Here is a 251,265-nt window from a genome sequence, read left to right on the forward strand (position 1 = left end):
TACCATCACGAATACGTGAGCCGTCAACGGCAACTGGTAGATGGCACAGCCATCGCGATTGCGCGAGCTCCTACCAGAAATTCGTTGCGCCGCCCTTGGGGACAAAAAACCACGAAAGCTAACGTACGAAATCAAAGGGCAGCACACGGTGCGATCGCGCGACCCTGCACGTGAGCAATCTCCCAACTCATCTCTGTCGCCAGTTGCTCCCAACTCATCTTTGTTTTATAACGTGAGGATAAATATCCTGAGAAAGGGCTTGATAACCGTAAAATTCCATTTTTGTAAAGGAACTTTTCTAAGCGCCGTGATTCGGTAAATTTCCACGATCAAGCTCTGAGAGATAAATTGCAATAAATTGGGAGCAGAGTTGAGTTGGATCCCTGAGTTGGGCCGTCGTTGAGGGCAAGTGCGTTAGTCACCTGCATTCTCCACCGAGAGTAGTACCAGAGATGAGCGTAGTACCGAACGCGATCACGCGATCATGGTTGATCAACTCATCTATGGTCGGGCGTCAATTTTAAAAATTAAGAAATATTCAGGAATATTTGTACATTTTTGGGAATCTTAATTAATTCTTAGCAAGTACTCCAAGTCTTAAGTATAAGCATTATTATAGGGTATAAAATAAAGGTAATAAATATAATAAAAATAAGTACAAGTATAAAGCTTTGAATACTACTTGAGATTTATGATCTTTTCGCTCTCCGCGTGTAGTTAATCCTTAGAGATAACGCAATTTCGACGTAGGTATGAAGTACGTTAATGTTACGTCGATTTTTATATCTACAGTTGTATTTCTTTGACGTTCGGTTCACGTTTGTTTGACATTCTTCTTACCTTCCTTCACGCATTTCTTTTACGTCTCTTAGGCCTAATTTTGTCGCGCGTGGTTCGACGAAAAGTGATAGAGCCGATTTCTTCATGTTTGAAGTATAACCATTTTTTTCTTGCATTTTAAAATCTTAAATACAAAGTAAAATGTTTGTACTATGGAATTATGCGGTATTATACAGCCTGGTATCATTTTCATCAGGAAACTATAACAACTACTGCATCTAACCTGATATAACTATATAATGATTAATTATACAAGTCGTATATTAAAAGATCAGGTATTATTAATATTTATTGTTTTGTAGTAATAAAAGTAAAAAAAAACTAAGCTATTTAATCGGGATCTTTGATATCTTTCAATATAAAAGTATCATCAAAGTTAGGCAAAAGAACTTGGGTACCTTAAAAGAAGGATATATTTCTGCAAGAAATGATGAGGCCACTGTTTTATGTTGCTTACTTGTGGTCTTATTTCATTAAGAGGTAGGGAATATTTCGGAAGAAAAGCAGAATAACTGGGATTTAATAAGTATTTTAATGTAATAATAATCATTAAAGTAACTAATAATGTTATTAAATATTTTATACATGTACATAATAATGTATTTATAATATTGGTTTGTATGTAATTATTAAGTAGACAATTATTAGTCATTAATAGTTGCAAAGATTTTATGTAAGTAGACGAGTCTTTTCCTGGGTTTGTGTAGCAATAAACAATTCATGTTTCTTATGCCCACTTGCGGCGTTCTTGAAGTGAAGTTACGGCTTTTAATTAAATAATCAATGACTTATAAAAGTACTGAGAGCTAAAATACTTTGCTTCTGCTCGTTCAGGAATTTAATCGGTCAGAAGTAGCTATCCGTCGATCCAATTTCTGAACAAGGCTAGCTGGAAGTATTCCGGTGAAGTTATTTAACGATGACTCACGTTATTCGCATTATTAGGCAACCTTTATGCTGATGTTTTTCTTATGATTAACAGTCGTACACTCTCATGTAAAAAATAGTGAGAATAACTCACTAGAAAACTGATTTTCGACCAATTTCGCTCGTAGCTAGTTCACATGTAGGACTTAAACGTAGACAATGTGAAACGTAGACTTTCATTAGATACCATGAATGGTTTGCAGTTATTGTTAGGCTATGCTTGATATTAAGCTCTGTCTATTTATGAGACATTACGCCTTCAAGTCATCCGATGTAGCACCGACATGCGCAACTAAAAAGTTCAATCACATTAACTATACTTCTTAAACCTACTGCCTTTGAATTTATTGTAGATTCGCATTACGAGGGATATTATTTGATATCGGTAAATTTAGGTGTATGCTCATACGTTGCGACCTACATATAAATTAAGTACATAAATTAAGCCTTTGCAATATTCAAGCAATAGTGGGATAGTTAACAAAACAATAATTGTAGCTGTTGAATTATCTGGAAGTTGTTATGCGAAGAATGATACTTGACATTAACGAAGGCTCTTTCCTAGATACGCGTTATCAATGATCATAAACCCAATTATTTTGGGGAGCAAACGCAAAATTTATCAACCCAGTATTACTCATCGTCAACGGTCTTACAGCAAACGATACACCTGTTATATATTGTAGCTTTTGGACATAAAATTGAACCTTTCAATTACAATTACAAATGCTTAAGTAAATACGAGTGAGAAGCAACGCCGCATATTACAATATTTTTTATATACTTTTACATGCTGAACACAGTCGGTATCTAAATACTGCAAAAGCGCGTACACTAATTTCATGTAAAGTGAACAATCAACTGTACTCTGTTTCACATTGAGAAAGAATAAATCTCTTAATATTAAAACTTGTTGGTAATGTGAGATTTCCAGTATTGTAAAAGATTTCGTAATAAATAACCATGCCTCTCGTTATACGAATGTGATGCTTGGTTTGAATCAAGTTAACGTGCGTTTTCGAGGAATGACGTCATCTCCTTTTCCCAGCAATAGTTCATCATTTTACGCCGTTTTGTATAGATACTATAGTTTTGGTTACAATGACGAAGTTTAGTGCCTCGTTCATACTAGCAGGTCCGCATAAAACAACATGTAACGTCCAAAATATTACGCATGGCCATTGTAATTTTATAATTTGGCGCTACACTGTAACCGCTTCAATTCGCTAGTAATCTATTTACATAAAATCTTTGGCGAAGGCGTTATTAAACTTAGACCCATGATTTCGTAAATAGGTATCTAACATTGTTACATTCGGTTAACAGCTGCTAGCCATCTGTCACTCTTTACATAATTTTGATTTCCTCCAGCACGAGCACCCGCCGAAGCGGATAAAAGCTCTTGAAATGCACCAGATTACGACAAACGATTACCGATGACATCTAACCGTATCAACCTACACTGTCCCCGACAACTTTTGTTTCCATTTCAACGTCGGTGTTATCTGCTTCCGTGGATGATTCCGGACCACCGCGGGCGTCCACAAATTCCTGTCAATACAAATTCCATTATCAGCCGTTGAAGTCCTTCGGGATCGCAGCTTTGAATATCATGAAAATTGGGTGCTTACGTCTCGTGGGGAATCATCCGAAACGTCCATCTGCGAAAGTTCACCTAAGAAATCAATCGAAAGTGCTACTTATCGTGCCAGGAAAATTCCGCAGTTCGTTTCATGAACATCGTCAATCAGGGTGTCTAAGAATTTAGAGGTAGAATACGTCTTTCACGAATGTACAGTGCACAATGCACAGTGATGGATATGTATGCTTTCTCTGTAACTAGGGCAGGGCACGATGGGAAGTCATTCACGTCCGCCAACGTACAAATGGGGGCCGTACGTGACAAAAATCTATCACACATACACCCTGAGTGTAGCTCACCTTATTGCATCACAAAAATGGAACATAATTCTTCCGAAAGAGAAAAAGTGTCGAATAAAAGAAATTAAAAGAAAAATGTAGGATCGATGAAACAGCGTCATTTAAAATTATAGCTTGATTTTCCATGTAGTCGACATCGTAAATACCTTCTCCCCCCTAAAATTCGAGTAGCACGATCTACAATCAGAAAAATAACATCCTGCTACCTCTCTGAGAGAAAGAACGTATTAAACAAGTTTTTGCAATGGTACTCTCCATATTTAAAAATGCCCAAGCCAACTGCTGGAGAAGAGTGATACACGAAATTGTCGAAAACTTGAAAAAAAAAAAAAAAAACAGGAGTTAGTGAAAGATTCTGGTACGCTCAAAATGAAACGAAGTTTTGAAAGACGCATTCTATATAAAATTGGCGGTTTAGGTGAAAGCTTGAATCCCGCCGACTTTTCTTTTCATATAAACTTCTGCACTTCGGCGTTTCCAGTACCAGAACAGCTTTTCCTGCATGTTATACCCATTTGTACGATTGCATTATTTCTTCGCGTACATTTTCTGGACACCCTGACCTTTCTTTTACCTAAAAGAATAAGATAAGTAATCACCAACCGGGTTCCGTTTGCGTTTGACTGGTGCTAGTGGAGGTATGATGACATTCGCGGCGCTGCGTCTCCGTGTCTATGGCATGCAGTCGCTCTCTGCTCCTTCGCAGTTCGTTCCGTAACCTCTCCCGTTCGTCTTCTCTTTCTTTAACTATTTCCTGCATATTTCAAGTACCTTTAATATCGGTATCCACCAACTGCACGAGCAATGATTTACGCGATCTATTTCAGGCAACGTGAAAGTACCGTTTTCGATCAATCGCGAACGTCTAATCGACTTCACATTACCCTAAAACTGTAACGCCAAGCATGATGCAAAGGGAGACAACGTGTGCGTTCTCGGAAGTTTTATTTTTGATTCCCTGTATGTCGTCTGAAACGTCGCTATACTACAGTTTGTTTACAAGTATCATGATAAATTAAGAGATCCTCTCGTCGAAATAAAAATGAAAAAAGATTTCTTTCATGGAAAGGATGTTGTATGGTATATTAATTATAAGTAAAACGCTTTACTATTGTTTTGCATACGTAGGGTTAACCTGAGAATGAACAAATGTTTGAAATAAGAGTTTATCAAAACGGCCTTGTTCGTCGAGCGCCACAGTAAAAATTCAATTATAGTCAATCAAACTAGACTAAATCTTTACTTTTATCATTTAAACATATACTATTAGTGAATTTAAAAGTTATAACCTCATGTTGTTTATTTTTTTATTATTGATTTATAAAAACTACTTATGCGTTTTGACAGGAGGGCCCTCTTAATTGCCCCTTTCAAAATTGAATAGCACTTGGGTGTTCGGTAAAATCATGTAAAACCGAATGGAAAGACGAAAAGTGTTGTCTATTTGAACATTCTTTTTTTTTAAATTTACTTCTAAATTTACTTTGTGCTTGGAGCTATACTTTCGTTGGTTGGGTAGAAAATATCGCTGCGTTTTGGAAATGAACCGTCAAAAGGATTGCGCGATAACACACCTTATCTCTTTTGCATAATGGAGCCACGTGCGTTTAGAGAATACCAAGACGTGCTTACCAAAAGTTGTGAAAGTTGGGTCGTCAAAGAGGTACACAACGGTAGTAAGGCTACAACTGGTACTGCAGGTTGTTGAGGATAAATGTGGCTCCGTGGGGCAGGGCAACCAGTTGCCTCGCAACCGGCAACTGCTGATGCCGATGCTCCACGTAAAGCGAGCACAGCCTCAGTTTCGGTGACAGTCAGTGCAGTGTTTAGCATCCCTACTAGTTGGTTAGCTGAGAATGAAAAAGAAAAAAAAGTACGCTTAGAATACGTTATATAAAAGGAAAAGATAATTCCGACTAATGTTTAAAATCTTTCGTCAGATCGTATACCTTGACTAATGGCAGCAAGTATCAGTTCTGTGGGCTCCTTTGCGACACTTAAAGGCTCCGATGCCGTCTCTGTCGCATGCTCGAAGCTTTCTCTAGGAATATGTCGAATGTCGGCTACCAAAGCTTGTTTTTCGTTTAGAGCCTGTTTTATGAGTTCGTCCTTTCGCCTTAGGCACTCTGGAAATGAGGGTCGCTTTATACATATAATGCGATATTAATGGAAGCAGAAAACGTAAACAAGTTAAGGGGCTCATACTTATTGATCGTGTTAAAAGTTCACACGTTTCATATAGATGTAGGGAAAAATTGAAATAAACACAACATGTAAATGCAGTTTAAGCGTGTTATTAATCAAACTTTTATGATTGTATTGATATAATTATTCATCATTTCATATAAAAAAATGTTTGAGTTATGATACATAGTAAAGTACCGTACTTTGGTGTACGTCTTTGTTTGTCGTAAATTTTCAAACAGACCGATTACTTCAGAATATTCCGTTTTTAGTTAACATGTGTGTAAAATATGAATTATATGGAACCAATATTTTTTGAGATATCTTACAAGCACAAAAAAAGGCACCTTTTTTTTAAACTGCCTTGAAAGTTTGAAAACAGGTTTTCATGTAAAATGATAAGTAATTATAATATAATCGTTATTAAATCAATTATATACCTAAAGGTACGGTTAATATCGCACTTAAACTGAATTGAAATGCTGCGTTTCATTTTTTTTCTGCAACTATCGGAAAAATGTGTATTTTTAATATTTAATAGGTACGACTCCCCTTAAGTAAGGTCTCATGCAAACGTTCACAGGTAGATGAAAAAAGAATCTGGAATAAAAGTCAGGGAAAATTGTAGAATGCAACAGGTAAGAATCTGAAGGGAAACCCGGGGCATTAGTGGTCTTTACTTAGAACATTCGCGTTGTATAATTAATTTCTTGACATACCGATGGGCGTAAGAACAGGCTCCGCAATGTGAACAGGTGGTTCTTCGACGTGCACTTCGGCGGGGTCTATAAGGGAACATTGTGTACAGGTGACCAAGCGTAATGTTTCTCCAGTACCTACATACCAAAAGAAGCACCATATATCCCAGATAAATGAACGTGCAATAGAGTAGAGTCGAGAGTAAACAGTAGGTATCAAAGTGACGTGAAATCTCTTAAGGAATTCAGAGAAATCGATAATTCGATAAAATTTAATATCCAGTATACCCTAATGAAAGCCAATGTAACATCGACATATCCAGGAAGAAAACATTTTTACTAATCGAAAAGGTTTCACGTTTTAAAGCCATCGTTGTGGGAATGCAACAAATGACTCGTGAACACGTAAGGAATATCCTGACATTGTCAAGACATTTTTTGACTTGGCCGAAATCAAAACCAAAATGGCGTCGAGCTTTCATATTTTGATCAATATACTATTACTGATGGTTCTGATATAAGAAGCGAAAATATCAAGACAATTGCATACTCTAGAACACTCTAGTAATCCAGAAACATGGTAAAGGTAAAAAAGTATCTTATAAGCTTTTGTACTAAAACCAAGGTAACACGAGGTCTTGAAGAGAAAATATAGTTGGCACTGAACGCTACAGATGGCGCAGGGTGGCACTCTGCATAAAAAATCACGAATCCAGGAGATTTCTTGAGTTTTACTTCGATTTCTTTACAATCATTTGTACGACACATAGATTGTGTCATTCCGTGCAATATGACACAGCTGCCAATATAAATACGAACGTCGGGAAGGTAGGTAGTTAAAAGAATCTTTTTTACCGACGTCGATTAAATTTCTCGAGGGATTTCACTTTACCTTAATTACAGATACCTATGAATTTCTAAGTTTGACGTCACCTTGTAACTTAAAATCGTCCGTACCTGTCGTGATCGACTCAGCTTGTGGTTGTTCAGTTTGCTCGCTCGGAGTAGTCGAGGTCGTCGGCGTCGTCGGCGCGGTAGACGCGGTCGTCGTCGTGGCGGCAGTCGTCGTGGCAAGAGGAGATGCCGGCGCTGGGACTTCCGGCGTCTCCTCTTCTTCTAGTTCCGGATTCGCGGCGGAAGTCGTCGTTTCCGACACGGGAGGTTCCTCGGCAGGTGGGGCGGGCTCTTCGGGTAACACGGTAGGAGGGGTCGGCCTTCTGTCCTCGCGATCGCGAGCCTTGTACGCCTCGGCGGCCTCGGAGATATGTTTGCACCAGAGTTTCCTCTCCGCAGGGGAAGCCGCCACCAGGTCGTAGATCTGCGCCCCGTTCTGCGAGGTGTTCACCAGATAGAGGGAGTTCTTGTCCACGGCGTTGTGCCTCACGAGGACCGTGGACACCCTGACGACGGGGCTCAGGGTGGAGTTGCCCTGGTTCGTGTTGATGAACTTGAGCAGGTACTTCTCGTCCTGGCGGTGCAGCAGGAATATCGTGTCGTCGAGGAGGACGACGTGCAGGTCCACGGGCTTGGCCCGGTTGACGACTCGCCATTGGAGCGGGCCCTCGTACACGAGCTTTCGCTTGGTGATGTCGAAGTTCTTGAACTCCTGCACGGTCGGATGGTCCGATTTGTCGAAGCCGGTCCTGTCTATGGTGCGTTGGAGGTCGGCGAGCCGCTGGTAGTCCTCGGCCTCGCGTACGGCTTGGTTGACTCGGCTTAGGATCTCCTTGCTGCGCTCCAGACTCCGCAACACGGCCGCCTTCTCCTTCTCCAGGCTATCCGGGGTGTACTTTGCGAGATTCTCGAAGAGCAGGGGGTACTTGGTGAGTCTGAGCATCCCGGTTAGGATGTGATCCTTGAGCTGCAGCCTTCGACAGAGGGGATTGGCCTCGACCTCGTTCAGGAAGGAGTGCAACTTCGGATCCTTGCGACGACGGTCTCTCAGCGCGTCCAGCGCGACCTGTTGCTTGGCGCAGTAAATCGAGGCGGCTCTCTCGAAGGCTTCTCCGGCTTCGCCGTCGAACATCTCCAGGAGCAGGTCACCCACGTCGCCGACGCATGGATTCTCCTTCCTCTTACGTTTCATTGCCTGGTTGAACCGCGAATGGATCGTCACCATTTCGTCCAGGTTCGAAAACAACAGCTGGATTTGATCCAAAGGAAGGACCTGGGACTCCAGCAGCGGCTTGTGGAAAACTTGGGACAGGACCTTCAAGGCTCGAACGTGCGAGCGCTCGGTATGGAACAGTTCTGTCGGATCAAACATAATTCCTGTGATTAGTGTGTCATTTTTCATAAAAGGTAAAATCAGGATTTTATCGAGGGTGGTCCTTTAGTAATCGAATTTTTTTTTTCTCAGTAAGTATTTAATAAAAAGGTTAACTGTTATGTAGATAAGGTATTTACGCGAAATCGAGGTTTTCTTTTATCCTCATAACGAGAACGATTTATCTGCATCATTTCTTTAACATATTTTTAATTGCCAATTACAGGGATTATAGTTAATTCGCTCGTTAACGCCGGGGCTTCTTTTGAATATACTATATTTTATATTCCAATGAAGAGTGGTTTTTACGGGTGAACCAACTGGTCAGAAGGAATCGTGGATTTTTGCTTTTATCTATATCTAGACCTTCACAAGAGTCTATGGCTGTATATACTCACATCTATTACTCAAAGCTTACGTTTTGTGTTAAGATGGCTATTAGGTATTAAAAAAGTACAAATAAAAGATATCTTTTCACAGTAAAAATGAGGTATAAGTACGGACCTCTATCGCGATCTAGGTTCTACAACAAGTTCTTAATTACCCTGAGCAATTGTTTAAGAACGTACATGGAAAATATTTTATAACACACATTTAACGTCAGTCATTTACCTCTGAAGGTAATTGTTATAAGTCCTTGAAATATCCTATATATTGGATCTTCTCTTCGCAAAGTTTCATAAAGATCTGAATATTTCGATTACATAAATTCCCTCGATAACAACGTTAAGTCGACGTGAAGGGCGCCGAGAAACATAAGCGCTATTGGGTAGAAAGAAATTATTCCGATTTATTGAAATTGACTTAGATGTCTTCATAATCATTCCAGTAAAGTGATATACGGAGTATGCCATTTCGTGTAATTCGCATTGTAAAGAATAACGAACAGCATAAATAAAAATGTCGGTAGCATGGCAAGCAGTTTATCGGTCAGCTGGTATATATCCGAATTTTTTTTTATCAACGATTAATTTTCTAGGCGCCTTTCGCGTCATCTTAAGGTGAAGTGAAACCCCCTTCAAATCAGACGATTCGAATACAACACTTTTTTTTAAGGGTATTAGACCAAACTGTCCGAAACTATGACACATCACTCCTGATCATCTAAGAATTGTCCTGACACATTCAAATTTGGATTTTTTTTTTAATATTTTAACTAAGCCCTGACTAGAACCAAAATGGCGTCGAGCTCTCATATTTCGATCGATGTACAATTATCGAAGGCTCTGATGTGAGAATCAAAAGGGTCGGGACAATTTTACGACAATTTAGAACACTCTGGTAATCGATAAACTCGCGTTTGAACGGGATAAAGGCAGAAAAAGTGTTGTATGCGCTTCTATGCCAAAACGATGGGAATACGAGGTCTCGGAGTGAAAATTTAATTGACCTGGAAACCACAGATGGCGCAGGGGGTCCCTCTGCAGTCAATTAGGGCCCCAGAAAGCATGAATTTACTTCGATTTCTTTATAATTAATGTACGAAAACGACAGGTGAAGTATGCCATTTGGTTCAATACCCAATATAATTCGACACAGTTGTCAATATAAGAACGAACGTCGGCAACAAAGGTATTTGGAAAAACCTTCTTTATCGACGTCGATCAAGTTCGTCGACGTGTTTCACTTCACCTTAACCGTTTCGCCAAGATTTTCTAACTAATTAGCATACGTCTTCAGATCTGCTAACCGTTAATGACTTCTTGTCTCTTCTTCTCGGAATTACCGAGTCGTGAGAGAACCTCTTCGGCAACACCCTGACTCCAGTCGGGAGGATCGGGCTCGACGTCCACATCGCTGTCCCAGGAAGTCGATGTGTTCGCAGCCGAGGAAGCAGGATGGACCTGTTCCAGACTGGTGCTGGGACTATCCAAACTTCGGGTCGACAAACTGCTGTTCGAGGAGCTACCCGCCAAGTTACCAGGAAAGCTTCCAGAAGCCTCGCAATCACTGAAATTAATTGTACAATTAATTACCGCCGACCGAAGCCTCGCAGTCGGGGTCTCTCGCGAGACAAAATCCTACGCAATGGTCGCGACATTTCTTATCACTCCAATTATTCCGGCTTAATTTCTTTAGCCACGTGAAAACGACTAGAATGAGCAGCCGATGTTCAATTTCGCGCAAGACGTTCTTGTTGCTCTTGGGGTGTGAGCTGTATCTTGCAATATTCGATTGCCAGTAGCAGTAGATAAGACATTACAAAGGCAGCTTATCGTGTACGGATTTACATGACCTATATTTACCGCTGCTGCGATTAAAGCATTGACCATCGGTTATTCATTTTGTGCAGTGGTCTCCCATATTTAGTACTCCTTGCCACGTTCGCTAAGAATAGGAGCTGTGAATAATGTACTCCATTGACGAGATATCGATCATTCCACCCACTGGTACTGCGGACGATGTTATTATTTTCCAAACACTCGTTTATCAAGAAAGCATGATGGTAATATGGGAGAACCAATCAAATTTGGAGGAAGAGTTTACATTCGACGATCCTGATAAGCGATAATCAAGCGTACTAAAAATGGAAGCTCATCGTTTTATTGATTTACTTCGCGGGGCATAATTTCATATCTTCCTAGTTTCCTAAGAATCTGTCTTGATGTTTTGCACGCTAGTTTTCACGATTCTTTCACAACATCGATACAACCACATTTTACAGTCAAGCGATGATTTTTTTTCTAATAAGAGGGATGATGCGGAGGAACGAGGAGTCTTTGTGTCGATGATTAAAAGAATAAAAAGATAATAACTTGTAGGCTTTGCTGATACTTATATTGGAATAGATTATTGAAAGGATGTAAATCGAGTTATTTTTAGTTTTTAAAATGGATGTATAAAGTATTTGTCTCTTATTGGCATAACCTTTGGTCTGAAATACGAGACATTGAATTAAGCTCTGTGGTTGTACTTGTGGGAGAGCAGCGAGTATTGATTTTTAAGCATTTTTTGCTGATTTTCAACCAACGAATTAAATGTTTTGGGTAACTGATGTGGCTGTCGGTGGAGGTAATTATGCTGTTCAGTCCAAATATGTTACGGAGCAACAGAATAATAAAAAAGAAAAAAATAAAAAAAATAATACGCTTCCAGCCACTAAGAGGAGATATTTTTTATACGAAAAATATGGATTCCATTTATAAGCACGTACATCCCGCTTGGAGAGCTTTTTCTGCAAAATAAGGAGAAATATCGCAATGCGATAAATTAATCGCCCCACACGGAGAATGAAGATTAATCTGTACTTCCGAGAAGGCAGTGTTACATTTCTCGTCTTCTCGGAAGCAAACCATTTTTCAAGCTCTTTAACAGTACCAACAGTGTACAGAGCAAGGTTCATTTATTTCATGTCAACATTTTTCAAAATCCTGCTCGTGCTAAATCCATTTAACATGTCTTACTATGTGTCACTTCTTTCATATGGATTACATCTCTAAAATATAAAGTAAAAAACCTCAATGATTTAGAACGAATCATATTTCGATCGTTTATTCCAATAATTAAACTAAATCATTTTTTTCCTTTATTACTGATCCTATTATCGTAAGGCCCATTTTGACATAGCCAATTGGTTGTTCTCATTCACATTCTCAAGACTTCCGTCTCCGCATGAGGTAGGGGAAAGGTACCAAATGTATACCGATCACCTAAATTATACCCCATATATGTTTTTGTTGTCATTTAATATTTGTGACATCTAGTATTAGACGTTAATACACGTGCTGAATAACAAAAAAGGTACACGGGCTACGATCTAGTACTATACCCTGAGAAAAAAAAAATAAGTTGACTAAAACAAATATATTGTTGACATACATATCGTTGCCTGAATCATATATAATTGCAATAAATAATTATTTTGTTCAGAAGAAAAATTGATATCGATTTAAAACAATTCCGTTCTCACAATGCATATTTCTTTGAGTCAGCCAATTTTTTTTCTCAGGGTATGTCACAAACATTAAAAAACAACACAACATAAATGGGGTACGATTTATGCGACCAGGACGTATTTGGTAATTTTTTCATAATAAGCTACGACATCAAATGTCGAAAAACAATTCTAAAGCTTGAACAAATTTGATAGGAACCGCGTAAAGTGCTTATACGTGATTTTTTGTTCAGTGTATGTCACAAACATTAAATAACAGCACAACATGAATGGGGTACGATTTATGCGACCAGGACGCATTTGGTAATTTTTTCATAATAAGCTCCGACATCAAATGTCGAAAAACAATTCTGAAGCTTGAACAAATTTCATAGGAACCGCGCAAAGTGCTTATAAGTGATTTTTTCTCCCTGTATGTCACAAACATTAAATAACAGCACAACATGAATGGGGTACGATTTATGCGACCAGGACGCATTTGGTAATTTTTTCATAATAAGCTCCGACATCAAATGTCGAAAAACAATTCTGAACCTTGAACAAATTTCATAGGAACCGCGCGAAGTCCTTATAAGTGATGGAGCGAAACCGCTCGACTGCGGTTACGTATTCGCAACGTTTCTTTTTCTGCGTAAGGAAGGAAGCAAAGACACATCGAGGGCCGCGACGACGATCGAAGGGAAGAAACCGAGAAAAAGCCAGCCCAGGAGGAGTCCGAGCGATCGGACTGCGTCATCGGTGTCCCAATTCCGCGCGATGACTTATCCGAGCTCGTTTCCCCGAGTGCGTCACACTGTTAAAAAAATATTGCAAAATTGCAATTTTATACGCATTTTTTCGAGGTCATAGGATATTCTGACTTTAAAGCATTTTACAATACTTATGTTTCATAAACATATGAGCCCGTGATTTATTAATGGGTAATTCTGAAACTGCTCCAAGTAATTTTTGTTTTGTTTTCTTGAAAACTTCACGTTATTGTAACTTAAGAGTATGCAGCATAAAATATGGGATAAACCCATTTTTCAAATACATTTTTTACTTGGACCACTTTCACAATTACCAGCACGTACGTTACAAATTTAGCACACAAGTGTTGGAAGTTTGCTGTACAATTCCGCAAGATTATCGCGCGACGTTATAAAATTATTCATTTGTTTGGAAATATATACAATAAATGTGTAGCAATTCATTTTTAAGGGAGTTAGTAGGCTGCGCAATGCGTTTTAATCTAAGTGGGTTTAAAAGGGAATGAAAAGTAATACGAAATATTTGCTTACGGGTCTGTTTTATTTGACGTTTTACGGAGAACTTACGATAAAAAAAAGTGTTAAAATGTTTCAGAATGGCGGAACTATGGAGGCTGGAAGTTTCTGATTTTTCTTTTTACGATGTACGTGATTCTAGGAGAACGACGAGTTTAAAACAAAAAGTCAAGGTTGTTTTAGAAACTAGAAAAGATTATTTAAGAACCGATGGTACGGATTGTTGATGAAATTTTCATTCAAAAAGTAGCAACGACAGAAGTGCAAAAAGCATTGAAAAAGTTACTTCGATTGGCTTTCTTTTTTTATTAGAAACGTAATTTGTATTTCATCGAAAATCCGTGCTCTCAGTTTATAAATAATCTTTTACAATTTCCACAGCCACCTTAACTTTTTGTTTCAGATTTGCCGTTCTTCCGAATTCTTACGTACATTTTGAAAGAAAAGAATAAATAAACAAATAATGTCCAGCTTTTACAAATGAGCCAAGGTGAAAACATTTAAAAACTTCTTTTTAACCTAAACCCTCCGTGAACGGTCAAATACAACAGCCCTAAATATAATTAGTTCTTGAGGATATCTTTACCTCTTCCAAACTCTTAATTTCGTAAATGAATCAACTTTTCATTCCAACACGCTTATGCATGGAAAATATACAGATGAGTAAATTACCCTCGAGGAAGTTGAACTAAAAAAAATTGAGCAACGTTTGTAATTGTCCCTAAATTCATTCGATTTCACTTTGCCTATAGTAATAAAGATAATTACCGGTAATAAAGATTTACTTGATCCAAGAGCTTCTTTTTCTCTTCTAGAAAGTGATAATTTTTCGCTCGGTGCAAATGAATGCAACAACATTATGTACTAAAGGTGTACGACTATCATGAATACTTTTAACAGTGCAGGCTCTCTTTGGCGACCCGGTTGATTCGGAGGAACAGTCAAAGCCGCGTTAAAAGGGAAGAAACGAAGCCGCGGTAAGCATTCGCTACCCCACGGGACATCGATCATAGAGTAAAGAAGAAAGCACTTTTCCGATCTAGAGCGACGCTGAGTAGCTCCGGGTTTTCTGATCGTGAAGGCCCTGATCGCGTCCTCGTGGTTCTCGTCGGCGGTCACACCTTTGGCCTCGCTCTTGTTCGCCGTGCAAGAGTCCGCAGGGACGGAGTTCAGCTCCGAGCACCTGTCTTGCGACATTAGGACCACGGGTACCCGCGAACTGTCCGAAGCAGCGCTAAACCTGACACACGCGTTTCAGGAAATGCTCGCCCGAGGAACCCGCGGGTTTGCTCGGCGATTGTACTCCTCGTCAGTGGTAGTTGACAGCAGCCCGTAAATGGTACGGGGATACTTTTAGCGGCTTACTTTGGGAAAATAGGGGAGCGAGTTGGACATTTTGGGGACAAAGTTACGGGGAACTGCTAGGGGATTTAAAGGCGCCCGCGATTGGACAGAATGGCAGTTCTGGAATTCTCAATCGTTACTGGAATTTTTCCAAACTTTAGAGCTTGTATTATTCTCCAATAATTGATAGCTTGTTTTGAATATAATATTTTTAATGGCCACTGTATATTATTATTATTATTCATCCTCAATTATACAGTACCAAGCGTGTCAAACGGTGAAATAATAGATAAAGGCGACCCGATGAAGATGCTTTTTTTCATATATTAATGCATTCCTGGCTCGAAAAAATGAGTTTAAGTAGTCCGAGGCAGAAAACAAAAATTATTTTTAGGTACATTGAAAAAGTATTGCGATACTGTAACCCAGGAACTTTTAAAAGCATCACTGATCGTCATTGTATCGTTCATCTTTATTCGTCCTGGTTGCCTCTTAAATGCGCGATGATCAATTTCCGATATGTACGGGCACTCTATAAAAAATGAACATATTTCCGACCGATTCGATGGATTGGGGGTTATGTCGCCAGGGATTTTGTTAAAGTTGTGTTGTTGTTTGTAAAGTTCTTTAAATCACCCAGCAGAGCCGTGCCGCGTTAAGGTGACATAAGAGTGGCATCCGAGGGGGTCAATCGTTTATGGAACTTCGTCTCTGAACTGGGTGCACCGAATCGTTTGAAATTTTACCACGCGAATCTGCCGCAAGGAAAGTCTTGACAACCCTAAAATTTAATTTCTAAAAAAATTGTTTGTTAAAAAAATGTATACAAAAATTAAATTTCGTTACTGTCAGGACCTTCAAACTGGCGTGATAAAATGTTAAATACCTCGGTGTACCCAGTTCGAAGAAAAATATCATAAACGACGTTAAACGACGACCCCCAGACGCCATTTTCGTATCACCTTAAGGACCTCTCCCGCCAGGAAGGGGGCAAAAGGATTTGCACGGGATTCGGAACATGGGATTCAGGACGTTTCCGGCCGGCCGCGAATGGGGTCGAGGATGTCCGCGTCGTGGGGCTCGTTGTCTCATCTCTTATCCCCTTACCTTTTAAAAGGCTTCTAAAAGGAACGTTTCCACGTCACGTACACGCGAGGGGGCGCGCCACCCCCCGAGAACCGTCCGGAGGTTCGAGGGAAGTTCCTCGGGCACCCTTCGATCGTCCTTCGGCCAAGGAGCCGTCCTCCTGACATTCGCTTTTCTCGGTCAAGGACCGACACGCGTGCACCCCCATATGGGAATGCCTCGTCCCGTCGATTTTACGCTTCATGGATTACAGGAAATTGCGCCCGGTGATAAAAGGAAACGTTTACCGCGATTGCGAATATTAGGGGAGCCCGGGACTAGTGACATTTCTTACAGTTTTCAATTTTATCCAAATGTTTCACTTACGTGGAAAAAAAAAAGAACGGGCAGGAAAACCACAATTGTGATAATCGTAACCATGTGGTAAGGCAATATATGGGATAATCTTGCTAGGAGGTTGTGGCAATCTGAGTAACACGGTAAAGGAACAAAGTAACGGTCACTTCCCCGTTTAGTCGAGGTAATTACGAGGTACTAATTGTTCTAACATTATGGTTATCGGAACCTCACTTCATAGTTGATATCACCATTACAAATAGTAATCACTGCTGCGACTTTTTAGCGTAACGTCATGGATGTGGCAACTATTGGCAAGAATTACCATTCGATGTGATCGATCTCATTATTTGTACGGTTCATATCGCAACAATATTTTAGTCATGTTACTATAGTAACTGTAAGCAAATTATTTTTTTCCGGGCATATTGAATGGTGTGGTGCACGTTGCAATTAAAGTAGGCCATTCTCCCCTTCCTTTGATCGAATCATTATTGAAACACGTGGTTTTCTGTTATTTATTAATGATTTTCCTGTCCGGGATGGAGCAAATTGTGACTCACATAATATACCTACGATGTAATAGCGACATTTATCCGGAGTACGCGAAGGAATCTTATAAGTTAGGCAAAGCCTGAAATTTATTTGATCGATAAGAGCTATTCTTATCGATAACTTCTTTAACTTAGAGGTTTCACTTCCAACTTTCATTACGACAACGTACCGAATTTTTATACCTTCGCGTTACTTTGCATAAATTTATGCGACTATAGTTCTCTAAATTTCACTCCGATAAGAAGTTATATACTTACGATATGGCTATAAATACCGATTCCGAGATATTATACCGAGACTTGACCGATGAAATACGTTAACTGAATAACTTTCAATGTTTTTCCTTTAAACGTCTTCCCGCTATTTATCTCGGTGTCGATTTTCCTCGGCCTTTATCCCGAAGTAATCATTACGCGTCGATGCCGAGGTAATTTCGCGGTATTACTTGGAATCGACGCCGGTTCGGCCCAGCGGCATCAATTTTCCTTGCCTAACCGTGAAGATTTTAGCCGGCAGGTCTTGTCGGTGACGCGAAAGATTTATAATGTCCCATCTCTCACACGGCTCGTTTAATACGCCTCCACCGAAAACTGCCGACTTGGCTTTCGTGCTCGCGAAAAGTTCCGTAATTGACGACGACTCGCGACACGTCGTTGGTCGAATTCCTCGGGCAACATAATTTACTCCAGTTGCCACTTTGCATTAGAATTCGCGCGGCTGCTAGCGATAAAAAGGACGTTTATCCGAGCCACTGTGAGGCCGTTTTCGAGAGCTCGCTCACTTTGATATAAATCATTAAATAAATCGTTTGCGCCAGCGGGCGAGGGCTCCCTCGTGCGCGCGAAACCGTGCACTCTTTACGCGAAAATGTACGGCGCAAGAGCGGGAACTTTTTTCGCAATTTCGCGGGTAACGAAAAGTTTCGGATTCGATATAGTTGTACCGCGGAAAAATGTTTTACGGGAGGTGCTTCGCCGAGCGCAAAGTTTTGGTCCCACTGATTACCGAAACGCGGAGCTAAAAGAGAACTCGTTTTAGATATAAAGTTCAAAGAGGGTGAATAGAAACAGAGAATAGATTTAAAAAAGAACATACACATTAATTTCTTCTAATTTACGTAAATTTCTTTATAAATTAGGGGTTCGAGTTTCCTAAATCCCAGAGGGGGGCGAACACGTCGAGAAAATTTTAAACGTAGCAACGAAGAGGTAAGGTGATGCGAAAGTGTCATATATACATTACAAAAAGTCAAAACCTTCATAAAATCTTTCCCCAAATTGAGTGCACGGAACCATTTGAAATTTCATCACCAGATTATGGAGACCCTAAGGAAGAATGCGATGCACGTGAAGTTTCATTTCTTGAAATAATATTTGTATTTATCTCGGATAAGAACCAAAATAACACTTTTTCTTTTTCAAAAAATGAAATTTCACCAACATCGCGTTTTTCTTTAGGGCCTCTATAATCACGCGATAAAGTTTCAGATAATTCGATGCAACTAATTTGGAGAAAAGTTTCATAAATATATCCACGTTTTGATATATACTGAATGACCTTTTCATATCAACTTAAAAAGGACGCGTTTAACCCTTCGAATGCCGCGAAAATTCATTCCTCATGTCGCGTCGAAAGTGTTAAGAGTGAAAACTTATATGTTAAAAATCGGGCTACGCGGTTGAAGTTTCATAAATATATTCACGTTTTGATATATACTGAATGACCTTTTCATATCATCTTAAAAAGGACGAGTTTAACCCTTTGAGTGCCGCGAAAATGAATTCCTCATGTCGCGCCGAGAGGGTTAAGAGTGAAACTTATATGTTAAGAATCGGGCTACGCGGTCGACGTTTCATAAATATATTCACGTTTTGATATATAGAGAATGACCCTTTTATATCATCTTAAAAAGGAGGCGTTTAGCCCTTTCAGTGCCGCGAAAATTAATTCCTCATGTCGCGCCGAGAGGGTTAAGAGTGAAACTTATATGTTAAGAATCGGGCTACGCGGTCGAAGTTAAAAGGTTACTCGACGTATCGCAGATATATCAAAATGGAACGTCGGTGCAGTGACATTTCCCGGGTTGCCGCACGTTGCCGTACAACGAAGCCCCCGCGGTTTCGCAATCTGGATTTTGGGAAGAGGACGGGTTACTTGGCGGAGTTTTCGAGGAAAGTGCGTACGCGAAATTCCTTTCCCCGAGTGCGTCGAGTTTCGAGAAATTAGTTGGCGCGAAATGGTCGCGTGCAATGAGCAAGGTTAACGAGACGTCGGGTTTGCGGCATTGATCGGGCTTCCGAGACTAGGATATAGCCATTAATTATTTGGGAAGGAACGTTGAATTATTAATAAATACTACTCGTTATAGATGCACCGGATCCTGCGTATAAACGGCTAACAACAAGAGGCTTCGAAACCGCTGAGAAAATTCCCCCTACATTTCTGCCGTTTTGGGAAATTCTAACATTAACAAACGCTAACGTACAGATATAAATAAGATGGCACAACCGTTACTTAATCTCGAATATTTAGAAACTACCAGTTATCTAACATTTTTTTTTTAAATGTTCCTGTTAGTCCTGGATTCTTATGGTACCATTAAAATCGATATTATCTTCCCTGGGAATGAGCGGTACATTTGATACTTTAAAAATGTATAGGGCTAACAGTTATGACGACATTGGCCGTAGAATTAGACTTTAAAAATTTGATCGTCGTTATTGGCAATTAATTAATAATAAAATACAGCGAATTCTACCCGTGTACCATTTAAAGGGACAACAATTACGACGTTAGACCGAGAGTTAGGCATTATTAAAAATCGCAATGCTGTTATTGGCACTTAATTAAAAAGTGAATTCGGCCTGTATACATTATGTATACGGTAAGAGTAAGCGGACGAATCGTTTTACAGGAGACCCAGTAACTTGTAATACGTGTTAGGGGAACATTTCACGACAGGGAAGGTAGACACACACGTATGTACACACGTTCCCACCGGCATAAGTTTGTAGGTGTGCATGCAAGGTGCGTCCGTGTGTATCAGGGGCCGGAGGCTGAGCCTATACGAGTATTGATTCGAGACTATCGATTGCTTCGAAAATAAAGGCCAAGACATCTATTCAGGCCTCCGATGTCACTTGGCCCTTTCTTACCTGCATCGCGAGCGCGCTCGGAACGTCGATCGGCAATTTTTCGAATTTTTATACTTTCCGCGTTCAATATTCCAGTTCGAGAAAAGGAAAGAACCAACCCACAGCAAAACAATACAAATTTCTCGTCGGCTTTAAATTTCTGAAAGATCAAATACATAAAGTTGTCCAAATCTGATCATTTATTAAAAGAATGTTTTTCACATTTCAAATAATTGATTTTCGTCAAATTCACTGTAGACGGTTGTAATAGATATTCCTAAATTGAACCACTATCCATGGAAACAATTATCGCAAATGTAGCGTTTTGTTTACTTAGTAATATTTGCATATCGATCACTCAAATTCTGCACTTAATGCAACGTATCGTGTCTTCTATTGCCGGTTCTTCGCAAATAAAACAATGCCAAGATTGCTAAGTCGATTATTTCTCACAAGTAACGGAAAGTACGTGAAACCTTTACACTTGCGAGTTGGATTGTTTAAAAACAAGTGTAACTGTTTCATATTTTTGGAACTGCATGAATGCGCGTCAGAGAAACAAAAGAATATACATAACAATACTTTTATTCTTGGGTAGATGGTGCTAGGTTGTCTACATCAAGTTTTACTGCAGTGGCCCCAATTTAGGAGGCGGTCCAGTTTAGTCAACTTTCCTTAAATATCGGCCATGAAAAAACGGAAAAAATCAAAATAATAAAAGGATATAAGGAAAAATGTTTAAGCAAATGGCGGCACTGAGTAGAATGAGACTGCAACGACTAGACGGATTTTCTTTTTTACTTTACGCTTTCATTTTGTTTCCGTATTTATTTTATCTACGATGTTTATGTATAAATTTAGCAGATTAGATATACCTTTTATAGGCCTGTATGTTTACGTTTAGCGGGTTTGTCTAAGTGAAATATATTAGGGAGGATTATTATTTTCCTACGAACTGCTGAACGCCATACAAAGAAGAGTAATAAATACTGCACCGGCCATGGAAACCAGAAAATCAATGCACTTGAAGACTTTATCGACCGTGATAAAAAGATCCGTGTCGTAAATTCACGCATGTCGTCTTTACATTGAGCCACGACTCAAATTTATCGTCGCGAGTCAGGGGACGTATTTCTCGGAGTTTCTCTCGTAATCAGTGCAAAATGTATGTTTATGTAGGTGAGGGCGGAATAAAATTCGAGACGTTGTACCGGGCCGTGTTCGTTAATGTTTGCCTCGTTATATTTCCTGATTGCTCGCGATAAACATAATCACTCGTAAACGAGGACGAAGCGCGCGTCTTGATTCACGACGTGATCTCTCGCGATGTAAATGTCTTTCCTTCTTTTCTTTTTTTCTTTTTTTACTTACAATTTCTATACCGGCGAACCATCCGAGAAATTGCCGGGAGCTTCGCGAGGAAGCTTGCTTTTACAGAAGCTGCAACCGTCTGCAACCTCTTCGTCAACTCGAATTGGTTCTTTAGAGAGCCGATTTTAGCTGTACTGCGGATTGTACTTTTTACATTTGTTATATTTAGTGCACGGAGTACGCAGAGACCTCGAGAGATCGTTTCGAGATATTTCGAAGTAATTGCACAACGGAATTCCGCGCAGAAAATGTGCAAGGGTGCTGGCTAGAACCTAGTTAGGATATCCTACCTTGCTCGGATAGAGAAAGAATCGGGCAAAATTACGTTGATCCATAACTTAATTTTATATTGGCACTAATAGGGAATACCTACATAAAATTGTTTTGGCTGTAAAATGAAATACTAACCAAGTTATATCTTGGTGTTAAGGTGATGTGAAAGTGGCGTCGAAGAGGTCTTATTTATAAAACTTTTCTCCCAACTCGGTTTACCGAATAGTTTGAAACGTTACAACGTGAATAGGGAGACTATAAGGAAGGTCCTGAAACTCATGAAATTCTAATTCCTGTCAAATTTGTGTATAGGTATTTTTAAAATAGTTAATAAAAAATGAAATTTCGCTAGTTTCAGGACCTACCTTAGGGTCTCCATGTTCATGTTTTAAAGTATGAAACGATTTGAGACACCCAGGTTGTAGAAAAGTTTTATGAACGATTGAGCTTTCGGATTCCACTTTCACATCCCTTTAAACAGGAAAAATAGTCGTGGATGAAAGACTAAGTCTTAGCTAGAGCCTATCATAACTATAGTTGAGAACTTCTAATATGGAAGTCCCAGCTAGAGCGTAGAAACTGTCTCTAATCTTCTAATCGATTTTCCACATGGGAATTCTGCGCAATTTCGTGTGAAAAACTGAGTGAAAAAAATTCCAGATATTTAATATCTAAGCTCTGGTTAAAAATAAGACTCCGACGTTAGGAGTGTCCAGTCTTAACCGAGGTAAACTCCAGGTGAGACTGGTCCTTCACTCAAAACAATTTTCTTGGTTAACGCAATTATTATTCTTAATGCCAACGCAATAATTATATCAAAGCTAGGATTTCCCAGTTAGGATTTAATTTGACGTCTAAGACAATTTTATCTAGTCTTTTTCAGTCAGTATCTACCTAGGGCCTACTTAAAACTTAATCATGCAACCGATTTCTCCTTTATTGGACGAACTTAAAATATTTTACCTAGACTTTATATAGAAAAATGTGAAGTTCCACTGTAGGCCCTACATCGATAAGTTGGCATCCTAGTTAGGTCCCCGATACGCAAATTCGGCTATGATGCTACACCAATAAGTTGATATTTATGGATATCGTTTCGCCGTATGATGCGTTAAAAAAGGGATTATTCCATCGGGCGTCGTCGCATACTTTATCGGCCACGTCCGCTCGGCAAACGTATGGGGCGGCTGATTTGCGATACCACACAATTTGCAATCCATTACCTTTTATCTCTAATTCCTCGTTCGCGGAAACTCTCGAGTTAGTTTACGTGGTATTGCATCTTTATACCGGCCTTTCTCCGCTTCTGTTAATTAAAGTGTCGCGTCACGATTCTCCGACCACAAAAACCTGGCATTTTCAAGTCCATTAAACATAAGCCTGCACTCCCGTTCCTCTTATCAGCGTTAACGATAATGTTCTATGCACCCCCGTGACTAGCATATTTTTAATATTTATGGAAAAATCTCCCCTGCGCCGCAATGACTAATTAAATACTACGGTAAAAGATATGCTCGAGTTCATCTCTATATACAGTCTTCTACTTTAACTTCGCATTAAAGTCATTCCATTTTACGGAAACGCGGCGATACGTTTATCATGTGTATTGAATTTCTAACGAGAGGTGACATCCCGTTAATAATTCCGTTTAATTTAGGTTACTTTATACGATTTTTTTTTGCATTAATGTATTATTTTACTACGTTAGGTACGAAGTCTTTGGATGAAATGAATTACCTTTGCAAATTATTTGAAATAATCATTGAATCAATGACAATCTATGCAATTACCATTTTGGTGTAATATATTTAATGTTGACAATACAGGCTTTCGAGTAATTGCGATGAGTGTGCATCCCATTACATCGCTGTGTCGTAAGATCTATTACGAGACATTGTTCCATGAGAAAGTTACCGAGTTATTAGCCGACGTTCCGCAATTAACAAACAGAATAATCGAAGCCAGCCAATTATAGTTGAGAAGATCGAGCCTAATCTATCGACACGGCTCTCGGAATCGCTAGAAAGGCGAACTCCTTCTATTGTCGAGTTTATGCGACTTGACATTCGTACATTAACAAAGAAATGGAGAAGTAATCACACGAGTAGTAATCGCGAATATGAAATGTACCAATACTTTATATTTTCATAAATAATAAAAGTAATCACGAAGAGTAAAAAAGTAATCCCCGGGTGCTGGCAACGCAGTTTAAACGAGATAAGTTACTTTCAAACTTTCGATGTACACGTTTTACGTTTATTTTTAATACACGAATTACTCGACAAACGTAGAAATAGTGAAAAATGTGTTTTCGATACAATTTCTCCGTGAGCTTTAAATCTTATTCACAATTTATTGTTAAATGTTGATTTTTATGTTACCAGTTAAACATACGTATACAGGTCGAAGAAGTTAACACTCTTTATCCAACGGCAATGGCGTCATTGTATTGCAATCAACTTTTTTACTGCTGTACCTAACTTTTTGCTGTTTTACGGGGACTCATACCTATTTATCGTACTTTCAGATGCTTGTCACCATTTTGCATAAAAACTTGCCGTGACACTTTCAAGTCAATTTCCAAAGAATGCAATTCTTCATGTTTTGTCATAAGAACTCAGAAAGTTTTAGTTCCACATATTTCGTATTTTTGCACACATGTTGATAGAATATGAAGCTATAGAAATAGCCATCGACGACTATGTAGAAGCAAAATGACTAAAAACGTTATTGTCTATTCATATTTTTGTCAATTCCTCCTTCCTTTGCCAAAATGACGTTTTAAAATGATCGACTGCTAACAGAAATTGATGAAAGTGGTTACTTCTACACCGATAGATGTTCATGACGGTCCTTCTTCGAAAGACGGAATACTTGGAACGATGAATCTATATGAAAACTAATGACAAACGCGAATGTACACCAAAATATGTTATTTTTCGCAACGTATCATAACTCAAACATTTTTTCATGTAAAATGATAAATGATAATATCAATGCATACCTGAAAGTATGTCTGACAACTCGCTTAAACTGTATTTAAATGTGGTATTTCATTTTATTCCTGTTCTGTTTGAAAACTGGGTATTTTTACCACTGTCAATGGGTATGTGCCCCCTTGACCATTTAGCTGCAAAAGATGTATATATATGTCTACCAATTGGTGCAGTATCGCCTGTTCGTGGGGGCGAATTTCGCCCATACGTCAAAAGGGCTTAGCAATCAAAGGGTTAACAATAAATGGGACTCGAATTGGCAAATCAAAACATCGCGTACACGTAATTGCAATAGGAATTGTACTTCACCGCCGAGCAGGATCGGGAACAACAGATGCGAGTCCGGTTGCATAGAAATGGCTGGCCATGACGCAAACGGACGTAAAATGGTCCACCCCGTAACGTCGTAACGTAACGTAACGGCAGCCAACGATTCAACCATATGCCGACATTACGTTTACGAATGAGAGGGGTGTGCATCGAATGTTTACGTTACGAATGACAGGGGCAAAGGCGCGAGGCGGTGCGTTAGAGATGTTAATTGCACCGACTCGCGACTCGGGCCGCGCTTTTGACTCACGTGTTCGAGCCCTAATTATGATAGTCATCTTTTTCTCCGTATTTGCTATGGGACTTTCCATTAAAAAGACGCGACCACGGCCTCTTTATCGGCACGCCGCCACGGCACTTCGTACCGCCACTCTAAAGTGACCTCCGATGTTTGTCAAGGGACGAAGAAAGGCGGCTATTGTTTACCGATTAACTGGTGCATCGAGTGCAAAACTTTTCCTACGCTGTCACAACTTTCCGAAGCCGTTAACTGGAAAACCGCGAAGTCGATGCACGGAGGGCGATGTTTGTACAATCGGGTGATCTTTTCTTGTACGCGATATTTAGGAAGCGATTGTAATATGAAAAGGGAGTCCCCGGGAATCGTATAGAGTGGCAGCGTTATTATTTCGAACTGGGCAAAATACAATTACTTAAAACTTGTATTTATGACGGTTGAAAACGTTAACTAGAGAACGTGAAGGTGATGCATCGCAAGGATCAATTTTTTTGCATTTTATGACATTTTATTCATTCGAGGTATTTTTTCTCGCATACGATATCGATGACGCGATTGTAAAATGAAAAGGAAATTTGCAGTGAGTGTATATATTGTCATCATTATTATCACGAATGCTTATTTGGTGTTCTTCTTTTTATAGATATTCGATCTAAAATGCGAAAAATATGAAGTGGATATATATATTGGTACCGTTATTATCATGGAGGATGTAAGATTTAATTATTTAAGGATTGGTGTGTGTTTGTATTTGGAAGAACAACAAAACGATTTGCGTTTTACCAGAAACGAGTGGGATAAAAGAAGAATTTTAGATTAGACGAAGCACCGGTGAAAAAAAAAATTATTGAGTGCACTTGTGCTCTCCTGGGCACTTGAGTAGATTCAATTGAACTATTATTAAGCCTTAGAGTTCAATTCTCTGGTCCTTCGCTCGTATAGCGAATGGACATCGACCGAAATATGCTGATCGACTTAAAAAAAAAAAATTGAAATCCCCCACTGTGACGCTTTAAGTACATGATCCGTGTGATAATATTTACGTCATGAATGTTTTCCACCGTTGAAAAATTGCCGAATGTCTATCATTAATTAGCGAAAGCATTTGCATCTTAATTATTAATTCATTACAAATTTTGGGATAACCTCTACTGTATAGACTATGTCGCGAAAAATATTGTAGCATACGAGAAGTTCTGCAATTTTAATTATTTAGCATGTCCATACCGCGTATTATAAATATGCCAGGAAATGTTGAAATTATCATGGAAATGAAATCTGGATAGGTTCAATTAAAAAGAAAAAGTAGTATAGAGTAAAAGGATAAAAAAAAGCGAGAGAACGTAAAGTATGCGGCGTCTCCTGTGTAATTGGGAGCGACATTTATTAAGATAAAATTAATTTTGCAGTGATAAAATAATATATATCTAATATCTAATGATATTTTGGAGTAAATGAGTGCAAAATGAAATGTCGCGGGCGCGATACCTTACGTCAAGTTGATGTCTCAACACGCTGCCATCCCCGTCAACCATGTCCCTCTACTTTTGACGTCGAAAAATCTTGCTTTAACATCGACCATGCAGTTCACAATTGATGATCGACATAAAGTGAAATTGCACGAAGAGGCTACAGAGCGCCCGTGCGCTTACGGGTCGTACGATGCTATTACAAATTTAATTGCGACCGCTCACGATGCCTCAATTTCATCAAAAAGTACGCCCTCCATTAATTGCTGCGAAAATTACTACATTCCATAAAAAAGGATGCAAGAAAGAGGAAAAATTGACAAAGGAAGCCGGATATTCCGAGGTGACGATCCCACGCCTTGTAAATGGAACGAATCGGTATTTTTGTTTTCAACACAAATTAGATACGAATTTGTTGTCATTCTCATAAATAACAATCTATGGCTGGTATCGATATAAGTTGGATGTAAAGTTGATATCAACGGCGTCGATATTATTTTGGACGGTATAAGTTTGATATTGTTAATCTTTGGCATTGTTACATGTAACAATGAATTTCGGGGTGCGTAGTAAATAAACAGAAATTAAATCACAGGCCGAATGAACAGGAAATATAACGAGGCGCGAATTCGTTGCACTCCGCGTCGATCATTCGGCACGTTGCAGCTCCCGTCAGTCCCAGTATTTCTATTTTTAATGTCGTAAAAGCCCGATTTAGTGTCACTTCTGCCAGTCGCGATTGGCGATTGGCAAGATGCAAAACTGCTGAAGGAGGTCAAAACACCTACACGCCTATATTTTGGAACGTATCAACGCAAGTTTAACATCCCATCTGGTTGCGATCGAAACCCACCTTCGCCCAGGTCAACAATTGACCGCATTAAATTAATTAAAATCCAAACAGATGGAGAATCGACGCGCCATCGACATATTTCGACATATCGACTTATACGCCACGATTGTTATCTATAATTTTTGTCGATTTTTAATCTCGAAAAACCAAATCTACCACCACTTCCATGCACTGAGCGAAAAAGTCACTTTCTAGAAAGAAAGAAATTATTGTATCAAATAGATCATTACTAGCTACTATCAACAAAATTAGGTCAAAACGAATTAAGGACAAGTACAAGTGGTACTCAATCTTTTTAAGCTGTTTCACCGAGCTTGTTTGACTCGTTATCGTTACACTTTTTGTACATGTTCGTATTTAAAAGGGAAGTTGATTCGCCTCAAAGAGTGAAAGACTTCGAAGGAATGAATAATATTCTTGTAACAATTTCAAATTTAATAGAATTATCAGAGTATCCGGGGTTATTTCTCAAACCGCCAACAGTTACCAGTGAACCCGTTCTTGCATCAACTTCAAACGATATTCATTCGCCATTAATATTCTCAATCCTCGAGACCAATTTTCTACATACAATTTTTTTTCGCAGAATCATTTCCACTTGACATTAACTTGCCATCATTTGGGCCACAGCACAGATAGTTCCAACAAAATTGATTTCGATGACGCCAAGAAATTTGTATGGACAGAAACCCTTAGATCGTCGCAAACAATGAATTTCGGCTAGAAAGTAAATTTTTCTCTCAGCGTAATTCTTTATCGATGAAGAATAACAAGCTGGACCAGGCCTAGAGATAGCGAAACTCCTTTCGAAATCATCCCCCTCCACGAGTTTAAAACACCAAACATTCCTCACCGCCGAAAATCGAGCCCCTAACCGGCGAAAAGTGAAAGAGTGACATTAGACCGAGCAAATCGAAACCTCCGGCTGAACGAATCCACCGAGCGACGTCCAATTTCGCGAAACCCGGGGCTACAATTACCGCAACTCGCAAACACCGGTCCGCAAAAGGCGAAACCAGAGGCCGAGGCCCGCGCAACCCGACGGAAAACAAACGAGCAGGGAAAACGAAGTCAAGGGAGAAGTCAAAGGAACGAACGAAAAACACGAGCTCGGCGCGAGTCGATGACACAACACGTTGCAGCCCCCAGCGTCAGTCCGCGTATTTCTATTTTTATGGCGAAAAAGCCGGACTTTAGCGACACCCGCGTTACTCGCGACCGGCCATCGACGAGTCGCGGTTGCCAGTCAGGATGGGTCAGGATGGGTCAGGACGAGCTAGGACGAACTAGGACTCGCGACGCGGCGCAGTTCGACGGGTCTCGGTCGGACCTCGGCGTCGGAAGTCGGCACGACGGCCGGGCCGGGGCGAAATCGAGGAAAGGCAGCGAACGGGCGGGAAAAGAAAAGTAAGAACAAGGGGACGCGTGGTTACCGAGCGGGTGGTTAGGACGACGAGCGACGAGGCGGCCTTCGGCGCGAGGTGGCGCGCAATAGCGAATTACCGGCCGTGTCCGCGGAATTGAACGTTTAACGTCATACTGACGGCCGCTATGGGTTTGTACACGGAGCCAGCCGCGGGCCTGCGCGGTCCGTGCGCGTGCACGATAACCGCGCGTTCTGCCAAAAAATCTATAGCTAAGCTTCGAAGGCCGCCGGGGGAGACGGATCCAAGGAGAGAGAGAGAGAGAGAGAGGGAGAGAGCTTCGAGCGAATAATCCGAGGGATCACCTGGGACGGTGCGCCGCGTTTCTTCCGTGGACTATGTTCGGGCGGGGATGAATTTTCTTTCGTTTAAATCGTACGTATATTTAGTACAGTATCGTTTACATCGTCGCCATTTTTTTAGTTATCAACGAGAGAAAATGATGGGCGAGGGGGAGTTGCAATTTTTGTTAGCGTGAAGGAGGAATTGAAAATTAGGTATCAGGGTTCAGATAAATGTGGGCTTTTTAAGCGCCGTTAAGCTAAGAATAATCAAAGGAATCACCCGAGTGCACCAAGTTTCTTTCGTGGATGATGTTCGGGCAGGGATGGATTTTCTTTCATTTAAATCATATAATACGTATATTTAGTATAGTATCGTTTACATCGTCGTCATTTTTTTAGTTATCAACGAGAGAAAATGATGGGCGAGGGGGAGTTGCAATTTCTATTAGCGTGAAGGAGGAATTGAAAATTAGGTACCAGAGGTTAGATAAATGTGGGCTTTTTAAGCGCCGTTAAGCTAAGAATAATCAAAGGGATCACCCGAGTGCACCAAGTTTCTTTCCTGGATGATGTTCGGGCGGGGATGAATTTTCTTTTATTTAAATCGTACGTATATTTAGTACAGTATCGTTTATATCGTCGCCATTTATTTAGTTATCAATGAGAGAAAATGATGGGCGAGGGGGAATTGCAATTTCTATTAGCGTGAAGGAGGAATTGAAAATTAGGTATCAGAGTTTAGATAAATGTGGGCTTTTTAAGCGCCGTTAAGCTAAGAATAATCAAAGGAATCACCCGAGATAGTGCTCCACGTTTCTCCCGTGGATGATCGGGCAGGGATGATTTTCTTGTACTTCAATTGTATGAAAGTACTATTTAGTTAACCCTTTGCACTCCGCGCCATCCCATTTAGACTTAAAATGTCCCCTCAAAGGGGACAACGGAGTGCAAAAGGTTAAGAACCAAACAAAAATTATGAGTGAGTGGGAAGTGTGATTTTTGAGAGGCAAAAAAGACTAGAAATTAGTGCCAGTTTTAGATAAACGTGGGCTCTTTTAAGTTTCAAAAACCATTGTGGGAGTTGAATCCAAAGCTTCAAGAGGTTCAAGCGAATAATCCCAGAGATAATCTGATAATGTGATTCCCTTTGTGGATTATGTACGGACAAGGATGATAGTTCCCTTGAATTTAAATCGTGTGCACGTTTAACCAGTCATTAATCATCGAAAATGATGAATTCGTTGAAATTGTAATTTTGCAGGAAATAAGACAGGCATTGAAGATTAGTTATGTAGGCAAAAAAAGGATTTAAGCTCCAAAGGCCGCCGAGCGAAACGGATCGGCGGTTTAGAGGAGCTTTGAAAGCAGAGCAAAGGATCACCTGTGCGACGGTAAGATGCTTTTCCTCTGTGGGATGGACTTAAGTGGGGGTGAATAGTTTTCTTGAATCGAATCTTTCTAGTTCTTTGAATCGTACGTATCTTCCAACATCAATGAGGAAGTATGTTAGCTGGGATTCTTTTTAGGGAAATGTAGGTTCGTGCTCCAAAGGCCGTCAGAAGAGGCAGATCCTCAACCTCGGAGAGGTTCTATGTATCACCTGCAACGGTATGATACATTTCTTCTGTGGGCTAAGCATAAACAAGGACGAATCGTTTCTTTTAATCCAAATTGTTTGCGGATTTGTATTATTTTGTAATTAACGAAAGAAAATGATTCGATACGAGATATCGTAATTTTAGGGAGTTAAAAGGACGTTGAGTTATCAGATGTTACCTAGTTTTTAGATGTTTGGTTCGGTGGCTTAGCTTTTTTAGCCAAAAGTGGATTTAAGCTCCAAAGACCCCCGGGACAGGTAGATTCGTGGAGAGATTTCGCATGGAGAAAGATCGTCCAATCCGAGGGATCACCCCTGACGACGAGGTGCGTTCTCTACACAGATCTCGTATGAATGGGCATGGATCCTTTTTTCGCCTTCAGAACGACCGTATGAATGCGTATTCAGTTATACGTCAATGCAAAAAGGCAGTAATTCCTACATGCACTGTTTATCAGCCTGAAAATCGTATTTTTATCATTTTCTTTCTCAGTGCTTGAACGTAGTTACCGGAGGTAGGATTTACTTTTTTTACTGGAAATGAAGTATTTTCAAACAAGTGCACGTTGAAACACTACTTGCTAAAGGAGAAAAAAAAAAGAAAGAAAAAAAAAATAAATGCAAATCAGAGATTAACAGTATGTATTGTAAAAAGGTAGTGATTCGTTCTTGGTTTAGGAAATACTTGTAATCATCAAGACAATCTCCTTTCATTACGCTAAACCAAATATGGGATTGTCGGATTACTGCCACTTTAATTTTTAGGTGTTGAAGATTTTTTGGCGAGCTGGGTGTCGGGACTAATAAATTGACGGAAACAAAGTGTCAGAGCGGTAATGTAATTAAAATATACTCATCTCGATGGCAAAGTCGAGATCGAACGGAGGTTCGTAGGTAGAGTCGAGGAAAGATATGGAACGGACGTTTGCGTCATTGGGCGTAGGAGAAACCCACCTCAGTTCGTTCGATAGGACTGCGTCTTCTTGTCGAAGGCGATCGCGAATTTTTCCGCACCTTTACTTCAAATGCAAACTTTTGAATATCGCGTACGTACGCTTCGAGGAATAGATTCTGAGAATCTATAGAAACTCCGAAACTTCGTTGCGCTTTCTCTCGAATTGGAGGAAAGAGTAATATGTATATAAAAAAAAGAAAAACTTTCGCACTGATATGCGCGGAAGAAAATATACATCGAGGGTGGACTACCTCGATTTGTTTAATTGCCTCAACTAAAAATGCTTCGTAAATTAAGGTAACGTTTGGTTACGACACAAGTAAGATAAGATGTTACGTTGAATCTAGAACATTATAATTTTTTTTTCATCATTACTTTATAATTTTTTTTTCATCATTATTTCATCATTTTGCCTCAACTAAAAATGCTTCGTAAATTAAGGTAACGTTTGGTTACAATACAAGTAACGTAAGATGTTACGTTGAATCTAGAACATTATAATTTTTTTTCATCATTACGAAAAGATGCGAAACTATCTGGTTTCATGATTACATGCTGTTAGTTCCGTTTTTCAATGTCCATTCTAAAATTCAACAGTGACGGGATAATGATTATTTCGAAAGGATTCAACCCGCTCAATTTTTATATAACAAATTGACCTCCACAAATTTTACTACAATCGTTAACCACGAGCATTAACAATTAAAAAGGCTAGGGATTTTGGACGAATTAAAAACGAGAAAAATCAATGAAACAGAAAGCGTTACATGGAAGTTCGTGACGAGATCGAAAATTCGAATGAATTATCGAGCACCGAAAAAGATCGACGCGGACTTTGACATGTCGCCTCGGACATGTTGACAGCTGCGAATTTCCGAGCTCGAGTAATCGCGCGCTTGTTTTTTTTTTTTTTCTCTGAACTGATAACACATTTTCAAGATTTATAAACGTGCTCTGCAGCTTGGGTGGTTTCGACGAGGGCGAGAATTTTTGTATATCGAGTAGGGAATTGACAGCAATTTCGGTAAGCATTACATCAACGTCACGATGTCTCGGGGTATTATCAGAGCCTGGGACGGTCTTGATTGAGTTCCAGACAAATCCACAGCGAAAGACAACTGACGTCACTGCCAGTATCGTAACTTGAAAAACGTCCATCGAGTCACCAGATGGTTCACAGAGTGTCTTTACTACCATCCTTTTTCCTCCCTTTGTTTATGCACGGGACGGAGTTTATAATGGACTTAATTAAATATTATCTTTAATCGATTTACATAACCTACATTATCGGTTCTCTTTGGAAAAACCCTTATGGGACGTAAATTTCCTTGCTAAGTGCTCTGCTAAAAACGTTGAGGGATTTTTATACCTTTTGAGATATTGCAAAATTTTTCTATCGAGTTTCGAACAGATCTGCGGATAGAGATGTTTAAACGCACAGGGAAATATATATATATTAAAAAGATATGTATCCAAAAATATTTTATTTAAATACGTAAAATCAGATGGTTCCAAAAGCGTCGATTTTCCGATTTTTCTCCGATTTGTTTAGGCCCAGAGTTACGCGCATAATGGATTTAATAAAATGTTATTTTTAATCGATTTACAAAATTTATAATAACCGAATTGCTATCAACTCCCTTAGGTGAAATACTTACAGGAAGTAAATTTCCTTGGAATTTCCTTAATAGAAATGTTGGGAAACCACTTTTACGCTCGTTAAGATTCTGCAAAATCTTTAAATTGCATCTTGAATTAATTCCCGGATAAAGACGTCTAATGTCATCGTTGGTGTCACGGAAAAGATGTCAACCGAGTCACCAGATGGTTCAGAGAGCGTCGTTATTACGATTTTTCCACGTTTTGTTTATGCGCAGAATTGAGTGTGTATGGACTTAATTAAATGTTATCTTTAACGCTTTAGTTAACCCATATTAGCGAGTTTGTTAATAGTCTACTTCAACGCGAAACTCTTACGTGACATAAATTTTCTTACAAGGTTCTGTGACAGAATTTTTCAGTAATTACTCTCGAAACCTTGAAAATGAGATGACCTAACTATTAAAAATCTTTACGTCAAACGTTTCCCGAAACCGTTTCACCCAGCATAGCGAAGTAAATCGACGTGGATTTTGAAATTTTTTCCGAAATAGGTTAACGGTTGGTAATTCTCCGATTTCGTGAGATCGCGTGAATTCTCTGTTTTCCCTTAAAACAGAAATCTCCTGTCAGTCTTGATATACCTGTCAATCCAAGCTGTTGTCCCTGACTAAGTGACAGCGGGAGGTCGCGAGTGATTCCCCTCTGATATTTAGTGTATACAAACGTTGATAGTAACCGTTCCATATTAATTATCTGCAAAATAAACTGCGAAGAAGAGTAGGGGTGTTTCTGCACCCCTATCTCAAAAATGGAACTATACTTGACAATACTGAACCAAAACAGTTTTCAACCGATTGACAAAATTCAGCCTAAAGGTATCAGTTCAACTTCAAAAACATGCGCAATAGTTGCCTCGAATGAATCCAATCCCACAAAAGATCAAGCAATTATCATCGAAGCTAGGGAAGGATTAACAATCAAAGACCATATCACCAAACTCGGAACCCTAGTTAACCCTACTGAAATAAGATTCGCATAAAAAATCGCCAATCAAGGAATTTGTGTATTCTTATAAAGCAAAAACATCGTCGAAGACCTTACAGGCAAACACCAAAAAATAGTGATCAACAACCACTCATTAGAAACGAGACAATTAATGACTATATTTAAAAGAATAATTGTGTTCAACGTCTCCCCAATTATTCCAAATGAACTAATCGTAAACAAATTAAACAACCTCAGCTTCCGACAACAATTCTTTGTAAATGTTAACGACATTGATAAAATACTCGAAATAATCCTACTGAACCATGAGGAAACATTGTATCGCATATTTCTTGCAACTGAATCAGCCACTTGTTTTGTATGCAAGGAAAAGGGACATCTTGCCCGTTAGTGTGGAATTACAAAAGACACTGATGAACCAGCGAACTTAATAACCTCTACAAGTAATGAAATAACAGTTAAGAATAATTTAGAATTTAAAACTATATCCGAGACTACTGAAAATATAACTTTATTCCTCTCCGATTCGCTACCACAACATGACATCAATACATAGGAACCCGATGAACAAATGGATACACAAGTCACAGTATCTGAAAAATCAACAACGTCGCCGAAATGTGCTACGAGAACGTTACCTTCAGATACAAAAGGCCACTTTCTGAATCCGGTAGCTCAAGTAAAACTACGAATGAGACTAACTAGTCACGTTTCACTATCTCAGCAAAATAACAATCAAGAATCTAACTCTAAAGATGTCCGCGATTCCACCAAAAAGAAAAAAAGGTATAACTAAAGAAAATAAAGGTCCCACTATCGACGATTTACTATCCCTAGCCAAATCATATATCGATGAATCCACCCACAAACTTCCCCTCACTTACACACAATTTAAAAGTCTAATTAAAAATTGCCAAGGAGCGAATACCATTCAAGTCGCATCAGAATTGACCGATAGTATTGTGGACATAAATGACATGATAGACCAAGTCCTCATCTAACCGAAAACAGAATTAAAAATAAATGCACAGGAATAATTAACAAAATCAAAGAAAAACTCAACCGCGAGAAGAACCCAAAATTAAAACGTGTCAATCCAAGTCCCGAAACTTACAGGAAACTAGATGAAGTCACTTTAACCCAGTACTTGTAGAACGCACACAATAAAATGACCCGAATCATCCAATGGAATATAAACGGGTTCTTCCCCCACCGAGAAGAACTCCAACTAATTATTAAAGAGCATCAACCAGAAATCATATGTCTTCAAGAAACCAACTTTAAAAAACAGAACCATGGGACTATTAAAAATGTTGATAAACTATCAAGAATACGAAACAGAAACAACTACGCAAGTGGTGGTGTAACGATATAGATAAATGATCATACACAGTTTAATGAAGTCCAACTAAATACTAACATCGAAGCAATTGCAATTACAATTTCCCGCCCTTCGCCAATCACCATACGCAATGACTAATAGTTACGAAATAATATATCAAGAAATTAAATCACTAAAACAACAACTACCTCAACCTCACATTATCTTGGGTGATTTTAACGCATGTAATACTATATGGGGATCTAAAATGAAATGCCCGAGAGGAAAAATAATTGAAAAACTGCTTGACAATACAAACCTCTCTCCTGAACTTAGGTAAACCCACCCATATATGTAAAGCCACTGAATCCTTCAGTGCAATTGATTTAGCCATATGCAGTGCCCAAATAGCCAGAAAACTCACATGGGATACCTTAATTGAACTACATGATAGCGACTATTACCCCATCAAAATTTATTCTCCGGAAGAGACTCACAGGACACTCAATTCTTATACGATGCCAAAATGGAAACCTAAAAAAAGCAAACCGGGGAAATCTTCCGCAAAATCGTAAACGCTAGGATCAAATAACTCCCAACTGTTAACGAAACAACTCATATAACGATAAACGAAACAACTCATATAACGGTAAACGAAACAACTCCTATAACAATAAACGAAACAACTCATATAACGATAAATAGCCAAATTGAAAATTTCGTAGAAATTCTTAATGAAGCTGGAGAAACATCAATGGGGAAAGTAAAAATCAAATTTAGCAACAAAGTTGTGCCATGGTGGAATTCACAATGTCAAGAAGCAAGGATTATGAAAAACAAAGCATTTAATAAACGAAGAAAAAAAAAATACAACACATTTGAAAATAGAATCAACTAAAAAAGATTAAGAGCCGCATCCAGGAAGATAAATAAAGGAAGCAAAAAGGAATCATGGAAAACTTTAACGATTGTTAAATCCACAGATTAATATATAATGAAACATTACTTCCGGTACAATCCAATCAGGAAAATTAATTAAGGCACACTGTACTTGAAATATTCCATATTCCTCTACCGCGGTATTGTACATGTGTACATTTGGGTCGGATTTAATGTTTTCTTCATGTTCACGGAGTTCTTGAGCTTAATTACTCGGGGCGTGAACGTTCCCAGTATTTTTAAGGCCTTTCGAGTTAGAGCCTTTTAGGCCGTTTCCAAAAAAGATGAAAGAAAAAGAGAAAGAAAATGCAACTCGACACGACTCGCGCGCCAACATGGGTGCTTGAAAATTCCGCAGGGGTGGCGGAGGGGGTCAAATTGGAGTGTCAGCATCGTCGAAGGGACTCTATGTACGCGTCTCTATGTACACGGCAATGTTCATCTGTGTACAGGCTGAGGGCATATTAAGCCTTAATTGGAAAGAGGGGAAGGGGAGTCGAAGGAAAGCTACATAAGTAAAATCTAGTCACGTCTCGTATTTCGTCACGTTGTCATAATTGCTCGGCTATAAAGGGTTCGTTGCTCGATCGATGATCAAACGAAGACGGAGCAGTCAAGATCGCGGACCTCTTCGCTATACTATAAGCCAAAATAAGTCGACGATTATGCTACTTACTTGGTCTTGGAGAGATTCGGGTCGCTAGTCTTCCGCTTCTCTCGCAGTTGTGGCTGCAATCACAATAGACATGCCAATGTTACTATCAGAAACGAGAATATCAAATTGATAGCGCTCGCATCGGGCTATGAAGTATTAATCGAAACTACTTTCTCTGGTATATGGAGTTGGAAAAGAAGAATAGAGGAAATCGGCGCGTGGCCGCGACGCATGTTGGAAGTGAAACCTCTATGTTAAAAAGAATTATTAGAAATTCGTTAGTCTTAATTATTTTCTCACGAAATGCCTTTACGCGTTAGCTACTGGTTGGTTTGGGCATTATTTTTTTTTTCCTTTTTATTTGAATTTCGTCATTTCACGTTAAATGTTAATGACTAACTGAAGGATGCTAATGAGAATGCGTATGCAGATTGTGTCGATACTTATGAACAATTATAGAATAGAAATGGTAAAGAATCGTAAAAATAAAATTTACGTATATCGTGACTATACTAAAACACAAAGATGAATGTAAATAGTATTTGAGTGAAAAGAAATAATTGGGATAAGATACCGATAGGCATGAGCGCCGATTTTAATGTCAACTTCTTCAAGCCAGAAGCATAAATGTTGATTGACTTTTTAGGCAGCGAATTGAAGATAAATATCTCTAACGAAAACGTTTACACAAATTGTGCTAATATTAAAACATAAATATGAATATAAATAGTAATGAACTGTAAAAGAAAAAATAAATAAATAAAATAACAAAGCATTTAATTTTCCGATATAGATCCCTTTTTATGGTATGCGAACTTACGCGTACTATCGTGCTATCAGAAGTTTTACTCAAAAAACGAAGAGAGAAATACCCGCGGGTTTATTTTAAAACGGTATTGTGTAAAAAAAGAACTCGTTAAAAGTTGCGAGAAAAAGAGAGAAGTGTTTGAACCGTATTAAAAAAGGAAAGCAACGCGTGTTAAAAAAATCACGTAAAAGTAAATATATCGTGTTAAAAACGTTTATAAATACCGAGTAAAAAGAAAGTCAGGTATACTCTCGGGTTAAAAAAAAAAAATTGCTATTTCTAATGCGAACGCTGTATTTCAAGTAATGGCGACTCACCTTTTGGTGCATGTGCTCCTTGTAACTTTCAGACCTGTTTATGTTCGACGTCTTTGGCTTACTGGATATATTTTGCTGCACCCTAAGTAATCGTGGTACGAAAGCGGATATTAATTTTTAAACGAAGCAAATAAAGGCGGACAATAAGGGGAATTCGGAATAAAAGTTCTAAGAAATCGCGAGGCTGAACCAATGGAAAATTGATATGCTGAACCAGACGAGAAGTATCAATTCCGTCGGAGGTAATTCCACTAGTGCCGTCATTACGGGCAAATTGAATAATTTCGGTCCATAAAATACAATACGGTTACAAATGCTTCTCTACGCGGTTTTAGAAAAAGGCATGTCATTATTCGTTAAATATTGTTATGATTTTCTTTTTTGAAGCACCAAATAAGCGTTACGATAGATTCTGGTAAAGTCACTAGCGGTTCGACAAATGAAGTTACAATGTGACAGAGAAGAAAATCCCAAAGTAGAGAACCGAAGGATCGCACCGGCCAAGAAAAGCACCGATCTCTGGAGTTCTTGAGGGGCAAACTGCGGCGGTCGCGCTTCGCGGGCTTCCGAGACAGACACGACAAACGACTTTATCATACTATACGGAAATAAATTTAATTTGCTGCCGCGTCTTCTTACGATCGCTCGAGGTCGATCCGAAAACCGTGAAAAACCGATTTCCCTCCGACTTCCGTAACAGTCGTTGCAATGCCGACATCTCGTCCGATTCCTCATTATTAAAACAGGAGAAAAAAAAAACAATTTTCAATAAACCCATATACACATTCAATTAATTATCGACGAAATTACCGTTTCGGTTGAAAATTTCATAAAATCGGAATAACAACTTTCAGGAGCCTTGTCGAGACATGACCTGTGCATACAATTTTTACGTTATTAATGACGTTTTTGTATTGAGTGACATAAAGCGCCAGGATGGATATCAGCCGATTTTTGCGATGCAATTGAGATCGATAAATTAATTAGTCGGTGCGACTCCGGTCGTAAGCAAACGTTAATTTCGTGTCAAACTTGATGCGGAATGTACCGATACTGAAAATAAACCAGACAAAAATAGACCTGTGTTTTTTATGCTGCAAAATAATGAAAAATACGGGGTTAGCGAAATTGAATCTTCTTTGAAAGATTTTCCTCGTACTTATTCCGTGACGTAGGAAGGAGAATAACGAGAATATTGAAAGTCGCGTCTTTTCAGAGAAGATACTTAACCCAAGTTAAAATCGAGCGCAGATAACGAGAATATGACTTTTTCCCCTTAGAATGCAGTTTCTCGACGGCAACTTAAAAACGTTTCAAACGTATTAAATTGAAATCGGGTGGCCCATATTCGCGCGAGGTAATATCGTTAAGCCTTATAAGTTCAGCACGCCTAATCAACTTTGGAAGAAAGTGTTAACATGTAAACTGAGAAAAGATTTACCAACTTGCTGTCATTGAAACTATCTCCAACGGCAATGCAATCTTTCCTTTCTCATTTTTTACGATAACCGGATTAAAGGTGTCCATGGTTATTATTTATATATTTTTTACTATAAATGAAAAGCACGTTAGATTTGGAATCATTTTCCTACACTTATTTTCCAGAAAAACCTGCATTCATCATTTTAAAGTTTAAAAAGTTCGGTGCACAAAGATAGAATTCTTTGAAACTTTAGAAAATAAGAAAATCATCCAAATCATCACTTCAGTTCATGTACGCATGCAGATGATTTTCTTATCTGCTGAAGTTTAAAGGAATAAATCCTTTTCTGCCCACAATTTGGTAAATTTCAAGGGTACGAAAGCAGGTTTTCCAGTCTTTTTCAAATTAGATATCAACAGATAAGATAAGTTGAACCTTTGGTACATTAAAAAGAAAGGTATGAAAAGTTTCCTTACATTTACATTAACATAAATTTCATTTTATGTCGCTAATGATCTTAGCAGATGATGCGACAATAAATCTCTAATTTAAAGAAAACCTTTCATTTACGACCTTAAATTTGATAAATAATAATACCTTCTTCTCCTCCCTTTTTTCTTGCCTCTAAGCCATGACTTAATTCACAAACCAAAGCAGTGGATGATTATTTTCGTTTCTCTTTCAAAAAATCTCCCTCTCAGATTCGACCGGTTCTTTTAAAGGCAAGTCCTCGAGGTTTCGTCGTCACTTCGTAAACGTTAATCCCCTCTGCATCTACTCGAGCAATTAATCGGCGATTTCCAGCCGGGAGGACAAAAATACGCGCGAATTTGGGCCACGCGATAAATCGAGGGTTTCGAGAAAAGGCAGCCTTAGGTCGGAGGGAACGTACATTTCAGATATGTCTTCCCTCGAGGAGGGATCGTCCATGCTATCGGCGTGATCGCCACCTCCGCCATAAGCGGAAATGCGTCCTCTTTCGCTGCTGCTCCGAGCGTTTCCGGTTGCACCGCCTCCGCGATGTTCCCCTGGGGACACACATCAGCTATTTAATTAGATTACAAAACGCGTAACGCGCGTTATTTCGCCCGCCGTCGCGGTTGATCTTTCTCCGGCCCTTGTAACGCCAGAGATGTTATCCCATGAAAGTACTCCTTTGCGAGATACCTTTGCGCCGACAATGGCTCGTAGCCACGAGCGCAAAAAAAAAAAATCGAGCCAAGGGGAACGAACCTACTAGTGGAGTTGTCCTTTGTAGGGCGAAACGCGGCCAAATTGTCGCGGAATCTTTCGGCACAAATGTTTCGAGGATAACGTGCAGATAAAATGTGTAAGGGAAAGAAAAAAAAGGGCAGATATTGAGTTATTCTATGAATTCACGGACGAACTTCTTTGCAGGGAATTTTATTCTGAGAGGAGTGCATGCTTAAATGACACTGTTGAGAAGGTGGCAAGAAGGGATCAACAATGCCGGATATATCAGTTAATACGTGGCTCGTTTCATTGTAAGAAAAAAAAATACATTTTTAAACCTGTACAGATTTGTCCGCGACTTTATGGAACAACGTAACAATGGGTGCAGGGAATAGACAAAGAATATGCGTTAGGGCTCGTTTATTCGCTCGGAACATCCGCGACAATGTGCAATTACTAGAATATGGTAATGTTCAAGAGAGTTATACAGGAAATACGAGTATAATGCAATGTATTGTATATGCTGGACACGATTTTTCCTCTAAACGTCTTATGTTTGTAACAATTAAGAGGCTGCGATTAAAATTTTTCAGATACCTCGTGTAACGATAACTGCAAAGGGTTGATCACTTGGAAATCAGACAAGGCGGGGTACTCCTTTGAAACCGGATTACCACTTATTTCACATGATAAACCACGGTGTAATTCAACAAGACGTGATGTTCACGTCATATTCAAATTTTTGTTTTTCACAGGATTAAAGAAATGAAACACAGTTTCGATTTTTACTTCATTATCTTTAGATATGAAGTCTTCGATCTTTGCAATGCATCGAAGTCAAACATTCGGTATTTTTGAGCGAAAACTATATTTCTTCGATTTTATGTTAGTTTCATTAACCCCATTGAAAGAAAAAAAATGAAATGAAATTATGAGTATTCTACGTAATACCGACGATTGCGGCAGTGGGAATAACACGTTCATTGAAACCGGTGAATCTCCCTCGCCTGACGAATTAGAGCTTCCGTCAAACCTGTCGGAGTGGCAGGGTCTATTTCGAGAGCAGATATTTGCACGACGTCCCTGCCTACATCGTCTACATCGGCTCGCATTTATACAATCTGGCAGACGGACGTTTAAGCGATTTTAGTATTCCTGATATCTCGCGCCGCGATCGCTCCGTTCAAGTTGCTCTCCCTCGAATTTTCTCGAGGGGTCGTAAAGAGCGTCGAGACGTTCTCGCCCGCGACTCCGCATGAGAAAAGGGGGAAAAAGAAGACATCCACCAGGGCGTTACGATTTTTTCCAACGTTAATGCACTTCGGCGACCTTCGCGCACCTACACCGAGAGGCTCGCCGATTCCGGAGCGGAAACGACTCCAGTAAAAGCTCGGCTTCGACGTGCACGAAATAACGCGTGTCGGCGACTGGCCGGCTTCCAAAAACCCGACCTCTCTGCTCTCGTCTTATCAGTGGCTACTGCAAAGTGCAGCGGACCGTGATACTACTCAATGGCTAAGTATAGATCACCTAACTCTCCCACAACTATGCGAATTGCGGCAAACCGGGAGGAACACCGGACGTCATCGGACTCCAAAGCCCGGTTTCACCAACCTCGGTCAAACAGTTAATCCTCGGTTACGAGTTGCACGTTCCACCACGTTTTAACGGCAGGTTGATTTCCATTAACCGCCGTTTAGATTAACCAGCCAAATTAGATCGTTTAGTTTCAGTTAATCGAACTTCAACCTAAAAACTGCACAAATGCGAGGATAACATAGATATTGTATTGAGTATGATATGTATTAACACCTTATGACGAAACGGATGAAGACGTTTTCTTATTTCATTTACAATTTCTCAATGATCGAAGTGTACTTGAAAATATTTTTTATTAATACTTAACCAAAGAACCTTATTTCTTGAAGCTAGGCGTCTGTCAAACTTCTTGCATGAAGTTAGGGCGATTTCGGGTATCGACAAGGGTGCATCTATTTTGCTTTCTAGTCGATCAGAGTTTCAAACAATCATATGAACGCGTTCATCGACAATTCAATTTACTTCGAATTGAGTATACGATCGGGTAATCGCGCTCTAAATAAATGTAGTGGAACATTTATGTCTTTAACCCATGATTACCTTGGATGTTAACTTTAATCTACGGTTAGGCAATCAATGATTTAACCGAGGTTGGTGGAACCGGGCATAAGAGGTTGCACGGTGTCGTATTTTATTAATCCAGCGGGGCAAAAGTAAAAGAAGAACAATTAAAATGTACGTTTTTAATCTCATAAAGATGGAGCGGGTAACCTGAAGAAGTTATTCGGAAGATATAACACAAAACGGCCTGTCTCTATTGCTAATCGCTTAACAAAAACGGATCGCAATTTAGTCATTTCAAAAGTGATCACCTTCCCCTAGCCGTTCAATTGTGACGGTCGGGTTATTGAAGTATTCATATGCGATAATTTGCCTTACCACGCGTTAATATGCTATGCCAGCGTTAAAATCAAGTTACGTTAAAAGTCAACTTCAAGTTTACCACTGCGTAACCGTCTAGGAACGGACGATAGTAAGTCAGACGTCGCGAAGCAACGGGAAACGAGAGAAAATGAAAGAGAGGGAGGGAGAAAACGGAATGCGATCAGCCGCTAATAAAGAGAAGCACCTACTTTTCCAATAAATGCCTCGAGCAGAGAATTGGAGCAAACGCTTGGGCAGAGCCGCGGCATTCGTAGCAGTGAAGAGACCACCCACGTTATCTCGGGCAACTTCCTACGTTTCGCGAGATCCGCAGGAAGTTGCCGCTAACAAAAGGAAGCTCCGGGACGGAGGGGAAGAGCAAGGTGAGACTCCCTCGGGAGGCGAAAAGCCGGGTCCCGCGGGACGTTTCCGGCGACGCGTGCCCGACTAAAAATACCGCGAATGCTCCTGTCGGCAGCTGCATCGCGCCTGCATCGCCCCCACATCTCTTCCCTCTCGAACGTTTCGAGAGTTCGATCGCTAAAACCGGAGAATCGTGAACGCTAGCGATGAGCAAAATCGGTCTTGACCTTGCGAAAAGTACAAACGCAAGACCTGCCCCTAATTGCAAGACCAAGACCATGTTTTATCATGGTGTTGATCTCCGCCGCGCATTTGCTCATTCCTAGGTGGGAGCGATGAGCAAAATTGACCGTGACTTTTCAGCGTTGGTCATGGTCTTGCTCTTTTTGTAAGACCAAGAGCAAAACCTGGTCACAATTGCAAGACCAAGACCAAGACTATCACGATCTTGGCCATGGCCTTGCATTTACTAGTTACTAAATGGGAGCGATGAGCCAACTCGGCTTTGATTTTTCAGTGTTGGCTTTGGTCTTGATCTTTTTGCAAAACCATGAGCAAGACCTGACTACAATTGTAAAATCGAGCCGAGACTCGACCGTGCACGACTAAGACCGGTACCGAGACTATCGTGATCTTGGTCTCTTGGTCTTGCATTTGCCCGTGCGCGCCCCATAGGGACGGCCGTCTCGCCGTCGAGGATTTTACGCGAGAGCGGAAATTTGGAGAAGTGCCACGACTTTCGGTGGGTGCCCTCTCGGTGCGCGGAAACCAGATTTCCGGAGGGCTGGGTGCGCCGAAATGCCCCACCGACCACATATCCCCGATGGCCGAACGTGGCTCCACCCGCGAATGCGATTTCGCGAGCCTGTGTTGGGTGCCCCGGTAATTACTCTCTTCTACGTGTCGCCCTCTGCGAGCCGTTAATGGCCCGGCGAACGTTGTGTCTCTATTCTCGTCTCTCCGACCGTCCTCGCTTTCATTTTCACTCGTTTTCTGAGGAAATTCAATCCTGCCCGCTTCGACCGAAGAAACGTATCCTTACTATTCTATTTTTTAACAAGTGCAACTTGAGGCTGAAACAATAGCAGGGCAGGGAAGTATCGTTCCCTGCTTTTGTAGCCGTTCCATATGTTCGCGAACGAATTTACGAGGGTTTAACAAATTATCTTTTCCCTGGCATCGTGTGACATTTCTTGTCATCTCCCGGCAATCTTATTTAAGGAACGATTACAAGCAATAAAGATTTACATGGAGACGATTACATCCTACCTGACGAGGACTTCCTCATCTTCTACATTTTATTAGAAAACTCAGCGCCAGCCGTTTTTAATGAAAATATTGTTTTGCGATTGAAAACATGAAATACAGAAAGGAAAGTTTCGAGAAGGTACGTAAATTTTGCAAAGTGATAGACATATTTTATAAAATTCAATCCACACTGGATCGATTATGGTCTTAAGAGGATGTGAAAGGAGCGTCATAGAGGTCTCATTTATGAAACATTTCTCGGAATTGCATGTACCGAATCGTTTAAAACTTGATAATGTGAATACGGAGGCTGTGACAAAGGTCCTGACATTCATAAAATTGCAAATTTTTTAAAATTTATTATTGATATTTTCAAAATTTTGTATAAACAAGCGAAATTTTATGAGTATCAGGACCTTCCTTATAGCCTCCATATTCATGTCGTGAAACTTGAAACGATTCTGTACACCCAGTTCGTAGAAGTTTCATGAACGATTGAGCTTTCGGATGCCACTTTCACATCTTTTTAAGGTGGGTCCAGACGTAAGCATTTTTGGACCCACGAACAAGAATTTTTAAAAAGGAGAAAATTTTACTCACACGGTCGTTTGCACGCACAAAAGTGCTTACTCTAGACCCATCTTCATAGATAGCGATTACCGATCTTGGCAATGAAAAACGCCAATTAAAAAAAAAAAAAAAAAAGATATGGTCCATTACTTGTTACTGCGTTTTCTCAAACTTTCTAAACAAGTGCAGCGTGAAAGTGGGATAAAAATAGGTCGCGGCGAGAGCTGATATCGGATTATGGAAAATGGCGATATGAAACGGTTCCCGGATAATCCATATTTTTGTTGTACTTTTACGGAGTCAATGTCGAAGTGATGACGTGGGTTTCGTATTAGGACAGCTTGTATGCTCGTTTAGTATTAGACACGCGATCTTGTTGACTGAGCAGCGCGTTCAACCCTTTCGGGTACGATGACGCACATGTGGGTCAATACCTAGGTTGCTCTTCATTTCGTGTCTATGACGCGAATGCGTGGGAAACTATGAAATATTCCACTTTTCCCCGTTAACTTTCGATTCCATATAAATTCTCGTTGAGCGAAGAATTGACAATGACCTCCCACTGGAGAAGGAAGTTGCGATTTGCGCGAATCCCTCTACACTGGAAAAAAGAAAGGACATTCAACTGATTTTCCGAGTTAAATATGGCGAATTCAACAACTGAGTTGGTTCAACTCATCCATACGGTTGATTCAACTGGATAATGAGTTGACGTAACTGATTTTAAGTTGAATCGACTCATTCTTTTCTCAGGGTACTATTTTACCAGATTTTTTAAATCTTCATTCGATGGACAGAACAATTTTCATTGATCCACATTGTGGCTAGCTAATTTCATTTTAATCCATTCGTATCAATTCACAGCTCGGATAGTGATAATGTAACATGAATCAGTAAAAATTATGAGTTCTTGAGCCTATTTTGCGAGTAGCGAGGATCGCGAGCGTCGCGGTTTACTGCTACGTATCAATTGGCAACAAGTTATTGATTAACGCGGACTACATTAATGCTGTAAGCCGTCGAGTGAAGTTGCCCCGTGGTGATAATAACGGTTATCACGGAGTTTACAGTCTATTTCAGCTACTAATTGGAACCTTATTCTCTCCCTCTCACACGTCGTTCCGGCTTATGAGGATTTCTACCGAGCCTCGAACGTCGGGAAACGGAATTAAGCCTTTAACGTCAAATCGACGGGTCTAAAGAGCAGAAACAAAATACATATTTCATAACGTTTCGATACGGTCCGATCGTCAACCATCAATCGTCAACCATCAAAACGTTACAACGAATCAGGAATGTCATTAACTCTGACCTAGTAAGTTTGAAAACCGCTATATTAACCCAGATTTCCCACGCATTCAAAACGATGCGTACAATTTTCCTAATGCCAGTAAAAAAAAAAAATCACAAATGATAAAACTCCCATCCAAGTACACTCTTGATAAAGTGCAGTACATCTGGTCTCTTTTTACACGGTGCATGCGTACCGTGCCAAAAAAGAAGTGCAAAAAAGGACCTCATTAAAATTTACGAGAAAAACGAATTTTGCTTTTGAATTTTTATTAGAGTAAGTAAAACGTGGTAGAATAAAACTGAGCGAAAATAAATAGTGTAAAAAGGTGCCACAAAAAAGGTGCTTGAAAAGAAATACAAACGTATTGCAATTCGTTACACCCAAGGAATATTCGTTTAACCCCAGCTTTCTAACAAATTCCACTTGACTAAAATGTTGATCCGCATTAAGGTACAATGGTGGACATAAATGCCTTCTCGTCACACCTTGGGGACACCCTGTTTGCCCAGTCAAAAAGAAACGTTTCAGTTAACACTACTAGATTTACCTGGTTATAAGATTTTTAGGTATTATTAATGAGTAAATCCAATCGGTATGACTAAAGAAGATTAACGCAATCAGATACTATTTTATTAGGAATATCTGATACTTTGAACCAAAAAAGTAACAAGGGCATATGTAACAATCTAATCCAGCTAAAATAACCCCGAAATGTTGGTTCATATAGCTGGACATTTTTTTTCGACTGCTGGGAAGGCATCCATGCTCGTCAGGGTACACGAGGGTCGTTTGGATCTTTTTTAGAGTTTAACAAAACCCTTTTCTGAAAGTAACTTTCTATCGGCTCCGTATCTGGAAAGTGATCCAAAAATGGAGAATCGGGACGAGTTGGGTTGAAGCATACGTTCTTGCGGTTTTTATTTCCGCAATTTGAACGAAAAAATCGCACCAACGTATGCCTCCTTACCCCAACATGGAGACTGATTTTGGAGGAATCCTGGAACGAACCTTCAGGATCGCCCGGCTCCGAGGAAGGCGAGTCCTCGATTCTCAAGTCGCCGAGTCCCATGGGTTCTGGATGGGACGTCGAGGTAGTTTTCTCCGGAGCATCCGCGAAAAGCGTCCTCGAGGCTACGTGGTCCAGGCGAACGACCAGGGCGGTTTCTACGATGTCGCCAGGACATCGGTTCCTCCTGACGGCTCCCAGGGTCTCCCAGACCTTGACAGCGATGGAGGCCTTGCCGAGCGACCTGGCCTTGACGGTCTTCGCCTTCGACTTCCTAGCGACCTTGTCTCTGCAGACTTTCTCGGGCACCGCTGACGTCACGCCTAAGTCCAAGTTTCGCGATTCCCGATTTAGTCATTCCCCCATCGACTGATTTAGGCCAGGTGCACACGTGCGCGTTTTGAACTTGCGGCGCCGGAATTGCGTTTTGGGATACTACGGGCTGGACAATCCAGATAGAGAATCATGATCGTCCCAATAAAAAAGAGTGAAAATCAAATCAGAGAAAGTGTCGCATCATTTGGACTATTTATCGCATTCGCTTTACTTTTCGAAATAATGATTTTTCGTTTTTGCCTTCGGCGTAAGTACTTTCGTTACAACCCTAATCATCACGCTGTGATCGATTCATCCATATTATTTACATTGTATGGCGACAATGTGAAATGTCATATGATAGTTTAGTGAGATACACACGGAAAAAAAAACATTTTCACTCTTAGCAAAGCACGGCATTGCAGTTAAATTTTGCTCTTACTGCAGTGATAATTGCACTAATAGTAAAAATATTGGCAATGGCATTAAACATAGATGTGACTATAGAGCTTCCTTTAAAAAAATGTTTGCCAAATTAGTAAATAAATGTGTAGCACCAGCTAAACGAATATTGCTGTCACTATTCGAGCACAAAGGCGATACAATTTGTCGTCGTTAATAAAGAATATAGTAACCATGAATTTATGTTTCCCTAGTGAATAGTTTTTCTATTGTCCATGCAGAAAAACGTGTTTGCGAGAAAATATTGCTGGCACATTTTCAAACTTTTACGTTTGCTAAAGCAACTGACATTTTTTATTATCACTGAATTATTTTTCTAGGTGCACGGGACGATTTTTACGCAAAGAAAGACGCAGCGCCGCATGTTTAAAACGAGGGTGTATGCACCTTAAGGTGATATGAAAGTGGCATTTAGAGGTTTATGATATTTTTCTCGAAACTGGGTGTATCGAATCGTTTGAAGCTTTATCACGTAAATATGAAGGTCCTAAGAAAGGCCCTGGTACTACAAAAATTCAATTCTTTATTAATTTATTTATAAGTATTTCATGTGTTAGAATAATGTCATGGGTATCGGGACCTTCCTTAGAACCTTCATATTCGTGTGGTAAAATTTCAAACGATTCGGTACACTCAGTTCAGAGAAAAGCTTCCTAAACCAGTGATTCCTCGGATACAACTTTCATATTACCTTAACGGACTGGCTGATCGTTTAACTGGTGTTTTTGTTCAACGCGATGGATGCACTTTCGTTCACTGGTAAACGTTTTCCCGATCGGCGAATTCACTGGCAACAGGTCGCTTCAACTTTTCCCACTGACAAATGCTTTTGACCGTGCCTATTTTTAACGTTACTAATGACACACACCGCGAAATTTTGCGCTCGCCGACCGTTGCGAAACGGTTCTAGTCAGAAACATCAATTCCAAGAGAAGGAACAAGAAAGGCTACGATGCATAAGCGCGTCAATTTTTCCCCCAATCACACGTACCATCCTTACGATATGAAATCCTTTGGTTCATACAAAATCATTTAAAAACTGCATGGAATCTTCCGGGAGGTCAAATATCAGAGCGTACTCCTCACTGTGATCCATTTCGAAAGATTCTCAGGCATGTGTGGCCTTATTACTCAAAAATCGCGACGTTACCGATGCCGAGGTTAACTCGTATCGCTGAATAGTCCAGGAATAAATCGTGAACAAAGATTCGAAAGAAATAATCCATTGAACGGAAGCAAATCCAATTGCGAGATTGATCTGCAATAGCCTACTTGATATCTTGTACGATCACGATTTTCTTTTTAGGGAATCAAGCGAAATATGGAGTCAAAGTCTCCGGGAAGGACCACGAGGCTTCCGTCTCGCGTCGATCTGGCTTACTGTCGCTCCGAGGTACATCTCGGGACGTCCTCGTATCAAAAGGAAGGAAATCGCTTTTCTCCCAGCCGTAAAAATAGCCCCGAGAGCTCGAGGGGAAGCGAGGCTCCCCTCGGGGGTGTCACCTCGTCATCGAGTGAGTTAACTTCTTCCGCTCTCGTGAGCTCGACTTCGTAGCACTTTTCCTCCCATCTGAAAGGGTGGCTCGCGAATCTCCGCGAACCACCCTTTCAGATGGAGCTAATCACTGCGGCTAATCGCCGAGAAACGAGCGAAAGGGTTGCCGAGGGTCGTCGAGACTCGCGACTCCTTCAACGCGGAAATGAACTCCCAAGGGGCTGACACCCCGGTCTAAACAATGTTTAAAATATTCATAAAATTCATACACTTTTAGTACATAAGGGTGTACCACGAATTATAAACCTAATTCATTCTAAACTACAATTATTAAAAAAGAATTTGTATACACTCATTATTAATTTCTAAATAGAATTTCCAAATTATCATTTCTTGGTGTCAAGTTAGTCTTCTGAGGAATTATGTAGGAAAATTAGTATATTATAAATTCATACAATTTTTGCTCTAATACTTTCTTTAACACTGCACAGAAATATCGCTACGTTATGGTCAGACACATGTATGATACAATTTTAACGGTTGCTAGTATTTTTAGTTTTAAACTGACTGCTTCTTGTATTCTCTAAATCGTTAAAACAATGTTGGACACGTAAGGGTATCTCGTGAAAGAATAATGAAAAATTATTAAGAATAATTCTCTTTAACTTGGAAGCTTATATTTATTCTAAATGGGAGATTTCAAAGAATTTAAAATAGTTTTAACGTGTATCTTTCTGTATTAGCACAAAATTATTATCGAATTCATTTGAAAAGAAAAAATTTATGAGAGACGCAAACCCTTTTTTTTTTCTTTCTAACAAAACAAGAAGAGAATAAATTCCTGAATACTTTTCAACCGCAAATTTCTCTGTAACGTGCATCTAGCTTTAACGGTTGAATCATGTTTCATGATTACACCAGTGCCAACCAGCGTCCGCTTGGGAGAGGAATAAAATATTGCAACTGCGCGTTATCAACCAAATACACATAATATTTTATATTTAAGCTCTGACGAACGACTAACCGTGATCGTACAACTGCGATGTGGCTTTTCATTTCGAAGCTTAATGACTAGGACCTGGACTCACACCTCACTTTTATCGTTAAAAGATATCTTTTATAGATTGTGACCAATCGCAGCATCGTGGCAGATGGAAACGTCATTTACATTACTTCCTCCACGCCAATCGTTTTCAATAGTTGGGTTAAACAAAGCCTACATGCCTCGCCTCACAAAAATTCACAATGAAACTCCAAATCCCATTAAAAATTATGAACACCACAAATAAATCCTATTTCTTCCGGAAATTATTGTGACTACAATGAAAATTCCTAAGGTAGTATGTAATCATATCAAAATCTTGAAACACAAACTATGATAACTAATAGGTAGCCTATAACCCTTTGATAAATATTGGTCAGCTCGCAATTCGGTCTTTACAACAGCCTCTTCCATTCAAGGCTTGACCCTCGAGCCAGTCATTAGAAAAATAGCTCCTTTATGCGAAAAATGAAGCCCTTGCGACGCGTACATAAAATGCCGCGTCACAATATCGTTTTTAAATGGCTAAAAGGCGTCTTTTAACGTTAAAAGTGAGGTACGAGCACGAGCCCAAAGCAGCCAGGTTCGCTCCACCATCCCTTCGTCATTAAAAGACGTCTTTTGTATGTAGTCCACTGAGAAAAAATATTAGTTGACGGAAACACATATACTTCGTTGACATAAACGTATCTGCTTGAATTGTATGTAATTTTAATGTTTCGGTAGGGTCGCTAGATGGTACTCATGGCTTTAGATTTTTTCGCTAGTGGTAAGGGGTTACAGTTCGCTTATGTTTTAGACTCATTGTCGTTTTTAACGTTAAAGTCCCACTGGTGTTCTAGTTTATCGTTGGAGATTTCCGATACTCCAGGTTTACGTTTAGAAGGAGATTCCTACCTCGGGGCGTAGACGAGGAAAACGAAAGATCACCGAAAAACCCCTTTGAGCAATGAATAATGATGTTTCGTAAATTAAAATGAAAATATGCACGAATACCGTTAGCAACATAGGAACACGATACATCTAAAAACGTCCATAGTAATAAAAATCGATTTTTATGCACAAATAACTGATATTTACCCGATCCCGCCGAGCATTGGTTCAATATGTTTATTTTATTTCAACCTTTAGAAAACGCTGATCCAATTAAAGTAGATTGTCCGTCGAACGAAATATCTATCATCACTACTTCACCTTCGTTTGATTCAATAAAATAATTTTCTTTACTTAATTTGACATTTCTTTGCGCGTTTTGATTTCCATCTCACAATGCATATTTCTTTGAGTCAACCAACTTTTTCTTTTTCTCTCAGGGTATATAAACGGCTAAAAGACGTATTTTAACGCTAAACGTGAGGTACGAGGGCGAGTCTAAATCAGCCAACATCCCCTAGTAGCATAGAATAATTTCTAAATATTTCTTTGTAATGTTTGCCAAATATCTCGAGCAACAGATTTTTTAAGATTTCTTGTAGATTTCATTCGAAGATATTTGAAATATTTGTTGATAATCTCAATGACATATTTAGTTTTAATAATTCATAAACATATAGAGAAATATTGTTNTTTTGCAAATATTTCAAATGTCTGGTAAATATTTACAAAATGTACGATATTCGTTAAATATATTGAAAATATAGGAGAAATATTTTGTGCTACTAGGGTCACGTCCGAACCACTTAATCTCCCGTTTCCCTAAACCAGGCGAAATTTACCATCCGGCTTGAACTTCCGATGGAGCCTGGATCTGCATCTCTCGGAGGAGAGCCTCAAGCTGACCAGGCCGCCGATCAGCGGGGAACAGTTTCCGGACTGACGGCTCGACGCGCGCGAGCCCTCCAAGGGATCCTGCAACTGTATCTCCAACATGTGTGCTTGCTCCGTTTAGGCACGTCTGTATGGACGTACGCCGGTACGAGGGTAATGAGCTCTCCCTCGCCCCTCGTCGGTCGCTTTGATACGTCTGCTCCTATCCGGAGCAGATACGCATCCGAATCACTTCCTCCGCCCAGCGGACTCGTTCGTCCCTCTTCTTTTCTGGCCGACCAGCACCGAAGGAGGCGCGGATCGATCTGTCTGGGATCGCACGATCAATGATCAAGTATACCGTTAAAAAAATCTCTCGATATTCCGAACACCTTAAAATACAGGAATACGTGTACCGAAGCCGGACACATTGGCTCGAAATGAAAATTGGATAAATTTGTATACTGATTTTCGAAAACATCGACTCTAAGGGTCAAATTCGATTTGAAATTCTTCGTCAAGGATTACTTAACGCGTGGTTAGTTAGTGAGAGTTAATTACCCGACTTCATAAGGTTACCAAGTGATCGATCTTAATCTTCGGTTAACTTTAATTTCTATCTAAATTCTATTCTAGTCTATTCTATTCTATTCTAAATAACAAATTGCATTGCCTCAAGATTAATTAATTATAATTAAGAAATTTACCATTGCCCACGGTTGGAGCGATCGGCCATAAAAGAGATCTCATTAGAGCCTTCGACGTTTCGAACATTCTTGAATACAAATGTATAATAAAATCAAAATAAGCAATACTCGAAATGAAAACTAGAAAAGTTTATGCTGCATTTCGAAGAACGCAATTTTTACGCGAGAACTCGCACAAACGTGTTCAGAATTTTGAACCAAACTGTAAGATGTGAAAATTAATCAGGACAAATGTTAATAAATATACCACATCGTGCTTTTCTGCAAACGCATACAATTTTGCACGCGATTGAAAATCAGTATACAAAAGATTTCGAAAATGGGTGTACACGCCCTCTGAAATTTGTATACTTGTACTAGTATACTACAATCCCGAACATAATTGTACCCGAAATTTCGAAGTACTACGTCATGAAAAAATATCGACTACATGTACACTATATTTCGAGGGACATTTTGAACGGTATAACGTCAAGAATGCAGATAGACATACAGGGGTCAAGATTTGATGCCGATGACGATCGGGAACTCGTCGAAATGCGAGGGACCGTGTTCAAGTGATGATTAATATTGATGCACGGTTTTAATATTTCAGCGGAAGATCTTCTGTACATGAACCACAATTCTTGGAAAGAATTCACGTACTCGGTTCTACGGTATGTTTCTTCCGGTTTGAGTAGGCCCAGTAAAGGATTTCGCGTGTAGACAACTAGGAAGGGAGCTCGAAATCCACTTTCTGTGCTTTCCAGACGTATAGGGTGTTTAAATAGAACATTGTGTACCCCACCATCACCCTCTTTGGTGTTCGCGTTTACCCTGCCGTTCGGAATGTCTCACTTGTATGGCGTGGTTAAAATTTGATGAGCAAGAATTCCACGGTTTGGCCTCTGGCTTCAGCCTTTTGCCCAGAACGAGAGTTTGGGGGTAATCAGGTTTCCTCGGCCCTCGTTGGTCTCTTTGAAACGCCTACACCTATCCTGGGTAGATAGGCATCGATGTTTTCTCACGCTTTGCAGACTTCGTCGTTGCTCTTGTGTCCCGTTCTCCAACAATTATCGACGGTCGAGGAAAGTGCCTATTCCCGACTAAAGATAACGACGCAACGGCACCAGCGATAGGAATTCGTTATAAAACGAGTCGCCAAAATCTGACGATTCAGATTCCGTTAGGGTCTGTTTATGTTAATGCAAGATTCCGAGTCGCACGATCACACTCCCCCGAATTCACGTTTCTAGCCCCATTGCACGCGTCTTTCCTTTCCATGTGGTCGACATTTTATGTGCAAGTCTAAAGAATTCCGCAGCTGTTACGGAGATTCCGTATCTCCGGCGTGCTCGCTCCCCATATCCTGTAAGGGAGCAAGGACGAGGGTAAATGAGGTATCTCTCGCCCCTCGGCGACAGCTTTGATACATCCACTCCTCTTCGTTTCAGATATTCATCTAGACCACTTCCTTCCTTTACAGAATTGTCCCTTTTCTTTCTTCCTACCCCGTAATAAGGATCACAAGTGGATGAAGTAGAAAAAAGGGACTATGATTCCGGATAGAAATCCGAGTAGATCACGGATCGGTGTCTTGGGTAACTCCTGGAACTTAACGTTTCCTCTTCTGCTTTTCCGTCCAACTTTCTTCCTTTAATAAAATCGAAGTCATAGGCGCATGTCCCAGTGCGGATTCCGCAGCTGCCTTTGCGATTCCCTATCTCCAAAATGTATGCCCCCTCTGTCTAGTATGACCGTATAAGGAAACGAAAGCAATATAAGGCACCCTTCTTGGCGGCCGCTTTGATACATCTGCTCGAAATGGGAGGTGATATGCATCCGATGTGTGTTTTGCGCTCCCGAGACCCTTATTTCCCTCTTTTGTCCATTCTTATAGCTAAGTATAACTGGGATTTCATTCAGCTACGACTGCATTTGCATTTACATAGATAACCAACCGATTTCCATCCGGCGTGGAACCTTTGGCCTTTCGGGTCTCTTTCCCTTATTTCCCAAATTCAGCACACGTTTCTACCCACTTGGCTGCAGATCGTTGATTATATGTGGCCGCTTCGTATTCTTGGTATCTTGCATTTCCGGTCTTACATTGTGGGCATCTCGGGTCTTTTTTCCGTCTCAGCCGGTTGGTCGTTATCCGATGAATGCGATTACCTTTCCGGTAGTTATCCGATGAATGCGATGGAAAGAACACTGGGAAATGATATTATAAAAGCGCCGTGAAGTTATCGCGCAAAAGGAAAAATCTACTTTCACCGGGGTCCTCTCTTTAGAGATTTCGCTGGTGCATTTCCTCGCACGTCATCTGCGACACTAATTACTCGCGCGCACTACACTTTTTCACCCACCGCTGCTTCCAGATCCCCACTTTTGGTCTTCCACTTCCACTCTCCCCAGATAACCTAACCTTCAATCGTACCACAATTTCCACACAAAAGATTATACATTAGGAATATTTTTTTTTTCTCTTTCACTATAAATGTTTATAAAAGTACTAGGGTGGTTTATATTACATGGTATTTAATTTTAATTACAGTGACGTATCATTAAATATCTCCACCATAGATTCATCGTGCCCTTTATTTGCTCCTGTGCCGTATCCACAAAGTGGCATGAGAAAAATCTTCGATAAACAGCGACGAAAAAATACTAGGATGATTTACATTACGTGATATTTAATTGCAGTTAAAGCGATGTTTCGGTAAATATCTCGACCACGGATCCTTCGTTCCTTTTGTCCGCTCCTTTGACGGTATCCACGGAATGGCGCGAGAAAACCCTTCGAAAAAGTGGGGAAAATCCAAATTCTTGGGCAAAAAACGCAAGGATTGTTTTTTCTTCTAACTCTTCACAGTTAACCAACTCCTTCCGTTCTCGGTTACGGATCACCGGTGACTCTAATTTCTCTCGAGTGCCTCACTTCCTTATCACACCCCGCTTCCGGTTTCCCACCAACGCTACTTCGTCTCTTCCCTGGATTGTAATTTTTTTCCAGAATGCCAGGAAGAGATAGTTGAAACAATGCCTGCAGGGTAAATTCTTCCGAGAAGGGAGTGATCTTCGGTTTCCCTCACCTTTTTCCGTTTTACTAAATACTTCTGAATATCTTTCTCTCCCTTCTGGAGGACCTTACACTTCCGTTTTCGAGTTTACGGATGGTCATGGAATATCACATATATTTATATAAACGTAAACCAATTCGAAATCTAACACATGTAACATTTCTTTCTAAGGATTTACTGCACGCTCTCCTCCACCCACGTCCTGGGTGTTACTAATTCCCACTTGTAACCCCGCGATATCTCGTACTTCCGGTTCCCCACCTCTGGTCCTTTAGACTACTTCCGTTCTCCGCTCCTCCCATTTCTCTGCGAAAGAGGTTGGAACACGGTCGAAGAAAAACGTCGGAAGTAAAATTCCTTTTTCCAAGATCCGACACGCGTTCCACGCGCGGTCGCGGATCATGGGTGACACTAATCCGCGTTGGGCGCTTCCTTTCCTTAGTACCCTCCACTTCCTGTTCCCCACTGTGTGCCTTTCCTTCTCCCTTCCTTCCTCGGCGCGCCGCTGGTCGCGAGACAGAGGGAGAAAACAAGCGTCCGACGATGTCCGTAAGAGGACTCTCTTGTCCGCGGGAAAGATTCAACAAGGCGCGATTACGCGGAGCGAATAACCCGATACCGATACGAACGGGGACGCCTACGATTTTCGCCCCGACGACTGACAACGACGCCGATTCGCCGAACTCCGACTCGCTCTTAGCAGAAGCCTCATCTTCGTCTTCTCTTTTGCTCCTTCGCTTGTTCAGATTGCGGCTCTGACGTGTTCTGAATGTCCTAAACGAGACCAGCGGAAGCGCTCTTTTTCTTATTTGCCTTAATGGCGTCCATGTTGCCGCTGATTAAGTACGGGACGATCACGACTCCATATATTTCTTTGCAAATTAAAATTACAAATTTAGAACTTACAAATTCCTTGGTCACAAAGGAGTGGTACACTAATAAAGTGCTACGTTAAGTCTCGCCGGAAAGATCAAACAAGAGTGGAAAATAATCGATACACGGCTGAGTGACTTCAAAGGGTTAACCGAAACTTTGTTCTTCGTCTCCACTTTCTTATATGTCTTTATGTAGTCCGCGGCTTCTCGAACTCAGCTCGACGCTGACAATTACCCAGATCACGGTTTCATCGAAAGTCCGCGATCTTTTGAGAAAAGATTTGTCGTTTACAGAAGTGTGACACCTTCGGGTCAAGAACGGGTCAGCGGATCAACGCAGAGTCCAAGAGCCGCAAAGCCACGACTATCGTCGTTGCTTCGTTAACGGAGGGGCGAAGCGGCGAGAGATAGCTTCACGGCCGAGTAAAAACGACTTCCCAGCTAACGAATGCAGATAACGAATCGCTGGAAAATAATGAGATATCGCCTCTACTAATTGGTCACCCCTAACCGCCCCTCGCCGGGAAGGATTTAATTGGCGATTCTTCGTCGACACTTTTGCGGCGCGTCCGTCTTCGCGTTTCTCCTTCCCTATCGGTGGCTCGCGATTCTGTTGATATTTTCGAAGTAAGTTGACAAAACTGATTGTAAGGGTATCTTTTCACTCGCTGCACCACCGCAAGTGAGAAGTCGAAACTCCTTGACACCGATGCGAGCATGCGCCGACATTATAGGGTACATCATTTAAAATGTCATTTTCACTTGCCACTCCATTTGACGGTAATTTTGTGAAATGTACGTTCCACTATCCGGAGATCGAGGTTTCTCATTTTCTTTTTAGAAATGTTTGGATATTTCACACACTTTCCGATGCGAATGTATACTAGAACCAGAAACATCGACACTTGATATGAAAACCGAAGAACGCAATTTCTATGTGAGGATTCCTGCGAAAATATTCAAAACTTTTAATGAAACGGCAAGATGAGAAATGAAATCGGTACAAATGTTGATCTATATGCCACAATGCGCTTTTCTCAATATCGTAAGTAAACGAAAATCGGTACACAAAGATATCCGGGTTTCGTACGCATGTCTCATGACAGTCATACACAATTACCTATGAATTCTCACAGATGTGATCGAAAATTGGTACAAAAAAGATTTTGACCTTTAGTATACGTTTTTTTTTTTAAATTCGTACACTTGTAAACTAATATTCCGATCGCCATTGCGTACTAAATTTCGAATCATTGTATTTTGAAAAAACTTGGACTACTGTATACCATATTTCAAATTGATATTTTCAACTGGGTAAATGGTAATAAATGTTGCAGCTGCAAGTGAAATGGTACCTTAATGCGAATATTTTCGCCGGAAATGCTATCCCGGGGGGGAGCGAAAAATTAGACCTCGTCTCGAAGTGCGAACTTTCATGGGTCGAGATTGGCGTGCGAATTTACTACGGGTTTTGTTCGGCTCAATGCAGTTTCGACGTGACATCACAGACAGAGATATTAGTGGAGACAGAGCGTGAGCGAGAGTAGGGCCGTAATCGTAAATTCAATGTACCCATGACCATGTATCTTTTCGAACTTGAAAATTTCAAAGAAAAAAAAAAAACTTAGAAGTTACGATACACCATTTAGCCAAGTACGACAGCTAAGCACAAGGCATTTTATGCAAATCAATCTATATCAAATCATGCTGACCTTGACACGTCGGTCCAGTATTTGTTTACAATTTCGTGAACTGCCCTTTGTATTGTCATAAAATGGCTATTAACATTTTTTTTTTCGTTATCTCCCGGTGTAAGATCACAATTCGTTCGATGATGCTTGAATAAAGATATTTAATCAAGGTCGCATGGTTTTCTACGTTTACGTATATTTTATTTCCTCTTACGGATGGTCTCTGAATTTCACCAAAAAATTACGCGTATTAAACGCATTACTTTCAGTGAAGGTAGGGTCTAGATATATGTAATATTGTTTATATTAGTCCTATTTCGATGCTATTTCAATGTGTCCGTGGCTCACGAAAGGCACAATGAGTTGGTACAAACGTCGATATAAATCCCAAACTTACGAACTTATTAAGGTGCAGTGAAACTCGTCGAGGAACTTGATCGACGTCGATAAAGAAAATTTTTCTAAATGCCTATGTTGCCGACGTTTGTTTTTATATTGACAGCTGTGTCGAGTTATATTGGCTATTGTACCAAATGGCATACTCCACTTGTCGTTTTCGTACAATAAATATCAAGAAATCGAAGTAAAACTCCAGAAATCCTCTGAATTCATGCTTTCTGGGGCCTTAACACTATTTCTACCAAAGGTGTCAAAAGACACCTTTTAAAATTTTAACTTGAAATTATTTTCAAGGTTTAATAATATTTCTCAATTAATGTTTTAAGTTTTCGTATAATAATTGTTCAATTTATTTAGCGGTATCATTTTCCTCCAGCTCATCAAAACCTTTTGGTCGAAATAGGTATACACAAAATCGTGGTAGAAATAGTGCTAATTAACTGCAGAGGGACACCTTGCGCCATCTGTGATTTCCAGGTCAATTAAATTTTCACTCCGAGACCTCGTATTCCGATCGTTTTAGCATAGAAGCGCATACAACACTTTTTTTGCCTTCATCCCGTTCAAATGCGAGTTTATCGATTACCAGAGTGTTCTAAATTGTCATAAAATTGTCCTGACCCTTTCGTTTCTCATATCAGAGCCTTCGATAATTGTATATTGATCGAAATATGAGAGCTCGACACCATTTTGGTTCTGGTCTGGGCTAAGTTAAACAATTTTTTCCAGAAATCCAAATTTTGAATGTGTCAGGACAATTCTTAGACGAACAGGAGTGATGTTTCAAAGTTTCGGACAGTTTGGTCCAATACCCTTAAAAAAAAGTGTTGTATTCGAATCGACTGATTTGAAAAGGGTTTTCACTTCACCTTAATCCAGATATATATTCCAAATATGGACTCGGAATGCTGATTCACTGACGTGGTGTATCGAGAATTCTTAGTTTCCGCGAATGTCGGGGGATTAACCATATTTGCATAGGAAGATTAATACGTCAGAGATTCATTTAGCGATTAAACATTGAAAAGGAGTGACGAAATTCGTCGGTTTAAGTTAGGCTTTCAGTCCGTGGAACATCCGCCGCTCCCAGAATCGCGATGTCGTTGGCAAACGCGATACTCGATGACAACCGTAGAATTCTCCTTGTATAGAAAATCCGGCGGAAATTACCAGCTGCAAATGGTAGGAGCGTACCGCAGCCTCGTTCGAGAGTATTTGCCTCCGGTAATTTGAGGAATAAATTAAATTCTCAGGAGGACAATGAAGCCAGTTTCGCGATTCAATGCCACCGAGGGTACGAGACATCTCGCAAAGGGAAATTGACATCCGTTTAAGTTCCTGGGTCTTCGAGAAGACCGACAGGGTTTATTCAGGCGCACGTGGAACGACTAAACGTACGCGATTCGAGAGCCTTAAATAGCTACGCGGATGCTAGTTTTACGATGTGCAGAGCGTTCGGTATCGAAATTATTATTCATGTGGACGAATGGCCTTGAACCACGTGTGTACACACGTACACACGTGCGCCACCTACGACGTCCTCGGGATAGCATACGACCCAAATGGCACCGCGGATGATACCGGAAAGTCTGCATTAATTACGCTAATGAAATTAATATCGACAAGCGCCGGGATGTATGTACACGGTGACGTAAAAGACGAGTGGCTTCCTTTTTTCAAAAGGACTCGGAAAGTCAATTGTTGATGTCAGATTCCGTATAAGAAGAAATACCTGACTTGAATGGAAAGGATAGGAAAAACATGAATTTACCATTCATTTCAATTCAAAATGTCAGGTTCTTTCCTTACGAGTACTATAAAGTACATAAACAATGTTTTTGAGAGGAATCTATACGATATTTAGAATATGAGCAATGTTCCGGATGTTACTACTATCGGCTTTCTACAAAGGACTTCTTACGGCGTTTGATTTATACGCTGTGGATCTTTAATGTCCGTACGTATGCATTAATGACGTAAACATTTAAAACTGCAGCAAAATATACAAGATGTACTGTACATACTATATGATTATATCAACAAGTCCTTGAGTTATTGGAATTTATGGCTCACGCATCAAGGTAGACAGAGAAGTTACTGTATGTTCCTTCCTGTGGCACGAATTCCTGTTCGAATGATCGCGGTATTAATAATAAAGTTCATTGTTTTCGAGAAAAAAAAAATGAAAACTGAACAAGAATTGAGATTAATGTCATTGTTGAGTAACTCTAGAGTCTTACATACTATTCAGTCACTAGGCAGATTTTTACTATTTTCATCTCAAAGCTCCTTAAAAACCATGATAAATGTAGTTAAGCGTTTATGATTTTAGTCTTAAGTGTAATGCGGTACGTAATTTTTCCTTATGGTTAAAGGCATTTATGTATATCCGTTAATACCATTTCAAGGACTACTAAATTTTGAAAGACTATACGTGTTAAATGGAAGATATCACAAGTTAATGTAAATCGTCATTTTGACAAGGGTTTACCTATATCGTGCTAATGTAATAATGTGAGCGCCAACGTGTAACTGGATTCTTTCAACGATGATGCAGAATTTGGCTTGGAACCAAAAATCACTCGAGAGACGGTTAGACCATATGTGTATGTAAACACGTCCAGTATATATAAAGATGTTGCTAAATTTTGAGTAAGCAGTAAAAAGCTATATAAGTTTTGGCTTTCGTGCGCGTCATCGGTATCTTTCATGGGATAACATTTCGGCGAATACAATAGCTGCATATCTCTTGAGGAGTTAATGTAAAGAAACAAAAACTTACCATTCTCTCCATCGGTCAACGCGCCAGAATCCTCTTCTGATCGTTTCAGGCGTTCTATTGAAACAACAATACATTTTTATATACATAAAATCACAATAAATTAGTTATGGCATACTTCCCACAAATACTAGCTGAGATATTAACTTATTAAGTAAAAAATATTTTATGAGCCAATTATCGTTATTTCATTAATTTAGCTTATTTACGGTAACGTAACTACTTTCTATTATGATGCGAAAAATGATACTTCTATGTAACAACTGAGTGAAAACACCTGTTCTGATAAAACCAAGTCGAAGGAATTCGTTTACTAGGTGTTTCTGATTTCAAACCCATCTTTGAATGGTTCTAATATAATAAGAGCTTACCAAGATGCATTTGATTTTGAGAATGATGATGATGGTGAGACGATGGAGGCTTCCTTTCTAAGCGGATTCGTTCCATTAATTTACTGATGCGGTCATTTGCTTTCTCCTTTCGGACTACTGGTCCCGGACAATTTTCTTCAACTACGCGTACACACTGACGGTGAACATTTAAAGAGCAGTCTGCAAAGTAAATTAAGTACCTTTGTCAATGTTTTGAAATTCACAGCGATTAAACTTATATTTAAATAATAATTATTATAAAGTTTTCAGTTTATTATTTACGTACCGGTACATTGATATCCCTGAGGACCAATTCCACCGATAATAAGTTGACAGTGATTGCAGTAAGTCACAGTAAAATACTGGTGAGCCGTAAAATGATGACCCCTCACTATCATCTTCCTAGTTTTCACCGTGAGCAGTCTCGCCTTAATATTTGATTTGTCTTTTGCAACGAAGGTAGGTACACGCTCAAGGGACACTGGTCGCACTTGAAAAATCTTCGTTAGAATAGTCGCCAGACCAGCTGCCGTTGTGAATTGTCGAAAATCTACTTGCTCCTTTTCTATATCCTCTCTGCAATCATTAAAACGTGATGTAATACATTTAACAGTCGATACTTTAAGTGGACGAACAAGAAACAAGGCCGTAAATATTTACAGGTATGGTTCCATTTTGGGGAGTAGGTACGTTTCGATGATCCGTGTTTCTCTTGCCTTGTCGGAGGCACTTTCGTCCAACTGGGCGTCGCTCGGACCAAATAAGGTACCTAATCCCGCAGTTCTTTTTTGTTGGAAATCCGCGAGCTGCTCGTTCAGTTCCTCCTTTGCACGTGTTCTTGCTTTCCAGAATATCTATTAAAAATATTATTCCGATTAACACAAACTATATTTGGAACATACATTAATTCACGAAATTGAAGTAAAAAGTACCTTTCGCAATATCTCCTCCTTATCGGATTCCTTTAATAGAACCTCGTCTATCTCTCGTGCGACGTTTTCGTCTACGTTGCTCAAACGCAGAGGCTAAAAATATTTGAATATATTAACAATCTAATATACAGATTAAAACATATTATTGACTGTATTGGCGACGATACTTACAGCACCAGGTACTAAAAAACTGGAGTGTATTTCGTATGCCCACTTCCGCATTTCTTTGGCGTTCCCTTCTCTGTATAAGTCCGTTACCAAGTAAAACAACTGTAAAATTAGAATTTTCATTTAAAAATACAAATAGAACAGAATAAAGAAGTAACCGACGTTTTGAGTAATAAAAAAGCAGTAAATGTTCACTTACCAGACTGGAGGGGTCACTGTTTGACAAAACATAATTAATAAATACAGCAAGATGTGCATGGTGTTCCCATAGCTTAGACAGTGATTTGAAAGGTCCGTGATCTTCCAACTGACCCTGTTAAAGAACGTTACTTATTATTTATGACTAAAGAAGTTGTATGGATTAAAATGGGTCGAAACTTACCACTTCTTGATCACTCATGTCGTCGTCTTCCATAGACATGATTGGTTGTTGAAGAGGTGGCAATCCAGACACATCAGGAGGCATTACTTGTCGAAGTGGTGAAACCGGTAAAAAGCCGTCAAGCATGGACTGTAAATAACACAGTATATTACATATTAATATGAACGATATTGACCGGCTTACTTAGCGGCTGTAACCGAAACTTTTTACACTTAACGATATTGAGGAAAACACAACGAAACAAACAGAATAAATATGTACCTTTTCAATACATTACATTTTTAGCATTTCTTACTTTTTCGGTTAACTGTAAAATTGTTGAAATTCTTACGTCGTTTAACGTTGAAGAAGATGTGTCCAATCCTGGGTTAGGTATAGGATATGGTGGAGGCGGTGTTCCCGGTGGCGTGATGTGGGGTGGATCATCCAAATCGATGCTGTTATGCCGGCCAAGTTTCGGGGGTGAAAGATCATTCATCGATTCAGCAGCTATCAATCTTTTACTAGCTTCTGAAGGAGAAATCAATGTTGTGCCCAGTTGCTCAGGACTCGACTTTGTTCGTTGATGTTTATTCAGAGAGCCCGAGGAACCTAGGTTTGCACCCTGCGAAAACTGTTAGAGACTGAGTATAAAATTTAATTTATTCAATCGATAAAACTTAATGTAATATCGACCGATTATGGATTAACGTCTTATATTCCTTGTATTATTTACAGTAAGTAATTTCTCATGCAATATTTGTACGATTACATAAACATTAAAGTTAGAACTTTGCCCTGGTTCAATAATTTCGAAATTAACCCTGAACTAATATAAAACAGCCGTGTGGTGTACAATTTATTCTTCTTTATAGTTTTGATTTGCCCAATAGTACCGATATCCAATACATATTATGAAGAAATAAAAGTACATGTCAAATATGGAATTAAGAACAAGTTTGACAAATATTGTACTGTTGTTTATGTTGCCACAAGTAATTCTGTTACGTATCTTATGCCCATTACATGTACATTTACAAAAAAATCGACATGGATTATAGTTGTCGACAACCATTATGTATACCGTAGATGAGTAAGTGACCACATTTCTTCAAATAGCAATTGCTAACTCCTTAGCTTGACCACAGAGCGTAAATTATCAATTCGATAAGCTTCTATATGTACAGGTAATGTTATATCAGTTGACCACTATAATCACTGACCTATTATGTACTGCAAATATTTAATTTCATTAAATACAAAACCGTCAATTCGTACAGACTGTACATCGAATGAGAGTTAAACACTATGTTAAGTATTCTATGTGCTCCGTCAAAGTAGGTTTTGTGCGAGCATGCAAATTAAGTGAAACGAAATGAAATCTCTACTTCTTATCAGAACATTCAAATACTACTCGGAATAAATAGGCGTTCGTTACTTTGATTTTCTGATTATATTGTGATCCAAATTCGGAATAAATTCGCTCTCGTTGGGCCCTTCGAGTGTTATAGCCATCAGAAAAATTGAATGCGGTCGCATCATCTACAAATAATACCCATCAAAGGGGCGATATTTCCGGCGTCAACATTTGTACCAACTATTAACAGGTACCCTTGAGACATTTTAAAGTTTCATTCGTTACTGCCGCATTAGTATCCTATATTGAAAAATGAAACCGGGGGTCTGCCCCGCCATCCCGTCCTCCCTCTTCATAATAAATACACTAATAATGATGAATAATTAACCGAAATAAGCAAATGATTCGCCCGCTCGCACAGACCCGGCGAGGACGTAACATCCGCAGGCCGAAAATGGGGTCCGTTAAGACAAAACAGGAAGTTTGTACACTCCGTTAAGTAACTGTATCCTACTAGTATAAAAGTGATTAGGAGATTAGACTACTTACAGAGTTAGGTATGCCGTGACTGGCGGTGGGGGGCGTTAAATAAGTCAGCAGATGTCGCTCCAACTCCGACTGGATAATGTTGTGCGTGTTTGGGGCGGGCGGGGGCCGAGGGGGCAAGGGGGGCGGAGAGAGGCTTTGCATGGACAGGGACTTGCGAGAAGGCAGAGGTGGCGGCACGTCGCCACCGCTGCCACTCGTCGGGGAACCGTGGCTGGGTGAGGTCGAGGTGTTTGTTACCAACGAGCAAAGCTGTAAGAGAGACATAACAAAAGCAGGTTAGCGAAGGTTAGCCAAAGCCTCTCTAAACACAGGTCAGCTAAACACAAGAACCCTCGCTGTTTGGCCCGATTTACCGACCGAGTATGCACCTCTTTCCATTCATCGATTCGTGCGATTGATATGGATTAATATTAACGCTTTGACTGCGAAACGCTCAGAAAATAAAACTGCGCTCACAGACAAATATTTGGTCTAGTCAATGAAATCTTTGTTGGTTCAGCCAAAGAGTATAGGTATTATCAGATATATGGGCAACCAACGACTTGGCCGAAATTACAAAATTTGTTGGTTAATAACTTATGGTCGATTGTTTCAAATATTGTGGCAGATCGCATCAATGATTAAGGTAATTTGGTGCATTTAATAAAAACATTTGTTTCGACTGAGACGTTCTCGAAAATTAATGAATAATCCTTTAGTCGATCGAAGCGAGCGAGTCTGGCCATGTGAATGAAAATTCGATTCACTCAGGAGATACATTTTTTTATAATTAACCAAGTGCAGTTAAATTTTTTTTTTTTTCAACGAATCAACAAATTTTCACGTAAGAATCTTACGGCGCAGTGGGAAGAAACGATGTAGAATTTAAGCGATTATCGTCCCACAGGAGTGTTTTTCGGTGCCCTCTTCGCAGTCGAAGGGTTAAGGGCAAGTTCGATAAATGTACACAAAAGGTTTGAACAGGTAATGAACATGAAATACAAATGTAAGAATCGATGGGGGCACTTGATGATTTTAAATGTCTTCTTTCTCTATGAAGTTTTGTATCGTTTACCGATAAAGCAGCGGTTTATGTCCGAATTTTTTTGCACCTGTTCACTTTTCAGCGTTCCTAATTACTGGCGGTGAAAACGACAACGGAACGAGAAGTATACTGAAAAACAGTTCCGTCGAGACTGAAAACTGAGGTAACGAGTTATTCTACCTGTTACCGATTGACGTCGTGGACTCTACGTCACGTAACAGCGTTTTACGTCTAACAGATAATGATAATTCCCCGGGTGGATAGTAACATTGTTACTTGGTGATCTAAGAGCCGCGGTGACATCCTACGACTTAGGAGTGAACGCATTAGCTCGTTTGCTTTTCAAACACTTGTCCAGACTCGTTCTTCAGTATGTGTCTAAATATGTTATACATTATGAAAGATATTTAACGATACAAAATATTTTTTAACGCGTTAACGTAACGTTACAGTAAAGTATTTGGTTTTTTTTAAATTTTCTAAGTACATACGCGTCCGACACGTAGATTCGCATTTTGGCTTCAGTCATGCACCACGAGTATAGTTCATTGTTCTGTGCGAATGGATTAACTGGCACACATGTCTATCACACTCGATAATAGCTACTCTCAATAATTAGGAAACCGGTAAAAGGGTTCATGATGCAGCAGGACGTATCTGACATTTAAACGAAATGCATACTCAGTCGATAGTAATCTTGCCGGTGTTACCCTAATTATATCTATTCTATGGTAATGTCACTATATCTTTCTAACGGTTAGCTAAAGGGGGTGGTCGCACGTGTTGTTGCAGTCACCAGAGTTAATTGAATCACAAAAGGACCGATATTATTGTATTGGTCGCCCTGTACTTACACTGATATTCATATCTTCGAGTGAGAACCGTTTGCCGTGATCTTATACGGACCGTATACCCACCATTATAAAAGGAACTTTTACTCTGTACCTACATTTGAAGCATAACGCGCTTTCGCGAATACTTCTCTCCCTCACTGGAGGAGACGAAACGATCCTTTATAAAATAATTTTTCCCGAGATCGTCTCGAAATAACCGATCACTTGCCATCGATTGGGTCAAATCGAAATCGCTGTTGATGACAACGAAGCCCACACGACTGAGGCGACATTAAGGCGGCATGAAAGTGTCATTCAAGGGGTTTGATTGTTTATGAAATTTTTCTTCTAACCGGGTATACCGAATCGCTTACAATTTTACCACATAACTACGGAGGCCCCAAGGAAGGTTCGGACACCCACGAAATTCCAATTTTTATGAAAATATATATATGTTTAAGAAACAAATTTTTAAAATAAAATTTCACGAGTGTCAGGACCTTTCTAATGGTCTCCATATTCGCGTGATAGCATTTCAAACGATTCGGTACATGTAATTTGAAGAAAAGTTTCATAAACGAGACCTTTCATATCGCCTTAAGGAAATCCAGAGCGCATCTCCGTGTACATTATACATCTCGAATTGTAAATGAGCGCTGATAAATGCACGCGCAGGCTCCGCAAATGTGCTTGGCACAATATGACGTAAACACAGTTAAGCGGCAAAGCTAAGCACCGTCGTTAGGTACCTCCAGGGTGGGGATTTAACATTATTTACATTGTACAGAGTCAGGGACCGTTCCCAGTGGTATGCGACGGTCCGCAAAGTCCGTTCCTTGGAGTAAAACACACCTGGTCGGTGGTCGTAATAGCTGCTAGCTTGTCCTGCAATGTCCGTACTCGTCTTTCGGCGCCGGCTAATTCCGCCTGCAACGTCGAGGCGTTGTTCGCGTTCCCAGCCACGGCTTTCGCTAATTCGCTGCGCAGGGTGTCGACGTAACTCTGCTCCTTTTCCAGCATTAGTTGAAACGTGTGGACTCGCTGAGTCTTCAGCTGACGTTTCTTCTCGTGCTGCAACAGACGTTACAGTTGTAGACGCTTACGGGTTCAACGGTGTTCATTTTTTTTTTTTTTTTTTTCGAAGTACACGTATTGCGTCGTATAGTAGCGTTCAATGTTTAGCGCGATGTAGGACACCGACTTATAGGAAAACGTGCTACGCTTAATAGAGCGAGCTATGCCTATATGGAATTGGGTATATCTTAACCTCGGCCGTGCATTTAGCTTTCAATAATGGACAACCAAGTTGCTACGGAAATTTAGTGAATTTAATAATGTCCTTTGTTCCAATTACTTAATTGGTTTCAAGATAAAATATAGAAACATCTTTTGGGACAATTTATGGATGCCGTTCTTTTTAGAGGGTAGAGCTCGGTACTCGAAAACTTGTCCAATTTAATCGATATTCCGCGTCGTCGCAATAATTGCTTTAAGTGTAGCGAGGTACCTATGATTTGATCTATACGTTTATCAAGAAGCGAAATGCAATTCTGTAAGATATCGTTCATATCGATAAGAAATCCCAGACTTCAGAAATTTCACTTTACTCTTCCCAACACGTGTCCGACTCAATAAGGCACGCTCTACTTATTCCGTTTTCCGAGTCGTAAACGTTCTACCGTATTTTTGCTCCATCCATTGAATGCAGTATACACTCCTTTGTCCCATTATACCGAGCCTTAACTGAGAATTTGAATTCTTTGTGCCTCGTCTGTTAAAACTGTTCTATTTGCTATAGTACGAGATAAGTAACAGAAACAATAATATATAACGATAAGTAACAGAAACAATAACAGAAAAAATAACATTTAGGATGCGCGGAAGGAACGCGAATAATAGGTTGACGACGTTAACGTTAGGAAAAATTTAATTATAAACAATCGGAATAGGAATGCATCTCATTTCGCGGTGCTCGTAAATTCGAAACGGATGTCAGATCTAAAACGAAATGGGCGATAAATCTAAAATTAAGATTATTTGCTTGCATTCCGTCAAGTCAGCCGCCAATTACGTCAATAACCGATTGACGTAGTTCATCACAACCACAAGTTAATCTCTGGCCAGTTGATTTAACATATATCAATTCGCAATATTGTAAACTATTTATATAATACTACTAAAGTTACTATGCAATTTACTCTGTTAAAGTGGGATACGATAATATAAGCTCATCTTAAACAAATGAAAAATAATCTTTCTCTGATTTTAGAGTCATTTTGATCTGGTGCCCACGCGATCATCTGTGCCCGTAAAGAAAAAGAAATTAAATCCAGAATTCCAAAATGACTCAGTAAATACTGTTTTATTTATAATCGCATCAGTGCCTCCAAGCCTTGACGATACGAACTGAAATGTTTGCAAAACGTCGGCTGTCAAGCGGCACTTCACGCGGCTCCATCCCGGAAGCCAAAAAGTAAATATAATGAACTTCAATGAAATTGAATTTCCTCCCGACTGTCTACCCCCTTATTAAAAAAACTAGAGATTCACCTGTCCCTTTACTGCCGATAGGAAACATTTTGTCAACGAGAAACAAGAGGGGTGGATATCTACCCCAGGCATCGGTCCGAGGGTGGAAATAAATGATCCACGAGGTCTAGGGTTAAATATAAGCAACCAATTAAAAGAGCAGTTAATTTAAATACCGAGGACCAATAGAGAAAGCAGTTGACGCCGCATCTCTAAAACAAAGAAGAGAAAAAAAACCACAAATTCTCAAAGTTCTTTTAAATTCTCTAGGGATTTTTAACTCGTCGTAACATTCTCGGTCATGTCTCTCGGAGTTAAATTCTCGAGAATTTGAAAACGCAACTTACGTCAACCGGTTGAGGAGCGGTGATGCGAGCGTTGCAGGTGGCGCCACCGGCGGGCGCGGTGAACGCTCGGTGAAGCGAAGTCGTGGGTTGCGGGGGCGTAACCATGGTGGCGCCACCTGACAGGCTCGCCGGTCGTTGGTGTTGCTGCCCCGTGAGGCCAACCTGCAGCCCCGCTGCCACTGGCTTCTGCTGCACCGTCAAAACCACCTGCGTAGAGGCTGAGACAGAAGTTCAAGGCCCCCGATTAGTCACCGAGTATTTTTACGGCCGCTTTTCGGGGATGAAACGCCGCCCGCTGCGGCCTCGCGCGAGACGGCCCGCGGGGACGCGAGGCTCTCGCTCGCGAAACTTGGCAACCGAGATTCTGGGGAGTAAATCGGTGAACCTCGCTTCCTCATCGGCCGAGAATGCGCCCCGGAGCGCTCCAGAATCCGGGCTGGCGGTATCGCAACGCGGATTACATTTTATGCCCCGGATCGGTCCAGGTCGAGGCGAGCGCCGCATGGCGGGAAATAACCGAAACTAATCTGTACTTTCCCGCAAGGCCGAATCGATATCCAATGGACGCGCGATGTACATCGTTAAAAGGGCCTCGATATTTCGAACACTTTCAGATAAAAATGTCTACCAAAACCAGGACCAGAGGCACTCGAAACGTAAACGGGACAAATGTACACTGAACGTCGAACGATCCCAGCCTTAAAAGAGCGATTGGGTAAAGGCATCCTATATTTGGAATACGTTTGAATACAAATGTATATTTAAAGCAGAAATAGCAACACTCTTAATGAAAAGCGGAAAAATTTGTATTACATTTCGCGGAACACCATTTCTACTTGACAATTCGTACGGAAGTATTCAAACTTTGGAAGGAAATTGTAGGAAAAATTGAAATGTATATCTAAACTACTTCCAATTAAACAACGAGGGTCTACTATTGCAACCAACGGGATATCGTTATTAGAACTAAAAACTATTAATTAATCTTACAAACGAAAATTCCATTTTTTCGAATTTCATTGTGTAAGCCCTTCAATGTTTCGCCTCTGTTTACCCAATCTTCTGCTCTTTTCGTCCATCTAACATCTATTTCATTCGTTTCTTTTCACAGTTCCATTCTTCTGTTTCCACCCCTGATGCGTGATGTAAGTTCCTACCCTTCTCGTTTCGACCTATTTCCTAAAATATTCGCAGGCGGCAGGATTAATGTCCCACGAATGCGAAATGCAGGTTCATATTTGCCGATTTAGCGTCTTACCAAGGTTTGACCGTTTCAATGACAGTTTTTTAACGTTTCAGTTTCTGCCGGAGGACGGAATGAATATATTTAACATCCATCGGGTATTGAATGCATATGAGAACGGCATGGGTCTGCTACGATCATCGAAGAGTCGATGCAAATTAATGGACGTTGATTGAAACACGCCCGACCCGAGCACGAGGTTTGTTGACACATCGATTAAATTATAACGGACCTAATTATAAAGCGATTCTATTTGCAATTCGGATATTTACTCGCGTGCGTGGTCGCCACAAGGTAACATTAATTATAAATGAAGCTGCAATTATTAACGCAATAGAACTTATTAATGGCCCTTTATTCACAGATAGTTATGTCATTGGCTTTGCAATAACCTAAATATACGTAATCAAAACGTGCGAAAGTACGAAATCTTATTTGGCATCACTTCGTTATATTAATTGTATGCGTTTGTAGGAGAAAAATGATTTCAATAATTATGTGGAAAATGTCATTGCAGATATTCGCAGTTTCAAGAACCAAGAATCAAGAATCATCTACTTCGATAACCGTGAAACAATTAATCCCTGAACTGAAATACTCTCGATATTATGCAATCGCAGTTACGGCGATGTCCCAATTTATCTACGAGTTAAGATGTGCATGAAAATATGATCACAGGTGCGGGTGATCCAGGACATCAAGAGCTACGAAGAGTCCGCATCGATTCCCATCAAGTATCTAAAATAATCGACACTGCGCAACATTCCGTTTTCCACGTGAGATACTTAACCCTCCTCTCAAATTATGATCTCAAGTGCGCAACGATCTCGGAACCGGCAGCTCGTTACAGTCTATTATAACTGTTCGAGAGCTAAAATCAATATCCACGATGATTAGTTTCGCGCAATCATTTCGGTTTTCCCTCGAGGTATCTACCCTAGTAGCATAGAATAATTTCTAAACATTTCTTCGTAATCTTTACTAAATATCTCGAGCAACAGTTCTTTTAAGATTCCTCGTAGGTTTCATTCGAAGGTATCTGAAATATTTGTTGAAAATCTCAATGACATTTAGTTTCCATAATTTATAAACATATAATAAAAATACATTTTCTACTTCACGATTATAATCGGACACTTCATTTGGTATCTTGAAAGCACGAATAATTTGTGTAATATATTCGTTCCGCCATTTCAAAATGGGAGCAGATCGTGTGATTTTGATTTTAAATCTTTTTAAAACGTTTATAATGTACTCGGCTGAGAATATTTAAAAAAAATACTTATATTAAAATGAAACGAAATGTCTTGTGTTTCTGTTAGAAAAATATTATGGAAACACATGGAGCTAATATTATACAAATATTACGAAGATAACATTCTAACGTAAACGTTTTGCAAATATTACAAACGTCTGCTGAATATTTACAAAATGTACGATATTCATTAAATGTATAGAAAATATAGGACAAATATTTTGTGCTACTAGGGTAACGTTGACGTAAAATTATGCCATAAACAGGCACGACATCTCTATACTGCAAGTGTGGAGTGCGGCGGTTGAGGAGTCGAAAGGAACGTACTTCGCTCTCCTAAGTAACCGAAAGGCGTTGCGCAAGGACGGTTAACGGTGACGTTCCGGTTTCTATGCGAAGCATTTAATATACATGTGAAATTATGATCGCAGGTGCGAGCTGCTCCGGGTATATCCAAAGTAGAGAAGAATGTACGCCGATCAGCGTCGAGGGCAGACGCCGCGGAACGGTCCAGCCGATGAGAGAAGTTGGCCCAGAAAGGCAGACGCGCATACTAATCCCGCGGTGGTGTATAAATATTTATGAGCGCGGCCAGAGCTCGCTTCGCGATCATTTCGCATGAGTGACGTCTGACGGGTGTCCTGAGGTCAGCGAAACGGATCGTGGCAAACGGCGAACTCCTCGGATTTCGTTGGCGACCGCATCGCCGAGTCGAGGCGGGCCTTCGATGCATCCTCGAAGACCGCTCGGGATTCCCCGAAACGTGCATTCACGGTAGCACGGAGAACACGCCCGGACTACGAGATTTTCTCGGACCGAAAGGCGCGAGAAATCCTTCGATATCCATTCGATACCCCACAGCCCCCCAGAGGGGAAACACTGCTATAATGAACATTCTTCAAGGTGAAGTGAAACCCCCTTCAAATCAGTTGATTCGAATACAACACTTTTTTTTAAGGGTATTAGACCAAACTGTCTGAAACTTTGACGCATCACTCCTGATCGTCTAAGAATTGCTCTTACACATTCAAAATTTGGATTTTTGGACAAAATTTTGTAACAGCCCAGATCAGAACCAAAATGGCGCCGAGCTATCATATTTCGATCATTATACAATTATCGAAGGCTCTGATATGAGAAACGAAAGGGCCAGGACAATTTTACGACAAAGTAGAACACTCTGGTAATCGATAAACTCGCATTTGAACGGGATAAAGGCAAAAAAAGCGTTGTATGCGCTTCTATGCTAAAACGATCGGAATACGAGGTCTCGGAGTGAAAATTTAATTGACCTGGAAATCACAGATGGCGCAGGGGGTCCCTCTGCAGTCAATTAGGGTCCCAGAAAGCATGAATCCAGAGGATTTCTGTAGTTTTACTTTGATTTTTTGATATTTATTGTACGAAAACGACAGATGAAGTATGCCATTTGGTACAATATCCAATATAATTCGACCCAGCTGTCAATATAAAAACAAACGTCAGCAACGTAAGCATTTAGAAAAATCTTCTTTATCGACTTCGATCAAGTTCCTCGGCGTGTTTCACTTCACCTTAACCGTTTGAGTACCAGAGGTTTTTAAAAAAACACGGTCGAAAAAAGCCCAACAGCGCAATAGCGCCTTCTGAATGGGATGCGAAAAGATCCAAGCGGCGCGATGGCGCTCCTTTTATTGTGTGTCGAAAGATTCGACTGAAAATGCGTCTGGAAAGTTGAGCGCATTTCATCAGATTGTGAGTGCGCGGTCAGTTGTCGGTATCGTTCAAATGTACTGGGGTTTTTTCGACATGAAATCTGAAGAGCGTGAAAGCGGCGCATGAGACTCAAACGGTTAAGGTGATATGAAAGGGGTCAATCGTTCATGATACTTTTCTCCGAACTGGGTGCGCCGAATCGCCCGAAACTTTGCCACGTGAATTAGGTTCTAAGGAAGGTCCCGACAATCGTGAGATTTTAATTTTTATAACAAGTTCAAAAATGGTTAATCAACAGATTTGAAAGATTGAAATTTCATGAATGTCAGGACCTATCTTAGGGACCCTCTCCACGTTTACATGGCAGAGTTTCAAACGATTCGGTACATCCAGTTTGGAGAAAAGTTTCATAAACGAGACCTCTCAGACGCCAATTTTAATGTCACCTCAAGGGGATTAGGCATGAGAAATAGAGATTCGTTTTCTTCAATTATTCTAGTTGAAAATTCCTACCGAGTAAAATGAGGTTTTTCGAAATCCGTAAAAGTGCGGATTTAGCAGATTGCGAGGTAAATCGAGGAAGAGCGCATAAAACGCCGACATCGATATTCACAATTTATACAAAGAAAACGGAATGCAAAGGAGAGTTGCTGAATTGCAACGGGCTGATAATGAGAAAACTCTAGAAACATCTAAACGAAGCATATATCGTTTAGGCCACATGGAAATCTTTTCAGATTTCAAACGTGTTCGACTTGAAACATTATTTTTTCTTTGTTTTAGCATGATTATGAACAAACGGAGGTTCAGATCGACTCAAGAAAATCGTAGGATATGGAAAACAAATAATTTCCGAGCAATCCATGAGCATAACCATGCCATCAGTTTTAGATATACTCGTTCGGCGAGCCATTACCTCCGCTGAAACGCTTTGTAAAAATTCCAATTTTCCTCCAAGAAAATTTCATGTCGCGCTTTCTTCAAGGCATAAAGAAAACAGTTTATTTTTTACTCCCACTAATAGCATCTAAAAGCTTTGCATTAGTTGACCTGAACTGTACACCCGATAAATGTTTCTTTATCAGCAATTATGTAGATTCTGCAATTTCCTCGTTATATGAATCCTGGTATTTCAACATATCCGATAACAAACCGTAAAAAAGCATAGGAACTGTCTGACAAAGAATAAGGAAAATCACCGTGACAGTACGATTTTCTGAGTACATACTCTTGGTATAATTCTTAAACCACATTGTCTTTCATTGTTTAATATTTTGCCACGTAGGTGTCATAATTTGAATGTCACTGCGTGTTTTCACATGTAACTATCGATCCTATTTTTATAGAAGGTTCAAAAATATTAGAAAATTATCATGACAGTAATATATCATTGTAAGATGACCCTACTGCTCCCAAATGTTTTTGCAGTATGAAACAAAAACCTGATTTATGATAGACCCTCTGAAACCCGAGACTCTGCACCCTCGGCACCCTCGTTATATTTGCCACTGTCTCCGCAGTCCGAAATTGAGAAGTATGTTAAGCAAACGGAAATGACTTCGTTTAAATAAACCTCCATGATAGGTTACCCTTCGGGCCCGTACGAGTTTGTGTTGGGAGGGCTTCATTTTCCGCGTACAAACGGAAACACGCTGATTAATATTTACAATTACCGAGTCAACTGTTTAAAAAAAAAAAGGCTCATTTCTTTAACGCTTACTATTTAACAAATTAAAGTTGAAGAGTGGAAAAGCTATCTTTTGGTTCAATAAAAAAAAAGGCTCATTTCTTAAACGCCGACTATTTAACAAATTAAAGTTGAAGAGTGGAAAAGCTATCTTCGTTCGATAAAAAAAAAGAAAATAAGAATTTATACACCCAAAGTGTTTACGTATTCTGGAAGGAACTAGCACGCGAGTTCACCCTGTTAAAAATAGTCATAAATTTTAAACCGTTTTAATACGTAAGGATGCACTAAAATGACCAATTTGGAGTCGTAAAAGTGAACTAGTATACATTAATTATAAATTCATAACTTTATAACATGATGTTGCAATTTTATGAAATTCTGTAGGAAAATTAGCACTCATGTACCAAATTTATAGAGTATGTCACACGTTTTATTTTACTATTTTTTAATGAAGCTTCCAAAAAATGATATAAACTTACGATATGTTCCTAACGGTGTAATAAAGGACCAGAAGGGTGCAGCCGCTAACATTGCAGTGTTGCGTAGAATTAATGTCTGGGGGGAAGATAAAGTTTAGGGACCGCCAGACTTTACCGAGATAAGATTAAGAAACAAACAGATTAAACTGATTGCAAATTCGAGATCAGCGCTGTTAAAAAAGTGACGTATGCACCGTCCTGACCAAATTTTGAAAGTGGGATCCTTTGCAAAGACAATGTTAAAATTGGTATGCCTGTACGTCGTCCCACGGAGGTGCAATCCCTAAATGAATGGCATTTCTAAAATCTACTCCGAATTAGGGGGGACGCTTTTTATCATTTTTTGATATCTGTCAATTTAAATAGGTGCGTAAAGCTGGCACCCCCACCTTTACAAAATTCAAACTTCTTTGTCTTAACATTTTGTGCTCTTTATATGCTAATTATGTGCTACATTCGCAAATTGTGTGCTAGCTCTTTTAGTACCCAGCACCGCCACCGAAAAATTCAATTTTTTTCCAAAAACCGAGCTAGCACAAAATTTGCGAATGTAGCACATAATTAGCACATAAAGAGCACAAAATGTTAAGACAAAGAAATTTGAATTTTGTAAAGGTGGGGGTGCCAGCTTTACGCACCTAATTTAAATGCTTCAAATCCCGCGATGAACATTCCGTTACATACTCGCAAGCAAATGCACGAACGGCGCTATGTTAAGATTAGACAATGATAAATTTAGTGTGACAAGAAAACCATATAATGGTGACACGTATTCATTGAGTTTGTACGTTTCGAGGGACCGCTAAATATGTAGGGTAAAAGGAAAGAAAAATCGCCTCTTACAGATTCGAAAAGGGCTCAAGAGCTGCTACCCGTTGCCGCGGTAAAATGTCAGACGAAGACATTGGACATTCCACAAGCCTACGCGAATCTTTAAAGCAGCGTTGTGCACGAGAGCTCTTAACGCTGTTGTTTAGAGGGGAAAGTGCTCTCAGGTTTGCAAGGGCTCGGCGAAAGTGCCAAAAGGTGTAGATGCTTTGCGACGGTCTGGAGGAAAATTCCAGACGAGTGGCGTGGCCGCCATACATCTAAATAAATCTGAATGTATCTTGACCTAAGATCTGTTTCAGGTTGTATGTGGAGATGACGCTCACGCTTAAGGACATCATGATTGCAAACAGGATGCGTACCGGCAAACCTATACCTAATTCATCTCTCCATAATCGTCACCTTCCAATGGATTCGACCATTAATAGTAAACTTGGAATAGAAGACTGATTTTCATTATCAAGGAGTTAAAATTAGAACACATGCCACGTTAATGTATTTGAATATTGTATTAGGCAATGGGTTGAGATAGATCGGTATTCAAATAGTCATATAGTATTTGTAAGCAGGTTCGACGGGATTAATGACAAAAACCTTCTTAGTTTCATTTAATACCCCGTAATCCAATCACTCACTCAAGACTTTTCATTATGCTACGTGTATACTTTTCATAATATGTATAATAGCGGTATTACTATTTTTTTCCCCGACACTTTTACGAGTGAACGTGAAATGCAGTTTTATCGAGATTTACGTCATCGTCATTTGCGTTCTATTAGTCACCGGCAATCCTTGGTTATACTGAATTGTGCAAACATTCGAAATAGGAAACTATTGTTTCATAAGAAATTAACTAAACTGTGAACGTTATTCTGGCTAATAATTATTTAAATGTGCCATTAAGAAAATATGAAAGCACGTATCATCGTGTAATTTGGGAAGGACACATGTACAATGTGTATGTACTCACTTAACGGTTTTGCTATTATTATCTGCATTAATTAAAACAATTCATATATCTTTATTGTCTCTTATGATAGTGGAGTCGAAAATTCGGCAGATCGCGAACTAGTTATTCTAAAATATCTAAATTCTGAGCGAACGAAAATGCTCATGGACCTAAATAAACTTTCATGACTGCTTGATCTCAAGCCAGCTTCAGGTTAAATGTGGTAAACGTTTTCATCTAGACATGTGCTGGAACGCAAATAATTTTCAGTACATAGTGCAGCCTAAACGCATTCCAGGAAAGAATTTGTAAGAATTTAAGTGCAATTACTTGTTACTTTGGCCGAAATTAATCGTTTCGATCGATATTAGTTTAAATAGCAAAATAAGGAAAAATAAATAGATTTTAGGTAACAGAAAAATCACGTTTTAGAGGTCAATTTGTTAAAATCTCTTAAGAGATGTATGTGTGGGGAGTAACCTACATAATTTCGTTCTCATTTCTTGGACAATTTTGAGCTCGGAGCTTGGCATACCGCAGTTTATAAAAGCTGTTAGATTAAGACGTGAAACCTATTTCGCAACGTCAACTTGTTCCATGGAACACATTGGATAGTGTATAAATACTCATCTACGTATACGTAGGACGACTGACGGACACATTAAAGACAAAAAAATCCAAAAATACTGTCCCATTTTCTCCGAATTTCTTGACATAGAATACCGTAGTAATATCAGGTAGGTAATATTAACTCCTTGACGTGACTTCATTTTTATACGCTTTTATAAGATTTGAAACCACATTTTAAAATAATTCAATGTTATTGGAAACTAATGTAAATGGTCATTTCCGAACAGGTACTCATCGTGATTCTTCTTTTAAAGGCGGAATATTCTGAAGCAATCGATTTACCTAAAAACTTATGACAGATGAGGACGTATACCAAAATACGATTCTTTACAATGTATTACGAGTCTCCTATTTCTTTTTATGTAGAATGATAACTAATGATATCAACGTGTACCTAAAAGTACGATTAATAACACGCTTAAACTGTATTTAAATGTTAGGTTTCATTTCTTTCCTATAGCTGATTAAAAAATAAGGAGCTTTAACACCGTCATAACAGGTGAGAGCCTCGTTAACACATTCGACACGGGAAACGTAGTCCTGCGTCTTAAATAAAAATAAAAAATGAAAACCTACAACAAATTATAGGGATTAATAAAGAAGAAACACATTTAAGTAGCAGGCCTTTGCAGTATTAAGCTGTAGAAATTTAGAAATTAAATGCGGAACGGTCGGCTGCAAATTAATATTGGATGATTAACTATGATTCGAGCAAGAAGTGAACGAGTCTGCGATGAAAATCGAGCGAAAACGTTCGTACCAGAGTAAACTTCCACGGGATCTTGATCCCAGGCCTTTTTCAGGTCGTACGTGGTAGGCGTTCTCATCTAGAAAGACGACGCAACGAATCACAGGGTATGCACGCAACCAATTTCACTATTTCATTCGTCGATTCTCACTTTTTCTCGGACACCTGACGAGGGGACACTCCACGACGGTCGCTGTCGGCCACGAAACTGCGTTAAATCTCTGCCAGAGAAGCCGAGGAAATCTTTTGCGAGCGCGGGCGTCCGGACGAGATACCGAGAAACCCAGCCCCAGGTGTGTATTAATATGAATGACGAGGGCCAATGTTTACGGATACATCCACGGCCTCTGACGGGATCAGCGGACACTGCCAGTGTCCAAAGAGAAGAGGAGAAAAAAAAGTGTTCTTCGAGGCGAACTCCTACAAAAAAAGAAAGAAAAAAATGATACAGATTCCTGTACGCATCAGGAAGGAGAGGGGGATAAAAAGGTAAACGTTTAGTAGGTGTGTTACGGAGTGAGTCATTCGGCTTGTTTCTGGGAGTCGGATGTGCTCGAAGCTCATCCTCAAGACCCTCCCATCGTGAATTCGATGCGGCACCGGTAAGTAAGAGGAGGATTTATTTATTCACGTTTTTGCAGTCCGATTTCTTACGTCAGCAGCCGGAGGTGTGTACTGTTAACTCGAATATCTGATGCCGTTGTTCGTGGGCGGGAGTGCGACAACTAGATTCGGGTTAATCCGGAAATGTTAATCTACCGGAACCCGTGAACGAGAGGAAGGCGCATACGAGCATGAAATTTATTCTTGGAAAGGAAGTCCCACGGAACGTATGGGATTTTGGGTACAGGATGTTGCCGGATAAATGTTGGGTACCCACGGGAAATTTTCTTCTTTTTTTTTTTCCCCCTATCCAAAGATAGCCCCATCGCGAGCGCATGACAAGAGTCTATTATTTTTTAATATAGTCAGCTCCAGGCGTGTATTAATATGCATGACGAGGGCCAGTGTTTACAAATTCATCTACGGCCTGTACTGGGATCAGCAGAAACCATCGTCTGTCGGGAGAGATGGATACATGCCCATTAAAAGTGTCCTTCAAAAGGAAACCGTACGAAAAACTCGGAACCGTGTGTGCGAAGACGAGAGGAATAAAATGTTCGGTATATGGGTTATAAAGCATCCGAGTCATTTGTTCATCCCAGACATGCTGCAGTCGAGAAAGGTTTCCTCATAAATGCGGCATGGCGCAACGAGGACAACAAAAGTTCACTCTTTTTGCCCCAACCGATGAAACCTTTTTCTTTTTATGACGTTATTATTTGATTGAACGAGAGAATCGCGTAAATTAATTTCTTTACACGATTTCACTTTTCAAGTATTTACGAACCCGCCGAGTCCGACCAGGTTTCGGTTAATTAGTAAAACGTAATATTCATTTTTCGGAATTCTTTCTTTTTTATATGGCGATGTAGTGGTTACTGTAAACATTAACGGGTTCATCCGATTTGCGAATTCCTGTATTTAGCAGAGATTAGGCGTTACCCAACGCGTTCAATCACGGATTGACCTAGGTGCAGAAGTGGACTTCTTCCAGCGAGAATAATTGCGGTTCAGACATCTTCCATAATGTGCGGATCGTCCTTGCTCTTCCAACAAGACATGTCCAACAATGTGTACTTTCCTAGGGTCAAGTTCAAGAACTCCTAATTTGACATCGTTAAAGTACACAACTAGTCGACCGTGCTTCAAGTGAAACGGCAATCTAAGGAACCATTGTACCTTTCATAAATGAAAATATTCACATTTCCTATCTCCCACATGCGTACATATATAATATCAATACTCCTAATACTAATATAATTATCTAAACCGTATTTCATAGTCGTGTAGATGTATGAACTGTATTGCCAATAATTCCATTTAGTCGCACTTGTGATTATTTACAGAGATAATGGCGTAACTAAATCACCGGATGCAATCAGGAAGTATCACCTCATCACCGGGGAATCACTGTTTAATTTCCTCATCGACTTCGGTGCTTCGGCGATATCGTTCATTACTAAGAATGAGTCTAAATTTATTCCGCTCCCATTTACGCACAATTCATTTTTGAATATTGATAAATAAAAACTGTTTTCGGAAAAATGAAATTTCATAAGTGTCTGAACCTTCCTTAAGACCTCCATACTTGCGTGGCGAAGTGATAACGAATCGATGCCCCCAGTTCGGAAAAAAGTTTCATAATAATTTTACGCTTGCCAGGCTATTTTCCCATCACCTTAACCCTCTGTGTACCTACCACGTAACTTTGAAGTCACATACCCGTTAATCGATATTTCTAAGTTTTACTTCATTTTTCCTGCCAAACTTTACGTGGCACCTCATTATTCTATCTGCCAATTGTGAATTTATAAAAGCTTAATTTATACAAATCTATATAAACGGTAAGTTTCCAAACAAATGGTTAATACAAGAAGATGAATATTTTCAAATTTCACGTTATGTCAGTTTTTCATTGGATTACAGAGGGTTAAAGGCAGTAATTAATTCTAGAATTAAGCTCGAAATTTCGACTCGATTAACCTTCAACTCGCCCAGCTACATGCTACGTGTCGTAAGCCGACCATGGATTAATTACATGCTCCCTGCCTCCATCATCGACGACCCGCGATATTTTATACGTAACTATGATCGACAATAAAACAAGAGCGGACAATTACATAGGGAAAACGGGCGATTTCTGTCCCTCTTACATATCGCACGGTGCATGTGTGTACGAGCATGGCGAGAATCGAGGCTACCAGTGGCCGAAGATACGTCCGCTGTTTACAAGCAACGCTCGGCACTGTATTCGCTGAACGATAATGAAATAACTGAATTACGAGCGGTGCAACGCCGAGGCACTTGACGTTCGCACATATCACTCGATCCGAAAGTCGCGCATCGCTCGTGATCCGCGACGTCGAAGGTATTAAGGTGAAGTGAAACCCCCTTCAAATCAGTCGATTCGAATACAACACTTTTTTTTAAGGGTATTAGACCAAACTGTCCGAAACTTTGACACATCACTCCTGATCATCTAAGAATTGTCCTGACACATTCAAAATTTGGATTTTTGGAAGAAATGTTAACTTAGCCCAGACCAGAACCAAAATGGCGTCAGGCTCTCATATTTCGATCGATATACAATTATCGAAGGCTCTGATATGAGAAACGAAAGGGTCAGGACAATTTTACGACAATTTAGAACACTCTGGTAATCGATAAACTCGCATTTGAACGGGATAAAGGCAAAAAAAGTGTCGTATGCGCTTCTATGCTAAAACGATGGGAATACGAGGTCTCGGAGTGAAAATTTAATTGACCTGGAAATCACAGATGGCGCAGGGGGTCCCTCTGCAGTCAATTAGGGCCCCAGAAAGCATGAATCCAGAGGATTTCTGGAGTTCTACTTTGATTTCTTGATATTTATTGTACGAAATCGACAGGTGGAGTATGCCATTTGGTACAATATCCAATATAATTCGACACAGTTGTCAATATAAAAACGAACGTCGGCAACAAAGGTATTTGGAAAAATCTTCTTTATCGACGTTGATCAAGTTCCTCGACGTGTTTCAATTCACCTTAAATATTTCGAAGGAGGCAAGAAGCGCCTCGAAGAAAGAGTAAAGATACGGTAACTGGCAAGCCCGAGGCCTCGGTGCTCGTCCACTCGTATTAACGTTATCGAGGATGTTATCGCCGAGTAAAAAATCACATCCTTTCGGCACTTCCGACATCCTCGTCTTCGAGAGGCAGGAAATCGTGGAAGCGCTAAATAACCGCGGTATGCTTTCCCCTTGATACGTAAAAAGTGATACCGTTTATTCCGATCATTATAGCAAGTTACCGTCGAGGTGTCAAGGAGTCCATCCACGACTCAAAAAAGAGCTTTCGATTCCTCTTTTATTCCTATCATTTGTCCTAGACGCAGATTCCGATTTTTCGGTTAATCATCAAAGGGGTGCTAAGTGAAATTGTCTAATAAGAAGTTGTTCTCGTAATATACTTTCATCCATTTTGTATCGAGTCAAGTTAGACTTTGCCAATACAGAAGAGGCGGAAAAAAAGAAACGAGCGAAAAAGAATATAGTGCCAAGGACTTCGTCATGAGTGCCTTGAGTCGACCGAACGATATGCTGCAACTTTTTTTTAACTGGAATCGGAGGTTCTTCTAGGATTGCAGCCAATTTTATACGCTTAGAAGTTCTAACTGAGATATGCTTCCACTCATTTTGCATACCGTCAAGTTAGATTTTTCGTGTAAGAAAGAGACGAAAAAGAATAGTGTCAAGGACTTTGCGACGAGTGCCGTGAAAATTCCTCAGGTCGAAACAAAGACAGAAGGCAACTTTTATAAACTGAAATCGGACGTTTCCCGTGGATTCCAGATGATTTTATGCGCGTGGAAGTGCTTTAATAGACGACGTGGGGGAAAATTTAATTTCGTTTTTTGGTTTGAAGAGGCTAGGTGTTTTTTTGGAACGAAATAAACGTGGAGTACCTGCGCCGTGGGTACGCGAGCGAGACGGAGGACCGAAACAGTCACCGCTATAAACTCACGTGCTTACATCACTGGAGCCTCGGGCTTTCATATAATCGGTGCATATACGCAACACGACCGACCACTCTTAGCAGTAACGAGCACATACGAGTGAACAGAGGATTTCACGGACACTGAATGCAATCCCGACCTGCAATGTCGCCTATGTGCTCATTAAACGACCTTTTCCAGAATCAGAATTTTTTTTACCTCCTACGACGAAGGAATAAACTAAGTTTAAGTCGTTCTCGAAAGGAATACGAGTAAGGAGATAAAAGGTATCCTTAACGACTAAGACCTAGAGTATTCGAATTTTCCAGGTTATAAGAAGTCTTAAAAAAATATGAATACGTTTTTAATATAATTAACTGCGAATTTAAATTTCTTGTGGTTGATCGCCTATACGGACACACTCTGTGAAATTAATATTTTTTATGGATGGTAGATTATACTAGGTACGGAGTAAGTTTGCCTCGAGGAATACACCCGGTAAACACAAAGTGGTGGAATACGCGTTGAGAAATGGTGTAAAACTATTAACAGTAATTGTATTAAGTGTGTTGCAAGAAGTGTTTTACCCGTTCCATTGTTTCTGCACTTACCACGACAAATTTAACGTTCATATAACATCTATTTTACGTTTGTTAAACTATCGTTTTAGTAGTGTAACATGAACGTCGTTTAAACGTAGTCCGTTTAAACGTATAATATAAGTTCATAATCGTTTACTGGACATTCAAATGACGTTAACACATTATGTTAACACTTTGACGGCCACACCTTTGATAAGAAGCTTTGCACTTGTCGTCGGTATATATTGGTGAAAACTACTGCCTGCCGCCGGCACTTTTTACAAGCTTTATTAAAAGTAATTAATGAGGTAGACATAATTATTATTTAAAAAGTTCAAATCCAGTTATCTATCTTCCGATCTAGATAAACGATTTTGTTCCGAATGGGCTCGATTTGTACATAAAAATCTAAACAATAGACTAAAAAAGTCCGACAAAAATGGTAAGAAAAGTGCATTTAGGGAAGTAATACCTTAATCCCTTTAAATGAAGTCTTTTAATGTTTAAGAAATTTTAGAAAAAGCCCGAGACAGTGGAATTAGATCCAACAAATGACAATGCGAATATTTATTTTCCGAGATAACCAATTAAAACAAATATCGCAATAAATAAATGCGAACTGATAACCGTTAATCAAGCGAAGCCACAAAATTCAGGCCGACAATCGCCAGAAATATTAAGTCACATAAACGTGATGCCGGCCGACAACCGCTAGCAAATTGAAGTCGCATAAATGTGACTCCGGCTGTCAAAGTGTTAAAGTACTTTCTTCTCGACTAGAGACAAATGCATTAAAATCTTCACGCGGAAAATCAATGTTTCTTATGAATGTATATTTAATGTTAAGAAATAACCGTGGGTGGATAAACGTATAATTTTTACAATTACCACTCTATTTCCATTAGTTTTGCTTGTATAAAAGTGAACTCCACTATTTTGTGTTTAGTAGGCATATGCAGCCCATTAGTTCCGAAGATCGTAGTAATTATTGAGACCCATTTTTTAATTGTACGAGTGATAACAGATGGCTCGCAACGAGTGCTCCACTAGTGCTGGATGCGTGTCTGGACTAGAATATCGATGAAGTGTACTTATTACGTACTCTTTAAACATATGTTCCAGACTTGATGGAAAGTGTGGATCGCCCTCGGTGGTAACGCTATACTATTTGTAAAGATAATGTAAGGCAAATACAAGGATAAACAATGCACCGAGCTCCATACGGTTCCACCAGAAAAGTGAAATTGGAATTTCAATTTCTCATTGAAATGGTCAATTGTGCAATGGATTTAGTACTTTCGACCTGAGACAAAAAAAACGGTTGACTCTAAGAAACCTGCGACAACAAAATCCTGCGATCAAATACGTCCAAAGAAATGTCAGATGGAGTAAAGAAAATTAATTTAAATCAACAGGAATTAGTTTAAATCAACGACGTCAATTTTCCTTCTTAACAAAATAATTGTTTCTTGCAATTATATATCATTCAGGCATCCATATGTATGTCAACGATATATAATTGTTTCAGTCAACTAATCTTTTTTTCTCAGTGTACGTGGACAATTCGTATCTACAGTTACCTACGAATTTAATAGACGCTATCGAGCATTTGCTAAATGATTTAAATATTACATTTAACGTATGGAAGATACTTTCAACCGAAATGAGTGTATATCCATTTTACGGTAGAGTGCCACTTAAAATAAGAACAGTAAAGATTAGTGCGGCAAGCTCGCCGCGTGGGAGTGGCGTCTAATTTCGGACACACCATTAGAGGGACATGAAATTTCAGGTACTTCCGAATTATCACACCTTCTATAGATGATAGGTTTCAATTGCTAGACCAGCACGTCTTCCATTTCGACTTATTTATTTAAATCCGAGACGAACGGGTGCTAAAACGACCAAACCGAGTGGTTTGGACTGGAATTAGCACCGAGTTTCTCGTCTGCCGAGGAGTAGGTCCTCGTGCGGACGAGCGAAGTCGATCCTTAAGTTTAACTTACGTTTTACATGAGTCGGTAAAACCGAGCTCAGGGGCTACTCACATTTAATCAACTCGACGACCTCCTTATGAGTCGACTGCACCACGTTCACGCCGTTCACCTAGGAAGATCAAAGGCGTGCATTATCAATGAGTGTCGGCCTGCCGGTCGTTAATGGTGGATAGTAATTCCCCTAGTCCCTGCGAGAAGGTGGAGGATAACTTCGACCTCCTCTTCCGCCCACGCGGGAATACGCAACCCCGAGGGTTTATCGGTAATGACAAATAGTCGAGTTTCGGAAAGGCCGATTCAACCACGGGGGAACCATCCTCAAAGCTAAGAGGTTAATGTCAAAAATAGTACCAATGAATTTTGCCAGCGCAAGGTCTCGCAATGATTGTACCGATTTCAAGCAAAAAGGAAAGTATTCCATGCAAAACAAGAAGGTACAGGTGGATTTAAGTAATTTGTAAAAAGAGAAAACAGTGAAAGCGAATCCGCAACATTATGCAAAGAGCTAATAGAGGATGGAATTAAATTCTATCGACGCTATCGAATATCCTTAAGATCATACTCTACCAGGAAAAATGTAATTGGGAATTAAATAGAAACGATATTATGGAAAAAAAAAAAATAAATATATGTAGAAAAACCGCCTTCCATGACAGTGCCGATACCGTATCGTACCATCCGTACAGTGAAAACATTCAGAGTGTAACAAAACGGGGTTTAATTGGCTATTTTTCAATAAATTCCTATAACCAAATTAGGCATCATAAAAAAATAATACCGGACTTTTTCCCTACATTTTCGGCAAAGATAGAGCTGTGTAAACTGTGACCACCAATTTTGTTATATTCTGTATATCAGTTCGAGTTGGAGCCTTGATATTAATACGGACGGTCGGATATGGATACTAAATACGAAATGTAAATCTTAAAAAAAATATATATCAGTTCTATCAGTACGTGGACATATGTATATTGCATGGATACGTCACAGACACGGTAGGGATATGTTCTGAATCGGCCTTAACTCCGACATCCTAAACCGCCCACGCGGGAATACGTAACCCCAGGTAATCACCGCGACGAGTTTAGTAACTCGAGTTTGGTCCGAGCACATGCATTATCGATCGTTATCTTATTTGCTAAAAGCACGGCAAATATTTCGAAAGGCGGCCGCTCTTTTCGCGCAACTATGTTCCTGCCTCCCTAGATAAAATCCGCCTCTAAAGTAAACGCTTACGTCGGGATCTACGCGATCGTTCCTGCGAGGAAGCCCGTCAATTTAGTCGATAAGACCCACTGGCATTGCCTCGATTGATACGTCCAATCGAGGGAAACGGAGTTTCGCGATTTCATTGCCAGCAGATGAAGCCCGATGACCTTGCTTACTTGGACGAGGAACGGAACGGAACTTTTACGCCTCTTAAGTCTTTCCTAATCGAATCGTTAACGATTCACTTAGAAAATTTATCAGCAAGATAGGAAAAACGCTTTACCCGAGTTTTCGATTAAATAACTGCCCTATGTACGACGCAAAGAATTGTTTCGTTAAATATGGACTAGGGACACGAGGGTCGTTTTCAAACCACTTCTCTTCACTTCTTTCTAATGTTAAACGGAAATCTCGGCGCAAAATCGCCGGAAGTGAAATGTCAACAATAAAGAGAATTAATATTAAATATTCTTAATAATCCTTTCACAAAATGCTTTTACGCGTTCGGTACTACTGGTTCTGGGCATAGCGATACTAAAAATAATCATGAGTATAAATAATAATTAACCGGAAAAAAAGGAGGTAAATAAATAAATGTACACTTCTCGATATGCTCCTCTGTCTTATCATGAATCTAGACTACCGAGAAATAGGAAATTTCACTTTGAAAATTATACAGTCTTACGTGACTATCTAGGATACTGTGTAATGAAAAATAAAGTATTGCAATTAATCTCATGCTTCGTATATTCCATTCTATTATGATTTAAGAGATTCTTCAATTAATATCTTGCACCTCGATTATATCACATTGACGAAAATAAAAATCAATAACGAAACTATTCGTGTACATGATTTATCGCCAACGGAGTTCCTCGTATCAGGAAATTTAAGGTGAAGTGAAACCCCCTTCAAATCAGACGATTCTAATACAACACTTTTTTTTAAGGGTATTAGACCAAACTGTCCGAAACTTTGACACATCACTCCTGATCATCTAAGAATTGTCCTGGCACATTCAAAATTTGGATTTTTTGAAAATATTTTTTAACTTAGCCCAGACCAGAACCAAAATGGCGTCAGGCTCTCATATTTCGATCGATATACAATTATCGAAGGCTCTGATATGAAAAACGAAAAGGTCAGGACAATTTTACGATAATTTAGAACACTCTGGTAATCGATAAACTCGCATTTGAACGGGATAAAGGCAAAAAAAGTGTTGTATGCGCTTCTATGCTAAAACGATGGGAATACGAGGTCTCGGAGTGAAAATTTAATTGACCTGGAAATCACAGATGGCGCAGGGGGTCCCTCTGCAGTCAATTAGGGCCCCAGAAAAAATGAATCCAGAGGATTTCTGGAGCTTTACTTCGATTTCTTTATAATTATTGTACGAAAACGACAGGTGGAGTATGCCATTTGGTACAATACCCAATATAATTCGACACAGTTGTCAATATAAAAACGAACGTCGGCAACAAAGGTATTTGGAAAAATCTTCTTTATCGACGTCGATCAAGTTCCTCGACGTGTTTCACTTCACCTTAAAGACGAGGGTTAAATCGCGCTAATTGTTTCAGAGTTTCTAGTGGCACAGTGAAGAAATTATTCGCCACAGAACTGGGCTCAAAGCTGAGGCATTGCGTAAAACCATATTCATTGCGGCCGGAGGAAAGTGTGCTTTATCTAAGCATTAGTTTCTCAGAAATCTGTAAACTACTTAGCCAGGTATAATGGCTCGTTCGTCCTTGCATTTAGCTGCTAGTGACTCGAAACTATTCGCGGTACACCGGTAAGAGTACAGGGCAGTTATTTCTATTCGAAGAAATAATCGTAAGAACTACCGTAGAAGGATTTAATCGTCCTGTCAACATCATTAAGGAAGTAAGCATCAAATATTACTCATTGTCAGAGTACTTAGTGGTGCGCCGGTAACTACTTAAAGTGCGTTAACTATTATCCCCGATATTCAACAACCTAGGTTGAAATACTCAAGCGATGTCGTGTTATCCATCGAGGGGTCTGAAGTAGTCTCTTCTTTAAATAAACAATCTCTATTGCCTTCTCTACAACGAGGACGTACTTAGGCTCGCTTGTACTTGCATCTATCAGTACGCGTTCAAAATCTTTGAAATACCATTATGATTAAACGTAGGATTTGTTTCTGCTGTCCGAGGGATTTGACAGGACGCTTAAATGCCTTTGTTTGGATTCTTGAAATTCTTCCTTTTAAAATTGCATTTGCATAATAGCATTCCGACACCGAGTTTACGATGCAAAATGCGCTCGATATCGGTCGCTTTAATCGATCGCTCGCATTACACATTAGTACTCACCTTAATTATCTTATCACCGGCGTGGAGACCCGCTCTCTCGGCAGGACCGCCTAAAATTAATAATTTTCCCATTAGAGGCCAGTTTATTATGCCGTAGAAGTAGACGTCGCTACCTTTATTATTATGAAAACGAAGGAAGGATGGGACATCGGAAGAGGGAATCGATCAGCAATTCGAGGTGGATGGGAACTCTTTCAATGTGGGTCGATTCTAAAGGAAGTAAACCTAGGAATTCAACTAAGTGGGTAGTATTATTTAACAGTATTTGCAGTTCTGAAACGACAGATGATCAATACGCTCAACATCTGTCCAGATAATGTATAAAATGTCAAATAAACATTTACCAACTGTAATTAATTTAGGTACTTCATAATGGGGCTGATTTAAAATGGATTAATATTATGTTGTACTTTTTTTCTCTTGAAAGTTTAGAAGAAATAAGAAATTAATGAAGAAGAATTCCAGCAGTGTTTGGACTCTTGGGAGGGAGAGAAAGAGAGAAATGTGGTTCAGTTAATTGGTTATTTAAATTCACAAGGCTTACTCCTGAAAGTTAGTCGCGGAACAAAGAGGTCTTTCTCCGTTCCAAGGCTAACTTCTATCCTCAAAGCTTTTAAACGAACCAATCAACACGTAAGCTTTCAGCCACCCTTTGATTGGCCAACTCGAAAGTTCCCTCAGTCGGACTGAATCGATCCTCCAGAGAGAAGGGTAGAAATTGCAACGAGTTCGGCAACTACGCCTCACATTTAATACGTAAAGGTCGAATTCCTAAAAACACTGCCAATAAACTCTGATTGAAATCCACTTAATATTTGACTGGAAACCTCTTCCACAGAATTATACGGATAGATGAAATCGACAAAGGGGAAGGGATAAAAAGGATAACAAAGGGCTCGCACGGTTTGATTGAATACAGGAACGATTTCTTCAATCCTTCATTTAAAAAGTGATTATCAGACAAATAATCACCTCCACAGATAATTTTTTTTTTTAGATTTGAGAAGTTACAAGGCAGGAAAACAAAGTTATGGACAAATATGCATATGGATAGTTAAACTGCGGAAAGACAGGATTTTTCTGACATTTTATGCGGAGTATGGCAGCCGTTTTGTCGATCTTCTTTTTAGAAATACGGAAGAATGAGAGATCAAGAATAGAAGAGAGGAGTGGTTTGCCAAAGGTTTCACCGTTCCGATTTTAATTTCAAACCTCAGTAAACATAAGAAAAATAACAACTCCATGTACGAGTCCTCGATGGACCATTGATTAGCCATCTCTGGAGCTTTGCTCGCATAGATTCTTCAGGCGTGGGAGTCGCAAAGGAAGGTAGACAACCCCGTCTGGGAACTATGGAGAAAGGTCAAAATTATTGCTAAATTGCTGCCAACTTCATTTCAATTATTCAGAATATTCTGTCGGGTCTGCCCGGAGAAAGAGGAGAAACGGATGAAAGATCCAAGAGTTACGGAAAGGAGTAGAAGGAGAAACGTTTCACCAAGCAGCACAGAAACGAGCGGCAAGACAAAGGATCACCAGTGCCATCTCGAATTTAATTTCAAACCGCAATAGACTACAAACGGTTAATAATTAATACCGAGCTCTTCCTCGATCGTCAAGTGGCATTCTTTACAGGACGAAGAATAGATTTCTAAGAAAAGCGAAAACTACCACACAATTATTCAAACGAAAGTCAACATTTGCAATTGTTATTTATACGAATAGCAACCAAATATATTTGGTGTATCAAGAGCATGATATTAAATTATTTTCAGCGAATGGGAAAACGCGGAAACGAATAAACGCGCCATTGGAGTAAACGAAACTGTCACTGATGAAGATGCAAAGACGAGCGTTCCAGAATTTCGAGTAGAGTTTCTAACAGCGAGAAGTTTTAGAAAATAGCCAATTAGCGGGAAATATTTTGGGAAGAAGTTGATTGGCCTTCACGAGGATCGATTCGAAGTAAGCTTGTGGGAATGCGGCAAAAGGGGTGGCCACCTCCTGTACACACAAGGTATGGGGTCGGGGCTGAGTTTTGGAAGCTTACCGCGCTCTGGTGGGAGAAAAGTGTTGTTTTAAATATTAAAGCGCCTGCCCCGGATTCCTCTTTAAGCCAGAACGGAAGGAAAAGGGCGAGGGGCCAAGGTGCGAGATTTAGGAGGAGCTCCGCAATTCTCGGCGAGAGAATCGATCCCGAAGGAAGTCTGCAGGACTGCGCCAAGGTGGGCGGATACGAAGCGACCACTTCTGCAGGGATGGAAAACGAAAATAAAAGCCCAACCGACGTAGCCCTCTCGTTTCGAATTTCATCGGATGGTAGGGTTCATCTGTAATTTTCATGACCGACCTGTAATTCCACCGGTTATAGGTTAAAAGGGTGGAATTATTACCCCGAAGAAAGAGACGCGAATAGAACCCATCTTTTAGGATGGAATTAGATTGGTTGAATTTTGAAATTTGAAGATTTCTTTGCTGACAGAAGGAAGGGTGAATCAGGTTGGCTAAAGAGTCTTACGACATTTCATGTTTTTCAGAAAGATTTAGGCATCGTGGAGCTGTTCGACAGGTAAGTACAGATCATAGATGGAGAATCTATCGTTCACCTAAGTTATAATTAATGAAGATCAATTTCAGAATTGGGTTGTCATTCTCGCCAGACATTTCAACCAACTCAATAAAAAAGAAATCTTATTTTGCTGAAAGCAAAAAGGATTTGATCATTCGTTGAGAGGTTGTTAAGTTTCGTTAACGTTGAACCTGAAATGCTCGTGTATTTTCAAGGGGCAATCTAAATAGAAAGGTTTTAAAAAAAGTTGATAATTCAGGGAAAGTTGGAATGAAATTGGATAATCGAAGGTAGGTATCTTGGAGGAATCAGGATCTTTTTCCGTTCATGCGTATGAATATGGCAGAGTTGTATTGAATACGTTTGATTTCAAAATGATTTCGTAACGGAGCAATTGAAGATTTTCATCTTTGTAAACGTTTGCTTACAAAGACAGATGTCACCAACTCGCGTCTTATTTTGTCACTAAAGAAGAAACACGGCCATTCCCAGGATATCCAAATCAACGGGCATTTTTACGATCTAACTACAACAAAGCTAAGCCAATAAATAATATCGTTGCCGACGTTGCATTTACATGGAATACGGTGAACCGTTTCGGCAAAATCGGGGCTTTCGAGGTTCACACGTGACAACGCCCGAATGAAACGTACCCCATGCATGCACACGTGTATACACATCCTACCACCCAAAACCGCTTCCTTTACAGAAAACATCAATTTCTTATTACAATTCCGCTGGTAATAAACAAAAATCTAGTACCCGCTCAACACCCCGCTAATTATCCAATATTCGAAGTTATGAAATTACTCTTACAAGTAATAGATGCACATTCTAATGAGTTTTCTACGGTATCGAACCTCGGCTAAACCTTGCAAAACCCACGGACTCAAACATTGAACAACATTAGATAAAAGCCCATATCAAACCTCGGTTAACCCTTGCAAAACCCACGAACTCAAACACTGAACTACATTAGATAAAAGCCCATATCAACCTCAGTCACGCGATTAATCGACCTATCAGCGATCCCGCTGTAATCTTGGGTTTCGGGGTGAAAGCGGCACTTTTGTCCGGTAGTGCAAGGTAAAAGCCATTTTCCGTGAGTAATAACCGCAGGACTTACCTTCTTTGACCGACTGGACGTAAACGGGGTTGTCTCCGGAAACCTTCATGCCGTATCCGGCATCGTCGCTGTGGACGACGAGGGTGGCGACCGGTGCCGGTTCTCCGCCGCCTCCGCATCCTCCCCCACCGCCCCCGCTGCCGCTGCCTCCACCACCTCGGCCGCCGCCACCCCCGACACCGACGCCGACGCCGACGCCGACGCCAACGCCGACCCCGACGCCGACCCCGACGCCGGCGCCACTCCCATCCCCGACGCTGCGGCGCAACGCCGCCGTTCCATTCATCCCTGAGATGAGATCTCCGCCTCTCCTCACCTCTGCTGATATCGGCCGGCCGCTTGTCCTACGACAAAGCCACTGCTCAATCGGGGCCTCCGCTTTTCCGGGAGCGGGGGACGTTTTCTGCTGACTCGGAGAAGCAGGAAAGGGGTAAACCCCTTTCTTCCTTTCCACCGCTCGTCCGCCCCCCGTGGGATGTGATATTCGTTAAGGCAGTGGTTCTTAACCGGTACTGCGCGGACCACCAGCGGTTGCTATTTGTTAACCCTTTCGTTACCTTGGACGAGATATCTCGCGACCCGATACTGGCCGATCAACGCTTTTGACGAGATATCTCGCGATCCGGTAGTAACGAATTCACGCTTTTGACGATAATCTAGCTTTCTAGCACCAATATTTTGACATTCTAGATGAATATATTTTATAACTAATTCTATTCGTATAGCTAAAAGGAAGAAATGAATACAGCTACTACCGGATCGCGAGATATCTCGTCAAAAGCGTTGATCGGCTACTACCGGGTAGCGAGATATCTCGTCAAAAGCGTTGATCGGCCAGTATCGGGTCGCGAGATATCTCGTCAAAAGCGTTAATCGGCCAGTATTGGGTCGCGAGATCTTCGTCCAAGGTAACAAAAGGGTTAAAGGTGCTCTGCACAAGGTTTTGTATGTACAGGGTCTATCAGAATTCGTGGCCACGGTTTACGTGTCACTATCCTTGACGAAAATGGGCTTGGAAAGTCCTGTACCATTTTTTTTTTTTTTATATGGTTTACCTGTGGTAATCAATTAGTCACAAGCAAGACCAAGACTCCTGCCCATGGTAGTCTTCATCTTGATCGAGACCCCTGACCAATACCGATTTTGCTCATCGCTATAATTAATTGAAAAGACGGCGTGTTCTCTAATTCGCGTCTCGTTAGTAAACGCGTTGGTTGGTTATTTTTCAATTAATGATTCCGGGTAAACGTCGTAGATAAAAATTGTACAGGACTTTTCGATTCCATTTTCAATAAGATTTGCGATGTATGAACGGTGGGCACGAGTTCTGTTACACTCGGTACAGAGCCCGTTCGTATGAATTGAGAAGTAAAAAATGAAAATAGGAAATTTTGTTTCATGCATACATCGGCTGTATTGTGTATTTTATATGCGACTCGGATGAGCTAAAAGATTGAACCCCTACATTGAGGTAGTCATACACGTTACAATGAATCGTATTTGTAATCTGTTCAGTTAAATCGAGTTTTTCTATAGCGTCCATGCGTCATCCACGCGTTAGTTAAATTCGTACGGATCGATTTACACAGCCACTTATCGTGACACGTGTAGCCACCTTTAGTGATTCCGGTGGTCCTAATGTTTTTTTTTTCGTTTTAATAATTAAAAGTCTTCCGTGACTTCAACAAGATTAAGGACCTCTGCGTCAAGTTGACTCGCGGGCTCTGTTTCGTCGACGCATTGTCTCCCGAATTGCAGTTTCTGAATTTAAAGCGTAACTCGAGGGAGAAACAAAGCTTGGTTCGTTAGGTGGGGCGAATAAGGCGATGTCATTGCGTGAGGTTTAAATAACTTGTTAATTGCGAATGTAGAAACTGCATGTGCATAAAAACCCTCGACCGTGTACCGAGGATTTAAATGAAAATTTGACATGAAACGAGATTTTATAGAGTCATTACCTTTTAATTTCTCAGGCGTGTTAAGTTGTAAATTCTGCAATGGGCATATCGGAAAATTTCGATTCGAATACCTTCGGGTCACCTTAATCGATATTATCTCTATCTAAATGGTTATAAACATTTCCCATTTCCCCAGGACAACGAAAAACGCCAGAAATGTGTTACCTTAACACATTCGCGACCGCTGACGTGAATTCACGTCTTTCCAAGTTCTATTACTGGTTGCCGGTGACGTGAATTCACGTCGTTTTAAATTCTATTCCTGATTACCGCTGACGTGAATCACGTCCATAACGATACCACGATGCAAGTTCGCGGCAACCAGTTTCAGAATGTCATTATCTTCGCCGGTACTCAGTATTTGAAACGGAAAAAATTGGCCGGTCGCGAATGTATTAAGAAACAGTATGACACTTAAATCACTGTGTATTCTTTTCATAAAATTACCCCCCAAAATGTTTTATAAAATGGAGAATGTTTGATAAAATTCTCTTGAGCTTTCTCGAGATTCATCTAGAATACGTACATTTCATGTAAGCAACAATATACGTCACATGTTGTTCTAGGGCAATGTGTCAATCCGATGGTCACGGTTTTTATCGTTTGCAAAATCGCAAAGTTACCCTGGCCTTAATAGTGGATAATTAATTCTACGATAAGGAAGAGGATCACTCCCGCCTCGGCCATCAAAGCTGAATAAATTCGAGGAGATATTTGTTAAGCATTGCCGAGCTAAACTCGCGATATTCCAGCAGTTGGCAAAGGTCTTGGCCGTGCCAAAACCACGTTATCGCGTGCTCGACGTTTCTCCTGCGTTTACGAAGCCAACGTCGCTGTACCGTCCTGTCCAAGTTCTACACGTAGGCAAATGCTCCCAAACACGATAAGCGATCGGAGTCTGCCTCTTACCCTCGACCTCGAGACTGCTTTTGAATTCAAAGGAATTCCGCATCCGAGGGTGCGGACGTAATGCGGTGGTTTCAGGGTCGGGGTACCGTCGGAGGTCGGACAACTTGCGAAGAAAAATCTGCTATCGATCACTCGGAATAGTTCGATACCGAAGGAACCCGATAAAAATAGCGGAACGATTAACGCGACACTTCATTTAATTGGGAGAGTTGAATTTCTCTATTATCCCAGTTTTATTACATATATATATATATTATACTCGACGCGGTACATGACCAGAAATCTTTTACTTCAAAACGCATTTTCCAGAAAATTATGCAACCAGTACAGGTAACGCATAACAAATTTCCTTTTATTCCAGCCTCTACGATGTGTCAAGGTCGGCAATTATTTCCAAGTCTAAATGACAGAAGAATTTCAAATCATTTTAACAAAATTGCCACGAACGTTGCATCGTTACGGTAAATTCAAGCTCGAGTAGTTTATGATATTCCCACATTTTCTTATTTAATCAATTCTCAGGCAAAGAATTCATGCAACCTTTCTACTTTCCTCGCTAGAAAAAGATCTCTTAAATTCTTCGCACTGCAGGGACCCTACTACCCTACGTCGAATTCGTTAAAGCCGTTCGCTTTTTAACGAGCAACGACGTTAAATTACTCAACATTTTAAAAGGGTACAGGTACTCAGAAAAAAAATACTATTAAAAATTACCACACGAGCCGTGCAATAGGCGCTATCCCCTAAAAAGGACGCACCTACCGTTTGTAAAGTTACAATTTCTGAAGTTATTCTTTCTTTCAGTAGTTGTTATACCACCCTCCTTTTAGAGACTGGCGTCTATTTTACAACTACCCTTTCTCAGCGGGCCTTCCAATAAGAAATAAAAGAATGTTTATTCATTTTCCGAACAAACTTCTCCTCCGAGTTACCTTTGTCCATTTTCATTCAATGGGAACAAATGGAAAAAAGAAAAAAAAAAAAGAAAATAAAATTACCCGAGTCCGCTACGCGTGCTTGGACGAAACCATGGACGTAGGATGTACGGAGTTTGCGAACCTGACCATTTCCTTGATATTCTCGTAAAGGCAAACGAAAGAGAACTTCGTTCTCTCCCTCTGTTTCTCCCTTGCCGTAAACAGCCGCCACCGTCGCGCTGTGCATTCGTTTCACTTAAAAAAGGGAGAGAAAGAGTGAAAAAACTCCCCCTTGTTTCCCCCGCCTTCGATTCTATCGCCTTCATCGTCGGATCAGGGTGCAGGGTCCATGGGTCCCACGCCCATGGATGAAATCATGAAAACTCGATGCGTTTTAGAGGCAGAACGGCAGAGGGGTGCCAGTTGGGCGGCATTTGCACGATAAGGGTGGGGTGTAAGATTCGTCCGATTCGGTGTCGCTTATGCCGACAGGTGTTCCTAGCGATAAGGGGGCCGCGTTCCGGCGTCGCCCCGGTGTAAATAACTCCTACGTGGGTGAATCCACCGTGAAACCGCGAGGGGACAATGCGCCATTGTGCCGAGGGTGCCTCGCGCTCGCAGATGCCCGGCGAAACGGCGTCCTCGCGATTATTTCCGTTTCGCGATTTCTTCGCGCAGAAACTCCGGACTTGGCCGACGCCTTCGAGTCAAGATTTTGCGGTCTGAGGTGTACCGCTATAATGGGACGCGTCATCGTATAACGTCGCGGGTGTCCTCCTCCGGAGACGTCACGAGTATTGGGACACCTTGCCGCGAGGAAAAATTACTCGCAACGGTTTGCATCGCGATTCACGCAACGTCTGCATCACGCGATTAACACCCCGCCACGAAAAAAAAATAAATTCCACCGCGCGGGAACTCGCGATGTCTTTATTAGGATATCAGTCGTTACGCCCGGCATTGTATTTTTATATATATTTTCTTTTTTAACCCTTTTAGTGCCGAAGGCCTCGTTGCACTGGCGAAAAGTGCCAGAGCCGATATATCGTCCCGCACCTTGTAGAGCTTTACTATTCGCTTTGCGAGAGATCTCTATCTCAAAATAAATTTATAATACGTTATAAATAGTCTAATTTCATTACGAGAGAATTAAAATAACGATACAACAACACCTATAACAACCTATAACCTATAACAATTACTTGTTTCGGATAAGATAATCCGTCCGGCGCCTCCCATGTGCCTTGGAGTTATTTTTTATGTTTCTTGTGCAATATTACTTATTTTGTTAAAAAGTATATTGGAAATTTAAAGTATAAACTTTGCAATAAACGGTCTATATAAATTTATGATAAAAAGATGACTTTTCCTATGTGCAATTACGTTTTGAAACGGAGAACTCAATTTTTCTTTCTTTATCACTTATACCTTTGTTACTTATGTCATTTTCAATGAATATAGAAAAATTAGCGTCAGTGTTATTCTCTATTTTGTCCTTAATACCCTGCTTTTGAATTATGTAAATATTGCTTTTCGTTTGGTTTTTATGAGCCTTTTTCCAAATCCTAGTAAAATCGTAAAATTCGGCCGGTTATCTTCGCATAAGCATCTCTTTTTCGCCCGGCACTAAAAGGGTTAATAGTTTCGACGTACAGGTAATGAACGATACTTAGTGGTCCAAATGTCGGACCACAAGATAAGGGGATCGATTGACATTATTGTTCTTCGATAAGCTTCCTTACGTGACGGAGTTATAAAATAAAGTCTGCGTTCCTTGCAAGATCATAGAGGACGTATCTATAAAAATTTGATTAAACCGAAGAAACTAGTCCGGTAGATTTCGAGATCACCGCGAGCATACTAATATACAATCTTGTATTCGTAGTTCAAATAGATTTTACTAATACACTGTATCGGTACAGATTTTATTCTAAAGGACAACGGAGTGCGACCCCGTGCCGTCCGAGGCATTCGGTGCAACTAAATCTTCTCTTAAGACCTCGGGTTACCTTCGTCTTAGCGCAGAAGCTTATAAAACACTTTTCTTTTTCAATTTATCACGCTCAAGCGCGCGTTTCTGGGTTGATAGAGTGTAGAATGTAAGAGTTCGAGCCTATTTTGGTTCTAGTCTAGGCTAAGTCAAACATGTCACGAAAATCTAAATTTGGAAGGTGTCGGAATATTTCCTACGTGCTCACGAGTCGCGTGCAAAAGTTTCAGCCAGTTCTGCCAGAAATCTTTTGGGGAAAAAAAAAAGAAAGAAAAAAAAAAGTGTCTTATTCAACTCGACTGGTCCGAGGCAGGTTTCGCTTCACCTTAAGACCCGGACCGGAGAAAAAGAAATCCCCGAGCTCGGGCTTCGTCCGTCTTGCGGCACCTTTATTAGGACATTCTCCTGTAAAATATGCATTGCCCTTATTACGACTGGTCTCGGGGAGCGCAATGGTTCCGTCCCAGTCCAGCGGTCGGCACAATGCACCGCTCGGATAATGTTTAAGGTCCTTGTCGGCGATAATGCCCGAGAACTGCGAAACGCGAGCATCTCGTTGCACTCTTTACGGTATGTCGCGAGTGGCTCCGCTTTTTACGTAGTAAAACAAGACGTAAGAAGATATAACGGCGCGATGTGGACTTAGTGGGCTCACTTGACATTCACGCGTGGCATTACCCAAGTACGATACGTTTCGGAGGGAAGGAAGAGGGGTAACCATAGGAGCGCTTTCAGCTGCAGTTTGGCCTATGCTTTTACGAGTGCTTCAAACAGCTTTCCGGCTATCTGGCTGCACGGCCGGGTCTGAAATGTCGATATACGGAGTGTGCGAACCCTACGTGGGCGAGTTGTAAAATCCATGAATGCGCCACTTTGACGCGGCCTTCCCGCCTCCATAGGCAAGCGGAAGCTCCGTAAAAGCTCCGCTGCAAAAGCCCTATCGTCCGCCATGTTAAGGAACTCCCCGCCAGACGTAGCGTCGATGATCGAAGCGATCAAAAAATGCCCAACTTCCACCTAAGTACGAGTTTCAAATACTTTCAAACGGGATTGTCGACCCAACATCGACTGAACAATTTTCTTAACAAGCTTTCTTAGGGTTTTTAATTTTATTATTCATATTTTTTTGTAGATCTATCGAGAGACAAAGATGCAACGGCTTTATTAAATTTCCTCGTTAGAGATTCTTCGTCGCGTCTTTGTTTTTAAATCGGTGCTTTTAAACTCGTTTCTGCAATTTGTAAGGTGTATCTTTAAGTTTGTTTCTTCGACCCTTTCATAAAGTAGTTTAATTCCCGGGACGAGGTTTTCAGTCCCTTATACTTTTCATGATTTATTTTTGACCGAATTCTATAGTAGGGCGACCAGGAATGAAAGAATTTTCTGGCGTGAAAAATTGTGGCTTTCCTCGTATTAAATTGTTTAGTCTACGAAAGGTCGCCGACAGGCCGTGAACCTGAGTAAACATTTTTCTTGTCCGCCGATCTGCCGCGGAATCTGCATTGAGTCTGAACAGATCGCCGATGGTCTGGATCGGGTCTGCCTACTGACACTGATAAAGACTTCTCGAGTCTTACGGAGGTTCGAATCGGGTCGGTATGCAGTCGCGCGGAGTCTGCATCGAGTCTATATGCGGTTTGCGTGCGGTTTGCGCGCACTTCGTATCCGGTGCGTCAAGTCTGCAAGCGATTTTGAGCAGTCTTCTTAGACTTTCGATGACTCGTCTCGGTTGATAGACGTTTGTAAACAAAATCCGATTTCCGACCGCGGGTTGCCTTTACCGCCTGCATCTCGAGGGAACATGTTCAACACACGTTTTGGAAGATTCTTTGCAAGTGCATTATTACCTGTACCACACATGCAGACCTGCATTTTGTACTCGGTACAAAGATTTGCGTTATTAATCCTTAGCTCATGTCGGTGAGTCTTTTGTGTCCGGCCGAAATCCGTCACTTGTAATATCAATAAGGATATTCTCAACTTTAATTTGTTTAAACTATTATTTAAACAATGTTTTTCCCCGTCTGAGCTGATGTACCCTGATCTAGAAGGTTAAAAGAATCATTCGGAACAAATCGATCGCATTTACGCTATTTAAAGGTTATTTAATAAACCCGGGGCACGAACGACCCATGAATATGAGTCGAGGGTTAACACTAGGTTTACGGGACCCGTCAATTTGACGGAATTCAAACTTCAAAAAGAAATACCGAAAAAACCGTAGCATTAATTTTAACCATTTTTGTATCGTAAATTAATCATTTCATCCAAAGAATTTGTACACACAATTATTTTTTCCTAAGCCTTCTAATTATTAAAATCTGTACGTAGTATACCTATCTCTACGAAACCCGTCAAATTGACGGACTAGCTAATTTCATAAACAATCCATATATATTTGCTTCGTTGCAGGGAGTGTAAGGCGAAGATGAGAGTGAAAGTTTGCATTGAAAGTGGAGAGATAGAATGATCTTCGGATAGTGAAGAGGAAAACTTCTTGAAAGGGTGTCGTAGCAAGAAAAGGATGCGCATTCTTTCTAGTTCTGACTCCGAGGATGAGAGGACGAGCATTCCAATTATTTCCGTGATAATTTTTAAAAAAGGACTTTTTACTTATTAATAACGTATTTAAACGTAAAGCCTAGTGTTGTTTAATACAGACTTAATGTGAATAAATCGATTTTTAAAGAAAATGCGTGTTTTCGTTTAGCCGTCAATTTGACGGATGCTCGTAGAAACAGGTATATAAAAAACGCCCGTAAACCTAGTGTTAATAAGCCGCTAATAATAGATACGCGTTCGATACCAAATAATGTCCAAGGTTCGGTTCAATCCATTGTTTCAGAGTAATATTAAAAAGTAAATGATACGCCGTTACATCGAGAGGATGTGAAAAAAAAATAAACAAATTGGGTATCAAAGCTGTAGGTAGGAACGTAAATCGTTTGCAGATAATTTGGAGGCTCCGGGATGGAGCGATTTTGGGAAAAAAAGAACCGGACAGAAAAGCGCGCCGACAAGCCGGGTCAATGACTATTTCCTCGTGTAAATGGACGCCTCGTCGGTAGCGCAAAAAATAACGAGAACGACCTGACGAAAACGAAGAAAAGGAAGAAAAAGGAAGGGCTCCGCCGGGGGCACGTGTAGGAAAATCCATAAGAGCGGTGCATTAAAGCGCACCTTCCGTTCTCAAAGGCGGAAGCTCCGTAAAAGCCTCAGTGCCCGATTATCATCCACATCGGGTAATCCTTGGGGAGAAGTTTGTGCCCGAGATAAAGCCGGAGTGCCTAGACCTGGCAAACTCTCGGGCGATTTAACAGTTTCAAGTGGAGCGATTTTCGAAAGCGCGATCGGAGGAAATGAGGCGTAAGAACAATCCTCGCGGTCATTATCTCCCCCTTTTTTCTCTCTCGTCTGCTTAAAGACGTAACACCGTATAGACACTTATCGTAATCGCGCGTGCTTGTACGATTTTATCGTAATAACATTGATCGACAATACAGTTTATGAGGAATCTGGGTCTATTTTTACACGACGGATGAGTAACGTGCAAAAAGGAACTCGTTAAAACTTGCGAGAAAGGGCATTTCGAGACAAGAAAGTCGTTGCTATCGTATCGAAGCAAGTAAAACGTATTGCAGATAATTTGCGAAAAAAATTTCGTGCAAAATGAGATTCAGGTGTCCTCCCTTTGGAATCAAAGGAAACCGCGGAAATTACGCGCGGAAGGGAAACTTTGTTCAGCAAACATAATCGTTTAATCGACTGCACTTGGTTCATTTCAGGAAACGTTTTGCCCGAGTGAACTGAATTCCAGTTCACTCGATCGAACTCGCTTACCGCGATCAATTAATGCGTTTCGACATCGTTTCTTTGTTTTTTTACCTCAAGAAAATATTTTATTCAATAAACCAAATATTTCGGTAAATTTACCAAATTACTTTAACATTTGGGGTAATTTACCCCAATATCTGATGCAACCAACCAAAAGTTGTCGACCAAAGAATTGTCACGTCAATCAGATATTTGGTTATCCGTATGACAACCATATTCCATGTCTGAACGAACACAAATTTTATCGATTCAACCGAACGTTCTTTCGCCTCCACGTCCCATCACGCACTTTATCACGGTCATCCTTCATCCTGAAATTCGTTAAATCCAGATTCCTAAATTTCATTTGCGTCCTGAAACTCGGGATGGGATGGAAAATTTAACCACCACCACTCGCGATCTGCAGGACACAATTCGTGCCAAGTGACGAAAAAGCTCGCTCACTTAACTCAGGGGTTAATTGTGGGATAATCGAGGATCCCCGCGCTGCGCCAGGCTGAATTTATTAAACCCAGAGTCCTAAATTTCATTTCCGTCCTGAAATTCGGGATAGGATCGAAAATTTAACCACCACCACTCGCGATCTGCAGGACACAATTCGTGCCAAGTGACGAAAAAGCTCGCTCACTTAACTCAGGGGTTAATTGCGGGATAATCGAGGATCCCCGCGCTGCGCCAGGCTGAATTCGTTAAACCCAGAGTCCTAAATTTCATTTCCCTCCTGAAATTCGTTAAAGCCAGAGTTCTAAATTTCACTTCCCTTCTGAAACTCGGGATGGGATAAAAAATTTAACCATCACCACCACCGGCGATCTGCAGGACACGATTCATGCCATGTGGCGAAAAAGCTCGCTCGCTAACTCGGGGCTAATTGCGGGATAATCGAGGATCCCCGCGCTGCTCCAAGCCGAATTCGTTAAACCCAGAGTCCTAAATTTCATTTCCCTCCTGAAATTAGTTACACCCAGAGTCCTAAATTTCACTTTCCTCCTGAAACTCGGGATGGGATCGAAAATTTAACCACCACCACCACCGGCGATCTGCAGGACACGATTCGTACCAAGTGACGAAAAAACTCGCTTGCTTAACTCAGGGCCTAATTGCGGGATAATCGAGGATTCCCGTGCTGCGCCAAGCCGAATTCGTTAAACCCAGAGTCCTAAATTTCATTTCCCTCCTGAAATTCGTTAAACCCAGAGTTCTAAATTTCACTTCCCTCCTGAAACTCGGCACGGGATCGAAAATTTAACCACCACCACCACCGGCGATCTGCAGGACACGATTCGTACCAAGTGACGAAAAAGCTCGCTTGCTTAACTCAGGGCCTAATTGCGGGATAATCGAGGATTCCCGCGCTGCGCCAAGCTGAATTCGTTAAACCCAGAGTCCTAAATTTCATTTCCCTCCTGAAATTAGTTACACCCAGAGTCCTAAATTTCACTTCCCTCCTGAAACTCGGGATGAGATCGAAAATTGAACCCTTTGCGGACGTGACTTTTCCATTATAAAGGCTTTCGGGCGACTGAGAGTCGCCTCTCGCCCGCAAAGGGTTAACCACCAGCACCACCGGCGATCTGCAGGACACGATTCATGCCATGTGACGAAAAAGCTCGCTCGCTAACTCAGGGGCTAATTGCGGGATAATCGAGGATCCCCGCGCTGCGCCAGGCTGAATTCTCCAGCCGGGGACGAGAAGACTACCGATTATTTCCTCGTTTAGCAGAGCGAGCTCGTCCAACGTCGCCGGCGAAGCTCGACCTCGGGGGAACGATCCGTCGAACGGAGAAACGAGCAAATCGAATGAGGAAAAAAAACCATAAAAAGAGATAGGTAAAAGGTGGAAAGAAAAACGGGAAACGGCTTAGCCGAGGCAGAGTGGGCCTTGGCTCGCTCTCGACGGCGGGAAGGTTGAAGCGCGCATATGAATGGCGCTTCAAAGAATGTCACGTTTCAAACGGTAAAGTCCCTCGTTTGTTCCCGGGGCGAGAGGAGAGATAAAAGGAGGAAAAAGCGGAGCCGTGGCCGGGCAGGTCGATCGGTCGCGGAATTTGAAATCCTCCGTGGCGGCGAGGAAGATGGCCGCGAAAGGTGGCCGGAGGCCGAGTCGAGACCGTCTGCGCCCGGCCAGCCAATTTTTATTTACGACCAATAAAATAACATTCTTCCTCGCTTAACCGCCTCCCCTCCGCTCTATCTATTTCTTTCTCCGGCGGTGCACTCGCACGAGGAATGCGACAGTACCGATCCGGAATCTCCGCGCCGCGGCTACGGAGGCGCTCGAGTCGAGGAACGGAATCGTTGGTCCAGTTCCAACCTAAAACACCGGATTATGCCCCGGTCGTGGATCCGTCTTAATGGAGTCAAAAGACCCAGCTAAACGACTGTCGGAAACGCTCGCGAGAGAGGCGGCCGTTTACATGGTCTTTGAAGTGAGGCGTCTTTGATATCGCCCGAGGGGAGGAGCCGATATCGATGGCAGAGGGGAAGCTCTCGACGAGAAGGGCTTGGAGAAACGGAGGATGCATTTGGTCACTTGAAATGGGGACGGAGCATAAATATAGGCTGCATCGATTCGGATAAAATGGGGGATAGAGACCGAATTTTTTGTCGAAATCAAGAAGTTAGGGAGAGTTTTGCGCCGAATACCTGTACACAGGGGAAGAAGCCGATATTAATTGCGGAGGCGAAGCTTGCGAGAAACGGAGAGATACATTGGGTCACTTGAAATGGGGACAAAGGGTAAATATAAGCTGCATCGATGCAGATAAAGTGGGGGATGAAAAGTGAATGTTTTCGAAATCAAGAAAAGTTGGGATAGTTGCGTGTCAAATATACACCTGCACTTGCACATATGTGCCCATAATTATGAAAGTGGTCTAAGTCATATATTTTTTGTTTCGAAATTACATTGAATTAATTTCGTTTGAAATAATATGGCGTGAAATAACTGATAAACTCATTTTTTTTTTTTTAATTTTGACTTAGACCACTTTCATAATTATTGGGCACATATATGCATGCGCTGTGCCAAGTGTATGCGTGAACGTCACCGCGTCCTTAACGCCATGTTTGGGCATAGAAAATATTGTTTCCAAGAACAATGACGACGGGTATTTTAATGAGAGCAGGAATTTACCTTCGTTAGAAAATCTATTACCGTAGTATAACCGTTGTTAGCATCGCGACGCTTTGTTCGCCGTAAATCTTTCCAGCTTTCAAGGCAGGAGGTAAAACGACTTTTGGGAGGCACTGCATTTCCGGTGACAAGGAAGATCGGCTGTACCGAACATCCTTGAGCGACAATAAAGGGACATGACCATTAGCGACGCATGTACGGCTAGTTACCCCCGGTTTTACAGGGCATAAAAACCTAATAAACTGTTAACACCGATCGCATCAAAGACTGTCATAAAAGCTCGCCACGCATTTCTCGGAAAACGCTCGGAGAAACGATCTGGAAATCCTCGTGTCATTTAATAGCACCACCCACGCAATAGTATTAATACTTTTCTGAAAAGCATATGCAAAGCCCTAATGATAAGTTGTTCTGTAACTATTTATTATACTACCAAAAAGAAAAACAAAAAAAAAACTTGGAATTAATCCTAATTCGAACAACTTGCCATAACTCGAGCGACCACCGTCCATGTTTGTCTATCCCTTCGTATCCAGCTCGAATTTTTCTCTATCCATCTTTCTTCGGGAAAAAGAGTATCTAAGTTTTATTTTCCTTTGTCCTTAGATATTCCGACCTGACGTCAAATTAATACCTGAGGTATCAAAAATTGAAGGCTAATCAAAAGCTTCGGGAGAAAAATCCATAAAGGCTGGTCGTAAATTCGAAGTACCTTGAACTCGGTGGAAAAGTTAAACGTCTATGAATAACTTTGGATCTTAGCGCCGGCCTTTTTATCTCGTACAAGTACACGCAAATTTTGCCGTCGTTAATCGATCGACCTTCGTCGGCGTTAGGTGGTGCAAGGTTCCGCGTACCATTGGTCGTTTCACCGTCGCCGTAAGGGCCATTACGGCATCTAGTCGAGTGCATTTCGAACGAGCTTTAAACGATCTCGCGGGAATGCGTATTAAGTGCGTAAGCCAAGCTGCCCCACTTCTGGGTTGCACGACCTCGCTGAAACATTTAGGAATTATTTGCACGGACGTAGATGCTAATTCGACGCAAGACGAACTACGTACCACGCTTTTCTCGCGGGCCTTCCACCGTGGTACAAGATCGCCGGATGACAGACGAATAATTTACACGGGCCACCGGTGCCGAGACCGTTTACGGATCGTCCAATAATTTAGGAGTTCGTTATGGCATAAAGGTCGCTGCCCACGAAAATGCGCAACTACGTGGAATATAATGCATAAATCGCGTACCAATGACAAACCGTTCAAAAACGCTTATGTACTGCGTGGCAGGTGAACCGATAGCAAGGTTCCCTCTCTACAATAATAACTTTGTTCCCCTTTGTTCGGGAGAATCCTAAGAAGGTAAGGAAGAGGAATTTTTTCGCGTATGCCCCTTATCTGGCGAAAGTAAGTGCTTATCCTTGTAGAGATAATGTTAATATCTTGGGGTAATATTGGTCCAATATTTATATATTGGTACGATATTATCAAATGGTAGCGGGTATTGAATCAATGTAATATTTCGCATCCGGTAAATATTAAATTCAATATATTGGTACAGTATAGGACAAACATGGTTAGGCATACGGTATTTTGTTATGATACGTTTGCGATATTATATTGTTATTGTATATTACAGGGGGATATTCCGTCGATAAATCAAAATGTTCACGTTTCAATGCTGGAGCAATACTCACAATATTTAATCGCTATGTGAACTACGGTTTACCAATTTTGTGCTAATTAACCCTGGAACTACCAAGACCAGTAAAAATGACTAGTTTCGAATGGCTCATACTATATAAAAAAATCTGCCGGTAGTTTTAGTGTTAATATCGCTACGTGAATAAGACAGTGGTTTTTAACCTTTCGAAGTCACGGAATACTTTTGATTAGAAGGAAAATTTGCGTAAAGCGAGAATTAATAAGGTCGTAAAGTTAACAAAATATACAGGAATGTATATGTAAATATATAGAAGAAGAAAATGCAAAAAAATATGCGAAAGCCAAGTTAAGAACCACTGGCCTAAAGACTCGCATAGTATTATAATACTTTCGTGAAACTTCTGAATCTTACTATCTTTTTTATTTATAATTTGCGTTTATTTTTTGGAGAAATATTCTCGAGTACTTATGAATTAATGTGATGTTTGCAATTGTGCATTTATTGCCCGTGATCAGGTCTTGGGCAGGTAACTGAGAGAAAAACCTGATTTTCTACCATTTTTTAGCCATCTCATTTGAATGAGCAGAAATAAGGCTGTGTGAACCTGGAATCCAGTTTGAGGCACAAACAAAATTAACAGGCTTATTGGAATGTTTCTGTGATGTAGACGTTTGTGCCATGTTCCGTTTTGTTTGTGCGACTTTTTTTATAAAAATCAGAGCTGTTAAAAAAAAATAAACAAATTCCGAAAATGACTATTTTAACGTTTTTGAGGTTCTGGGAGGCTCTGAATTTTCTTAGCTGCCAAGGCAAACCCCTGTTGGTTTAAAAAAATTCTGAGTTCAAGTACTATCTCCAGTATACGCCTACAAATTAACTCAAGCCCCTGTCGGAACCTTGAGACACAGGAAAAAAATCATAAAAATAGTGAAAAGGAAGATTTCAACGTTTTTAAGAACTTTAATTTTGTTCACTGTCAAGGATTACTCCTATCGGTCCAAAAAAATTCTGAGCATAAGTACTCCCCACGATTTACTTCCGCAAATTAATGCAAGCCGCTTCGAGAAGCCTAAGCCATGGATAAATATCTTGAAAGTGGTCATTTTAACGTTTTTGAGGCTCTGAATTTTCCTAACGTCAGAGAGCCCATTAGAGTAGAAAAATTTAATTTCCACGATTTCGGAATCAGTTTATCTTTCCGAACAGCTCTGGTTTTTTGTAAAAAAAAAAATGCCACAAACAAAACTCAACATTACACAAACGTCTACATCACAGAAACATTCCAATAAGCCTGTTCATTTTGTTTGTGCCTCAAACTGGATTCCAGGTTCACACAACCCAGAAATAATCCTTCTGAGAAAACTATATATAAACCGTTTAGATTTTTAGTCACGAATTTTCGATTCACCTGTTTGAAGATGAGTGCATTTCTGATGGACGTCATTAAATCATGATTTTTATTATTAATTATAAAGTAAAGTAGCGCAAGATAAAGGCTTCCTGACGAAGGCAATAAATTAAGTGCCATGTAACAGGAAACAATTTAATCAATTGTAAGTCAAGTTGGCCCCTGTACGCTATTAATAGCGCATAATCCGGAGGACCAATTTAAATTCAAGTCTATTGGTTGTTGTACGAAAAGATTAGCAAAGGAAGTTATTATTTAAAACGTCTTTAATTATAGATGGAGCAACTGAATTGTTAATAACGTGAATTCCAGTTAGCAAGCGAGCGAAGTTTGCAACGGTACAGATTTAATATTCCTGCTCCGGATATATTTAACATCTGTTGTTGAGAGAAAACATTGCAAGTCACCTTTGCGGTAAAAACCACATTCCTGGGCTAGTTTGACCTAATCTAGACCACGAAGCAAAAGTAACTAATGCTGTTTCGCGCGAACACTTATTATCGCCTTACACTAAAAATACGTGTAGATAGAAAAAATAATGTTATAATAACGATGGAATAATTCCCACAAATTTCAACATATCGTGTCTTTCTTTAATATTTTTTTGGTACTGGTACCATTTACTGGTACTGATAGCGTTATAAAATGAAGGTAGTGTTCATCTTTGTTTTATTAGAAAAACATGGTTTTCCAAGCTGCGAATACAAAATATACGAGAAATATCTTTTGAAAGAGATTAAATATTTTGCCTTAAACAGATCTATTACAAATTCTCGTTGTGTTAAACAGATATGAAAAGAATGCTAAATATTCGATACTGAAGATACTACAGAGATAATTTGACATCGTAAGTATCTCAGTCTGCGTAATAAAGTTTCGTAATTTCGGTCTCCACGATTTAGATTCAAAATCGTATATTTCACCAAAGGTTCCTCAGATCGATTGTCCTATTTTTTCGAAATACTTCCGACAAATCGACGTCGATATGTAGCATCCTATTGTGAGCAGAATACATTCTTAAGAGCGATGCTTATAATTTATAGCTACCAAGCCTTAGAAATTTGCGTTTCATTACCCACGTAATGATACGGTAGTGAATGAACCATTAAGATTTCATTCTTTCACCGTGAAGCTCTACTTTCTTTTCTGCTAAAAGAGTGAAATCCGTCAAAAAAGACGGACATTCGAGAACGGTAATAACGACCAAAGGCCAGGACTGGCATCATTCTCCTTGACCTAAAAAGAAATCATCCTTCCGGGTTCTATTGTTTCTGAAATCGGATGACCAGGGTTCCCCGTTTCCTCGTTGAACCTTTTCTTTCGAGCCAGGAGTACGAGAAAGACGAAATGTGAGATCGGTACAGCTAAAATATTGCCGTTATTCCAGGCCTAAATTAACAAAAGATCCGGTGTCCGGATGTAAATATTTCCCCTGTAGGATTTCTTAAGACGAAGTTCCCACGAATACGTGATTACAAATATGCTATCATTGAATATCTTACGAATTTAATTTCCAAATCGATGCTCGAATACGCAGCTCCTATGCCGAGGTATTTCAAAGTGCTTTCACAATGCACTTTCACGTGCAACTATGCACGAAAGGAAACGTCAGAACGGTTAAAAGCAATGCAATCGTACGGAAGCGATATTGTTCCTTCCTTTTTCAACGATCGACCAGAAAGCTAAGTGTTTCGTTAAGAACATAATCGTTCCATCACCTTTCCACGTTTTTCTTTACATCTATTTTACATAGTTTCGTATTCAATTATTTCCCTCCGCTCGTCCCTAAACTAATAACGATTTGTATAAGTCGAGGACAAAATGTATATCGAATCGATCGGTTGATCGATCGATCGCACAGGTTCGACGTTTCAGGAGCCAGTAATCAAGACCGGGTCACCGATCGCAGATTGCGGCGAACAGCTTCTTATCAATGGGTTCTTTTTTAGCTCACGACATCTTAGGCCTTTTTATCTCGCTATTTATAAAACGGAGTAATTCAGCTCTTATTCCGATGTCCACATTATTGATAAGAAATGAAAAAGAGACCGACTGGAGTCGGCACTTTTTTGCAGCGTAGATCATGAACTTGGGAGAAAGCCCATGTTAGCTCGTAAATATTACACTCTCGATTTTCCTTTACGATCCATCATGCGAGGTTCCAAATCGGCGAAAAAAAAAAAATAAAAGAAAAAAGTGACTTCCCGCACCCGATGATCGATGACGTTGTCTCGAGGACGCGAGTTTGGTATGCGTGGATTGGAGCTATCGATACCCGGTCACCGGGAGAAAAAAAAAATAAGCACGATTAACGGGTAACACTCGGGTGTACATTACTCAAGTGCTCGTACTACGGATTCATAGACGCGTTTTCAAAGTATTCGTGTAAACGAAAACCCATCTCGAGTACGGTCACCTCGCAGACCGTACAGGAAGAGAAGATGCGAGCGTTTGTACCGAGGAAAACAAAAGAATAATGCACATGTAAACCTGCGTACTCGATATATCACCCCGAGGCGATACTTAATCTTTAACATTGTATCGCGACATTCCGACATCTCGACATCATTGAACATCATTGACGCTACACTGAGAAGTAGGGATAAACATCACCGCCACGGGCTGTGCATTTTTTAACGATACATCCGTCATAATCAAACTTCACGAAGAATCAAATAACCCTAAAATGATCGTGCTAAGACAATCTAAAAACAAACGTACGAAGTCAAATATCATCGTTGACGCTACACCGAGAAGAAGTAGGGTTAAACATTACCGCCACGAGCTGTGCATTTTTTAACGATACATCCGTCATAGTCAAACTTCACGAGGAATCAAATACATCTAAAATGATCGTGCTAAGACAATTTTAAAACAAAGATACGAAGTTAAATATCATCCGGCACGAATTACGCAAATTAAAGCTTGCTTTTTATTAAGCAGACCAGAAAGTAACAATACATTTAATCCTCATATCCGGTATAATGTCAAAAGTTTCAATCCGGGTATCGATAGCTCCAACTCTTTCATAGAGGGGAGGAAAAAAAATACGAACGTGCTACATCTAAAATTTTCTTAGGTAATTATGCATAATATATATATATATATATTCTTAAGTAATTTAAGGGTCGGACTTGAATATTTTCGGAGTTACATTGAAGAAAAGAAAGCATAAGATGCTACGTATTATACTTAGCTACTCTCGGCTACTTTCCTGATTTCATCGCTTTGTTTACATTCAGACCCCACATTCTTTCTTATATTTTGGCATGTTTATTATCACATAGTCTACCGTTCAGTGCTCAGAGACATCAAAGATAGAAGATGAAATTAAGCAAATTCCGTATCATTTGTCAAGATCTGGATCAACTTCTTGACTTTTTAATCTAATCTAATCTATTACTGAAATTGAATAGGTTAGGTTAGGTTATACTTTAGAGAGGTAACACGCTCCGCTATGCTGTATTATCGCCATTCTTCAATTGTTTAATGACCCAAAAATATTCAACTCCGACCCTTAAACATATGCATGAGAATACTCGGGGCGACATCCATTACAATATATAAAAGTTATACGAAAATCGGAGAGGATCACCCTCTTATGCATAATTACCTTTTCTTAAAATTGGTCGAAAAAAAATTAATAGCGTTTAAAAAAAGAATCTTTAAACGAAAATACCTTGTATTAAACATTAGCAGTCCAAGTTTGCGAAATCGCCTTGAATCATAGCTTCGACGTAGGATCGCAAAGGGTTAACCCGAACGACCGGTAAAAAAAAAAATAATTTAGCATATACGTAATCTAAATCATAAAAGAAAAATACGAAACGGGCCCGTCCAACGTCGGGCTTAATAACTGGTATGCGATAAAATGTCTCTTTTCGCCTCCACGGGTGTATCCTTCCGTTTGAAAACGTGAACTCGGGTCCGAGTTTGGGCATCGATCGGCAGGTCGAAGCAGCGGCAGTCTGCCTTCGCGTCCAAATCGGAGGGTCTCGGAGGCTCCGCAGAGGTTAGCCGAGACGCGTCGCGTCCCTGATCTAACGCGACTCTTTCCGAGCGAGCATCGTAAACATTGCCGCCCCCTCCCCCGAGGGCCGGAGCCGGATGCGCCGGCACGCATCGTTCCCGCACTTAGGCTCGCGCTCGGCTGCCCTCGACCGACGCGCCGCGACACGGACGGGACACGAACGAACCACCGACGAGACGCGGCGGATGACGCACGACGAGTGGAACCCCGACGCGCGCCGCAGCTTTCGAGGAAAGGGAGGGGACGCGTCTTTACCGACCGAGTCGAGGGCGGCACGAACGGAAGGTTCGATAGGATCGATAGGATCGATAGGATCGATAGGATCGATAGGATCGATAGGATCGATAGGATCGATAGGATCGATAGGATCGATAAGATAGATAAGATCAATAAGATCGGCGGGATTTCGGCGAACATAAAAGCCACGATCTACGATCAAAGAACATTGTCAAGGTTCTTTGAGAAACCTTTTATTTTGTCTCGAACGCCTCAAGATGGTGCTCGTTAAATAATATTCGGTTACCGAAACTCTGTCATCACGGGGATACATAATCTTATTTTATAGGTATCCATATTTTCTATTCGAGCAATTCTTTCTTCATTCGTGATGGTTGACTTCGTATACGTTTTATTTTGTATTCTCGACGTTTGCCCTCCTGTATGTAAATGTTTCAAAGCCTGCAACTATGGTGTGAAGGAAGCAAGGGGTGCTCTCCCGATGGTCTTATTTTTGACTCGCTCGGCGGTTTCGCCCTCCAAAATGTTGCCATGTTAAGATACGACAGCGAGTGGTATACGAATACTATGACAAATTAATCGAGTTTTTGAAATAGGAGAATTTCTGGACATATTGCGAGATCATGTAAAAACCGAGCAGTAAAGGCAAACAGTGTTGCCACTTGTTCATTTCTTTATTTCACCCTTTTAAACTGACGCTGGATTTGGGGACCTTTTCGTGTGTTGGTTAATAAATTGGCTACATTTTGGAACTGTACTATGGCCCGTCAAAAGGGCTGCGCGATGGCACACTTTGTCTTCTTTGCATCGAATTTGCTATTTTTATGGAAAGATGTGACCGACAGGGGTTTTCCATCGTATTGAAGCTTTTCGTCTAAGGTGCTGTTGTTACATTATTTGATAGTTTTTGGATCGTGGACCCAGGGTTTTAAGCTGGCACGACCGCGTTAGCGCAATCAAGTACCGACCGCAGTGGGTATCACATAGAAAGCGACGCGTCGACGCGTCGAGAATGAATAACCAATCGGAACTACGCTTAACCTCGTGCGTCACAGTTTTGCCCATGAAGTAGCATAAAGAGCTCTCACTCTACGGGGTTTTCCGGAAATTATTGACCTCAGGTTTCTCTGCCAAGTTTGCCGACAGTGACGCCAGCGATCCTTGCGGAAAAAATGTTGAAACTCGATTATGCAATATGGCGGCGCTGAATATGAGTCACGTGTGTTACTACGTGCGGCACAGATGTAAACACGGTCGGCTTGTGTCACCGGTCTTGTCATTTTTATTTATTAATATTTGTAAAGTATTAAGTAATAAGAGCCTCGGTGGTTAATTAATTGGTTCTCTGATTAGCATTTACATTTTAAATGATATTATGACGACATAAAATGATATCGTGTCGACGAAAATCTAAAAGCGATGAATTTCTCCGGGAGAATCGCTGGTGTTACTATTGGCTAACTTGGTAACGAAATATAGAGTTACTTTTAAAAGGAAGTGGAAGCTGCTAATGCTCTTTCATGGTTCCGCCATTCCAATTGAGATCCTGATCTATTGTTCATCCCCGACGACGATGACGCGCCGCGCTCTGCGGGACATCCGACGCGCTCTGTGAGACTCCGGCCTAAAGACCTGCCCAGCAAACACGGTTTCGTAGGAACGATATAATCGTTACAAATGTTGGTGTAACATTTAATATACCGTACATGATACTTATATGTACAATTAACTATATTATTTTCCCCGCAGGTACATAACACTATTATAAAATGAACAATGTGACATACATATAACCTTCCGGTATTATATCATGCGTCATTTTAATAACGTATGACTGCAATGTCAACTGTTTTGTAACGACGTTACGTATTGATAATAATTCGATATTATATAAAATCACCGTATGCTCTGAATAACTTTCAACTAATTGAACACATTTTTGACCAAGCATACCTTGGTTAAATGACATTGCGAAACGCAACATCGTCTTAAGGCGTCTAAGAGAAAGTAAAAGATTTTATAAAATTCTCAAGAGTGGTGAATTTAGCGGATAAGAGAGAACTTTGAATTAGGAATTTTGAACGTGAGACTCTCGTCTGCATTTTGCCAGATTCCAAATGGGAAATGAAAAAAAAAAAAACGGCATTTAATTACCGAGTTAAACAAAAGTTCTGAAAATACAGTAATAATGCCTGATTAACGTACAAAGTACTTCTGAGCGTAGAGCCGGGTAGAAACATTTGAGAGAATTCATTATTACAGTATATCTGTACCAAAGATTCCGGGAGATTACGTAAAACCGTAGAATTGTTTTCTAGTAAACACGAAAATCTCAGATTATTAATAATCTAAAAAATAAGTTTCATTGATATCTTATACTATTTCTTTTTTCTATCATGAGTAGATTTTGAACATACAACGCTGAACTGTTTATTCGTAGGTGACCCAAAGTCATCTCAAAAGAATGAACTATCGCGTTGATACAATTGTACCCTCAACCCTCTAATTAACAATAAAACGATTAATTATTTCCATGTTATATCAAAAACGTGTTCTCTGAGTGTCGTACTGCATCAAAACCGTGCTCTCAGAATGTCGTGCTACATCAAAATCCCGTTTCAAGTTAACCCCGCTAAATCAGGGTGACGGGAAAATTTGTGCTAACCGATGGTAGTCAAAATGAATAAAGTCGTGCTCCATGGAAACCGTACCATAATAATATCGCGTCCCATTAGAGCTGTCGCAATTTTAGCATCGTGTTACATCGAAACGGTGTTTCCAGAGTAGCGTTACACGAGGGTTGAATGTGTTCGTCTCGCGATAAGAAGAAAACGGTTTCGCGTTATTCCGTCACGAGGACATCGGGGTCACTTGACAGCGTCTTGGACCGTTAATTATCAAACTTCGATAAAGCGATTAGACGGTAAAAATGCAGGAAGACTCGCAATTATTTTCTGCTGTACCCTCGACGTGACAGAAAGTTACCCGTCACGCGACGGTCATTGTTTTGGGCTCGTGACAGCGTCAAGGTTCAAGCAATAGGAAAATATTGCGTATTGTATGACATAAAATTGTTGCAAAATCGAATAAACCTTTATATGTGTTTTGGAAGCTTTAAAAAAAAATATGTATATATATATATCGTCGTTAACTTCAAATAATGTCGAATTCGAAACTATTACAGGCTGTCTATTTCAGAAACGCGATGAACTCGACCGCAAGAATCGGTAAACGTGTGCTTACATCGTATCGAGTGCTTACGGCGTTGTTGACAGGACGAGCTGTCACACGCCGAGCGCGCGCCGATTCGTGACAGAAACTGAATCGAGCTTAGGTCTGGTTTACGCTTTCATCCTAACCCTAACTTAATTGTTCCCAGGGAAGAATTCATAGAGGGCGTTTATACCTTCATCCGAACCCTTTGTCCTCGCTTTGAAAAGTTTCCAACTTTGAATTGATCTCAAGAACCCAAGGAAAGGCGCATGCGCGTTCTACGAAAAAGTGCGCGCAGTTCGAACACGCACATAACCTCAGCAATTGAGTCCGCTTTCGTTCCTCGTCCCAGCAGTCGTTTGGATAACGGCGAAATTAAGCGACGCTGCCGAACCATTTCATTTGCGCTCCTAGAATACCGGACGTATTGCGCATGAGCTGCAGAACATCGTAGGCACGGAACCCCATTGGTCGGAACGAAGATCGAGGAAGAATTAGGACTCGAGGACAAACGGTCCCAGAGAAATTAGAATAGGGGAAAGAATACGTTAGGGTTAAGACGAAGCATAAACGAGAAATAAACGGAGAATAAACCGGGCGTAAACCAGACACTAGGGTTATGTTAGGGTTAGGGTTAGGACGAAAGCATAACCCAGGCTCTAGGAGGACGCGGCGAGTTGACAGAAGTCGGGCCTGTCATCGCGTCAGTGCGCGGAAGACGCGCTGGCGAGTCGCCGCGAGAGGATGGATTCCGCTGTCACGAGGCCGCGCGCGCCTCGACTCGTTATCGCGAGGTCGCGGCGAGATGACATCGCTCGTCCCGACTGTCAACGGTCGCGACCGGGACGCCGCCTCGGCTCGGCGCATCCTCGCGGTCGGGCGCGCGCCGCGGTGGAAACGCTCAGGAACGCCTACCTCTCATTTGAGCCACCTTCGGGCCCACCAGGATGCGGCCTCGGTCCGACTCGCCGGCGGCGCCGCGCCGCCCGGGAGGCCTGCCGTCGCTTCGCCCTCGCTCTGGCAGAGACCGCGAATTATATCACGATGTCATAACAAAAGGGGACGCTCGAACATGGCTGGTGGACTGGCGCGATTATCGTGGGCTCCGCACTTTCACGAGACATCGCGACACGTCGCTCCGCTGGGTCGACGGCGCGGCCGCCGAGTCGCGCGCACCACGCCGGACTCGCGGACTCGCGTGCTGGGTGGACGGCCGGGCGCGACGCGTACGCCGAGGGTGAAGGCACTCGACCTTTTTTTTACTGGATACACTCCGAATCGAACAAAAATACACTGCTAACAAGTGTCAGCCATCTTGAATCGGGCCCAAGCACAGCCCGTGTCCCGTCGTGCCTCACTACCGCTCGGCTCGAGCTCGCAAGAGTGGCCACCGCGCACCGGGTACTAAGAGCGCGCACCGCCTTTAAAGACTCCGGCCGAGTGGCGCTGCGCGCGTGCGCGCCACTCCGCGCGGATCCGCGCAGGTCCGCGCAGGTTCGACCGTTACGGCGTTGCATGGCAAGGATCGCCGGTCGCGGAAAGGACACCCCTGGTAGTTTGGTGGAGGTCGTGTTCCCGCAGATAATGGAAGCAGCAACGTAGATAATTTGTATGACGGTATTATGGATCTTGTGCTGCTTGGATATGGAAATATTTGTAGCGAACTTAATTCTTACTTTCGCCATCTGTGGACTGGAGGAGGAACTTACGGGGCGATGTTATCGACCTTGTAACGCTCTAATGTTTGGATGATCCATGGTTCTATTCGTTAGGTGATTTCCTGGATGAAGTTTATTGTGCTCGAGCAATTAAGCGTCTCTTGTGAATTATGATAGTTTTTGTTGATGTTAATTCTTCGTTTGCAATTGAAGTAACGTTTATGGTGTGCCCTGTGAATATTTCAATGTTCGCGCGTTATCATCGATAGTAGCCTGGGACATGCCTAGGTAGCGTTGACATCGCGCTTCGATTTTCAAATTTAACAACTCTTTCGTAATTAGAATAAACCTTTTAATTTATAATTCATTTTTCTACTCAAATTAGTTACTGTTTTCTTAATTAAATATGTCTGTAAAATAACCAGTTCTAATGTAATGGCGAGTTAAGGTACTTTAATGCTATCGATCTTACGAGAAAGAGGAAAGCCAATGTTACGTTTCCGATACATTAGGATTGATCAATAATGGATAAGTATAATAAATTAACGGAAAAATGTATGAAGAATGTATCTTTATTCAATTATAGTTTCATTTCTTGTAACTATTTGATATTTTGTACCTCAATTTTCGCTTTGCTCCTGTGTTACACTTGCGGTGTAAAAAATACAATATGAACATTATTGTACATTATTTTTGAAGACCAAAAAAGTGTAGATTTGTCAACAGTACGATAAGAATGTATTTACTGAATACTTCTATAAAGAGAAATGGTAAGATATCAAATTAAAAAGAATAAGGAATACTTACAGTAAAACATGGTTAGCAAACATGTTCTTAATTTTCTTTTTTATCATTTTGCTGCTTAACTGGTTGCTATTATATTTAGCATAAATATTTGATATCTAACCATTGTATGTTGCATAAAAAATTGTGTGATTTATAGTAAGTATTAAATTTTAATGAAATATGAAGTACTAGTGTAAACAAGTACTTTTGTTCTGTATATATATATATATGTATAGTGTATGTGTAATGTTTTACTCTATTAGTCATTCAGAGAATAATACTATTTGTGATATACGCTATAAGAAATTAGAATCGTATTAATGTACTTACATACATGTACATTTTGTGCTAATTTTATGTCACTTTTATATCTATATTTTCATCTATTATATACGTGACATAAATAGGTAGGACTGAACTAAAATACAAAGTAATAAAAATATAGATGGTTGTGCAATATTCGAACGACTTAAAAAAGGATAGAAGAAATCATATGGCAAATTTATGTCCAAATTAGGACCACCAACAAAGTGAAACTTCGTTGGTTGAGACATATCATAAAACATTACATAACTAATAACATCGATACTTAAGTTATCCGTACAATTAATACCTGAACATTTTGACCAGAACAGATCAACTTCATCAGAAAATGTAATTTTTATACTTAAAATTTTGTGGTTATTTAGATTTTCAGGTTTTGCTATAGAGGAATGTAAAACATCTGTTCTAAGAGATGTAATTAGGCCAGAACAGCGAATATGGTTTTGAACGATCTGTCCAGTTACAACATTATTTGGTACTCTATCTAAGAAAATTTGAGTCCAACTGGCAGTATCATTGATTGAAATTTTACCCAATTTTGATACATAAATTATATACTGCCCAATTTCTGTGATATTGAACAAGGATTGACCCAACAACATTTTAAGGGTTTCGTTTTGTATTCTTATACATGAATTAGTACTGAAGTTATTTGTTTTGATGTTAATTGTACATCGTAATTTAATGTCTTCCCCAAAACCAACTTTATATCGGTTAATTTTATCACATTCTCCACTTCTCATAGCTTGTGGCAAAGTAAAAATATAATTTGTCTTATTAACTGATATGAATTGAATTTCTTCATCACTAGTTTTATTAGTTATTAATGTTCCAATAATAATTGGTTTACCTATAATATATCCTGGATAGCCGCTGATATCAAATGTATTTATTCTATCTTTGTCTGCCCATTCATAAACCACTTCAAAATTCTGGTAAAATTTGTCAGAAACATCACCAAGCTTAAAATAAATGTCAATATTCTTAATGCCCATTGTTCCATTGTGGATAATTACAAAACGTACACTTTGTATGATATTTCGGCACCTATTGTTTGAGCAGGATGCAATAACATTATCCGTATCATTACAAAAGACCCAAGAGTCCAAGCAGTAATGAGTAACAAGCGGAAGGCATACATTTTTCGGACATGTCTGCAAATAATCTTGTTATATTAAAACTCCAGCTATCGAAATGAAATCAATTTAAAACAGATCTAATATGGTAGCAGTACCTGATTCTGTGATATGATGGAAGTTTCATTAAATAACAGGGGTGATGCGATGATACTGAAGTTGTTGAATGTTGATGGAAATAAAAACGTATTTTGATTACTCAGCTCAGTTTGTAAACAAGAACCCTTCCAATCTCGAAGATATTTTATAACTTTTTTGAATGAGCAATATGCAGTAAACCCTGTATTTAGCAGATCTGAAATTTGTATGTAATATATTGTTACATCATGGCAAAAAGTAAATCTTCTTTCGATAAACAAAGTCTTACATAATGGCTGAATGAGGTTTGATTCCAGTTTCCATAATATGTCACCATCTCTGTAAGGCTCAGTAATATTAAATTGGGGTGGAGTCTCCACTGTCTCCCATTGCCATTTGAATTTCTTATGCACAAATCCATTGACAATATTATCAAACTCGTTTTGGTTTTTAACATCCTTAAATAGTAATAAGGAAAGAAATATTAGATTCATTCTTTCCAATTTCCCATTAAGATGCAAACAAATTAGCTTACCACGGCGTTACTTGCACTATATGCAGGTGGAAGATTATCGTAAGCAATACAGAATAAGTTGCTTGTTAATCTCTCTAATAAAAACTTTGTATTGTTGTAATCGATAAAATTCTTATCATAACAGTAACGTTTATCATAGACTTTTGCATTGCGATCCGTGCATGATGAAAATGCAGCAACATGAAATTCGCTGCATTTGGGGTCACAGCAGCAGTTAATGTCGCATGACGAAGCCTGTAAGAATTGTATGAAATAGTAGATATTTTCATATGGTAAATAATTTTAAGTTTTAAAAATGACAGAGTGGATACCTTTGAATCGCATTCACAAAACTCTGATTGCCTTCTTTGTATTATTGTACTCTTTGTTCGTAGAACTTTTTGTATTGTCTGATTAAATGCTGTATTTATTATAGGTGATTGATGGGGTTTCATCGTGGCCGTAACAGCAATTTTACTAGTTTCTGTGGCCATTGAAATTTCCTGTATCTCTGTTTTATTTGAATCTTCTGTCGTCATTGTGAATTCTTGAACTGTACTTTGTGAGAAACTATCTGTTGTTAAGATCGTAGTATTGCTTATAGCAGTTTCACAGCCAACATGGTAATAACTTAGGTCTATTAGGAGGAAGATAATTGACCCTACTGTTTTCATTTTCATCTAAAATAGTGTCACCACGTTACTAAATACAAATGAAGTAGATTATATAATTCATAAATACTTCTATAAAGTATTTTAATATTTATATCTTCTTGTAGCACTTTGGCATAATTAAAATGTACAAAATTTGTACAAGGGCACTTTATCGTAAGAGCAGGTTTATAATCATATGTTGGTGATATTTTACAAATTGCATCCAAACTTATCAAAGTTTTTAGCAAGGATATGCAAATTAATATTCACAGAACCCATACTCTCAGTGAGCAGTTCAAATCTATCCTGCGTGTTACACAAAACACTTGGAGACTTCAGTTGTAACGTGACACCTAGGAATTTGTCCTTTAGTCTGTCTTTCCAATCACCTAGGTATGTAATAATTGTTAATTAGAATATATTGTAATAGATATGGCGCTTTTAAATAAATGATTTACCAATCGGTTTCCATGTATGGCATTCGAGAGAATGGAAACCAGGAGATAATGGAACAGAGCAAACTCCATAAGCAATAAATAAGACTCTACTATGATTATCTCTACAAAATATCTGTAAAAGCACTTTCGGAGAGCCCTGAAGCGTTTGCGTTGTATAATGTATGTCAATGGGATGATCCCAAACTGGAACATTTGTGTAAAAGTCACAACATTCTTGTGTTTGACCTTCCGTAATTCCACTTACAACTCTCCAATTGCTGCCTGAAATAAGCAATTTTGCACAATTAACTATTTACATTTTTTCATAAGATAAAAATGAAGATTCTTTTAATCTGTTACTGTTTTAATATTACATCACCTGTATGAAAGCTCCATTTGCATAAAAGTCGCGGTTGTTGAAAGTATTTTGCTGACGATATTTGACCAATTATGTGTAACTCAGCCATAGCATACAACCATGTTGTTTATCTGTAAGCAATCATTTTTTATATAATTCAACATCGAATGATAAAAAATCAATCATTAACAATATATTGGCTGCGTAACTCTGTATAAAAAAAATGCAATTCGTTCATAAATATTAAAAATTCCAAATAGGATTTTATCAGCCTCTTTAATTGCACCAAAATTTGTCAATAATTATATACAATTACTTTGAAAACATATTTAGTTACGGTTTGTTATTTCTTCATTCTTTTGTAATTCAGATAGTGAACAAAGAAATGTTAATTTAGGCATTATTTCATATAAAGATAACTTAGCATTCGATAAAGTACTGTAGTCAATTACAAGTATTTGTAACATTGGAAGTTTTATTGATATAATCTGAACGGTTTGTTTTATGTGAATTGAAGTTTGTGTCTGCAAACAATAAATACTTTACCTGTTTTCTTAAAAGTACGTATTAAATAAACTATTTGGGAAAGTTATTTTACGAATGAGTTCCTTTTCAATGAAACAACTAATAAGCACTTTGTAGAACACAACAAACCGTCAACAAGAATTTGATACAATAAGCGTAACCATAGCAACCATTAGTGACAACTTGGACACAAACGTAAGATCTAATGTAAGTCCATCTGTACGCTAGTTCGGGGAAGGAAGACTAGGTGTGATCTTATTTTTCAATCTTGCTGTATGTATGTACATATGTACAGTTTGTATGTAGTTTTCACTTTTATCATTTTTCCATGCATGCCGTAAATTATTCTGAGATAATTAACATTAAATCCATCGATAATTTATAGCCCCATTATATTTTCTACATCAGATTAAGTATTTCCTCCTTATCATGACGTCATAACTTTCAAGATGGACGCCTTACCGACATGTGGTATGCAGACACCGTTTGAACTACAGTCGGTTCATTATTGTGGATGAATATTATTACTCACTCCCCAGGTAGCGCTCGGATTGTAGCGACGGCGGTAAATGGAGGTAAATGCAAAACTATTTTTACAATAATCATTTCAGGTTCAGGGGCGTTGCGATACATTGCAAAATTCGAAAAAACACGGATTATGGTGTAAGTAAAAGTGACATTATTTTTTGGCATTCTAACGATTCTGTTGAAGATGTGCAGAATGGGTATTGGGTACAAAACATGATACGTTATAACGTACCTACCCTTATAATATACGAGTGTGAGTAGTAACAAGTAGTGTACCGTGTACCGGTAAGGAAAAGCATTCAAATCATACCAGTTCAATTCGAGGTGAACACAGCTGAAGTTCAGCGTCGAAATCTCAAGATGGCGGGGTGTGTTCAAATTTCATTTCCGTTAAAACTAAACCGTTTTATTGAACAACATTGAAGAGGACCAAATGTCTATGCGTAAATTGCCTGCAATGTATCTGGAAATTTGTATGAAGGTATATAATTATATACTCTTACTTTAATTTCAAGGTAGTAAGGTTTAATTGCCGAAGGAGCACGATATTACGAACTATAGTTATTTAACAAAAAAGTTTGTATATTGCGTTTCTGAAATCATGGTTATTGAACGAAGCACACCCGCGTGCTTCCGCATCGCTTTTTCAATCCGTCGCGTGTTCATCGGTCGCTACTTACTGTTGCAGGAAGCCATTTAATGCGATGCATGTGCGATAGTGTCGGATAAGCTTAATTCTAACACCGGAGGGGGGCGTCTAAGTTGATCAACATTTATCGGCTTCGTATACTAAAAGTTGTCAACGACTGTCAGCGTGTTCATCGAAAAAAAACTGCCGGCTTTAAGAGATATTCGTATCGTGAAATTATATCAACTTGCAGTTAAACGTATGTTTATTCTAATATGATTATATTTTTATAAGTATAGTACATACATGAGTGGAAGACAGAGAATGATGAAACATTTTACTTGCATAATCGCACTTGAAAGTTTATTATAAATGAATTAGACTGGATGGTGACTTAAATGAACAAGTTGATACTTGGCTGGTGTATATGTTATAAAAAAGATATCACGACTCTGCATCTTATTACGGTATAGTTACGGTACACTTTCGCGTCTCTTTCTCTACGCAATTTCCTGCAGATATATGAAGGTCAAGTTTTTCAGGACATTATTCTAAATCTGTCGAAAGGAGAGGGCAATAAAAGAGCTTTTTATTTTACAATATCACAGATCGCGAGCAAAATGCACATTTCAACTTTATCTTCATGGCAGCGGCGACACAGGCACCCCGGCCACCGCGTTATAAACCATCCCGTCGCCGTATATCTCCATAATCCCAGCTGCATAGTTATTGCTTACTATATTAACCGTTTTACTACGATAATGTGACCATTTTGCGGTGAGTTATTGTGAACAACGATTTATTCGCGAGTATGTATGGAATATGATGGACAGAGATGCCAATGTTGCTTTTAATTCTGAAAAAATTGAGTACCGAATTATAGTAGATGACCATCTGCCGATGGTTGCAACTATTTCATTCTCTGCGGGTATCGCGTGGAATTTTCCTCTTCATCTTGAAAATAATCTGCTTTTTGAACAGTATGCTAAGTGGTTTAGAAGATGATACTATGTTAATCATAAAAAGCGAAAAGGAATGCAAGACTCAGGGGGGGGGGGAGATATGGTTAATAATAAACATGTATAATGGCTTAGGTGTAATTGTAACTGACAATATTTTATTTTTAAATCAGTATTTGCTCATCCAACAATTGAACAAGCGGCAATATGACTTATGTAGCGAACAATAGTTAAAAATTTACAATTATTTTCGAGTTACTCTGTTTAATTAGACTTACATGTTTTCGCACACCGCCACCATCTTGAACCAGGGCGTATTCTTGATTACATTAGGTGTTCTCCCATCCGCTAAATTACGTACTCATTAGATTATCGGAGGTAATTGTTATTACAAGTTCGTTGAAAATACTGACCCACTCACGGTATTACAAAATCGTAAGTCTTCCTAGAGATTTTCTATAAATTATTCGCAAAAAAGCGTAACTGGCCGTATCGGTAATTCAATCTCCCCATCTGTCCCTATTTTTATCGAACTGAAAATAATTATCTTTGACCTACTTTCGCACATCCACAATGAATTATACATTACTTCTTTGCTACGAGAAATTATAACCAGAAAAGACGCGTGGGTGAAAATAAAAATTTCACAATCTCCCTCGATTTTTCATTTTCTTTTTCAATATGTCGTTTGATATTTCTCTGTAACAATTACCGCTCTCATTGACTACTTTACAAAAGACGAACCACGAGTAAAAAAAATATGTTTCGCAGGGGTTTACAACATACGTGTCGATATTCCGATTGCGCCACTCTTTTATCGCAAACTCCCCCCGGCAAATGCTTCGATGTCCTTTTTCATGTTTGAATTCCCAGGTCCTTTTTTCCCCGGTAAATACACACCGGAATATCGAGAAAACTTGTCGGAGCTTGGCCGAGCCTGGAAATCTGAGGTAGGGGATATCGAAGTCGGGGGTATTTTGTCAGGGACACTTGGTACATATACTTGGCGTTGCACGGAGGTGCACATGGTTGCGGGTACGGTATGATTCCCCGGAATCGGCTTTGCGGCGGTGAAATATATCACTGCTTTTGTAGCTTTGATTCCGGCCTGCGTTGAAAATAGGGGTCAGTAGTGTGCGGAACGGCCTTTCAGCCCACGACGATACACCGTGGTAGTACTCGTGGAAAGAACGTTTTGGGTTTTGCCGCTTCCAGTTCGTTGGGGACAACGTTACGTCACTAAAAATATTACGGCCCGATGGTATGGACGCGTTTTGCCTCCTCTAACAATTTGCGATTACCGCGAAAATATTCGGCACTGGGCTAATACGGGCGATTTTTCAACTTGCTTATCTATTTAATTATTTTTTAGTTCGTATACTTATTACGATAGATCGATAACTATCATCACGGTACTAAAGAATACAGATTGTCTTGGATTATTTAACGCACCCCTAGTAGCATAGAATAAATTCTAAATATTTCTTTGTAATTTTTGCTAAATATCTCACGCGACAGATTTTTTAAAATTTCATGTAGATTTCATTCGAAGATATTTGTAATATTTACTGAAATCTCAATGACATTTTTAGTTTCAATAATTTATAAACATATAGAGAAATATTTTCTAACTTATTAACATAATAAAAATACATTTTTTACTTTACGACTATTATCGGACACTTCATTTGGTATCCATAAACACGAGAAATTTTTGTAATATTTTCGTTCCGCTATTTCATTATGGGAGCAAAACGTGTGATTTTGATTTTAAATATTTTTAAAACGTTTATAATGTATTTGGCAAATAATATTTAAAAAATACTCGTTTTAAAATGAAACGAAATGTTTTGTATATCTGGTAGAAAAGAGATAATATTCTAAAGTAAACGTTTGGCAAATATTTCAAATGTCTGCTAAATATTTACAAAATATACGATATTCGTTAAATATATAGAAAATATAGGACAAATATTTTGTGCTACTAAGGACATACCAACGGGATGAACCATAAATAAAGTCTGGGGATTTAAGTTTGTTTGCAGGACGTTAAGGAGGAGGGTATAAATAATGCAGATCAAAATTTCACATCTTCTTAGCATATTGTTGCATTTTTGTGCAAGTAAAAATGAGTCTTGTACATTTTGACGAAGAAAATGATTGAATATACCTCATTTTGCTAGATCGTGTTGGAGTTGATTTCGAGTACCTTACAGATTCAAAAATGAGAAAAAATTGGCACATTATATTTACTACATCTACTTATACATTCGTTGGTTGATGATTTACTTAATTTTACTTGAAATATTCTAAACAAGGATTTGATTTCTCGGCTCGTCAGTAAATTATTTTTTCATGTATTGGGCTCGAGTAGCTTAGTCAACTCGCTGAAATTATTTTTCGTCTGATAAGCTTTAATTTAAATGCAAAAAAGTTACGCAAATACAAAGTAATATCAGCCACCCGCCTCAATATTTCTCTGTGCAGATATTCATATGGTTTTATTTTTACAGAGAGAACTGCAATATCGAGTCAATATCTGAATCAATAGGAAAGAGCAGACCGCAATTCCACCCTTTGCAGCATCACCTGTCCAGAGGTGTACCTAGATAAATACCTACGCGAGGTAAGTACTTATCAAAGACATCGCTCCAGGCGATAACGTACATTTGCATAGTACCTGTTCCAAAAATAAGGCAAAATCCACCGTCTAAAATCCCCACGCACAAAATTTCCCAAAACGTTACTATTTAATACCTTTAACCAGGTCACGTCCTTCCGCGATTGGTCCGAAAAGCAAGCAAACAAGGGAGGCCGATTACCGGTAGAAACCACTCGAAGAAGAAAAGCTGGAAAGTAGTTAGGAGGTTGAAAGTGAGTCGCGCTATTCAAGGGGGCCTTTCTTTCAGGAGAGAAAGTCGGAGCAAGGCGGGAAAAGTCGATGGGAAGGATCACGAGGAGGTAAAGGAAAAGAAAGGAAAAAAGGGACGCTCGATGAAGGATCCCGAGTCGGTCGTGCAGGATGTAAGAGGTCCTTCGTCGGATGGCATTAAAGTTATCCCGCGGATGCTGTCATTGAAGAGCCTCGAGGGACGCTACGGTATTCAGTGGTCCCCCAAGGGTGTAAGAATAGACACGCACACAGAGCGCGGCCACCTTCGTAAAGTGCGAGCCCTCCAGGCCGAGGAGGAGGCAGATAAAAGTAACGTCGTGTTACCTTACCGGGTACTCCCGCGGCCCCGTGTGCGGCCCCGTGTGCGGCCCCGTGTGCGGCCCCGTGTGCGGCCCCGTGTGCGGCCACAGGGCGTCTCGTGCACCCGGGCACTTTCTGCACGAGCCATACAAGTACAGCTTCCGTGGGAGATCGTCGATAGGCCATGCCCCTGGACAAGTGGCTGAGAAACCTGTTACTGCTCGGCGATCTCGGTGCCAAAAGGGAGCCCCACCCTTTTTTGCACGTAACTACGTCCTACGTACCTCCTACGTACTTACTACGTCCTACGTACGTACGTGGGCGGGCACAAGCCAAATATCGGGATTCCGAATCCGCGAGCCACGAGATTTACGCTGGCTTCGAGGAGAGGCCAGAACTAGAGCAAATATTCGGGAACCGTGTCTCGCGACGTACAAACAATGCGGTCCTTTTCGAGGGATCGAATCTTCTCAAGGAAGCCGTGGACCGAGTCCTTTTGGAGAAGATCCTTGTCGTCGGTCAATGGCGGTGTCGCCATAAAGAGATATGGGCTCGGTGTGATAATTTATATACAATATAGTAATTTATTACATATACTTTTCATATCGTTATACTCATTGTTCGTAGAATGTTTTTATTGTCCGATTAAGTGCTGTATTTATTAGGACGTTTGAGATGTTTTATTACATTCTGGGATATTAGAAAATCTCTGTATGGAATATGTGGTACTGGGAGCAATACGTATATGCGGTGATTGCAATCATATCGACCCAGTGGTATGGCTATTAAATGATATAGTATAAGCATACCCCGAACGTTATTGTATATTGTTAGAAATGGAATGCCACGTATGCCTTACGAGTGCCCAGAGAAAAAAGAAAAATAGCCCATGGCGATGCCAGCCACTGCAACGTTTTCGCGGCTTAAGAACAAGAATTATTATTGCGGCTGCAAGATGCTAGTGCTGCGGAGCATTGCGAGTATTCCAGCGGTGATGCGTCTTCTCGAGAGACGCGGCGGTTGCCCGAACAGCCGCACGATTGCGAGAACAGATTTTTCCGCAGATAACCATTTACTCCCTTCAAGTTATCGACTCCATTGCGTACGTCAAAATGTTCCTATGCAAGGGGAATACATTTATATTAATTCTCAACAGAATACAAAACGTCAAGTTTACCGACGACCGATCGAAAGAACTCTGAATACAAATTATGAATTTTAATTGGTAGTTCGGTAACTATAGGTACCTTTAATATCTTCTAATTTATGAGTTACAATTAAACGTGTCAAATAAAAGTTACACGGCAGATGGGCCCATAATATGGCGTTAACTCGGTATCCAACTTCCTTCGAAATAAGAACCACCACGTGGGGTGATAACAAATATGCGGAAAGGGAATACAATTTCGGGCGCATCGTTACGGAATCCGTTTCTTTGCCCGTTCGAGAAAGCTCGCTTCTCCGCTTCGGGGGAGGAACTCCCGCAATTAACGACCCTTCCCGTCCATTAGCGTTTCGGCAACGACACGCAGCATCTCGTCCCTTTGAAAAGTCAAAAGCCCGACAGCCGTCGACCCCCCGCAGCGGACGAAGCCCTCGGCAAGCAGTCCGATCGATCGTCGATCGGCGAATCCCGGCCTATCTTCTCCCCTAACGAGCCGCGGCCACTTGTCCCGGGCGTACTTACACTTATTGCGCACTTAACTTATTGGCTGTAGCCGTGACGGGTAACCTTTCGGTATGTCGCGTACGACCCTCCGTCACGAAGACCGAGCGTTATCGTCCGCCGGCACGCTCGTCTTTTTCCCCTCGGTGGAGCCCCCGAGGGGCGGGGGTGGCGCCTCCGCTCGCCTCCCCTCATTTTTGCGCCTTTGGCAAGTTCTCACCGAAGCGATACCCACCGACAAACGCGGGCCCGGTAAGCCGGAGCGCGACGCGCCACGCCGGCCCGGAAGACGCGAGCGAAAGGGTGAGGTCGTTGCTCGCCGAGGGTGCGAGAGAGAGAGGGAGCGAGCGCGCTCGCCGCGGGAGGAAGAGAGAGGCCAGCGGCGGAGATTCGACGAGGGGAGCAAGAGCGGAGCAAGAGGGAAGGAGGACCGCAGACACGGGACGGCAACTTCGCGAACGATCGTTAGGTTACAAGGCGTGAGTGGTTTACACAATGGGCCTCTATTTGTAATACAAGAGGCGTTTAATAACTCCGGGCCGTTTAACGGCGAAAGCCATTCGCCCTCGTAATCCCAACCACCTGCGAATTAGCCGGGAGCGCCGCGCGAAACTCGGGGTGTAACGATGGCCGCGTTCTTCCTCGCGTATGCAAACTACCCCTCCGAGCACTCGTAACGAACCCTGTACAGAGGAGGGACGCGCGACTGAAATCTTAGCCGCCCCGAGATGGGTAATCGTTCCGTTAAGGGGTTTAGGAGTCGATTCGGGGAGAGGTTATGGCGACGCCGCGCTCCGGGGACGGGGAGTGATTTCTTATTTCATTATGCGAGGTTATGTCCCCTGTTACGTTCCGCCCTGTAATGGATGGGCGAGGAGAGGCGCGATTAAATCGTTAGGCTCCGGTAGGTAAGCTAGGTGTTGTGTCACGTTGTAACGGCGTTATTAAGTCGCTACCGATCTTAGGTGGCTCGTGAACGAGCGGACGGGTAAATTTCTGGTAGAGATGTTCCAGTTTAGGACGTGGAACCTAAGATTTGTTGGCCGAGATTATGAACGTAGTTCTTGTAATAGGGGTAATTAGTTATCAAGAATGATTTGAAATCTATGGGTTGTCCGTGAACGCCCGGTCGCGTAAATTTCTGAGCGGGATGTTCGCGTTTAGGACGCGATACCTAAGATTTGTTATCTGGGATTACTAACGCGGTTCTCGTAATGTGTGGTAATTAGTTATTAATAATTCTTTGAAATACATGGCCGAAAAAGGGAACGTGTCGATTTTATGAAGGAGACGTCGAGTGCCGTCGCGCTAACGTTCGAGTTATAATTCTTAATCAAGGATTACTTAACCCGTGATTAGAGTTAATCGCTCGATTTCCGATCACTAATCCAAGATTAATTAATTCCTATAGTTGTGATTTCGCGTTAATCGCGGCTTGAACACCCGGCCCTAAGATTTGTTATTTGAGATTAACGCAGTTTTTATAACATTTGATAATTAGTCATTACTTGAAATTCTTCGGTGGCTGGGGAAAGCGCGTTGTATACGTTATCTTTCTGTTAAAGTATAATGCCATAGAAGAGACCCTTAAATCAACAAAGGCACGGATTAACGGGCGACTCGGGATAAGAAAAAAACATAAACATCGCAGTACTATTACACACGCCCCTTTGTTCCTGCTGATTCCAGGCTTCAGTATCGTTTGAGTCCTCTCAGGTGGCAGTTCGGAGCGTGAGGTCAATTTATAGCCAGGTAACGTATAATTTCACTTGAGCATCTTCGGTTCAGAGCTTCCGACTTTGATCTACTTAAACCATTCTTCTCTTTCCCAGATGTCTTCGGCAACGTCAACTACGTTCCTCAGTGCGCGCTACACAATCTTTGCGAGAGTCTACTATACTGCAAACTGCAAGTACGATTTTCGCTATCATAACATTTTTTTTACCCTCTTAATATTCATTTCGAAAGCAAGAGAAAAACAGTTTCGTGTATTTTCTGCCGATGCTTGTTTCATTAACACTAGAACTACCAAGACCAGTCAAAATGACTGGTTTCAAATGGCTCATCCTATAAAAAAAAAATTCGCCCGTAGTTCTAGTGTTAAAAAGGTATCGCTACCGAAGCGACTTTTCTTTATCCCCACGTGAGTATATTCGTTCAATTAACCCTTGCAAGTAGACATTTTCTCGGGGAATACTCATTCACAGATTTACAACCTATTCTACAAAAATTCTTGTTCGAAGCTCCGGTTTCTCCTACACATTTCATCTAAGCACGATGATCGTTTAATATTAATTTTTTTCCCTTGCTTTCTGTCCTTCGCAAGCAGCATAGATTTTTACTGTCAGTGTACCGTTGACATAGAATTACTCTTTAACACTAGGTTTACGGGCGTTTTTTATATACCTGTTTCTACGAGCACCCGTCAAATTGACGGGTAAACAAAAACACGCATTTTCTTTAAAAAATCGATTCATTCAAATTAAGTCTGCATTAAACAACACTAGGCTTTACGTTTAAATAAATTATTAATAAGTAAAAAGTCCTTTTTTAAAAATTATCACGGAAATGATTGGAATGCTCGTCCTCTCATCCTCGGAGTCAGAACTAGAAAGAATGCGCATCCTTTTCTTGCTACGACACCCTTTAAAGAAGTTTTCCTCTTCACTATCCGAAGATCCTTCTATCTCTCCACTTTCAATGCAAACTTTCGCTCTCATCTTCGCCTTACACTCACTGCAACGAAGCAAATATATATGGATTGTTTATGAAATTAGCTAATCCGTCAATTTGACGGGTTTCGTAGAGATAGGTATACTACATACAGATTTTAATAATTAGAAGGCTTAGGAAAAAATAACTGTGTGTACAAATTCTTTGGATGAAATGATTAATTTACGATAAAAAAATGGTTAAAATGAATGCTATGGTTTTTTCGGTATTTCTTTTCGAAGTTTGAATTCCGTCAAATTGACGGGTCCCGTAAATCTAGTGTTAAACTAGAACCACGGGCAAAGAGTAAACGCGAAGCCAAAGCGGCGAGTAAATCACGGAGATAATGAACGATGAAAGGAAAGTAGTTAGAATTAGTGGCGAAGTTGTTGAAAAGTTTGCGCAACGAGTATTTGGTCACATCGCACATAGGAAAGTGCGAATCTGTCGGATGATGAAAACCTCGTAGGTCCATGCAGTAACGATATTTGCGTAGGACGCATGTGTTATTCAGTGATCACCTGAGCAATTAAGCCCGCGAGGGTCGGATGTTTCGAAATGGCTCCAGTATTCGCGCATCCATAGAATAACGGCCAGCCGCGGACGTTAGTTGCCATTCAGGAAGGAGATTTGGTCGGCATAAATCATTTTAATGCACTCGGTGATTCCCCCAATGTGACGTAGAACCGTAACGTGGATCCGTTACAAGATGGAATTGTTTCGCCGAGGCTCAGCCGATTGTAAAGAACGTCGAATCGTTCCGATGTCGACTTAAGCCGGGGAAATGGCAGTTCGGTTGCAATAGTACTCGTAAATCGTAGGGAGCTGCGAGATCTTTCCTTTAGCTCCGAAAAGAGATTAACCCTTTAAGTGGCTAATAAAGTCCAGGCAGATATACTAATACAGGCCAATTTCGCCTTTAGTACCTTTATAGAGTCCGCTTTATTGCCTCGGGGCTTGTATTTATTCGTAACGTTTAACACCTCTCGCTTTGGTGTCGAGCAGTTCGCGTCCCGACTCCCCGCGGGGCTGTCCCTTAATCTGCAACTTTACATTTTAATTCAAGTTAAACGGATACTTCCTAATTATTTGAAAGGGGAAAATGAAACAATCTTATATATCAATTATTTATCCTGAACAAGTGAGCGCACCTGGTTATCGTTAATAAATGTTTCTCAGTATTGGATTTAGCTACGTCGATCGTTTGTAAATTCGAGAAGACTTCCATCGTTTGATTTGAGATAAAAAGGATAATGTAATTTACCTGAAATAACGCTATTTGTCAGGAGTATTAATGCATTCGCATTGGCTCATTTGCAGATCAATGTTTCGAGCGTAACATGTGCGTCAAATGTCAGATTTCCGGGGCGAATGCGTTAACGGTGTCGTTATCCCATTGAAGTATATACGAATTCGTATTTTTTTTTTGCGGTAAAATTGGAAAAACGGGTTAAAATAGAGAAAGCAGTTAAATACTCTACGTGTTGCTGATTCCTTTTATCCAAAGAAAATAGTTTATTATATAAAAGCGCAGAAAAATGATTGAAGTATATACGAATTCGTATTCTTTTTGCGGTAAAATTGGAGAAACGGGTTAAAATAGAGAAAGCAGTTAAATACTCTACGTGTTGCTGATTCCTTTTATCCAAAGAAAATAGTTTATTATATAAAAGCGCAGAGAAATGATAAAATTCATGAGACACGTACATTATCTATTTTATTATTTCAATACGAAGTACATTGATTTTTTCCAGTTTTTTAATTTATTTTTCAACGTTTGATAATCCTTATCTTCTCGTTACTCGAAATTCAAGTCCACATCGACAGGTATAACAATTGCCGCGAGTTGCTTATTATAAAAAAAGAAGTTCTTTATATAATTGGTGAGAAGAAATTGCGTTTCAGAGGAATTCGTTTGTATTTCTAGGAATCCAATACGACCGTTTTAACGATATCTTTTCTCCGTTGATGTACGAATTATTTCCGTGTTACAACTAGAAAATGAAAAGCAATTGAATAATCTACGTATTGCTCATTTCTTTTATTCAAAGTAAGTCAGTTTCGATACAAAAACGCAGGAAAATGCAGAAATTCATAAATATACATTAACCATTTCATTGTTTCTCTTGTAATTTTTTCACTCCTGATAATCCATAACATTCGAAATTCTGGTATACTTCGACACGTATAGCTATTGCCGCTAGTCGCTTCTTATCAAAGATAAAAAATTTCTTAAATCACCGTCGTGAAGGAAAGGAAGGAAAAGGCACGAACAAAAAATTGAGGAATTCGTTTGTCTTACGGGGAAGTTAAATCTATTAGTTTTTGCGGTGGAGCTCGAAAGATCTCGTGTAATTTCAGCGAACAAGGTGCGTAGTCATGTCGGCGCTTTTTGCACAACGCGGGGGTGTCTTAATGGTGGTTTGTGCAAGGGGAGAGGGGCGCGCGATGAAGGGAGGGTGGAAAACATCGAGTTTACTTTGTCGACGTCTCGGGCCATCTTACCCAAGCCTGAATGTAGCGTAAGCTGATGAAACAAGGGCGATTAGAGTAGCTCCGGTTGAACATTCTTCTTCTCAAGTATCGACCCGTCCCAGCTAACTAAACAGGGCGCGCGACTCTTCTGGTACCTGCCAGCGGGAAACTAATATAAGGAAGCCGGGAGAATTCTCGGGGAAAAATATTTTTTCATAAATATCAAAGCGGAAACCGGCCGCGGGAGTCGAAGTAACGCGACCCGGGGATCCTTAAGCTTGGGGTGCCGAATTAAGCTTGTTACCAGGGGCCATTAATTATTCATGTGCCGATCGTCCTCCCGACATCTATGGTACTTCGGTACTTGGTGTCAAAGCGCTTATAAGGTTCATTATAGGAAAATCCAACTGGGGCTGGATGATTGCGATTTGAAAACGATTCGTCGCATCCGATGGACCGATTTGCTGGATCTTTGGAAAGGCCCTGATTGAATCGTGACGGCTCCCTAGAAATGGAATGACCTATTGCGGTTTAAATGGTTTTATTTTTTTTATATATATATTCATCTCTCTAGGTTCTACTTCGTTTAACCTTCTCCTTTATTCGGGGCATCCTGCGTAACTCGGAAATATCTCGCTATTTAGTTTATTTGTTTGATTCCGGGCGGTTAAGTCGATTCGCGATGGGAGTTACCGATTGTAGGTTGAATTTCCAGTAGGTAGGTTTGTACACAGAGACACATGCGAGCGTTTGTTCGTGCTCACCACAATAGCAGCAGGAACGATACCTACTTACAGACAAAGCGTGAGCTCCCTTTCCACATTTGGCTTGTGCGTATTCTAACAGTTTCGACGGAGCCAAGTGAATTCGGGCAACGCAAACCCCTCCAATAAACTACGTGCGAACATGTGAGCAATCAAACTACCGGAAACACTCGCACATGTGCGCCGGTACATAGCGAAAAATTAATGTTATTAAATAATCCCATTTGTTGCGCGTCCCTAAGCACGTGGTCGTGAAGTTACCGCACGCTCGAGTGGGAGCAGTAACGTAAGATGCTTTCATCACTTTAAAGAATGAAACTTAATCTACCGATAAGCATTGCACCTATTCATATAAAAAGTGAATTATCTTAATTTTCTATCTAGTTTGGTGTTTCTTTTTTATGCCCATATTGATGTGGAATGGCTACGACTCGTTATTTGCAATATATTTAGTGGAAGGTGTTGGCAGTTTATAATTACACGCGCTTAATGGAATTCTCACCCTCGATGCATTTTGACGGAATTTCGTAATACATATTTATTTTTTGTCGATGTTATGCTTTGGGTAGAAGTAGTTCGCGTATTATATTTTAGCTACTTGAAGAATGCAACGTTCCTGGAATGATTATAAAAAAAAAAAAATTTCCGGAGAACATATTAAAAATTTGGCGATTAAGTCCCCCCGGTTTTTGTTTTACAGGACATTACCTGGACGTGAAGGTCTACACCGCCATGGTTATGGGGGATGAACGGTCGGTTCCGGATAATTAATTTTTTTCTCCGTTTGCACGATCATTTGTTATCATTTTCCGGGGGGTATATTAAAAATTTGGTGATTAAGACTATATGGTTTGTGTGGTACGTTTGATGGTCGGTGGAGTGTATCGTTTCTGTATAGGGGTACGTTTTTTTAGCGAGGGGGGGTTGAATCAAGAACCACCATTGTTTTTTTTTGTTTCATGTACCTTAGAATTGCAAATTAAATGTTGTGAACTCAAGAAATTTTTTTTTTTTCAATCGTTGCAGGAACGTTGCATTCTTCAAGTAGCTTGTATTTTACCGAATCGCCCCGAAGCGACGACGACTTTAAAGGTCTCGGCTGGAAGAAATGTCGAGAATTGATGATAAACGACAGGTGGCATTATTAGGTTAAGTTGCCTCCTCGGTCTCGCAATGGTTCTCTTTCACTCGTCCTCGGCAGTTGCAGGGTGCATAGGTCGCGCGTACAGAGCGCATCACGCGAGAAACGTGACGACATTACGAGGCTCCAGTGCCGTGTACAAACGCAATTCGCATCTTGCTGAAATTTTGTTGAATGCACGCTATCTGCCACCTTCCACGTGTTGCCGTGCAATCGCTTTAAAAGTCACGGACACGTCACGCCATTTCCATCACTTCACGGAAAAAATCGCGGTAACGGCCTAGCACCGAGACCACGAGTCCACTCCAATTGCATTTTTTTTTTTTTTTTCGAAAACCTCGCAAATTTTTATTTCCTGAGATCACTTAAAAGTGCATTTAATCCTCCGGGTATAAATAATTTCAACTCCTTTATTGTCTGGGGCCTACACGTTGATCTAAGATGGTGGGACTTATCAGCTGATTCCACGAACTTGCTAAAGTTCCTCTGTACAGGCTTTTTGCAGACAATGTGCTTGGGTGACTTGGCAATGTTAAAATTACGAAAAAGCAGATTTTCCTCTCTGAAGCACGTAGAGAGTATTTGGTATATTATACGATCGTTTGATCGACTGCGCTTTGTGTATTTCGGAAAATGTTTCCGTCGAGGGGACCGAATTTTCGTTCACTTGACCTAACTTGTTTGCTTCAATCGACTAAAGTGCTCTGGATAAATTGTGAATTTTAAAAAAGGTTTTCTGACAATAAACCAAATTATTTTGGTTAAATGTCCAAATTACTTCAATACACCTATGTTCTTTTGACGCACTGCCGCGCTATCCGTAACAGCTGAAAGTATTTCAACTGCGGCAGTATTGCATTATAAAACTGTCGACAATTTACATATATCTACTTATTCTTAATGGAACCGATGAAATGACCGGTTTCTACATAAAGGTCAAATTTTTGTCATTTGAATTCAAATAACCACTATAGTAAGGGCAATGCTAAACAAAATGATTTTCAAGTAATAATTAAGAGGTACCGATTTTTTATTTTAATCTCAACATTCATACCATTTCTATTTGAACTTCTTGCGCGATAATAGGTAACCCGATGAAACGTGTAAATACCGTTTGTACGTACTACGAAACAACATTCAATCAATACAAACCGACGAAATGGAAATATCCAAATACATTTTACGTACATCTATGTATCTATCTATCGGCATCTACGTACAGAATGAAACGCTGTTAAAGAATATCTAAATGTGTTTCACAATTGAAACTTTAAATTGGACCGCTCAATCGATCACGGTGTAAATATGTACAGTGCCCACGTATCCGCAAATAAACCACGAGGGAACGGAGCTAGGTGACGGAAAATTGATTTCCTACATACACGTGATAGGAAAAGTAGGAAGATCGGTCAAGGAGCGATACGATTTCATGAACGATTAGAAATGCAAACGTTTAAACGCGTAATTTGACCGGTCCGGTAGTTGTGCCGTTACGGCCAGGACACGATCGAGGGGCTCCGGACAGAGGAAGGATTAATCTTTGGCTCCTAACCTCTCTCGCGAAAAGCAAGAGACCCCCCCGAAAGAGCGCCGGGGGGAATTTACTCCTCTAATCTAACGGCGACGGGTGTACCCGGGAAGAATCCCGGTGCGCCGTAAATTCGCCGGCATTAACGTCGCCGGGTGTACGGGGGAATGCCGGGGCTCGCGGCACAGAGATACACATTAGAGTTAATAGCTTTTACCCCGGCGGGCGGGATTGGAATCGCGACTTTGAAGTGGGTTCGCTCCCTTTCGGCGCGCACGCGAGCTAATTCGCAGCCACTTATATCCCCGCGCTGGGCTCGGGCGAGCGCTCGCGCGCTTTCGCGCTTTTCGGCCGCGTGCGCGCGTTCCGTGTACACCGGCCGGACGGAGCGGGAGCCTTTATGAAAAGCGAATGAGCACATAGCGCGCATACCCGCCACCGCGGAAAGTGCCTCGCCGGCTATTAGCAAGTCTTATTCGCTAATGCCGGATCCGGATCCGCGAGTCCTCGGGGCCCCGGGCGGCGTCTCGCGGGGTTCTTTCGCTGATTGCTTCGCGCCCGGGGACGAGAGGAGCTCCGCTCGGGAAAGGGGTTGATTGAAACGATTCGATTGGTCTCGGCGGGGCCGATAGTCACGCGGCTCGCGTGTCGCCGGATTCGCGATCCGCGGCATTATTATCGGTACAATCGATGGCTAAGCAAACGTGATTTGCGGACGAACGAGGCGACGGGCCCGGCCGAACGAATGGCTTCAAACGGAATTAGAGCGGGCGGTGCTTTTATTAGAGAGTCGAAATAAAAATGAGCTACGTGACGGGAAACGGAAATGGGAACCCGAAGTTGACGCGGAGTCGGGGAGGGACGCCTCCGCTGTTCCTCTATCTAATCAGCGACTCGCGGGATGTGGCGGGTCCATGGGGTGCTGCCTCTCTCATAGTTTCGCCCTTTCGAGATAAGATGTGCTTGTCGGGGGGGAGATTTTTGGGACTCAAAGATCGGGGGTTTCGGGGGAGTCCCGAGATTGGGCCGAAATGGAAAGGTACTTGACGAGTACGCGAAGAGGACGGTGTTACGGACACTTTGGTATCTTTTTAAACGGTGTCGTTTACGCGACTTTATTTTTATTTTTTTCATTTTTTTTTGTAGCAAGATTTACTTACTTTGATACGGTGGCAAACGTTTCTCTCGAGAAATTCTATTCCTCAGATTTTAACGAGTGCTTCTTTTGCACGGTACTCGTGCACCGTGTAAAATGATACCCAGGGGCATTTAGTGCGTTTTGGACGATTTTCGATGAATAAAGTGTGAAATCATGAGAAATTTATAGTACGAATTGGACAGAGAAGGGCCCTGAGAACCGCTTAAACCAAAAAGTGTTCGTATCCGTTTATGGTCATTGATTAGAAATTGATTACGTAGGATGTATGAGCCATGTCTATATGACGTCGACTTTCGCAAATGTTTTTACCAATTGCAATTTAGCGTCGGTTTTATTTTAAAAAGTTTGGATATATACAGTCGATTCTGTGTACCCCAAGATATGTCTGCAGCAAATCAATGTAGATTAAACATCTTCTATCATTTTGAAGGCAATGAAAATAAGAATATATTGCCTTAGAAACAACCTGTTTTGACATTGCAACGAAACTTGTTGACGAAACGACGAATTCTCATCGCAGACTTGTATAACAGTGTACGACGTTTAATGTATACTAATACCAAATAGATGGCAATACCTATAGCAGAAATATATACGAAGTTCTCTGTGCTCCATTCTCCCCTATCTGTAGTAGGGATGGAGAAAGGAGTCTAGAGTGTAATGGGTGGAGTGTTAAGTGATTCAGGAGGCTGCCTGTGAGTAGTTAGCTTTGAGGGTTGCGAATGCTTAGTTTTAATGTATTGCGTAAAGCGCACGGTTCGCCAGACTCGTTGTTAGAGTTTTAGCACGAATAGTACACTCGTCGGCTGAAAGTGTGTATTCTCTAGCAACGTGCACATGATTTTGCCATAAGAATGGATAGAATTTAAAATGGCTGAACAACGAAAAACGCGTCATAATCTAAACGCATTCGTTCTAAGTGTCTATTGTATGATCATATCCGTGAATTTCTTTCAATTATTTGATTTTATTTCCGGTACCTTCAACGTAAAGTGTCTGCACCAGCGACAATCTTCCACTTAATTAGAGAGCAGGGTCAACTCTCTCATATTTGTAATCGTTGTACGAGCTCAGTGGGACAATTATCTTAGTGTGGATCCTTTCCCCTTAGTGTAGACTTCTTTTTTTACGCTTTCGGTGTAGTGCCACCTTCGGAATATCCGGCGTAACCATAACTGCTACCGGGAAATTTTAAACCCATGAAAATACATGAGATCAGGGATCTTGCAGACCACGGTATAATAAAAGTTGAAACTGCAAATTAATTCAGACCGGAGGAAATTCAATCAGGGTCAATGCGGATTTCCTAACGGCCTGGGTACCATTACCGACGGAAACCTTTTCATCCAATTCCAACATTGCTTTGAATTGTGACGCTAGAGTCTGTAAATTCAGAATTTAATTCTAAATCGCGAGGAAGACATATTTATGTGTAGTGTCAGTGCCCTGTGCGGTCCAATAAAGTTAATACAATAAAAAAAAATGAAAGCGTTTAGCTATACGAATAGTTGTGTCGCCAATAAGGCAATAAAGATTAAGAATAAGACTAAATAGAAGTTAGAGTGAAATGTAATGTTTGTATGATTGTGGGGTGAAATGAGAGGTTTTTAGATTAAATGACAGCTCGATAGGTGATACCGTTTATGCGTGGTTGAGAGTTCGTGAAGTGCGAGCGGCCGTGTGACTCAGTGAGTGAGAATTTAGGCGCATAAAGAAATGTATTGATGAGTGTGGGAATGAAAGAGTGAGGAATATGAATCGAGTGAGAAAGAAATTAGAGTGAGGCTGGATGAGAATGATCGAATGAGAGTTAGTTCTAACTGAGGAGAGCTCGAGCGAAGTCGGAGGGAAAATCAAGTCCCTTTTTCTGAGATCTTTAAGACGTACTCTTCAATGTATTCAATTTCTTTATATTCATTTTTTTTTATTAATAAATCAACCGTTCATGTTAATCCTGACACTTGAAATTTTATCCTACATATGTACCGTGAGAAAGTCGCACCCCTTTGTTTAAACGGTAGACGATATCAACGAAATATCGAACAATGTTCCAAATGGTGGAACATTTTTCTGAGAGCACTGCAGGCAAACACTGGATGGTGCGAACCAATTCGAAGTTTAGGGCAGATCAACGAGCGTGTTTTTTTTTCTTTTTTTTATTTCTTTACGCTTAAACCAGAAGTACGCGTTGACGCGTCGATGAGCCGCCGGTGATATAAACGTCGCGTTAAAATGCTGCTGGCTCAGCGTAACGTTGACGTACACGTCTGGGTTGAACACAAAAAAAAATTGCGGGATCAAATACGTTCAAGTTGTCACCCTGCAAAATATTGCACGTACAGGACGTGCTGAAAAAAAATGATAGCATTGACGCGTCGTTTGGCCCCAGGCTCGATCCATTTGACTCCTCAGTTAACGTGGTTTCATTGAACTCGATATCACTTATTAGTTTGATAATTGGCAACTTTAAGATGATCCTCCTTCATCCGTTTTATGACGTACCCAATTAAATCTTACCTCTCGATTACTTTCATATGACTTCTTTGGCCGATGCAAAAGACATATTCCGAATAGAAAATTTGATTCTACTTAGAATCTCTAATTGTAAACCTAAAATGGGTTTTGAGATAATATATTGGCAGGTAATTTCTATACAATTGAGGTCCTTTTTTAGACCTTAAGAGTGGTACATATTTCCTCTACTTGTAGGCATAAAGTAGACCTTATTTCTTATCAAGTAGGACGTACAAAGTCGAAAGTAGAACTGAACCCTATAACTATGGCGAAGTCGGACGTGAAAATATACCACCTGTACGGATAGTTTGGCCACGGGGTGTTAATATTTTACATGAATTCGATATTCATTTGTCGCTTTGAATACATGGGAACGAGGAGGGTCACTATAGTGGCGTTTCGTAAAAAAAAAAACGTTGGTCATGCGAAAGCCATTATGGTGGCAAGGGCTAAAGAGTGAAATAAGAACATAGAGGTCGTACTTATGTTACGCAGCTTCAGGATATGGTTATGATTTCGACTCGGGGTGGGCAAAACTTGCGTTTTGAGAAGAATAGAACTGAAAAATTCTGGTTGTGATTAGAAAGTATCTCTTCTAGTTCCTCCTCGGGGCAGTTAGCTCCAAAATGGCTGCTTCCGGGTCATCTCGATGCGGTGTCGGTTCGACATCGAGCTCGTTTCCGGGAGCGGCGACGCGATCCGATCGCGAAATGCACCTGCACGCAGGTGGAAAAGGAGTCCGGCGTCGCGATCGAGTGGCTGCAAAGTGGCCGATCCGGGAGGATACCTTCGGTGCCGTGAGGAGCGAACGTTGGCTCCTAATGGCTCCAGGAGTCCGGAGACGATCTCTCTTTCTCTCTTTCCTTCGGCGGTCTCGCGTGGCCGCCGCGACTCCCAAGAAATGTGCAGACGAGGGCAACGGAGCGGGCTCGGCCCGGTAATGGCACCGGAAACTACACTTACCCCCGACTTCTGGCGCTTTGAGCCTTTCCGCGCAAGCTTCTCTCTTCGACTTCGAGAGGGCGTGCACCTTCGGGAACGGCCATTTGCTCTTCTCCCATATCCGACATCCATGAATCTCGGCCTCCAGGATCCACCTTTGCGATCCTCGGAGTGCCGCCGACCTCCACGCGACTCCGCACTGCGGGTTCCGCAGCCGTGGGTGCGTTCTTCTGGCCGTTGCTTCCGCTCACCTGACCGCGTACCTTCTTCGGAAAGACCGAATCCCCTTCTGGTCTGAACTACTCGCGTCGGATGCTTGGAATGGTCCACTGAATTCGGGGTTTGCTTAGACGATGGCTTCCGTGGGTTTTGCTTGGTGACAAGAGGTACACCTGCGTAGCATCGAAATAATGGATTTATTTTTCGGCAGGTAGCAATTGCTTAACTTAGATTTGTAAAGAAATGTATTGGTTTCGGTAGGCAGGTCGATCGAACGACCGTTCGTTCGATGCTCTCGAAGCATCCGTAGAGAAGTTCCGATTGATTCTTCTTTGCTATCCTGAGCGGAATATTATGTACAGGACTCAATATAGTGGTGGGAATTTAATTATCACAATTTTAACGAAATAGTTATAGTCGATGGCCTACTTCTAGGATTATGCTTTATTTAATTCAGAGTCCACGGTAATGGTTGTTATTTTGAACATCGTCTACTGACTATGCAGCTGCTATCCTATTTCAAATACCCCTATTGAATGAGTCGTTGTTCAACAATTCATTTCCTTATTCTTGCAAGTATCCGATATGAGAAGCATTTCAATTCCTGACCTATCCGTTCCTCGTGATTTCTAAATATTTAATTACACGACTAATTAAAACGCATCATTTATAATTATTTCCAATCGATAATGAAATCGTTGAAACCGGCTATTTCCACGGTGTCTGGTGCGACACCTGGTTCCATCTCGGCAGGAGGTGAGCAAGTGTTCCAGCTATATGCCGATTTTGAACACGTTCAGAGGCGTTTCCAGGGCCAAGGTTCTCGGCCAAACCGTCTACTCGATCGTCCAAAAATCTGTAACAACCATTTTCCAGTTGTAGGATGTAAAACGGGAGGCACGATATTCCGCGGCGAATCACTTTGTTCGGTTATTGCGGACCCGGGAACCAGCGGCACTTCGGTCTCCATATTACTTACGGAATTTGGAACGTTCGATGGAAACCGTATCACCGGCTCCCGCTCGGGGAACAAAAACACGAATTGGAATTGTTCGCATGTCGGCGGCGAGCAATTCGCAGGTGAGAGTAGCGCACTTTCCGCGAGTGACACGTACGCCAGGTTTTGTCAAGGTTTTACAGCGACCCCAGCGGTACGTTCGTAATTTGGAAATGGCCCCGGCGAAAACGACACGCGTGTCTTCGGTTCCGCCAATAATTTTCTACGTAATTCAATTCGCCCGGATATCCCGCGGTTTCGTTAATCCACGGCGTCGCCGCTCGAATTACCGAAAAGTAATTACATCATAATGCGGCCGTCCCGGTTAATTCGCTTAAGCTCAAATAAACCGTTTGAATGCGACCGTGGCTCGGGTGTGCACTTTCTTCTTTTTTGTTTTTTTATTTCCATCTCGCGCGAGCTACCCGAACGCTGACGGCAAGTTTATTAATTTACGCGCCACGCTTTGTCCACTCGGCCGATTCTACCGCGATTGTTGGCCATTCGAACGGAGCATTGTAAACGATTTTAAAGCGCGAAACCATTTTGCATCGTAGCCCCTGGGACGATCCGTGTTTAGTTATATCGTACTATACCGTGGATTAAATCGCCGCTCGGCATTGTACGCGATCGCGCATGCGCGGTGAGAAATGCATTGTTGCAACGATAGAACGAATTGCGCGAAAGGTACCATTAATTGTTAAACGCCGCGGTAGGAGGAATCGTATCGACGCTTCGATGCATAAATTCCTGGTAATTAGGGCCTCAAGAATAAGCTGCGTTATTTCCGCCAATTTAATCCGAATTAGTGCAAGTACTTTATGGGGGGACGTTTTATGCGTCTATCGAGTGGAGGTCAGAATTTAATAGCTTCATAATGGGTAACGTCTGGACCTTTATCGGATCGTGACAAATGGTCGAACACGTGTGACCAAATCGAGACAATGGCGGTAAATGAGGGGCGTGCGTGTATTTCATACGGTGAAATTAGTTTGCCCTCGGTCGTTTCGCTTCTAAGGGAAGCGTTAATGCACTTTGATCGGTTATCGAGACCGTTGGTTGCGTTGCACGTTACCCGTAAACAGTTTTCACGGCTACCCGCGTTTGCACCGACGTATCCGCGATATTTAACGACCCCATGTGTTAATATTTAACAAATAATGGTTATTTCCTTCTAAATATTACCTATGCATCGGTTAAACGAGTGGAGAACGTTCGGAGTCGTTTTTGGGATAAAAATGACGAATGAAGGTAAAACGTGTCTCAAGTAGGATATTTTGAAACGTCGATGAAAATGTATCGTCAAAATTGAAATTTAAGTTTCAAACGAAGCTTTGTTCATACATTGTTTGTATTACAGAAAGTTGTTTTGGAGACATTGTGGTGGTAATATTATGTAGGACGTAGTCGGTGAAAAATGCGTTTGTACAATGGTGCGATGCATTTTCAGGTACAAAGTACTTCCCACATTCCGTCACCGCAAAATGTGTTACTTGAGGCTCCAAGGGAATCGAATTTAACATATCTTTGTGATTTCGGGGTATGTATGTGGGCTTCTAACAATTTTTAAGGAGAAAGGTGGAATGAAAGTCCTTGTTAAGAAGCTACCTCGCTGGAGGTAACCAGACGATTCAACCAGCTGACCGGAACTCTGTCATAGAAGCCGATTTTGGTCTCGAGTTATCCGCACCTTATTCAAAATTGCTTAAGGCGACAGGAAAGTGGCGCCCAAGGAATCCATCGTTTATGGAACTTATCTTCGAACTGGGTGCACCTAATCTTTTGCAATTTTACCTCGCGAATATAGAGGCCCTAAAGAAGGTCCGGAAACTCATGAAGTTTAATTTCTTAAATCAGTTTACAAATAGTTTCCTATCGTCCTTTGCGAGAAATGAAATTTCAAGGATGTCAGGACATTCCTTAGAGCCTCCCCATTCAAGTGGTAAAATCACAATTAATTCGGTACATTCGGTCAAAAGTTTCACAAACGATAGGCCCCACATGCCACTTTCATCCCGCCTGAAAAATCTCAACGCTTCGGCCGTGAAATCATAACGTAACGAAAACCGTAATTCTCGCTCAGGAACTCCTCATACCGCTAATGTACTTCCTTTTTCCTAACGTCCCACAAACATCTAGAAAAAGCCTCTTTCGTTATCGTCACTCGGTCGTTCCCATGGATTCCCTTGCCACGCTTGAACGACCGTCGTTCCGGCTTCCCCGACAACTAATGCAGATTTCCGGTAAATCAAATTTCGAGAAACCCCACTCGGTGAGTTATTAAGCTTTCATCGCTCCCGGGAGGGGCATATCTCGGCGCTTAATAAACTTACGCGCCTCCGTTCCCCTCCTCGGTCCATTGATGCACCAGGGAGCCGCTGTCTCGGGGCTACGTAGGACCCCCCTTCGTTTGCACCGGTCGAGGGTTGCAACGTGGCTTTCCGAAGTTGTGGCCGGCGTTTTCGAGTTTGGGTACGACGGGCTTCGGTCAGGGTTTGGGTCGGGCTCGATGGCCGAGCCTGGTCTGGATGGGTCGTGGATGAGACGTGGACGAGCCTGGATGCGTCCGGATGCGTCCGGATGGGTCTTGGATGGGCGGCCGGATGGGCGGCTGGTTCCTGGATGCTCTCCGGCGGTCCTCCTTTGTTCACCCTTCGCTTCCGGTGCGCAAGACGGGCGCTCGAGCACGGATATAATACGATTCGAAATTAAACTTCCGAGCCACGCCCGGCATCCGAATAATGCGAGCGGCTGCCTAAAACAGTAAAGATATTACGTATTATTACAGCGTGCCACCGTGGCCCGGCGGGCCGCGTTCTAGCCGCCGGCGTCTTACCGATGATACGGCGCTCGGCTGCATCGCGGATGACTTTGGAGTTCGCCGGTTTTCTGCCCTTCCTCTCCCCGAGGATGTATATCTTCCGGTCTCGCCTCTCCCCGATCTTCCGAAACTTCTCGCGGAGGATCCGGCCCTCCGTTTAACGCCGAGTCCGCATATTAAGGGATTTTTGAGGAAACCTTCTTAACCAGTTAGTTGTGGCGCCCCCTTTTGCGAGCGCGCACCTATACGTGTCGCCGAAATCGAGCGATGACGAGTATACTCGTCAATCACAGAGTAAGTGTCGCTGTTAAGATGCTGAATCAAAAAGATGGGTTTATTTTATAAAATTGACACTTTTGTTACTAATGTATATTTATTTGGTTAACTTAAACATATATTATATACTTATTAGACGAAAAACGCAAGAGAAATTAAATGCATATGATAGTAAGAATTTAAATTCCTGCCGTGGCGTGGTATTCGGCAAAACAGGGTGTTACACATAATGGGACTTTGCAAATGGAACACCAGGAACGGGATTCTTTCCTGATCTTGCGTTTATAACAACGTGCACACCTTCGGGTAGGACTTTTTGTGTTCGAAGTTCTGGGTATATGATCCAGAACATGATTCCCGAGTAATTGTGTTACATTAGGCCTAGATGGCCGAGTTTGTGTCGATTTTTCCCGTGTTATTGGATACGATGCAATAGTGTCCTCAACGTATTCTAGCAACAAAATTCGCGATAACGTTCCATTATTTTTTTTATACAATATATATGAATTCAAACAAATAATATCTAATAGATGGCAAGCTGTTTCAGCCGGTGCATACGGGGCGCATGAGTTTATCTCAAATTATTTATATTTTTTATTCGTTTGTTTTATTCCGGCCTGGCCTCAAAATATTCTAAACATCTTGAAATTTGAGAATATGTTTTGTTTTTCTCAAAAATTAAAGTTTAAATAGCCAATGGTCCCTACTTTATACGCATGACGAGTATACTCGTCAATGCACAAAATCGTGCCACTTCTCTATGACGAGTATATTCGTCCATCACAGTTAACTGGTTAAGACACTTTGGTACGCGTCGGTTCACACGTTTATAAAGTGGCCAGATCGTGATAGCGAAACGCTTCCTTGTTTTACGGTCAATTACTATCTAGATTTATCTTTGGGTTTTGGCATTCACGTAATTTTCGTAAACCTTCGCGTTGGCGTTATTTCATTTCAACTTGTCCAAGAAATCGATCAGCGGCCGTGATTCTGGCTTTGACAATTGTGATTCGTATCTTTGCTCGTTTTCGTTGGGATCTCATCTCAATTCTCTATTTTTACCGTTAATTGCTCTTTACGTTCATCCATGTGTTTAGGTATCGACACAATTTCCGTACATTTTATTTTTACGGTTCGTCGTCATTTATATTCATCTTTGTGCATAAGTATTTAGATAATTCGCGTAAATGTTTACGATAGCGTTAGCGCGTTATTTTATCAATTGATTATTGACGTTTGGAGTGAAACGTTCGGGTTACGAGAACGTGGTTGAACCATTTCGTTGACCACTGTTCTCTGGTTTCGTAAAGCGTTCGGCCGTGAACAACTCCATCCCTCCAGAGGAAAACTTCTCGGAAAACGTGAGTATCGAGGTCGATCCTCGTAGATCGTCCTTTCCGTGGAGGGAGAACTCGTCCAAGCAGGATGCCGAGGTTAGGCGATGCCACCGAGTTACGGACGCACGGAAACGAGGGGGTGCCTCGTGCTCGTTAGGGCGGATAAACCCCAGGATCTTTGACTCCGGTGGAAAGGGATCCCCGTAGATCCTGGGCCGACATTCTTGTCCATGTGTGAAATGTTTGTAGTTCCGAGAGGATCCCAACTATTCGAAGAGTCTCCAAGTCCCACGCTTCTACGATCGCGGTAAAAACGTAGATTGACTCAAGGGTCGACGAGTTAGCCCGGAAGTGCGTCTAATTAATTCTTCGGGTTCGTTATAAATAGAGGCGAGAGCGGTCGACGTTTCGCTTGGAATGATCGAGGACAATTTTGTCATCGCGCGGGTACGTGCATCGCAAAACGCGTCGAAGTAATAATCGCTTCGCGTGCAATTGCAATCTAGATAGTTTGCCGTACCGTGCATCGGTGCAAACAAAGCATCGATGCACGTAAGTAAAAGGAAAAAGAGCTCGATACGAATATCGGTTCCCTTGTACGGGTTTCCAATTTGCCGAGTTGCAACAAGGCTATCACGCGCTCGGTACACCGGAGCTTACCCCACGTGCCATGCTTAACTCTCTGCTCGATTTAGAGCCTTACCGAGTAATCCGTTTCCTCGTTGAAGTCCCAAAGCTGTAAAATAACGTATCGGAGAAACGTCGAAGATCCCGCGCCGAAACGCGCTCCCTCCGATCTCCATCGGTCCAAGTAATCCACGAATCGAATCGACGGCTCGCGGTGGAATCGCCGCGCCGTCAAAAAAGTAGAAACCGGGATATATGTATCGCGCGCGAAATTACTCGAATCCCCGATCCCGGACCCGCGCAATGTACGGAAGCGATACCGCGCACCGAGGTGCGAACTTTTTCGCAATCGGCCGCGCTCGATCGGCGTTTATTTAACGCTTTGGCGTCATCAATCAGCGCCCGGCTAAGCGGCGTATCGATTCCGCGGGATTAATTTATTTCCGGCCACTCGGGGAGCGGGCTCGCGGCATTACCGCCGCTGCGGCAAATTTCCGTAATGGCGAGTCGCGAGGCGGAGGCGCAAGGTTAAACGCCTCTGTAAATGAAGAAGGCGCCCAGCCACTTGAGTAATGTCTCTGCGCTCGCCCGGTATAACGAGTATAAACACCGGCCCACTAATCAGTTTCCACGACGCGACGCCTCGGAGGGATCCGATGCCGCCCCGCGAAAACCTCCCTTTTCTTTCCCGCCCGGAAAAACTGACGCCTTTCGCCCGACCAAGTCGCTCTTTCTCTTGGACCGAGGAAGAGAGAGAACCCATTCGAGCTTTTTACCCAAGTTTGGATGTCCGGCCGCTCTGATTTTGATTCCTGGTCTTTCGAGAGTTCGACACCGGGAAATAAATATTTAATTTCAGATTTAACGACACGATAGTTTTTTCGCAAGCAAAAGTAGGCGATTTGTATTATTTATGGAGCAAACGCGACTTAGTTGCATTTTTAATTAATTGAGACATAAAATGTATTTGGCTAAGGTTTTTTATAGTTCGAAGGTGGTTTTTGGAGAGTTCGTTTCCTTGTCTTTCGAGAATTTCCTATAGGGAACCACTTTTTCTTGGTGATGAAGCTTCGGTTTATTGGGTTAATTGTTTTTGACACGATATTCTCTTACCTTTCCTCCTCTCGTTTCCATTTTCGATAGTATTTTCGCCGATCCGCGGCAGTTAACCTGGGGATTTTGAAAAATTGAGAACGCTGATTCCAATCTTTATTCCCAAAAAAGAAAGTTTCAGTATTTTGTGTATTTTTCCATTTTCATGTTATTCGGAGAGATGTTAGCTCTTAAAAAGATGGTCCTCGTAGGTCGTCGGATGATAAGTTTAGAAAGTATAAAATACATTTGAAACTTTGTGTCCCGAGAAACCATAGTAAATTTCAAATCGGTGCCAGCCATTTTGTCAAATTTACTAATTTTTTTTTGTTTATGCGACCAGGCACCGTTCCTCTCTAAGTGCATATTTATTTTTCTGCCCCACTCAGGTGAGCAATAATTCACGAATTTTTGGCTAGCGCTCTCTCAACTCACCACTTGTGAAAGACGTAGGTAATTCAAAAAGAAAATATCAATTTCGTTACGATGCTCCGTGCTATCTCAGAATAAGAACGAAAACATAATACTCTCATTTTCTATTTGCATTTATTTTCTTCTCACATCTTGTCGTGACCACAAAATCCCATTCGTCGTATATATAAATTGTTCAATGAAAGGTCTTTTCCCAAAATAATTAATCCACTTCTACAATAAGGTAGATATTAAAAATCTATTTAATCTCGCGCCACCTTTTGAAGAGCTACCCCCCCGCAAAGGAAATAACTCCACCAACTCGTAAACGGCACCATCTACTCCGTACACAAATGTCTCTCCAGCTTTAATCGCGTAACGAATTTCATTACAACCTGAGCCGGCTAGGTTGAAACTCGGTGGCGAGAAAATGAAATTAAACGAAGCTTCACGGTTCGCCGTGAAGTTTCGCGTTAAATGATGTACGAGCCCGTGCCGGTGATCGCCAGATTTGACCGGAGCGGAAATTCTTTCATCGCGGCCCGGCCGACGTCGCGCCGTCCCTTCCGGGCGGCACCCTCCGCTCGGCATTATTCTGTTTTAACGGAATTACTCCAAATTGTGGAGATATATCATGGTTATGCCATTGCGGCCGGCTATATTGCGCCGGGAAAGACCCGCGGCGGTGTGCCGCACGAAGCCGGGTCTGCGGCCGCAAGAGGCGCCGCAATTTGTACAGTGGCAAAGTAAACGCCGCGAAGACAGTTAAACGAAGGAGGGCCGCGGGCTTCGTAATGGCCCTCGGTTTTTTCTCATCTGCGGCTCTCCTCTCCTTTCCGCCGGCCGACGGCCTTTCGCCACTTTTTCGGAGGAATGGCCCCTCGTTTCCGCGACAAAAGTCGGATGACCGACGGGACGGCAACGCTCTACAAAATTAATGCGACGTCGATTGCGATCGATTTCGGGGCTTGCACCGAAAATGTATTTGCAAAGTTTCCGAGCCTTAGGGTTCCGGTTGAAATTTTAACCCTACTTATAACCTACATGTTGACGCAGGTCATGATCAAGAGAATTTGAAACTTTGAAAATGGACAATTGGAGCTATGAAAGGTAATTTGATATTAGAAAGTAAAAGTAAAACATATTTTTAGAAATAATAAAGAAAAATGTCCCTGCATTTGTTTTATTATATCGGGCAATTCGATGTATAGTTCGTTATAAATATTCATATGAATTCAGGTTGATGGACCGAGGTCAGATTTTCGAGAATCAAAGTTCTTACGTTTTAGTCCTAAAAGTAGGAGAAATGGAAATATATCTGCCACTTTTAAGGTCCGAAATGGGATTTCAATTGTATGGATGTATGCCCTGGTCCGATTCTTTAGACGTATCGAGGCTTAAAATTAGCAGGGTCAAATTTCTCCCAGGAAGGGTTCGGAGGTTTCGGGTTTTTCGAGGTCTTCGGTGTGGCCGAGCATTTCGCAGGTCGTCCAGGGTGGGTGGCTTTCGGATGGTTCTTGCACAGGACGAAGGCGGTCCCAGGGAGAGTATTTGTTGACGATGTATTTGAACGCCCTATGTAAACTTATTCTTGCGGAGGAAGGTTGTCTTCTGCAGCCAGGGATATGAGAAAATCGCCGGGAAATATGTCGGTAGGGATGCTCCTGCGAAATTGTTTCCGCAAGGGAATGCACTTCTGGGCTGGGCAGCCCACCACGGTGACTCCGACAGTTGCGTTACGGAGACGCAGGTTGCTCGAATTTTCCAGCGACGATTATAGCGGGATCGTGCTTCAAAATCTCGAGAGCTTAGGGATTTATGAAAATTATCGACAGTTTTTCACGTCGCGGCAAAGGGGACAAAGGGCTGGTCGGAAATTCGGGCAGCCTATGGCGGCCAATCAAAGCGTTCGATTACTTCCGCCGCTCGGTCGAGTTAACGTTTAATGTAATTCCATTGTATGTGATGGAATGAGGTAGAAACATGAACGATTAATTATGTACCCATTAGTGCTAACAAGGAACCTAGACGCAACGTTTCTCTCGTTTTCTCTCTGGGGGTAAATTTTGCCCGGGGTGAATTTTAGTGACGGATAGGTCACCTTTCTCGTCGTATCACACCTTTATATATTATGCGAATAGTGGATCTTCATTTCAGGATCTTTGCTCGTGCGCATAATCTCTCAAAGTTAAAATTTGTTAAAAAATATCTCTCTGAAATTTCACTCGAACATAATTCGTATTCTAATCGTACACTAATTTTACAACATTTTATTTACATATTTTATAAAAGTATGTTAGAAATTTATAACATGTGTATAAAAAGCAAAGTCCTGATTCACCTAATCGTTCCGGTCCAACCGCTACAATTAGAAACGTGAAATTTGGAAGGGGCATTGCTTTCTTAACGTGAACATTCACTAGGAAAGGATTTTTCGAAACTCTATCCTTAAAGGAGAAAAAGGGGGCTCTATTTTTTTGTAAGTCCTACATCTCGACAGCCGTGAAAGTTGGAGGAGTGAAAATGATTATACAAACTCTTCATTGCAAATAAACAAATACGTATGTTGGCGTTTGGTGAAATTTCACGCCCAAGGGGAGGAAAAGGGAATAAGGGGTGGATAATGTTGCGAACAAGCTGCTAGTATCGTTTAAATTTAATTCACTAGTTTCCCTGCAGGAGTTCACGAAATTATGATACGATGTCATACGATTTAAAATGTATTTGAAGCTTCTAATAACTATATTAATTCACTTTTAAGGCGTCAAATCTATAACTTTACTACGACCTTGCATACGAAAAGAGAACGAATTTCCGGAATACATTTAACATCGCGGCCCGATTCGTTGTTCAAGGCGCGATATCGGCCGAAGGGAGAACGGAAATTTCCGACAGTGCGTTGGAGTTTGCTCAAAAAACGTAAATCGGAGCTTCGCTATCGGCAGAAATCCAACAAGTGACTTTATTACGAAGATATGGGTTCCTTCCCGCGAGTTTCGTTCCGCCCGCGCCTCCGCGTTCCCGACTCCCGGCAGGAAGCCGAATCCGTGATAACGCGGAATCCATTTTCCCTGTGCTCCCCGAAACGTTTTCTCCAAAAGAGTAAGCCAAACCTGTCCCTTCCGGAGAAGCGGTCAGAGCTCGGCGGGATTTTATTTTTTCCTGGGAGGGAAGTCCCGCGAGGACTCGATCGAGCGGTCCCCACCTCCTGGGCGTAATCGAGAAGCGAGTCCGCCGGGGAACCGAATTCTCTCCTCGAGTGATTTTCCCGAAACGACGGAACGTAAACGCGAGCCCGGGGAGAGAGAAAAGGGATCTCTCTCTCCCGGAGAAAGAGGTTGCGGCGCATCCCCGGAGAGGTAGGACGCCGCGACGTCGGGCCGCGGTCGGGCCGTCCCGAGGACGTCGGGGGAGGGCGTAGGTGGATCGCTCTCCGGGACGAGAGGCAATAAGCCTGCCGTCAGGGACAATTCCGAGCCCAAGGCGATCCATTATAAACGGCGCGCCGGCGCGGCAAGTTAATATAAATACGGCAGCGGACGGGCCGGGCGTTTAGCAAATTAAAAGTTAACGGAGTATAAACGATTCCATCCCGAAATTAATTCATGCCCGAAGTTGCCTCGCCTCGGTCAATCCGGCCCTCGTCGCGGCCTCCTCCTCGAGCACCCCCTCGGAGCCCGTGCTCCTTCTTCCGGCTTTCGCCGCCCCTGCGCCTCCCGCCCCCTCCGGGCGCATACCACGCTCGTTACAAACTTAAATTGCTCTACATCGAGAAGTTAACTTGCTCATTCTTCCGGCGGGATGGTCCGCGGCCCACGGCGCGCCTTCCTTGCCCCTCCGCGTTTTCGCCACACCTCGTGGATACTTCGGCCCCGAGTTTAGACATTAGTGGCTCGCTCGTGTCTTTGCTCGCGGTTCCGACCTCCCTCCCTCGAGGAGCCGTCCTTCCGACCCCTTGTTGGCGCCCACCCCGCATCGCTCTTCCTCCGAAGCGCTGCGTTTCACTTTCTCGAGTTCGCCGATCCTCTCGGCTTCCCGGAGCCTGCCAAGCCGCGCGTTACAAAGTTTAGTCGGCGAGGCGCGTCCACCTTGAGCTCGCTTTTCAACTATCGAGCATCCCGGGCCCGCCGGGGGCGAGGGGACGGCCAAGGAAAATCCGGGAAAACTCCGACGGAGAAAGATCGCTCGATACTCCGGAGCTTCGGACCAGGGGTGACGGCCGAGCAGGATCCGGCAGGACACGCAGGAGGAGCTATTCCACTTTCGAGAACGCCACTCTTCATTCGCGAGAGCCCCCAAAGATTCGCACCGGAGGACCGACCCTTTCTCGGGATCCTGTTCGAGAGGAGGAGATGATAAGACTCCTCGATCTACCCAAGGAAAAACATTTGGGCGAATCGATGTCGTTTTTCTTGGTTCAACCCGTGAACGTAGGGTAAGTTAATCCCGAATACCCATTTACTCCTCTGATTTCTTCCGTTTTCTTTTGATGCGTTGTACTTGCGTTTTGGTTGCGCTTTGCGTTTATCGGTGATCTTCTTTTCCCGGATGGTCGGTGTCAAAGTAATCCGAGGTTGGACCAATCGTATCGAGGGTTCGAGTTCCCCTGGCGTCTCCTCTGGCATCCTCGTAAGTTCTCCAAGTCTTAGCGATTAGCATCGATCTGCAAGGGGCATTAGGGAAGCTTACTCCTAATTGGGAAGTCCTCGGTAGGCGAAAAGCTGGAATGGCGACTGCCACCTGATACTCTCGCAGATGCGAACGTGACCACGTCACCAAACTCCCTCGAAATCAGTTCTCATGAAATTTAACCTCACCTTATGCCGATGACGATTTGGATCACGCGAGTAATGCCAAAGCGGTTACGCGTAACGCATATCCGGTTGTACCACGAGTGACGATAGTCGATTCATCTAACTATACACTACTACCGTAAATAGCTCGTAAATCCTAATCAACTATAGTAGCCACAATTATTACCCGCGATTCGTTGGCCAAATTCTCAAACGTGCCTTTCATAGAATGTTAAATCCTGGGATCACCCTCAAGTAACATTTAATGTTATATTTTTCGACCCTCGTAATTTCCATTTTTATTTCATTCGATGCACATTTTTCTCACTTCATGGATACCTCGGGATGATTTTCGGTCAGCTTTTGCGAGATTTATTCTAACAAGGAAGGTACCTGAGGTGTCCCCCTCCGATTTTGATCATTTTTAAATATGTTATAGAGGACTAAAATCTAAGGGACTCGTGTTTTTTTTTATCGGCGGATAAACACTTTTAGGGGGTGAAATCAGGCTTCAAAGTTGGCCGTGCAAGGGGGTGAGTTGGCTGTTTCATATAGAAGCACTCGTCCTATTCTCATGAAACAACCGTCAAAATGTAGGGAATGAAGAATTATGAATCATGCATTTGGAATTTTTCGAAAAAATTCATTTTTAAGGGGTAAGCCATCCCTTTGAATATTTCTTTTACCCCTTACGCGAGCAGTAATTGTTCCATCCAAATGAAACTTTTTTTGTATTGTTCTGGTCTATAAGTTAACCAAGTTTCATATCGATAGAGCAATTACTGCTCGCGTAAGAGGTAAAAGAAATATTCAAAGGGGTGGCTCACCCCTTAAAAATGAATTTTTTCGAAAAATTCCAAATGCATGATTCATAATTCTTCATTCCCTACATTTTGACGGTTGTTTCATGAGAATCGAACGAGTGCTTCTATATGAAACAGCCAACTCACCCCCTTGCACGGCCAACTTTGGAGCCTGATTTCACCCCCTAAAAGTGTTTATCCGCCGATAAAAAAAAACACGAGTCCCTTAGATTTTAGTCCTCTATAACATATTTAAAAATCAACAAAATCGGAGGGGGACACCTCAGATACCTACCTTGTAAGAAGGAAACTGGGTGGAATGGGAATTGATAGCGAGGGAATGGACGGGTGGTAATTGTTGCTTTAAACCGGCTTTAGTGGATTTAGGATTAGGAAACTGGCAAAAGCTGGGAGCTATGAATCGTGGCTCGGCCTAATCGGGCGCAGCGCAGGACGGTCGCGTGCATCGAACGGCCCAACGGAGACCAAACGTCAAGAGCAAAGCTCGATCGTCGGCGCGGAATGGGGTGGGGAGGGAAATTTCGGAGCACACGGGGTTTCATATGTGCGTATTCGAGGGCACGCGTAGTCGTGCCCACGGTCCACGTGGCCAGCTCTGGGTAACGTGTCACCGACAGATATTACTGCCGGAGAGATCAACTCTTGGGCAAGTAAACAAACCTGTGGCACGGTACACGTGTGAACGCACGCGTGTTCATCCTATGTACTTACACCGTGTTTCGTACATGTATGCGTCTCGTTGATATGTATGTCAAACGGGAAGTTCGTCGTTAGATTCTCTGATCATGTCGCCAAAAGGAAAACGATTTGAACAAAAGGATTTTCTAGGATCTTACGTGCACGATACATTTTTTAAATGATGCATTTATTTTGAGGTTTAACCAGCATTTCGTGTTCATTTTGCGATGGTTAATACTTATAAAGAATAGTTGGAAATTATGGGTTAACGTTTGAAGTATTAAGGGGATGTGAAAGCGACGTCCAGGGGTCAGTTCGTGAAACTTCTTCGATCAGGGTGTATCGAATTAATGAAAACTTTACAACGTGAATGCGGAGGCCATAAGGAAGGAGTGACACCCATGAAATGTCATTTTTTACACCAAATTTAAACATGTTTATGATGGAATTTGAAAAGAATTGAAATTTCATGGCTGGTAATCAAAAGGTCGGAATACTTTTTTGTGTTTTAATTGAATTTGAATTCGGACTCCTTTCTGTAAGAATTTGTATAGAAATCCGATCCTGCAGCCATAATTAAATTCCTGTCTTGGGAAAAGGTAACGTTGACCTCATCCCTTACAGGAGCTGTAAGCACTGCAACTCACAAGTTCGTTGAATTCAATGAACTCGGCCTGTAAAGCTGTAAAGTTACCGCGCTCACAGCTCTTATACTTCTTAGGAAACAGAACTGTTCCATTAACGATTTAATTAATCCCAGACACGGCATACCCTAGCAATTTCTCACAAACCTTAGAAATATTAATCGTCTCCCCTTACTTTCCTTTTCAACCCGAAATTTTATGATCGGTTCTTTCGTCGCGACAATTTTTCCGCTAAATTTTATTCGACTACGTTGCACGGAAAAAAGGAATGATCGGAAGGTCCGTAATTGTGATATCTGCAATCATTTTGCATGTCAGTTTATTGGATAACCTTGACAGAAAGTTGCAGCAACCAGGGCAACATCGTATGTAGAGCGAATTAAGGATTACTTCACCGTTTAGTCAATGTAACTACAAGGTACGATTTGTTATAACATTATTCTTGTCATGACATATTTGCATAATTAATGTAGGATCAAATTTCAAGTGTCAGGATTAACATGAACGGTTGATTTATTAATAAAAAAATTAATATAAAGAAATTGAATACATTGAAGAGTACGTCTTAAAGATCTCAGAAAAAGGGACTTGATTTTCCCTCCGACTTCGCTCGAGTTCTCCTCAATCAGAACTAACTCCCATTCGATCATTCTCATCCAGCCTCACTCTAATTTCTTTCTCACTCAATTCATATTCCTCACTCTCTTATTCCCACCCTCATCGATACAAAATTCTCACTCACTGAGTCATACGGCCGCTCGCACTTCACGAACTCTCAACCACGCATAAACGGTATCACCTACCGAGCTGTCATTTAATCTAAATACTTCGCATTTCACCCCACAATCATACAAACATTACATTTCACTCAAACTTCTATTTAGTCTTATTCTTAATCTTTATTGCCTTATTGGCGACACAACTATTCGTATAGCTAAACGCTTTCATTTTTTTTTATTCTATTAACTTTATTGGACCGCACAGGGCACTGACACTACATTAATATTATCATTTCAAATGGTAATCGCTACTTGAACTTTTTAGCGTAGCTCCATGGGTATAGTAATCATCGATGAGGTTACTTTTACCATTCGATGTGATCCGTGTCGCTATTTGCGTGGTTCAAGCTGCGACAATATTTTAACCGAGTCGCTACGGTATTACAGGCGAATTATTGTTATATATGAGGTTCACTCGATATTACTCCACTATATTCGAGGCGAAACATTGATCCTACTTAGGCCTCAAATGGGTTTTGACATAACATAAAGAAGGGTAACTTCATACAATTGAGGTTTCACATTAGACTTTAACAGTAGCAGATATTTCCAATTCTGCTACTTGTAGGCTTAAAGGAGAACTTAATTCGTATTAAGAAGGACGTAGAATGTCGAAAGTGGTTACCTAAAGAGTAAAGATTAAGAGTAAAGAGCTTACACTTAAGGGGATGTGAAGGTAGCATCCGAAAGCTCAATCGTTCATAAAACTTTTCTACGAACTGGGTGTCTCAAATCGTTTCATACTTTAAAACGTGAATATGGAGACCCTAAGGTAGGTTCCGAGACTCGCGAAATTTCATTTTCTATAAACTATTTTTAAAATACCTATATACAAATTTGAAAAGAATTGAAATTTCATGAGTTTCAGGACCTTCCTTATAGTCTCCCTATTCACGTTTTAGGGTTTCAAACTTTCCGGTAAACCGAATTGGGAGAAAAGTTTTATAAACAAAACCTCTTCGACTGCACTTTCACATCACCTTAAAGTGTAAAGTCGGACCAAATGCGATCTTAAGTTTTGCAGGCTCGATATCGGGTTAAAATTTCGACTCGGGTCGCAATTCGGAATCCGGCGTATAGGTGTAGTTAGTACACCTTAGGTATACGAAAGAGTTTGGTGTATAGGGAATCGATAAACGGAGAGAGGCAAGAGGGCGATACTCCGACTTGGCAGGAGTCGGCCGGGGGTAGTTCCCCGGAAAATGGAAGAGGCGACGATAGCATCGGGGGTGGACCTTGATACCTATCGCCGGGAATTCCCTTGGAATCCACTGCATCTTTCTCGACTCGATTTAATTGTATAAGTTCCTCCCACCGCGGAAGACCGCTTTCCTCGGTAAATGAGCGCGATCGCTTTATCTTTTGCCGCGGAATTCGAACGCCTATACATCGCCGAGGGTGCACACTCTACAAACTAGGTTCGCACGCTTTCTCTCTCTCTCTCTCCCCCTGTTCGGCAAAATACCCGGTTTTGCCGTAATACCTCGCTCAAATTCGCCCCCCGACTGACGGAGACGAGCGGGTTTAATTAGATTTGTAATTCAATTAGCGAAGTATTACCGATTATTCGGTGCGTCATGTGGCTGACGCGAGGAAAGAGACGAAGGCAGCAGCGAATTGATTTCCCATTGCGATAACGGTGATTATAACGCAACGAACGATTCAGAATACCATTTGCGGTTAATAGGTAATTTACACATTTTTTTTTAATCGGCATATTTATTTTAAATCCAGCACGGCGAGTTTTACGAATTCTCGATTTAACGAACGGTCGCCGGGAAGCAATTAATTCCTAAAGGCGGGAATTACCTGCATGATTTTTTTGCCGTTCACTCGAGACAAGTGACATCTTTTGATTTCGGCACCTGGAGTCGCAGATACGTGGATATCAATTTACCGTGGTACTTGTTTTCTGAAGTAAAACAAAGAATCAAGGATTACATGAATCGTTTGCAAAAAGTTTTACTTCCCAGGTGCCAATTTCCATCGGCGGAAGTTTCGTTAGGGAATACAGCGAGTCGCAAGCGATAAAACCGAAGCGGTCAGTTTCTCACCTGGGATCGTTCTCGAAATATCATTTTCGCCGGCAAAGATGCGCGCGAGTCACGGCAATGGAGGCCGGGACGAGTTCCCCGGTAAGTGGTTTCCGCAAAGCGCGCGTCGACGGCGGCCATTTCCGGGGCAATAAGTCCTCGAAAACCGGCGTCGCCGCGGTGGGTATTTGCCAGAATTTGGATCTCGTCGGCGCCTCGTCCGGAGTCGCGACGCGTCCCCGGGGGCGAAAAAAGCGTGGCCGGGGCGTCTCGGCGCCGTCGGCAAAGTTACTTTTCAATAATCTCACGGAGAGCCGTTAAGAGGCCTCGTGCCGTCGAGAGGGGACCCGGGGGTGGACGGGCTCGCGGGGCGGTGAAGTATCGCGACCGTTTATTAATAAATTAAACGTAACGCGCTCGGGGGTGCGCACGACGCGAGAAATTCACGTCGGGCTCCCCGCCGACGCCGGCGGCGGCGCCGTCGTCGCGCAGTTGCGTCGCGTACCTCGACGTCGTTTAACAATTCGCGGCGCGTCCCGTTAACAACGTTACGACAACAAGCCGGAGTTGTAGAAACTTATAACGAGAAAATAATGAACCCGGTTCACCGAGTCTGCTTGGAATGCGAGTCGGAGTGCCGACCTCCACCCGGGCTCGCCCCGACCCTCTCGCGCCCCCTTGTGCCCCCCTCGCCCCCTCCCCTTCGCCGGCGGATCGCCGCTTCGGCGAACTTCGAGGACGCTCGGGGTATCTTCGGAGGTTTTCGGCCCCCTTCGGCAACCTCTCGACTCCCCGAAGCGGCACCCCACGGGCCGACCGACCACTTCGGCCATGCAAATTACTGTCCCGCGAGCTACTTCGCTCCCCGGCTGGAACCTCCACCACTTCCATCCCTGCTCGGCCGCGAAGAGCCCTCGCGAGGTTGAACGCCACCTTTGCCCTGCACCCTCTTCTCGCACCCCTGGCGGCCGAACGATTTAACGAATACTTTGGGCCCGACGTCGGATCCTCTCCGTTTTTCTTCCCGCTCTCGCCCCCTCGCGCCAAGGGCGACCCTGACACCCCCGAAAGCAAAGGAAGCGGGGCGGGTGCGAAGGAATCTTATCGGCGGACGCCTCCGGATTTCGTCGGGAAATGGGACGGGGTGGGGCGGCCGCCTTCCTTTCGCCCGTTTCTTTCCCCTTGGCGGAAGTCTCATTGAAATCGTCGAGTAATCGGCGGGGTATCTCGATCCAGGTTGAGGTCGATCCGAGGGGATGCTCGGGTCGGGAGGCTTACTTCCGCGTGGGAAGCAACGAACGCGCCCCTTCCCCGAAGGGGACTCGAAGGGAGACCGAGAGACACTTTTCAACTAATTTTCCACCTCGGCTTATGGAGAGGGGATCGTCGATCGTATTAACGTATTTAGGGGGATTTTACCGATTATAACGCACTCGATGGCGCCTATTCGTTTCTTTCGTCCTTTGATATAGACCACAGGGAAAAAAATGTTTAGATGTAGTTGCTAAAAATATTACTATTTCCTGCAGTGACTTACGACATTAATGACATTTTCTTAGTTACCGTGAATAAAGTAATACGATTTGATCGTTATCCTGAGAGATAAATTTGGTAAAATCAACTTGTTTTCTGAATAAAATATGTAGGAACGGTTAGTATGTCTTACTTTTTGGAAGCAATGAAATGAATAATTTCATTTTTACTCTAGTTTTTTAGTATCGGTGACAATAATGTGGGATCATGGACGTTTTTGGTGGAGTAACTAGCTTCATGTAGAGTGGAAGTGTCGGCATTCATCACAATGAAGGAAAAGAGTATTACGACTTAAATGTAAAAAACGGTAACTGATTTTATACAAACGAACTATCGGCTTCACTTGCAAGAAGCCTCACCATTTATCAGTCCTATCGAAGCTAACTTGAAAAAAGACCAGTAACGGTCGGTAAAAGCTGGAAGTTGATAAAACCAAGTTGCAACAGTAAAGTAACTAGGTTGAACTGAGTAAAAATTTAATTTCACGACCCTGGTATAAAAAGTTGTTGAAACATAATCTTTATGGTAAAATAACCATGGCAACTGATGCTATAATTTATGAGTTATCTTTTATACGGCTTCTATTACTAAATCATTTTCTTAGGTTAATATCGCAAATAGTTCTAAGAGCTGTAAATTATAGTTTCATCTACTATTATCGACTGACGTGAGTTGTTTTAGTAGCTACAGTTAAATGTTTTTTTTCAGTGCATCGTTCAGTTTTGATTATTTTCGTGCGTAGACGGCAAAGAACCTTGAATATTTTCTAGCGCTTTATCGGAAATATCTACGTTTGCAGGATGGTTTGTAAAGGATTCCTGATCAGGGTTCTCGGATTTCTTGATATTCGCGGAAATTCCGAAAACTTTGGGAAGCTCGAGAGAGTCTCGGGACCTCGAGATTGGATTCCGGCTGCCCATTAAAATACTGACAGCGTTCCGTGATTAACCTCGAAGATCGCTTAGTTTCGAAGAGAATTAAACGAAAAGAGAACTTGGTTATGAAATGTACAGTACTAAAGTCAACAGTATTAGCCCCCAATCGATGCTCAAAGAATTAAGTTTTATTCTTACGGTGACTCCCCAGGCACCGCGGAATATCCGCAAATTAATCGTACATAAATGTTTATTGAACGTACATAAGATATATATAGATATCCATGAACTCTATTTTAGATACACTCAAAGGCTAGATGTCCGGATATGGTACGTAATATATATCGTAGATATTTACAGTAGATGCTCTCTAGCTATTCATATGTATTTGTAAAAAATAATGACATTCATAACACCTTTTGAGAACTTGTTCAGTACAGATATGCAGACAAATTCCTTGCTGTATTTGCTATAGAAAAATTTTTTTGCAATTGTCGGGATATGAGCCCAGGACTCACGAGTAGGAAGCAGAAACGTTAACAATGATTCTACCAAAGCTTATGAAGGAATAAATATTTTTCGCACTTATGAAGACCTCTCCGGCACTTCTCGATCGGTGCGAAAGATACTTATTGCATTTTGCAAACTTATTCTTGAAAAAAAAACTCGTAAGTGATTGTGAAATTAAGTCAATAAAATAATTGTAACAGTATGTTATAAAATCATCTTTTTATTTAATAGTGTATAATAAATGTATACCGATTCACTTTTAAGATACTAAACTCATAATTTCAGTACAACCTTATATACTAAAAGTGCATGAATTTTATGAATAATATTTAAAGATATTTAATTTAAATGTGCCGAATTTTTTAGTGAAACTACATTTTTATAAGTCAATGAAAGCTGAATATAAACTATCAATTTAACATTTTCGTTAATAGTTTAGATTTCTATACAGGTTATCTAGACTTCTGTGATATATGTACTGAAAATATAGGCGTGAAAAAGATTTACATATATCTTTATGGGATATTTTTATTATGCATAGCATAGAAAATGCAAGTTTTTTATACTTATATATTAATTTGTACGTCCACTATAAGTATATTATACTTCATACAGTGCCTGGTGGTAATACATCATAATTTACACAGTGGTAAAAAATTATGATGCGTGGTCACCAGCTAGAGAGAAAGTAAATAAAAAATCAGAGTATGGACGAAATTAACAGTTTTATCAAGTTGGAATTTAGATATAAACATTAAGTATGTGTGAAAAGTGATAGATTACATGAGGTGTCTCTTTATTTTTCTAAACGTATTTTCAACGATGTCGATTAACCTTTGGTAGATGTACACTAGAGCTATTATATATTTTGCATACGTCAAGAAATAAGTAGATATTTGTAGATCAATAATGGATATATAATTTTCATTTACAGTAGACATAGATATTTCTATATATCCTTTAGATATTTTTTTAGGTGGATGATAGACGATATACGTTTGGTATACCTGTAGACCTAAATTAGACGATTATTTTACGAATATTCCACTTCATGGGTAGCCTTGGATATTGATTAATCCCCACCATACTTCGCCCTAATTCGTTGATCGTTAATTGTATCTCCGTTCTCGTTTCCCACCCTTTTCCGCCTTTAAAGAAATTTTACAGTTGGAAATTTCCTTAACAGTGCCATCGTTTACAGCACCAAATCAATGTCAGTCGGTTTTAAAAGGACGTCGTTTGTCTCGATTTCCGAGCGAGCAGCCCCTCGCGGGCATATATTACATAACGCGCATTTAAAACGAAGATTGCTTCCGCGGGTTTCGCGAAGCTCTCGAGAAGTAATCGCGGTTCACCCTCGACGGCGCCGCGACGTCCAGGAGCGTCTCTCGGGCTGCGCGGTCCGGGTCGACTTCGGCTTCCCCGAGCTCTCGACCCTGGCGGAGGCAGAGCAAAAAATCACTGCGGACGGGGCGAGTATTTGTATTGGGACGGCGAATCGAGCCCGGAATTTCTCTAGGAATCTGCCCCCGACAAGCGAAGACAGAGGAGACCGATGCGCCGCCCCTGGCCCCCCGGCCACCCTCCCGGGGCTTCTTTTCCGAGGCGAACTCCTTCTCTCTCCCTCTCTCTTTCCGGGCCTGTCTCGCCTACCGTCGCGTTTTCCACTATACGGATGCCAGAGCCCGACGTAGGTGTTCGTATTCGGAATGGATTACGGAATCAGATGGGATGGCAGGCCGAAGCCCTCCTCTCTATCCCACGCGACGCAACGCGACACCTCATCATTCCGCCACGTTCACCGGAGAATCCTTCGACAACGTCGGCCCCGCCGAACCCGAAGGCGCCCCGCCCGGGAGAACGGGAGGTTTCGAGAAGGCATCCAGGATTGCCAATATCACACGCCTGTAACGTGCCGCTAATGCGAACGACGAGGTCGACGCCGACCTTCGACCCCGCCAAGACTTTCCGACGACCGGCTCTGGCCGAGTCGATAATTGCCTCCGAGCTAAAATACTCCTCTCGGTCAGAGATGACTCGGATCGTCTGGTCCGTTCCGTCGACGAGTCTCGGGATGCGTTTCGGATTTCGGCGGTGGAATCGCCGATTTCTCCGCGGAAGACGAGATCGACGTCGACCCCGAGGTGCCGTCCGTTCATGGCTTGGTACTGTCCGATTTGATAATTAATCGTTTAACTCCTCCGATCCCGCGGCTGACTATAGTTATTCGTCATCGTACACTCGTTGTTTAAGCTGTTACGAAAGAGTTTTTCTACATACAAGAAGACAAGATTTTTGTAGACCTTTTCTTCAAACTTGGTGCACCGATCGTTTGAAACTTCGGTACTTGATTATGGTGGTCCTAAGGAAGAACGCGATGCTCATGAAATTTCATTAAAACATTTTTTTGTTGTTTATCTCAAACTGGAACCAGACATTTTTTTTTTTTTCTAAATCTAATTTCATGAGCGTCCATCTCTAGGGACTCCGGAATCGCGCGAAGAAGTTTCAAATGATTCGGTGCACCCAGTTTGGAGAAAAGTTATGTTAATATCTTGACGTTTTCATTATTATAAAGTGGCCCTTTCGTAACACCTTAAGGTGAACATTTTGCTCGCACGAACAGCGGGCGCGTACAATAGTTTGAGCGGATAAATTTTCTTTTTCTCGAAAATTTCTATTCGTGTGCGCGCTCTGTTTGTGCGCATAAAAATGTTCACTTTAGACCTTTACGGGGGACCATAGTCACCCATTGTCGCAAGTTCGTCGTACCTCAAGGGTGACTATAGTCACCCGCTAAAATTTTGCTGATTCAGAACTCCAGTGGGAGTTTTTGATTTTGTTCCTTTTTTACGTTTTCACCTTTTATCTGTAGCTTCGAATTCGAAATTTGAGTATATCCACATAACGGAAGCATAGTTGCGACAGGCATAACTGCATCGAAAGGGTTAATATACATTTATTTTGAATTTTAGATAAAAAAATTATCAAATTTTCTTCAATGAAGTGGTTAATCGAAGGCAAAAATACCTGTTAAGGATACTTGGATCGGTTTGGGGTCTTCGATGATTTTCTTTACCGATGAACTGCGACTCTCCGGATGTCAAGGCATATTTAGCTTTCGGAAACCAGGGTTCTCTGCACCTGATATCGCACGAGATGAGGTTGTCTTCGACGTTCATTAGTAGGTAATGTCTTTCCAAGGCTCGGCATTGAAATATGGTATGTACGGTTCAAGCGAAAACGCTCATTAAGGGTATGGGTAGATTCGAGCCTCTTAATTCATTTCCTCCATTCGTGAACTGCTTTTTCTTCAACGAGGGAAATTTATCGTGCCTTATTTCCTCACCTTATCGTTCTCCATGAAGGAAGAGGCGGATTGTCATGAACTTCACTGACATGAGAAATACTCGCGTTAAATTTCTGTCAACACTAGAACTACCAAGACCAATCAAAATGGCTGGCTTTAAATGGCCCATCCTATAAAAAAAAAAAATTTGCCGGTAGTTCTAGTGTTAAAAACCATTCAGTACCTTATCGGAGGCATCCGTGAGTTCATCCACCGCCAAGAATGCGCTCTGGAGATTTCGGGAAGGCATTCGGGATTGCCAATATCACACGTCCGTAACACGCGGCTAATGCGAACGACGCGATCGTCGGGCGACGTCGACGTCCGTGGCGTTGACCGACGTATCTCCGAGGATGCTCGTCGGGGCGGTTCGATAATTATTTCGGACACCGAAATGGATGCGAGGAAGTTCCTTGTTGAAAGTGAAGATTTATTCGTCGCATTTACTACTCTAGGAATTGTTTGAAATTTTCCCACGCGAGGACGGAGGTACCAAGCAAGGTTCAGATAGCCACGAAATTTGATTTCTTTACAATTTTCCTTATAGACATTTTTATAACTTGTATAATCAAACGAGTGTTAGGCCCGTTCGTTGTGATTTCATATTTACGTGGACAAATTTTAAACAATTCGGTGCACTTTGTTTAAAGAGAAGTTTCACAAACGAGACTTAGACGCCAGTTTCATATCACCTTATACCAGGAGTTGCTCGTTTCGAGCAATTTTATTTTTTCTATAATTGAGTCGAAATAATGATAGGACGCGCGATAGATCTCGAAACCGAGAGTTTCTAAGTTCAACATTTCAGACAGAAAAATCAATTCGATTTGGTGTTATGAGATGCAAACGAACAAATGAACAAGTGCAGATCCTGCATTTGTAAATCATGCGCGCGCACGAGTAAGGGTGGATATGAAAATATTTGTCTGACATGTTTTGTTGGGTGGTATCAATAGGTACGTACGGTTAGTTGGAAAATCGGGAAATTTGGAGAAAACAAGCAAGTTTGCTAATGTAACGTGTTTGTTACGTGTCCTGCTGGTGCGAATGCGACGCTTTCCGTTGATACGAGTCGGTGAGATTCACGGTTGGATCATCTTTTTGGGAATTAAGTAATAACTTTGAATTCGAAAATATTATTAGGAAGTACGTCGATTAGTAAATAAGTTTTTCTTCTCATCGTCATCTCATCTCACCTCGACGTCAAACACTGAGATCATATATAATTATTAACGTTTCGATATCGTTTTCTTTAGATCTTACTTGCAGGCCATTAGTATCGTTACGTTGCAGAATTGTATGACTTTTGAGATACTATTAATATTGTTTTATTTGGTTAGTTATATACGTAAATTGCAATCCTGCGAAATAATGCATTTTCTCCATGATCAGCAAATCATACGCTGAGAAAAAAGTAGTCGTGAAATAGGCGCAGTCCCTACATGGGCTCTGATATACAACTATCGAAAGAGAGAAGACAATCGTCGAAAGAAATAATACAATTTGTAAAATTATTCTTTCTTTACGTAGCTGTATGTCATAACACTTGCAGGGAGTGGCGCTTATTTTACAATTGCAGGGGCAACGTATTCCAATATGTTTTCCTTCGTTATGGTCGCGTTCTTAAGGTGAAGTGAAACCCCCTTCAGATCAGTCGATTCGAATACAACACTTTTTTTCAAGGGTATTGGACCAAACTGTCCGAAACTTTGACACATCACTCCTGATCATCTAAGAATTGTCCTGACACATTCAAAATTTGGATTTTTCGAACAAATTTTTTAACTTAGCCCAGACCAAAACCAAAATGGCGTCGAGCTCTCATATTTCGATCGATATACAATTATCGAAGGCTCTGATATAAGAAACGAAAGGGTCGGGACAATTTTAGGACAATTTAGAACACTCTGGTAATCGATAAACTCGCATTTGAACGGGATAAAGGCAAAAAAAGTGTTGTATGCGCTTCTATACTAAAATGATGGGAATACGAGGTCTCGGGGTAAACATTTAATTGACTTGGAAATCACAGATGGCGCAGGGGGTCCCTCTGCAGTTAATTAGGGTCTCAGAAAGCACGAATCCAGAGGATTTCTGGAGTTTTACTTCGATTTCTTGATATTTATTGTATTAAAACGACAGGTGGAGTATGCTATTTGATACAATATTCAATATAAAAACGAACGTCGACAACATAGGCATTTAGAAAAATCTTCTTCATCGACGTCGATCAAGTTCCTCGACGTGTTTCACTTCACCTTAAGACAGATTCGCCCATAACTCTTTTCATCAGCAAACCGCGTCGAATTCCGCCGTCTCTACGCGTTCCGATTACCGGCAAATGTTATCGCACGTACGTCGGGGGAATAAAAACGCCGCCAGTAAATAATCGGGGGAAACGCCTCGGCTTCGATTTCCCCCGTAATTCGGGGGAATAAATCGGGAAGTACTCTCGGACGGTCCTATATCGACATTCCGCGATCCGCGTCGAGTTCCTCCGGGCGTTCCCTCTCGCCGGAGAATTCCGCAAGTGGCGCGTATAACCGAATCTAAATGTTTCGAGTATTTCTCTTTCAATCTCCGGAAGAAGAGAGCTACCGGGTTCCCGGATAATCCGGGAACGGTCCCGGTCGCCTTCGGGACCCGCTCTTGGCCGGAGGTCGCAGTCGACCGTGAACTTTACCTTCCGAAACTTGTAATCCAACGAGAGAACGGCCGGGGTGGTTTCGGCCCCCGGGGCCGAGGGGCCGTCGGATTTTTATGTAAACGTTAAATAATAAAATTAGCGCCCCCGTTAATACCTCGACGCACCGGCGGTTAACTTAATTTTATGATTTTCGTTATTGGCCTCGCCACTATAAAGCTATCCCCGCACATCTGTTGCCCTCCGCATCGATTTTAATACCGTTTCGCAATCGCCCCCTGCTCGGCACGCCGGCTCTCCTCTGCGTTTCCGCCGGCGATCTCGAATGATTACCTGCTTGGTTACGTGTGCCAAATTTAGTTAGACTCGGTAAGAAGTGCTCAACCAAAAATATGTGGCTCTTCCACGCACATAGTGGCATGCCCGATGTTTTTTTTGTTTTTTTTTATACGACTTAGGGAGGTAACGGACCTCGGATAGTGAATCACGGAATTGGACCGATAATCTGGAAGCGTAATGACGTAACATCGAAAGCTGTTCAAAATGGATATCCGGGTTACTTGCGTGTTCTTATTTTACTTATATTCTTAATTTTATCTTCGTCATGAGGGCATCCACAAGCACGAAGAACAAACGTTAAGAGTTTTTAAAAAATGGGTATTTATATCGTTTACATTCTACAGTCCGTGTTAATGCAATTCTTGTAGGAAGACCTCCGACATTACGCTTCGATACAATTTCCACCTGTATAACAAATGATATAGTTTCCACATGCATCGATCGCACTCTACGAGCAGTCTCCACGATTAATTTCTATGAAGGTTCGATTCACCCGTGACTACTGAGATCGTTCGACCAGGATGCAGTCGATTCGAATTATTAAAAGCAATCTAATCCGAACTCTTAACAGGAATGCCCTGCGACCCGTTTGTAAGCTTCTTCAGGCAAGTGTTGGTGTACGTATGTGTTGTATAAAGCGCTAAGTACGAAGGCAACGCTTAATGCCGAAGTTAGTTCCTTGTCTCCGTTCATCCCCTTCATTCTTGTTCGGATCACCGATTTCCCTCGTTTTCCGGAGCACGGCACCTACTTTACCGACGCTTCCTCTCTTGGCCTCCCCTTCCCTTGCTCTTATACCTCGTCCCCGCCTCGATCACTTTTCATTCGGTCGACGCTTAGCCGGCTCTTCTCCTTCCATCGAGTCTCGACGCCTTCCGCCGCTTCCACTGTTCGATTCGTTGGCACTCTCGTTCGGCGCCATGCATGCAACTTCGGTCTCTAATTCGACCGAAGAGAGACGCCGAAATGGCCATCGAGGAGATCGACTGCCGCGCTCGTTTGCCCGTCAATGCTTTCAATTTACCCTCCGCGCTCCTCTCGTCCCGTTTCCCCCGTCAACCGCTTCTCCGGTTCCAGAACAAAATTGCCACCGTTGTCCGTAGCTCCCTCCAGATTTCCAAACGGCGAAGAATAACTCGTCTCGCGAGTAGCACCTCGAAGGCGTATCAGGGATTGTACACACGATTCATTTGTTAATTTCATCAATTGATCTCTCGGATTCCTGTTCGATGCTATTAGCACACCTTTTCGATCGTCTCTGGTTTGGAAGACGTTTCATGCAGGCTTTTTATCATTTTTAAAGCAAAACGTATTTTCTCGCGGCAGATAGGGGTACGGTTTATAAGGATGCTTCAGCTCATTTGAGGAATTCCTTGTTCTTTAGGGATTTATAATACAGGATTTTAGTATCTTACAGATTGTGGTACGGTGGATGAGGTGTATTCAGTCGTTACATTCGGTTTTTACCGTGGGCTAATGTTTTGCTAAATAGTCTTGAGTTTTTTTCGAAGCATGCACCTGTTCATTCTTCCGTTAACCAGACACAAAGAAGCGTAAAAATAACGTATTTATAACTTTGTCGATACTTTTAGAATATCCACCATTTTGCTTTTTTTATGATCTGGGCATGAAGCACCTAGGTAATGTATTTAAGTTGCGAGAGTTAAGCAATTAATAGTGTACTGCTTTTCGAATAATAATTTAATAATGCGAGCTTCGTTTCTCGAGGATCATTTAACTTGGCCGTTTAGCAGCCAATACATATCTCGTCTGATGTTCCTCCGATTTCTTTTTAAATACCCACCAGTTAGCTTTTTCCGTGATCTGGGCATGAAGCACCTAGGTAACGTATTTAAGTTGCGAGAGTTAAGCAATTAATAGTGTACTGCTTTTCGAATAATAATTTAATAATGCGAGCTTCGTTTCTCGAGGACTATTTAACTTGGCCGTTTAGCAGCCAATACGTATCTCGTCGGATGTTCCTCCGATTTCTTTTTAAATACCCACCAGTTAGCTTTTTTTATAATCTGGGCATGAAGCACCTAGGTAATGTATTTAAGTTGCGATAGTTATGCAATTAATAGTGTACTGCTTTTCAAATAATAATTTAATAATGCGAGCTTCGTTTCTCGAGGACTATTTAACTTGGCTGTTTAGCAGCCAGTACGTATCTCATCGGATGTTCCTCCGATTTCTTTTTAAATACCCACCAGTTAGCTTTTTTTATGATCTGGACATGAAGCTCCTAGGTAATGTATTTAATTATTTTGCGATAGTTAAGGAATTAATAGGATACTACTTTTCGAATAATAATTTAATAACGCGGGCCTCGCTTCTCGAGGATCATTTAACTTGGCCGTTTAGCAGCCAATACGTATTTCGTCGGGCGTTCCTCCGGGTTCTTTCGGAACACCCACCACTTCGCTTTTTCGTGACCCGGGCATAAGAGGCGAAGAAAAAGTGTTCTCGCCTCGTAAGCTTCGAGGGTACTCAGCTACCCGGCCGAATGGGAGCTTACGAGCTCTTTCCAGATAGCGCAACGGTACATTCCCAAAGAAATAAGGCAAGCGGATAGATTTACCTCCGTGCACTCTGGAAATGAAGACGAACCTGAAGAATCCAACGATTACACGGTTCGTATGAAAAAAAAAAAAAGGAAGAAAATATTCAGTTACTCCGAACGAACCCGTGGGAATTTCGTGCGAATAAAATTGAGCATCGCGCTGAAAGTTAGCTCTCTGGTACGACCGTACAGGTAAAATGGTGGTGCGTTCATTGGAAACTTTTAACTTCATCAGTACTTCGTATCTGAGCGCGTAACGTGCTTAAAAGCTCTAATTGAACACATTTTTCCTTGCAGTAAACGCAATATAACGAATTTAGGGCACTTAACGCATTTCCCAGTTTACTTTTTAACCAACGATTACGCCATTATTCCATCGTCTTATCGGAGCTGTTCCGAAAAAGTTCCCGACAAAGCGTAATTTTGCAATAATTATCCGCGTCATCGGTCGTAATTGTAAGAAAACCGAGCAGCATCGACTCATAACTCGTACTTTCCTCGGCGTATCGAAAGGAGGGAAATTCCACCTCAGCGAAATATATTTTTTTCCTCGGTATTTTTATCGCATGACGCGCGACGACAACCTCCCGAGACTATTCGATTTCAATAAATCGTTTTTCCAAATTTAGATTAATAATTAAAGTAAATCATTGGCTAAGCGGCAGGCATTAATTAAGGCGGGAGCTAAACCGGGAAAAACACGGTCCTCGTGAAAATTCCACTCTTCGGGAAAGGGCGAAAAGCCGGATGCGTCATATATTTCCAAATGGGCCATATTAAAAGGACAAGAGGGAGCCGAAATAAAGTGGTTCATCCCGGCAGCAGGGGTGGCGGTATCGGGAGGTAATTTCCCGAACATAGAGATTTAATTAAACCGAGAATCTACGAACGAGGCGTTTCCAGCGGGAATCCACGCAAACAGGGAGCGCCGGGGCAAACCTGGCGAGTGGAGAGTCGGAAAGAGGAGGAGGAGGGAAGGGAAAGACGGGCGCAAAATATGTAAAGGGATCCGAGTCCTCGGATAGGTGGTCGCGAAATAAGGGCCGGGACCTTCTCGCGGGTTATAAGACAAATCGCCGGGAGTAGCGTTATCTACCGGAAGCGATCCCCGGGCGGAATAACTGCGCGCTCAATTTCATCGTGCACACATCCTTCAGAAAGTTACTCCCATAAAAAACGTTCCCGCCCGTTCCCCTTGTTCCCGGGCCGAGCCACTCGCGGCTCCCTCGAGACTCCTCGGGACGAATGCGCGCACTTTGCCAGGGACTCGCTGATGTCCTGTCTCTCTCTCTCCGTCTTCCTCTTGGGGTCCTGCCTAATGGAAGAGCGCGGGAGGGAGAGAGAGAGACGCGAACCTACATCGGGGCGAGGATCCGCCGTGAGATTTACGGTGTCGCGCGATTCGCGAATATCAAATTGAAACGTGGAATTCCGGGAAAGCGGCGGCCCGGGGGCGGGACGGCGCCGGGGAAAAGCCGCCGAACTTCGGCAGTTGCCGTAACTCAGCGAGGCGACGGAGAGAACTCGAAAAAGGTAGTAACAACCAGACCCCGGAGGTACGAACGTGATTGGTTTTTGGACTCGAGGGATAGTTGACCTACCTATCTTAGTAGCTACCTCGCAGCTACCCGTCCCGGCAACTCCCGGGGGAGCTACCGCGATCATTACCTCGAGATACCGAGGGGACTCGGAATCGTTGCCTCGGAATCGGAAAATTCCCCGGCCGGAAAAGTAGACGACCGGTGACGAGGAGGCCGGGGGATCCTCCGCTCACCGAGAAATAGGATTGCGGTATTCCGATGAAAACGTCCTCGGGCGCACGTAAGGAGACTCTCGTGTCTTCTAAGTGGGCGAGGTGCACGCCCAAGTGCCCACCCGATCCCGAAACCGATGCCGCGGGGACTAAGGGCTCGTTCACGTGGACGTCGGTTCGCGCAGTGGGACCGCTCGCTGTATTGGTTTGTACGCGACGGAGCCGTGTCCGCGCAAACGAACGCTCCATGTGAACGAGGTTCAATGGGGTCCAAATTCAGTGGGCGGTGCGCCTAAACGTGCGTACGGACGTAAGAATTTTACGATCGTTCGCGGCTGTAAAATTTCTCCTTATCAAACGTTTCTATTGCACACAAAACTGCGCTCGAGTTGTGGGCGGTATCGTTCTAACTTCAGTCGTTTCGGCAGATGCGTCCACTCCTAGCATCGATCCACCCAAGAATCCTTTGATGTACCGACAAACGATGGTGTCGTGCGTGCTCGAAGCGGACGCATACGCATGAAACCCAGGTTCAGACGTGAGCATTCGTACGAGTCCGCTGTTCGTGTGCGCAAATGTGCTCACGTTTGGATCCACATATGTGCGAATATTGTGTGTGGACTATGCGTTCAAATTTGGTGCATTCGAATCAGTGCGTTGTGGTTTGTCGTCCTGGTGGGAAACTTGACGCACTCAAAGAGATCTTGATCACTGCCAAGCAGTGGTGCATAATATGGACAAGTAATTAGTGGTTCATGGGGCGTAGATCAATTCGGTTCAGTCGTCGAGCACTCGTGGGACAGATTGCACGCAATACGGGATAGGGCGAAGAAAAGTTTATTCGTTTTGTAGGAAAAAGTGAGATTGCCCCTGCTCGTGGAAGCCCTCGAGTAACGATGAAAAGAGTCGGAATAGAACCGAAGATGCATTTAAAAGTACTGTACATGAGATGGATGTTGACCTTGCGTTGTTGAAAAGGAAGTAGGGCGTTATATTTTAAAAGTGCGGAAATTATGAAATAGAAACGATCCGCGAATTATGTACCGTGCACAACGGGTATGGGGCTTGCTCGTCGCATCGATGAAATTGAATGATGTGTGAGCATCCTTAGGCGTGATTTAAGGGGATTCGTAGGTTATGAAATACGCTTCAGTCAAAGTGAATTTAAAGGCGAATGGTATGGTATAAGAAGTATTTCCTTGAGGGATTATTTTTTCTATTTGACGTTCTAGGGAGAATGAAAGATAAAAGAGTTTTAAATCGTTTTAAAATGGCCGACTTATAGAATCTGGACATTTTTTATTTTTGGTTTACAGGGTACATAATTGCAAGAAAATGGAAAGTCTAAAAGAAAAAGTTGAGGTGGTTTTAGAAACCATTGTCGGAAAATCGTACATATTTTTTAAGAACTTCGCGTTGGGTGTATGGTCAGTTTGGACTTATCGACGCGCCATGCATTTCCTATGAACTGCGTGAGACACACCCTTACGCTTATTATGTACTTGGTCCATTGAATTGGATTTCGGTTGTACGGGTGGCAGGACCGAGAAGGAATTACAAATGGGAGGAAGTGTTCGAAGAACTTTACCGGGCGCGGAAGGTATTTTTAATACTTCCGGTTCGGTAAGTAAGGGAAGTAAGCGAAGACACGGTGCAGGGGGATCGATCATTGATTGGATTCGCGCGATGTTGACGCGGTAGGGAATTGTCGCGGAACACCGTAGTCTCGGGGATGGGGACTCGGTCCACAGAGTGTTGCCCGCAGGGTTGTCTCTCGTCCTTGCTGCGGTGCCTTGTGGTGGATGAACTGCTGAATAAGGAGAGGGTTTCTCTGGCACAAGGGTACACGGATTGCTTGCTTGCCCGGTTGAGAGGAAAGTACTTAAAGGTCCTTTTAGCACCGTGTCCGAGAGCTTTGCAATTCGTCGGATCGCGATCCGGACGATCTGTCAACTGGGAGAATCCTCCCGACAAAAAGTAAGAGGGAAAGATAAGAAGGAAAGTAAGAAGTGGCTAAGATGTAACTTGCGAATGGAAAACGTACCAAAGCTATCCCAGTCGACTACGTCTGTGCTGTATGAATCTTGTGAATGCACGAGAGGATATGGGATCTAATACGAGGCTTTAAGAGAGGAGGGTGTTAACGAACGTGGTCTCATTTGAACCTCAAATGTATACTTATGCTCGTTTTTGTAGGATCGAGGTCCAAATGAGCGTCAAATCGAAATTCGGGTAAACCTCGGAAACCGCAAAGTGAAATAAGTAGACGATCGAGTCTCGTTTCCTCCTCGAAGTCCTCCGATTCACTCCTGATCCAATAAATAGAATTTCATGTAATTTATTACCATAAATTGTAATATTAAACGTTAGATATTTATGATTCTACTTTGTATACATGCAATATTGCAAAGAGGTTGTACATTTGTTCATTTTAAGCTACAGAACACACGTGCAGGAAAATCAAGACCGTGGGCTACCGGTTTTCATTTTTACCGTCTTTCTCCGGCGATTGAATCGAATGACCAGGTACGAAGGTAAAGAACCGCAGGAGGATTGGTTAGTTGACAAGAGAACCGAAAGCTCGTCTCGAAAGAAACGAGTGGGTAAACTTTCACGCAAATATTGCTAATATTTTTGGACATTTACTATACCGTACTGGGGGACTAACACCCTCAAAGAGTCAAAAGTTGGGAGATCGCTGTCACAGATTTTCCTTCATCTTTAGACCGTGATATCGGTTTGTGGTTCAGAAATTCCACATATTCTTCTTGTTAAGTTACTTAGGCGTAAGTTGTTCGAATGTCGGTACCGAAGACACCGCGTTCTTTCATCGAACTGGTCTAGAAATCGACAAAAATAATTCCCGAGAAACTAAAACCAAAGCATGTAACGTGTACCGAGGACGTTTCTTTCCGGTGAACTTATATCCGCTGAAAATGTCGGGTTTTCTCCGAAGAGCACGGAAACGGAAATGGCGGAAAAGTCGAAGGGAGGAGGGTAGTTTCTGGAGGGAGGGTCGCGGAGTATGCGAAGCGAGCCAGGAACACCTCTCGCGTGGAAATCGAACGGTACATATCCCACGGTTATCCAAAGTGTATAAACTTAGGATCGAATGAAGAAGTGGGGGCGGAGGAGGGTGCGGATGAATGGTACGGCACCCAAGACGGTTATAAGAAATCTTTTCGAGGAAAGCTGGGAGATTCGCCCTTTCCTGCTTTCTTCTCGACGGAGCCTGAAAGCACGCCGAAACTCTTGGAGGACTGCCTTTTCAGGAGAAATTTGCGCACTCCGCGATCGTACGTTAACGCGTTGACAGCTGGTACGACATAAGAAATAATGATATACAAAACCAGTAAACGCATCCATGATTTCGGACAATTAAATTATACCAAGGTAAACCTCTAAAATGAAAGATATACTCCAGAATGCGAAAATGTATTTATTCTTAATCGTATAAAATTAAACGATCAAACGACGGGGAGGCTGCTTAATTATCCGGCACTTAATTACTCAATATTAATATTGCGGATATTCAACGGAATGTCTGTCATCGATGCCCTGACGTTGCCTTCGGCCTTAATATAATTTCGTATAATTTTGTATTAACAATAAACCCCACAAGCCAGGTAATTCACCTATCAGAAATCTGTATAAGAACTGGAAGCCTTTCCTTATCCTCTTCTAAACTTTCAGAAATCCTCCTGCCCTGCCTGGAGTTTTGGTTCATGAGAAATTCTGACCCTCGCAGATGCGCAACCGTAACGTAATGGCGGCGACACGAAGAACCCCTTACCTAATTTCCGTGAGCTCTGCTTTGGGTCCGTGTAAAATATTTCCGCAACATGTAAAGATACATTAATTTTGCGTTCGTTAAGCACCCGAAGGTTCCTTTTCCATTGGGCGCTGGCCGGAAGATCGGTCGATCTCTTTGAGGGTAGCGTTCTCCACGAAGAAGTAGCGCATGCACGAAACCGGCCTCGCGGCGATAAATTAAGCGCGATCCTATCGCCTTCGGCCTGCAGGTGGATGCGAAAGATTTCGCGCGGGTTTTCGCGGAGATTTAATAGGTGAGAATCCCGCTCGTCGTTCCTTCACCACCCTAACGTGTGGTCGTTCCGTTGAACGTTCACTCGACCTGATTAACGCGCGACGTGTGCCCGAGTGCGTGAGAGCACGCTCTCGTCCAGAGGGCCCGACGTGGCGTCGCGTCACGTGGGTGGCGTTGCGTGGCGTCACGAGGCGCGGCGACGCATGTGTCCCTTGCAGAAAAACTCCATCTCGCTGAAAAAGACCTCGTGGAATGGCTGCCGACAATTAATCGGCGAAGTCCACTGATTAGAGAATCTTCTCTCGCGGAAACGGATGGACCCGGTTCTATGGAGTCCACAGAGGACGAAAAATGGCGAACGGAACTTTTTGTGCGAGGCCCTTCATTCAGTCGTTACATTTAACGTCAGCCCCTCTGTTACCGTCAGCTCTGCTTCGTCGGAACTGAATTTCAGGAATTCGTTAGATGATGCTGGAATTAGTGGAAGTTTAGAACAAACGCGGCGTTGTCATTCTCCTAGTGCGAAGGGAATCGTTGAGATGGATACCAGAGCTAATGGCTTTTAGAATGTTATACATTATTAATATGATTTGAAGTGGCTTTATGTGAGTAGGGTCGAATCAAAGGATGGAAAGGGTTTGGAACTTGGTTTAAATGGTGCAATAATTATTACGTAAAGTAATAATTAAAATATGCCGCGGAGGTTTAAGGACTAGGTGAAGGCTTGGTATTTACTCAGAGACACAATTGAATTTCGTAGGTTTTAGGTTATTTCGTTTACTTGATTTTGAATTTAGGTAATGATAATGGTCATGCACGAAATTATTCTTTTATTAAGGAAAGTTTTAAACTCTACTTATGTTTTTACTTCGTATCAGAATAGCTTGAAGGTATTAAATTCATGTCGGAACTTCGCGTCTTAATGGTTTTACTTTCTATCGTTAGACCTCATTGTTTCATTCTAAAAGGAAATAGGATGCTCTCACAGTTTACATTCATATACGTATTTGACTGCACTGATTTTGTTAAAATAATAATGGTTGAGCGAAATTATGATTTCCAAGGTGCCGATATATTTCCCGTGTTATTACAACCTCTATTTATTATATCTTTATCTTTAATGTTTCTATCTTGCTTCGTTCTTAACGATCTAGAGTTATTTTCTGAATATAAAACATTTTATACTAATTAAGCATTATTCTCGGAGAAAAATATTTATTAGTTCCGACATTGATCCTGCCGAGTGACGTTGATAGCAGACCCTTCGTCCACGTTACCTTGTCTCGAAACTTGGAAGTCATAATTAACTTGAACCTTCCACCCTCCGAGAAGTGACCAAGTTTCTACTGTCTCAAGCAGGGTTTTCTCAAACCCTACAGTAGATAAACAGAAACTTCTTAACTGTTACCCTCAAACATTCAGTTCCACGATTAATATTCGTTATTGTAAGTTGTACAGGAAAATTCAAGTCAGAAAACCATGGACATTGAAAATCGCAAAGGAAACGATTTTGATTTTGATTTTCATAAACGGACCCTCGAATTTAACCATGACAATAGTCGTGAGCGATTGATGCCTATACAGTTAATGAAATTGAATTAGATGTTCCACGATAGAACCGAGTACCCGCTTTATACGTTAATAGTTAATGGCGGAATGACGTCAGGAGGACGTTCATTGGCAAAGGTCGAAGCGTTGCTTCGAAACGAAAGACAAAGGCGGAGCTGACATTTGCCGCACCGATCACTTTAACATTTATTACAATGTTTACTACCCTATTGAACATAGTGGGTACCAGAACGTGCTTTCAGGTAACGTTCACTTCCCGGACATTGTTCTAGGCTTCTCCCTTAAAAATAATTCACAGGGATAATAAGAAATTTGACTTGCTTCAATAAATGCGAACACTTGCAAAGGGGTTAGCGAAATGTTTTTTTTTTTTACAGGAACGTTTTTCTTTTGTAGGCATGAAATACGATAACTTCACCGAAGCAATATAAACTCTATTCACTGTTGCAGTATTCTTTCCTAGCGATAACAAATCGTATATTGCTCGTTCGTTCGAGGAGGGTTCGATATTTCTTTGGTCGTTGCTTACAAACTCATGTGCTACTTTAGTAAACATTTTTTTCTCAAGCAAGCTCTTTTATGGTGCAGGGATTGGAGAGAGAGACACTCCGCGTAACAAAAGACAAACTAAGGTTTATTAAAAATAGGGTGAGTCTGTGATGTGGCTTTCGCCCTTCGTTATCGTCGTTGTCGTCGCCGTTGTTGTCGTTGTTGTCGTTGTTGTCGTCGTCGTCGGTTACAGACTACCGTCCCTTTTCGCTTTGGGACGGCTTTAGACCTCCGTGTCCTTTGCATTTCGAGACACGTGGATGGCACGTTTCCCGACGTAGCCTTCGAAGGAAATCTCCGGTTTCCTTCGAAGGATCTTTCTCTTTTATTACTTTATGGGTTCGCTAAGCGCATCCAGGCAGACCCCTTCAAACCTTTCTTTAAAACTACCCATACATAACTTAAGACTACTTTCCGTAACTGCAATGGTTACGTCTAATTGTAAGTTCGATGAGATTGCAACCGTTCTTGGTCCTGGTGCAATTCTTACAATTAGTGCAGGAGAAGCAAAACTTTATCGGCAATATCCTTTGCTATTAGTGCAAGTGTTTTTTTTTCCATCTACGCTCCCTCTACTCAAGGTGACATGAAAGGGTCATTTTATACATATAAAACGTCAAAATATTTATAAAACTTTTCTTCAAATTCAATGCACCGAATCGTTGGAAACTTCAGCATGTGATTATGAAGGCCCTAAGAAAGAACGTGGTGCTCGTGAAATTTCATTTTTAATACAAAATGTTTTCTTCATTCATCCCAGACTAGAACCAAGAACACATTTACTTTTTTTGTAATGAATTTTCACGAGCACCACGTTCTTCCATAGGGTCTTCATAATCACGTTGTGAAGTTTCAAATGACTCGGTGCACCCAGATTGGAGAAATGATTTATAAATATTTTTAAGTTTTATACATACAGAATGACCCTTTCATATCATCTTAAGTATGCTATCCGCGTCTCATTAGGAGCGGTCATTTATATGCCCGCTGGTTCTTCGGGGTTCTCCATCGTCTCGAATTCAGGTGCGGTCGAGGTCGGGTATCGAGCTACTCTTCCCCAAGGTAAACCTTAAATTCACCCCTTGTTTTAAGTGGAGACGGCTTGATCAAGCCGATCTTCGAGCTTACAAACCTCGAAGGTCCAAGGGGAGGAAAAAAATGATCGAGCATACGCGAGCCGCGGTAAACAGCCCCCAACGATGATCTTTTCTCCCTCTCCTTCGTGGCGAAGTCTCGAGACGAGACGGAGAGTTTCCTCTTCGGTCGAATGCACGGCGTGTGGCGAATCCCTCACTTGGCAGCCGATATCGAGCCCGACCCTCGAAGAGGGCCGCCCGACACACAAGGAGGTCCCGACCTCCTGCCCAAGTGGATCTGCCCGGGTGGGCTCGGCGAACGTGTCGCGTAACGGTTGGTACGAGAGAAATCAGTTAAAAAAAAAGAAAGGGACGGGGGTTAGCATCCGTACCAGTTCCGAACCTGTTCGGAACGGACGCGACCCGAATCGGGCGTCGTTGCGGCGAGTTCCGGGGGGCGGGGGTGGGCCCGGGCTACGTTTTCGAAATTGTCAAACGGTGGCGGCGACCCTCGGGCTTGTCACGCGACACATAAATTTTACCGGCCATCGTAATTGCACCCTACGAATTCCGAAATTGCGGGAAAACTGCTCCTCGTTTCCGCGAAAACTCATTCGCTCCTCCCCGCCCCCTCTTTTTCATCCCATCCGCGTCCCCGCCGAGCGTCACATTAAACCCACACATCCGCGGCCTCGAAGGGCCGCGGCTCGGTTTTCGGTTAGACTTATGGAAAAATCGATTTTCATAATTGGAATTTGCCAAATCTGAAAAATGCCCCGATAAACCTCGCGGTAGCTTCGCAATTAGCGGGGGGCTGTACTCACGTTGGGGGTGGGAAGAGATACTCGGGCTTTGTATCTTGAATCCTTGTACAGGGGAGACCGAGTTATCGGAATCGACGCGGAGGGTGCGCGTGCCGTGGGACCGTTTAGAGAATCCACCGCTATTTTAAAATCATCCCCCTCGAAAATACAACTTTGCTTCGATTTATAGAAACCGCAGGTAATACGGTAGAGGCGAAGATGCTCCAGCGTGAGGTATTCCGATTATACTTCGGAATGAATTCCAGTTCTGATTCTCCCAAATTGAAGTTCATGTCCGACGAACTCATCGATCCAAAATGTTGTCAAGCGCTGTGTTCATTCAAAAGGTCAAAATGTGCCCTTTTTGTGTCGAATGTGAGTCCCCTTTTTTTTTTCTTCTTCGTTCCAGCTTGTTCACCTATACGGCCGAAATGCCCGAACGGGTGAAGTTTCACGCACAGCCATGGCCAATCGGGGACAGGGAAATGGACCGATTCTCGTTTATCAATATTTCACGAAACGCCCATCCATATCCCGGCTCGGGACGGATGGAGCTTCTCCGCGATCGCTTGTCCGTTTCCGTGGAATTGATTGCGAAAAGAGCTGGGTGCATGCAGGGAATCTTCACGGTTAGCGGATCTTGAGGTGTGTGCGCTCCCAAATGTAATATCGAACGTCAAAATCAACTTTCCATGCATTACCTATTCTGCTGGCGGACAGCCCAGCGCGAGGAATCTGTAACTAGAGTAACTCATTCCGTCCAAGTATCGCTATCGATAACACCGCCCTGAGACAATGACTGTCGGTGAATTCTAATGTGGTCCTCGCTGTGATTTGAGAAGTTCTACTTTCCGTCATGGATAGCTGTCGGCAGCGACTGAGAATATTCCCTGCAAACGTCTATCGGTAATAACGTTTTCCTACATCTTATCACGGAAGTAGGGTTTTTTTTTATCTTATATCACGTGCACACCTTCAGCTGTTTGCTCCTCCCCCGGGGGAAAGGGGGGTACAAAAGTGTGACATTTGAGGTAAATAACAATTTTATATATATTTATATTTACATAATTTTTGTTTCTACTTTAAGTCCTTGGGGCAGTTACTCGTTCTCCAACATTGGAAAATTTACTTTACCACAGGAACGTTGGAGCGGGTTGTCGAGGTAATTATCGGGCTTCATTTTCAATTAATTCATTATTGCGACACCGCTTGCAGTTACTATTGTGCGCGGCTTGTTAATGCCTATATTGAGTGGACAATGTTTCATTGAAACGTAGTTAATAATGATTTCTTTTTAAAGTCACGCTCCACATTTTCGTCTCAAAGTGCTGCAATTATACTCGGCCTGGCTCCAATCTGCGTAGCTTAAACAAAAGTTACATTGATCTTCGAAGAAGTTTGTTTTAAAAAATGTTGATATGAAATTTATTCCTCGAGTATGAGACGGTCGGCCATGCATCGAGTCAATAATTGAGAAATTTAACAGCGATAAGAAACGGTGCAGGTGATTTCCTACTTAGAAGCACGGTAAATCGAGAAAAGCAGACGGTCATAATCGAAAGGCATTAGCGACCTTTGATAAGGTATTAGTTACCTTGGATACAAATTTCTACAGGGCGTTTCGTAGCGGCTCAAAAGTTAAAACCTTCCGAGTTATCCTTCCATATCAGATAATCGATTTATTAGCGACAGACATCCCCTCGCGGAAGACGCGTTGTTCCCGGACCCGCTTTCCGGATCCATCGCAACCAACTCCCAAACAAGGTCACGTTGCCGGCAAGAAACCATTTATCCCGGCGTGGCATCTTCGAGCGAAGTCGAGAAACGCGAAAGTGCCCGACACCGCGGCCAGGATATCAGGGCAAAGTTTGTCACCGACTCGGAGGAGCCGAAGTTCCGCTTGGAATTCCGCGTTCCGCATCCCGAGACCCCTCCCGGTCGACCTAGAATCTCGCATCCAGCTGTTATTCAACGCACAATTGAAAATACAAGGAACGGGATCGTCGGGCAGGCCCGCGCGATGCATATTCATCCGGGCATTGTTCGGGAGCGCGGCCGTGATTGCTGAAATATTTTATTTCTCGCGGCGGGGCCGCGCGTCCAATATTCTTTGCACGTCCGGTCGTGTAATGAACTCGGCTCGCGAGGCTCCGTACCTCGCAATGAGGGTAAACGCGGAAACTGGGCCGGCACTCGAGGAAGACACCTAATCGTCCGGGCGAGTGGCCGCGCCGGCATCTGGCAGGGACTCCCGAGTCCTTCCACCCTCGTCGTCCTTGCCGAGCTTGCGTCGGGAATACTTCTGCCCATAACTAAAATGCATATATACATGAGGCCGGCGTTTATGCGCGGCCCGCAAAATGCGCCGGCGAGGGTGAAAAGCCTGCCGCGAGGTGGAGGGTGGCAACGGAAAGGGGTCGGAGGGGCAGAGGCCCGGGTCCTGCTCCGGGTTCGGGTCAGGGGTCGGGAGGGTCGGAGGCCGATGTGTCATGCGACGCGACGTATGTTTGGCCTGACGAACAAATTTCCATTAGCGCGCGGCTTAACTTCGCGGTAAAGGGTGAGAGACGCCGCTCGGCTCGGGGCCAATCGGCGCGACCCTGTTTTTCGAACGGACAACAAATAACCCCTTGCGCCGATCGAGCCTTCCCAATCGGGAGGGCTGTGCGCTGTCGCGATCCCTTTCAACTTTACCGCGACTCTCGGGGTTACGATCGTCACCCGGCTCGGGGGTGGACGGGGAAACAATTTGTATCGCGAGCCGCGGGTGACTCGTGGTTGGGCTTTTTCTCACCCAAGCGGGAGCTTCCGGACGGGAAATGGTGGGCTTCGATTCGTCCTCCGGATTCCCGACTCGAGCATTTTATTCCTACGCTTCTAGTCGCAGACCTAAATGGGTGTTCAGATAATACGAAGGAGAGTAGCTTCTGTACTAACGATATCTAGAAGTATGATTATAAATTTTCTTAAACCATATTTACATGTTGTATTTCATTGTTTCCTGTACCTGTCAAATGGGTTTTTTATCCCGCCGACAGGTACGAGTTCCCTTAAGCGCGGAAAAATACAGCTTCCATGCGTCAGCCTTCAGCGTTCAGAGACTTTCAGAAAAGTCACCCCTTTGTAAGTCGGTGAGTTCTTATTTGGGGGATGCGACGTCGATCGCGGCTTCGAGGACGCTTCCGGCTCTCTTTATATGTCTTGCGTTTTTGTAACGGATCGCGCCGTTCCCGTCTGGCGTTCTCCCCGAGCCGGGAACGGAATTGCGGAACGAGTGCTCCCGGTAAAATTGTTCCGCCCTGTTACCGTCGGTGGAAACGCGCATATCACATGCGTATGCAGAAACGATTTATCTCCGAGGTAGTCGTTATTTCAGCGCCCTCGCGTCAGGGCACAAAATTACATTAACATAAACACGCGGCGTCGTCGGCGTCGGGCGCATGCATCAAAAGTATAGGCGTCGTTCTATCTATCTATCCTGACCGATAGTGCGCCGCTTTATTTACGGCGCTATCAGCGTACCGACGACGCGACCGCTTTTACCGGCTGTCATCGGCCCTGGAGATACCGGCCAGCCCGAGAGATTACTTCGCTATTTATTCGGAATACCGCCCCGACATTTCATCCCCCGTCATCGACCACCTAACGCACGTCGCGTAATTCTTTTACGGAGATGGTGCGGCCGCGTTTGAAAAACTGAAAAATCCTCCACCACGGTGCGAAGGTTGACCTGCAATACTCGTATCAGGTACCTATACGTATTACCAATGTATAGGCGATTACAAAAATGGTGAAGACGGTTTGCACAATGCTATCCCTCTTCGAAATGGGATTGCACAGTCCTGTACTGTTTTTTTCTACCGTGCATAGTTTACCTGTAATAATTAATTAAATATGGCCAATCAGTTGCGTAGATTAATCGAACGCGACTGATATGCGTTCGGTTAATAGATATACCTGATTGGCTATTTTTAAATTAAATAATACAGGTAAACTGTGTTCCGTAGAAAAAAATAGTACCTACGGAACTTTTTGGATCCATTTTACTTCTACACCGCAGATAATACAACGCAGCTGATAGGCGTTCGGCTAATCGACGCACCTGATTGGCTATCTTGAAATTAATTATTATGGGTAAATAACGTCTACAATTTTTAATGGTTTTTATTAAACGCCTCTGATGCGGACTAATTGATAACGTAATGTGAATTTTTTTTCAAGTTCGTGGAAGGATTTGGTTATCTTTTAAAGTACTTTGTATGTTGGAGGAAAAGTGCTGTTTTTATAATTTTAGGAATTTGGTAGGGCTTGAGAGTGATTTATTCCAAATCAATGGGTCATTCGAAACGGTAAGATTCGGTCGGAGTCTCGTGACAGTCTAGAAATTAATAGGAAGAAGTTGCCGAAGGGAACATACATTCAATGGCGGAGTTACTATTTCTGAGTTGCGAAAGTTTCAAGACTCGATAGAGAATAGGGTACCATGTGAAAAGTTCTCCACCGAGGCACGGACAAATTGATCTGCATAGTATTGTCAAATGTACTTATCGAGATACCCGCGTAAGTGAATAGAAAGAAGTGAATAAGGCTTCCGAGACGTAAATTCTGCTATTGGATATATTACAGTTCACATAATTATGTAGGACACGGATTCGTTATCACGTCTCATGGCAGGAAATTAGCGAGTTTCGGTCTGTACCATTTAAATCATTTGAGCGTTAAATTAATTGGAATTCTAGGTCCAAATATTAAGAAACGAAATCTAACAGCATTGCATCGTCGAATTCTACATGTCACCTTACGGGGCACGCGGAAACTTTCAATGTTTTATTTATATGTTTCTAGTGAAAGTTTCGACGTAGTCCTGGATTACCATCAGGGATGCTGAGCCATTTCTCCGTGAACAATAACTACTATAAATCAAGGTCGAGAAATCGCCTGCAGATAGCCGCGTAAGTTAATGAAATTATCCAAAGTCACTCTTTCGCCATCGCGTCGATATTTATTTTAGTCAAGAGCGGGCGCAGTCGCGATAAATCTTGTGGTTTTTCTTTTGCGTTGGGGAGGAAATGTGTAACAGGGGAGGTTTTTGTCGCCCGGTTTATCGGCGCACGCGGCGGGATACATAGACGGATAAAGGGGTGTGGAGGAGGAGAAAGCTTATTCCGTCAGAGCGTGACAGGATGGTGTTTTGTATGTCCCGATAAAAGGTTCGTAATCACCATCCCCCTGTATCGGTAACAAATATCTCCCTAAGGTCGACCCCGAATCTGTACCGACGATTATTCCTACAATTTTACCGCGTATCCTTCATTTCTTCTCTCCTCTCTCCGCCGCATTTGCACGGGGTAATCGCTTTGATTCTATCAATCGTGAAGACCATTACAAGAACAGGAAAGCGAATTTTCCTGTTAACGTTGACTCTAAATCTGACAATTTAATGCGTTTAATTTTATCCGCCTAAAATTAACCAGATCGCGATACTACATTCATGTTACTTCATTGATCGCGTTGTGCCCTAGCCTTTATTTCCATTATTACGCTTCCCTGTTTTCCTGTGCAGGAAAAACAGGAAAGTTTTCCCCGTGCATATCTAATTACCCACTACAAGAGATCGCAGTCACGCTACTCGACGCCTCGACTCGGCTTTTATTACTTAATAAAATGGAGTATTTCTTTCCTCCGCGAGTGTAGGTACATTAAAATGTAATTCTCCATGTCTATTACCTACGAGCCCGTTACAATGCCTCAATAAAAACCTCAGTGGCAAGTAATTAAGCTTCCATTTCTGTTTTTACTTCGAGGCATACCTTCTCAAAAGTGCACAGTTTCCAAATTACCATCTTACGATGAGAAGTCATCGCGAAATCCATTAGAACTCTCGAAATCCATGCTCGGTAATTTTCATAATTTTTAATCAGCCACTCTGAAAAGTGTGCTCTATGTCTACTCACAAGGGAAGTCACGCTGGCCCGATATCGTCGCGTTATTCGATATCCGTCCCCCGATCGGAAAACGATCGTGGAAGGAGCCGCACGTAGGGGCGCGTGAAAGGGAAATCCAACTAGGTGCGTAGAGACATGGTTTATGCAACAAATATAAATTATGCCCTCACTGGGCCGCCGAAAATAATAACCGGCGCTCCGGTACCGCGGCTGCATTTTAACCGCACCCTACCGGGCCATTTGCATCTCATTTTCGCGGGTCATATTCACTTTCATTAACAAAGTGCGAGCGCGACCACCGTACCGGAGATCCATTCTCGTCCATTCTCGCGATTTCGCCCCGGCGCGCCCTCGCGCGGATCTCCCCGGGATCTCTCCGGGATCTCTCCGGGATCTAGGGCGAGAGGAACGCGGATCCACGAGACGTCAGGGATAACGAATCGCGCCGCGAAATTGCGAGGCGTCACATTCTTCGAGCTCTTGCGCGAAAGTCATTTCCGCGGCTTCACCGTGTCCTGGTCCCTCGCGACGCCTCCGAATACTTCCACTGCATATCTTTAGAGGCCGCCATCTTGTTTTTTTATTTTTTTTTTTCTACGAAGGACGTTCCTTCCCCTCCCTGAAAAATCAGTCTATGGCTTGAGAGAGATTATTGTCTTCCTTATTAATTGCAATTTAATCAGCGGTGGAGGTACACGCAGAAGAAGAAATTTAATCCATTGAACGAAATTGCTTGACTCATTTGGTGCTGTTGAAAAAAGTTTTGGTTGGCTGAATCCATTTAGTTGACTTGACCAAACTCATTGGCTTCGGTCAACTCAGCTGTTTTGTTAATTTTAAAAACTGTTTCGATCAATGGACCAGTATTTTTGTCAAGTGTATTGAATTACTGTGATTATTTGGGGGATCTGAAGCAATATTTGATTTGATCAACCAAAGGTTATTAACCAAAGAATTTTACCGTGGTGAATAAATATTTGCTTGTCCTTGTAATAGCCATAAAAACTGTATCGATTCAAGCTAATATTTTTCTGCGGGTAAAGGATATGAAGGGTGAAGGGTAAAGTAATGTTGGATTTGTCTTAAGAATGTATTTAGAAAGATAAATGATTCGTCATTTAATGACGGTTAGGTAATACTTCTGTACGAGTTTTTACATGGTTGAAGTTCGATTCCTCCGAATGTTTTTATTGCGTATATTTGATGTTTGCATTTTTTTAGAATGCTTCTTTCCGATTTAATTCGTTCGAAGTATTCGATTTTTACGGGTAAATAGTTCTTTTGTTAAGACTTATCGACGGTCTGTATCAACTTCAAAGGCAGGTTAAAATAGGAAATTAAGAATTATATAAATAGCGGTATTGTAATTATACTAAATTATAGATGCGCTTTGTACAGGAAGGGATTCATTTAGCAGGTTCTGAATAATCTGGGGTTATTCGGTTCCCATTGAACGTGATAATTAACTGAATTCAATTATGGTCGAACGTTAGCGTCGATTATTGCTTAGTCCTCCAAATATTCAATTTTGTAATCGGTTTAAAGAAGGTATAATACCTACCCTTTACCGCTAGATTTTACAAACGCAACTTAGTTGGTCTTTAAACGACCGAGGATTAATTATCTGATTTTAATTTAAAACGGACGTCGTTAAATTAAGTTTGAGTTCGGCTCGGGAGAGAAGTTTACTTGACGCAATGAAATTTTAAGGTAGGAGTGCAACTGGCTTTGACGGCCTTAATCCGTGTTTCTGTTTTACCCATCGTTTAGTCAGGAGATCACTCTAATAAATGCCTACCGTTCCTTATCGATCGACAGTCACTGGTTCAGGAGGGATGGGTACTTTTAATTGCCCCCAGATATTTTCATAAAGAGATACACTGAAAAAAAATTCCGAACGGAGGCAAAATAAATAAAAGTTCAACAAATTTCTCTCACCTTAGATACATTACCGTCGAAGCTCAATTCTTCGTAATTCTTAAATATTAATTGTAAATTAAATGCGATCAATAATAATGAATTTCGTTGTCATTTAAACCTCATGGTTATTCACCATACGTTGAGGTTTCCCTCCCGAGTTATCACCGAGGTATAGTTCGGCCTAAACACGGTTACAGAAATAAAGAAAAAAATCACCAATATTAAGTTCCATGTACTTCACCGACAAAGCTTGTACTCCTTATTTTTAAATATTAATTACAAAGTCAACGTAATCGCTAATAACGAATTTCGTTGCTGTTTAAACCTTACGGTGGTTATCCACAGGGCGTCGAGATTTCACCCCCCCCGTTTTTACCGAGTGATAACCCGCGTTAACACTTTGTGCGGAGAGATGCAGAGTAAACACGGTTCCCGGGAACTCGGTATTTCCGGCAAGACGTATGAGTTTTGCCCCTGGAATCTCGGACTCGCGAACGCGTATTCCCCGAAGGATATTCTTTCTATGAGGCGAAATCCTGGCAGCCTCCCGCTCCGTCTTCGGCGGATTCGGCGTGCTCTCGAAACGTGCTCGCATATTCACTTCGCTTCTCCGACTTTGCGAGGGATATCATTATTCTTCGGGTCGGTGAGGTTTTTTCTCTGCCTTTTTTTTTTCTGCGTCGATCGTTCCGACATTTGTCACTGTCTACGTTAAAATACGGCGCGCCCCCCTGCGCGATAAAGGCGCGGCGCTACGTCGAGAAATTATCTCCGGGAGAAGATTAAAAATACTGAGACCGCCTCGTGCATCAGAACGCCACGCGAGCAGGAACCCCGGAATCACGGGGGTGTCGTAAAAGTATGACCGCACTGGGGAATTAGTTCCAAGAATTTCGGGATATGTTTTACGGGGTGATAAATAGGGCGGCAAGCTGGTATGCTGCGCCGCCGCCCATTCGGTATATGCGGAATAATTCGGGTTAAATGTACGTCAAATTGAGTGCCGCGAAATATTGCGGTTTCCTTCTACATGGGGTGTGCTCTTGAACGGGGCTGGATATCTTATACAAGTTTGAGATATAATATGTGTAGGATCAAAATTCAAATGCCAGGATTAACATGAACGGTTGATTTATTAATAAAAATTAATATAAAGAAATTGAATACATTGTAGAGTACGTCTTGAAGATCTCAGAAAAAGGGACTTGATTTTCCCTCCGACTTCGCTCGAGCTCTCCTCAGTCAGAACTAACTCCTATTCGATCATTCTCATCCAGCCTCACTCTAATTTCTTTCTCACTCAATTCATATTCCTCGCTCTCTCATTCCCACCCTCATCGATACATTTCTTTGTGCGTCAACATTCTCACTCACTGAGTCATACGGCCGCTCGCACTTCACGAACTCTCAACCACGCATGAACGGTATCACCTATCGAGCTGTCATTTAATCTAAATACTTCTCATTTCACCCCACAATCGTACAAACATTACATTTCACTCTAACTTCTATTTAGTCTTATTCTTAATCTTTATTGCCTTATTGGCGACACAACTATTCGTATAGCTAAACGCTTTCATTTTTTTTATTCTATTAACTTTATTGGACCGCACAGGGCACTGACACTACATATGTGAAATTACTGTTCCCCTGTTGCCGGTTTCGCGAAAAAGGGCAGGTCTCGATGAACGAGGCTCACCTCGTTCTTATTTTTTACCCCCTCTGCTCGTCAAAAAGCTGCAACTTTTCAAATTCATAGTTATGCATATCCCGTGACCATATATGTTGTTTTATATAATTAAAGGAGACTGTAACCACGTCTCGGTAATTACAAGTGCTTTGTAAAGAAAAATTGAAACACTGTCCCTTTTTGTTATCCTCAACAGCATGTGGTAGTTTCCGATTTTGTATGATTTTTATATTTAGGGGTTGTGATGGCTTTCGGCGAGCTGGGTATTATAGGTGTTTCTTATACATTCTAGGCACTTTTTGTCCTAAAGTTTTAACATCTTTTAAGCCTCACAATTTTTATAAGGACTTGAAATGGAGAAAATTCATTTGCCTGCGTGTTACGTGCCACCAGATTTGTGAGAGTAAAATTCTCGAGTTGCGAAACATCTTTAGTCTGTTGGAAATTCAATGAGTTGGGTAGAATCACAGGCCGCGGGCAAATTAGTACTCGTTCTTGTGCATTTATTTACTTCTCGTGGTGTCTTGCACGTAAGTACTGTAGCTAATAATAGAGATGAAACAGGGCCTTTATGCTGTAATTATTAGGACTTCAAGTTTGTTCCTGAGTACTGTCTCTTAAACTTTTACGAGCCAGATTCCTTTTCACACATTAGCCAACTACAAGTTTTAATGTGCCCATGTATTGTAATTCTATTAACTTCGTTTAACGTCTCCCTAATTACCCTCATTTTGATATCAAGATAATTTCTTCTATTATCGATTAACTAGCTATTGATATTGTTAAAAAAAACCTTCAAATTTAATGCTCACTATCCAGAATTGTAAGAACTTTTTTACAGAGTTCCCAAATCCTTCGCACTCCAGTAAAGTACTGTGCCATCCTTTTTTAATAACCCATAAGATCCACGGCCCTTAAAATTAAGATGGGCACAGGAAGTAATGTTGGGTAATTAAATACTACGCCAATATATTTATTTCCTAATTATCCCCTTGCTCGTCAAAAAGTCGCACCATCCAAGACTACAATTCATGCAAATCAGAGACTAGCATATATGTTTTACGATGACGTAAAAAGGCAGTAATTTAATTTTGGTTTAAAAATACACGTAATTACTGAGATATGGTCATGGCCTTCTTTTATTACGCTATACAATATACAGGGTTTCTACATATGCACAAGAAATTATTAGTTATCCCACTTTGTTGACGAGTTATGCGTATAATTCAGAGTATCGTATCGGTTTGACACGTGTTGCGACAAATAACGCTTCCAGGGTCTCCTCGAATATTTTTCAGGGGAACGGTTGAGAATTTGCAAAGGTGTCGTTGCTTGCAGATCGGTAGGGGTAGGATCGTTCGGACAATATTTGAGTTGTCCGACGCCAGTCGAGGGCCCCAGGACGGAGACCAGGGATGAAGGTTGTAGGTTAAGTAAGTGGTTAAGAGGTTGGCGCTCTCAGTAATGGAATAAAAACACTCGACCTTGATGTTACCGTTGGTGAAGACTCCTCTCTGTGAGACCGGCGACGGCTTCACCGGCTCGCCCGGGAAAAAGTGTCGCGCCACGCGGAAGTTTCCTCGGAAAATATCGAGGGATTCCGCCGGTTCGCCCGCTTTTCCGCCCTTTCCACGTGCGATCGTGAATAAATATCCGAGGCCGATCGCCGAGGGGGAGCCGCGATTATCTCAGAGGAGATGAGCGCCTTACAGATTGTGCAAGGGAATGAACGTGGCACCACATACAATTGGATAAATAAAACAGCTACACGAAACACGATTTTTCAAAGGAAATTTCTTTAATCGCGGTAGTCGGAGGTCGCTTGAGGGATTTATATGAAACGAAACAGAGAAACACCAAAAATTGATAATGGTAAGCCAGGTCGGAAGGGATGAGAGCGCTATTGTCTCCCCACTTCTCATAAACTGTAAGCGGAGCGAAGCTGGCGTGTTTCACTTTTTGGTTTCCTTCTCAATTCGTCTCTACTTGAGGAGGGAGATCAACGGTAATGTGAGATCAGAACATTTCATATTCTCCTTTCGCTCGCAGTTACTACAGTTGCTCCTACTAAGCATCCCGATTTATTGACTACGGTGTTGTGCACGATATAAAATTTGTATATCAATACTAAGGTTAATGGAGACGAAACAAGGTTTGGTAGAATTGTATGTTTTCATAAAATATATTTTAAGAATACAATTTTGTTGGAATAAATAGTAACTCTGGCATAGAAACGTTAGGGGGAGTTCTATGGTGTCCTTTAATTTTGGGGACCTTTAAATCAAGAAACTCGACAGTAAAGGAGGGAACTCATTCCTGCGTCAGGGGGTGATGTTCATGAAACAAAAAAAAAACGTATCGTGCAACGTAGTAGATGTTTAGTAGCAACTGGATACTTCGACAATTCACGAATTAAAAACAGGGTACGTATCCCGCCACATACCATACATATCCAGACAGTTCCGCCTCCAGGAATTAATTGGTTCCTAGTGATCGTTCGTAAATCGAGAATTCGTAAAGTTCGCCCCGCCTGGTTTGAAATAAAAATTCCGCTGAAAAAAAGATCCGCAAAGCGGGAATTGGAAAAGCGAGGACTGCTCGTATGAAAAACTGGTGGTCCCGGGCACTTCCAACTAATTTCGCAGTTCGGTCCGAAAATCGACCTATCCGTATTAATCGGTGAGACCTCTCGTCCATCGCAATCCTATCGGGAACGGAGACCGGGACTTATCGCCGATCTCGGGGCGACCGCAGCGGGGAGAAGAGGCGGAAGAATAAGCGCAGAGGAAGCGGAGGAATAAGAGGAATAAGAAGGAGAATCGGTCTCTCGGCGGGCCCCGACTCGACTCGACTCGACTTCCAGGGGGTGGTTTAGACGGGGAGGCGGAGCGACGTCGCGCGTCGAGGGCTAAGCCGACGCCGTGGCGTCGCGGCATCGCCGGCGTCCTGCCCCCGAAGATCGTGGTGGGGAGCCGTGGAGAACGCAGTTTCCACCGGAGCAGCAACGCGGCGCGACGCGGATCGTCGTTCCGAGCTGCGCTACCCCCGACGCTTCGACGAGGCTCGACTCGCGCCACGTGAGTCGCGGACCGACATTTTCGCCGCGACCTCGCGACGCAACTTCGCGACGCGAGTGCGCGACCCCGGACGGAAACCGGAGAAGAATACCGAGTGCGGCGTTTCCTTCCCCCTGGCCTAACCACCCCGACGACGACCAATGTGCGTGCTTACGTAATTACGCCCCGTATAGTATCGCATACGTGGGCTTGTGATACCTTTGACGACTCCCCGCGACAAAATCCGAGGTCGAAATCATTCCCTTCGCACTTTTTCCTTGTCGGTGAAAGAAGGAAACCGAGAGATAGGATATGCGGTTAAGTGGCAGTTTTCCTGGGATTTTATTGACTTATTTCAGTGAAATCGTAGGCTTAGGGTGATACGAAGGTGGTATCGCATTTTCAGATTTTTCTCCGAACCGAGGATACCGAAATCCTTGAAATTTTACCATGTAAACGTGCAGGCTCTGAGGCAGGCTCTGGCAGCCGTGGAATTTCATTTTAATACAAAGTTTTAGAAATACTTATAGATGAAATTTTAAAAATTAAGTTCCCCGGGCCTCGGGACCTTCCTCGAGGACTTCGAATTACCGGGGGAAAATTTCTAACGATTTGCTGTATCCAGTTCGGAGAAATGTTTCATAAACGGGAACCTCCGGTTCGTCTAAAATCGCGGTCTTTCTGGGGGGCGTAATTTTACCGTACACGTGGAGGAAATTTGATCGCGGCCGACCGAGGTAGTATCACCCAGAAGTTGTGATAGAGTTTTGGAATATGTGTCCGGGAATCTCGACGTGGACGATCGATCGAGAAGATTTCGAGGAATTTAAAGCGAAGCCGACGTACTTCCGGAGGAACTTTCCTTTTAGAGGATGAATGGAAGCTTTGGAGTCGTATTCTGCCTGGTGCCATGGGGTTTAAGACGGGCTTACGGTTTTGTTGGAGTTGCGAAGAGTGGTCGTGTGCAGTTTCGTGAATTTTGTTAGTTTTCGCTTAATTTAGTCTGCCCTTATCTGGTGAATTATAATGTTAATCACGGAGAAAGGATTTCGGTTTACCGGTAATACTTCGGCGAACACGTGTCATCGCGGACGCGCTGCGTGTGTGTACAGAATGCGACGTAATGTCATTCGGTGCTGCGATGGAAAATATGATATTTGCGATACGAATTAATTACGTTCCCCCCCCTTTTTTTTTCATAAATCGTTCATTCAAAACGTAATTATGAGGGTTGTTAATTTACTTCGTTCTTGGTACTTTTATTTGTGCTCAGAGAATTAGATATATTAAGAAACACTGTTTAATTAATTATACACACATTAAATAAGTTTAGCAATTGCGGATTAATGAAGTTAAAACATCAAACTGCTCGGCCCGTGATCGTTGGTTACTTCCCGGGTCTAATGATAGATAATAAAAATGGTAACGGTATGCTTAACATGGTTTCATTCTTTCTATCGTAGCCGTTCAATTCGCTGGAAAATTGACTTGACGAAGTTCCATGAATTTGAATATTTTATTTTACTGTAGTGATTGGTCAAATTAGTGGCGGCTGACGTTCACAGTGGTTCGTTGTTTTTACTTGATCAATTAACGAAAATCACTGAAGGAATATTTTCAGTTAACTACAATTTATGTAGATAACTGTTCGGTTTTTCATGCTTTTTTTAAATGTGACTCGTTGTCGTTTAATGATTCCATAATTGTTAAGAGGTTATAATTTTGTGGGAATGGTATAAAGTGTCCTAAAATTATTCCTATAATAAAAATAAATTCGTTTGGTTACATTATATGGTCAGAATAAATAAATTTTGCATTGTAAGACGCAGTTTTGTTTTTGATTCAGGAAAGTGATGAATGTTATTTGAATTATTTCGTTCGATATTTAGATTTTTCCTCGAAATGAAGTCTATTTTCCAAGTATCCCGTGTAAAACCGGATAGACAGGGAAGGGGTCTTAAAGTACGTATTCGAATACTTTCCAAAAGATGAGCGAAGGTCGTTTTCAGCGGACGTACGCGCATTGCCCGATAAGAGACCGTAAAATCTTGGAAGAAGCATAACGTGATCGGCAATTTCGATTTACGACAGTTGCGATAGTAAGAATTCTTTGGAGAACTTCCGTAAAAATCGACGAGAAATTAAGTACCGTATTTACGATTTCGTATCAATCGAAAATATTTACGGCGCCACTCCGGGATTTAACTGCAATTTTATTGAAATCTTGGATACGTTTCCGAAGCAAAATAATTCAGCAAAAAGTACCCTCCGTCTGCCAAAATGTACGCCATTTGAAAATACTGCAGCGTCGAAACAAAATCCCCGTCGTTTTACTAAATCGAACTCTCGAATGGAATACGGTGTCGCGAATGATTGCAACCAAATAAAACTCTTTATTCGAATACATTTTGTTCGATCGCATCAAATTACAAAGTTGTCCTCTGTCAAAAGAGTCGACATTTTTCGATAAACATAATTTTAATTCATGAAGTAAATTCACCGCGACGATGCACATAATTCGATTCGTTTCAACAACTAGTCAGGATATTTGGTCCTTTTTAATACCATTTTTCTTCGACATCTAAAACTCGAAGTTATTGTGCATATACGATAACCGCATATATCGTTTACCCTAATGAAAAACACCATGATCACATCTCGGCAATTACATGCATTTTTTTATTAAATCAAAATCCCTATACCTTTAAATTATTCTAAATAATAGAGAGTGCTCTCCGATTTTTATTATTCGGTGGTTTCTTATTCGCAAACAGGGCACATACCGCGGAAGTAATAGGTTTTTTTTCTTATTTCGATATATAAGAAAAATCCGCATTTAAGGGATTTCTTTTATTCCAATCAACTTATGGCAGGATCGGTCAACCGAGCAATGGCGTCACTCGGACGCGCACGTGGACGGGTAACCAAAAGTGATCACTTGTAGTCCACGAAGAAGAACTCCCCGTAACTAGGGGTGCTCCTTAGGGGACCGAGCCGCCTAACAAGATCTCGGCGAAATCGGAAGTAAAGCGAAACCGGGAGACCCTTTAAACGGACTTTTCCGTTTCCTTGCTCGTCCGCGAAAGTCACGTCGTTACCGCTCGGCCGCGGAGTTCCGTCGATACCGAGGATGGAGGAGCGGAGTTCTCTCGCCGAGAGAGTTGGCTCATTGAAATCATCTCGCGGCGCGTCGCCGGGGACCAAAGGACTGGCGCATCCGCCTCGGTCCCGAGGAAGATAATAAAGAAGTAAATAACAAGCCGGAGGGGATGACGACGGCCGGACCTAATTAATAAAAGTTTATCGCGAAAGAGCCGCCTCGACTTCTGGGAGACGCGAGTACAACTTTTTCGAAATTACGTCGCGAGTCGCGTTCGAAGGACAAAAAACCGCCGTACGATGTCCAAACGGCGGTCTCCACCTGTGCGCGTACATGTATGCGCCGCAAACCCCTCTCGTATACCTTCCTCTCGGTGGAATTCGCACCTCGGATTTTCCCTGGGCCGTTCCGTCTTCTAATTAAAAACATTTGGCGCGCAGCGGTGTCCGGTCCGCGGCGTCTGGAGCCGAGGGGCGAATGCCTGGAGAGCGGCGAGGCCGCTCGGGCCGCGGGGGCTCCGCACGGTTCGGCGGCCGTGCGTAGAGTGCGCCGCGGCTTCCGGAGGAGCGGCTTCCGGAGGGATGGTGGCCGCGTCGAGCCGCCGCGTCCTGTGATCGACGCCCCTTCTCTTTCAGGTGAGGACTCAATTGCGCCGCTCGGACCGATTAATTGCGGCTACGCGACTGGCCGCGCCTTTCCCCTTTTTCTCCATTTACCTCCGCGCTTGATGTATCGCCGATATTCCCGGGAAACTGACTGTTACTTCGATTATTTCACCCCGTGTAAATGGATTTTTCAGCTTCGCTTTTCGTCGGATACGATTTGCGGACGGCGAGGGGTTTACCAGGACTGTTCGATTTTTCCGGCTCCTATAAAAGCGGTTGGATCGTTCGGGGGATTTCGTAGGAACGTTTTAAAAAGTCTTTATTACAAAGGACATACATCGGCGTTAACTTCCCACGTAACGCTTTTTACTTACGAGTGATTAAACTTTGCGCGATGCCCATTTCTTATTGGTCTTTGGCTAGTTCTCTCTTTTTGCGACGAGTAAACGCGCGTAATTCCAATTGTTTTTGTTTGTATTTCTTATGTTGATTACGAATAAACTTCAATTCTAAATGACAAATAAATATAATTTGTGTTGACTATTTTAAGGCTGCATTATGTTTGAACAAATATTAACTTCTTATGATAAAAGACTTTAAAGGTGTGCAAGTGACATTTAACCCAGCAAAGAACACGTTGTCATTAAAGATCATTGACTCCTGGAGGTGTCTATCGCGGTATCTTGGCCAAGTATGCTCAAAGAAATTCCAAACAGTAACTATGAAATTAAGTTGGATATATATATTACTTCTAGTACCAAAACGCGTGCGCTAGAGTGCGTGATTTATCTCGTTAATATGGAAAATTATGGATTCGTGTGGAATATTTCGAATCGAAATTTTTATCCTACTTAGAATGTCTAATTGTAGGTCTTAAATGAAGTTTGAAATTATATAAAGAAGGGTAACTTCTTTTGTAATCGACGTTCTGCTTCAGACCTCAAAAGTGGCTGATTCCTTTATTTTTTCATTCCTTTATTTTTAGATCCAAAGCAGGACTTAATTCGTAATGAATTGAATGTATAAGATCGGAAGATAGATCATAATAAATGAAATAAGACCAAAAGAGGTCTTACTTAGATTCCACAAGTTTAAAATAGAGCTAAATTTTCGACTCGGGCTATTCATATCTGATAAACTTCGAAAGGACTAGTCGAATCTATCAATATCTTAAACGGATGGTATGGCTAATTATAGTCGTTTTTCCGTATACGTTTTCACGAGATCAGTAATTCTAACCAAGTGATCGACTGCACCTTACCCATATTTCTTCGTTTATCCTCGTCTGATTTATTACGTCTAGTCACAGAAGTTACTTTCGTAATTTCCTGCTGCGTTAAAAGCAATATTCTTTTCTTTATATCTTCTACACCTCCAAATGCGAGTATCAGGAATAGAATTTATTCGACGATTATAAATTGGCGGTTAAATTAAATGCCTGTCACTTTTCACCAGTTAAGAAGATTGTCCTAAATTAAGCAATGGCACTTCGAACACTTGTATAAAATTATTTAAAATCTTCTACGAAGATGTGATTCCTTCTCTGCCAATTTTACACCCAAAATCTGAGTAGGTAAATGATCCCTCGGGATAGTGCCGTCAAGAGAAAATAATATTTTCCGTACAGAGAGGAAAATGTAAACGTTTATCTCTGCTGCAAGCACATTATACCGAGGTGGAGATGGAATAACAATCATCCGTTGCAAGTGAAATATTTAGCGGTTCTTGTAATAACAGCAATTGAAGTGATATCTTGGCTTGCAAAATATGACATTAATCACGTTTTAGTTTTCGCAGATGATATATTTTACTCCGTGAAGCTTGCTTCGTTTTAAACATTTTTATTTTGTACGTAAGAACCACATCTTGTCAAAGATATTAAGTATACATTGAACATTACTGGCTTTAGAGTAAAAAGTATAAAGTGTGTTTCAATAAGTCGAAGCAGCTGATTTTACGTTTTGAAGTATTTGTACATTCTAGACACCAAGTAGGGCAATAATTATTGTTAACGTCCGTAGGAAATAGAGCTCGAAAGAAACTATTATATAAATTTTATTTTAACCTTTTAACACCCGCCTGGATTAAAATTTGCCTACCCTTGAGGATACTCCAATACTTCTGTTAATATTACAGCTAGGTCAAACTTCGGTTCGCATATATTCGTATCTGCAAAATGTGCAGAATTTTAGATAGCTATACCGCCTGAGAATCCATATTGCGTAGGCGAAAATGGATACCTACCGTATTTCAGACGAAACCAGTTTGAAAACTGATATTGGATACCTCCACAGAGATGACTCGAGTAAGTGTAATATCGTGCTGTAAGCATAAATAATTAAATTTAATAATATTTCAATATTATCGGCACGGAACTGCCCGATGAAACGTTTATGTTTATTACGTAACCCAAGAACGTAGCGTCTTAATGGTTTTACTTTATTTGTCAGTACGTAAACAATTGGAGCAGCTTTGCAGTACGTTTCTTGTTGAACGATTAATTGGTTGTTCCTACTTCGCATGTAATTTGTGCCTACGAAAATACTCCGAACTTTTGAGTCACTTAGTTTTCGGAAATCCGTATCGGTATGGTGGAAACCGATATCTAGCCACCTTTAAGCGAAACTAGTTCCGAAACCAGTCCCGAAACCGATGTTACCTCGTAACGTCGACCTAGGGCAAGCCAGCGACATTCGCGGCGGTCTCTCGCATACGGATTAACGTATCCGTCTAAGCGGATTTAATCCTGAAATCCGGAATTTCAGTGCGCATCGTGCAGCGCACCGACAACGTCGGCTCTTAATCTCCGGTAATTGAATTACCTAAACGAGCCTGATGGAAGCGAAAAAGCTACGGCGTAAAAGCGTCAAGCTTACGCGATCTAATGGGAAGCGCTTACGCCCGTCACTCTACTATTTTATTCCATTTCCTCCCGAGAATATGAAATCCCAGGTGATGTCCTAAAATCAAGGCTAAATTCGTTCCGTGAACCCTTAAAGCCTTCACACTTTACGTATTATACTTAAGGCCTTCACACTTACGAAAGAGAAGATAACTGTGAGAACCGGCCATTAAATTTACAAAAAATAAAACATGCCGTCGGTGTTGGATAGTTCAATTGGATAGCTCTTACTGCCAATATTAAGGTGATATGAGTGTCATCCGAGGGACCTCACCCAAGAAACTTTTCTCTCTCGAATTGATTGTATTGAATCGTTTGGAAGTTGACTATGTGAATATGAACGCTTTAAGAAAGGTCCTGGCACCCATGAGATTTCTTTTTTTTTTTAGGTTGTTTACACACATCCTTAATATTTTTAATGAAAAATGAAATTTCCTGGGTGTTGGAACTTTTTTTAAGACCTTTATATTCACGCGGTAACATTTCAAAAAGTTCGGTGGACCCATTTCGAAGAAAAGTTTCGTAAACGATTGACACTTCGGATTCCACTTTCGTGTCACCTTAAGCGAAGTATTTGTGAAACCCATTACATCTTCGAGAACAGCGGAACGTTATTTTACCATTATCAATTGTTCACCTTTAACTTGCGCCTTACCGTTCAGTTAACCCTCGGAATATGCACGTTTCGAAAGGAGCACCAGGCGTCAAAGGGATAAAGATGTCAGGAGGGCCGTGGCAGCCAACAGGATTTTTTCCCCGTAAGAGAGCTCCTTAGTCGACGCTTTATATCCCACGATAAAGAGAACAGAAGAGAGTGGTAGGAACTGGCAAGAAGGAGTGAAGGAGGGGAGAGAGAGACAGAATGACCCAGATAGGTTTATTATGGCTTTAAGGGGACGCGTTAACGAGATTAAAATATGGCCACCCTCTAATCTCGTAAAACTGTACTAACAATGGTAATTAAAGTGCCAGGGTCCCCTTAAAATTCCATTCACCGAGTCAAGCCCCCCGGTTCTTCCGCGGTTTTTTTGGCATTACCGGATCGGATCGATGATACGCAACGATGACTACCGGCGATCTGCATTTCTGCCTGTGCATCTTGACAGGGAAAATGAAAAAAAATTGCAAAAATTCCTTCGGATTGATAGGGGGTAATGTTCGCTTTCCATCCCTATCCAGAAGAATGTCAGACAGAGGCAGGGTTGAATGGTTTTGTGCACTTTCTCCACTTTCTGGTTTTCTCTTTGACTTCCCCTTTTTAGGCTCCTCCCGATTGTCTCCCCTGTTTGTATTTCTTTTTTCCTTTAAACGCGCCACTCTGATTTGACGGACGAGGAACTTAATGAGTGGTCCGAGACTCTAATTGAATTTATCGCTTCGGTTACTTCATTGTGTAACTACGACCTGGTTTCCATTTATTCAATGTTGCTGGGTCGTGCGTCACGAGGTGGAGAAAGACTCGACGGGAAATGGGATTGGAGTATCGGGTTTACGACCCCCACTGAATTAATGGTAATTGCTGAGGAAACATTCGGGACGAAGCATAATTCGGGATAAATAGCGGCGAGAGTGGGCAAGGGAGGCGTTTGATAACCGCGAGGAGTGACCTTCTGAACATGGAGTTCTTTTCCTTCTTTCCTAACACTTTTGCACCAGGTTTTCATCTCGGTAAAGATGGATGGTGGATGCTGCGAGGATGATGCTTTCACGCCGCACTTTTCTGAAAATTGTGGTATCGGCGTTTCCCTGATCCATGCTCGCCACATTTCATCTCTCGTTTTGCAGTTTCCCGAAACGCCCCGGAGGAAGCATTGCGGAAGAAAGGTTTTTCTTATAGGTGATGCACATAATTCTTGGAATTGAACTTGAGTCTACGCGAAGAACGTAGTGGAAAATCTCGTGACCATCCCAAAGGACAGGGCGGTGTTGGTCAGTGCTTGGAACGATATTTAACCTTTTACGCGATTTGAAATTAAGAACAATAAACCCAGATTTATTTATGTTTGGTACACGTTGATAAATAATTTCTTGATACAGCATCTCAGGGAACCGAACTATAAAATTTCATATTTCGGAGGCGCAGGCGAGAGGTACACAAATTCATCTGCAGTTAATAGGTAAATAGAAATGAAAAATACACGTATCGTATATTTTTACATTACATGTACTCGAACTTAAGTTGCTTTCAAATACATATAATTCACAAATACATCAGGGAACAAAATCTCGGCATCATCACCGACATTTTTCTCATTTTATCAACCATCAAGGGAATAATGATTCTGGTCACTTTCCTGAAATGCAAATGTCACAGGATAATTAATTCATAAATCATTGCAAATACACCGTGTCAACACCACCTTCGGAGAAAATAAAATAGCTCTTTCAGTGCATTGTCTTAATTAAACGAACTTCGTGCCATTTTACGTTTCACTTTTCCACGGTTCTGAAAACTGGCGAGCCTCGTATTACTTTCTTTAGCTACATAATTGATCGTATTCAGTAGGTATTACTCGTCATGGGATATTGCACCCTCGAGGAGCCGGGTACAAAAGCACAATCGTACATGGGGTGAGCGTTGCACGTATGTGCACGATATGTACGCAGATGCTGGGACGTACGGTCTGAGTGGGAGCGAGTGGAATGTGACTATTGCAAAGGATAAAAGGAGAAACTGGAATAAGGGGTCGGGAATCGTTTTAAACTACCATCCACTACACATTCCCGATTTCAGGGAGGTTTATTTCCTTTTGCACCCCGATGCTCTTCGCGTGCTCATCACGTCGGCGCATCCAACTGACGATGCGAGTACCGAGGGCTGCTCGAGTATTGTAGGAAACCAACAAAAATAATTAGACCACGATTGTCACGGTATGGAGGGCACTCGTTAGAATCTAGCTCCTCTGAGGATTTCCTACCCTGCCGTGTATGCTTTTTTCGATCCCCATAACTCTTTCTCTCTTTTGTTTCCGCACTTTAAATCAACAGTAGTACCTTTGCAGTCGGAACAAAGGGCGAACAGCTGCCGGACTTAATTTTACGTTTTTATGGAGAGGGTGCGCGAAGTGATGAACGTTAATTTGGAAGGGAAATGTTATGAATGGGACGTTTAGAATTATGAAAATAAGGAATGGCAATTAACAAGCCGAGGTATATTTTCGAGTGATACATCGGTGTCTCATTTTATACCACACGTAACTTGCTCCGTTACTCAACTTTACTGTTATAATTGGTACCGTTTATGCGAGTAATTTCTCAAGTTTCCTTAATTATGAAAAAATTTCTTCTTATTGATGGCTCGAAAAGGAGGTCGTCATTGTTAATAATCCTTCGGTGAAATACTCGACCGGGTAGCTAAGCGAAACTACTCGCTGATCGCATGCGGACTAATAGCTTTGATTTCCACTTCTTGATTCCACATTCCATTTGCCTTTTTGGTTATCAACCAGGATTTCCGACGTTGTTACCGCGAAATTGAAATTTCGCTAATCCCTTTTAGGAACCGTGAACTCTGGAATCTACGAGAGAGATGATTTAAGTAACCGCTTTAATTCTTCACTTGTTTGTAAACCTCTCTTTCCTCCCCTATTAACGAATTGCTCGTTCCTTATTACAGAAAGAAACATTGCGTTTTCAGTACAAGGCTCTACAGCCGAGTTTCCATTAAAAATAGTTTCACGGTAAATTTTCTTCGGAACAAAGTTCATAGGTTGTTTGAAATTCGCAATTAGTAAATGCTTGTACTTTATGAGCGTAACGACCGCTAACCGGCGGGAGCTTTGAAAATGTTAATTACGTACCGGGTTCCTTGAATTTACCTAGAAACAAACTATATCTCAAATATTTCTCCCGATGAAATTGAAAAAGTTCCCGATTTTTATTTTCAAACTTATTGCATGCAGAAGCTCGTAATTTCAACTTATTTTTATTTATTCATTAATAAGCAATTAACAACAGTTTGTAAAAACGATTTCAACCCCAATTTTATGTAAAGTTACATTAATATGCATTCGACGTAACCAGAAACCCATGACATCTCTATCCTTAAATTTCCGTTTCACGCTAACTTTACTATTGTACAATATTCATTTCTGTTCAATATGATGTAGAGGTTATACCTTCAATTCACATTCATGAAGCTTGCAAAATTTCAATTAATTACAATCTTGTTCCCAAATTCATTAACACGAATTCACTCGTAAATCTGAACGTTAAATCAACAAATTTGATGGTTGCTTCCTGGGACGGTGGCTGCCGGGAAACTATTCATAACCACCATAGACGTAAAAAATACTTCATCCCGTCGCTTAAAATCCACGAAATCTAAAGAACTGACGTTTAATTACACTTTCACTCCCAGACCCCTTATTATGAACTCGCTTATAAATTTAAGCGTTGAATCATCCATTTTGATGGTTCAATTCCTGGGAAAGCGGCTGCCTGGAGACTACTAATAACCATTGTAGACTTCAAAAAAACTTCATGTCGCTTAAAAGCCACGAAATCTAAAAAACTGACGTTTAATTATAATTTCACTCCCAAATTCATTATTATGAACGCTTCTAAATCAGTAATTTTGATGGTCACTTCCTGGTACGGCGGCTGCCTGGAGACTATCGAGAACCACCGTAGACGTAAAAAGTACTTCATCGTGTCGCTTAAAATCCACGAAACCTAAAAAACTGACGCTTAATTACAATTTCACCCCCAAACCCATTATTATGAACGCTTCTAAATCAGTAATTTTGATGGTCACTTCCTGGTACGGCGGCTGCCTGGAGGTTATCGCTAACCTGCCGGGGGTACAGTAGTGACCTCGGTCGATCGACTATCGCTTCCCTCCTTTCATCTTCCTCCCGGAAATAAGGAAATGAATAAGCAATGCAGTTCTCTCGCTTGATGGACGTATCCCCGACACGGCTCCCCTGGAGTATTACGTCGGTGGGGTGTGGAGCGTCGATAGCCCATCCGCGCTAATTATTAGTATAAATTTAATCTTTTATAATCGCTCGAGTCAAGGCCCACGGAAACTCGAGGTCCTTCCCACGCGTACCGAAGGACCCGAGCTACCCTCGAAAGGGGGGCAATAAAACTTACGAGTCCGAGCATTCTCAAAGGGTCTCTTTTCGAGGATTTTCGCCGAAGGTCCGAGATGACGTCTGGCGAACAGATTTTTTAACTTTCCAAAAAATTCCGAAGCCCGCTTCTGGCGACCAGACGCCACTCGAGGGTTTTTTCCGCGAATCCGCGGCCTACGTGACCGGCCGCTTCGCGGGTGCCTTCGAGGGCGGAAACCCTTCGGGAATTTCTCTCTGCCAATGAGAATGCTCGACTCAAGGTCCGACTTCCTCCCTCCACCGAGTTGGAGGGAGAACTATGCATTCGGATATTTTTTAAGATTTTTGGTAAAAATCAGATTCAAAAAGACCGTTGCCGAGTCAACATCGAGTCCAGTAAAGCGTTGCCGAGTCAACGTAGATACCATCAGAAAGTTGCCGAGACAACTTCGATTCTCTTAAAACGTTGCCGAGTCAACGTAGACTCTCTCAGAAAGTTGCCGAGACAACTTCGGGTCTCTTAAAACGTTGCCGAGTCAACCAACCGAAAGTTGCCGAGACAACTTCGGATATCAAAAACGTTGCCGAGTCAACGTACAAAAGGTCCAGTTGCGTTGCCGAGACAACTTCGGATATCAAAAACGTTGCCGAGTCAACGTACAAAAGGTCCAGTTGCCGAGCCAACTGAGAACTTAACCATTTCGTTGCCGAGTCAACGCAAACGCGAAGACCAGTTGCCGAGTCAACTAACCACCACCGTAAATTCACGCATCTTCCCTTGTCTGTAAAGGAAATACAGTTTGTTGTGTCACTAAAATCCGAAATATTTCATTCAATACGCGAAACCAGCTGCTGGCGGTTAATACCCTCTTCAGCAAAACACTATTCGAGCCCGTCTTCCCCAGCCCGAGGATTTACGACCCTCGGGGATTGACTGACAATCGCGAGTTGGTTTAGTGTCGCAGAACAGGGTGGATAAGTGGAGGGTGGAGAGTCCCGTCCGTACGAGAGACGTACTTGCGTAGGTGGCCGAGGAGCAATCGTCGACCAGTTAACGCGGAACAATCGAACCGCTGGCAGGGCTATCGAAATGGGTGGGCTCCTCGGGGCATAATGGCGGCGATTTGTGGTGTTTTGCGCCGTAGCGCCATACAGGCCCGAGGCGGGATCGTTTAGCACGCGATCTTCTCGTAATTCTGCTCTGTCTTTCTCGCCCCTGCACGCCACACTGTCCGCACGCTTCCTACTATCTCCCCTCCTAGTCTAGGTGCTGCACTCGCGAGCATTACACCTGAAAGCTATCAAGCCGACCTGTACCTGCGGCCTGCCCCCCAGTTGCTAATGTGCCGGTTGCCATCGCATGGCAAAACTTGCTCGATCGTTGGTTAACTGTGAGTGATGGTTAATTGATTGCTCCCAAGGGGGCGGGTACGCATCTTCGAAAGTCGTTAAGGACAGTTTTTTACCTTTCCACGAAAAGCGAGTTCCGACTGAATTCTCTTACCCTTTACTTAGTCGACTGCGAATGTGGGTCAGGGTTCATATATCCGTTTCTAGAGTCACACTTTATTCTTGTATCGAGAGGTTTTTTTCTTAGAGCGAGTAAGTTCGAGTGGCTTCCTCGTTGGATATGCGATGGCATTATTTTAGTCGCTATTTTGGTATGGTTCGTACTCTATACGATTTCTTTACGCAATTTATGAGTCCGATGTAGGGTAAATGTGGCAAGTTAAATTATCGGGGTTTACGGTGTGTTTAATTTATATTAAAAGCTGGGATTCCTTTTTAACTTCTTTCTCTGCTTAATTCTTTCGTTGTAATCATTGAAATGTCGGTTTTCATCGTCGCGGGAAGATCGACGATTGGGTAGTTGATTAATCGTGAGTGATAGTTAATTGATTGTTATTGCCTGGGGGGTACGTATCCCCTCGAAATACTTGGGAGATTTTTTCTTGTCCGAGGGGTTCCAAAAGTTGGACCCTCTGGCTCGCACGCCTTCTGACTTTATGAGGGGATATAGCGCCTTATTGGCCAGACGGTAGAAAGCCATTCTCCTCCGCGAGAAGGGAAGGTTCGGATTCTTGTCTAGCGCTAAGGAATATTCTTGGCAGGACGTTATTGTTAGGTATGGCCGACGAAGATGATAAATTACGCTCAGCAAATCGTGTGTCGTTGTATACACCGAAAGATCCCGATCATACAAATTTTCGAAGACAACGCGTAGGTAGGTAGAAAACTTTGTAAAAAATTGTTCACCTTGATTGATCGCATATTCAAATTGTGGGGCAGATTCTAGCTAATAAAAGTCTTGGCAATGTTTAAATCTCACTACGAAACATTAACGAACGAAATATCAATTTGAATAACTGACAATTCGTTGAATGATTACCGTGCCCAGTTTCGCATTGAAATTCATTCTATTTTAAGAACCTAAAAAGAAATTACTCATAAGCCTCCCTTTTCATGGTCGCTACAAGTTACCGTGGTTTCGTTTAAACAATTCTCTGAAAATACGAAATAATGCCACGAGAAACGAATTATCTTCGCCTAAATCATCTCTAGCTCTACTTTTACCTATTCGACGATACACAACAATTTATTCATAGCTAATAATGCTATCAGCATTTTTCATAATCTCTGGATCACGAGCTTCAAATTACTCGCGCAAATGCACATCCGGATGTTATAAGCATCGTTATAAAAAATGATAAGTCTTGTCGATTCGATCAAATTCGCGGTATTGCTTTAGCGGACGATGAACACGTCTCTTCCATGTAGAATTTCGAGGCCTTCTTCGGGATATAATGACCGTGAGGAGAATATCACGGCACCCTTGTACGTGGACGTTGGCGTGGGTGCAACAGCCGGCCCTGTCAGACCGGAAGAACGTCTCTATAATTGCAAAAAGTCCGAATGGTCGGTAGGTGGGTATTACTTTGCTTATGAGCGCCATATGCCGCCGCTGTCCCCGTCCATCGTAACTCCCTGCCGTCGGCGTCGTCGTCGCCGGCGTCCTCGTTTCGCTCTTCTTCAAGCTACGCGATATATTCCGTTCCTTCTCTCGAGTGCTACTTAGGATAGCCATTCCCACACGCGTTCGTAATTCCCCGCACTTAGTGCCGTTGGCTGCATTTCGACTTTCAGCCTCCACTTTTAAGCCAATCGAGACCGAAGTAGGTCCGACCAGACGATCCGGATTATCCCGGTGCACGTGCATCCGGATTTCGGTATCCTCGATTCGAAAAATGAAATTGTACCCTTACTCGCGAAGGCCGTTTCGTGGGGGGAATTCGGTAGAACCACTGAAACCTATCTCGATCGAACCAAGTTCAAATTTAATTTAAGTTTTTTCGTCTCGAGCGGCCGTCGGTAAATCCAAATAAAGTCCAATGCAATTTTGCCCATCGAATTTGTGATCGTAATTGTTTTACGTCTCTTTACAGACATCTTTAAGGGGATAAGAATGTCATAAGAGGGGAATAACGAAATTAAATTCGATTTTATTTGTGTCAAATGTATTACGTTTAAATCGAGGGAAGTTCTATTGAATTTTCTAAGTTTAGCCGAGCTGATTAACCGGGAATGGGTTCTATTTGTTCAATTGAATTATTTCTTAATACGTTTACGATATTAATATTTTCCAATTATATTTGAGCATTTATGTGTTGATGCACGCATGATACCCTGTAAGTATTGTCCATGGGTTTTTTTTGCTCCAATTTCTCAGGGTCGTCACTTGAAATACTTGGACAATAGTAGAGAAATCTAAAATTTCATGCAACCGTCAGTCAGGTTTTCGACGTCGATTGGCTAGGAGTCTATTCTACGGATTGGAATACTCGATAAATCAAATTGGTACGCAAATTTGCACTTACAATGACCAACAAGGTTGGTTCTAAAGCGGTACACCTGACGGTATACTTGTTTGCCAGTAACCCTCTAACCCTTGGTCGATTGAAGCTGAAAATTGCGTATAATTACCGAAACAGATATCCATACAACCGAAAGCCAATCGCCTGGAATACTGCCCGTTTAAACAAAGCAAAATCAATAAAGTATATGCAGATGACTTTTCATTGCTTGCTATTATCCAAAACGATCTGTAACGATATATACACGGGGAAACGATGAAACAATTTTTTATCGTTTAAAAATGATCTAACCACTTTTATCTATTAAAATAAACTCTTAAGTAGACATTTCAAAATTACGTGATGTGACGTACTGCATGTGTCAGGTGATCATAAAACCTAATAAATCACGGATCTGATGATTGAACAGCTAGAATTATTTTTGTTATTAACCCTTAGAGCAATATTTTACGCTGAAGGAGCAGAACGGATCAAACTTTCGAAGTTTTTCCAATTCTGTAATTGACGCGGACATAATTTGATTTTCTTCTGAAATAACAAAATTCCAATGAGATTAAATGTGAACGCTTAACCTGGGAATTATCGAGGGAAAAGGAACGTTTCATTCAGATACCAAGTTATGGTTTTTGAATAAGGAAGAAATGGTACGTCTTTCCTCGTAGGTGCCATCGATATCGACAAAGTGTAGAGAGAAATGGGCGAGCGGTGAAGCGCTCGCCAATAGGATTGTAATGGGGGCTGAAAAGAAGAAAAATGAAATAGATGACCGAGGTGCGGAGGAAACTAAGGATATCGCCGGTGTATCTGTCTCCCGAGTCCTGTAAACTTTGATCTTGCTTTCACCGGATACTACCCTGTCGCTACCCTCTCGCGTCGACGAGCCATCGTCGAACACGACCAGACAGTTAAACCGACCTTTCCTCTTGGCTTCCGAAGAGTAAAAGAAAGGTACGAAGAGTAAAAGGAGCGATGACGAGCGGAACGCTTATTTCCTGTTTCAAAACGCATCCTGACAACTTTTTACAACGGAGAAACAAACCGATAGAATAATCGATATTCGATTTCGAGAACGAAACCCGTTAGCTTGTTAACGATAATTTAAAAGAAATCACGATAAACGGTCGAATTTCGGAATATTATTAAACACTAACTTAAGGTGATACGAAAGAGTCACTGTATATATATGAAATGTCATCTATATATATGAAAATATAAATCTTTTCTCCAAACTGGATGCACCGAATTATCTGAAACTTTAACACGTGATTATGGAGGCCCTAAGGAAGAACGCGGTGTTCGTGAAGTTTCATTTTTCATTTCAAAAAAGTCTTTTTTGGGTTCTTGTCCGAGATAAATGAAAATATTTTTTCGAAAAATGAAATTTCACGAGCACCGCGTTCTTCCTCCACAATCTCGCGATGAAGTTTCAAATGATTCGGTGTACCCAATTAAGAGGAAAATTTTACAAGTATTTTGACTTTTTGGTACGTATATATGACACTTTCATATCACCTTAAAACTACCAAACCGGTTAAATGATCCATTTTTTAATCAAATTGTTAAGTAATTAAGCAATAAAATGATTCAATTTCATATTATAGTTACTTAAAAATCAATTCGTTTATTATTGCCCTTACCATGTTGGCTAGGACTTGCACTCACTTGACAAAAATATTACTTTTACTTAAAAACCGGTCATTTGTCCTGTTTCGGTAGAAATATATGTATGTAAATTGTCGGTAATGTTACCGTTAATATTTTGGAGGTTATCGTAGACCGACAATCGCTTTATATTTATCCGTCACGTGTTTTAGTATTCAGTGCCTTAAAAAGTATTGGTAAACACCGATCGTTAAACCCCGTAAATGGTTTACAATCGCGAGTGCGAAACCAAGGGGACTTCCTGGCTGAATAATGAAAACATTTGAAATCCCATATGCGTACCGAAAGATCACTCTCGAGGGCTCTTGGATAATTGAATACCCCGTTTCCCAGTACGGTTAAAACTCAACACCCCTGCCGCAACTCGCTTCACTTACGCCCGGCAATAACCCGTGCTTGGCAGAGGGTTGAGAACTAGCAGGGAATGTTTCGTCCCGGACTTCCCTTCTCCCCGGGGGAGAAAGGGTTGCTGGCTTTGGAGCCATGCACATAGGAACGTTGCCAAATGAGGGGAAACTTTTTACTTCTATTCCCCCAAGAATTTGCAGACTTAAGAAAAGGCGAGCAAGGGCGACCATGACGTATTAAAAATTCCCACCCGCCCGAAGGAGTATTTAAATCAACCCATTCGGGGGTTAATTAAAAGTGCAATTTCGCGGGGGTAAACCGCCGGAATAATGCCAAATTAACTGCGTTACCCGTCAACAGATTTTATAAAATTATGTAGATGGTTATAGTTCGTCCATTGTAATTGTTATCAATTTGGGGTTGCCGCAGGATGTTCATATAATACAACTTCACTGAAAGGGGTCAAGGAGCTACGACAGCTTCTCAGACAAGTTCACGTGTCTCATTGAGGTTACCAGGTTAATATGTGACATATTATTAACTAGAGTGTAATAAAGTTAAGTGGCACTTAGAGTGCTAAATAGCTTCTAATTTTTGTCACTCGTGCGATATATGTATGTTGTATGAATTGTGGAAAGCACACGAGATGATGTGTGGTATATTAACGTGAGATGAAAAGGATGGGAGGGATCACATGTTTTAAATACCATGTCGTTAACAACGGTTAATGATATCAAATACCTGAAAGCAAAGAAGGGCATTGCAATGTAACGATTTAATGGTAAATTTGCTTTTTAAAAATTACATATCATTGCGGCAATACTATCGTTTCTTTTATAGGTTATGCCTTTCTTCATCTGCGTTGTATCATTGTGCAGACATTTTTATTTTTTAAATGTATCAGGTTGAGGAATACGTTCCCGCCGTTCTAATTACGTCACGTTGCGTTAAAAACTGTGGGAACTTATTCCTCGATCTAATACATCTCTAAAATAAACGCGGGATAAGTACCGTTTGTCTCTGTGAAACTAACTACATGTTGCTTCCGCATCTGCTTCTATCAATATTCAGATTTTGCCGTGACATTATTTGAAGTTCAATAGGACAGGAGGGGTTCGATACGGAATGAATTTTGGAAAGTGTTTCCTCCATTCACCCAAGAGGGTTCTCCGTGGAAAGCAGGACGACGAGACAACCAGTGAAATGGATAGACCAAACAAACGACGTCAACCGGTGGTACTTGAGGCGGGAAGAAAAGGGTGGTCTACCACGATGTTGACATTGTCAGAATGAATAAACCTCCCGTGACTCGAGCCTCCGCTGGTTACATTCGTTTCTTTACCTTCTTTTACAAACAGTGACATTCACTTCTCGTTATACATTATACGCGATACGCGGGCGGTAACGTCGAACCGCGCTTTGAGATCGACGTACATTAGAGATTGATGGATGAAGTACATCGCGCCCCACGATGTCGCGGTGTTAACCAAAGCATCTTTTCAAACCTCCCTCCAGGGAGCACACCATTTTTATATTAATCCGTAGGAACTCTTAAAGTGTAGCATGAGAAGAAACGTCCGATTGAAAATGTACAACGTGACAACAGAAGCTGCATATCCGTATTTTGCATTTTTGAACCCGATTCAAGGTGTTAAATATTTAAAATCGACATTGCCATCACATTTATTATGTTTCGTACCACATCCTAAGGAGCCGGCAGTTTAAACTTTTATATTTACAATTTTAGAAAGTAAATGTGAGGGTCGATAAGGGGGTCAGCAATAATTAAACTCGGGATTTGGAAGCTGAAATTAAGCAATTATGGACGCGAATATGGGGAGTTATTTTGAAATCGCGGATTCGCTCGAGGAGCTTAGATCTTTTTTGCCTATGGCCCAGCAGAGCAATATATGTATTTGGGGGGCGGACTCAGAATAGACGAGGATCCTGCCAAATCCAGAGCGAATGGAGGAGGATTTTGATCTAATAAATACTTCTATTCCCGAAAGTCGTACATTAAGCAAGATATTTCTTTTCCCGCCGGAGTTCTCGGATCGAGGCCGAATCTCATCGAGTTTGAACATCGAGGTCGAATATCGGTTTGGAACCTCAGGAAGACAAAGCCGGTGAGAGTAATCTCACACGATGAGCGACCTGCGGTCCGAAGACGAGCAGGGTCGAAGCCAAAGGCCATGTTGCGGTCGAGGCTGAACACAAACTGAGCCTTTGTCTTCCGGGTTGCAATCCGGAGCGAAAAATTGGGAGGTGCGAGAGAGATGTATTCACGGGTCATCCCCAAAGGGTACCTGTACCTTTTGGAAAAGAAATATGGAGATTGAAGTAATTTACATCGCATTAAGGCCACTTTAAAATAATGGCTCTATTCTTTAAACGCAGATTTGCTCGATAGGATTTCTCACCTAAGTTCCCGGAAGATACGTTAACCCATTACATTGGGAACGAACGGAACTTTTGAACAGGAAGTAAACGTCAAATCCAATAGGAGCTCCCGTCGTTTCGAAAGAAACAACGACATATTCCACGGCTTTCCTGAGCCACGGATTTTACAGCCTTGTTTCCCAAACGAACCACAAACCAATGCATCGCTTCTCCGAATATTTCGGAAAGACGGCCCTGCCACGAATTGCCCAACTAGTTAAACTTTTCTAGAAATAAGCAAAACAACTGAATCATAACCTCACTCCAGATACTTTAGTTACCCCCGGTTAACGATTCAAAGATTCGCTCAGTCGATGAATATACCCAAGACCATCGTCCAGGTCCGAAACAAAGCCCGCGTCTAATTTTCCGGTGAAATTCCGCGACACATCCCGAAAGGGTCTCCGGAAAACGGCGACGGCGACGGCGACGTAGACGCATCGACGGCCGTCGAGGGGCTCCTGGCTCGTCGGGCGATCGACAGGCAAAAAGAAGAACACGGGTTTGGAACATTGACGAGACAGCGATAACTGATACGCGGGTTGTTGTTGTCGGCCGGAGAGGGAAAACGAGGAAGGAGCCAGAGGTGTTAGCGGACAGTGACTGATGGAAGGTGGCGGTTCGGCTTCCTTCGCCACCTCCGCGAGTACCTCCAACCTCGCCGCTCCGTTGGGCTCTGCTGGGGGCAACCCCGGCTCCGTGGGTGCACCGGATATGCAGAGGGCGCCTCTGTCGAGCGGCGGAGTCTGCACGTACACGGCACTCCCAATAAAACCTTGTCTATTCATCCCGCTTGCCTGTATATACCGCGTCGTTTTACGCCAGGTACATACCTAGGCTGCGCCCGACCGCCGGTCGGACCGGCCGGTCGGTTCGGGCTGGCGTGCGAGCGGAATTACGGTATCCAACATTTCGTTGCGGCCGGGAATCCATCGGTCAAATTGATGTTGCTGCGGTGGATGGGTGTATCCGCCGACGTCTGGAGCCGGGCTGGCCGCTGCTGCACCTATTCCTCCGCTGCAGCTCGGGCGCCTTAGCGCCGGAATATCGCCGCTATGCGGCTACTTTACGGGGACGAATGGGATTACCGAGCTGCCGCTATCCCCGTCTACATTCTGCCAACTATGCTTCGGAATGTCCGCGGATATCGCGAATTCACCGCGCTACGGCCCTATAAGGGCGGAAGTAACCGCGAGATGAAAAAGCGCACCGGAAACTTGCCTTTGTGGGCGGACGAGATCGTATAGCTCCGCGGAACGTATTGCAAGTTGTAGAATGATAAGATGGTGGGGTCAATATGGTTCTTGATCGTTTGCCTTACGAATTAGTTTGGCATCGCGCGGGCCCAGTGAGAGACAAAATCGATTGGAACTGGGATCAAGCGACTCGATGAGTTTACTTCTCCCGGTCGAGATCTTTTATCCTAGGAAAACTTCTAATTTTATACCTGGAATAGGTTTTAGATAATGTAAAGTAGGGTCATTTCTGTATAATTCAGATCCGATTTTAGATCTAGACAGGGGCAGATGCTTCCATTTTTTCTACTTGTTGGCTCAAAATAGGACTTAACTCGTATTAAATAGGATGTCCAATGTTGAAAGTGGAACTGAAACCGTGAAGTAGGGCCAAAATACGGCTGACTTAGATTACGCTGGGTCAAAGTAGGGCTCAAATTTCGACTAGGGTTCGGCTCCTTGTATTTACCGCGAGTTTGACTCGTGATTATTGTTTGGTCCAGGTTGTGAGCTACGAATCTCTCCGGTCGTTGTGCGGTAAGTGGTTGAAGACCCGGGAAACGCTTAAGTTCCAGGTGGCGAATCGGCCAGATTGTAAGATGGAGGAACGCATCGATGGCTCCGAACTACGGATAGGTTGGGTTAATTAGTGCTCCAGGTTCCGCCTTTTAGAGAGTACATGTAAGAAAAAAGGATTTGGAAAAAGGAGGAAGCGGTGAAGAAGGATACAAACCCTGAGAGCGGGCCAGGATCGCTCGGCGAGAATCTGTTCGGCTCGTCTGTGAAACCAGCTGTGGCCGCTGAAAGGATATCGGGTAATGGCCAGGAAGGAAGGGGAGGGAAGGACCGTGAAAAGATTCTGCAAGAGGAGAATCGAATTCGGTCCGACACTCCTCGACTAGCTGGATGGAACTTACGAGCTAAAACGGATACACGCGATGTTGCCTGGAGCTTTTCCTCAATTTACACGAATTCACAACCATTCGTATTCTCTCGCTGCGTCCGACGTTAATCCTTCTCCTCTTAGCTCCGCACGTCCCGGCTTTCTCCCCCTTCCTTTCTATTTAAAGACGTATGATTTAGTTTAAGGTCTTAACTGAATAATTAACGAGGCGGACTATAGGTTTAGCAAGAAACGCGTTCTGTCGGAAAATCGAGCCACAAATAAACCGACAAGAATAATTCCGCGTAGAATTTTAGAGAAACAGTCACGTTTCGAGCAATTACGATAACGTCCATTACTCGTGTTTTTGACAGAAGAATTAAGCCACAAAGCAGATCATGGAATTAAAAGCGTCGGTGAAAATGCCGAGCGAAAGTATCCCACGTGGAACACCGCCAGTTATTTGTAATAACATTCTATATGCATTATTAAGAATACCTTAAAATTTGAATCTACTTTTCCTATGCATACCTAACCGGTATGCTAAAGAGCTCTGTTTAGAAGATCACTTTACATTTATTCAGAGAGAAAACATTTATAATGACGTTACAACTCTGAGTAAAGGTTAGGATATCCATTCGAAATGGTGACCATTGCATCGCCATTGATGGTCTGCAATACTCCAATTTTATCAGCCATCGACTTACTTTGCGATCTCTGTGGATATACCTTCGGGCGTACTTCGACCGCCGTCAAAACTTATTCGACAATTACCCGGCAGCTATACCCTTACAAACGAGCATCATGACCGTTCGTTAATTCTCGCATCCAGCCCTCGTTCATCGGCCATCGGGCCGCAAAGAGGCATCCGCTTTGCGCCCGCAGGGGTGCGCATTTTCGCACACATCGGATACATGCATTATTTCGGGGGTAACGAATTCGCGCGTGAAATTGCCCCGATTAAATTGGTCATTACCGATTTGCGAAGCGGATCGCGAGGGATACGATCGGTGAAGGCCATCTGTTGTAACGGGGGAATTAAAACGAAAGGTGTGCCCTGCCGGACAGTTTTGTGGCACCGAGTCGATTGATTCGTTCGAGCAGCATACTGGATATCGTTTCACCGGTGCCATAGAACAATGGAGTTTAAAAATTGATCGGAATCCACTTTTGATTTCCTGAGCATACGACTGATTTTTATCGTGACTGCTCTAAATTTCGGGGTAACACTTCCCAGCTGATTTGCCCACAAAATACTTGAAACGGCGATAAACAATCGGCAACCAAAGAATTCATTGAAATCCTGTCGCCTAGGTGGATCTCTCCCGGCATACCCCGTCGAAAGTAGCGATGATGACCCCATTGAAGTCATTTGATCCCATCGATTTTAATTCTTCGAAATGTTGACCCAGAAATAAATTCTTTGTATCTCTGAGAGTATCAGTGGGTTAGTTTTTGACGAACCTTGCACTAGGAAATGAGATGTCACTTTCTTAAAATCGATCTGCTGAGGCCAGGGTCATTTCCGGGAAATAATCACAAAATAGACCCAAGATCATTACAAACTCTTTCACATTCACCGACTATTTTGGCACCAGTAATTTGACGAAAAAATAAATAGTCTGGAAGCATACCAGAGGGGAATTTCTTGCAATTTCCTCGCCTCTAACATCATAATTCAAGATGGTCGACTCACGATTTTACTAGGGTCTCAAAAATTGTACAGCGGTGGGAGAAAATCCGCCACCGGACAGTTTGACACGAAGATACAAGAGTAATAAAACTTGCACGGAGGACGGTTCTTTTCCGGTACAAGTAGGGATGTTTTAAAAACCACAAAGTTTGTCATTTTAAGGGTTTTCATAGTCGGATTTGCCCGACGTGCCCAAGAACATTCTCCTTTCCTCTTTTTCAATTCTCAGGTGGTCATCAAATGCGAGTCAAAGTCCTGGTTAGCTATCTTAAGAAACGGTAAACGAATGACTATATTGAAATGAATTATTCGCCTTACGGAAATGCTGCTTTCCGTTTAAATGTCGTAATTCGAAGCTGCTTAGAGGCGATGCCCAGCGTGGACTCGGCCTGCTTCCTGGACCCAGGGTCACCATATGCAAGGGCGAGTCGTTAAGAGATGACATGTGCGAGGGGCCGAGAAAAAATTACGTAAATTAGTGTCAATTGCGGGCACGAGGAGGTGAGAGATGACATGGGCGTAGCACAGGGTGAGGCTGGCTCATTCGTCGCGGCTCGCGTTGCGGGGTCCAGGACGCAAAGGGGGTAGTGGCACTGCGCGTGATTGATGAGGCAGTGATAGCGACGGGTCTGCACTCGACACCTCGCCACTGCCACCAAACAATGCATATTCATCGGGACGTATAAATAATGTCTGTTTAATACATAAATATACATTAGCGGCAGGGCCACTAACGCGGCCACTGCGCCCAGCGGCACCATTGGCCGCTGCGCGACCATTTCTGGCCCTTTCGGAGCCAGCGACCGACTCCTGATAGCCAGTGCGCCTATCAGTACCGATGTGTCGACCCTCCTTGTATCGGCTTCGGGCACTTGGTTTTACCTACGTTTTCCTCAATGGTCTGCAACGGACCCGCTAGATCCAACACTTTATCACGTGCGAGTGAAACTGTGGCTAGTCGAGGTCGAGGATGACCAAGGTACGAGTTGAGATCATTTCGAGATGTTCATGGTCTTGTCAACTCCCGGCTTTACGAATAATGAATTCTGAATTTTTATATAAGGGTTTGTAGGAGATGAAATTACCGAAGCGAAACCACCGCCAACGAGTCTATATTGTTGTAGATTTACAGAACATTAATTGGATAATTGTTCAAAACCGTAGATACGATCCTCGAGGAGGCGTATATAAAAAATGGATCCAAGTGCTCCGTTCTAAGATCCTTGACCAAGTGGCGTCCCGTCCACTGTTTGCAGGGACCGTCTTGGTCTAGCCGCATCAGTTGTTTAGGCCATGCTCATATCTTGTAAACATCTCGCCTTTCCTCGCCTATGATTCTGGGAATAGGTCCGCCCATGGACCTCCGATAATTTGCCTTGCTTCTTCGAAATATTTCTTTCAGGTTAAACGGAAAACCTAGAAGACTTGGAATTTTCGTTACATTTGAACTGCGAATAAAATCTGTGATGAGACTGCCGGAATCTTTTGGGTCATGGCAGCCGATACCATGATGGGTTTTCTCGTATTGAGGGTATAGTTACTTTGGCCACGTGAATATACTACACTTTCCTCGCTGATTTGAAATTAAGTGTCTACTATTGGAATCATCAATGCCTGAGTAATGTCTTTAAGGAGAGTTTTGGTTATATATTGGCAACATATTTTGTATAAGTTTTTAATCGCAAGCAAAGATGTAGGCACGGTACAGAGAGGGTGACCAACGTTATTTTTGGAAGCGTCTCGGCGAAGACCCAAACTCCGTGCTTTAGTTTCGATTTTGAGGCTCCAGCTTGAGGTGCCATGGGAAAGTTCGAAGGAAAAGGTGCAGAACACTTGAGCCACTTGGCTCGAGAGAAAGCGGGGAAAGAGGGCTTGAGAATGAAAAAGGATAACGGAAAACAGATTTGGCCGAGGGACGGTTTTACCGATTCCATTGAGTATGTAGGCGAGGATAGAAGTTCAATACTGTGCAAGCGAAATAGGGGTTATAAGGAGAGAATCCGGACGATATAAAAGTTCACAAAGGAAAGTGGTCGAGTTTACTGAAAATCTAGGCTAAAGATGTGACGAGAACAACATTCCTTCCCCCGGGTAATTCATCATCATCCATTATGTAGCTTTATTACATTATATAGTGTGCAATATGTTTTCATGGACGTCTATCGCTTCTTCAATTGCGAAGAGACACGGCTCATTACTCAAGAAAGAAATTAGATCCGGCGCGTGCAACGACGTTCCTTGCTCGTCGCCAATCGTGCGACACTTAAAAGACCCTGACCAGCAAAAGTGTCCGGGTGAGGGACGGTCGCCAGGACATACATAATCCTATTTTATGACTTGCAGTTCTCGGCAAGAAGGCGCTAACTCGGACCCTAGCAAGGGTAAATGGTCGTCGGCACCCAACTCTGACGATCGGGAAAGTGACTCGTGTGGGTACACGCGTCAATGAAAGGAAAGATTCTTTGCTGGATTGTTCATTTCCGAATTTTTTTAGAAACAATCTTCGGCCATTCAATCTTGACCATTCAAACGAGGGATCGTTCCATTTGACTGGATTATACGAACGAAAACATCCTCTCCTTATAACAGGAAACACCAATGGTCTTCGTCAATTGCACTCGAATCCGAAGTCGAACAGATGATTTGAATCGCTTCCCAAGCCCAATAAATCACGTACATTCCTCAAAGATTTAGTGTCAGGAATCTTCTAAGAGTCTTGTTTAGAATCCCTCTTCGACCCCAGCGCCGTGTCCCTTCTTAGACCTTAAGAAGTTTGCCTCTGTAACCCTAAACCATACGTCGCTCTTGTAACGTACATAGTACTTCCTCTTATCTTCCCTCGAAGAGTTCCACCCCATGGTTAAGGCACCCTTTTCCGTTGGTTCCTCCCATTCGCGTTTACCTCCTCAATATTCCTCCCCACAAAATTCTAAATTCTCTGGTAAGGAACTGATCCGATCTCTTAGGTCCGTTCAATTAAACTCCAAATAGTGGAACATTAACACTAGATCTAACCAACCCGTCAAAATGACTGGTTTCAGATGGCCCACCAAAGCAACAAAAGTCCACCGATAGTTCCAGTGTTAAGACAGCAATAACTTTCGGGATGCAACATTTATCTTCCAATTATGCAACTTCATAGTTGAAAGTTACAGACCAAATATTTCGACCCCCTCTTTGAGCGATAAGTTTTTTTAAATTTTTTCCATTATTCCACGCACCTTGCGTGACGTATCTCAATTGCGAGAGCAGTTTCTCTAAACCAGGATTTATGGCAGGACTGGTCTCTTTCTGTTCATGTCTCTGACCAAAGAGAACCGAGGAAGCTTATGGTGACCAGAGTTCTGACTTGTGGCTCTTCCTCGAAAACGGATTTCGCGGTGGAAAATCATCTCGACCAAAGACCTCGAGTCGTGTGTGCACGCGAACGTGTTCGCGTGAGCTGGCTGGTCACTTTCAACCCCAGAAAGTCCCATGGGAAACGTTCCGTTTTCCCTGGATCGTTCACCCGTGATGCCAAGGCGTTAGTACGTTGCCATTGAACGGAACCATTTAACGATGGGGTATAAACAATGTAGCTGCATGTGCCACCCAATCAAATATATGGCACAGAAGAAGTTATTTTACTTTCCATATTTTTTTTAATTCTTTTTCGTTTTCCTCTTTGATCCGAGAGCGACATTGCTCCCAGAAACGATGTTGTTCTCCCACCCTCTAAAACTATGGTGACACTACAGCCAGATTAGTTCATATCAGACCAGACTAGACCAGATCAGATTCGACTGAAACAAACATATGACTTCTTATAGACGTGGCTTCATTTTGTCCTTCAGATCAGATCAGATCAGATAGGGAGGTCTATCGATAGGGATAGAAAGAATAGGGACGAATGTGTTTGTTTCAGTAGGATCTGTTTTAGTCAACTCTGGTCTGATCTGAACGAATTTGATCGGCTGTAATGTAGCCATAGCTTACGTCAGGCCGCACACCAAAAATGCATACAAGCACCTAGCACATGCTTCAAGAAGCATGTAATAGATTTATATGTTTGTGTATATGTACATGTGAAGAAGTGTTTCTTTTCCGTGGAGTCAATCGATAGTAGCGTATCTATCGAGAGTCTATTGAGATCAGGGAGCAGTCGCGAGTTTTGCCACGTCGTGTACTTCTCGTTGCATTACGTCTAGTTTTCGAAATGAAGTTCAAATAATCTTCCACAAATAAATGTAGGGCAAATACCTGACTTTTGTGTTTGATTCGATTCGGGGCCCGAAACTAGATATTTCGACCCTGCCGATCATGCGCCGATGAACGAGATTACAACCTTAGACCATATATTCCTAGACCTCGCATTGGACCTCCCACTCCCAGATTTTCTGTAAACATAATGGCTTTAAATGTGTGGGTGAGTCGTCGGGGCACGTGGTACATTCGTTTACCTCTTCCACAACAAGACGGTCTACATAAATATATGGTCTAAAATCTGATTGGGTCCGACTGCCGTCGGCACACGTGGTCCATGTGGTATTCGAGTTTACCTCTTCCACTACTATGCGAAGTCTAGATATTTATGGTCTAAGATTACAACGAGTTAATTACGTTTTCTAGCAACAAGTTACGCAACCACAAGGATATACGGTTCTTCTAAATCATTCGGGTAGTTTTACGAGGTTTTCTCTCGGAATCCGAACACTGTGTAACTCAGTTTGACCTGAAAGTTCTCATCCACTTGTTTCTGGAGTTCTAAAGAAAAGAATGGAAACCACTCCCTGGTCGATGTCAACAATAACGATGAAGCATCCTACCTCGAAGCCATTAGCGGGTAGACAGAAAAAGGGCCTTTATTGAATCTCTCTCGACCCGAGCAAGGGGTGATAATTTACTTTATCGCTACTTAGGTATTATTACTACAATACCATTTTCTTCCGAAGAAAAGTCTCGAGCTGCCATTCAATCCCCTTAACAAAATACGCTAATTAAGACAAGCGTCAATGGCTCTCTTCTCCTCCTTTGCCAGCTCTTTTTACTCCATGTAGAGTATTTTATTAAAATCATTGCACAGCTTCTTCAAGCTCTGTGCCTCCTACACTTTTAAATTCTGATTATTCAAATGAGGGGTTATTAATATTATTACTTCCGTTATTGGTCTCGTTGCAGTTGATCATCGTAGGGGGTTAATGGATCAAGATGGAACGAGGAACACGTTTTTGGGTGGAATCATTCATGGAAAGGGATTCATCGAGCGGAATTTTACGTAGGCACGGTCACGGGCCAGGACATTCACGTCATAATGACAATGTCAATATATATGGTAAATCCGCGGATAAACACAGAACGCTTCGCGGCGGGAAATCCTTGCGTCGTCACCTCGGAGTGTGTGGGAGTCGAGGACGGTTCGATGGTGCGCGTTTATGCTCGTAAATGTGTATGTACACACGTTAATTTTGGTAGAGCAATTCGGACACGACGAGGGGATGAGAATAGCTACCGCTTCCACCGTTACCCTGTGTATACCGCGCGCACTCGTCCGCCATTAAAACCGAGCTCGTCTGTATGCTGAAAAAATAGGATTATGTAAATTGGAAAGGTATCACCCCCGGAGCGGGCTCGACCCTTCAGAACGCGCTTCGTTACGATATTACGAGATGTTTTGGGGCTATATGGCTACTCGCGATATTAAGAAGACCACTTGGGGTGGGTCCAAGAGATGTTCGTGGCGAAAGAGGTGTCGAGTAGTTGACGACGTTCAGTTTCCACTACAGGAAGGAACTGAGCAAATTGAAACTGGGATTCAGGAAAAGTTGTTTCGTTCAATTTGGTACTTTCTTTCAACCTTTCTCTGCAAGTTTGGTATTGTTCTATATACCGGAGAGTGCAAACAAAATTAGAAAATGGCATTCGGACATTTTCATGTGAGACGCTTTGAATGTGAAATTATGTTAATTAATATTGTGGAAGTGGATACGGGTTTGCGTTTGTGTTTTGGTCCATTTTAGTAAAACAATATGTATACTTTGCAGTAAAAAATGGTATAATTTAAAACGTAATTTCGTGACTGGTATGGAGTAATAGTGGTTACTAACGAAAGTTATATATCGAGTAAACTTGTCCAGTATTTCGTGTTTCACTTCCAGTTCGTAAAATGTTTGAAACTGTAGCTTTCGAATTTACATGTACGTTATCCTTAATATCTGTAAATACCCACTGACTGAAACTTGTGTCCTGTCTGGATATTTTATTTTTGTCCACGACGCGTTGCGGTCATAAATTTTGATCGGTGAAGGTTTTCAGCTATTGCGAATAGCACGTATATATTTCTAATTTTTATTCACGTTCGATTTTAGGTTGTTATGCGTATCCGCAATGCGCGCCATTTAACATTTCTCTAAATTTTACAATCTCCGAGAATCATTTCGGGCAAACAAAGGATCACAAAGAATTGACCCTTGACTCTTTGGGTAGGCTCAAAAATGGTTTCCTCCTTTTTAGAACCGCGCATTTTCCGTTTTCACAGCAGCCCACAATCTACCAATCAAGTTTCGTTATAAGAGGACGGAGATGGATCGGCGCAGAGCCGTCTAGATAGAGTCTGGTTCATAGGATTCGATGTCTGATAGGTGCCGGCATTTACGGGCCAATCAGCAATCTTCGGGATGCTTCTGGTGTATCCAACCCGGTTCTGCCCAATCGATGTTTCGAAACGCGGGGAAGAGGCCTGTCTGAAATAACTTTTATGAGACTCTCGTGTGCTTTCGTACGGAACACTAAAAAATGTACGAAATGTACCAACGCGGGAAACCGAGTCATTTTCTATTAACTGTGGCGTAACGACGTTCTTATTGGGAATTGGGTATTAATTCATAACGTGGTTATGGGTCACGGTTATAGAAACATGCCGGCATTTACAGGCCAATCAGCAATCTTTGGAATGCTTCTGGTGTATCCAACCCGGTTCTGCCCAATCGATGACCAAAGACGTTCTTATTGGGAATTGGGTATTAATTTATAACGTGGTTATGAGTCACGGTTATAAAAACGATTGGGACAAAATTACCGCGAGTGTCGACACATTTGAAATGGGCTGCTGGATGAATTATGTATGTATACGTATATATTTCTACATTAATTAAACTTAATATTTCGACGAGAACTATAGAGTGACGCGTGTCAACAGAAAATCTTTGCCATTTAATACATCAAGAGGCAGAGAACATTAATTGTTCATCGAGGTATATTTCACGGATAAATGAAGAGGCCGAAACTGGTATTTACTTGAACTATTCAAAATTTCAGTTGCAGCCCATAAAAAAAGACGACATATGTTTAGAATTGTGCATATATTCGGCATGCATTTAATTAGATTAACATTTTGGATTAAATTTTCAATGCAGGAAGCATACTCGTATTATATCCTTCCTCCAATTTACATCCCAAATGCTACTTCATACAGATAAAAATGTAACATTTATAACAATATTCCAATCGATATCTCATCCGTATATTTAATTTAACTTCGTCCGCAGTTAAAGCGAAAATATATTAACGAAAATCGATTGGTTTGTCTTTAATCGCAGTAAGAAGAACGGTGACCGACGGAGTTTTCGAAAAGTCAGGCATGCCGGTCCACCCAGTAATTGAATTTTCAACTATTCCTCCGGGCGAAAGCGACCTGTTCCGATGATGTGCATAATATGTTAAACGAATGCGCCGTTGGTTCCATAGTTTTCGAGGGCGAGCGGAGAACTAGTTGGACGTATCGGATCGCGCCGTTGAGTGGAAAATGGAAACGGCACTCGTTGCAGGCCACGCTTTATTAACTTTTATGGGTCCCGACATTCGGTTACATGCTTCACTCCCTGCCACCACCACTGACACTATAACCGTATCGCTGATGCAGCACCGAAATATATGCACATACACGTCGGTGCATCGAGACTCGTAGGTGCTGGGACGTGGTCCAGCCATGGTGCAATTTCTGCTCTCTACTCATCGCATGGATTAAATCGCCAACAATGTCTTCACTTATTGTTAGTCGCCGCTGACAATCAGTGGAGACCCTAGGAAAGACCTAGGTTAAACGTATCACGAGACAATTGTAACAAACGGTAGAAATTTTCTAAGTGAAACTTCTTCTGGCACGGTAGTACGCGTAAGTTTGCATGCCACAAATAGGGCTCTATTCCGAATATGAAACGTTTTATTTACCGTCAATTTCAATTTGTTTGTAGAGTTTTACAAACTTTTATAAAATGTTAAATTTCACGAGGGTTAGTGCTTTCCGTAGACCCTCCATATTCATGTTGAAGAATAATTAATAATATCTAGTAATTCTCTTTAACTTAGAAGTTTCACTCAAGGCCACGCACCGATTTCTTTTTCGTCAAACTCGTAAAAGAACGCGGAGACAATGGAAGCTTTCCATTGACGGTAGGTTTCGTTGCGGGATGAATTTTTCGCAATACGGCGATATTTTCAGGAGTTCAATATTTACTACACGCACTAAATTTGGGAAGGATATAAATTCGTAAAGTCGTAAAAATTGTCAGCCCATTCGGGTGCAAGTTTTAGGACGTAACGTCTCGTCCGATGCGTGGGTTTACGCAGTTTCGCGAGTCCTTCCCGGGGCGGTAACGCGTCTCGGCAGTTTCGATCGCGTCGAAAAAGTCTCTCGAAACTTGGCACGATATCGCGCGTCTTATCTCCCTCGAGGAGGTCCTCGAGTATCGTTTAGCCGACCGTATTACCGGCACAATTCCGAAGCCCGAAGTTCGAGGGGCGAAGTTATCGACCACGGGCGAGAGTCCCGCGAAAGTACCTACGTAGCCCCGGCGGAAGTGCGCAGGGAGGAATTCCGAGGGGCGCGGAATTCCGCAATTGCGCGGCACCGGGACACGCGCGGTAATTGGAGGCTCGCGAGAGAGAGGTGGACATTTGCACCGGGGCGAAGGTCCCGGGTGAAAATCAAAAGTGGGCGGGCGCACCCCCGGGGAAAACGTCCCGCGCCATAAAGCGGCCCCGGCCTTCCCGAAGTCCTCGAGTCCGCTTCTCGTCTCGTCCCATTCTCGACTCACCGGCGAGTCCGTATTACGCGAGCTATGTAAATGAATTTCGTTTAATTATCCGAGGGCTCGGGGGGCCCAAGGGGTGGCGGCCACCGAGAAAGGTAGTCCAGGGGGAACGAAGGGGCGGCACTCGCTACGGTTAAAGGCTGCCCCCTAAATTCACTGCGACGGCACTTTGCCAGCTCTAGGATTCTCTTTTCCTTCCCCGCTTCTCCGACCAAGCGTGGGTATCGAACGCGGCGAGGAGGACCTCCGAGAGGTGGCCACTTTGCCTCCCCTTTTTCCGATCCCCCCGATTCTTTCCCGATTCTTCTCCAATTTTCCGGTTTCGAGGTCGAGGGTCGCCCTTGCGGGATTTTCTGTGCTTTGCGCCCCCTCGACTCCTGCTATCCCGTTCCTCGTTGTTAACCCTTTCGATCGTACGGGAGACTATAGGCGCCCATCGTTGCCCGCTCACCGTATACCATGGGTGGCTATGATATGCAATTTTGCATCCACTCATAACTTTGTTAGACTCTTTTCATCTTGTGTTTCTTTAACTTTTTGACCGTACGACTACGATGAACGTTTGTCGTGACTGCTCCATATTCTAGAGTCGTTTTCGCAATTCAAGGGTCCCTACAGCGGATGCATCCTGGAGAAAGACATCCGAACCCTGTGATCACCGTTCGTAGTTGCCGGTGTTTTGTTTCGCCAAATGGGAAGGTTTCCCATCTCCAAGATACATTGCGTTGCCGTCCCTGCAATTCGTTTTCCTGTATCCTTACATTAACGTTTCGCTGGATTCCGTTTCTTAAGTCACACATGATATCGTTACATTGTTAAAAACTTCTCGATATTCTAAACTCTTCCGAATATAAATGCGCATTACCGGAAATAGTGGCGCTCGCGATAGGAACCGGATAAACGTGAACCACGTTTTGAGGAATATCCTTTCTACTGGAGAATTCGTACAAAAGTATTCAAAGTTTTTAACGGAACGATAACATGAGATAAGGAATCGGCACAAGTGTTAATAAATTTACTGGATCGTCCTCGATCGATCCAATACCGTATCGTAAATTTAGAAACAGACTTAGATTAACTAATAAGTAATTTCTACAGCGCTAACGGTGCGAGCGTACCTGCGCTCGCGATAATTTACATCTTTAGCGCTTAAGCCTAGCTTTCTTAATTTCGGCACGTACCAATGAGTGGCGATTTGTCACCATATTTCTTAAATCCTTTCCAAGTTCCTTCTCGGAAGTACTTCTCTAGGAGTCCATCTTGCAGTCCCCACCTACACCTCCTTGACTGCAATGACTTCCCTTCCTACGCTCCTTTGCAACCAATCGGCTGTATGCAAAATGCAGTCTATTTTTTTTCTCTCGACCTATCCTCGGAGATCCTCATAAAACTCCACTCTCTCAAAACTTTCTCCGAGGTCTCGATTCTCCGAGATCTTCATCGAAAAGACAGAATCTGTTCATCCTCCAAAAAAAGCATTTTCTCCGGTACCGACGCGACTAAGCATCAGTTCAAACGTGAACACTTTCGCTCGGGTCGTAAAACAATTACATTCTCACACGGTTCGCTGCTCCGCAAACGCAAATCAACGCTAATTATCACATGAAAAATACTCGCGTGAGTTTCCGTTAAAGTTAGCGCAAGATCCATCGCACTGTAGTGCACGGTACATTTACTATAACGCGCTTTTCACGAAATACATACAATTGTGTTTGCGTAACTGATTGACAATCCGTACATTCGATTTGGTATATAAATTCGTGAATGAGATTCAGTACCCAAGGTGGTGGAATATGACTATCTAATTTTTTACGGAAGTCTAGATGTCACCAAGGTATATGTTAAAAATCGTTCATCTTCTGACCAATCGCAGCCGCCGTAGGAGAGAACCACCCTTTGGTTTCGTTTTGGCTTTTCCAATTTTGATTTCCTCGTCCTCTGGTACCGCTCCTCTGTCTCCTCCACTTTCCATCTACCTGCCTCTTGCTCTTCTCCTCTGCGTGCCGCTCGTTCGCCAGTCGTTAACCCGATTCCGACCTTCCATTCCCTGTGAAGCCGACATTCACGTTTCATAGTCCTGAACTTTTTGGCTCGTCGAATGAGAAGACTCGCCGAATCGACCGTGCACCGCTTTACAATCGTTGCAACGCGTTCCCTACCCTTCGATTAACCATTGTGCATTCTGATAGATTCTCGTCCAGAGATCAATGGGTACCGAGAGTTCAACTGCAGACGCTTTAACGTAATCTCTCTCCGAGTGCTCCGAAATATAGGCTAGTGAGCGATATTAAATATAGCAGAACCTCCAGCAGGCGAATAAATTCTTGAAAATTCAAAGTGCCAAGTAAGAAAACCCAAAACTGGTAGTTTTACTTGAAAATATCTTCCGGAATTACGTAATAACTCCATAATACAATTTTTATTTCGCGCAAGGCAGGTCGAACAATAAGCTATGAAAATCAGCACGGCTTGCAAGGATTTATTTCTCAGTAAGTAGGACCGAACATGCCTCATTAGTAGAAAGTAATTTTATCGCATGAACGTTCGAGTTTAGGAAATTGTTAGTTGTGTAAACTTTTTGGCAAGACAAGCGGTGATCCGTGAAGGAAACGCGACTGATCCATCTTGGGGAAATTGTAGGATCCAGAAAGCCGTACTGAGAGGAGCTTTATCTAAACTTTAATATGCATCGTACTTCCTCCTTTATGTGCATTAGATTTTGCTCCCTCGGGATCATCTTATGGAACTCGAGATAAGCTTGAAAACTGCCAGATAGTTACTTCCTCTTGAAGGGGTTGAAAAGTTATACCGTCGAGTACCATCGATATTCCGAACCCGTGGAATTCCACTCCAGGGATTCAATCGCTCGGTCGTTGAGCTATTAACAAATCGACCTTTTGTCCTGGCAATTTTATGATTATTCTTTTCTAATTAGAAGATGGAGGGTCGAAGGAATAGCGATTTCTATTGATAACATTTCTATAGATAGTTTCCATTTCAAATTTCCTAGGAAATCCGTCACGGAGTTTGTCCTGATTTTCCATTCTCGAAATCCGACCGTAACGTTTGAAGACACGAATGCTCCAGTTTGGCAAATGGAATGCTTGCGAAACGTTTGGCCATTCTTCGATTAAACACAGCACTCCGTGATTGATTCTTCTCCGGGGGTCAATCGCTCTGGAATTTCGACAGTAGGTGTTTTAGCGTAATTTCTCTTCGGATGAGTTCGTTGTTTTCAGGGGAAGAAGTCACTGTAGAGTCAGACTAAAGGTGCAAACTATTACATCCAACTGCATCCTCGTCGATGGCGATTGCGATTGCCGATCAAAAGCGGATTGTAAGCGCTAAGCTACACGGAGAATAATACAATTTCGGAATTAACAATCATTTCCTTGATAATATATCTAAGTTAAGATTCATCATGAACACACCAAATCTTTTAGAACGAGTTGTAATAAATCAAACAGATTTCGCACAGGTAATTTTAAATGTCAATTACTTTAGGTGCGAGCAGGATCATATTTTTTTGTTTTACACCCCAGTCTTTGTACTGTAGCGTTGTTGTCCGTTCCTGTTTGTTGTGTGTATGAAACGAAATATTCGGCACGGGACTTGAAGACGATCAGAAAATGGTGAAAATCATCTTCAATAATTCGGGGTCGTAGATTTCAGAAATGTCATTTGTTTTTTGATCGGGCTCCTCTGGAATCTTATTCAGGCTCCCCAATTTCAACATTTTGTCATTACATGGGATCTCAGTTTCAAAATTTTATCGATTTTAAAATGGAAACTCGAGGGTTTTTGATGGCGCTACTTTCGAATCCGCAATTAGTTTAATCTATCTGTTTCTTAACCTTATTTTAATGATGTCCGATGGCCCACATTGACATTAATTCCACTTACGAAACAGTCGTCCTCTTAATTTATAATATTATGCGACAGTGAATGTGGTTTCGTGCCTACAATCTCGTCTCCTAGGAGGATTTTCTATACACAGTTCAACCATTTTTTCATCGCTATAACTTCGTTTCCCGTAATAGGATCCCAGACCTCTGGTTTAAAACCATCCATGGATTTGTGGCGAATAACTCACCCGCACAAGAATCTGATTTTTCCAGAAAAGTGGACCCAACTCCTCTCGCCTTAATACCACATTTCCCCTGAAAATCCATATTTTCGGTCCACGTATCCGCGCTTATCCATCGGGCCATATTTCAAGAACTAACCGCGCAGATTAAAGAGGAGTCGCCATTCGTCATCCCATAGACGTCTACGACTCCTTTCTGACGAATAGCTTGGAAGCCGTTCGAGTTTCGTATCCCCCTATACGACGTTGGCGCTAAAGAGCCACCCCCACAGCCCATTCTTCAGTATATATTTATGTGAACGCGAATGGCCAGAAGGAGACGCGATCTCGCGGTCGTGACTTTTTAAGGGTAGAACTTTATTTCCACGCCAATTAGCGGAGATCAGTGGCCGACATACGACAACCCGCAGGGGCGAAATCCTTTCTCCACCCCTTTCGGAGACTCGAGCCGCCGGATTAGAACGCGAATCCCCGGTTCGGTGGGGTGCCAATTTCCCTCGGCCGAGCCGGGGGTGGGTTATGGGGGGATTCAGGTGGACGGTCGGAGGGGTAACTTGCGCCCTGCGGATGGGCGTCCGCACTTTCGCGGGTATTTCCGGCTGGCCGGCGGGGGTGCCTCGCGCGAGAAGGAAAAAAGGGGAGAACGAGGAAAAAGGGAGTAACGACGGGAGCCGGGGTGAAAGAGGGAACAAACATCGACGCGGCGTCACCCTCGCGGGTGGCGAAACCGGCAGTGGAATATATTCTGCCTCGGCCACCCACGACGCGCACGCGCCGGCCCTCTCCGTCTCTCACACATGCGCACGTTATAAAATGCTCGTTATAGTTCGCCGGCGGCCCGAGCGGGGTGAGGAATTTAATTTAGAACTTGATTTATATTTTAGCAGGCCATAAAATGGGGAAATAATTTGTCCCCCGAACGCGCACGAGATGGGGCACCTCTCCACGAGGGCGGCGCTCGCGTCGCCCCCGAGGTCGCCTCCACCTGCGATCCTCCGAGACTTCTCTACCCCTTTATGGGGTGCGTTGCGTCCCGTCCCGGAACTCATACCGGAGGAACGTATCGCCTCCTGTGCGATTGACGTCACGTCATCCTTTCCACTCCTTGTAAGTATCGCATAAGTAGGTGGAATTGAGTAACCCCGCGAGACGTTTCCTTCGTGTGACTTCCCGGACTATAAATTTCAGGGGCTTTTGAATCTTGTATACAATGTATGCTGAAATCACTATACCGAAAGAATACCCGAGGAAAGGCGGGAATATTTTTCCTAATAGCGCCGGCTAACTGTTTCCGCGTTAGAGCTGGATTTAGAGAAACATCCTGCCGCGTATATTAAAGAAATCACCATTTCCTTCCACTACGGATAGTTCAACGCGAACTGAGTTCACGTACCCAATCTTTGAAACCACCTGTGCTGGGCGAAACGATTACTTCCCAGAAAAACGAATGTGCAGAATTGATCCAAAGTATTGAGAATATGAACGAAGATCATATCACATTTCGGATAGAGCATTGTATCGAGCTCAAATAACGTGGTACTTGATATAAAAAATTCTTAACGGGGAATAAACGTTGTTTGAACTTGACGCAAGAACATCGGTAACTGTTAAAGGTTTGAGAAAACTCATGTACGTCCTGATCATTCTATTAAATTCCGATTTGCCACAAGAATATTATTCATTCTTTCAAAGTCTTCCCCGCTCTGAAGTAGATCAACTTTTCATTCTGACCCCGTTATATCGTCGAGTCAAACGGACGTGGTCCATTGATTAATCGGCTTATAGAAATACAGTATAGTCTGCAATGTACCTTAATTTCATTAGACTTCGTTTTGTCGACAGTAGCCAGATCTACTGGACGAAAGAATTTCGGTTTTTCTAGAAAGTGATTTTCCCGCTCAGCGGGAAGCGAGCAATGCATCGGGGTGGACTCAATGGAGCGCATTCCGGAGTGCCGGACCATCGGCCGTCTCCGAGGCTGCTCCGTTCCCGAAAGAGTGGCAATCTTCGGCTCATCGCGAACCGTGGGCAGAGCCCAGAGGGTCGGTGCCGGAAGCGGGAGGGAGAGGTGGCGGATTAGAGGCGAGGCGTGTCAGAGGGATGCGACTTCTCGGGGTCGTAGCCGCGGAGACCGAGGGATTCATTAAGGTCGGATGGAGGCGTTAATATAGTGAACATTGCCGTCGGGGACTTCATAGGCACTCGGGCTCTCGCAAGACACGGATACGAAGATCCTCGGTCGGGTCGCGGGGTGGGGTCGGGTCGGGTCGGGGGTCGGGGGTCGGGGCGGAGAGTTAACTGCTAGGCGGAGGCGAGGATCGCGAGCCACGGGGCGTAGCTACGCAGATGAGGCCATGAAGCTGAATTACGCGGGCCTCACCCCGCGAGACGAAACTATTAGCCAAGATTTAGATACGACTCCTCGCCACCCCCGACGCCCGCGGACGGGAAGCCGGCTCGCTTTGTCCGTCCGCACTTTGTCTCACGGGCCGCCATTAATACGCCCACCTAGGCCGGCTCCCTGTCATCGAGTTTCAATCAGGACGGCAATATTCGCCCGTTAATTTCATACGTCGTACGCCGCCGATATTGCCGGGGACTCGGGCTTAAACCACCCCCGGTTCGATTCCAGCCCCCGTTACGAGCCGGCCCGCCCCCGGATGCCCCCGGATGCCCCCGACGAGCCGGGCCCCGCTTCCCGGGGACTGTCGGCAGTAAACGCAAATTGGAACCTTCCCTAACGTCGAATTGGAACCGACCGCGGCCACTTGGCGGGCGCGACGACGACGAGCCCCCCTCCGGGACGAGTACTCGCACCGACCGCGGGTTTTAGAGAAACTTGACGTACTTAAGTCGAACCCCCTCGCCCTCGCGCGTCTTCTCGGGGAATTATGCGAGACGAGGAGCGAGCTCGGCCCCGCCCTCGTCGAGACCGTCGGGGGCTCTTCCCCCCGAGAGAGGATAAACGGGGAGAGGAGCTCTCCTAGACGGCGGCCTCTGAATCACGGCCACTGTCACGCGTCCCTGGGATGAGGAATTTTAATTTAGATTGGATTCCCCCGATCTAAATTAAACTTCCCGATCCGACTCGTCCTCCCCGCGATCCGCCGCGAACTTCGCAGCTGGCGGACCCACTGTCACGAAACGACTTCCAAAATAAAAGTCGCGATCGCGACTCCTCGAACCCTCGGACTTCCGCCTACCCGCTGGACGCTTATCGGTCGCGCCGATTACGCCGTTCCTTCTTCCTCGCGACCGACCTCGTTGGACGTATCATCAGGGATGAGGCAATTCCCCCGAGAGCGACCTCGCGGGGTATGTACCCGAAGAGAGCCGGGTTTTGCGGGCGTCTTGCGAAACGAACGTGGCTTCGGGGAAGATCGCGTTATCCGGTGCTTTAACGGGGTGAATACGGTCGCGGAGGTTTTATGGCCCGTGACTGATTCGCGTTTAGGCGCGCGCCCGCGCCCCGCCGCTCAACGGGAGGAACCGAGCGGAAGGTACTTTATGTACAGGTGAATTTGCTACGGCCCTGTTCCGCGGTAATCTGCTCGGCAAATGGAAACGCTCTCATTGAATTACGCTCTCGGCGGGCACCGGTGCTCGCGTGCTCGTGTGGGTGCCCACGTACTTCTACGAGCACTTCTCGGTGCGCGAACGTCCGAAGCGGTTCCGGTCGGTTGGCGCACCGGCCGCCGCAACGAGCGCGGGACGTAAGCGTTTCCGCCCCCGCGACGAAAGTCTTTTACCCTTCGGAAACGCGCGGCCCGCCGCTCCTTTTCGGGCTTGTCCGCTTTTCAGCCACGCGACCTTTTATCTTCCACTCGGGCTTAACTGTAGACAACTCGCTACGCTTTAACGGCGCCGGGGGGGAACGCGAAAGCGCCGTTCGTGCCCGGAGGGTCCGTCCCGGAATTGACGCCGCTGGGTGGCCGAGCGTCGTTCGCGAACTCGGCGGACGAAAAAGTCACTTATTTTGAGATTTCGGTTCTACGCGTACGACGCATTTTGTTTCCTTACACTTTGTACCGCTTCGTTACCTACGTACGTTGGTGGATCGCGATCGATTCCCATTGTTGGGCATCGTTGCCTTTCCCGAAAAGGATCGGACTTGGACGACATTTTCGACGGAGTTCGCGCTTTTGTCGTTTGCGCCTATGAGGCGACGTGTAAGGAGATTAGTAGTTTTTTTATTCGTCTTTTTAGAACATCTAAGCTGCTCGAGTTGCTTTTGGTTAGTCATTTCGGATCAGCCTCGAAGTCGCTCCAATCGTCGATTCACTTGTTGATTTATGTTTCGGACGTTCGTGATGAAAATTTAGTCGTCGATATTTGTCTGGGATGAAAGCGGTCGTGGTGAAGGATTGCGATCTATTCTGTAATAAATGCAACGTTACTTTGCGTCATCGGTCGTTTGAAAGATCGTATTAATATGTCACGCTTATCTCATCTTTCCTTTTAATTCCAATGTCCCATGTACATATTGTAACATGCCGTACGCGACAAACCTGCTTCTTCTCGGTATGTCTTATTGAGAAATAAATATTTATCAAATTTAAATGCCGAATTTTGGAGTTAAGTACTTGGTGCCGTTCGCAAGTGCTTTTTAATCTGGCGCAAAACTCTACCGAGTTTCCTGATGTTAGTCTCCTACAAAACTTCATCCATTGAACGTATCATTTCTTAGAATCTCGGCTATTTGTTATAATATCTTTTGCATAAGTGAAATATACCGTTAAGAAGTATGCGCGGAACCCAGTATCCGTGTCTGCGTATGATCCATATAGATTTTGTTCAGTTGGGTCGTTCACCTTTGTCGCCTCGAGCACGTGAGGCTGCCATCTCCTTTCGGGCTTGTCCACTTTTATACCGCACCGACCTTTTATCTTCCACTCGAGCAAAAATATAGTTCCGCCAACTTATGGACCTTTTATAGCAGCGACAGTAGTGGGCGGAACGAGATGAGATATGAGACGAAATCCGGTATTTGTCTCGGGTTAAATTAAGGTTTTTCTCGTGCAGTCTCAACACGGAATAGGACGGTCCATCTCGCTTCATGAAACGGTGACGGTTTAATTTTGATTTACCGATTAACGATTTGTATCGTCTCCGAGGATCCGTTAAAATTGAACAAATCAGTCGATGAATTGATTATCGCAAGTTAACAATGTTCCTATTCGGATTCCACACTTTTCCTCCCTGAATAATAAACAGATATCGTTATAATATCGATGGCATGTCATGGGGTTTCCTCTTTCATTAGCGCAGCACCCTGCGAAAATGTTGACGGTTGTAATTCCTTCGTATCATTCCATTGTCCCGACGATAATACGAGCAATAAATTCCCGTCGACGGAACAATTCGTATTAAACTTCTACCCATCTACAAGAGAATACAATAATTAATATACCCGGCCACGTCATTCCCATTCGGGCAATAATTGTAGACTTCATCGATCGTTCGGATAGTTGATCGGGCGATCAGACCTTAATTAGAACGAATATTATCCCCTGATTTTCCAACCTGTCGATACGGAAGCTGAGCGCCAAAATTGTTCACTTCGGACGAGGCAAGCGCGAGCCGATCTATTCTCCGACCAAACACAGTCGCTGCATTTATTAATTACTGTCGTCGTTGCCATGTTACTCAATTAGACAGGGTCGGCTAAACCGAATCTGCGTTATCCTTCCCCCTCTCAATTCTGTAATTAAATCCCCTGACACGTGTCTGGTGGGCTATTTTCAAAATTACGTGGAAAATGCCCGCGATAAACAGAGATAACCATTGTTTTCACGGCAAGGATGTTTTGTACACTTTGTTATAATGTGCATCATACTGATTATACCATTTATTATTCAGAAATATGACTGTGCGGATAATATTTTTAACATCAGGCGATTTGGTATCGGTGTAATTGGACGTTCGAGGGTATAATGCGACAATTATTCTGATAAAATGTTTTTACTGGGCATCTATCGCTTTGATGGGAGATATTGATCAAGGTGATTTGGGATAAATATTGTATAGGTTACTGCCGCAGGATCTAATTTAAGACACTACTGCTGCTTTACTAAAGTCAGCCAACGGTTAATTGAAGAGGCAAAACGAGGGCTTCTAATTAAATTGTGATAACGGCAACTTCGTGGAATCGATAATGCCCGCACACGTAAATGTTCGATGAGCGAGCCGGACTTTTAAATGGGTGACGCACTTCGGCAGAAGTTCATTATGTTTTATTCTTATTTTCAAAATGGCGGAATTAAGCTGAATCGAAGCGCGAAAAACTGAGAACTTATAATAAGCTCTTTTGCTGGAGTTACCTACGGAATCACCAGCTGCTTTCGCGAATCCGAGAAAATATCGAAATGGCCTTTTATAATGGCAAAAATGTAGAATACTCCAAGCCCTTCTTGCAATTAGTTACAGATAGTTTGTGTAAATTTATAGAGGTTGGGCATACTTTCGAATTTTGCAAGGAAAATTTTTTGGACATCGTCTTAGGAAGACGAATAAAAAATACAACGGTGACAAATATAAAAGAGTTGCATTTTGCTCGAAGGAACTGTGCGGGGGTGTGCGTTTTCTTACATCTATACAGTACGTCTTAATATATTGACCAATTGTTTTCGCTGGAAATTTCAGGCCTAAATTTCTTAAATAAATCTAAACTTATCCTGCGTGATAAGCTCCTGTATTTTAATTGACTGCGTAAACGCGTAAGTTAAACCGAAACGTGTCAAGTTTGACGCAAAGTAATTAGGCGAGCAAGCTCACTGTCAATGTTTGCCGTCTGTCTCTGATATATACCGTAACTACTTCCACCTTCCAGTAGGGTGAGATTATACTTACTCAGGCATGTAAGAAATGTACTAAAAATCTTTTAAATTTACACCTGTAGTGAACGTAACGTTGCAATTTAGTATCCAGCTAAACTTTCCAAGGTGAAACATTTACTTTCACTTCTTTGAAAAAGTTTTCCAATCCACGATAATATAGTTAGCTATGAATGCCACGAGTCTACAAATATAATCAAGGAATTCCATTTTTTCGGATTTAGACGTATTAAATGAACATTAGATATCAATTATAGAAATTACCAACACATCTTACATAATATCTTAAATTGCTTCATTTCGATAAAGTCAACCATACCTTCATTCAAAGTATCACCCGTTCAATATATTTCTAATTTACGTCGCACGGTTTATTATCCCTTGTAACGCGTAAAACAATAATTGTTTCGGACGATCCTGAAAACATCGGAAAAATTCAACTTCCAGTCATTTCTTGCGACCATAACGCATCTCCTTAACGCCGTTTTAGGCGTTGTGTTATTAAACAAATTTTCTCGATGCATTTTGTTGGGTACTAAAATTGAAAATTTGCAACTTGCTCCCGAGAAGCTGCACCGCATACGGGTTCGATATTTCCTTTTCGGTGAACCTTCGGGATCGCGTGAAAGGCGATTCATGGTCGAAAAGGCTCGCTACGAGAGGATAAGGTGGAGGATACGACGGTCGATGGGCGTCGGATCTCTCGAGCAGATTTGCCTGGAAACGCGGACGGAAAATCCGGATCGCCCGGGGGTCTCCCCGAGGAAGTCGAGTTCTCTCGATCGCGCCGTTTCGGGCGTCGTCCCGCGACGGGATCTCCAGAAACGGATTAGAAGCGGAAACGCCTGGCGCACCTTTCGACGGGCGAGGCGCATAAGAGCGCTGTGTGTCACCGGCGTGCAACAAGTTGCCTTCGCTGGCGCACTCGGGTGGCCCCTTTCCTCGCCCGTCCCCGGCCTCGTCTCTGCCGAGCCAGCCACCCCGCATTAAATCATTTTTAAACGTCCTCACGATCGCGCGAGCGACTTTTATTCGGCCGATAAAACCCCGGAGGTGCGACGGGGTCATTAGTCCTTCCCGGCCTGCGTGGAAGAAGACGAGCCTCTGCTGCATCCGGCAAATGGAGCTTTTCCTCCAACCCCTCCAGATACCAGCCGCGACGTCTCTCTCACACTCTCCAGCTTTTCAAGTTCCACGTTCCCTCGATTTTCGGAAGTCCTTTCTCGAGAATCGGGACGTTACCCGAGGGTACAATGAGACCTTTCATGCTCAATCCTTTTCCGCCAAGGCGTCGATTGGTCCCCTGGAGCGGGATCGGGCCCCTTAAAACAATGTGACGTATTACCATTACGGAACTCTTTTACAGGGAAGGATTTATTTTCCCGTAACGTCCCACCTTCCTAGGCGGTATCGTTTGAAGGAATCTCAGACGTTTGATTAGGCGAATCCCCGGAAATTCTGTGGATTCCGGAAACCCACTGGGCACGCATCGATTCGCCATTAATGACTACGGCGCACCGGGGCGCGCACGAAATCCGCGGCCTTATCCCCGCTTGCGTCCGATTCGGGCGGAACGACCCCCCGGCTATTCGGCCGAGAATCGGAAAGGCTTCTTCCCGCTGCTGCGGCGATCTTGGCGGAAACGTCCCCCGCGCTAATAAATCCGTCCATTGCCGTGCCTCTCTATCGAGGCCGGTCCGCGCTCATAGATGGGCCCGGCGGCAGCGTCGACGGCACCGGAGGTAATTGGTAACGCAGTTGAAACTATGCACGGAATTTACGAGGGTCGGGTCAGCTATGTTGTCAGAGTTTAGCCAGTCCTCTGCGCTTCTCCCTTCCTCTCGCTGCACCCTGCGAACGGTTCGCGGCTCCACTTCGGTCGGTAGCCATCCTTTAATAACGGCAAAGCCCTCGGCTCCCTGTCGGTCCCGGCCGGCCTATCCGCGGCTCCGAGCGGACTGGTTGACGGATCGACTGATTGATCGATCGATCGATTGCCCGGTTTAAGCCAGCCTTCCTCGGCGCTCTATTCGCGCGCGTTACGTCGAGCGCAGTTTCGCCGGTCCGCCGATGCGGATGCGTTCGCGGATGCACTCGCGGACGCGAGCCGGTGCAGCCGCGAACCATGCTCGCGACCGACGACCGAACCGTAAAATTTTCTGTCGTAAACACGTCCCCCCGAACTCCGCCCTGTTCCTCTTTACTCCGATGGCGTTTTTTTTCGATTTTATTGCCTGGGAATCGGGAGGTTTCATGACGGAATATTTTATTCCCTTTATGATTAATGGGAGGCGTCGCATTGGTGGATCCACCGTTGAGGTCGGTTTTACAGGAAGTGGAGCACAGGGAAGTTGTAAAGGAAAATCGAAAGTAATCGCGCAATTGAGTATTCGGGGTGTAGGTACGTCGGGTCGGAAATGTTTACCTTATATATCTGTACCTCGTAAACGCGCTCGAGGATTTGGAGTATAATTTGAGAATTTAAGGGGGAAGGACGTTAATGAAATCGGTCTCTATTGAGCCTTAAATATGGACTTATGTTCCTTTCGGGAAAGGTGAGGTTAAATGAGCAGTAGATCGAGACTCGGTTAAACCTTCGAAACCTCAATTTTCAAATACTTACAATTAGTCGGGTGTTCCCCTTCACCATTAGCCCTAGAAATTGAGTTTTAAGTACATTTGAGATATTTATGATTATATTTTTTGCGAATGCAACGATACAATGAACTCATATTTCTAACACAGGTACTTACGTTTCCCAATGAATTTTACTCAATCTTTCTCCAGTGGCTAGTGAATTGAAAAGGTTTTTCAAGTTTCAATTTAATCGAAACGATCCGAGGACTTTGAGGTTCTAGGGAAAAAGAAATTAACTCCGAGGTCCTAGGGAAATTAAATGAGATCGAAATCTCCGCCGGCGTATTAATGATCAAAAGATTAAAGGATTTAGAGGTTCAACTGAGATTATTAATTTGGATTCGGGTGGTGTTTAGTTTCGGATAGTGTTTTAGTTTAGTTAAAAATTATCCGTTTACTGATAACTGATCGTAAAACCGTGTTCACTGTTTTTGTCTTCAACCAGTGTTTAACGGCTCTTTGGGTATACTAGAAATTGCGACAATCTTTTGGTCTCATCCTCCTTACGAGACCGAACCCGAAACCTTGCAGCCTCTAAATTTCAGCGCCTAAATCCCGTCTACGTTCAAAGTACAAAGCTAAGGCCAACATACCGCAAACACATATCGCTCCTATGGATTCCATAGGGATAAATCCCGTCCCTGTTCCTAGCATACCCTACATTGCTCTTCTACCTACCGTTTCCCCTAGAGGGCGGAAAGGATCGCAAAATCACGACGAAAACTTGTATGCTCAGTGGATGCAGGTCGAAATGCACCGACCGTCAACGTCGATCCTCGATATTAACCTCGATATGCCGGAGAATATCCGAAAATACCTTCGGGATATCCTGTGGCCACATATTTTCCGAAAGGCTCCTCGCGAGGCTTCCTCTGGACTTCCGGAACCTCCTCGGCTCGAGACTCGAAAGCAATTCGCGGTAATCCCGGCAAGGTAGTACCCTCAACCGGAAAGGGGATAAATCGTAGGTGTAATGGGTTTCCGCGGGCGCCAATTTCCCAGAGAGTCCGGGCCTACGGTTTTGCATAAGCAAGTTAAAACGTTTTTCGAAAGTTTTAGTTGAATAGGGGCGTCGTAAACGAGGACGGACGGTGCACCGAGGCCGCGCCGGAAGTACTTGGGAATAGTTTCGCCCGTTTCTGAATATCGAGCGAGGGCACCGAAGAAATTATACAAAAAACACACACTGGGCACGAACCGGCCATTTAATGGTTTTATTACACGGCTATTGTTGCAATTTATCCCGGCCGCCCCAGGTATAATATATTGCACCGCGGCCGAAATATATTGCGGTTAAAGCGAGCACATTTGACCCAAATGTGTAATCACAATGGGGTGGAAATTCTCTCGCTAATAGCAATTCAAGTTGCGCGCATTAAGTCTCGCTTTGTGTTATATTAAAATTCCTGGATAATTATTATCGCCGGAATTTATTGCATTAGTTCGACTGGACCGATCAATTGAACTCCGGCGATACGAAAAGTTAATATCATTTCCGACAGAAACTGACGAGTCTACTCGAATATTTTCGGTAGCGAAGAATCGAAAACATATTTTTACATTCGCCAATAAGGATTTAACGGTGATTTAACGTTCCAGCAGTTTGATACATGGGTTATGGCTTTGATCTTTCACCTTATTGTTAGTGAATTAGAGTACAATTTTCGTTTCTGTATTTTTTTTCTTAATTTATAATCGTATCATCCATTATATTTATCACCGTTATACATTAGATCATTAAGTAACGAGGTCGTAAATCCCTGAGTTCTTGCTACGTAATACTTCGTTACGAGGAAGGTACATATATCCTCTTTGCTGTCTTCGTCGATGCTCGTGTGTGCAGAGGCTATAGATACGCGTTTCACGGTAAATCGAGCTGGTAAGAATCTTTGAACATCTGGCTTCTTGGGTCCTTTCGTGCTCCTGGGTTTCGTGAAAGAACATTTGTCCTTTTTTTTCGTCTGAAACGGTATTTCGCATTAGTGGTGGTGGGTAAGCTTCAGCCAATTGTATCAATAACAGGAGTATCTAAGGGACGAAAGGAACATCCAGGTTCGCTGAAAGGAAGAAGCTTGACCTCTTTACCGGATATCAGTTTCAGCTTGACTTCTATTTAATAATTCAAAGTAGCCACGTTCGATATAAATAATAACTATCTTGCTCTAAACCAAGTGTTTCTCGGATAGATCGACCAACGGCATCGATTAAAAAAATGAAAGCGATCGTCGGTGCCTAAACAGCAAATTTCTTATCAATTGATGTTATGGAAAACGTCATTCAGTGCGCTTCGATTATCCCCCAAAAGTCCATCATCCGATCATCCCCGTCCTACTCTAATTCATAAGAATAACGAAGAACATCTACATCTTGCGTCTGTCCCTTTTTGGCACGCAACAAACGTTTCTCCTTAAAACTCCCACCAACCCGTTCCATCCTTCCACATATCATCGCGAAAATATTTCCCCGCAGTTTCTCTCACGGAGAGAAAAGGGCCCCTCCAGGGAACGATTAGAAAAGTGGTTCCGCTTGAATCGAAGCATTAACCGGCGGCCTCGAAAAGTGACTCGCCATTATCACCCTCGCATTACCGGGGCCGGGAGGAGAGGGCGAAAGTCATTAGTCTCGCGTAGGGTTCATTAAAAGGTTAAAAAGCTCCCGAAAGCGGGCTTGGGCGCAAAACGGGAGCTTGAATCGAAAGCTCTCGGTCAAAGGCGCCGCGGGGCGTCGGGACGCCGGTAATCGCCGCGACGTCGCTATTCGGGCTCTCATGCCGACGAAGGACTCGGAGCTTCAGCGCCCTCCGCCTCTAATACGCGCACAATACGTTACACATACGTTACTCACCATGCGAGGGTGGCGGGGCGCGACTATGCGGGTGCGCGCGTCGCCGCCGCTTAAATACCGCCAACGGTGGCGCCGCCGCGCGGCGCTCGCTCGAACGCCGCAACCACGTGCAAGGCGCGCGCCTCTGCTCCAACTTTGCGCGCGGCCGCAGGAATAAATGCACCGGCGCGCGCGCGCACGCGTCAGTGTACGTATAGTGGAGCGTACGGAACAAGGGTAGCTCGCGCCGCGAAGCGGCGAAGGAACGCGGAGGGTTAATGCATCAACATCAAAGTGGCTTGCCGGTACAATTATTGCACTCGACACACAGGTAGTGGGCTGCAGGCCCAGGGCCGACGCTATTCGAGCCCGGACGGGCCACCGGCGTCGACGCGAATTCGAAGGTACGCTTGGTTTCCGTTCGTTTACTTTTCGAGAGGTGAATCGATATGAATGGGTTCCATATCGTGAAATCCGTTCATACGTTTTTGCGTTTGATCGCCTGTCTACTTGTTGGTCACGTGTACGGATTAACGCTCAACGACGAAGCCGCATGGTCGATTGCATCTACTTAACGTGACGTCAAAGTGGCTTCAAAGTGTTTCCCGTTTATGGAACTTTTCTCCGAACCGGGTGTACCGAATCGTTTGTAACTTTACAACGCGAATATGGAGTCTACGAGGAAGGTCCTGACGACCATGAAATTTAAATTTTTTAAGAATTGTTTGAGGGCATTTTTTTAATTTTGTTTAAGATATTCAATTTCATGGGTGTCGGGATCTTTGTTATAGCCTTCATATTCGTGTGTAAAGTTTGAAACGATTCGGTACCCCCAGTTCAGAGAAATGTTTCATGAACGATTGACCGCGCTGATGCCATTTTCTTTTTATGGAATTCTTATTATGGAAATTTTCTAGTCCCTTCCGGATATCACGTCTGCAGATAAGATGTTAAGGGAGACCCTGGCTACAGAAATTAGAGGTCGTGGGGCCGATTTGGATTATACAGTAGTTATTGCTAACGAAGGGGAGAAAAGTATTACTCGCTGGGACTTCAAAGGAATGGCCGATTTTATGCCGGGAACACTGTTTTAATTTCGCGGTACTCTTAGAGCCCTTTCAGGAGAGGCAATTTGGCGGCGCTTCTGAGAATCTCTGCCTTTTGAAAATACCGAAGGTATATTCCGGACTTCGCACACAGGCACAGCCTCGAAAAAGTCGCTCCGCTCGCCACGATACCGAAAATTGAATTGTTGATTTCGCGCAAGGTCGCAACTACAGTAATGGTCATTTATGAAATTACTACTTGGGAAAAGCGCCATTGAATCGCTATCAAAACCGCAAGACGGCGCTGCAGCGTTCTCGAGGAACGCTGCCAAGTTACCCCCTCCGAAGAAACCCTTAAACCGCAATGAAAGTGTCGTTTTAATTCAACGAATAATGGAACGATGCTTGTGGGATAAACAAGATGGCGGACGCCCTGGATTTATAAAATGGGGACTGCCGATGGTCGATCCCGTTTCAATTGAACGAAACAAAAGTAGCCAGTTGGAGAATTGTGTTTCAATTGTGTTCTCAAGTGGGAATCGCATGCGGGCACCGAGAGTCTCCATCCGGCCCTGTTCGCGGTACACACACGACCCACACGGTCAGCCCCATCCACCCTCTTCACCCCGCCATTACGTCCCGTCGGCGTGTCCGCGTAAACGCGTATACGCGTCGTCCGGCGAAAGCTCGTATATTACATTCTTCTCGGTTTAGCTCGTCAGCCATTAATTTTAGAAAAGTATGCGCTCTACCGGCGCCGTCCACCTATCTCACCTCCGCGAAATCTCATATCGCGGCGCGAAGAGAGGATCACCCCCTGAAGTGGAATCCCTGCCGGGACCTATCTAGGTCCTAGGACAACGTCACTGATCTGCCTATTTCTCAAGTGAAACTTCTTTTGGCAGGGGGTAAGCCTAATTCGCGACACGAAACAGCGTCACAAGGTTTGTTCGTTTTGCCTACCCTTTTCACACTTTTACGAAAAGTCTACACTTTGGCGTTCCTTTTGACGGAAGTGACGCAGACGTAGCTATTCGTTTTGCGAGGCATCTACCCCTAGTGCACACTTTCTCTACACTTTCTACCCTCGATCCCGAGCTAGTGCAAAATGTTATAAATGTCTAGGCCGTGAATTCGGCGGCGAATTTCAGAATTGAAAAGTCCAACAAACAGGAAAATACAAAGTTTGTCCCAAGATCTCAACGTGATATAAATAGAAATGATTAAGACATTTTCTTCGTGTATAGAGCGATTTAGCGTTTTAATTTTGTATGTAATCATTTAAAAATTTTACAGTCATTATTTATTCCAAATTATGTATTGATTTGCAATTTATTTATTTCCAATTATTATGCATTCCTGCATCATATATTATCCCTATCGTCGTCGTTTGCTAGAATATGTAATGGAGGAAGCGTTACATCTTCATTTTCATCATCCGATTCTAATAGCCCCAAAATTGCATACTGTCCCGCTAAATCGGCCATCTTGTACTTTCTTGAGCTTTCTGACGTTCGGGACGGCGACGAATGTGTATCAACCCTTCTGCACCTTTCAAGAAAAGTGTAGTACCCTCGTTACCCTCGAGGGCAGAGAACGCGAAGAAACCTACAATGAAAAATACCGGGGGGGCAAGTACAAAATATGCTGGTGTTTGGTACTACGTCTTGTTTCTCTGCTGCGCCTCACCTTTCGACCCCTTATTTGTTTACAGAGCGCTAAAAGCTGTCCCTCGGCCGCTCGCCGTTTGGGTTTTTTTCCCGACCGAAACGAGGCTCGGCACGGCTCTGATCCTTTCTTATTTCGTCCTGAGTTTTCAGTCTTACGCGGAGAGTCCTCGGACGCGCTTCGGGTGTGACAAGCTCATAGAGAGTCTATTTATCGAGAGTTCTAGCAGTGATTTTTGGGTGTTCGAGCGAAAAGCTGGCAAGCTGAGCTGACATCAATGTCCAGCGAGTAGCTACGATAACTCAAGCTGTAATTCATCAAAAAGGTTCGAGTGATTCCAATAGCTTCTAAGAGAATTCAAGGAAGTTTAACTTTTATTGTGCCACGTTTCTAGGAACGTCAAATGTTCCACTCTACTCTAATTACCCTCGGAATTGCAGTATCGAGGTTTTTAATGTTTTTCTTTTTATATATATATATAAACGTTTTCCACAACCTCGAAATCACCCAGTTCATTGGAATTCCTGTCTATGAAAAATTCAAGAAGCACTCCGATTCAATTGCGAAACTTATCCGCGGTACTTATCGCTTTGTATGAGTGAAGCTGTAGGCCGTTTTTTTATATTGTCTTTTATTGTTAACACGGGTTTTGAATTTATTCCGTACTAGATTTATGTATGTGGGAGGTAGAAGTGGTAAGGGTGGTGTGTGGTCCTTGTCTTGGTTTTTGGATCAAATTGCGGTATTTATTGATAATTTGTTTATATGAGGGAAGGACAATTTATATGTTATCGGACAGATTAAATATAGCAATTCGAGTGAAATATGGAATATGAGAAAGCTTACTTGCGTGCTATTTTGTTCGAACGTTTTTTTTTTAATCCGTATTTTTCTCCATCACGTTTATTTACCTGTATGGCACCCGCCGAAGTTTTCCGATAGGTTGAGTTTAGCTTAAACTATTTTGTGTTTGATCGTTTTTATAAAGAATCGGTATTTTACTCCATCACGTTTATTTACCCGTGTGGCACCCGCTGAAGCTTTCCTATATGATGAGTTTAGCTTTAAAGCATCGTTCTTTTTAAAAGCGTGATAGCTTTTGATTTACCTGTATCGCTCCACTTCGGTTTTTACGAGGTGGAAAAATAAATATTTCATGCTCGTGGACATTTCATCCATGGGTGAAACATTCTTGATTCGATATTTCTTACGCATTATTTATGATTGTACATTTCCAAACAAACTCCAGAGTAATACGTTGGATTTGGTAATACTTGGTAATACCTACGATGTACAAATTTAATTAAATATCATAAACAAAATCGTAAGCTTTCATTTTGATAATTAAATACATGTCACTAGAGCTCATCAAAGTGCAAACATGTCACTAGAGCTCATTAAAGTGCAAACGTGTCACTAGAGCTCATCAAAGTGCAAATATGAAATTTGTTCATTCGTCACCTTATTACATCTGTGTTACGGTCATGAATCATCGATTATGCCTTGTCGATATAAATTATACGCTGACAAAACGGTGCCAAAAATCAGAGTCATAAAGGTCTTAAAGTATCCAGCGGACGTATATCCCGCTATCTGCTTTAATTTCACAATCTGAGGTGATTTATGGTAACATCGATAGCCTCAAACAAATTAGGCAACCTGTGGCTTAATAGGTACATAATGTTCGGATCCGCTTATTGCAGATGAAATCACCTGTTACGTGGCACCTTCAAATTTCGTACTACCTCGTCAGACGACAAGCATTTAGAGGCAGCTTGCAAGCACCTTGTTCGTCTAGTCCAAATTACGCGTACATTAGCTTGGAAGTATTACAGCGAATAGCTCACTGTTTTCGACATTAGTATCGGCATTATGCGGTATTTACCCCACAATAATTACCGCTTTAATATGACACGCTTCGCGTTAAAATATTTATTTAGCGTGTTTATTCCTGAAGTCACAGGTGCTATACAAAAAATTTTACCCAAATCATTTTGTAATCGTCTCGAAATATTTTGCATGATATTTCCATCGTTTAATTCAATGTTGTTCGGACTTTAAGAGGTATATGTAGAAAATTACTGTAGGATCAAATTTCAAGTGTCAGGATTAACATGAACGGTTGATTTGTTAATAAAAAATTAATATA

The 251,265-nt window shown here is 42.2% G+C and overlaps 3 protein-coding genes and 1 long non-coding RNA gene across 4 annotated transcripts; 1 reads left to right on the plus strand and 3 right to left on the minus strand.

Annotated features, from left to right (window-relative positions):
- Positions 1-1,772: 1,772 nt before the first annotated feature.
- Positions 1,773-95,550, minus strand: LOC105697823 (rho guanine nucleotide exchange factor 11). The gene is made up of 26 exons (XM_012421498.1): positions 95,431-95,550; positions 91,736-91,785; positions 88,239-88,296; positions 71,514-71,731; positions 69,490-69,708; positions 66,781-67,029; positions 65,227-65,499; positions 64,896-65,024; positions 64,713-64,826; positions 64,517-64,615; positions 64,346-64,438; positions 64,074-64,267; positions 63,700-63,989; positions 63,414-63,593; positions 63,046-63,099; positions 41,224-41,359; positions 38,909-38,990; positions 37,805-37,857; positions 10,547-10,806; positions 7,548-8,840; positions 6,612-6,728; positions 5,658-5,834; positions 5,341-5,558; positions 4,312-4,462; positions 3,399-3,442; positions 1,773-3,318 (listed from the first exon to the last, which is right to left on the minus strand). The coding sequence occupies exons 1-26, from the start codon at positions 95,477-95,479 to the stop codon at positions 3,220-3,222; spliced, it is 4,899 nt and encodes a 1,632-aa protein (XP_012276921.1). The 5' UTR covers positions 95,480-95,550; the 3' UTR covers positions 1,773-3,219.
- Positions 95,551-120,938: 25,388 nt separating this feature from the next.
- On the minus strand, positions 120,939-123,905 carry LOC105697819 (tectonic-3). Its single transcript, XM_012421493.2, has 5 exons — positions 123,556-123,905; positions 123,245-123,478; positions 122,999-123,167; positions 122,730-122,926; positions 120,939-122,649 (listed from the first exon to the last, which is right to left on the minus strand). The coding sequence occupies exons 1-5, from the start codon at positions 123,901-123,903 to the stop codon at positions 121,558-121,560; spliced, it is 2,040 nt and encodes a 679-aa protein (XP_012276916.1). The 5' UTR covers positions 123,904-123,905; the 3' UTR covers positions 120,939-121,557.
- Positions 123,906-124,071: 166 nt separating this feature from the next.
- LOC105697820 (B9 domain-containing protein 2) lies at positions 124,072-125,361 on the minus strand. Its single transcript, XM_012421494.2, has 4 exons — positions 125,218-125,361; positions 124,693-124,802; positions 124,335-124,595; positions 124,072-124,265 (listed from the first exon to the last, which is right to left on the minus strand). Exons 2-4 carry the CDS (start codon positions 124,778-124,780, stop codon positions 124,087-124,089), a joined length of 528 nt encoding a protein of 175 aa, XP_012276917.1. The 5' UTR covers positions 124,781-124,802; positions 125,218-125,361; the 3' UTR covers positions 124,072-124,086.
- Positions 125,362-133,876: 8,515 nt separating this feature from the next.
- Positions 133,877-189,500, plus strand: LOC111673862. Its single transcript, XR_002762129.1, has 3 exons — positions 133,877-133,922; positions 134,003-134,082; positions 189,393-189,500. It is a non-coding gene; the product is annotated as an uncharacterized LOC111673862 (long non-coding RNA).
- The last annotated feature ends 61,765 nt before the right edge of the window (positions 189,501-251,265 follow it).

Source organism: Orussus abietinus, unplaced genomic scaffold (genome assembly GCF_000612105.2).
Source record: "Orussus abietinus isolate OABI.00-Male unplaced genomic scaffold, Oabi_2.0 scaffold133, whole genome shotgun sequence".
Lineage (NCBI taxonomy): Eukaryota > Metazoa > Arthropoda > Insecta > Hymenoptera > Orussidae > Orussus > Orussus abietinus.

Coding starts and splice junctions, on each gene's coding strand:
- LOC105697823 (XM_012421498.1), bottom strand. CDS start 95,479: ATGAAGGTTTCCGGAGACAACCCCGTTTACGTCCAGTCGGTCAAAGAA. Junction 69,709..71,513: donor CCGCTCCTCAACCGGTTGAC/GTAAGTTGCGTT, acceptor CGTCTGTTGCAG/CACGAGAAGAAACGTCAGCT. Junction 10,807..37,804: donor CCGAATCTCTCCAAGACCAA/GTAAGTAGCATA, acceptor AATTAATTTCAG/TGATTGCGAGGCTTCTGGAA.
- LOC105697819 (XM_012421493.2), bottom strand. CDS start 123,903: ATGAAAATGAAAACAGTAGGGTCAATTATCTTCCTCCTAATAGACCTA. Junction 123,479..123,555: donor TTTGTGAATGCGATTCAAAG/GTATCCACTCTG, acceptor CAATTCTTACAG/GCTTCGTCATGCGACATTAA. Junction 122,650..122,729: donor CCATCATATCACAGAATCAG/GTACTGCTACCA, acceptor GATTATTTGCAG/ACATGTCCGAAAAATGTATG.
- LOC105697820 (XM_012421494.2), bottom strand. CDS start 124,780: ATGGCTGAGTTACACATAATTGGTCAAATATCGTCAGCAAAATACTTT. Junction 124,596..124,692: donor CAAATGGAGCTTTCATACAG/GTGATGTAATAT, acceptor TGCTTATTTCAG/GCAGCAATTGGAGAGTTGTA. Junction 124,266..124,334: donor CCATACATGGAAACCGATTG/GTAAATCATTTA, acceptor TTACATACCTAG/GTGATTGGAAAGACAGACTA.